General features: G+C 43.5%; 9 protein-coding genes across 17 annotated transcripts in view; 3 read left to right on the forward strand and 6 right to left on the reverse strand.

Moving 5' to 3' along the window:
• The window catches only part of LOC132239906 (antileukoproteinase-like), a 1,600-nt gene extending 1,051 nt beyond the window's left edge, over positions 1–549 (reverse strand). The window contains exon 1 of the mRNA XM_059706953.1: positions 408–549. Coding sequence (XP_059562936.1) covers positions 408–492 — 85 coding nt within the window. The 5' untranslated portion in view covers positions 493–549. The remainder of the gene's footprint in view (positions 1–407) is intronic.
• Positions 550–4,252: 3,703 nt separating this feature from the next.
• On the reverse strand, positions 4,253–7,245 carry LOC132239907 (antileukoproteinase-like). The gene is made up of 4 exons (XM_059706954.1): positions 7,117–7,245; positions 6,231–6,395; positions 5,361–5,808; positions 4,253–4,484 (listed from the first exon to the last, which is right to left on the reverse strand). Exons 1-3 carry the CDS (start codon positions 7,199–7,201, stop codon positions 5,369–5,371), a joined length of 690 nt encoding a protein of 229 aa, XP_059562937.1. The 5' UTR covers positions 7,202–7,245; the 3' UTR covers positions 4,253–4,484; positions 5,361–5,368.
• Positions 7,246–18,157: 10,912 nt separating this feature from the next.
• PI3 (peptidase inhibitor 3) lies at positions 18,158–19,756 on the reverse strand. The gene is made up of 3 exons (XM_059706955.1): positions 19,607–19,756; positions 18,531–18,793; positions 18,158–18,324 (listed from the first exon to the last, which is right to left on the reverse strand). Exons 1-2 carry the CDS (start codon positions 19,683–19,685, stop codon positions 18,543–18,545), a joined length of 330 nt encoding a protein of 109 aa, XP_059562938.1. The 5' UTR covers positions 19,686–19,756; the 3' UTR covers positions 18,158–18,324; positions 18,531–18,542.
• Positions 19,757–29,514: 9,758 nt separating this feature from the next.
• WFDC5 (WAP four-disulfide core domain 5) lies at positions 29,515–37,010 on the forward strand. 3 transcript variants are annotated; one of them, XM_059706956.1, is made up of 5 exons: positions 29,515–29,762; positions 30,286–30,366; positions 35,050–35,190; positions 35,280–35,420; positions 35,797–37,010. In XM_059706956.1, the coding sequence occupies exons 1-5, from the start codon at positions 29,678–29,680 to the stop codon at positions 35,799–35,801; spliced, it is 453 nt and encodes a 150-aa protein (XP_059562939.1). In that variant the 5' UTR covers positions 29,515–29,677; the 3' UTR covers positions 35,802–37,010. The 3 variants fall into 3 exon arrangements, with proteins under 3 accessions (XP_059562939.1, XP_059562942.1, XP_059562941.1); XM_059706959.1 differs by lacking the exon at positions 30,286–30,366 and adding an exon at positions 33,417–33,529 and having other exon boundaries at positions 29,518–29,762; XM_059706958.1 differs by lacking the exon at positions 30,286–30,366 and having other exon boundaries at positions 29,521–29,762.
• Positions 37,011–40,299: 3,289 nt separating this feature from the next.
• On the forward strand, positions 40,300–49,855 carry KCNS1 (potassium voltage-gated channel modifier subfamily S member 1). Of its 2 annotated transcripts, XM_059706961.1 has the most exons (4): positions 40,300–40,585; positions 41,609–41,705; positions 43,143–44,185; positions 46,873–49,855. In XM_059706961.1, exons 3-4 carry the CDS (start codon positions 43,160–43,162, stop codon positions 47,341–47,343), a joined length of 1,497 nt encoding a protein of 498 aa, XP_059562944.1. In that variant the 5' UTR covers positions 40,300–40,585; positions 41,609–41,705; positions 43,143–43,159; the 3' UTR covers positions 47,344–49,855. The 2 variants fall into 2 exon arrangements, with proteins under 2 accessions (XP_059562944.1, XP_059562945.1); XM_059706962.1 differs by lacking the exons at positions 40,300–40,585; positions 41,609–41,705 and having other exon boundaries at positions 42,930–44,185.
• Positions 49,856–54,549: 4,694 nt separating this feature from the next.
• On the reverse strand, positions 54,550–144,921 carry STK4 (serine/threonine kinase 4). 2 transcript variants are annotated; one of them, XM_059706963.1, is made up of 11 exons: positions 144,769–144,921; positions 138,303–138,383; positions 131,907–132,035; positions 129,443–129,557; positions 125,806–125,970; positions 124,539–124,706; positions 122,081–122,218; positions 118,723–118,851; positions 117,929–118,115; positions 98,378–98,535; positions 54,550–58,527 (listed from the first exon to the last, which is right to left on the reverse strand). In XM_059706963.1, the coding sequence occupies exons 1-11, from the start codon at positions 144,801–144,803 to the stop codon at positions 58,369–58,371; spliced, it is 1,464 nt and encodes a 487-aa protein (XP_059562946.1). In that variant the 5' UTR covers positions 144,804–144,921; the 3' UTR covers positions 54,550–58,368. The 2 variants fall into 2 exon arrangements, with proteins under 2 accessions (XP_059562946.1, XP_059562947.1); XM_059706964.1 differs by lacking the exon at positions 54,550–58,527 and adding an exon at positions 85,237–85,281.
• A 75-nt stretch (positions 144,922–144,996) lies between these two features.
• Positions 144,997–167,208, forward strand: TOMM34 (translocase of outer mitochondrial membrane 34). Of its 5 annotated transcripts, none has more exons than XM_059706968.1 (7): positions 144,997–145,242; positions 154,348–154,447; positions 155,585–155,737; positions 159,976–160,136; positions 163,155–163,299; positions 165,896–166,091; positions 166,270–167,208. In XM_059706968.1, the coding sequence occupies exons 3-7, from the start codon at positions 155,610–155,612 to the stop codon at positions 166,372–166,374; spliced, it is 735 nt and encodes a 244-aa protein (XP_059562951.1). In that variant the 5' UTR covers positions 144,997–145,242; positions 154,348–154,447; positions 155,585–155,609; the 3' UTR covers positions 166,375–167,208. The 5 variants fall into 5 exon arrangements, with proteins under 5 accessions (XP_059562951.1, XP_059562948.1, XP_059562950.1 ...); XM_059706965.1 differs by lacking the exon at positions 144,997–145,242 and adding an exon at positions 149,297–149,732; XM_059706967.1 differs by lacking the exon at positions 144,997–145,242 and adding an exon at positions 149,308–149,732 and having other exon boundaries at positions 165,896–166,022.
• On the reverse strand, positions 164,171–191,826 carry PABPC1L (poly(A) binding protein cytoplasmic 1 like). Its single transcript, XM_059706960.1, is given in 17 exon segments — positions 164,171–164,967; positions 168,226–168,289; positions 169,547–169,602; positions 169,604–169,630; positions 170,027–170,157; positions 171,588–171,681; positions 172,516–172,622; positions 173,139–173,276; positions 174,216–174,300; positions 175,059–175,328; positions 178,470–178,565; positions 178,808–178,954; positions 181,446–181,540; positions 181,690–181,829; positions 184,105–184,220; positions 187,514–187,707; positions 190,012–191,826. Coding segments are annotated over 16 exon segments (1,920 nt in total). The 5' UTR covers positions 190,205–191,826; the 3' UTR covers positions 164,171–164,967; positions 168,226–168,258.
• Positions 191,827–193,411: 1,585 nt separating this feature from the next.
• Positions 193,412–213,255, reverse strand: YWHAB (tyrosine 3-monooxygenase/tryptophan 5-monooxygenase activation protein beta). Its single transcript, XM_059706971.1, has 6 exons — positions 213,064–213,255; positions 198,146–198,448; positions 196,111–196,234; positions 194,950–195,113; positions 193,866–193,961; positions 193,412–193,551 (listed from the first exon to the last, which is right to left on the reverse strand). The coding sequence occupies exons 2-6, from the start codon at positions 198,443–198,445 to the stop codon at positions 193,495–193,497; spliced, it is 741 nt and encodes a 246-aa protein (XP_059562954.1). The 5' UTR covers positions 198,446–198,448; positions 213,064–213,255; the 3' UTR covers positions 193,412–193,494.
• Between the last annotated feature and the right edge of the window lie 24,661 nt (positions 213,256–237,916).

The raw sequence follows: 237,916 nt of genomic DNA on the forward strand, positions 1-237,916 counted from the left end.
TATGATGTCCACTAGCTCATAAAAGTCTGAAAACTTACCAATTGGCCATTGCAAGCCAGTATAAGCCAGCTCCAGGGCACGGCTGCATAGAGCTCATTAGGTGTTCCCAGGGAGAGGGTGAGATTCACCCTGGCTGGGAGGGAGGAAGCGAGGGGCAGTGAAAGCAGGAGGGACAACTCCTCAGAGACTGGAAGAAAGAGAGCAGATCAACTGATAAAGAGAGAAAGAGAAAGTGACCGTCAAAAAAGTGATGAGGAAAATCTGGAAAATTAAACAGGAGATCAAAATGATGTGACTGTGAAAAAGAGCAAACAGTAGAAAAGGAAGCTTGAAATGAGAGGCCATGGACCAGACGATGGGAAAGATGACTTCCAGGTACCGGGATGGCCTGGGAGACCCTGACTCACCTTTGCCAGCATCTACGACAGCCCAGGACGACAGGATTCTGAGGGCCAGGAGCACCGTGAAGACCAGGAGGTTGTTAAGCTTCATAGTGAGGGCAGGAGGCTGTGGAGGCCAGTGTCAGCCGCATCCCTTATACCTCTCGCTGTGGGTGTGGCTCCACCAGAATTGGCCCGGCCATCCCAGCTGCTATTTCATAAGCAGGGAATTCAGGCCAAGACAGTGACCTCACCACCCAGAGTGTCAGTGGTTCTTTCTACCCCAGGCAAGAGTATGAGGCCCAGAGAGGGAAATGTAGAACTTGGAGGGGAACTGTCACAGGCTGGTCAGGAGGCCCTTCTGGAACAGTTTAGGGGGCCCTTGGGGATGAGTGGAGGAGCGGGATGGGGGGAGAGCTTCTTAGAAACTTGGAACAATCATAAAATGTGGAAAGGCCAGCAGCCGCAGTATCAGACTAAGTGCAGCAAAAAGCGTCCCTCCTCCATCTCAGAAGTACATATACACCTTTCATGGGACCCAAACTCAGAAACTATGACTCAAAATGCCCCACGGCCCGAGGCCAGGTTTTGGAAACTGACCAACAGGGAATCTGAGTGTCAGAAGACCCTGAGAGAGAAGGACATGACAGAAATGCAGGAATCGATCAAAACTATATGGGAAACAGCAGCCCCATCCTTTTTTACAAACCCTCAAGGATCTTCCCGGAAGGCGGAGCACAGAGCCACCCGGCAGTCATAGATTTCCATGGACAATTGTTTCAGGTAGATAACACTTTATTTCTTTGTGTTGCTTTCATAGTAATAAGCATTGAACTCTGATAAAGGAAGTCTGGGTGGTGAGGAGCACATGGAAGAATTGGAGACCAGTTATCCGAGTCGGAGCCTGTTCTGCCAGTGTCTTCTCAGGCCCTGGTAAGAAGGGATTGCTACCTGGGAAGAGAAGGCAGGATCAGAGACATGGGGCGGTGCAAACTGTGCAGGGGGCGTTGGCTGGGCCTGAATCCTGCCAAGTACCTTCCTCCCAGGAGCGCTAAGAGTCAGGGCCTGGGGATCAGGAAGGCCAGGCAAGCCCTCCTCAGGAATGATATCATCTTGTCCTTTACTTCACAATTTCAATGTGAAGAGGAACGTGATTCATTCTAACAAACTAAAAGAACAAAATAAGAGCAATTGAAACTAGCCATCATAAACATACAGTAACGGTTGAGGAGCTTAGAGATGAATGTCCCCGTCATTCACTGAACAGTGACGCCCACTACACGGAAGTGAACTGTGCATTTGCTGAGGAGCGAGGTCTCTTGATTGTCCTCAAGGCAAATTGTTCAGGGCAGTTCCCAGTTTCAAAGCTCTGATCTGTGCCTTGCAAGGGCGCTGGCGGCTCTCAGCTCCCTCTGGGACACCTGGTTCTCTGGGAACGTTTCTGGGGCAAAGGCAAGAAAGGCAGCCAGGAGACTTCTTACCTCAATCCAGACTCTGCCACGGCACCATGCACTGATATCTACAGTTGTAGAAACAACACTTCTTGTCCTTCTTGCAGTTTCTATCGCGCCGGCACAGCGGGATCATCGTGAAAGGGCAGCGGAGTGGGAACTCCGGACAGTACCCAGGCCTGACCACATCTGAGGGACGAAGCCACAGGGTGAGCTGGGGGCACCTGTGAGTCCTCGCTGGGCATCAGTCCCAGCGTGTCCCCTGGACTCGTCCTCCGAGGACGTTCCCCACCCCGAGCACACACAGGACCGCCTCACCCTGCACCCACCCATCGCCCTCCATTCAGGCTGCGCCAGGTGGAGGCAGAGGAGGAGGAAAATCCCGGTGAGAACGGAGGGGCTGCTCTGCCTCATCTTGCAGAAGTGTGCAGTGAACCTTGGGACTGAACGTTTATATCGCCTATGGCAGGGGCCGCCGGCAGGGGGAGCTGTAGTGCCCATGACCCAAGGTCACAAGTGCCTTAACTTGACCTTTCTTCATATCAGAGGTTCCTTTCACAGCCCCCCAGGAAGAGGCGCTGTAATAAGTTCTGGGACATACGTCTGACAGCCCATAAGAGGTTGCTCTTTTTCAGGGAGTGTTAGGGCTGGCCCGGCCCTTCATAATTCTTGCTTTATGCAGTGGAGTATGAGGCAACAGGAGAGAGTTATCTTTCCAGGACATTCCTCAGGTCTCACGTACTTCACTCCTCACTAAACCATACCTCCCCAACAGACTTGAGAAATGGGTACATTTGAAGAATTTACTTTGAATAAATGAACACTTGAAACACACACAGGCACCATGACAGGGCAAGATAAGGAGCTAATTAGGGGCCATGGACCAGACCATGGGAAAGATGACTGCCAGGTACCGGGAAGTCTCTCTCTCTTTTTTAAAAAAATATGTTTTATTGATTTTTTACAGAGAGGAAGGGAGAGGGATAGAGAGTTAGAAACATCGATCAGCCGCCTCCTGCACACCTCCTACTGGGGATGTGCCTGCAACCAAGGTACATGCCCTTGACTGGAATTGAACCTGGGACCTTTCAGTCTGCAGGCCAACGCTCTATCCACTGAGCCAAACTGGTTAGAGCGATATAGTTCTCTTTCTCTCCCTTCCACTCTCTCTCTCACTCAAAAAAAAAAAACCAAAAAAAAAAAAGGAGAGACCAAGGGACCAGAAACAAGCACTATGAGCACAGAACTCTGCAGTCAGCCTAGGACAGATTTCAAATGTAGCCAGAGTATTGGGAGGGCAGATGCTCTCTTAGCATCGTAAGGTTAGAATTAGATAAGATCAGATTCCTTCATATAGACTTTGGGAGGCTTTCAGGGAAAAATAATATTTCAGGTTCAAATATTTGATTTTCAATAAGCTAGTTGTAAGCTCGAGCCAGAGCGGGTGACAGCAATCCTTATCCTCCTTCTCCCACCAAAAAAGATGAATTTCTCTCTCCTCTCTTCTGGACCCCCACCACTCCACCACACAGAATCAACAGACACTGAAAACTGAGTTCTAACCCTAACCCACCCAACACCAGAAGCATATGTAAGAGAAAATTGCTGCTATTCAGTGGACCTGGAGAGCAACGATAATTTATTTATACATGGTATTCCTGGGGTGAGGTTTCTGACCCTTCTGCTCTCATTTCCCACCCCCAGTCCCACCCAAAGATGGACTAGAGACAAACAGATCCATGTGGGGTCCATGATGAAATGAGGCATCACGTAGAACTCAAGGGCAGGAAATAAAGCAAAGCTAGCCCCTGGATTCCAAATAATACAGCCCATGGGACTGTATTATTCATGTAATAAACAAATTCCAAATCTCAGTGGTTTAACACAATAAGGATTTATTTCTTGCTCATGTCGTAGTCCCAGGCAAGTGGGGAGGAGAAGCTGTGATCCACAGGCTCCCAGGCTCCTTCCATCTACACCTTCCTCTAGGTCCTCGAAGTCCTCTCCACGCACAGGCAGCTAGTGACAGAGAAGTTTTATGGGCCAGGGCCAGAATTTGGTTGCGTCACTCCCACTCACATGTCATTGACCAGAACCCAGTCATATAGCTACAATCAACTGAAAAGGAACCTATTATGCAACAATCACTGGTCTATTATGGAACCGGCATTGCTATTATCATCCCTCTATGAGAGATAACCAAACTAAGGCTCAGTGGGACAAAGTCATTTGCCCAAAATGACAGAGCCGGTAATCTACAGATTCAAGATGTAACCCATATCTGCTTGACTCCAATCGCTTGCTTCTTTCTACTCCATAGGTTGTGGGAGAAACCCCCCACATGCAGACATTTCCTTCTTCATCTCACCCATCATATTCTAGGTCAGACTCAATGAGTCAAGGAAGATGGAAACACAGAGAAAACTTTGTACGTTTATTTATTCATTAATCAACAGACATTTCCTATTTGTGCCAAGCCTCATGTTGGATGCTGAGGATTTATCGATAAAACAGGTCAAATCTTAGCCCCCAGGGAGTATTGGTCGCAAAGCCACATATTCATCAAGGTCCTCTCATTTTCTCCAGGCTTGAGGAAAAAGGAATCCCAGGAAGTAATTCCATACACACCAGGAAGTCCTAAGCTAGACTTATTCTGTGGAAAGAAAATAAAACAGAGTCTCAGCACAGGCACCATCCAAGTGACGCTTACATCCTTCCCACCAAGAGGAGCCCCTGCCCCCAGCCCTTAAGTCCCTTGGGATAAGCAGAGAGACCGTGACCCTGGGATCGGGGGAAGCTGCTGGCCTGGCCTAGGATCAAGAACAAACCCAGGCTTTCCCCTGACTCTGGCTTCGGTCTTCCCTCTGGTAAATTAGGACACTAGGCCAGAGGACCCCGCAAAGGCCTCTACATCTGTGCATCATCCTAGGGTTTCCTGTGGTTTCAGATGACCCAGCCAACTGAGGCCATGGCCATAGCAATACTATGTCAATGCACGTAGTAACTCTAGTCTTTTTTTTTTTTTTTTTTTTTTTTTTTAGCAATAAAATATAGTCAGTATTATTTAAAATGTATGTGCTAGATCGTACGCTCAGAATTGTATTTCTATTGACAAATATTACGATCTCAGTTAATCTTTGCAAAGCTTTATAAATTAGATATCACCATCATCATCATTTTATCGATGAGAGTCAGGGAGGTTAAGTCACTTGCCTTCCTATTACAGCTGGTAAGTGGTAGAGTCAGGTTTGTCTGATCACCAGGCACTTGCTGTATGCCACAGAGCTGGACAACCTACCAATTAAGTTTTTTTAAATTGTGGTAAAATACACATAACAAAATTTACCATCTTAATCATTTTTTAAATTTTCAATCGCAGTTTACTTTTAATATGATTTTGTATTGGTTTCAGAGCACCTCCAGTCTTAAAAAGCACTTTTACATTTAGTATTTCAGTGGGCATAATTGCATCCATTTACAGATGGGGAAACTGAAGCTATGAAAGATGCAATCAGTTGTTCATAGTCACCCAGTCAGTCAGAGGCAGAGATGATATTGAAAGAGAGAACTCTTGCCCCTTTTCATGGCTCCTTCCTCCTGGCTTACTCCACCAATCCTGCCCTTCCAGGACCCAGCACTACCAGTCACAGGGGGCCCTGGGGGCTTCCTGGTTAGAACATTGGGTAAATGGTGCTGAGGCAGAAGATCTGTTTGTGGGAGGAGGTACAGGGAGATACCAAGCATCCTCCTTTGCAGGGAAGGGCGCCGGGTGGTTGAGGCTGTATGAGGATGCGGGGAGGTGTGGAACTCTCCAGTTCCTCTCCTTACCTCACACGGCTTGACACATGAATTCCCACACATCCCCTTGCAGCACTTGAGACTCTTCGGGCAGTGGCTGTCATTCCGGCATTGGTCTCGGGGGTTGAGCATCTTACACCGGCCAGTGACCACTGGACACTTGCCAGGATTGACTTGAACTGGTGAGAAGAATGTTACAACTCAGAGGCTTGATCCCCCTAGGCACCATGCAAGCTCCCATCCCCATCTGTATCTCATGCATGGAAATCAGGTCCTCACCCACCTCAGCACCCAAACAGAGGCCAGTGCATGTCTTGAAGGAGACTCCTTCCCACTGAGGGAGCCCCAACTAGCATTGTAAGTGTCAGACAGACACACGGACTCATTGACTGACTCACTAGCAATCAATGAGTTGACTGATTGACTGGTTGACTGGCCAGCTGGCTACTCACCACCCACGAGTACAGAGATGGGGGTGAATCAGCCCTGACTCTGCCGCACCCTCCAACCCACTTCAGAGGAGCCCCCTCCACTTCTCCAAGATGCATGTCCCCAAACTCAAACCTCACTGGTCCCCTTTCCCAGGACCCTACTTTCTCACCTGGCTTTGATGGGTCTTCAGGATCCAAGCATTTGATGCCACAAAGGCCAGGACAGCATTTCTGCTTCTTTGGACACTGCCAGTCACTGTGGCATTGAGGAGGTTCATACACAAGACAGTTTACTGGGTGTATGAAGGGGCAGGCTCCATTTTTGCCTGCTTTTTCTGCAGGGTAAGAGCAAAAGAGGGAGAAGAGGCTGATTCTGAGTCATGACCACAATCCTGAACAAGGAATCAACTTCCCAGGAGGGGAGAGAAAACCTCACCCAGGTGGCTGGCCCCAGAAGAATGCAGGGAGCAGTTAGGATTCCATTTTTAAGGCAGCTGTGGGGCAGCATCAAGCTCAGCCAAGCACTCAACCAAGGGGGAGTCAATAACCCAGGAAAGAAGAAACAGATGCAGGTGTGCTGGTAATGTTGTAGCATTTGCCAATTTCCATGGTGTAAATACTCCCATCATGATTGATTTCAAACTAATAGCATGATGTCCACTACCTCATAAAAGTCCTGAAAACTTACCAATTGGCCATTGCAAGCCAGTATAAGCCAGCTCCAGGGCACGGCTGCATAGAGCTCATTAGGTGTTCCCAGGGAGAGGGAGAGATACACCCTGGCTGGGAGGGAGGAAGCGAGGGGCAGTGAAAGCAGGAGGGACAACTCCTCAGAGACTGGAAGAAAGAGAGCAGATCAACTGATAAAGAGAGAAAGAGAAAGTGACCGTCAAAAAAGTGATGAGGAAAATCTGGAAAATTGAACAGGAGATCAAAATGAGTGACCGTGAAAAAGAGCAAACAGTAGAAAAGGAAGCTTGAAATTAGGGGCCATGGACCAGACGATGGGAAAGATGACTTCCAGGTACCGGGATGGCCTGGGAGACCCTGACTCACCTTTGCCAGCATCTACGACAGCCCAGGACGACAGGATTCTGAGGGCCAGGAGCACCGTGAAGACCAGGAGGTTGTTAAGCTTCATAGTGAGGGCAGGAGGCTGTGGAGGCCAGTGTCAGCCGCATCCCTTATACCTCTCGCTGTGGGTGTGGCTCCACCAGAATTGGCCCGGCCATCCCAGCTGCTATTTCATAAGCAGGGAATTCAGGCCAAGACAGTGACCTCACCACCCAGAGTGTCAGTGGTTCTTTCTACCCCAGGCAAGAGTATGAGGCCCAGAGAGGGAAATGTAGAACTTGGAGGGGAACTGTCACAGGCTGGTCAGGAGGCCCTTCTGGAACAGTTTAGGGGGCCCTTGGGGATGAGTAGAGGAGCGGGATGGGGGGAGAGCTTCTTAGAATCCTGGAACAATCATAAAATGTGGAAAGGCCAGCAGCCGCAGTATCAGACTAAGTGCAGCAAAAAGCGTCCCTCCTCCATCTCAGAAGTACATATACACCTTTCATGGGACCCAAACTCAGAAACTATGACTCAAAATGCCCCACGGCCCGAGGCCAGGTTTTGGAAACTGACCAACAGGGAATCTGAGTGTCAGAAGACCCTGAGAGAGAAGGACATGACAGAAATGCAGGAATCGATCAAAACTATATGGGAAACAGCAGCCCCATCCTTTTTTACAAACCCTCAAGGATCTTCCCGGAAGGCGGAGCACAGAGCGACCCGGCAGTCATAGATTTCCATGGACAATTGTTTCAGGTAGATAACACTTTATTTCTTTGTGTTGCTTTCATAGTAATAAGCATTGAACTCTGATAAAGGAAGTCTGGGGGGTGAGGAGAACATGGAAGAATTGGAGACCAGTTATCCGAGTCGGAGCCTGTTCTGCCAGTGTCTTCTCAGGCCCTGGCAAGAAGGGATTGCTACCTGGGAAGAGAAGGCAGGATCAGAGACATGGGGCGGTGCAAACTGTGCAGGGGGCGTTGGCTGGGCCTGAATCCTGCCAAGTACCTTCCTCCCAGGAGCGCTAAGAGTCAGGGCCTGGGGATCAGGAAGGCCAGGCAAGCCCTCCTCAGGAATGATATCATCTTGTCCTTTACTTCACAATTTCAATGTGAAGAGGAACGTGATTCATTCTAACAAACTAAAAGAACAAAATAAGAGCAATTGAAACTAGCCATCATAAACATACAGTAACGGTTGAGGAGCTTAGAGGTAAATGTCCCCGTCATTCACTGAACAGTGACGCCCACTACACGGAAGTGAACTGTGCATTTGCTGAGGAGCGAGGTCTCTTGATTGTCCTCAAGGCAAATTGTTCAGGGCAGTTCCCAGTTTCAAAGCTCTGATCTGTGCCTTGCAAGGGCGCTGGCGGCTCTCAGCTCCCTCTGGGACACCTGGTTCTCTGGGAACGTTTCTGGGGCAAAGGCAAGAAAGGCAGCCGGGAGACTTCTTACCTCAATCCAGACTCTGCCACGGCACCAAGCACTGATATCTACAGTTGTAGAAACAACACTTCTTGTCCTTCTTGCAGTTTCTATCGCGCCGGCACAGCGGGATCATCGTGAAAGGGCAGCGGAGTGGGAACTCCGGACAGTACCCAGGCCTGACCACATCTGAGGGACGAAGCCACAGGGTGAGCTGGGGGCGCCTGTGAGTCCTCGCTGGGCATCAGTCCCAGCGTGTCCCCTGGACTCGTCCTCCGAGGACGTTCCCCACCCCGAGCACACACAGGACCGCCTCACCCTGCACCCACCCATCGCCCTCCATTCAGGCTGCGCCAGGTGGAGGCAGAGGAGGAGGAAAATCCCGGTGAGAACGGAGGGGCTGCTCTGCCTCATCTTGCAGAAGTGTGCAGTGAACCTTGGGACTGAACGTTTATATCGCCTATGGCAGGGGCCGCCGGCAGGGGGAGCTGTAGTGCCCATGACCCAAGGTCACAAGTGCCTTAACTTGACCTTTCTTCATATCAGGGGTTCCTTTCACGGCCCCCCAGAAAGAGGCGCTGTAATAAGTTCTGGGACATATGTCTGACAGCCCATAAGAGCTTCTTCTTTTTCTGGGAGTGTTAGGGCTGGCCCGGCCCTTCATAATTCTTGCTTTATGCAGTGGAGTATGAGGCAAGGGGAGAGAGTTATCTTTCCAGGACATTCCTCAGGTCTCACATACTTCACTCCTCACTAAACCATACCTCTCCCAACAGACTTAAGAAATGGGTACATTTGAAGAATTTACTTAGAATAAATGAACACTTGAAACACACACAGGCACCATGACAAGGCAAGATAAGGAGCTATTACTAGGATAATTTTCAGATTATGGAGAATTGGTGATCAGTTAACCAAGTCTGGGAATATATTGTGAACTGACTGCACAGACACAAGTTTTAGTTGTGTGATGAATATTTTCTACCGTAACCCCTGACTTTTGGTCTCCATGAGTTTGTATAGACTTCTTTTGTTTTGGGATTTTTTGGTTTATATTTTTTTAAATATATTTTTAATTGATTTCAGAGAGAGAGAGAGAGAGAGGAGAGACCTCCTGCACGCCCCACACTAGGGACTGAGTTCGCAACTCGGGCAGGTACCCCGACCAGGAATCAAACCGTGACCTCCAAGTTCATAGGTCGACGCTCAACCACTGAGCCACACTGACCAGGCTTGTTTTTAATTTTATAGAAATAGTTACTTTATTTTTTAAAAATTTGCCAAAACCGGTTTGGCTCAGTGGATAGAGCGTCGGCCTGCGGACTGAAGGGTCCCAGGTTCGATTCCGGTCAAGGGCATGTACCTGGGTTGCGGGCACATCCCCAGTGGGAGATGTGCAGGAGGCAGCTGATCGATGTTTCTCTCTCATCGATGTTTCTAACTATCTCTCTCCCTTTCTCTCTGTAAAAAATCAATAAAATATATTTTAAAAAAAATTTACCTTTATTGTTGAAAGTATTACAGATGTCCCCCCCCCCCCCATTAACCGCTTTCCCCAGTGCTCCCCACAAGGCCTTCACTGCACTATTGTCTATGTCCATGGGTTATGCATGTATGCATATAAATTCTTTGGTTAATCTTCCCCCTCCCCTTTTGTTTTTAAGGTTAGAAGTCTAATGAGGTCATTTTGGAATGTGAACTGTAGGCAAATTACCCTTTTAGCTCTCTCTGTGCTCCTGTAAAAGTGGTGCTTCTGCTTGCTTGTTGGCAAGGACCTACCTATCTTAAGTCATGGTAAGAACCATATTGAGGAATGCACACAGGACCATTGGTTCCAGGTGTGGGAGGCAGAGAGATGCTGACGAAAAAGATGGCTCTCTGGAACAGCAACTCTACCCACTAACTACTAACTACTCTCTCTTTCTTTCTCTCTTTCTTTCTTTCATTTTAATCAAAGTATAGTTGACATACAATATTATATTAGTGTTAGGTGTACAACAAAGTCATTTGACTTTTATATATATTATGAAGGAATCACCATGATAAGTTTAGTATGCACCTGTCACTGTACAAAATTATTGCAATATTATTGACTATATTCCCTATCTTGTGAATTATTTATTTTATAACTGGAAGTTTGTATCTCTTATTCCCTTTCATGTTTTCACCCATCCCCTCATCCTCTGGTAACCATTAATTTGTTCTCTGTCTCTATGAATCTGTTTCTGTTTAGTTTAGTTTAGATTTCACAGATTTCATTATTTTTCATGGCTAAATAATATATACATACATATATATTTCACATCTTCTTTATCCATTCATCTATTGATGGATGCCTAGGTTGCTCCCCTATTTTGGCTATTATAAATAATGCTTCAATGAACATAGGGGTTCATATATCTTTTTGAATTAGTGTTTTTGTTTTCTTTGGATAAATACCCAGAAGTAGAACTGCTGGATCATTTGGTAATTCTAATTTTAATTTTTTGAGGAGCTTCTATACTGTTTTCTGTGGTGGCTGCACCAATTTACAATCCCACCAGCAGTGTACAAGGGCTCCCTTTTTGCCACATCTTTGCCAACACGTGTTGTTTGTTATTTTTTTGATGATAGCCATTTTGACGGATGTGAGGTTCCTCTTCTTTCTAGTGCACTCTTATAGCTACCTCCTGCTGTTTTATCACAGTGCACCTACATTGCTCTCTTCTAGCTCTAGTTTCTAGTTTAGCCTGTCCTCTGTGCGTTTCCATCCAAATTTAGGGGGAAAAAACCAAAACCTTTCTAATTTTTTTAACAGTCCAATAACTTACAGCGTCTGCACTTCATTTTCTACCTGGAATCAAACTGTGACCTCCTGGTTCATAGGTCGTTGCTTAACCATTGAGCCACACCAACCAGACAGTGTCTGCACTTCTATTCTCAAGTTGTCTGTTTGCAGTCCCACAACCCACTTGTGACCATTCTGTTTTCAAAGAAGTTTGATATTGCAACTTCAATACCAAACATGACAACGATATTGCATGCAAGGAAAACTATGTGCCAATCTAGCTAGAAAAATGAGGCAAAAATTCTAAACAAAATATTAGCTAATTAATATTGTCATATGTGAAAATGGTGATACATCATTAACAAGTGGGGAGTTATTTCAACAATGTAGAGTTGGTTTAACAATCAAAAGCAAGTCAAGGGACTAGTCTCTATTAATAGGTAAAGGGAAAAATCATATGATCATTTCCATATCAGTAGTAAAATATATGAAAAATCACTTAATCATTTAATAGATTAATCAGTTATTCTGTATCTACACTAATAAAAGAAAATATGCAAATTGACTGTACCTTTGTGATGCCCACCAGCCAATCAGGCGTGAGTATGCAAATTAACCTAACAGGTGCCAAGCAGCCAGGGGTGGGGCGGGACACTTGCGTTGTCACCATGGTGATGATGCAGCTGTTCCCCACTGCCCCAGCCACTCCGGGCCTCTGGGCAGTGTGGGAAGGCGGAAAGGCGGCTCTGGCTGGAGTGAAGGCGGTGCCGGCAGCCAGGTGAAGGAAGGCCCATTCTTTTTTATTTTTTTTTTAAATATATTTTTATTGATTTCAGAGAGGAAGGGGGAGGGAAAGAGAGAGAGAAACATCAACAATGAGAGAGAATCATTGATCAGCTGCCTCCTGCACGCCCCCTACTGGGGATCAAGCCCGCAGCCCGGGCATGTGCCCTTGACCAGAATCGAACCCGGGACCCTTCAGTCTGCAGGCCGACGCTCTAGCCACTGAGCCAAACCAGCTAGGGCATGGAAGGCCCATTCTTGCAAAAATCTTTGTTCATTGGGCCTCTAGTATATAAATATAAAAGGATAATATGCTATGTGTCCCTCCAACCAGTCGCTATGGTGTGCACTGACCATCAGGGGCAGAGGCTCAACACAGGAACTTCAGTGAGGCGCCCTGGCCATTTACAGAGAGATGGTGCTGCAGAACTGGTGCCCACAAAGCAACACTTGGCTTCTCCCAAGTGGGACACAGGCCCTGCCACCACCCCGGAGAGACAGCTCACCAAATCGCAGCCGATGCTGCTGAGACCCCCTGATGCAAAATGCTGCCCACAGCCCAGCCCAGCCTGGAAACACTGGCTGTGGGCACCGGGTAATGACATCACATAGAATGCCTGGCTTCCTCTCCCTAGCAACTAGCCTCCTTGCAGTTTCTTCAGCCCAGGAACATAGCTTGCTTTATAGCCAGGTGCAAACATTTTACACTGTAACCAAATATCTATGAAGTGTTTTCCCATGCCTCATCTCATTTGATCCTCACAAAAGTCTTGGAGTAGGTAGATAGGAGACTTGGTGGACTCCTATTTTCTTTTCATTAGCTGGAAAACGGAGATTTAGAAAGCTTAGAAACTTGACCTGACTGAAAAGAAGTAAGAAACGGGGGACCTTTAAAATGACTTCAGGTTTTCTCACTGCACAGAATATAGTCAAACAATGCTGCAGTTAAATATTTTACCCTTTGTTCTCCCTGTGTGATCTACAATAATAATTTGCTTTGTGTTGATATTTACTGCTGTGTTGCTGACAATTACCTGAAAGAGAAGTTGGGGTGCTTCATTGGGCTGGAAACAGTTTAGCTACATCAGAAAGCAGGTCTACTTAAGTAAGTTTGTTCTATATCTATAAAAGGCTAAGTTGACTCGCACATGCGCGATACATATAAAGCTCTCCCTGGCGCCAATCTCAGGTGTGTGTTTTGATCTGTCATTGTCGATCATGAATTTGGTTGACACTTCTATTATAGAGAAAGGGCGAATAGAGATACTAAAATATTTCTTCTAATTAATTTCCTTTCAATGTGCACAAATTCGTGCACCAGCCCACTAGTTTACTAATGATAGAAGAATATAACGATACAGGATTAGAAGTTTACTTTAATGTGATAGCAGGCCTCTAAAAAACCTACTACAGAGGTAAGCATTTTCAGAAAGCAGTTAGAACACTAACAAATATTGTCAAAATCAACCTTTTCAGAAGTTGAGAACTTAACCAAAGGCTTGTAACAATCCATGGAGTGTTTATTTAATTTAAAAAAAAGGTGGAAATAAACACATACCAAGAAAAACAGGTGAATATCAGAAGAAGAGAAAGCTTGACTCGCCCTATCCCCATCCCTTTTCTGCCTAGCTGTGTGGAAGCCAGCAGACTTGCACTATAGCCCATGAAAAACAGCAGCACAACCACCACTGAAGGGGAGAATGGCTTGTATGCTACTCCAAAGCTCCATCTCCAGAAAATTGTCAGTATTTGACCTCTCTGGTAGCTTCATAAAAAGCTCCATTCTCAGGGCATGTATTTATCTCACCCAACTCAGAACTTGCTCTTTGTGGGTCAATTTTTTGACATCACAGCAAATTCAGACAGTGAGACCAATTGGAGCTAATAAGAAGCTGACTATATATATATATATATATATATATATATATATATATATATATATATAGAGAGAGAGAGAGAGAGAGAGAGAGAGAGAGAGAGAGAGAGATATCTCTATATAGATCTATATATAGGTATATCTAGAGAGATCTATAAATATAGATCTATAAATATAGATATAGATATAGATATAGATATAGATATAGATATAGATAGCCCTGGATGGTGGATGGTGCAGCTCAGTTGGTTGGAGCATCATCCCATACACCAAAAGGTCATGGGTTTGATTCCCAGTCAGGGAACATACCCAGGTTGTGGGTTTGATTCCCAATTGGGGTGGGTATGGGAGACAACCAATCAATGTCTCTCTCTCTCTCCAATTAAAAAAAAAAAGTTTGGCATGTCACATTAAAAAAATCATAAAAGGAAAAAGGGGGCAATGAGATATCTAGGAGGTTTTGAAAATCTTTCTTATTCATGGGAATCCAGTAGGCTACATGTGTACAAAATGATGTCTAGTGAATCCATTTTGGAAACAGACAGCATGAGAGGTTTGGGGGTTAAGAGCTCACTCAGAGTCTGGAGCAGTGATGGCGAACCTTTTGAGCTCAGCGTGTCAGCATTTTGAAAAACCCTAACTTAACTCTGGTGCCATGTCACATATAGAAATTTTTTGATATTTGCAACCATAATAAAACAAAGACTTATAGTTTTGATATTTATTTTATATATATAAATGCCATTTAACAAAGAAAAATCAACCAAAAAAATGAGTTCACGTGTCATAGGTTCACCATCACTGGTCTAGAGTGATCGCTTTCTGTCCTTAAACCTCAGCCACAGGAAGATCCTAGTTCAAACAATGAAAATGAATCTTCATGTCATGAAGGGGAGAAACAGTGGTTAAAACGTGGCAGCTACCACTCCTGCACCAGCTCTGATGGCTAGAATGCCTGTGAACATCAACAAAATTTTTATAGGCACAGTCTGATATATTCACTATACAAACATCCGGTATGTAAACTGGCTAACAGTCATCAGCAAAATCAGGTTCACTGGATCTGGACTGACACCCCCCCTCTCAACGTAGGAGCTCAGGTTAACTGATAACTGTTATCCGCATTAAGGCCATTTACTTTATGAAAAAGACATTTAAAAACATATGTATTGTTAATGTTGTAAACGAAAAAAAAAATAAATAAAAGCCAAGCATGATTAATTACTTTGCCTGGATCAGTAAATACCAGTGGCAAGTGCTCAGTGTACTAAAAGACTGAAACCATTAGTTAAAAAAATCATCGTGTTGTTACCTACTGAGGTCCCATCTGCTAATGCCTGTTCGTCAATTTGTGGACTTCATCCAATACACACACCAAGATTTTTGTTTTGTTTGTTTGAAATTCTCAGATCTCCTTTGGACACTTCTCTTCCATCACTCTCATAGAAGAATGAACAGGAAACAACTTGTTAAACACAGTTTCCAAATTACAAGCCATTGAAAGCACAACTCTGGTCATATTTCAGATCTTCCCCCAGAAGGGAAATGCTGCCAGGATTTAGAGGAGCAGAAAGATTATTGACAGGACACCAAAATGATGCAGAACACTTGGCCTTTTATGGAGTGTCCATTTACAGTTTAATTGTTCTTATCTTCTCCCCAAATTACATTATCTTTGATTCCCCACTTTGGTTCGAATCATTCTATTCTCCTGGAATTCTTGCTATGAACTTGATTTCTGGTTCAGGTAAAATGAATAGATCAACAAGCCCTTTTTTGTTGTGTTTTTTTTTTAAAGGCTACTAAGTCCTCCTGACTTAGTCAGCATCCTATAGAAAGAGAACAAGCATATTAGAGCAGGCAGTTCCCGGCCTCAGCTCTGCCCTTGATGCCTAGTGTGAACTTTGATGACACCCGTAGAAATCGGTTTCCCCATCTGCAAGATGACGATCTGGATTATGTCAGCGGGTACTTTCAATTCCAAATTCAGTGGAAGATTGTGGCTCAGGCCCCTGGGACAACCTGAGAAACAAGTGGTCTGAGCATGACCCTTGTGACGCTGGAGTCCTGGGGGCAGACACACATGGCTGGCTAGAACAGAGTCTCCTCATCTGAGGAGGTTCTGGACAAGGAGAGCCTCAGAAGGGGCCAAAGAATGTCCGGTCATTATCAGTGACCCTGGCTGCTCACCCCTCGGTGCACACAGAACAGAGCCCGCAGGTGTGACATCAGGGTTACAGCTCAGCAGAAACTCCTCGCTGGAGGACGCAGTGTCTCTGGGAGGAGCTTGGTAGCTGCTGAGCTGCCCCCAAATAGCCATGGACTGGAAGGCTGTGGTGCTCATCCGGGGCACTTCAGCTAGCAGCTGCGGGCCTTTCTCTAATATCATGCAGCTCAGAACTTAACTCCCCGTCATTCTTGCTCTCTCCCCTTCCCTTCATGCAGAGTTGAAAAAGCCTTTTATGAGGCATTAGGGGGGTTAGTGCATATCGGCCATGAGGCCTTGGAAGCCTTACTAGCTCCAATTTCCTTCCTTTTTATCATCGGTTAAACTTGAGGCCAGAAGCTGGGGCGAGAAGACGAAATGGAGGGAAGGTCAGAGCAGCTGCCCCAGTGCTCACAGTTGGCATGGGATTGGTTTAGACAACTTTCATTTCATTTTTTTAAAATATATTTTTAAAAATTGATTTTGAGAGAGGAAGAGAGAGAGAGAGAGAGAGAGAGAGAGACATTGATTGGTTGTTGTTTCCCATATGCACCCTAATTGGGTATCAAACCCACAACCTGGCATGTTGGTATGTGCCCTGACTGGGAATCAAACCAGGACCTTTCAGCACATGGGACAACATCCAACCAGTGAGCCACACCGGCCAGGGCCAACCTTCATTTCTTGACTGCTATGTATATAAACGCTGTTCCTACAATTAGAGCATATTCACCAGGTCAGTCTCAGGAGTGGGAAGCTGAGCCCATGTCCCCCATGGGAGCTGGAAGGTCCAGGTGCCCGCTCTCCCTGCCTCCTCTACAGCCATCCCATGTGCACAGGTACTGGTTCAGACAACACATGCATAAGCTCCGTCACAGATGTGAGGACTAGTGATGGTAAAAGCAGACACAGAGGAAGGATGGACTTTAATCCAACATCCAATGGCTGCAGCATCTCACTTCCAGGAAGAGGCATGGAAGTGATGTCCAAGGCTTGGGCAATGCTGGCTGGACAGGATGCGACATCAATTGAAGTGCCCAGAAGTAGCAATGGTATGCTGTACTGTGACTCAAGAGTAAAAGATTATGGGAGCTTCCAGGAGCACAGGTATTGTGGATGAATTTGTGTCTCCATAAAAATACCAAGCTGCAGAAAGGGAAGACATAGTACCATCTAGTGTGAAAGGCTGAGAATGTAGGCTGTGATTGAAATAGAGGCAGAAAGATAATTCGGGTTCATCAAAAGTGACCTTGTGCAATAAATTATTGCTGATGGAGTAACTGGCAGAAGGTAAGTCTTGCTGTCTAGCTTGTTATGAGAAAGCACTTTCCCAGGGACAATTCCATGGTGACTGGGGAGTCTTTCAGAGGTGGCAAAGCTGGGCTAGAACTCAGGTCACTGACTCCCAAGCCTGTGCTTTTCCCACTCCACCCAAAATGCTCCTCCTCCTCCTGTGGCTTTGGCCTCCAGAGAGCTTCCTTGTCCAAGGGCAGTGGGGCCAACAACAGAGCCACAAGGTCATTCAAGTTTGCCCATCAAATACTCCCCATTCTCGTCACTACTTGGGTCTGCTCTGCCCCCAACTTTGTATCTCCAGAGAACACTATTCCACATTCCTACTAAAGGATTAAGGACTTGGAGTGTCTTGTCTCCTCATTCACATCCTAAAATCTAAAGTTGGGAGAGGATATTGCTTAATCCAAAGGGATTATGTGTTAATGGAGGCATCTTGAGCATGAACAAGTGAAATTTCCAGATTTCCATTTCCTGGTGATACGGAGAATATAGTTCTTGGGTTGTTTATTGGATTTCTAATATTAATCCCTAGGAGGGGGGCCTCTTGCTCCTGCCCCCGCTCTCCTTCACACCAGGAACAGCTCCCACGGAGCCCTCTCACCCCCACCCTCACTGGGGAGACGGAATCCCAACTCCACACCCACCTCCAGGAGCTTCCAGGAGCATAGAAGTCATAGGAGCAAAACAAATGGAGTAGAAAGCAGTCTTTTATTAGGAAATCACTGAGAGAAGCAGCCCAGGTTTAGGCAACCTCGGTGATTGGAAGAATGAGCCACGTGTGAAAGGCATTCAAATGCTGTAGGGACCAGAGACTGCAGTCCTGGGTCTTCACTGGTGCAGCCAGAGCAGGCTCCACCTGGTAGGAGAGAGGAGAACCAGAGCTATGAGTCAGCAGGTCATAGGCAGTGAGAGATAGGGTCAAGTCCACATGTCACTCCTCTAAGAAGCCCAGTTACAGCCTCTGAGACCCCTCAGTTTGCCCATCACCTTCCAGTATCCTCCCTCTCAAGAACCAAGGATCATTTCCCACCACTCAGCTTTCTCTGTGAGCCCGGGAGTTACCTCTTCCTCCATTCAGTTCTTGGGCCTCATACAGACTCTTCCACAAGAGCCCATACAGCACTTCTTGTTCCCGGAGCACTGAGAGTCCCTCATACAGGCGTTAGGGGGGTTCATCATGGCGCACTGCATCAGAATCCTGGGGCAGGAGCCAGGCTTAGTAGAGGGAACTTTTGATGGAACTTTGACTGGACCAGGCCCCTTGCCTGGACGCGTAACTTGTCCTTTGGCCAGAACTTGGTCAGCTGCTTGACCTTTATAAGAAACTGTTGAAAAAAAAAATGTACCCATAGTTAGACACCATCTCCCTCTTTCAACTATCTTGTCTTTCTTCTGGGTCCAGGCACTGCTCTCTCCAGTGTCCCCCAAATTAAGATCTGAGGTGGAGAAGGATCACCAAGGCTAACTTGGGTTTGTGCTCTTGGAAGGCTACTCCCTGAGCTTTGGGGAAGGGTCTACAGGACCACAGTTTGCCATCCCTCCATTCCAAGTCCGGTGCTCAGGAGGCGATGCCAGACTGGAGTGACTCCAAGAAGTGAGAAGGATACATTGTCACTTCTGCGGGGAGAAGAGCTCCAAGACACACGCCAGGAGACTTGAGCTCCTCCTGGCTCTGGAGATTGCCTCGACAATTCCTCACCCTCTCTAGGTCTCAGTGTCCTCCTTAGTAAAATGCTGGTCTTCTTCAAATTACATGCTTTCTGAGGCCTTGCAGGTTCTTAACCTCCTCTTAGAGGACTGATTAGTCTCAGGTGATTTTACAGGGCAGACAGACAGGGGACAGACCCTACACCAGGGCCCAGATTCCCGGGAGTCCTCACTTCATTCTGCAGAAGTCCCAATGTCTAAGGCCAAGGCCACATAACAACACTTCTCCCACAGTCTTCCTATCTCAGTCCTGGGGTGAAAAGCTGGACAACTTCCTACTTTATCTGGATACAATGGAAGTGACCAGAGGCTGAAGTGAAGGCCTAAGCCCTGCCTGTTGCTCCAGAAGTGCTTCCCGTCAGCACCCAGGTTGCCCCTGACAGCCTCTCCTCAACCCAACCCAGCCCCAGCCGGGCCACTTGTCCACTCACCTCCACTGACAGCTGCCTGTCCCACCAGCATGCCGAGGACGAGGAGAAGCGCCAGAACCAAGAAGCTGCTGGGTCTCATGTTGTCAGGAGGATGTGCGGCTAAGGGCTGAGGCCAAGCCTAATTTATGTAGCCACCACTTGGCCTGGTGCCAAGGGCGGGTCTGTGGTTTTACAAGGGACAGGACCTACATTTTTATGTTTCTACCAGGAACTATCCACCCCCAGCCTGGGAGGGACCTTGGGCTTTCCCGAAAGCCTATTCACAGAGGGAAATGGCAGCCACTGTGTTACATCACCTATGATAGTGCCAAGAACTGTCCTACTTTCTCATGGGGACACCATCACCAGCAAATCCTTTATATTTAGAAAGGATATGGAGCCCAGAGAAAAGACAGAAATCACCCAAGGTCATTCAGCAAGTCAGTGGTCCTGTGTTCAGATTTCAGAACCGAGGCCTTCTCCCATTTCTCCCTGATCCTGGCAGGCCCACCCAAACAGTTTACCTGCCGGCATCAAGCTGGGCTTCTCTTCCATTCTCCCCAGGCTTTGAAAACAAAACAACAACCCTCAAAAGGCAAATTTGCCTTAAAAGTCTAATGGCTAATCACTGCACTTTGCCATTTCATGGGTAGTCTCTGAAACGCACAAAAAAGTGAAGAGAAAGTAGAAGTCTAGAGGTGGAAGGGGTGATGCCTAGAAATCACAGTAAGAAGAAAACACCCAGAAAAGTAACCGGTAGAAAATAGGAATCATCTAAAGGTGGGCATCTGCTGTGCTTTCCTCCTTCTGAGAAGAGCACCCTATTTCTCTGGAAGAATTCTTGTATCATCAGCTTAAGAGTCTAATGAGGACTGCTAATCGTGAAAGCAAGGATGTGTGTTTGTGTGGCTCTATTGAAGTTTAGGTATATTGAAGCTCATTACTTGAATGGACATTAAGGGGAGGAGGGAAGCCCTTCTTTTAATTAACACGCTAGATATGAGCCCAGGAACTCCAGGAGATGGTTCCAGCCTGGGAGGAGAAAAATGAACCAAATTAATACACTAATACACTAATTAATACACTAATGGAAGCAGAGAGAAAGTGGTAAGAGAGGATTCAGAAGGCACCAGCCCACGTTTCATGCCCCTTTTTCTTAAGAGCAGCTCATTCCACACTCTTCCCACACTTGGGTTATGACCCAATAAACTAGCTTTCTGCCTAAGCTAGTCTGACTTGGTATTTTGTCATAGCTACCAAACTTGAGAGTAATAGAAACTAATACCGAGAAGATGGGTGTTACCAGGGACAGAACCTGAAATGTAGACATGACTGAGTTGAATTCAATTCAACTGAGACAGAGAAGAAAATACACTAATTATTGGGTAGTAAACCAGTAAATGAAATTTTAATGCTTTTTACAATCATAAAAACACAAGGAGCTTATAAATAAATTTAAAACATTCTGTGCAAGACAGCTATAGAGAAAATTATAAAATGTTAGTAAGAGACTTTTTTTTTTTAACACTCCCAATTAGAGAAGTATACCATGCTCATGGATTGGAAGATTTAATATGATAAAGATGCCAGTTCCCTTCAAACTGATTTTTAGATTCAATGCAATCCCAATTAAACCCCCAGAAAGGTTTTTCTAAAAGTAAGCCAAAACTTGGCAGTATGATGCTGAAATGTACACAAAACATGCAAAAGGCAATATAGCCAAGATACTCTTGAATAAGAACAATTTTATAAGACATTAATATAGCAGCTCTCAAGGTTTCTTTTAAAGCTGTAGTAATTATAATAAAGTGGTTTTAGAACAATGATAGGCAAATATGCAAATGAAATAGGATAGAGGGTCTAAAATCAGATGCTTGCACATAATGAGAGTATGTTTTTAATATGGTTACATTACATAGATAGCTATGGTTATAGTAAGAAGACTGCACATCATAATATCAACATAGGTTCCTGAGTGGTTGATGGGAGGATAAAGAGGTGGGATAGGAGGGAAAAGGCAAAGAAAATAAATATTGCTTCACCAAAAAACTCATAAGGTCTGATGTATCCTACTATATTTATAAATATCTTAGAAAAAGAACAACTATCACTGGATCTCTGTGTACTGGCTTCTGGAGATGTCCATAAAATCTAACCAGTAGGAAAAAACACGTTGGAGAGCGGGATCTGTGTTTTGGTATTTCAGGAGAAACACATAAAGCTCCCATATATGCCTGTACTTATAGATGAAAAAGAGGAAAGTATGAAGGAATATCCACTCTCTGCTGGTAATGGCAAGGTTGATTCAACAAGAAACGTTTGCGGAGAAGGTGTAGGAGGTCAGCAGGTGAAATGAACTGAGGCTGAAGCAGGTCAGAGGCTCAGGCTGAAATTGCACAGCGCGGCCTGCAGAGGGAGAGGGCGTTCAAGGCCAAGGAAGCCGAGGCTCTGGGATCCCCAGAATTGCTGCAGGGAAGTGAAGGACACCCAGGAGAGGGTGACCATCCTTCAGACCGACTTCCCCCAAAGCAAGGCTGAGGTCCTGGCAACCTCTTGGCCTTTGCCTGTGACATCTGAGCAGGAATCCATGAAAACTGCGTAAATGCAGAGGGGATGAAGACAGAAGCACCTGTTCCACGGATTGGCATTTTAGATGTCTCCATGGAATAGGAAACTTTTGCAAAACTTGAGTTATATTCCTCTGAAAAGGCATTAAGTTATTTCTGTCTATTATATAGCAGGTCTTTTACTTTTGGAGAATAGAAAATCTAGATTCTTTGTACAAACTTAGAGCTTATAACAAGATTTTATCTTTTTAAAAAATATATTTTTATTGATTTCAGAGAGGAAGGGAGAGAGAGAAACACATCAATGATGAGAGAGAATTATTGTGCCCTTGACTGGGATTGAACCCAGGATCCTTCAGTCTGCAGGCCAACACTCTATCCACTGAGCCAAACCAGCTAGGGCAAAAGATTTCATTTTTACCTCATGTTTCTTAGAAATTTAATAGGTATACATTGTTTTCCTATGCCTTTTAACTCAAGTATATATATACTAGAGGCCTGGTGCATGAAATTTGTTCATGGGGGGGCGGGGGGCGCAGTCCCTCAGCCCAGTCTACACCCTCTCCAATCTGAGACCCCTCGGGGGATGTCTGACTGCCTCTCACAACCCAGGACTGCTGGCTCCTAACCACTCGCCTGCCTGCCTGCCTGATCACCCCTAACTATCTCTGCCTGCCTGCCTGATCGCCCCTAATTGCTCCCCTTCTGGACTGATGAGAGAGAATTATTGTGCCCTTGCCCCACACCCAAGACCCAGGATTCCCTCCTCTGGCTGGCCACAGGCACCCAGGACCTGGGCCAGCTTTGCACGGGCCGGCTGCAGCCACAGGGGACCGTGGTGGGTGGCTTGGCCTGGGCTGCTGCCGCAGGTGCCCGGGACCACAGGGCGTGCAGCTTTTCCCTCTTCTGGACCGGGCCTCAGGTGCAGGCATAGTCACTGGCACCCGGGACTGCAGGGCAGGTGGCTTGTCCCTCTCCCAGGCTGTAGCCTGGTTGGTCCCCATTCCTCTCTCATGAGCTCATTTGTGCCTGGCTGCTCCCCATTCCTCTCTCCCCAGTGTTGAGTGTCTGAGCCATTATGACATGACAGCATGAGGGCGTGACAACCATTTGTGTATTAGCTCTTTATTATATAAGATATTAAAAATATATAAACATAAATCAATAATAATATATTTTGCTACTTTTTCCCTTTTAGATATAATAAAAAACCCAATTTCTAAAGAAAGAGATAAAAAAAGTTTTCCCCCTAAAGCTTTCTTGAAGGTCAGGGGCTTTGTCCATGAAAAAGCAGCAAATAGCCTTGACTGGTGTGGCTCAGTTGGTATGAGTGTTGGCCTATACACTGAAAGGTTTTGGGTTTGATACCCAGTCAGGGCACCACCACCAACAAAAAAAGTAGTAAATAATTATTTGTAGCCTGTGTAGAACAGTAGCCAGACTTAAAATAGTCCTTTCTGGCTAAGGGTTAGAACAATGAATATAATTGTTTGGGCTGATTTTAGTATCTCTTAATCAAAATTACTAGATGATAGAATTCAAGAACTTGTTACATGCTTGGTGTACTGATTGATAATCATTTAAAAGTATGCATTGTCATGCATAAAAAGGAAAGAATGAAAGACAGAAACATTTGTGGAAATTAGCAAAATGACTACCATTGAACACTGAACATTTTGAAATCAGAACTAGCTCCAAAGCAAAAGTGGAATAAATAGTATGTAAATATGATCTTCTGTGAAAATGTAGAAATAATAAAACTTTAATCAAATTGGACAAGGGGGAGAGCAGGTAGATAAGAGAGTCAGCTCTCTGACTGTTTTATATGTAATAGTTTCAAGTTTTATTTTACACTAGAGGCCTGGTGCACGAATTCCTGCACCAGTGGGGTCCCTGGCCTGACTCTTCAACATCCCTGGAGGGGTCCTGGATTGCGAGAGCGTGCAGGCCAGGCCAAGGGACCCCACCAGTGTATTATTGGGGCCGGGGAGGGATGCAAGAAGTTGGCCAGCAGGGGAGGGACCACGGAGGGCTCCAGGGTATGTCTAGCCCATCTTACTCAGTCCCAATTGGCCGGATCCCAGCAGCAAGCTAACCTACCAGTCAGAATTTCTGCCCCCTGATGGAAATGCAAAGAAGCAAAAAACACCCAACTGGAAAAGCAAAATGAAAAAAGAATCCGAAAATACGAAGATAGTGTAAGGAGCCTCTGGGACAGCTTCAAGCATACCAACATCAGAATTATAGGGGTGCCAGAAGATGAGAGAGAGCAAGATATTGAAAACCTATTTGAAGAAATAATGACAGAAAACTTCCCCCACCTGGTAAAAGAAATAGACTTACAGGTCCAGGAAGCGCAGAGAACCCCAAACAAAAGGAATCCAAAGAGGACCACACCAAGACACATCATAATTAAAATGCCAAGAGCAAAAGACTGTCAGCTGATTTCTCAACAGAAACTTTGCAGGCCAGAAGGGAATGGCAAGAAATATTCAAAGTGATGAATACCAAGAACCTACAACCAAAATTACTTTATCCAGCAAAGCTACCATTCAGAATTGAAGGTCAGATAAAGAGCTTCACAGATAAGGAAAAGCTAAAGGAGTTCATCACCACCAAACCAGTATTATATGAAATGCTGAAAGGTATCCTTTAAGAAGAGGAAGAAGAAGAAAAAAAGGTAAAGATACAAATTATGAACAACAAACATGCATCTATCAACAAGTGAATCTAAGAATCAAGTGAACAAATAATCTGGTGATCATAATAGAACCAGGGACATAGAAAGGGAATGGACTGACTATTCTTGGGGGGGAAAGGGGTGTGGGAGATGCGGAAAGAGACTGGACAAAAATCATGCACCTATGGATGAGGGCAGTGGGTGGGGAGTGAGGGCGGAGGGTGGGGCAGGAACTGGGAGGAGGGGAGTTATGGGGGGAAAAAAGAGGAACAAATGTAATAATCTGAACAATAAAGATTTAATTAAAAAAAATAATAATTTCTGCCCCCTGATGGTCAGTGCACATCAGAGCGAGCAGTTGAGTGGCCTTAGCATATCATTAACATATTATGCTTTGATTGGTTGAATGGACGACTGGACGACCGGATACTTAGCATATTAGGCTTTTATTATATAGGATAATTTTAAAAAGATTTTAAAGGTTCTTGAAATAGGAAACTTCCACAGGTAAAGATGTCTATCTTGGCCAACATAATTTACACCTTCAATAAAATAAAATCAAACACCTGGTGGGTTTTGTGTCCACTAATGAAATCACTGATTCGGGCAATGATCATCCATGGCTTCCAAATCATTAGGGAAGGTGGGAATAGAGATTAACCAAAGAACATATATGCATAACTCATGGACACAGACAATAGTATGGGGAAGGCCTAGGTGGGGTGGGGTTTGGTGGAGGGGGGCAAAAAGGGAGAAAATGGGAGACATCTGTAATACTGTCAACAATACAATAACAAAAATCATTAGGTGAAAGTTTGACTGGGACCGGCTATTTACAGGGGGCCAGCTCATCACCCCACAGTTTACTTGCTGTTTATAAGTAGGAAAGCATAACTTTACAATGTGGGCATGAAGGGATACCTCCTAAAATGCATTCATCTCTCTTCACCACACTAAAAGTGGGTGGGAAACCCATGTTTCCCCTGAGGTGATGCAAGAAGAAGGCACACCTGTAACATGTCTGTGCCAAAGTAGTTGAACTGTAACCTCACCGAGCCTCTAGAGCTAATAGAGAAGGAAGTTGAAAGATATCACAGGGAAGTAATGTGGAACATTGTAGGGAACAATTCATCTATTTTTCTTCAACAAGTAAATAGCATGAAGAAGGAGGAGAGGGAAGGGAAGGAGGAGAAGTCGGATTGGAGGGAATGTTTTAGATGAAAGAAATGTACAAGACATTACAACCAACGCAATGTGTGCACCTTGTTTAGATTCTGACTCAAACACACCAACTGTACAATGTCATTTTGGAAACAATCAGGAAAATAGAATACTAGGAGAATATGGTGTGATAGACATCACTGCTGATTTTGTTAGGTATGATGAAAACATGCTGATTATGTGAGAAAATGTCCTTATTTCTTTGAGATTCATATTTAAATATTTAAGGGTAAAATGTAAGACACATTGGATTTGAAAGTATTTCAGCCAAAAAGGGGTAGGAATATACATGAAGGAAGTGTTGTAAAATGTTAATTTTTGAGACTCTCAGTTATAAGATGAGTAAGTCCCAGGGATCTAATGTCGAGCATGGTGACTACAACCATCAATACTGGATTGTCTACTTGAAGGCAGCTCACAGTACATCTTTAATGCCCTCACCATGACAACAACAATAAAATGGTAATTGTGTGAGATGAGGCAAGTGTTACCTAACTTACAGTGGTAAGTATTTCATAATACATACGTGTATCAAAGCATTACACTGCACACCTTAAACTTACACAATGTTATATGTCAATTATATCTTAATTAAGCCTGGGAAAATGTTAATTGTAGAATCTGGGTGAAGGGTATATGGGGCTTCCTAAAACTATTTACTGTTCTTTTGTGTATTTTTAAAAAATTTATGATAATTTTTTGTTTAACAAAAAACAAGATTTATTTTGGGAACTTAAGAAATGATTTTAAGGTTAATATGGGAGAATGAAATACTTGTGACATGGATGATTGAAAATGCAGATTAATGAAGGGTAATAGGACACGGTCAGTCACTAAAATGTATTGTGAAGCTGCAACAATTACAAGCAGTACAGGCAGGAGAATAAATAGTCAAAAAGAGAACAGAAAACCCAGAATCAGTCCATTACATAGAAGACTTTTGTAGGAAACCGCCTATTGTCTTCTCTAACAAAGAGGTATGGGAAGGCTGGTGACCTTGAAGCCCTGGCAAAGGTCAGAGCTATGCACCCACTGTTCAGTCCAGACAATGGTAACTGAAGCAACTTCCCCACCAGAGAGTCATGTAAATCCTTACTGATAAGATAGTCTGCCTGTTACTGGAACTTGCCTGCCTAAGGGCTATAGGTGTATCCCAAACTCAATAAAAGGATGGCAAGGCCTGAGCACAAGCGGAGTCCAGCCTTTGGGATGGGCTCTCGCCTGGCCCAATTTCCAAATTATTTCTTGTCTCGTCTTTCATTTGCGTGCGGCCCCTCTTCCAGATCCTGAACCCTGAACTATGCAGGACATGGGGGAACATACACAACTTTAGCTTTTTTTTTTTTTTTTTTTTTTTAAATATATTTTATTGATTTTTTACAGAGAGGAAGGGAGAGAGATAGAGAGTTAGAAACAACGATGGGAGAGAAACATCGATCAGCCGCCTCCTGCACATCTCCCACTGGGGATATGCCCGCAGCCCAGGTACATGCCCTTGACCGGAATCGAACCCGGGACCCCTCAGTCCGCAGGCCGACGCTCCATCCACTGAGCCAAACCGGTTTCGGCCACAACTTTAGCTTTTGATAAAGCTGTGATTCCCAACCAATGGCAAAAGTTTGAATTATTTACTAAATGGTACTAGGACAATTGCTTAATAACTTAGAAAAAAGGCATTTCCCTGTCTCACACCCCATGCCCAAATAAATTTGGGCTGGATTAAAGAATTAACATGTTTTTCAAAATCACAAGAGAGCCCAGCTGGTGTGGCTCAGTTGTTTGGGCATTGGCGGGTGCACTGAAAGGTTACCAGTTCAATTCCCACGTCAGGGCACATGTCCAGGTTATGAACTCGATTCCTGGTAGGTGGTGTGCAGGAGGCAGCCAATTGATGTTTCACTCTCACATCTATGTTTCTCTCTCTCTGGAAGAAAAAAAAAATCACCAAAGAATTATAAGTATAGTGAATAATTATCTGGCATTGGAGGAAAAACGACTTTACAGCATAAAAACAAAGGGAGAAAATACAAATGAAAAGACTGAGCTACCTACCCCCAAACTGAAAACATTGGTACAAAGGAAAAAAAGAGGATAGAATTACACATTTATCAAGCTCCTCTCATTCAATTCTCAAAACCATCCTATAAAATAAGTATGATCTCTATTTAATTATTTTTATTTTATAGAAGAGCAAACATGTTAAGTAACTTGTTCAAAGTCACAGAGCTCGAACTGGGGGCACTTATTCAAAGCCAGGTCTGCCTGACTTCAGCTTACGTCTGCTAACCACCTTCCCATACTGCTCCTTGTGCACGACAAGTTAGTAGTATCCTTAATGTATAAACGGCTCTTAAAATTCCATAATAAAAATAAAGGTTCCTCAATAAAAATGGGCAAAGTACAGAAGCAGGCAAAAGAAGAAGTACAAGTGGTCTGTACACGCCCATTATCCCCCCTTTACTCTCGCCTACCTCCCCTCACCCTTTGGTTATCACCATACTTTTCATTTACTTCAGGTGTGGGTTTTCCGAGATGCAATTTCAGGATATTCAAAGCCCGGAAAACTGCCCCGCCCTTTGACGTTGCATTTTCGTTTGTTTGCTTGATCGTTTCTGGGGTTTGGTCCTTTTTTAATTGAGGTATAATTGACATATAAGATTATATTAGTTTCAGGTGTTCAACATAATGATTCAGTATTTGTATATATTGCAAAATGTTCGCCACAATAAATCTAGTGAACTTCCGTCACCACACATGATTACAATTTTTTTCTGTGATGAGATCTTTTAAGGTCTACTCTCATAGCAACTGTCAAATATTCTATACATGATTATTAACTATAGTCATCATGTTGTACCTTACAAACCCAGGTCCTATTTATTTTTAACTGGAAGTTTGACTAGCCTTGCATTTCTAATTTGACAAACTTACCCCAAAAACATAGTCAGAGATCTGACTCAAAATGTATGTACAAAGATTGTTGTCACAGCTTTACTTAATGAGAGTGAAAAAAAATGGAAACCTGTATGTTCCACGAAAGGGAACTGATTATATATGTGTTGGCGTATCAATCTTGCAAAATACCATGTTGCTATTAGAAATGAAGATACTGGAGGACACTTCATCACCCAGGAAAATGTCTAGAAAATAATCTTAGTTGAAAAAGCATTTCTTTAATATACAGGTGTATTTCAAAATCAGGGAAGAAATAGCCTCATAAAATTCTCCTTCTCAATGAAGCCTCCAAGGGGATGCTAGAATTCAAAAAGTAGCATCAGATCATAGACTATAAGGCCCTGATTCCTGAGAGCTTAGGAGACAGCAATGAGGCCCATTGAGGAACAAGACTTGCTCAGGATCACTGCCCAAGCCAGCAATACAGGCAGGCCTGGATCCTAGCCCCAACACCCAGGTCCTGCCCCCACCCATCGTCCATTCTTGCAAAAGCACCTTCGCATTGAGGCTTTCAGACAGGGGGTGGGGCCAGGATGAGGCAGCCACCAGCAGCCACTCAACACCCCCTCAGCTCCCTTCCCTTACTCAGCTGCTGTAGCCTCCCTGGAGCCACAGGTGTTAATTTAGGGGCCCCTGGGCCCTGACCTTATTAGGTGCCGCTGCAGAAATATGAGGGCCTGGAGCCTCCTCCTCCTGGTGAGCCTCCTGGCTTTGGGGAGCCAGCTGCCCACTGTCTCGGGCAGGAGGAAGGGAGGTGAGTGTGCGGGGGTTCCTTTCCTCCAGGTACCAGGTGGTTTCTGCCTCTCTGGGGGGCCTTAAGGGTTTGGGGGAGGCAGGGAGCTCGGTGCGTGTCTGTGTGTGCTGTGGATGTCTGCTTCTCAGTGGGCATGTTCTGTTTGTGCCCATCAGCTTGTCCATGGCTACGTCTGTAAACATCTTCCCGCCAGTTTCTCTGTGCTCGTCCGTGATACACAGCTAAGCGTGGCGTTCTGGGTGCACGCATGCCCGTCTCTGTGCACATGTGTGTTTTTGTGCCTCTGCGGGTCAGGAGACAATTCTGCCTGTACCGCTCTGCTCTGGTGGTCTCCACATAGGTGTATGGGTCTGTGGGCCCACACGGCAGGGAGAGAACCCTCCCTGTCGTCCTCTGTGGCCAACAAGGCCGTGCCTGGTCTGGCTTCTGTCTTGCTCAGGCCCTCTCCGTCCCCGCCCCCCAATCTGTGGAAGGGACTCCTGAATTGAGTGGGGGCGCGTTTTTTTGTTTTGTTTTGTTTCAGCTCTGGATCTGTTGGGAGGAAGCTCTAGCCCTTCTTTTCTCCCCGCCTCCCCCCAAAAGGCTGGGGCTGAGCTGCCACTGGGTGAGGGAGGCCAGGCTGCTGGAGTAGTTAGACAGGTGCCTCCTCACCTGGGCGAGGCCTCCGCTTCCATACCCTTCTGGGCTGGAACACTCTGACCTACATACACCTGTAGCCCTGGCCCTGCCTTGGGAAGGGGACAGTAAAGGGGACAGGTCCCCTCTCCACAGGGCCCTGGGGAGCAGTTCCCTGCATTCTCTGTGCCACCTCTACCCGAACTGAAAAAAAAAATGTTTTTACTGATTTCTTAGAGCAGCAGTTGCCAACCTTTCGGACCTCATGGACTACCAGTGGTCCACGGACCACCAGTTGGTGACCGCTGTTTTAGAGAAAGAAAGGAAGACGGGGAGAGAGAGAGAGAGAGAGAGAGAGAGAGAGAGAGAGAGAGAGAGAGAGAGAGAGAGAGATGTGAGAGAAATATCGATTGGTTGCCTCCTGTATACACCCCAACTGAGGATTGAATCCCCAACCTGGGCATGTGCCCTGACCAGGAATCAAACTGGTGACCTTTCAGTGCATGGGACAATGCTCAACCAACTGAGCCACACCAGCCAGGGCCCCTCTGGCCTAACTTATACCTTCCTCAGAGGCAGGGCTCCCTGGAGATGAGCTGGTTTGGGGAGGAGAGTGCTCAGAACTCCCAGGCTGAGGAGGGAAGCGCGCTGGCAAGTTCCCAGGCCAGACCCCATGCTGGCTGTGAGTCACGTGGCATCACCACATTCCTTCTCACTACAAGGCTGTGAGGTCACAACTATTTTTATGCCCATTTTGCAGATGAGGAAACCGAGGCTCAGTGGGAAACCACTTGCCCAAGGATAAAGACTGCCTCGGAGTCAGTGTCAAAGGTGGCTGCTGAGGGCAGGTCTTTGTAATCAGGAAGACTTGCCTCCCAAACCTACTCCTTGTAAAATGAGGTCTCATGCCTCTCTCTCAAGAGTAAGTGGAATAACGCATGTTGGTGGCCCCCAGTTCATCGCGTCTGCGTCGTTCCCGGGTTTCCCCCCCTGGAATCTCTGCCTGGCTCTCTGGAATTTCAGACAGTGGAGGAAAGCAGCAGAGTTGAGGGAAGGGATGTCTTGGTTTATTTTCCGTGGAAGCACAGTCACCTCTGTTTATCAGATTCCCTCCACACACACTCAAATACGTCTGGGTGTCTGATGTAGAGGGCCGGGCACAGTCCCTGACAGAAATCTAACAAGTGTTTTTGACAGTCATATTGTATTGTGAAGAGACCTGTGTCTGTAGCTCTTTGCATATGGTTGTGCACATGGCTGTGTGTGTATGTTCGTGTCTCTGTTCACACCCATGCTACATGTTTACATATACATGACTGCATGTCTGGGTGTATGTGTAATTTCTGTGTATATGTATGGGGTGGGCAAAAGTCAGTTTGCATTTGTGAGTACACAAAACAGAGTTTATTCTTGTATTATTATTTATTGATTATTGTATTTTTTCTATAAGAACAACTGTAAACCTTTTCCCTCCCCTGTATTTTTGTGTATATGCATGTATATGTGGCAGTATGCCTGTATATTTATTCATATGAACAGATACAGGGTGTCCCCAAAAAATGTATACATACAATGTCTGTAGATTCTTTTACTTTTTAAAAATTAATATATTTTTATTGATTTCAGAGAGGAAGGGAGAAGGAGAGAGAAATAGAAACATCAATGATGAGAGAATCATTGATTGGTTGTGTCCTGCACACCCCACACGGAGGATTGAGTCAGCAACCCAGACATGTGCCCTGACCATGACCTCCTGGTTCATAGGTTGGCGCTCAACCACCGAGTCACACCGGCTGGGCTCTATTACATTTTGAAAATGAAATGTATTTTAATAAACACTGCCTTTATAATTATTCAAAGTGTGTATACATTTTTTGGAACACCCTGTATTTGTTCACATGACTGTGTTTATACATATATAATTATCTTACATATATAGCTATATATTGGACACACACACACACACACACACACACACATATATATGAATAGGTCAGACCATATGAAGTTGCTATTTTTGTAGATCAAAAAAGTTGAATAACAGCATTCCATATGGTTAAGCCCATAGCTAATTATGCTTCAGCGGTATTCAACCTGTGGGTCATGAACAATGAAAATACATTCTGCATGTCAGATATTGACATTACGATTCATAACAGTAGCAAAATTACAGTTATGAAGTAGCAACGAAAATAATTTTATGGTTGGGGGTCACCACAACATGAGGAACTGTATTAAAGGGTCACGGCATTAGGAAGGTTGAGAACCACTTTGCATAGTTGACTATGTAAGTGTACCTATGTCTGTGTGCATAAATATGTATATTTAACTGTGACTGGGTAGGACTCTCATTCTCTGAGTCAGCACATCCAGAAGACAGTACTGTGTGGCTGTCAGTGTGTGTACATGACCGTGTCTCTGGGTACACGTCTGTGGGCAGGGAACCTGGATCGGGAGGGAAGGTTAGGAAGGCAGATGAAGACTTGAGTGTAACCCACCAGACCCTCTCACACTGTCCCTCCAGGTTCATATTCCCACCTCCACTGCTGCTGCCACAGTTCTCCCACTTGAAATGCCAGTTCTCACCTCCCTTCCTGTCTGTCTGTCTTTCCTCAAGGCTTAGGTCCTGGCCCTTCCCCCAGAAGCTCTCCGTGGCTCTAAGACCTGACCTACCCCACACCACCAAGGGCAGGCAGCTCAGTTTGGCCCAGCTCCTTGCGGCCTAAATCCCTTTGATCAGGGCTGGACCCCAGAGAGTCTTCCAAGGCCCCTCCCAGCCCCAGCCTAGGAAGGACAGGCTACTCAGGGTATGGGGTCCCCCAAAAGCTAAGCTGCTCTTTATCCAGCAGGAAATGGCAATTCCATTTAAGCCAACTCAATTACTCAACTGAAGTTGACTTTGAACGCTTACTGTGTGAGTAAGGTGCCTACTATGTGTGCAGCCAGCACCCAGTCAGGGCTGGAGGAGGAAGGTGGACACCAGGAAAAGTCACAGCACTGGAACCAGCTGCCTCTGGTGGCTCTTGACCCTTTTCTCAGATTCTGGAAGGCCAGGGACCAGCTCCTGCCCCCAGGGCCCAGCGGCGGCCAGAGCAGAGGGGTGGGCACGGCAGAAGGAGCATTGCCCTGGGAGATGAGGACTCCGAGTCCGGGTGGGTCTGGGCGATCACTGTCCCTTTCCGGCCTTGCTTCCTCCCTCTACATGGAGGAAGCTATTGCTGCGAGCCTTTTGCATGAAATCTGGAAGTGGCCCAAAATCCTAACGAGAAAAGTGGCTAGGTAAGCCCCAGGACAAAACATTCTAGAACCGTTCAGAGGACCGGCTGAGCGACCCAGCTGGTACAGATCCCTGGAACAAGGCCACTGGCAGCAGTGACCAGCACAGTGCCCAAGAGGCCGGTGGTGGCTGTGTGACAATGTGCCAGGCTGCCAACACCTGACACACCTGCGATGCTGGGTCTCCCTTCAAAACCTTTCTTTCAAATCATCACCGAGGCCCTAGTGTTTTGTGTCAAGGGCTGTGCGTCAGCCTAATGGTGAGCAAAACGGGCAGGGGGGTCTATTGTCATAGCTGCCGGCCAAGTGAGAGAGGCAGACAAATAGAAGCAGAATCACGAACTGAAGGAGGAGCCTCTGGGAGTGTGTGGGCTGACAGAGTTCAGCTAGGGTCAGCAAGGCAGGGTCTCCTGAGGACCTGGGGTTTCCGCTGAGACCTGATGAATGGGTGTCGGACAGAGCAGCAGGCGAAGGCATGGCCCACGCGAGCCCCTGCAAAGAGCAGAGGACTGGAGTGGATCAGGAGCCACAGGAGTGAGGAGGATGAGGCCAGAGAGACGGGCAGGGGCCAGGCCAGCAGCAGCCTGGTTGGCGCAGGTGGAGATTTTGAACTTCACCCCTGCGCCCCCATCCTTTATGTCATGAGTCTCAAACCTGCCCAGAAGGACGGTGTCCAGCTTCCCATGTCATAAACAGAAAACCGAGGCTTGGAGGAAACATTTTTAAAAAGTTGCCAGCCATGTGTGACGTAGATGGACCGTGAGGGCATCATGCTGGGTGAAATAGACCGAGAAGGACGAATGCCGTGGAATCTAAAACTTACATGTGAAACCTAAAACACAAAACAAAACTAAGAAAACCGAGCTCGTAGATACAGAGAACCAGACCGGTTGCCGGGAGTGGAGGGGTGGAGGGTGAGCGAAATGGGTGAAGGGGATTCAAAGGCACAAACTTGCAGTCAGAAAACAAATAAGTCATGCGGATGTCATGCGGCACGGCATCTACAGTTCATAATCCTGTGTCGCATCTTTCAAAGTTGTTAAGAAAGTAGAGCTTAAAAGTTTTCATCATAAGGAACAAAATTTTAACAATGCATGGTGACAGATGTTAACTAGACCTATTGGGGTGATCATTTTGTAATATATACAAATATTGAATCATCATGTTGTACATCTGAAGCTAACATAATGTTGTATGTCGATTATACCTCTATGAAAGAACTAAATAAAAATAAAGAAATAAAAGCAAGTCCATCAACAAAATACAACTAATAACTTGCCAATGGTCAGGCAGGAACTAAAGGGAGGAGAATGCAGAGCGGGTGAGTCCCGGGTCAGCCCTTCCTCCAGAACTCTGGTCTGCCTCCAGCCGCAATATCTGGGGGGTTCTCTTCCAGAGAGACATGGCGGGTGTCCGCCGGACGATGGGCCCTGCCTCCACTCGGCGCCTGACCAGTGCGTGGACGACAGCCAGTGTCCCTCAAAGATGAAGTGCTGCCACAGAAGTTGCTTCCGCCAGTGCGTCCGTAGAGTCACAGGTAAGTGTCCCTCTCCACCTTGCTGACCGCCCAAGCCCCGAGCCCCAGGGCCAGGCTCGGGCAGGCTCACCCAGGCCCCTGTGTTGCAGTGAAGCAGGGCACCTGCCCCGACGACCACCTGCGCTGCCTCAGCCCCATTCAGCACCTGTGCCACCAGGACGCAGACTGCAGGGGCAAGAGCCGCTGCTGCCTCGGGGCCTGCGGCCGGGACTGCCGGAACCCGGTCAGAGGTATGTCCCGCGTGCTGGCAGGCTCTTCCCCTCTCCGAGCCCAGCTCTAAGATACCATCCAGTCAACACGCTCAGTGGGAACCTTCCCAGAAGCCGGGGCCTCCCTGTGGCCATTAAAGGGGACGTGGATGGGTGTGAGGGGTCCTGGTAGAATGATGGAGGAACTGGGGATCCTTGGATCTCTTGGTGAACTTGTCCCCTGGACCACAACCCTGAACTGCTTTGAGCTTCCGTCTGCCCTTGTGAAGGATGGGGGAGGAGGGAGTCCTGCCTTCGGGGCCACCAGGCCTGGGCTGATGGGTCTGGATGGGTCATCAAGCCCAGAACTCAGAGCCCTATTATGGGAGGGGTTAACCCTTTCCTTCTCTCTCCTCAGGCTAATTCTGGTTTAGGATCTGTGGCTCTGAACCTCAGAATGGGGTTCCCTGCAGGAAGGGCTGATGACGGGGCCTGGGACCTGCCACCCAGCAGCACTGTCTCTGCCGGTGACAGTTCCAACCTCCTGATAAACACCGATCCGTGGTGACTTCCCCGGCAGCCATCCATCGGGTTTTTCCTCCTGGGAATCAAGGTCCATGGCCAGACCTCAACGGACTCCTCTCCGTACCTCCACCACCACACTGAGCTCCTCGTCCTTCCTAACACCCACCTTCACATCTCTGTGTACGAGTTTCTTCCACCTAAAATGCCCAATTCAGATAGGCCTCTCTGTGTGGGGTCCCGGCCCCTCCCCAGCCCTGAGTGTATGTTCCAGCAGTTTCCGGAACATGTCTGTTCACGTCCCCCCTTACTCAATGTTCGCCACGCCTGCAAAATAGCGTCGTGACGTTGGGTGTACTGCCTGTCCTCCTGTTTATCGAATGCTTTTCCTTAAGTGGACTCACTTTTGTATATAAGTAATTTCCAAAGAAAAACTTGATGTGACTGCTATAAACGGGATAAGCAGGATCTCTTGGCACAAGTAGAATGTGATTATGAAAGCGAATGCAATGAAAACCGCCCTGTTCCATTAAAATCATGTCCAATTAAACAGTATTAAATAATGTTATTAAATTCCAGCTAGATGCTGCCACCTGCCAAGACTGTAAAGCCTGCTCTCTGTTGTAATAAGTGAAGATTAAAGACACACGCCTCTAACCTGAGACTCACTCCGAGTCATTGTTGGATAATGTTGCACCCTGGTACACCCTAAGGTCATTTCAAATTGCTCCACATTTGGGGAAATGCTGCTTGAGCCGTTGGGATGTCATACTTTGGGGAGGGTCTGTCTCCACCCTTGGACAACACTTCATTCACCTCCATTTTCTTTTTTGTCTTTTTGTTTTGTTAATCCTCACTTGAGGATATTTTTTCCCCTTGCTTTTCAGAGAGAGTTGAAGGGAGAGAGTGAGGGGGAGAAAGAGAGAGAGAAAGAGAGACAGAGAGAGAGACAGAGAGAAAGAGAGAGAGAGAAACATTGATGTGAAAGAGACACATTGACTGGTTGCCTCCCACATGCTCTCTGACGGGGGCAGGGAGCGAACCTGCAACCCAACTACATGCCCTTGACGGAAATCAAACCCATGACCCTCCAGTGTGCAGACTGACACTCTAACCCAGCCATGGGCAAACTATGGCCCGCGGCCGGATCCAGCCCGTTCGGCTGTTCTATCCGGCCCACGGAGCCGAAAGAGCGGAGGGTTCTCTTGCTCTCCCCTCCGCTCCTTCACCAGCAGCAGTGTTAACATGTATTAGTTCACACAAACACTCTATCCATGCTTTTGTTCCGGCCCTCCGGTCCAGTTTAAGAACCCATTGTGGCCCTCGACTCAAAAAGTTTGCCCACCCCTGCTCTAACCACTGAACAACACCGACCAGGGCTCACCTCCATTTCTTGAGGGTCCCCATCTGTAGTCAAGGCCTTGATAAGAAGGGGGGGAGTCAATGAGGGAATGACAGCCATCCCAAGGGACATTCCTGGACCCCGATAGCTGGATTCCTGGCTGTCCCTTTAATCCAGGATTTGCTTGGGGAGAGGATGGAGGTGGGCAGACTCCTCCCTGCTTTACCTGCTGGGTCACCGCTGTGCGCTGATAGAATCTGGCCAAGGTTGGGGTTTCATTTGAGCTTCTATTGGAGAAGGATCCACTTTCAAGTTCATGTGGTTGTTGACAGAATTTCAGTTTCTTGAGGGCATTTGAATTTCACCCTTAGCTCCTAGCTGGATGTTGGTGGGAAGTTGCCCTTACTTCCTTGCCTTACCAGCATGGCAATTTGCTTCATCAAAACCAGCCCGGTGCCAAAATGTCCTGTAACCTCATCCTGGAAGTGACATTCCATCACTTTTATCCCATTCTGTTCATTAGAAACAAGTCAGGAAGGGATTACACAAATGTAAGGCTTGGAGAGGTGAAGTGACTTGCCCAAGGTCATATACCTAACTTCTGAGTCCTCTAGAGCAGCACTGTTCAATAGATATAATGCGAGCCACACATATAATTGAAAGTTTTCTGATAGCAACATTAAAAAGAAGAAAACAGGTGAAATTAGTCTTTTTAAAAGTTTCGTTATTGATTAAGGTATTACATATGTGTCCTTATCCCCCCATTATGAAATTAGCCTTTTTTAAAAGTATATTTTATTGATTTTTTACAGAGAGGAAGGGAGAGGGATAGGGAGTTAGAGACATCGATGAGAGAGAAACATCGATCAGCTGCCTCCTGCACACTCCCCACTGGGGATGTGCCTGCAACCAAGGTACATGCCCTTGACTGGAATCGAACCCGGGACCCTTGAGTCCACAGGCCGACGCTCTATCCACTGAGCCAAACCGGTCAGGGCTGAAATTAGTCTTAATAATATATTTTATGTAACCCAGTATATCCCAAATATTATAATCTCAACATGGAATCAATAAATTATTAATGAGATATTGCATTTTCATTTTTGTACTAAGTCTTCAAAATCCAGTGTATTAACTTTTCATTGTTGTGAAGTTATCACAAACTTAGCAACTTAAAGCAATACACATTTATTCTCTCACAGTTTCCATAGGTCAGAAGTCTGTGCACAGCATGGCTGGATTCTCTACCCAGGGTCTCACTTGGTTGAAGTCAAGATATCAACCAGGGCTATGGTTTTCATCTGGGGCTTGGGGTTCTCTTTCAAGCACACAGATTACAGGCAGAATTCATTTCCTTGTGGTTGTAGGACTGAGGTCCCCTTTTCCTTCTGGCTGTCTGCGGGGGATCCCTCTCAGTTGATAGAGGCTACATGTGGTTTCTTCACATGTGGCCCCATAGGCAGTTCACAACATGGATGTTTGCTTTCTTCCAAGCAAACCAGAGTGCTGACTTCCTCTTCTGTGACCAGCCAGAGAAAATGCCCTGCTTTTAAAGGACTCACCAGCATAGGCCAGGCCCACCCATGACAATCTCCCTTTTGCCATATGACACACATTCACAGGCTGTACCTACACTCAAAGAGGAGGAGCTTATACAGGGACAAGGGTCACTGGCAATCATTTAGAATTCTGCCCACTACATCCACCTACAGTGAATCTCAATTGGACTAATCACATTTTACGTGCTCGGTAGCCACATGTGGCTAGTGGCTACCATCGTGGACAGTGCAGCTCTAGGCTTTATCACTTCAGTTCTTCCCTCAAAAGTAGAAAGAACAGGAGACACTTAGTGCTCATCTTAGCCAATTCCCTTATTTTCCCAACAAGGAAACTGAGGCAGATCTGCAGAGAAGCAGGTCTCCCATTTCCTGCCCTAGTACTCTGTCTGCAGCCTTCAATCCCCCCAAAAGTCAGGGGGTTCCCCCCTGGAGTTGGAGAGGTTGTTTCCAGAAAGATATCAGACAGACTGGGGGAGCCTTACATTTCTTATCTGTGAGGTTGGAATAATAATGGCAAATACCCCACAGATATATTTGCAGCTTAAATGAGAGAGCCCTATAGAATACTTAGCCCAATATAAATGTTGGTCGTTATTATTAATAACAATTAATATTTGTAAAATAGGGATCCTTTCTTGTATCCAGGTCTAATCTCCGGCACCCTCTCCCCAACCAGGCATACAGTAGGTCGGTGATTCCCAAAGTGGGCGCTACCGCCCCCTGGTGGGCGCTGCAGCGATCCAGGGGGGCGGTGATGGCCACAGGCGCATTTGTTTGAACTTTTTTTGTATTACCTTTCTATTCTGAGTTCAATAAATAGTTTCATAATTTCAAACTTCAATGTTTCTAATTTACACCTTTCTTTACTATATTTTACGAAAAAGGTAGAAACATTAATACATATATCTTTCTGTTTAATTGCTATTAAAATTCAAAAAAAATTAATTTCCAGGGGGCTCTGAGTAATATTTTTTCTGGAAAGGGGGCGGTAGGCCAAATAAGTTTGGGAACCACTGCAGTAGATGCTCAGTAAATGCTTGCAGGTTACACAAACTCTTGGTCAGCGTTCTCCCTTACCCTCACAGCCCACTCGGAGGTGAGGTGGGAATCGGGAACCTCTGGGCAGGTGAGGAGACTGAACTTCAAGGGGCAAAGGATCTGTTCCCTCCTTCACAGCCAGCAGGGGAAGCGCAGGTCTTCCGCAGGCCTGGGGCTCACAGGGGGTGAGGCCACTTTCTCCAACTCCCAGTGCAGAACCCCTGGGCAGCCTCCCAGTGCAGAGGAGGTGAGTTCTTGTCTCAAGTCCACAAGTCCTAGCTAAGTGCCCTGAGCAGGTGACAGGGGCTCCTCCTGTCCCTGTCAAGTTTGTATCAGCAGCACTCGGACAAGTCACCTTGGGCAGAGCGGCCGGCGCATCATTTGCGGAGCTGTAATTACTGCTGCTCTTGAGGAGGGACCCGGCCCCGAAATGACTGCTTCTCCCCTGGTCTCTGGCTTGGGAGGATGTCCCAGCCGCAGGGCCCAGTCCCCAGACACCCTCACACCCCCGGACCGAGTCAGGAATAGAAACCACCGCCTCCGCCGCCCGCCCGCGGCCTCCCTCCTTCCCCGGCAGCGATCGATGCGGCCTCAGCCGCGGGGGACGGAGGAAGACAGGGAAGGAGGGGGCAGCGGGACCTCCACAGCAGCGAGGCTCGGCGGGGCCACCCAGGCAGAGACCCGCCCGGGGCGGCCAGCGGCTCCCCAGCCGTGGCGCCTTCCGGGGCAGACACACCAGGCGGCAGGTAAGGGGCCGCCCTCGGGGAGGGGCGTGGTCCAGGGGAGGGGCGGGGGCCGCGGTTGCCGGTGCTCACACCCTCTCCTCGGGACCCTCCAGGGAGGGAGCAGTATGGGACGGCCCCGCTTTGGGGCCGGTCCTTAGAAGACCTCCCCGGAGGGTTTGGGGTAGGGGTTCAAACCAGTGAAGAGTACACAGAGCCCGGGGAAGTGACCAGCACACAATAGGTGATCCAAATACGTGTGGAGTCTTGAGACTGACAAAACCCAGTTTCCAGCCTTACCTGTGCGTGGACTAGCTGTTCAGCACATCACTTAATCTTTCCTGCTGGTACTCGGATTCTTATTGGGGAATGTTTGTTGAATTAATTGTCCCATTTCATAGACAGGAAGGTGAGTTCCAGAAAGAGAAAGGGGTTTGCCCACAGAGGGGCAGCTCATGGTGATGGAACTGGATTAGGGACTTCCTTTTTTAAAAATATATTTTTTATTGATTTCAGAGAGGAAGGGAGAGCGAGAGAGAGCTAGAAACATCAATGATGAGAGAGAAAATCATTGATGCATCCTGTACGGCCCACACTGGGGATCGAGCTTGCAACTGGAGCATGTGCCCTGCCGGGGAATCGAACCCTGACCTCCTGGTTCATACGTCGAGGCTCAACCACCGAGTCATGCTGGCTAGGCAGAAGCCTCATTTTTTGATGACAAGTCCAGGCGGAGGGGTGGGATGTAGCTGCAGCGCACACATACTTATTGCGCACAATTTATGTGCCAGGACTGTGCTGCTGCTAACACCTTGCCTCAGGTAATCCTCATAGCTCTCATGGGAAGGACAGTGTTTCCCACTTTATGGTCGGGGCAGCTGAAGCTCAGAGAAGGGTCTGCTCAAGGTCAACGGTAAGAAGCAGACTCAGAATTGGAGCCCAGGTCTGACCAGAGAGACATGCAAGAACACGTACTGTGTTCCAGGGGTTTTGCACACATTCTCACGATAACCCTTCAACTGAAGTGCTGTTGTCCCCATTCTATAGATAAGAGAGCTAAAGCCCGGAACTGGAGGAGACTGGCCTTCGGCCGCACAACAGATCTAAGGACAAAACCTCAACTCGCTTAAACGCCGAGCCCAGGGTAAGTGAAGGACACCCTGCCCGCTCCTCGCCAGGCACTGGGCCAGCTGCTTGATGCACATTCAATCCGTGTCCACCCCGGGCAGCAGGCATTACCGAACCCACAGTGCAGATGACATTACCGAGGTCAGGAGGTGAGTCACTGGCCCTCAATTCCAGCGGCGCTTAGAGGCAGTGGGCAGGGGCAGGAAAGGAACATTTCCTGAGTATCCACGCAGGCCGACCACGTCTCTAACCCGCCTCAATCCTCCAGCCTCCCCTGGAAGGTGCTAGTGTCTGCATTGGGGAGAAAAGCACGCCCCAAGGCGCCAGGTGCTTCTAGGGCGGAGATAAAGACTTGCCTGCCTCCAGGAGAGAGGGAGACAGGTGGATAATGTATTAAACCTCTCTGGAAGCCAAGCCCAATAGACATTAGTTCATCTAACCTTTTAACCATAGTTGGAGGAGGTTATTTTTATCTCCACTTGACAGAGGCTCAGAGAGGTGACATGACTTGCCTACAGTCACACAAGAAAGCCGAAGTTCAATCTGACAGACTCTACAGATGCTTTAAATAGTCCGAGCCAATAGCTGTCAAGCTTGACCATGGCCAGAGTCACCCACCCCCAGAGTTTCTGACTCGGCCCGTCTAGAGCAGGCGGAGAAGTTGCATTTTGACAAATTTCCAGGTGATGCCAACTCTGCTAGCAGGGAACACACTTTGAGGATGAGTGGTCTAGATGGATTCCCCCCACAACCTTAGATGATAAGCACTCACTATCCAGTGACGGCGAACCTATGACACGCGTGTCAGAGGTGACACGCGAACTCATTTTTTTAGTTGACTTTTCTTTGTTAAATGGCATTTAAATATATAAAATAAATATCAAAAATGTAAATCTTTGTTTTACTATGGTTGCAAAGATCAAAAAATTTCTATATGTGACACGGCACCAGAGTTAAGTTAGGGTTTTTCAAAATGCTGACACGCCGAGCTCAAAAGGTTCGCCATCACTGCACTATGCCCATTTTGCTGAGGAGGAATTAGGTTCTGAGCGTGGCGCGTCCAAGATCCCACAGTAGACCGCTGGGATGCAAAAATCACATTTTGTCTGGGAAAGGGAGACATCCTGTATAAGCATCCCCCAGGTGCCAGGCATTTGTTTATGCCAATGAAACGAGGGTGGGGAGGCTCAGTGATTTGACCAAAGTCCCCCGGTCAGGGAGTGAGGACTAGTCAAACCCAAGCCTGACTCTTCAGTCCAGAGGGCATCTCATACCTACCCAGCGCCTACTGCGTACGGTACCAGACACTTCACAGAGAGCATCCCACACCCCAGGGCGGTAAATGGGGCGGCGGGGGAGGGGGGACTTGACGATCTTCCTGTAAGGAATGTCCGGGGGACCCCCCCACCCCTTCTCCCACCCCCGCCTAAGGGCGCTTCTCCTGTGTCCATAGGGCAGAGCGCCACAACCATGGTGAGCGAGTCCCCAGGGCCGGGCGCCACGGTTCTCTGGCGGCGAAGCGACGAGGCTCTGAGCGTGAACGTGGGCGGCGTGCGGCGGCGGCTGAGCGCGCGCGCCCTGGCGCGCTTCCCGGGCACGCGGCTGGGCCGCCTGCAGGCCGCGGCGTCGGAGGAGCAGGCGCGGCGCCTGTGCGACGACTACGACGCGGCCGCCCGGGAGTTCTACTTCGACCGGCACCCGGGCTTCTTCCTGGGGCTGCTGCACTTCTACCGCACCGGCCACCTGCACGTGCTCGATGAGCTGTGCGTCTTCGCCTTCGGCCAGGAGGCCGAGTACTGGGGCCTGGGCGAGAGCGCCCTGGCCACGTGCTGCCGCGCGCGCTACCAGGAGCGGCGCGTGGCGCGGCCGCGCGCCTGGGACGAGGACAGCGACGCGCCGAGCAGCGTGGACCCAAACCCGGGCGAGATCTCCGACGTGCAGCGCGAGCTGGCGCGCTATGGCGCGGCGCGCTGCGGCCGCCTGCGCCGCCGTCTCTGGCTCACCATGGAGAATCCGGGCTACTCGCTGCCCAGCAAGCTCTTCAGCTGCGTCTCCATCGGCGTGGTGCTCGCCTCCATCGCCGCCATGTGCATCCACAGCCTGCCCGAGTACCAGGCCCGCGAGGCGGCTGCCGCCGTGGCTGCGGTGGCCGCGGGCCGCAGCGCGGAAGACGTGCGGGACGACCCGGTGCTGAGGCGTCTGGAGTACTTCTGCATCGCCTGGTTCAGCTTCGAGGTGTCCTCGCGCCTCCTGCTGGCGCCCAGCCCGCGTAACTTCTTCTGCCACCCGCTCAACCTCATCGACATCGTGTCCGTGCTGCCTTTCTATCTCACGCTGATGGCTGGTGCGGCGCTCGGCGACCAGGGAGGTGCGGGCGGCGAGGATCTCGGCGACCTGGGCAAGGTGGTGCAGGTGTTCCGCCTCATGCGCATCTTCCGCGTGCTCAAGTTGGCGCGCCACTCCACCGGGCTGCGCTCACTGGGCGCCACGCTCAAGGTAGGGCCTCTGAGGCCGGGTAGGGGCCTTAGGGGGAGGCAGGTGTAGCCACGGGGCAGGTTAGCAGATGCACTTAACCAGCCTGCTGTGTCCAGGCGCACGGTGAACTTGAAGCACATCCTTTATACCAGGCACAGGGCCAGATAGCAGGTGTACATTTCACGTCCAGTTTGACCTTCCCAGCCTTCCGGTGATCTCTGTGTCCCGTGGGAGAAAACTGACGCAGGGCTGTGCTGGTCTTCCGTTTCCAAAAGTAAAAATAAAACAAAAAGGTCACTTCTGATCTGTCTTGTCAAATATCAAATAGTACGTAGCACAAAAAATATGCAAAGCAGGGTGCTAACTGGCTTCTGCACTGAGCCGTTCTTCTGAGGTTATCAGGGGCCACAGATCTCATAGGTCTTGCTTAGTCGACAAGCCTAGTACAGCCCCAGAGCTCATACTGAGTGCTAATTCTGTGCCATTTTCACATCCATTATCGATTTCATCCTCAGGACGACTTCCTCTGAAAGATGCTCTTATTTATTCCCTTCCCGTAGATGACAAACCTGAGGTTGGCTTTTTAAAGCCTGGTTGCAAGTAATTGAGCACCGTCCTTGAGCCAGGCCCTGGGAAGCTTACCCTTAAGGGGGTGAAATTAGCCTGCTTTGGGGAGGGCGGGCACGTGAACAGCTTGGACAGAGGCCCGAAGAGAGAACAGAATGAATGATGGGAGAGGGACATGGAGGGAGGGGTACCAGTTGGTAAGGTTGAAGCGGGTATTAAAGGGCCATGAACTCTTGGCTCAGGATTTTGGACTTTATCCCAAGGGAAATGGGGTTTAAGCAGGGGCAAGTATTATTGTCACTACTTTGCAGATGTGGAAACCGAGGCTCTAAGACAGTGATGGCGAACCTTTTGAGCTCGGCGTGTCAGCATTTTGAAAAACCCTAACTTAATTCTGGTGCCGTGTCACATACAGAAATTTTTTGATATTTGCCACCATAGTAAAACAAAGACATATTTTTGATATTTATTTTATATACTTAAATGCCATTTAACAAAGAAAAATCAACCAAAAAAATGAGTTCACGTGTCACCTCTGACACGCGTGTCATAGGTTCGCCATCACTGCTCTAAGAGGTGACAGGACTTGTCAGAGGTTCCTCTGTGAGTGGCAGAGCCTAGAGAAGAACCCAGCTGTGCCTGGCTCCAGTACCTCACGTTCTTTCTCCTAAACCCCCCTGTAACCCTGCTAAAGATCCCTGGAAGATGCTGATTGAGCCCTTCCACCCACAGCTTAGTGAAGCCTTTTGTATGCCCCCATGGCAGGGCAGCCAGCATGCTGGGTGCAGGCAGGATGACCTGGGCAGAATGCTGGGGCAATGGACAGATACAGAGAATTCCGTTAGCTAGACACCCTGAACTCAGCACCTCTCCAGAGATGACCCCTCCATCGCAGAACTCTGCCTTGCCTTCACCATGCAGAAGGCCAGGGCCCGATGCTACCAGCTCTTTCTGCGAGGAGGGAGAAGAGTATTGATGGAGGCTTCCAGGGTCCAAGACACAGCTGTAAGACTCCAGACGAGAGCCTTGCTACTCAAAGTGAGGCCCCTGACCACCAGCAGCTTTCTCATTCGCTGGAAGCTTGCTAGAATTGCAGGATCCCTGGCCCTATGCCAGACCTCCTCAATTGGGTTCTGCCTTTTATTTATTTTTATTTTTTTAAATATATTTTTATTGATTTTTTACAGAGAGGAAGGGAGAGGGATAGAGAGTTAGAAACATCGACCAGCTGCCTCCTGCACACCCCCTACTGGGGATGTGCCCGAAACCAAGGTACATGCCCTTGACTGGAATCAAACCTTGAACCTTTCAGTCTGCAGGCCAATGCTCTATCCACTGAGCCAAACCAGTTAGGGCTGGGTTCTGCCTTTTAAACAGTTTGGAAGCCCTGCTCTAGACTAGGGGTTCTCAGCCTCTATTAACATTCGGGGCCAGATAATTCTTCGTTGTGGGGGGCTTTTCTGTGCATTGTAGGATGTTTAGCGGCATGCTTGGCCTCTGACCCACTAGATACTGGTAGCACACGTCTCAGTTGTGACTATCAAAAATGTCTCCAGATATTGCCAAATATCGCCTGGGGTGGCAGAACTGCCCTGGTTGAGAAACACTGCCCTAGGGCTTGGCCTCAGGGGCAGAGCAGATATACACACCCGTAGGCAAGCGCATTCTGTGAGGGGTCTAGGGAACGTATAGATCCTCTCAGCTTCCTTGAGAGGCAGAAAATATTTCTGTACTTAACAGAAATGAGATCAACCAGTCAAAAGTACACGAAACCAACCCTTTGCATGGTGGGATATAAACTATGGCTCTCTCTTGATTCTGCAACAGTAGAAGAATCACAGGCTTTTCATTCACTGGCTGGTGCCACTAGTGCTGCCCACATTAGAAGAAACAAATGTGGCTCAGCAGGCAGCTTGGACAATGGAAATCAGGCCTGTGTTCCGTCGTAGGGAGTATGGCTGATGATTGTAGTTGAAAGACCTTAGTTTGGAGTCAGGGACCTAGGTCCTGGCACCAGCTCTACCTTGCTCTGTGATTATGGATCTGTCCCTTCTATTCTCCGGGCCTCAGTTTCCCCATCTGCCCAATGCCAGGTCTGTAAGCCCACCCAGCTCTGACTCGCCTTCCTACTTTTCTTCCAGCACAGCTACCGTGAGGTGGGCATCTTACTGCTGTACCTGGCCGTGGGTGTGTCAGTGTTCTCCGGTGTGGCCTACACAGCTGAGAAGGAGGAGGACGTGGGCTTTGACACCATCCCAGCCTGCTGGTGGTGGGGCACAGTGAGCATGACCACCGTGGGCTACGGGGATGTGGTGCCAGTGACGGTGGCCGGCAAGCTGGCAGCCTCGGGCTGCATCCTGGGGGGCATCCTGGTGGTAGCGCTCCCCATCACCATCATCTTCAATAAGTTCTCTCACTTCTACCGGCGCCAGAAGGCTCTGGAAGCCGCAGTGCGCAACAGTGGCCACCAGGAGTTTGAAGACTTGCTGAGCAGTGTTGATGGGGTGTCGGAGGGGTCTCTGGAGACATCCCGAGAGACCTCCCAGGAGGGAAGGTCTGCAGATCTGGGGACCCAGGCCCCCAGTGAGCCTCCAAACTCTAAGATTTATTAAAACCAGGGCTCCATGTTTCCCTCGCCACACCCTACACTCAGCTACAACAGAGCAGAGACCCGTCCCCTGCTGAAGTTCTTCATGGTGGCCTGGCCGCTCAGGGTCACTTCCTGGCCTGAGAATCGACACCCAGAAGCTGGGTCCCTTCCTCCAAAGGCTCAGGGAAGGACAGTGTTATCCTAGATTATGTGAGCTTGAAGAGCAACCCAGAGACCTTTATAAACAAACCTCCAAGCCATCTGGGAAGCAGCATGAGCCAGAGGGAGAGAGTCAAAAGGATGCCAACAATTCCTTGCCACCTGCTCTTAGCTAGATCACATATGGCCCTACGCTGGAGGATGAGAATTAACCCCATTTCACAGATGAGGAAACTAAGGCTCAGAGAGGTGCAATGACTTGCTCAAATGGCATGCAACTAGAAGTGGTAGGGTCAAGTTTGGAATCCATGCTTGTTGGTCTGCCAATACTGTTTCTTCCGGTCTGTCTTCCCTCACGAAGCTTGCGTAGGGTTTTAGTAAGTTTATGGGCCCCTAGGGTTGATCTACTTAGATTTCTCTGTCAGAGCTAGGGAAAGGATGAGACGGGATTCAGATGTAGGAGCCCTGGACCTCACTTGTGGTTCTTTTCCAGGAGCTTCCAAAAGGACTCAGCTCCCTAAGATGAGGCCTGGGAGGAAGAGGGAGCTGCCTCCTTAGATGATGTGCAAGATTTGCGAAGCAATACCTGTAGCTTCCTCCCTGGGCTGGCTTGAGATACAGAAAAGGGGCCCTGGCCTGAGGCCTGAAGTCTAGATCTAGTCCTACCGGAACCTGATTTGTGAAGTAGCCAAGTCCCTGCCCCATCTCCAGGTTTCAGCCCATCTGTGAAATGGTCACAGTCTGGGCCTAGAGGGAGATGAAAGCCAATGGAACAGGGAGGTATTGATTTCCAGCCAGCCTGGCTCAGAAATGTTGGTGGCAGGAGCTGCCATGAATGGACAACTGGTCCCCCACGTTGGATCCCCCCCAGTCTGACCACAGCACTTCTGTCTGCCTACCCTGCAGACCTCCAGCCATATCTTGAGTTACCAGCCAGGCCAGTGCTTGAGGCTCCTGCCCTTTCGGCCAGCTCCAGCCCCTCATTCTTGCTGGGGGCATATCTGTATAACTCACCTACTGAATCCTCTCTACTTGCTAAAGAAGCTGGGAGGCAAGGGTCCCCTAGCCCTTTCCCACACTGTTGATAGGACATCCATCACTGTACTGTCATTGTCTGGCTGTGGCTCTGTCTGTCCCACCACATTGAGCTTCAAGATGGGGGACACTGTCCGGATGAACCTGGACTTGGTGCACAGTAGGTATGTAGTAAATGCTGAATGGATCAACCAATTTGTACAGCTACTGTGTGCCAAGCACGAGGGAGGAAGAGGAAAGAAAGAGCCCGAGGGAGACCTTGCCCTCTAGAGGGTGTAGACAAGCCTGTCAAGGAGGTCCTTTCAGTTCTGTCCCCTCTCCCTCCTTGCTTTTTTGAGGCTTTTACAATGATTTCCTTGTAGATGCTTCACTCGCTCATTCAACAAATATCCACTGGAAAGGTCGTAAGTTGGGGCTTCACATGTGGCCTGCAGACAGGTTTCACTGAGCTGAACAATATTTTTAGTGTATTTTAAAAATGTGAATGCCCTTGGGTGAGGCAGGCCCTCTCCGTTCCCCATCGCACCCCCCCCCACACACACACAGCAGCTCCTGTGTTAGCCCCACCACTTAGATTTACTTTACCCGCGTGGGCTGTGATTTATTGATGTCTTACCAGATTCAACAGATAGAATGCCAAGCAAAATATATATCCCTGTGTCTTGAAGCTTACAGACTAGTGGGGAGACAGATTTTAATCCAATAATCACATGAATAAATAATAATAAGCTCTACTAAATACAAGAACTATAAGGGTATATAATATAGCAGGGACCATTGACCAAGAAGGTCAGAGAAGACTTTCGTGAGCAAGTGGACAGTTTAACATATGAATCAATAGAAATTAATTAGCAGGGGGGCAGGGGAATGTTTTCCAGGAAAGCAGTGTATTCCAAGAGGGAACAGCATGTGTGAAGGCCTCATATCATACACATAGGCTTTCAGACGTAGATGGTTTCAGTCGCCAGATTGGAGCAGAGACGAACTGAGCCAAGGGTGCCGCTCATGAATTGACCACACACACACCACTGGCCCTCCTGCATGCTCACCTTGTGACATCTAGGCCCAGCTCTGCCCAGTCAAGGCACAGAGACAGGTGGGCTGCATGCACCCACCCTCATGGTCTTGCTGAACACAGCGAGGAGCCAGCTAGCTTCCAACTTTCTGACCCCACAGACAAGCCCCTAAAGCCGGTGTGGGGAAAGCTCAGGAGAGAATCGTCTGGCCTGAGTCTATCACAAAGTTGTGTGTGGTCCTGACAGAAAAGCAACAACTCCTTCCCACTCCCATGTATCAATGTAGCCATTATGCAAATAAAGAGGCTGGGCCCAGGGGCCTGTGTGTGCTGGTGTGGAGCTGGCTGCCTGGCATGTTTTCTGGGAGTAACATGGAGTGACTCAGAATCCCCATCTCCGGTTCCAACCTTACATTGGGAACAGGTTGCAAGTGACAGGAATCCAGCTGGAACTAACTTGGTCAAAGAGGGTAATTCACTAGCTTCAATCATTGAAGTGATGAACAACGGTTACAACTAGAGTTCTTTGGACACAAGCAACAGAAACCTTAAGGGAAAAAATGAATTTATTGGAAGATGTATTCATTTCCTGTGGCTGCATAACAAATTACCACAAATTTGATGGCTTAAAACAACAGAATTATTCTTTCACCATTTTGCAGGCCAGAAATCCAAAAATCAAGGTGTCAGCAGAGCCACACTGTCTCCGGAGGCTCTATGGGAGAAATCTCTCCTTGCCTCTTCCAGCTTCTGGTGGCTGCTGGCATTGCTTGACTTGTGGCTGCATCACTCCAAATGCTGCCTTTGTCATCACAGCCTGTGTGTGTCAAATCTCCCAATGCCCCTCTCTCATAAGGACATCTGTGATGGTATTTAGGGCCCACTTGGATAATACAAGATGTTCTCATCTGGAGATCCTTACCTTAATCATTTCTGCCAGAAGACCCTTTTCCCAAGTAAGGTAACATAGGCGGGTTCCAGAGATTACAGTGTGGATGTAACTCTGGGTCCACCATTCAGCCTACTATAGAAGAGGACTGGTGAAGCTCACCCAATCAAAGGAAGGACTGACTGACCACGCCTCAGGAAATACAGGAATGAGGGGAGTTCTAGGGACTGAAGTACAGGACTCATGAACCTTCTGTTTAGGACACGGTCATCCAAATGACCCTCCTCCAATCACCTTCTTGCCCTGGATCATTCTGCTCACAGTCCCTGTCCCAGGAGGTTGATATGCCAAGCTTGCATCATAGCCTCTCCCTTGGTGGGGATGGAGGGCAGTGTACCTGGATTAACATCTACAACAGATCAGGTAGGATGGAAGAAAGGTAGTTACCCAAGAAAAGGCCATGTGGTCTCACCAAAATAAAGGGGCGAGATGTTAACAGGCAAAAATAGTGGATTTCCACTACCTCCCAACTCTTGTTTTATAAATGTTTCTAACATAAGGAAACGATCTTGGCTCTCCAGGTCCTATTAATGTGATTTAATCAATGTGGTGGGTCAGTTTGATGTCTTGTAGTGGAATCAGGGAATCAGTCTTTCTGATACAGAGCTGGGAGAGAACTCGGGTGTCCCTGAGTGAACAGTAAAGGAAAACTGTTATCCATTCCAGCAAAAGGCTTCCAGTGGTTTCTGTTTCTTGGAAGAGAGAATTAAACCAAGAGATGCCTATAGCTCCAGGGGCTGTAATATTGAGCACAAATTTAATACAGCAGCTAAAATTGGAATTGCCTCTTGATTAAAATACCCCCCTATCAGTTTCCAAGACCCAGCCAATCTTGCGCTGGTCAAACGGGGGAAACTGTTTTGATAGGAGCCATCACTCTCCAGGGTCTCTGGTGGGGGCCCTGATCTCTGCAGCCTCCTCAGAGATGTGGTACCACCATTGAGTTTCTATTCTGGGAGAGTGGCTCAATCGGATTCTACTGGCCTCCATGGGCCAGGGAGCCAAGTGGGGATCTTTTCAAACTATCCCTCAGAAACTGTGGAGATAGAGGACAGCTTTGGGATCCCACTAGACCTCCAGTGACATGGGAAAAGGTCAAAACATTATCTTTCACATGATTGTGGACCTACAGTAGTACTCTTCAGCCCAAGAAATTGGTATTAACATATTAGCTCCAAGTCTTCATCCAAGGTTCCCTGAAAGATTTTAGTATTTGCCTTTCTTCAGCACCTGGTTACCCTGGTCAATGGCCACAGGCCCTTTTGGAGAAGGCAGAAAATATTCACATACATCCACATAGCAGCAGTACAGCAGTCCTTCCTCAAGGGCAAATAGCGTATGTTCCATTCAAAGGGCTTTAGATCAATAACCAAACACTTGGTATTAGGTGATGCTCTGCACCAGTCATGGTGGCTTAAGTCAGGGTGTTTGTTTTTGCTTTATAGACTATTTTTTTGGTTTTGTTTTGTTTCTTACGTTTTGTTGGTTATACCATCAAGTAAGAGTTGAGTGTCAGTTCTGATTAAATTTTTTAGAGTCCTCTAGCCTGATATCATGCCTCAGACAGAGCCTGCTGAATACTACAATGACCATTCCCACTTAATTTCTGAGGGTCAGGTACCAACACCTGCCCTTCCACACCTCTGCACTCCCTCCCCTCTGATATCTGGGAGCCCCTCCACCCAGTACTCTTGACCTAGACCAGGGGTGGGCAAACTTTTTGACTCGAGGGCCACAATGGGTTCTTAAACTGGACCGGAGGGCTGGAACAAAAGCATGGATGGAGTGTTTGTGTGAACTAATATAAATTCAAAGTAAACATCATTACATAAAAGGGTACGGTCTTTTTTTTTTTTTTTTTTTTTTTAAGTTTTATTCATTTCAAACGGGCCAGATCCGGCCCGCGGGCCGTAGTTTGTCCACGGCTGACCTAGACTCTCCTCAAAGCAAGGGTCAAGTGTTCTGGGTTCACTGAGGGCCATAGTTAGAGGTATTTGCAGGAAGGAGGCATAAATCAGATCCAGTCCAGCCTCTCAGCTTCAGAAATATTTGAATCCTTTCTTCTATGATGCCAAGGAATTTGGGGCCTTTAAATTCCATTTCATGTGGGCCAGCGATTGGTCCAAGTTTTCACTGGCCAACCCATCAGTTGTTAGAACCCAGCCAGCTCCTGGCCTGAGCGCAGAGAATGCAGAACCCCTGGTACGTGCTGCATGTCAAGAAGATCAGCCTGGTCCAACATTACCTTTCCCCCTTCCTTCTTCAAGCACCACAAAAATCCATTCCCACGAATATTCCCCACATTTCTGATGGTATCAATTAACAAGTTTCTGTACTTCTGTATGGCTCCAAGATTCTTTCCTACTCACTCAGAGTCTATTTTTCACTCTCTAGGCCAGAACTGATTCCCACCTGCCAGTTAGGCAGCCTTGAGGGGTGGGGCAAGCAGGCACTTGGGAGCTTTCTCCAGTAGGGAAGGGTGGGGACTGCTTCCACCCAGCGTTTTGGATTGCCTTGGATTTCTCCCATGTCCTCTCATAGAGGCATTCCACTTGTCACTCTCCCACGCTTCCTGTCGCTGCCCCGCTTCACTGAAGTGCAGCAGGGCTGTGCCCTTGGCAATTTGCAGTGCATTGCCAACTTTGGTTTTGGAGATCTCAGCCCCACTGCCGAGTCATGAGATCCTTTCACCACGGCATGGAAGTGCTCTCCGGTTCATTCTGTGCTCACATTACTCTGGGCTGGCTTTGCTGACTGTCCCTTTACATCATTCTGTGCAATTAGAAATAAACATTCGACCCCACAGCCTGGACATTCCTCCCTCCTTAGATTGGACTGTGACAAAAGCTCCCCCTTCTGGAAGAGTCACCTCCTGGTGGTCAGACCATATCAAGAAACACAGGAAGTCGCCCTTGACCATTGTGCTCCATGGTCTGGTGCCTGGGCCAGAGCATGAGCAGCAACCTCGAGTGTCTTGCCTCATGACAGCCCAATAATTTTCAACACCCACATTCCCTGGAGGACATGTTGCCTGTTCTGATTTCTGTATCAGTCAGGAGTCGTTAGTTGCAAACAACAGAAGCCAGCTCTGGAAAACTTAAGCAAAAAGTGAGCGCATGGGATAGCTACTCGCTAGGATTAAACAACCGGGCTCTGAAAAAGGTAGGAACAAGGGCGATATGGGGACCATGGTATTTAGGACCCATGAACCACCTCTTAGGGTTCTGTAATTAAAACACCTTAGGGACAACTGCCTCCATTTTATGTATCACTCTGCTCAAAATAGCAATTCCCTAAAGACTAAGTCTAACTGGACTGGTTTGGGTCGCATGTCCATCACATGGCTGGGGGAAAGAATGGAAGATCTGTCACCGACAGCCCCACCAGGACAGACAGCAGAGGAGTAGGACCTGCAGGAAAATAATGTTTCGTTCAATGTGGCTTTGCTGTGACATTGATGAGATGCCATAGGAACCTAATTCAAATTTACATCAATTAGCCTGTGGTAAAATTGGCTTAGTTATGCATCATTTCATTTAAAGTTATAGAACCTATTGACAATGTTAAGTGAGGACTGACTTTGTGTTTAAATGTAACTGAGGTTTGATTTAACATCAGGTTTTATAAACAATTTTCTCACACCAGACTATTTGTATAGGCTGGTCTCTCCACCCAAGATGCCTTCTCTTCCCCTCTTCTCCACTTGGCCATCGCTTCCTCATCCTGTAAATTCAGGATGAATTACCTTCTCCAGAAAAGCTTCCTCGGACCCTTCAGCAGAACCAATCATCCCTCCTCATGTGTCCACAGGCTGTGTACTTCCTTCTGCCACGGCATTTCCAATGTGGTTCTTGTGTGTTTGACCGACTCTCCAGCTAGTCTGCAAGAACTGTGTCTGGTTCATCTTTATACCCCTGACAGTTAACTAGCTCAGGATCTGGCACACAGTAGGTATTCAACAAAAGTTTACTCCCTCTCCTCTGGCTTTGGATTCTAGAATAAACACAATACAAAGTCAATGTTATGAAGGTTCACAACACCATTATCCGGGCTATAGATGGAGGATCTCATTTTTAGAAAAAGGACAGCCTTTATTTAAAATAAAGGTATAGGAAGAAGGAAGGAGGGAAGACAATTCCAACATAAGAGCACATAGGAAGCATCTCAAATTAAAAACAAGGCAAAGAAGGAAGCTATGTCTCATACATATACAAACTACTGACTTTGACTGATTATTTACATCCAAACCTTATAAAACAGCATTTCAAGTCGACACTAAAGCCAGTGTTATTAGTTCTTGTTACAAAAAGTTAAAGCTACAAACTTCACATTTCTTAAGTTGTACATCTGCAACAGCATTTATGCATTTTTTTCCAAGTTGATCTGAGTACAAGCTGGTGGAAGAATTTCCTCCCCCCAAACACAAATAAGAACATGGATTCCGAAGACAATGAATATAATCCTGATGAAAACACAAACACAGCGCTTAAGAAAGGATGGGGTGGGAGGGGGTGGAGTGGACAGAAACAGTTTTCTAGTAAATAAGGAGCTGCAATCTTTAGAGGCAACATGGTATGCTGGAAAGGGCACTGGAATAAGAATCAGAACTGAATTTGAATCCTGGCTCTGCCATATTCTAGCTATGTGACCTTGAGCAACAGACTTCATTTCTCTGAGCCTGCTTCCTTATCTGTAAAGGAGGACAATATACCTAGATCTCCCAGAGCTATTATGTTTTAATATAGGACGATTCAGCTTATCTATTTCTTCTTGAGTGAGTTTAGTACTTTGTACTTTCAATTAGTCTATTTCACTTAAATTGTTGAATTTATTAGCATAAAATTGTTCATAAAGTTGTTCATAATATTAGCCTGTAGGATCAATAAAGACCTCTCTCATTCCTGATGTTGCTAAGAGCTACTGAGTTTTAAATGGTATAATAAATTTCTGGCACCTGCTAGGTGCTAAATAAACATTCCCTGGATCAAAATCTGTAGTCTCAAGAAGTTAAGGTTAAGGTTCTTAAGTTGCTTCAAAGTATTGCGTCAGTCGGTCTGTCTACCAATCATCCATCCATCCATCCATCCACCCACCCAAACACTCATCCATCAACCCAATGGTTGGGAGAAGGAATAATGGAGAAGGAAAAATAGAAATTTGCTTAAAAATTATTGATGAGGAAGCAATAAAGATATTCTTAGAGAATTCGAGATTTTTTAAAGACACTATTAGGTGTGGGTCATCGTTTCTTAGAAGGAGAGAACAAGTAAGGGGCTACGAGTTCCCTGGAAGCTTGAGTCACAAGTGCTTGAGCATGACTGCCACTCAGGGCTCCATTAGTATTCAAGGAAAAACATGACTAGGATTTGCTCCTCTGCCTTCCTGTCACTAGAAAACTAATACAACTGGTCAGGAAGTTTATCTGATCCAAAAGAAATTGCTTTCTGGCAGAAGACTATGTCCAGCTAGACTGAAGAGCAATGCACTTTGTTGGACCAGCATGTTGGGTGCACACATGCTTGAAACAAAATAAACTCCAGATCAAGATTCAAGAATATTTATGGGGAAAAACAAACTTGTTTTACTTAGCTCTAGCTTAGGAAGACAGAAAAAGGGCATTGCCCTCCTGTCTGGCCAAGTGCAAAGTCCTTTTTAAAAAAGCAAGAGGCCGAGGCCGGAGGACTGCTAATTAGCACAGCAGCCGGTGTCGGGGAGTGCTTGCTCCATGATATGGTTTTTAAAACTCACTTGGCTGTCAGACTTGACTACTAATTCAGCTGCTTCCCAGCTTAAAAATGCCCGTTAAGAGTTACTTAGTCTGAGTGAGAAAAGGTGGTCCCTTTATTAAAAAGAGACTTTCCCCTGTAAATGCTGGTCCCTCCCATACAGTGATGTTATGAATCCTGGTTCTATCACTTACTAGCTGTACTGCCTTCTCTGAACCTGTTTCTTTGTCTATGAAATGGAGATAAAGTCCTTAACTCACAGAGTTATTGTAAAATTTGGAGCTCACAGAAAGAGTCTACTGAGCAGTGTGCCTGGCACATCATGTGGCCAACGAATGCTAGCTGCCATGTACTATTCCGGGGAGACCCTCAAATTGCCCTCTGTTCTCTGTATCTGCCACACAGCTGCTTAAGTGGCCAAGCCCTGCAGAACAACTGCCTCTTGCATTTTTTAAAACTTGCTTTAATTGCAAAGAACAGAATCTGGCCACAGAAGAGGAACATTCCCTGCCTTCCCATTGATTCCCAGGTTTGGGAAGCAAAAACAATTCTGGGGTCAAATTTCAGTGTCCTCAGGTGCAACCCAGGCACAGCCTCCTATCTGAGAGGAAGACATATTTGAAAATAAAAACACATTTGCCCTTCCCAACTGTCTCCTCTTTGCCGTGTGACTAAGTGACAGGTGGCTCTGAGCCAACGCTGCAGAAGGGCTCAGTGCTGTCTTCTGTGAGCCTTCTGCTCTGCTTTTGGCCTTAAATCTGTCTGCACGAGGCCTGTCTGCTATCAGGCAGATGGTGCAGAGGCCATGGAGTGGCTGGCACAGGATCTGGCTCCCCTGGGAATCTCTTCATAGCCTCACCCATTGAAGGGACAAAGCAAGAGCAAGTTCCCATTAGCAGGCTTGCCTGGAGTAACTTAACCAAACGTGACACAGGTCTCTTCCCTTGGAGAAGGGGCTGCTCGGTTCAGTGAACGGGGGAGGGAGCAGCCCGAGGTGTAGTCCCAGCTCCCACTTCCACCTGCTTTGTGATTTTGGCCATGCTGCTTGCCCTCTCCAAGCCTCAGCCACACCAGATGACAGCTAGGGTCCCCTCTAGCTCTGGCTTCCACGTGTCTGGGTTGAGCCTCCTGGAGAACAAATCTTAGTCTGACATTCACTATCCTTTCCAGACCCCTTAGCAGTAAAATAAAAAAGTCACATATTTGAATGTGGATCACAAAATCAATGCCCGCTACCCGTCTGTAAGGAATGCAGTGCAAAATGCCACACGTGTGACCTTCACATGAACAATGAAAACTTCAAAGCCCTTCCCTTTTGTGGACTGATCATAGCCCCGTGTTTGCTGGGAGATCCTAGCAGGCCTGTCCCCTCACTGGGTCACGTCTCCTCTTAAGGCACTGGGCAGGATCTGTGCTGTGACTCAGGCAGTTGGGAGAGTGGAGGTGGATAAAAGGCGCTGAAACCACAAAGGCCAATTTGCAGAGAAGGTGCCAGGCTTCTCCTGGGACTCAAGGTAAACAGGACTCTCAAGGCTTTCCCTTGAGCGCCACCAGCAGCTCCGGGAGCTAGGGATGACCCACGCAAGGCTGAAATGTGGTGAAAACTGGCCCGGACCTAATTTTTAAATAAGCAGCCCTGCAAAAGGGTGAGGTTGGCTCCTGGGAGTGGAGTGGCCCCATGGCCCCAGTGTGCCTGTCCTCTGTTCCACAGTACCATAATCTCACAGAAAAGAGGCAAACTGCTTAGAACTGTACCTGTACAGAGATGCCACCACACTGAGTGGGGAATCTAGTTACAATTTACACATATATGCATATTTATAGTTTTTAAAAAGTCTTCCAGAGAGAACAGTTGAAAGCTATTGGGAGAAGAAAAACAAAAGACAATGTAAAACTTTCCCAGCTACCATTGGACTAGGCGTCTCTGAGTTTAAAAGTGCCCATAGAAGTCCTTTGAGATAATAAACCTGACCGACTGAGACACTCACACACACCAAGACATCTCGCTCGCTGACCAGCGAGACATCCCTTCCCTCCGGCGCACATTCCTGAGTTCACAAAGGTGCGTGGAGAAGCAAGGGCAGAGTGGTGGCTAACGAGCCTGAGCAGCGAGGATCCGAGCTCACCGAAGGCCGTGTGGGCGTGGCCCTCCGCTGGCCGGGCTCAGAAGTTCTGCTGCCGCCGCTTCTTCGCCTCAATGGCATCCAAGATGGGCTGCCGCTTGGACTGGTACTTCTGCCGGATCTCTTCAATCTCCTGCTCCATCATGGGGTCGAGGGCCAAGAGCCTCTTCCGAAGGTCCTCCACTGTCCAACTCTTCAGCTAGGAGAGAAGTGGAAAGTACAGTCACCCAGGGGGAAGGGGGAGAAAAGAACACACAATCACCCCGAGTAGGGGTGGCGGTGGTCGAAAAGTGACAGTTCACTCAAATGACGGCATGCCACCAAGCTTCTCTGAGACAATTTATTCCTGTAAGAGTTCCAAGTGCTAATCTCTTTGTGCCTGGACCAAGAACTTAATGAATCATACTTTCATCTCCCCTACCTTTTAAATTCATTGTTAGGCATTAAAATAACAGGGACTTGATGTATGCAAACTAATGGTTGTCTCCTCGTTCTGTCCGACCCAGGAGATGGGCATCTGGACACCACACCAATGAGACGATGCAGACTAAGGGGCAGATGCTCTCTCCTCACCCCCAGGGTCATGCTAATTAATCATCGCTAACATTTACTGGGGGTAAATCATACGCCAGACCCCACTCTAAGCACTTTCTATGGATTATCTAGATAAGCATCTTATAAACACAATCCAGGGGTGGGGGGATTGGAGAAACCCTGAAACTTCTGAGAATCCATCACCCACAGAAGAAAATAGGAGTCGATAAGTAAGTTAATAACCATGGCTAGCACATATAATGCTTTACATTCATTGATTCATCTAATCCTTGAAACCCTATGATTTGAGCATGTCATTATCTCCAAGTTACAGATGAACAAGTGAACGAAGAGAGTGGCTAAATGCCCTGCCAGTGTCTCACAGCGAGTATGGGGCAGAGTCTAGATTCAAATCCAGAGTCCAAGCTCTTGCTCTTAAACTGGCATCGCAGGAGGAGCAGACGCCCAAAGCACAGGCTTTACAACCAACTCCATGGCTCTGCCTCTCGCAAGTGCTGTGAGACTCAGGCAAGCTGCCCACCTCTCCGGCCTTCCTCACCTACAGAAGTGGGACAGCAATGCCTCATGTTTCTCATTAGAACTGCGAGCACAGTGCCTGGTAGACTGTGTGCTTAGAGATGGCACTGCGTGCGACAGCCCATGCTCAGCCTGTGTCTGCAGCTGCTGGGCGAGTGGCTTGGCTGCCATATGGATGGAGTCTTCACTGAAACCAAGCAAGGCCAGTCCTGGCTGGCAGGGGGGAATGAATGCAACATTGTCCACAGCAGGTGGTGATAAAGTCTGTGAGCTCACAACCCTTTTAATAGGTATCGGTTTTAAGAACTCAAAAGGCTCACTCAAATCTTAGAGAGATTTATGGAATCATCACCTCCCTCGGCCCCTTCCTGAGGCCCCAACAGGGAAGTGGTACAGGAAGGAGGGTGAAGGAGCCTTTCTGTCCCCCTTCCTTTAGGGGGTGGGGTGTGAGTGAGTGTGGAGTGCTACAGTGGCCTCCCCAGAAATGGTTTAGTGACCTGTCACCACAGGAATTTCCCTTGGCCCCACTACAGGGAGGTTGTCTGAGAAGTGAGAAAAGCCTAACAGTTCAAGACCAAAGGTCCTTTGTAATGTGAGAATGGAAAGACCTGAGAGTGTGGGGAAATGATGGAAAAAATGCAACTTCCTTTCCAGGCTGTAGTTTTATACCATCTAGGAGGTTGGTGCTCTTGGCCGAAGGATACCCCAAAAAGTGATGCTTGCTTAGTCTTTAGCTTTTCTAATTCCTTCTGCAGAGAACACCCCAGCTTGAACTGCTGATACTGAATATGACTGGTAGTTAGGGACTCCCCCTTTCAGATCACAGATCCTAAATCTCTACAGGCTGTGTAACCCTGGACAAATAACTTCACCTCTTTGAGCCTCAGTTTCCCCCTCTGGAAAACAGACAAAACCAGTTCCTCCATCCTTGGGCTGTAATGAGGACTGGATGAGTTAAGGGTGCGATGTTCTCAGAACTTCATACAGTACATACGTAGCAGATGGTAAGCATTCCAAAAATGACAGCAGTTATCACTGTTATTTCTATTACCTTTGCTATTATTATTATTGTTAATATTATTAAAAGACTCTATTAATATCCATAAACAAACTGCTTCTGTAACCTCTGATGTAAGCCAACATCAAACAAGTAAAAAAAGAAAATATTCTACACTATTTTGAGCTAATATGTCTAAGGGTTGGCACTTTCCCGCAATGCCCATTAAACTTATAATTATAGTTCAACGAAATATTTTTCATCCATCCACCCATTTATCAAATAGTCACTGAACACCTACTATGAGCCAGGCACTGTCCGGGGCACATAGGATAGACGGAGAGAGAATCCTGTGGTGACAGGTCACTGAACCCCTTCTGAGGAGGCCACTGTCGCCCTTCACACTCCCTCACACCCCACCCCTGAAAAGAAGGCTGGAGTGTTTTCTTTTCCAGTGAAAAACAAAACAAAATCAGTGCCCTTCTGAAGCTACCATTTTAGTGAGGAAAGACAGACAAATAAAACACAGTAAATTCCTCTTACATTAGAAGGTGATATGGACTTTGGAAAAAAAATACAGTGAAGGAAGGGGAGTTGGGAACTGGGAGGGGCGACTTGCTTTTTATCCACTGTTAGGATGAAGAATCAACTGCAGAATGAAGAAATGTGGGTTAGTAGAGCTGCACTGGCTTTCCAACTCATTCTTTGACTCAAGGCAGCCCCTCTCCTCCGTACACCTGCCTCCCCCTGGGTGAGAAGGGCTGCCTAAATGACCTCAAAGCTCTTTTTAGACTCAACGTCTCTCAAAGTGTGATCCATGGATCACTTGCACCAGAATCACTTGGTAAAAATACAGACTCCTGAGCCCCAAGCCAGAACTATTTGATCACACAGGAGGTGAGGCACAGGACTGCATGCTAAGGAAGCTATGCAGGTGTGTCTGATAAATCCTCATGTTTGGTAAGCATGATTCCCATCTTCCTTCTTGTTTTCCCAGTAGCAAAGTTCTCACAAAATAATTGGCCGGCCTCTGGTGGAAAGCTTCTTCTAGGTTTCCGATTATGCAGCTTTTTTCCCTTGATGCTAATTGGGGGCAACAATGACTTCCTCTGCTTTATCTCAGCCACCTTCAGACCAACTGACCTGCCCAGAGGCCTTTGGGGCTTAAGTTACACCTGACCTATTAGAACACAGCCAGCCAGTCACTACTAATGACTCGGTCACACCACCCAGATATGGATTTTTCTGAAAACAAGCTGAGAGAATGGTTTTATGGCGCCAAGTATAGCATTTCACCTTCCTGGTCATTGGTAGCATAAATAAATTTCAAGCGTTTTTCTTGCAGTAAAATAACCGTGGTTCTACAGTTTTGCTACAGCAAATTCTCAAATTGGCCATGTGGGTAGCTTGAGCTGCTGTCACAAATTAATGGAAATGCCACCATTTAGTATGTCATCTGTCACCCACGGTTTAGAGCCCTCTCTGTACTGTGACTCTCACATTTACATCTCTAGACCAAAATTCTCCTCTGAACCCCAGGCTCACACGTTTAGATCAGTTCCTACTGGACATCTCAGTCCCCAAAGATCTTGTGTAACTTGGCCGCTTATCACATCTACAACAAAGCTCAGGAGTCCACCCCCTTCCTCACTCCCAACCTCCTCCCTACTGCCCAGTCTTCCCCACCTCAGGGTGCTCAAGTCATCCCCGATTCTTCCCTTTCCCTCACCACCCCTCTGCCCATGTCCAATCCTTCACTCTAATCTCTGAAATACTGGTACAGCTCAAATCCCAACACGTTTTTCTCCAACCCCTCAAATCAGGCCACCATTATTTCATAGCAACAAACATAATTAAACAAAGAGAAATGGGTTAGCGGGCTCTGTGGCGCAATGGATAGCGCATTGGACTTCTAGTGAGAAATGGGTTAGATCACTTCATCCTTGTTTCCGACTACACGTAGAACAAAACCCAACAATTCTCCAGGGCTACAAAGGCCCACATCTCTGGCCCCACTGGCCTCCCTGACTTCATCACCTACTGCCCACCCCCAACCCTTTGCTCAGAACCCTCTTGCCACACTTTATTTTAGATCCTCAAATAGGTCACACTTTTTCTGGCTTCAAGGGAAATGATCTTTCTGCCTTGATGGCTCACCTCCCTTGTCCCCTCCTCCCCCCAACTTCATCCTTGTCCCTTAGGCCTTAGCTCAGAAGTCCCATTCTCTGGCCATTTAATCTAGAAAGGTCGTCTACTTTCCATTATTCTCTATCTCAGCCCCAAGTTTATTTCCTTCAAAACAGCCATGGCACCTTGTAATCATGCTCATTTGTCTCTCTTGCCAGGATGAAAGTTCCACGGGGGCAAAGGCTTTGTTTTGTTCGCTATGCTAAGCATGACACTGGCTGAAGGAATGAAAAAAAGCGCCTTTGTTTCCAGTCAAACAATAAAGGAAGCCATAGAAATCAAGGCAGCAGGCTTCCCTTGAGCACCACCCCCTGCGACAAGGCTCTGGGCGAGATGCTGAGAAGACTGGGTGTGGAACAAGGAGTGCGTTCCCTCAAGGAGCTTACATTCCTCACAGCATTCTTTTGAAGGAAGTCTTTGCTCACTTGATTAAAATTGCTATGTTTTATACTGACTGATAAGAAAGTAGGTTTCCAATCTTGGCTTAGTCAGCAATAAAGGGCATGCCCAAATTAAAAAAAAAAAATTACTACTACAAGAAACACACATTGGAAAGAACGAGATAATCAGAAGAATAAGACGCTACCCTTCTAGACAAGACAAAATGAATGCCGAGCCCAGAGCCACAGGCTCATTACTGAAGGTGGGTTGTGCTGAACAGACCAAACACGGAGATTTGGGCTCTCTTCCCGGGAGAAGTCACAGAAGGATGGAGAAAGTAAAATATGCCTCTTACTCGTGGTCATTTAGAATTCCCTGACTGCTCAGGAAAATGGCAAGGGCGGGCTCCGAGTGTGAGAGAAAGCACTGGTGTTTGAGGTCACTTTCACTCACTCCTGTCCAATAACCGCCTAGACGGCACCCACCATGGCCTGTGGCCCTGACGGATGTCTGCCACATGTCTGAGCAAGTAAAGGTAACACATATGCAGATGAGATTTCTCTGAAACAATGAGGTCTCTGAAAATGTTATATCTAAGGTAGGCATTTTTTTTTAAATCCGAAATTCAGCCTTCCTCAGTTTCAGCAGGATACAATACTGTCTTATACTGATTTTACACATAAACATGGAAGAAATAGGTTAATTACGTGAGCACATGCTGTGTGTTCGGCATGGAGCAAGCACTTTCTGTCTGCCCTATTTCACTTAAGCCATCTGTAAGGTAGGTACCATTATTGTTCTCCTTTTACAAATGAGGCCAATGAGGATAAGAGTGGGCAAGTAATTCCCCCAAAGTGAAACAGCAAAGAATTGGAAGAGAGAAACCAAGATGGCGGCATAGGTAAACACCAGAAATTGCTGCCTCCCACAACAACTTCAAAAATACAACTAAAAGACAAAACGGACATCATCCAGAACCACAGGAAGGCTGGCTGAGTGGAAATTCTACAACTAGAAGGAAAGAGAAAAGCACACTGAGACTCAGAGGTGCTGTGGAAGTAAAGTGCAGAGGATTGGAGGCGCGCGCGGAAAAGGCTGGCAACTGAGGACGCGGTTGTCTTTTTTAATGGGGAGGGAGACACAAGCTCCCCACTGCTCTTAACTCCAGTTCCGGGCTAGTCTCTGGGGACCCAGACTCATACGGGGAGAAACTGGACTGTCTGGCAGTGGGCAGAACTCGGAACTCGAGGACGGCTTTCTCTCAGAGGTGCTTGCAGGGATTACCAGGACACTGAGACCCTGGGCCTCTTAGGGCAGGACTGAGGATCAGCCATAGCTGCTTGCTCCGCCCTGTTGATTCCCTGAAACCCTGCCCCACCCAAGCTGTGCGCAGAGGCTTCTGCATATGAATGCCCTGGCCCTTTGCAATCTGAAAAGTACTTAACAAACTGCAGCTGGGCCAGACAGACCCAGAACTTCCAAGAGAAGGCCCAAGGCCCCACAGCTGCTTGCATTGCTTCACAGCTGGGCCTCATCTGGGCACCTCCAAACCCTAAAAAAGGAAGGGGAATCTGCAGATCTCTCCGTAGCTCCTGCTGGGTAGCCTCAGGTAGAGGCTAAATTAGCACCTCCTTAGATCCAAGAGCCAGTGTACCCAGTGGTCAGAGTGGGACCATCCAGATTACAACTCCTCAGATCCATAAGGGATACACTCAGGGGGCAGACTCAGTGAGCACCAAAGCCCCACTGAAGCAAGTCTTGCCCCAGAAGGGTGTCTCCAGCACAGAAGTTCTCCCACTGTAGACACAGCTGATTCTCACAGCCAATTGGCCTGGAGGTCAATTCCTCCCAGTGATACCTACAACAATCAAGGCTTAACTACAACAAGACTACAACAAGACTGTGCACAAAGCTCACAAAGGGGTGCACCAAGAGTGTCCACCTCAGGTAACTGGGGAGGCTGAGCCACTGGGCCCTATAGGACACCTAGCACACAAAGTCACTCTATCAACACAGGGAAGCATAAAAAATGCAGAGACAAAGAAACAGGTCACAAATGACAGAAATGGAGGAAAGCAAACTATTGGATATAGAGTTCAAAACCACACTTTTAAGGTTTTTCAAGAATTTTCTAGAAACTGCTGATAAATTTAGTGAGACACTGGAGGATATGAAAAAAGACCAACTAGAAATTAAGCATACACTGACTGAAATAAATACTGTTGTCCTGTACTGGACAATGGGGAAGGTGAGGCACATGCTAGATCTGCCCAAGGGCAGAGCTCCCATGAACCCAGGTCCATCTGACTCAAAGCCAGTGCTCTTGCCCCTAGACCTGTCCCAGAGTGTTTCTGGAAATGGGTCCATGTTAGTGGCCAACGTGGGAAGGCTGACACTACATTCATCTGATGACCTTCACATTAAAAAATGCCACTGCTCAGCAACGTTAGTGATATCGGTAAGTTAGGCAACTCTCTGAATTTGGTTTCCCCATCTGTGAAACGGATGAATGATCTGCCTCCTTGCTGCCTTTCCTCATGTAAAAATGCCAGTGCCTGGCATGTGCCTGCTGAAGTGCAGTGACTCAACTCAAGGTGAACATTATTCAAATCTAATCGACTGACTTTACTGGCAGCTCTACTAGGCCGGAACACTGTTGGGCAACAGCTGTTGGAGAAGCAGACAGGTCTAGGGGCAAGAGCACTGGCTTCGAGTCAGATGGACCTGGGTTCATGGGAGCTCTGCCCTTGGGCAGATCTAGCATGTGCCTCACCTTCCCCGTTGTCTAGTACAGGACGACAGTATTTATCCTACCAGGGAGGCTGCAAGGCTTAGAGGTATTGGGAAAGTATATAACGTAGTGTCTGGTGCATGCCAGAATGAAATTGGGCAAACTGGCAGCTGCCTCCTTAAATTCTTTTCTGGAAAATGGGGGAAACAAGTGAGTAACAGAAACAGTGAGTAAGAACTGAGCTTGATGTGCTCTACATACAATGCAGGACACACAACATACATAGAGGTGTCACTAAAGAACTGTGTATGGAAATCCCACATCAGATGAATCTGATTTGTGTCCTCTGACATAGCAAAATCCTCAGATTCTAGCAACAGCACGAATACAGAAGGCTAATGGGAACAGATTTCTTCTCATACTGCTTTGCAACACTGAATTATGAATTACACCATGTCAATGTCGGTTGCACAACTGGCCTGGAGAACAACTGAGAAGATCAGGCTGATGTTTCATCACAAGTGAGAACTCAAAGAAATGACACTATTAGCCTGGAAATCAGCAGAGTCAGGCTAAACTAAGTGCATCAGAATGTACAACAGGGCTTCACCTGCCTTGGCTACACGCCCATATGAACAAACAGGTCTGGTCCTCATTCCAGGTACAGGGTTTAGACCTATTTCAAAGTTCAGCTCCTCTGCTGCGAGGAAATCTCACCTCTGAACTCTATTATGCAAATAGTATCATGAGCTGTCCCTAAAAAACAACCAAAGAGAGACTTGCCAAAGCTTTAAGGACAAACTTCAATTCTGTACAGACTGAACTCGAGCACTCTCTATTCCGTGCCCAGTGTCACAAACAAGATTTCTCAAACACATCACCCCTCTGGACAGGTGAGTCAGGCTGATGCCCTGTCACAGGTAATGGTGTGGCCAACCTAAGGAAAGAACACACCTCGGGAATTTAGCAAGATGGTAAGGAAGCTTGATAGAGGCTAAAAAGTTAAACGAAGCCACAACACGCCATCCCATATCTTCAACACCAGCCCTTGAAGGTTAGCAAAAGAGCAACATAGAAAATGCACGAAGGTTGTTCTAAAGGCATCAAGGGCATTGATTCCGTTCCACTAAGGATACCCTTTCTTGTCTCTGGGAGTGGGTTCCAGGCTGGGGAGAGGTGACTTTAGTAGATTCCCAGGTGAGGCAGTAATCTTTCAGTGGATGAGTAAGAAGATAGTCAAACAACAAAGCAAGGAAGCTGACGGGTCAGATCACAACTGTGCAGACTAAATAAGCACTAAGCCAGAACCTTCAATTTCAAAAGATACTGCTCCTTTAATGAACCTTGTGTAAGTTTTAATGAGTGATTTCCTCTGATTCAAATTGTGGTCATAACCAAATTTTGCTTCATCAGGCCCTTATAAAATCTTCCTAATGCTTCTCCAATAAGGAAGAAAAGTTGTAAAACTGTATCAATTAAAGATTCCTTCAACTCCATTTTGAGTTTATGATGATTTCAAATAAATACATGGAATTGTTATCAGAATTCCAACCAAAGAAAACATGACTGCATGTATATAAAATATGTACCAAGAAGACTGGAATGAAACGCAGACCTCAAATCTGGGTAAAAGCAAAGAAACTGTCCTAACCGGTTTGGCTCAGTGGATAAAGCGTCGGCCTGCGGACTGAAAGGTCCCAGGTTCGATTCCGGCCAAGGGCATGTACCTGGGTTGCAGGCACATCCCTAGTAGGAGGTGTGCAGGAGGCAGCTGATTGATATTTCTCTCTCATCGATGTTTCTAACTCTCTATCCCTCTCCTTTCCTCTCTGTAAAAAATCAATAAAATATATATTTAAAAAAAAAAAAAGAAGCAAAGAAACCTGTCTGCAAGCAGGCCTGCTGACACAGTGACAAGTGTCAGCTGACTGGCTTCAACCAACCCGAAGACTGAATCCAGAGAGCCTCCCACCTAACGAAGGGAGGCTCGGATGTACAGTGTGCGTGTGGCGTATAAAGAACATGATTTGATAAATGGTATAAACAAAAAGACAAGAAGCAAAAGTTGTTTTTTTTTGAAACAAAGAGGTTTTACTGTAATATATATTGCTTGCATACTGTTACTTATTTGTGACTCATTGAGAACAATCCTCAAGTTTACACTGGCAGAGTTAATTTCTGAACTAGTACTTTTGCACGCTTAGAATTTACTCTATCTCTGCTCGGCATGAACTTTCACAACTTACTCGGAATATCACAATGCACCTGCTTTTTGTTACTGTAATTTTTTTTTTGTTCTGTGAGTTTTAGAAGAGCCTTTGGCCAAAAGTAATAAAGTTTTGACTAAACCCATATTTTTTTCCTTCCCTCATGACTCTGGCTTTCCACAGCAAGAACCCATAAAAAACTTTCATACCACCAATACAAAAGAGCAATGGTTGTCACAAGGCGTTGCATTGCTACTATCCAGCATTAAATCTTTAATTATATAGATGTAGCGAGTACCTTCTCCGTGTCAGATACTTGTGCTAGGCCTGGAGGAGGCATCAGTAGGGAAGGTAGGGGTGTGTTAAGTAAGGGTGTGTACAGGACAAAGTATATGGCAGGATTCCTTTACACTAGAAGTGGAGATAAATGAGGTACATAAGTTATAAAAACAAGCTACAATCTGGCATTGCTAAGTGCCTAATGACGGCTAGTATTAATGAGAGCTACCTTTAACTGAGTGCTATGTGCTGGCATTGTGCTCAGCACTGTACACGCATTGTCTCATGTAATCCTCAGAATAGTCTATGAAATAAGTAGTATAATCCCATCTCACAGTGGTGGATACTGAGGTTCAGAGATACAGGAATTTGCTCACAGCCCTAAAGCCAGTAAGTGTAGGTGGCTGAGTTAGATGTGAGTCCCAGCATGTCCAGCTGTTAAAGCCAAGCTGACTCTGTGTCAAGTCAACACGTGCTATAGGAGCTGAGAGAAGAAAGCATCCCTGTGGTCAGAGTCTCTGAGAGAAAGAGCTTACCTTTTTAGACACTTATATTACAAAGAATGAATGCACTCTCTAACTTAGGGGAAATCTGAATTGTAGAATTTTAAAAAATAAAACACAAATCTTATTTCAAGTAATGATCACGCTTGAGATACAGGGCGCTAATAAAATTAGGTTAAATACAGGGTGGAGCAAAAGTAGGATTACATTTGTGAGTACGTGAAACAGTTCATTCTTGTATTATAATTTATTAATTATTGTATTATTTTCCATTCAAACAACTATAAACCTACTTTTGCCCCACCCTGTAAATAAAAGGATTTATGAGTCATATGTCAATAATAATATAGCCATTCAAAATTCCTCAAAATATGACGGGTGCCATATTTCCCCACACCGCCATGCTTCTGCCGAATAGAATTCTCTGTCTTTGGTTTAGGGAATGCCCATCCAACCTCCCAGCCCAGCTCAAACTCCAGCTCCTCTTTCTCACTGACTGCCGTTTTCTTTCATAAAGTGGGGGCTACTTAAGAGTAGGAACAATGTCTAATATATTTTCAATCAGGCCAGCAGAAAAGAGTTCTCAATAAATATATAATAAAGAAATAGATCCTTACGCTTTAAGCCCTTAGTTGAAAATGACCTTTTACTGGGTTCCCTCAATTATTAGTAAGATGCTAGACTTCCAAGAAGCTAGAAAATCCATAATCAACACTTAAGTCTAAGAGTATCATATAAGTTTGTTAAATAAGGTTATATCAATTGGTCCAAACTGACCCAAGCATGCCAAAATCAAAACGAATAGCTCATCCAGTGTCATGATTGCAATAAAGCTATAAGGAAAAATGGACATAAAAATATCTCTAGTCTTGGTTGCTCACGATTGCTTTTAAAGAAAAATTCTACTTTAAGGGTAGCTCTAAATTGGTTTATAAATTTCACACTTAAGGAAGCCAAACTGTGAGAGGAAAATTTTCAGAAAGTTAGCAAACACAGAGCTTAGAATAAGTAAATCTCCGAGGATAACTGAAAATGTTTAAAGAAGGCAGAGCACAAGAATAGGGCAGAATATGATGTTCCTGATATTTGAAAGGACTGAAGAGTGATGTCAAAAGTATCAGCATTCTTGCAGTGCTATTAATCTTTCAGAAGATGGAATACCTAAACAGCAACCGTACCGAGCTGCTGTTTTAACACAGCTTAATAATTCAGGAAAGGAGCTAGCTGATCACGTAAGAATCCCTGCAAGCGGTGTCTCTGTACTTTCTCGGGCTGGAAATTTCCAAGGTAACAAAAGGGCCAGGCTTTCCCCCCTCATCTTGCCAAACAGAAGAAACCCAAAGAATCCCAAGCAAATCTGAAAGCTACAATACAAACTGATCCCACTTTACGTAATAGAGGGAGTCTTAAAAGGTAGATTCTGACTAAATAGGATCCAATTTAAATACACTAAAAGGACAAACTGCTTACAGAAAACTAGTTAAAAATGCAAATAAAATTCTCTGAGTAAGCTATTTTGCAGGCCTAAATTTTTACAATTTGGACTTGCTTAAACTGGGAAAACTTGTAAGCACTCAATCTCTGGAGAGTATATAAAAACCTCTGTAAATAAGCCCTACTGCTGGGAACACTCATGCCATGAAGGGTCAGAGATTTATCAACTAAACACTCCCCACAGAAATATCCCCGCAATAGCCTTTGAGAAAAAAGAATTCTGCAAAAGAAGCAGATAAGTTCTATCTTCAAGACATGTCAGAATTTTTCTGCAATGGCTATCAAGCCCTGTCAAAAACAGAAATCAGGTCTAGATAGGGTGGTGTGGTGTGTGTGTGTGTGTGTGTGTGTGTGTGTGTAAGAGAGAGAGAGAGAGAGAGAGAGAGAGAGAGAGAGAGAGAGAGAGAGAGAGAGAGAGAGAGAGAGAGAGAGAGAAAGAGAGAGAGAGAGAGAGAGAGAGAGAGAGAGAGAGAGAGAGAGGAGCGAGATTTTTTATTCTGCCAGAAACACACAACTGCCTAATAAGGATTTTTGTCTTTTTTTTATTTTTCTGATTTAAGACTGTCTAAAAAAGATGAGTGTATTCCTATTCTGCAAAAGTATTAATATGTATATGCCCCAGATACTTTGGGACAGTCCTTTATTCTTTTCAACAAATGTTTAATTGGTATGAATAACAAATGTGATTTAATTATGACATGGTAATACTCTTCAAATATGTATAAATTCACACCAGAAAAAATTCTCTGTAAGAACCATTATCTAGTTTTTTGGTTCAGAAAGGATGATCATCTTCCTAGCAGTAGGCTCATCTAAGCTCAGAGTTAAAATGCTTAGCTTCTCTGATATAAGACTGTTCTTTAAAATTTGTATCCTAACTATTTTCATGAAGAAAGAAACTAACTCCAATCTGGGGTCTGATAGACGGCTTGGAATCTACAATGACAGGGAGACGGGAGGAAAAAGAAAAGAAAATTATGTTAATAAATAAAAAATATTAAGAACAGAGAGAGTATATTAGTCATTAATTTATTATCTCTTTGCTCCAAATGCACCTTTCTATATATTCTCTATGATAAATAACAGAATCCCTTTCCACACTTCTTCTAAGTCTGGCAGCCCTGTCAACATGGACACCAGAGCCCCCACATAGCTTGCCCAGACTCCCAGTGTACACCCATGTCTCTGGCTGCTGATTGCCTGCTTCTCGCTGGCACTCTGAGGGTAGCCTATGGCTTGCCCAGAGCCTTTGGGCCACATCTGTTTTAGCCAAATCAGCGAACTCCTCTGCTATGCCATGGGCTAAACCCGACCTTCTCCACTGAGTTCTGAACCGCAGTTAGTTTGTCCTTCATTGAGTATGCCTCGCAGTCCTACGGAACCATATAGTTTCCCTCTATCTTAGTTATTACTCTTTTCTCACAGTTAATAATTCCTTGTGTTAAACTTCTGTTTAACCTACTGTGTGGTTTCTATCTCCAGACTGGACCCAGACTACTACAGGGAGAAAGAACACAGTGAGTACACAGGAGAACTTGTTTGCCCACTAACGGAAAAACTTCCAAAATGCACACCCCAAATAAAACCTTAAATATAAAAAAATACCCAAATAGCCGAAACCGGTTTGGCTCAGTGGATAGAGCGTTGGCCTGCGGACTGAAGGGTCCCGGGTTCGATTCCCGTCAAGGGCATGTACCTTGGTTGTGGGCACATCCCCAGTGGGGAGTGTGCAGGAGGCAGCTGGTCGATGTTTCTCTCTCATCAATGTTTCTAACTCTCTGTCTCTCTCCTTTCCTCTCTGTAAAAACTCAATAAAATATATTAAAAAAAATACCCAAATAATTTCAAATCCAGAATACTCTGGTATGTTTATTTGCAGGCCAAGTGCAAAATTAAAATGCGCTCATTTGATCCCACTGAAAACTATATTAATGGTGAAAAGATAAATAAATTGTGGCATAGACAGAAAATTGAAGCTACTCAGCAAAAAGAAGCAACAACTGCAGATACATGGAACAATATGCAGGAATCTCAAAACAGCGTGCCAAACGGAAGCAGCCAGACACAAAGGACTGTAAACTGTATGACTCCATGCCCGTGGCTTTGTGGAAAAGACAAAACTATAGGGACAAAAACAAGGAATGAGGGAGCTCTTGGGGATGATGGAAACATTCTATATTTTGATTATGGTGGTATTGAACCTTACACTTAAACGGAACAAATATTATAAAATATATACAAATATATAAATTAAACCTCGACAAACCTGACTTCACAAAACAAAAAAGTACATATCAGAAATTGTAGAAGGTAGTTCAAGTAAGACTTAAAGCGAACAGCTTTATGTGCATATATCAGAAAAGAGAGATGACTGAAAATTAATACACTTAATTGTCCAATGGGAGGGGAAAAGACCCAGAATAAACCCACAGAAAAAACATAAATTCATGAATCCAAAAGCAAGGATCAACAAAACCAAAAGCTGGTGCTTTGAAATGACTGGCGGGGGGAAAGGGAGAAAACTCATAAATTTGATCAAGAAAAAAATATATTAGGAATGAAAGGCAAGCTAGAATTACAGATATTACAAATTTTAAAATCCAAAATTTTATGCCAAAAGTTTTTAAAACTTAGATGAAATCAAGATTTCTGGGGGGACCCCTAGATTTATCTGGAATAAAACTAAGAATTCTGGGCTAAAGGACAAAGCAGGATGAGGTGCAATGTTAAAATGTGTCCTTATATGACAGAGCCACAGAGCAGGAAATAATCTTGGAAAATAGAGACAGCCATGACATTACTGAGCAGAAAGAAGGGCTTCTCCTGTAAGCAGGATAAAAGGACTAGTTAACTCCCAATTCCCAGTTCTGGCAACGTGACAGATGATTTAGCTCACTCCCAAAACTTCCTCCTGAGAAAGAAGGGGAAATCTCCAGGGGACAGAAACATTGTTTGTATGCCCACCTCGTTTTCTTATAATGCTAACATTGGTCTTCCCAGTAAATCAAGAAGACATAAAGAAAGGTAGTGCACAGGGAGCAGGATTTAAAAGTCCACTGTATAATGATTACATAATAACAATAAGCCCACATTTAAAATCACTTATTAACCATTATTAGCCAGTCACTATGTTAAGCACTTTCTTGTATTACCTCATTTGCTCTTCATTAAATCTTACAGCTATAATTATTAACTTGATGCTAGAGATGGATAGATGGAACATTTTAGGTTTACAGAATTAATCTGCCTGAGCTTATCAAGTGGCAGAGATCAAAACTGAATCTGGCCCTGGCCAAGTGGCTCCATTGATTTAAGCGCCATCCAGTGTACTAAATGGTTGTGGGTTTGATCCTTGGTCAGAGCACATACCTCGGTTATGAGTTTGATCCCTGGTAGGGGCACATACAGGAGGCAACCGATTGATGTTTCTCTCTCACTGTCTCCCCTCCTCTCTCTCTCTAAATTAATTAAAAAAACACATATCCTCAGGTGAGGATTTTAATAATAATAATAATAACAATAATAATAATATAAAAATAAAAGGCTAAAAACTGAATCTGGCTCTGCCTAGTTGGTACTTTTAATGAAACATCACCTAACATCTACAGTTGGTCAGGTGCTTTCACACTTATATAATCTGGCCTCTGTAACAAAGAGCTAGCATAAGGCTGGCAAGGTTTACTCAAGCCAAGTTACCATGATACTAAGTACTGGCTAAAGGCCAAAGACTGGCTCTCTCTATCTGTAAAATGGAAAAGGCAGATGATGCCAACTTTCTGCAGAGCTTCTGTGAGAAACAACCAAACACATGAGTATAAGTTCCCTGGGGAAAATTTTGGCTGAAATTAAAAAAACACAGTATTTTCAGGCAGAACCTTTAAACAGTGATATGGATTACATCCCAACTTGTGGAATCCAACCTTCTTCTCAGAAATGACCAGAAGTGGTCAGGAAAACACTGGATGACAGCTCTTGTTGGAGATGTAAGAAGCTGGAAGCTCCTATTTCTCTGAATGACAGTGTTGGAACAGCTTATTGAGCAAGACAATGGCTTCTAGGAATGTAAGATATACGCCATTTGGCACCTGTGATTCCAGTGAAGCCACATGAAAATGACCTCAGGACAGCACTTCCTAGGGCCCAAGGTGCCAAAATACTATCTGCAGATCTTAGGATCCATATCTGATCTTCTGTTCTAAGCCATGTAGATCTAAATGATTTCTTATCACTAGTCATACTCTCTCTACCCAAATTCACAAAACCCAATGTCTGGATTTAGCTCTTTGGTTCACCATGTGGCTAAGATAAAATCATCCTGTATTTTAACAGCAGACAATAATTGGCCATGAAGAGTGAACTTTAAAGAAGACAGCTGCCAAGCAGTTCCAGAACCAAACAAAGGAAATGAAAAACAGTGTCAAGCTCACACAGACTGATGCCATTGTAAGCAACCTCCTGGGTCACAAACCACTGGCATTTAAGTCTTGCTCTAATTGCCATTTCAATAACTGAGTTAAAAACCAAGCCCAAACCAGCTAGCACGATCCACCAGCAGAGCCAGGCTGCTGTGAGTTCAGACAAAGACGACATTCACTTGCCATGCGGTTTCTCAGAAAGCATATGTAAACAGCAGGTTTCCCTGGCAATTTTGGATATGTATGTCTTTTTCAGACTGCTGTTCTTGGCTGGTTTTCTGAGAGTAAAAAGCACAAGGTCTCATTATATCCCAAGTACAAATGAATTCAGCTTTAACATACTTGAAACCCAGCTTTATAGGAAAAGCAAGAAATTTTAAACAAAAATAGTATACCTTGTCAAGAACAATTTAGGACAGTCTTCTCACTAGAAACTTCTCGGCATGGTTACTCAGTAAAGATCCATTAACATGCAACTGGTGTTTACTCTGGCTAGTTCCTGGGCATTCACGTGGCACTGCAGGGTCAGAGACCAAAATACTAATCCTGGTCTCCATTCATCTTTCTTCCAGCACAGGATTATGAAAAGAAACTCGCCAAAGAAAGATTGAAAAGCAAATAAGTATGGAGATAGTCCAGAACAGAAGGCAAAAGTCTGAGAATACAGGGTCAGACATTTAAAATCCCAGCTTAAGTCACACAGTCAACACAAAAAAACCAATCTCAAAAGCAGACACAAGGCTCAACTCCTAAAAAAAACCTGGCCTATTAAGTTAGAATGATCTAAAAGCAACCTAACACCAACCCAAAAAGTTCCAAACACTAATTGCCAAATAAAAGAATGACTAAGTCAATCAAAATAATATAATGTGATGGATTATTATTATGTAACCATGAAAACTAATGATTGTATAATGTTTTTAATGACATGACAAAATGTTTAGGATATGTTAAGTGAAAAAGTCAAGACACCATATTACACATATAGAATGACCTCAAATGGTAATATCTAAATATATTACAAGATATACATGTACAATAATATATAAGTATAAAACACTGGAAGCAAATATGTTAAAATGTAAACTGCGATTATTGCTGGGGGTGGTGGAACTGTAGGAGAAATGTTCTTCTCTAAGCTTTCTTCGATTTCTAAACTTTCTACAATGGGCATGTATTCTTTTTACAATTAAGAGGGGAAACCAGCATTGCAACATCCTAGAAGAGCAAATCAACACTAAAAAAGAGGACGAAAAATAACACTTATTAAATGCTTACTGCAGGCCAGGCACTGTCCTAAGTGTTTTACGTGCGTTATCTCACTTGACATTTACAACAGTCCTATGAGACAGATGTGACTTTTATCCATATTTGATAGGTAAGGAAACTGAGGACTAGCCAAGTGACATATAGGTGGAGAAGATGGGTTATGAACCCCAACAGAATGACTCTAGTGGTTTTAACCATTATGTATATCTCTTCTCAACGACAATGGTAGAATCTGCCTTCTTGTCTACAAACTTGACCTAAAAACAAATCTCAATAATAAAATCTAGTTGAAATGACACTATAATAATTTAGGAGAATATGACAAGAGGAATCTGCCAAGGTACTAAGCTACTCAGGTAAATTTTTAAATTAGGAGAACTAAAAGCATCTCTAATTAAAGTTATAGAGAGAATCTCTGTGATCACACAGCACTACAGGTGAAAATATACCGGCTAAATTCTACAATACAGAGAAGGCTAGGAATAACTGTCAAAGAAAGACTTCTCATAGCTGTTCATTAAACTGCCAAGAAAAAAAGAAAATATTTTAGAGCTACAATACTAGGACTTGGACAGAAAGTTTCTGAATTTGCCTTCTCCCTGCCACACCTCTAAAAGTCCCCAACAACAGGAGGCACTGACCACTGAAGGCTAGAGAATAGAAAGAAACTTTTAAGAGGAAAAATAAAAAGCATTGTACCTGATGCCAAATTACATAATCTGCCACAGCCTAGGAGGACCCCTCACACTTTTTTCAGTCCAGCACTGAAGGCCTTTGGTTAGAAATAATCAATTTTGCTTGGCAAAAAGGCATTAAGACACAGAAGTACTTTGGATCAAATTCTGTAGAATCAGCCTATTTGAGATGCATTAAAGTTAATGCCAAAACCAATATGGTGTTCTGTTCACAGCTCCTTTCTAGAGGTATTAAAAGCAGAAAAATACTGAAACTCAGAATTTAAAGTGGAAACTTTCTATAAAAACAAGCCACTTTTAGATACTAGAAGCCATCAAGGTTTGGTAATTCTAAATTCACCATGCATATTAAAAATTGTTGGTTTTTAGGAAAATTGGCTGTTTAGAAAAATATGAAGTTGGATCACTACCTTATAATTTTTTTATATTAAATTATTTCTATTGGTTTTGGGTTTGTTCCTTTTTCAATTCCAAATTATGATCATGAAGATTTTAAAAAATGTTTTTATTAATTTTAGAGAGAGGAAGGGAGAGGGAGAGAGAAACAGAAACATCAATGTTGAGAGAGATGATTTGCTGCCTCCAAGCCTGCAACCTGGGCATGTGCCCTGACCAGGAATCGAACCGCAACCTCCAGGTTCATGGGCTGACGCTCAACCACTGAGCCATGCCAGCCAGGCACTACCTTACTCTTTACACCAAGACAAATTCCAGGCAGAATAAATATTAGAGAGAGAAAAAACACACATTCTAAAACAAAAGTTTAATATTTTTATAATTGTGGGATGGGAAAAATCTTCTAAACAGGCATAAATTTCCATAAACCACAAAGAAAAAACTGCAAAATCAAAGTACATAAAAATTAAAAATATCTGAACAGTTAAGACACCATATATAGTGTCAATCTATAAGGAAAATAAGAATTCTCTTAATTTAGATAAATCACACAAACTGGCAATTCAAACAGCAAAAACAATAGGGAAATCTAATAATACATATCACAATTTCAAACTTGTAAAGCTTAACCCACGCATTTTACTTGTAGGAATTAATTCAGATCATGCAAAGATGGTATTAAAACAATGTTTAATATTAAAAGGCTGAAGGCCACCTAAATGTCCAAGATTTGGGGGATTAGTTAAATCAGAGGTCACAGTGCAAATGTTTCCAGGAGTGGCAGAGAAAGTACAAATGAGCTCAACAGGCCAGTTATAAAACAGTAAACAGGAAGTGGTGTGATCTGTGGTAAACTGGAGAGCTCACACCCATTTCAGTAATTTAAATTGCAAAAATGGTATGTGCCAGGGCCAACTGTCCCCCCCCCCTCCCGCCACACACACTTAGATATATAATCCATAGCCATGAAAAAAGTACTGTTGCCTGGTCTCTGCGGCCAGCCCAGGAGCATCTCCTTACTGTGAATGCTGAATGCTCATCTATCACATTTGAGTAGCTACATGAGCTCACTGATGCAGCATCACTGACTCAAGATTGGATGAAACCTTTGAGGTCATCCAATGCGACACTGAGTGTCCCTTGAAGCTACATCACTGAACCTTGTTTAATAGGCCCAGGTACAGAACGTAGGGGCCCCGGTGGGGTGGGGTTGGGGGGCGGGGGAGAGTGTTGTGGTGGAAGGCCAGTAGTCAGGGACTAGGGACGAGGCTTACCTGTGGGATTTTCATTTTCTGTAATAACAAAACTAAGATAGGAAGCCAGAGATAGATGAAAAAAAAAAAAAAAGGAGAACTCCTCCACATCACAAACCTTTATATAACTGTACGTAAAACTACACATATTGACTAAATACCAGGAACTCGATTTCTTAAAATTCTCACACAAAGGGCTGAATTCATAGTACCAGTTGTTAAGCACATTCCTTGAGCAATCAACTTCTGGACAGCTGTTGCCTCATTCACCAAGCTGGCAGAGAATTGCCTCCGATGATGAGACAGATGGTGTATGGTATTTAATCACATGTTAACTCATCCTCGTTTATAATTACAGTCTCAGCAGCACTTCAAACGTAGGAAACCTCCACTTGAATCTGGAATGGTTATGCTTCTTCCCAGCGTGTGAAAATAACTTCCTGCCGTATCTGGGAACACGAGCACTTGGGAGAACACAGGCCCTTCGCTAAATTTCCTGACTTTACCTCATCTTAAACCCCATGCCCTGAAGATTTCTTAAACTTCAAAAGATACATTAATGGAGAACAGATTGCTAAGAGTTAGGGAATGGGGTGGGGAGCGTGTACTTAACAAAAGTCAACAGAGGGGCCCTTGTGGTGTCGGAACCGTTCTCTGTCTTGAGGAAGTAATGTCAATATCCAGGCTATGACACTGTACTATAGTTTTGCAAGATGTTACCATTGGGGAAACTGGGTAAAGAGTACACAGGATCTATTATTTCTTACAACTGCATGTGAATCTATGACTATCTCAAAATAAAGTTTAGTTTTTAAAAAAGGAATATAAATAAAAATTTTAAAAAGCAAGTGGCAGTGACTGATGGGTCTGTAAAGCGGATCTGAGTCTGCCCTGCCCTTCCTCCAGCAGCCGGCCACCTTCCCATCCAATGTGTGTGCAGTGCAGGCTCAGCTATGCAAACAGGGGCGCACACAGGTGATGGCTCCCAGTGCGGCTGTGTGTGTCTCTGTTGGTCTGTCTCTTTCTTCCTCTCATTCATTCTCATTCTCTCTCTTCTCTCTTCTCTCTCTCTCTCTCTCTCTCTCTCTCTCTCTCTCTCTCTCTCTCTGTCACACACACACACACACACACACACACACACACACACACACACACACACACACACACACTGTTTTATAGTAACAACAACATCATCAGATCAAAACATCAATATGGGAAATTTCCAGGTCTTACAGCTCCCAGGCAGATGTAAGGGAAGCCAATCTGATATGAGAAAACACAAAAGATCCATTTGAATCTGTAGGTTTGATATGTAAACCCTGTAAATAAAGAAGGGTTTTAAGCTCATTTTAGGTATTGAATACTTCAAAGCAAACAACATTTAACTAGGAAGAGGGAGCTGCCTCAGTAGGGCCCTCAATAAAACTGTGAGATAAGTTTTGGGCTTGCCTCCAACTTCTCTTGTTTTGGGCAGCCCATCTCATTATCTTCAACTCTTCTCCTCTGACCGTTCATCTTTCCCACCTAAGTATTACACACATAAATAAGATTTAGTGAATGCCTACTATGTGTCAGGTGCTCTGCTAAGCACGTTAGCAGTATTTTCTAATTTAATCTTCTCAATAACCCTGAAGTAAATATGATTATCTTCATTCTAGGGTAAGTGACTTGCCTAGAGTTACAGATCTCATAAATAGTGAAGCCAGGATTGAATCCAGGTCTATCTGGCTCTGGGTCAGTATGTTATACGGCCTTCTGCACTCATTTTGGTCTCCAGGGTGTCCAAAGTACCTCCATGCATTTTAAAAGAATGGGAGAAAACCTGACATGTACTGAGTCTTTTTATATGCTTTACACAGGCTATCTCTTTCAAGCTCAAATAACCCCTGTGACAGGTATGTATTATCTCCATTTTAAAGATTAGCAAACAAAGACTGAGAGTTTGAGGGCTCTTAAGACTTTTTAAGCTGCCCTTTATTTAGCAGATGAAGAATGAAGAGCCCTGGGAAGATCAGGTGGCCTGCTGCAGGACACAAAGCTAGCTACTGTCAGAGCTGAGTCTGTTTCCCAATCTGCTGCTCTCTTCAACTTTATGTGAGCTGTCACTCTGAAAGGAACGGACATTAATAACAGAGTAGGACTGCCAGGCACTTTGCTAAATGCTTTACACGCTGCACCCAACTCTGATCGAGGGGATTCCCAACATTACAGGTCCAACCAATGTTTTCTGCTAACATTTAACCAAAGAATGGGAAAAAGACTTAAACTTCACATCTACCAAATTTATAAACTAATTAACATGCTCCTACACACTCAGATGAATGGATATTACAAAAAGAAAGTAAAGATTTGAAAAATTTTCCGAAGAAGGCACATGGGTTCCCACCATGTACACATTTCAGTAATTGCTATTTTCACCATCTTCTTCTCAAATTCTGTAACCTTAAGAAAGCAAGTATCCCTGCCAATAAAATGTAAAATAAGACAAGAGAAAGGGGAAGCAGGGCGCTACTAGTGAAAGGGTACAAAGTTTCAGGTACACAAGAGGAGCAAGTCCTAGAGATCTACATCACAGCAGGTGCCTATAGGTGACAATCTTTCATTGTATACTTAAAAATTTGCCATGAGGGTAGACCTGATGGTAGGTGTTTTAATCAGAAAGATAATAATAAAAATAAAGGGTAGGGGGAGAAAACACACACAAAATAATAAGCAAATAATATGAAGATTGCTAAAAGTATGCAATATTTATTACAATGGTAAGAAAAGTAAACTTAAAGAAAAGCTACGGTTGAACAGATAACAGGGTAGGAAAGGGGAACATTCTGGAATAAGAGCCTGGATGAGACTGCCAGGCGCCCTGTGACAGATTTCACCTGAGCGTATAGCAAATGTTTGCTTCAGCCATTAAGACTCCTCTCTAACAGACACCTTTGTTTCCACAGAAGTTATATCTGGACAAAACCAAAAGTGTTCTTAAACCAATAATGCCTTTTCAGTTAGCATGACATTTCCTGAACAACAGCATAATAACTATGAAACCCATAGTTGCAAAGTAAATAATAAAGAACATCAAAAGAGGGTGTCAACTCAATTGTTCCAACAAGGGGAATAATCCATGTAATTAATTAATGAAACATAAAGCATGTCAATCTGCCTTATGTATAAAGCATGAAAAAAAATTTAAGTCAACAATAAATACTCCTCTAATATTACAAAATTCCCAGTAAGATGCAATACATTTGACACCATTCTTCCTGGTCACTGTAGTCCCCATGACATATTATATAGATGATTTTTTTTTTACCTGCTTTGTAACATTAATTAAGTGCCTAGTATGTGCCTGGAGCTCAAGATCAGTTTATTTTGCTTTGTTCCTAGTGACAAAACACCCAACAGTTACCAGAGGCAGGAAGCAACCTGAGGATTTGGGTCCCAGAACTGACTCTGACACTAAGCAGGAAGTTGACTTTTAATGTCTCTGGACTTCAGATCCTCAAACCATATAAAGGATAAGCAACCTCACTTTGCTTCCCTCACAGGAACACTGTAAGCATCACCAAAATAAAGGAGCGAAACATGTATGTACCTTTAACAATATTAAATGTTATATCACCCTAATGTGATGATAGTATTACCATCAGCAGCAAAAAGCATAGCAGAAGTTAAGGTTTAACTGCTCCTTTGGCCTTCTCCTGTTTCTGAATTATTTGTTATTGCTAAAAGATCTAATAATTCTTTACAAAGGTGCAATTAAGCATGAAATAATAATAACACAATAAATAATAATACTTAATACACAATGAACCAAAAAAGCAAAAACAAACAGAAGCAGTTTAATAATTCCCTGCTAGTAGAATTCTACCATAATTCTAAATGGTAGGATTTAGAACAAACTTGGTTCAAAATAACCCCAACCTCCATTTCATTTGATCTTTCCTCAAACCCTTTGGGAAAAGTAGGACAGTGGTATATTATGCTTGATTTTCATGGACTACAAACATGAAACTCAAAGAGGAGAGTGACTCATGCAAGGCCATGCTCCCCTCTTCTGGCATAATTTAATGTTCACTCTACTGGTCCATGTTACAAGGTATCCCCCTATTTTCAATGAAATTCACTTCATGTGATGTCCAACTTTCAGGCAGATGAAGTAATTTTACTACTCATTTTGCATAGCGGCAACCTCTCCTTCACCTAAAGAAATGCCACACCAGAGACTGTGCTCACAAGAAGTGAGAGGGTGGCATCTATTGGCAAAAAGTATGCATTGCAATGGGAGTAGTGTGATAGCTTCAAGATGTGAAAACTATCAGTAACATTAAATTTATGTCATGAGAGGTGGGTAGGAAGAAAAAACTCAATGGAAAAGAGGTGTAAGGGAGATCAAGCAAGCACTGGGAAATTCTAAAAATGATACCCACAACCACTCTGGGTTCTAGTTCCTTTTTTTTTAAGGACAGTTTGTAAAGCAGTCCAGGGAACAAGTTTCCTTTGGGAATGGATCTCTGGTTAAGTGAATGGCAATCACTGGGGCAGTGGTTTAAGTTATTGAAATCTGCTCCAAGGACAATGTTTCAAGAAAGAAGGGGAGAGTGGAGGGAAAGAGGAGGAAGTGAACATTGAAAAGCGCCTGTGATATGTTTAAGGCACTTTAGATGCATTGCTACATTAATTCTCACACACACACAGAATCTTTCCTATAGGAATCAGTATTACCTCCATTTTACAGATGAAGAAACTGAGGCACAGGGAGGAGAACAAAGTGGCCCAAATATACTCGGATTGGACTTTAAAAGCCTGACTGTAGTGATCTTAACTACCAGGCATACTATTGCCTCAACCAAAACAGCAATCACTTAGCTACTCAGAGGCACAATATATTTCCTTACAAGCTGACCCAGCTGCAACTTTATAAGAACTTCTAAACAAATGTAAAACCTAGCCGAAACCGGTTTGGCTCGGTGGATGGAGCGTCAGCCTGCGGACTGAAGGGTCCCAGGTTCGATTCCGGTCAGGGGCATGTACCTTAGCTGCGGGCACATTCCCAGTAGGATATGTGCAGGAGGCAGCTGATCAATGTTTCTCTCTCATCGATGTTTCTAACTCTCTCTCTCTCTCCCTTCCTCTCTGTAAAAAATCAATAAAATATATTGGGGAAAAAATAAATTAAAAAAAAACAAACAAATGTAAAACCTAACACGTTCCTGTCTAAAAACAACCAACACCCTGAGCTGTGTCTTTTTCTCAGTGGGAATACCATCAATTAGCCTTTTTCTGTCTGTATCATCTTCTCAATATCTCTCTTCCTTCCACTGTCAGCTCAAAGTCTCAGTAATATCAGCATCAAACTCCAATAGTGAGAAGAAAGGACAAGAGACATGCCTCCCATTCAGAATTATAGGTGCTTGGAGCAAATGTTGTCAAAGACAAGAGAAGCTCAGCTCTGTTATATTTCACTTGAGTGGTAGAGCATCAGGATTTGGGAGGAAATGATATATACAATATCCTATATAATAAAAGCTTAATATGCTGTCTGACCGTTCATTCGACTGTTCAACCAGTTCTATGATGCACACTGACCACCAGGGGGCAGACGCTCTGACCAGTAGGTTAGCTTGCTGCTGGGGTCCCGCTGATTGGAACTGGGTGAGACAGGCCGGACATGCCTTGGAGCCCTCCCATGGTCTCTCCCCAGCCAGCCGCCCAGATCAGCCCGATCGGGACTGAGTGAGAAGGGCTGGACATACCCTGGACAAATCTGTGCACAGGGCCTCTAGTATCTCAGATAATGAGAAAAGTTCCACATCATGTTTTTTCTTTCAAAGGCATGAAGCTACAAAAGCAAATACTACTTTCAGAATTCTAATAGAGATTCTTCCTTTGGAGAGGGTGGGGAGAGAAAACTGGCATAAATCTTTTCTCTGTGTTAACATTTCATGTCCAGGAACATACTGAACTACCAAGAGTCCATATGAGGCCTGACTGGTTTGGCTCAATGGATAGAGCGTCAGCCTGCGGACTCAAGGGTCCCGGGTTCGATTCCGGTCAAGGGCATGTACTTTGGTTGTGGGCACATACCCAGTGGGGAGTGTGCAGGAGGCAGCTGGTCGATGTTTCTCTCTCATTGATGTTTCTGACTCTCTATCCTTCTCCCTTCCTCTCTGTAAGAAATCAATAAAAAATATATTTTTTAAAAAAAGAGTCCATATGAGAAAAAAATGGGAGGTGAAGGTGAGAAGAAAGACTGAAGCAAGTATATTTGACAGCTCAAAAGGAAAAAGAGTGAAAAGATATGTCTGGGTGAATGATTACAATTCAAAGTTGTGGCTATTGATTCAACAATAAGAAAAATCATTTACATTCATCTCTCAGCAGAAAATGTAAAACTGCTTTCTAGATTAATTGATTTACATTAAAATATCTTTGAGCCTTTGGAGCCTTCTGACTGATGAAGAGTAAATAATATAAAACTTAAAAGTCATTTTTCTTTCCTGACTTCAAATTTAGCAAAATTAAAGTAACTGAAGCAATTCTTGCCTTAGTGGAAATGAGATTCAAACTTAAGAAATTTCGGGTTCTGATTACAGCAATTAGGAATTCCGGGCCTGCAGGGAACTCCTTCCTCCTTAATACTGTCCTGGCAGCATGTTGATACCTGAGGCATCTAACAGGGAGAGTGATTAGTCACGCTTCTGTGACACAGGTGTTATGACTAAATTAGTCTCTTTAGTTTATATAAACACCACCAGACTGTGGCAGAGAGATACCTCTGACTAAATCTACTCATTGCTCATCATCATCACCATCAGCAGCATTAACTACAAAAAAAAAAAAAAAAAAAAGGAAGATAAAAAGCTCTACAGGCTTAACTTGCTTCTCAAAACTAAAAAGCTAAAGCATAACCTTAAAAAACAAAGGTAACAACTATAAAAGTTTCATTCTCTATTTAAAAATAAGTTTATGAAGAGATCAACTTTAAAACCACTACAAACAACATATCATCAGAGGACTAGCTGAATAAACGACCGTACATCGATGAGGACTATCTCTTTGTACTGCTATGAAGAGATTTCTAGGATATAAAGTTAAGTGAAAACAGAAAGGTAGATTGAAGTGAGTATAGTACTGGTATACTGTTGCTTAGTTAAAAATGGGAGTACAAATATACATGTATTTGTATGTTGGTGTGTGTGAATAAAACCAAAATGTAACAACAAAAAAAGAGGGAGGAGATAGAGTAGAAAGAATAGGGACAGAAGCTAAGTCTGCCTTTGGAACCATACATAGCTTATATAATTATAAAGTGGAGTAATAAAAGCAATAACTAAAAACAGCAAGTGAAACAAAAAATTATGTGCATATTAAGTCTGTGGCATAACCACATACATAGAAATTATTTCAAGTGACTTTAACATATAGTAATTGGACTGTACATCTCAACTAGGATATGGCCTAAGGACGAAGAGAATTGCAATACAAATCTGAAATTGTTTTTAGTAATTTTTGTTGGTGGAAGGGTTGGTATTGTGATTATGATGCTAACATTTTTATTGTGGGATATAAAGCAAATGAATAATTATACTGGTGTTCCTGGAAAGTGACTTATTTGGTATGAGGAAAAGGAGTTATGAATGTAGGATCAATGTGGTTAAGTAGAAACCCTATGATATTCAACTTGTACTAGAAACAGCATCAGAACTCATGAGTTTGTAATAAACATAACTTTCTGTCATAAACATACATTGAAAAGGCCTAAAAAAAATGACCTAACTGTTGTGAATACACCTTGTACCCAGACTGTGGTCTCTAAGTACCATTTCCCATAAAAGAACCAGAATTCCTTTAAAAAAAAAAAAAAAAAAAAAAGGCTATTTCTACAAACTCAAAATAATACAGAGTAAAATGGTGGTTGCCAGACACTGGGGATGGGGAAATGGAGAGATGTTAGACAAAGGGTACACATTCCCAGCTATAAGATAAATAACTGCCGAGACCGGTTTGGCTCAGTGGATAGAGCGTTGGCCTGCAGACTGAAAGGTCCCAGGTTCGATTCCGGTCAAGGGCATATACCTGGGTTGCGGGCATATCCCCAGTGGGAGATGTGCAGGAGGCAGCTGATCGATGTTTCTCTCTCATCGATGTTTCTAACTCTCTATCTCTCTCCCTTCCTCTCTGTGAAAAATCAATAAAATATATTAAAAAAAACAAAACAAAAAAAGATAAATAACTTCTGGGGATCTAATGTTAGCATGATGACTATAATTAACAACACTGTATTACATACTTCAAAGTTGTTAAGAGAGCAGATCTTAAAAGTTATCACCACACACAAAAGGTAATTATGTGAGGGGATGGAGGTATTAGCTAACCTTACTGTGGTAATCATTTCTCAAAATATACATGTATCAAGTCATCATGTTGCACACCTTAAACTTGTATGTTCTATGTCAATGCTATCTCAATAATGCTTAAAAAAGAACAAAGAAAAAGAAGAAAAAAAAGGCTGTTTCCAAGTTTGAAACAGGAAATGAGCAAGATGAGCCAGAAGCATCTCTCTCTCTCTCTCTCTCTCTCTCTCTCTCTCTCTCTCTCTCTATATATATATATATATATATATATATATATATATATATATATATATATTAAAAAAAAGAAGAAGAAGTTATAAAAAACTTTTGGAGTTAAATCTAACTGCAAGTATCGAAATGCACCAAATATTTTTAAATCCATTAATTCCTAATGATAAAAACAAAATCAGTGGTTATCCTTGGAGGATGGTAGGGAACCAACCCATTATTTTAACTGGTAAATAAAGGGGAAAAATTAAATATGTATACTCTGTTTTCCCTACATATAATATGTGATAGCTACATAATTAATGAAGTGCTTCACTATTAAAGTATTTCAGTTGGTAAATGGAGAGTGATCAAACATCACCATTTTGTAACCTCTAACAAAATAATGCATGTAGGCAATGATCCTCATTACACACACAAAAAACGAGTATGTATCCAGATATTTTGAAACTCCTGATGAAAGTACACATACCACCTATGAAATATTCTTGCCAAAAAGAGTTGAACCTGAGTCTGATCAAGCTTCTAAATCAGCAATTCTCAAAGTGTGGCCTACGAACCCCTGGGAAATCCTTGATGCCTTCTTAAAGAACCCATGAGATCCAACTATTTTCACATTATTACTAAGACTTTACTTGCTTTTTCTATTGTGCTGACATTTACCCTGATGGCACAAAAGCAATAGTGGGCAGCCCCTCAGTATGAACCAAGAAGTGGCACCAAGGTACTTGTAGCTACTTCATTCCTCATGACCACAGGCTCCATTAAAAATAATAACAACAGCCCTAACCGGTTTGGCTCAGTGGATAGAGCGTCGGTCTGAGGACTGAAGGGTTCCAGGTTCGATACTGGTCATGGGCATGTACCTTGGTTGCGGGCACATAACCCAGGAGGGGGTGTGCAGGAGGCAGCTGATTGATGTTTCTCTCTCATCGATGTTTCTAACTCTCTATCCCTCTCCCTTCCTCTTTGTAAAAAATCAATAAAATATATTTAAATAATAATAATAATAATAATAATAATAATAATAACAACAAGAAATTCCCTTAGAACTATCCTTGATGAAGTAGTAAAAAAGTATTAATTTTATTCAAGTTCAACCTTTGAGTATATGTCTTTTTTTTTTTATTATTGATTTTTTACAGAGAGGAAGGGAGAGAGACAGACAGAGAGTTAGAAACATCGATGAGAGAGAAACATCGATCAGCTGCCTCCCGCACATCTCCCACCGGGGATATGCCCGCAACCCAGGTACATGCCCTTGACCGGAATCGAACCCGGGACCTTTCAGTCCGCAGGCCGACGCTCTATCCACTGAGCCAAACCGGTTTCGGCGAGTATATGTCTTTTTAATAGTATCTGTGATGAAATAGGAAGTCTGCATAAAGTGCTTCTGCTGCAAACTGAAATATGATGGTTGTCTTAAGGCACAGCCCTTGTGCAAATGAGCTGTAAGATAAACTAGCTACTTTTTTCATGGAACACCATTTTCACTTGAAAGAATGACTGGCAGACTGTGGTTATTCAGACTTGAGTATTTGGCAGGCATTTTCACAAAAATGAACTAATTGAGGTGAGCTGTCACTTCAAGAAAAACAACTGTGTTGCCAGTGATAAAATTCAAACTTTCAAACAAAAATTAGAATTTCGGAATCCCACTATTATGAGCTTGATAGAGCTTTACTCAGACACTTAGAAAATTTTCTGATAAGATTGGTGGTAATTTCAAGGAATGTGATTGTTTTTAATCCTATATAATAAAAGGCTAATATGCAAATTGTCCCCTCCCTTGACTAAGAGTTCAACCGGGACTTGGACCAGGGGATGGGGCCGGTTGGCCAACCGCCCACAGCCCCTCCCCCTGGCTGGCCCCGCCCCTGACCGCCCCCTCCCCCCCATTGGGACGGGCTGGACCCCACCCATGCACAAATTCGTGCACTGGGCCTCTAGTATTGTACAATAAAGTAGGCCAACATTTAGAAGATCTAGGTAACTCAGGGAACCAATATTTTCTAAATGGCCAATGCATAATATTACAAAATCATGTTTGAGTAAAAGTTCATTCAAAGTGTAAAACATGAAAATCAAAACCACAATGAGGTACCACTTCACACTAATCAGAAAGGCTATTATCAAAACGTCAACAAGTAATGTGTTGGTAAGGATGTTTAGAAAAGGGAACCCTTGTGCACTGTTGGTGGGACTGCAAATTGGTGGGGCCACTATGGAAAACAGAGTGGAGATCCCTCAAAAAACTAAAAATAGCTGCACCATATGACCCAGCAATTCCACTTCTGGGTATTAATTCAAAGAAAATGAAAACACAAATTCAAAAAGATATATGCAGTCCTATGTTCATTGCCACATTATTTACAACTAGAGGTCCGGTGCACAAAATTCGTGCACTTGTGGGAGGAGGTCCCTCAGCCCAGCCTGTGCCCTCTTGCAGTCCAGGGTTCTCGCAGCCCAGGCCCCCCTCACTCCTTACTGCCTGCCTGCAGCAGAGGCGGGAGAGGTTCTTGACACTACCGCTGCGCTCACCTGCCATGAGCCCAGCTTCTGGTTCAGTGGCACTCCCCCTGTGGGAGCGCACTGACCACCAGGGGGCAGCTCCTGTGTTGAATGTCTGTCCCCTGGTGGTCAGTGCACATGATAGCGACTGGTCATTCTCATGGTAGTTCCGCCATTCGGTCGATTTGAATTATTAGAGTTTTATTATACAGGATAGCCAACATATGGAAACAACCTAAATGTCCATTGATAAATGGATAAAGAAGATGTGATTTAATGTAACATAATAATAAAATAATAGAGTTAATATTATTATGACAATGTTGCATGGTGACAGATGATTACTAGAATTAGTGGGGTGATCACACTGTAAGGTATAAAAATGTCTAATCACTATATTGTACACATGAAAATAATATAACATAATATAGTATACCAACTATATTTAAATTAAAAAAATTTTAAGACAGATGAATAGATTTTAATATTAAGAATAAGAAAAGCTCATTGATATAGTTTTAGATTCTAGATTGCAACTAATCTTTAGGAAACTACCAGTTCAATTTCAGTGTAGCCTCAAAGAAGAATATCCACAATTATCTGAAAAGGCTATTACTCCTCCCTTACCCAATTACATTTCTTTTTTTTAAACTATATTTTTATTGGTTTCAGAGAAGAAGGGAGAGGGATAGAGAGATAGAAACATCAGTGATGACAGAGAATCATTGATTGGCTGCCTCCTGCACGCCCCCTTACTGGGGATCGAGCCCCACAACCGGGGCATGTGCCCTTGGCCAGAATTGAACCTGGGACCCTTCAGTCTGCAGGCCGACGCTCTATCCACTGAGCCAAACTGGCTAGGGCCAATTATATTTCTTAGGTCAGACTTTCTACATATACTTCAACCAAAATGTGTTACAATAGATCAAATGTAAAAAGCGATATGACCATCTAGCTGTCATGTGTTAAAAAATACAAATTGAAAAAAATGTAAATAATGTCATTTTTCACACTTATTTCTTTTTATTTGGGGAGATATGGTTATTCTTCTTAAAATATGTTCTATATATTAGTGTATAACAAGTTTACTATTTTTAAATGAATTAATAAAATTCTAAAAATTTCTGTTTTAATTTCTAATGCATTAGATATCAATAGATATAACCTACATACACAAAAATTGCTGGGGTCCTTAATAACATTTAAAAGCGTGAAGGGGTCCTGAGAACTTCTATTCTAGATCAAATTGCAAATCTACAAGAAATTTAAAAAATATATTAAACAGACCACTTAGATGCAATTAGCAGTATCAGAGTGTGGGAATACATTAGGGGAGAACTGATTTCTTCAATGATATCAAGAAGTGGGTGTGTGTGCAGGGCATGAAGTGTGAGACCTATACATTAAAAGCAATTTAAGAGATCTATCTACTGACTGAATGTATGAATTTTACTTGGACCCTAATTCAAACAAACTAGGTTGGCTGGTTAGCTCAGCTGGTTACAGCATAGTGCTAATTCAAACAAACTGTAAAAAAAAAAAGTATGAGATGACTGGGGAAAATTGAACACTGACATTGTAGGTATTTTATGGCATTAAAGAATCATTCTTTTGTGTTTTTTTAATTGATTTTGAGAGAGGAAGAGAGGCAGAGAGATAGAAACACTGATGAGAGAGAAACATCACGGACCAGCTCCCTTCTACCAGGGACTGAGTTAGAAACCCAAGCATGTGCCCTGACAGGGGATCAAACCAATGACCTCTTGGTTCATGGATCGACGCTCAATCACTGAGCCACACCAACTGGGCAAGAATCATTATTCTTCATTTTTAAAGGTCTAATAAAGATATTGTGGTTATGGTTTTTAAAGAGATCTTTATAGATACATATGGAATTACTTAAAAGTGAAATATGCCAGAGATTTTTTTTCCAGAATAATCAAGTGGTGGGAATATTAGAAGTGGAGGATTAGTCATGAGTTGATGATTGTTATTGTTGAGTAGTGGAAACTTCATTAGGTTCTACCTGACCAATGGAGGCTGGGATATTTAAGGATATACACTAATTTTTAAAAATTCATTTTGAAAAATGTGGACCATAAATTCAAAGACAATGTTTGGGAATGTTTCTTTTGCTTCTAAAAGACGGCAGATAAAAATTTCAAGTTATAGATACCTGGGTTCCCACAAAACATAAAGTTGCATCCTTAGGAATATTTAATTTAAACATGAATAAATGAAGCATCTCTGCACCTGCAGCAATCATGATTTTAAATTATAAATAAGTTAATAATAATCTCACCTCCCACCAAATGTCTAATTTCTAAAGTGTATAATCAAAAGCAAAAAGTACAACCTAAAAAAAAAAGTAATTGACTTATGTCCTAATAATTCAGTAAAACTTCTTTATAAAAACCCAAAGGAATCTCTACATCACCGTCATATCTGGAGCCCCAATCTAGAAAAGGATGGTTAAGATAAAGTTACATAAAATCAGGGACTATCAGCCTCCTGGGGAAAACTCAGGGCTAAAATGTATCCTTCCTTACCACAAAAAACTATAAGTGGTTTATAACTTTATAACTACCCAGGGAATCCAATCAATCAATCTTGTTCAGGTTCTTTTATCAAATTAATTTTGAATTAAGAGTTTAATGGTTTTATAGCCTCATGGGCCATTATCACACAACTTCAGAGAGATCTTTAGGTTATTAGCCCTTTGTGCTTCATTAGAATTCTACTTTTAATTTCTCTGACTCACCAAGAAAAAATCTAAAACAAGTCCTGTATGTTTCCAGCAAAAATAAGGGCACACTGGGGCACTCACTTATTTCACCTGAAGGGTCTGGTCTCTCCCTCAGTCCCTCTGCCCCCCTTCCTCACACACCTACCCACGCCCACATGCTCCAAATACAGTTTCTCAGTAATTCCTCACATTCCACATTCTTCAACGCCTCCACAGTCACACGTCCCTCTCTGCCCAGAATGCCCTTTCCCTCCTTCTCTAGCTCGAGAATTTCTATTCATCTTTCAAAATACCCTTCAAATGAGACTTCCTGATGCTTTCCCTGGGGTTCTTGTTCCCTCTTCTGGCCTCCTACTGCACTTTTTATATGCACTTTATGAACAGAATCTGCCAAAATAGCCTAGACTCCCTTTAATACAGTTCCTCATGTTGTGGTGACCCCCAACCATAAAATTATTTTCGTTGCTACTTCATAACTGTAATTTTGCTACTGTTATGAATCGTAATGTTAAATATCTGATATGCAGGATGTATTTTCATTGTTCACGACCCACAGGTTGAGAACCGCTGGCCTAGAGAGAGGTCATAGGTGGTTAAGAGGATGGGCTCTGGAGCCAACTGCTTTGGTTCAGATCCCTGCTGTGCCACTTATTATCTGTATAAACTTAATCATTACCTACTCCCTTTAACCCTCAAGTTTTCTCATCCTAAAATGGCAATAATAACATTGCTTTCTTCGTGGGATGATTGTGAGGATTGAGTTATATGCATAAAGGACTTAGACCAATGCCTCGCACATTGTAAATGCTCAATAAATGTAAGCTATTGTTATTAGCACAGTGTATCAAAACTAATTTATTACATTTTCTGCTACATTATGAACTCTCTCAGAGCAGTGATTGCACTTGTTGATTTACTTCAGAGACTATGTCTGAGTTTAAGTGAAAATAGTGTGCTGACCTTAAGCCAGGCAATTGCTACTAGGTGTTAGGAATACAAAGATGAATATAATAAAATCCCAGCTGTCAAGGACCTTGCAATCCTGCCTATTCATACAAAGCACACATGAGGACTTCAGTGACTAAACTGAATTAATATGTGGGGGCTAGCTACTAGCAACTCTTATTATAGAATAAGTCATAAGAAACCTGGAAACAACTTCATTTGAATAAATAGGAAACTCACTCCAAAATCTGAGGATACCAAGAACTAATAATCAACAATACTCGCAAAGTTAATAACACTGAAAAGTACTGTGGTTCATCTAGATCTGCAGACACTCTGACTAACTCTAGACTAAAACGAGGAAAATCTAAGAATTTAAAAAACATATGTGTCACTCTTTTTTAAAAATTTAAGCAAGTAATATGTTAATACAGCCATACATTCTTGCTGTAAAAACAACTAAAATTCCTCTCCTCAAAGATAATGACTCTTAATTTTACATGTCTTTTTAAAAAAAATATTTTTATTGATTTCAAATCAATAAAAAGGGAGAGGGAGAGAAAGATAGAAACATCAATGACAAGAGAGAATCACTGATTGGCTGCCTCCCGCACGTCCCCTACTGGGGATCAAGCCCACAACCTGGGCATGGGTCCTTGACCGGAATCGAACCCGGGACCCTTAGTCCGCAGGCTGATGCTCTATCCAGGCTGAGCCAAACCAGCTAGGGCCAGAGTCTCTGTCTTTTAACAGATTTTAACGCATTCACATGTATTGTGATTATTGCTGTGTAACTGCTAACTTGTGTTCCTCTGCTCCAGCCACAGTGGCCTTCGTTCCTTCCTTACATACATCCACCACGTCCTGTTTCAGGGCCTGTGTACTGTTGGTCCCTCCACCAGTCTCCCATGGCTTGCTTTGGTCTTTGTTCAGGTCTTAGCTGAATGTCATCCCCCGCAAGGCCTCCTCTCACATTATCCGGTCATCGCCCTTTTTTCTTTAAACTATTATTACTCAAACTGATATAGGACCTGACTCTATGTCTGTTTCCCTCAGCACACTTAAGCTCCAGGAGAGCATGAGCCTTATCTGTCTTGCTCATGACTCTAGGCACCCAGGCATCTTAGACTAAAATCTCACAGTGTATTTTTGGAGGATACATGAGTCAAACTGGATTCAAGTTTACAGCTTTTGGTGGCTTTACAAATGGCAAAATGGGAGGGTCTGAATTCTCACAAAAGTAGCATTCATTTCCAAAAATGCAGTCTGTTTAGAGAATATGAAATGCCAATTTTAGAAAATATTGTATTCTCAAGTACCTATTTACATTTAATCTCTCTATATATTAAACATTAAAGGAAATCTATGCTGCATTTTTAACTTGGCAAATGAGGCAATTTCATTTTAGAATTGCAACAAGTATTGAGTTTCAGATGAAAATATAAAGATTTCTGTCAGCATTACATCCTGCCATTCTTTTTTTTTTTTTTTCTTTTTTTTTTTTTTTTTGTTGTTCCATAATCCATTCAACAAACTCTATTCGCTGTGTGTGGTCAGTAGGCTTCAGTTCTTGAGTCAATTGAACTTTGTAAGCATGAAGATGCAAATCTTTCGTGAGAATACACTGTAGAGAGCTTCTCAAAATGTCCAATTCTTTTTTTTTTTTAAATTAAATCTTTATTGTTCAGATTATTACATTTGTTCCTTTTTTTTTCCCCCCATAACTCCCCTCCTCCCAGTTCCCGCCCCACCCTCCGCCCTCACTCCCCACCCACTGTCCTCATCCATAGGTGCACGATTTTTGTCCAGTCTCTTCCCACATCTCCCACACCCCTTTCCCCTCCAAGAATAGTCAGTCCATTCCCTTTCTATGTCCCTGATTCTATTATAATCAACAGTTCATTCTGTTCATCAGATTATTTATTCACTTGATTCTTAGATTCACTTGTTGATAGATGCATATTTGTTGTTCATAATTTGTATCTTTACCTTTTTCTTCCTCTTCCTCTTCTTAAAGGATACCTTTCAGCATTTCATATAATCCTGCTTTGGTAGTGATGAACTCCTTTAGCTTTTCCTTATCTGTGAAGCTCTTGATCTGACCTTCAATTCTGAATGATAGCTTTGCTGGATAAAGTAATCTTGGTTGTAGGTTCTTGGTATTCATCACTTGGAATATTTCTTGCCACTCCCTTCTGGCCTGCAAAGTTTCTGTTGAGAAATCAGCTGACAGTCGTATGGGTATTCCCTTGTAGGTAACTGAGTTTCTTTCTCTTGCTGTTTTTAAGATTCTCTCTTTATCTTTTGCTCTTGGCATTTTAATTATGATGTGTCTTGGCGTGGTCCTCTTTGGATTCCTTTTGTTTGGGGTTCTCCGCGCTTCTTGGACCTGTAAGTCCATTTCTTTCACCAGGTGGGGGAAGTTTTCTGTCATTATTTCTTCAAATAGGTTTTCAATATCTTGCTCTCTCTCATCTTCTGGCACCCCTATAATTCTGATGTTGGTACGCTTGAAGCTGTCCCAGAGGCTCCTTACACTATCCTCGCATTTTTGGATTCTTTTTTCATTTTGCTTTTCCGGTTGGATGTTTTTTGCTTCCTCGCATTTCAAATCATTGACTTGATTCTTGCGCTCCTCTGGTCTGCTGTCGGGCGTCTGTATAATATTCGTTATTTCAGTCTGTGTGTGCTTAATTTCTAGTTGGTTCCCCAATATAAGATCGAGGGTCTTATTAGTTTTCGTGTAGATCTCATTAAGTTTATCGGCAGCTTCTAAACAGTTCTTGAGAGACCTTAAAAGTGTGGTTCTGAACTCTATTTCTTCCATTGACAATTTTGTCCTGTTTCTTTGTCTCCGCATTTTGTTATGCTTCCTTGGTGCACCCCCTAGTGGTCTTTGTTCGCAGTCTTATAGATAAATCTTGATTGTTGTAGCTAATTCCAGGGAGGGTTTGACCTCCAGGCCAAGTGGCTATCCATCCTGCCATTCTTGATTAGATTATTCCCTGTTTGCCATTTTGGGCAAAAAGTTCATTTCAAAATAGCAATTGCCTTCCCAGGGAGAAAGAGAATATATTTTCCATAATTAAATAGTGCCTGCCAGGAAACTGAGAGTCTCTGTAGAGACTGTTGAGGGAAACACGACAGCTAGTCTGACACACGCCTTTCTCTAAACTTAGTGAGATTATTCAGAATACTTTCTTCACTCAATGGGCTGTTCTTTCTTTGCCAGATGTCACTTACAAATCCGCATTTTCCTATTTGATACCTCTACTAAGAGTACAGGAAGCTCAATAGGGCAGTAAAAAGAAAATTTTAAAATCATGCAATATTAATAAAATATAAACAATCCTTATCTTTGAATGTCTAAAGCACCTAATTGGAAAGAAAGAAAACCCCATATGAATTTAGTGGATCAGAATCATGCATAAGTCAGGTTGAAACACATTACTGGGTGCTACCCGTCTCCAGAGATTTTGATTCATTGTGTTGGGGGTGCGGCCTGAGAACTTCCTTAACTCATTATTTTAAATTGCTATTCTCCCTCTTTCTCTCTTCACACCCTACCCCACCAATCTCCCTTTCCTGCTTTAAACAGGGTGTCCCAAAAGAATGGATACACATTTTGAATAATTATTAATTCAAATTTTGAAAAGAAAGAAACATCAATTGAGCTATCAGCTGTTAGTGTATGTAAACATGCCCAGCCGGCATAGTTCAGTGGTTGAGCGTGGACCTATGAACCAAGAGGTCACGGTCTGATTCCCGTTCAGAGCACATGCCTGGGTTACAGGCTCGATCCCCAGTGTGGGGATTGCAGGAGGCAGCCGGTCAATGATTCTCTCTCATCACTGAAGTTTCTACCTCTCTCTTCCTCTTTGAAATATATATTGATTTCATTTTTGGGGACACCCTGTATTTTTTTTTTTTTACAACATTTACCACTATCTAACACACTAAATATTTTACTTCCTTATTTCCCATCTTCTATAATGAAACCTTTATGAGGGATGGATTTTTGGCTGTTCTAGCATACTATATTCCTAAAAAAGTATCAAGCATACATTGATACTCAAAAAACTAATAAACAAATGAGTGAACAAATAAATGACAGATGATAATGCATAGTAGATGATGAATAAATGAACACAGATTATAAAACAAATGAAGCTGGGTTCTAACATGGGCTCAGTAACTAATCAGTTAAATAACCTCAGGTGAGTTATTCTGGTCCTCAAAAGATCTCTATCATTAGCTATACAACTATGACATTTCTACTCCACAAAAGTAGAAATTATGTTATGGAAGAATGACATCATTTCCTCTAAGCCAGTGAGTAGGGCAGTGGAAAGCCAGGACTAGAAAGGCCTCTCAGAATCCAAATAGCACGCTTAAGCTAAGCTCTTATAATCAACAACAGAATTTAAGAATGCAAAAATTTTAAAAAGTAAAAATTAAATATTCTTTTTTTTTTTTAAATATATTTTATTGATTTTTTACAGAGAGGAAGGGAGAGAGATAGAGAGTCAGAAACATCGATGGGAGAGAAACATCGATCAGCCGCCTCCTGCACATCTCCCACTGGGGATGTGCCCGCAGCCCAGGTACATGCCCTTGACCGGAATCGAACCTGGGACCCCTCAGTCCGCAGGCCGACGCTCTATCCACTAAGCCAAACCGGTTTCGGCAAAATTAAATATTCTTAAAGAAAAAATTGTTTTCTAAAAATATTCAGAAAAGGAATGCACATTCCTTAGTTTGCTTTTCCTCCTTCCCCCAATTTTTTTATTGCCTCTACTCATTAAATCTCTGTGAACTTTAACAAGTGTCTGTGGCTGCAGGAGAATGTTCCACAGCAGAGAAAGTATAAAACACACCCAGTTTTTCATAAGAAACTTTGGAACAACTTAATAATCATTCATGGGCAAAATTCAGACTAATCCTCTCAGAGAGCCTAAAATTAGGATAATGGTTAGCAAAACAACAAAGACACTACAAGCAGCATTAACTGCCCTCCAGGCTAATCCTTAAATAAAACCTCACAATCTCAAGTAAACTATTAAAGACTGCGCATTTTCATTTGATGCCTGAATGTTTCTCTTACCATTACCAATTTCAAACTCAACAAAAGAAAAATGGCAAGTGAATAAAGGATTTTTAAAGTGAAAAATATGCCGCTAACTGGGAGAGCCAGAACTACTCAAATGTCAGTCAAAATGTTGTTGTCTCAAACTCATGAGGCCCAGAGCTGCTTCCAGGGGTGGTTAGAGGACACTTGGATCGCACAGGGAAATGCTCAGGCTCTTTCAGTGAAATGACAGAACTGGATGTGTGATACTTCAAATTGCTTTCTCCAGCACACATAACCGCTTACTTCTAACACTACTTACAAACTCATAGTCTCCGTCCTGTGGTACTTTCCAATCTGAAGAGTTCTTCAGTGGGCCAGGCACACTCTTGCCAAAGCTGTTGATCTGATTTTCCTTTTCTTTTTGTTCAAAGTATTCGAGGAAAGATGGTTTTGCAGGCTGCATCGTCTCATCCCTCCCTGAAAACCAAGAAAAAGAAAAGGTGAAATATGTCTTAGATTTCAGATAAGTTTAATAAATAGATCTATCTCCATCCAGATGGGTTCCAGCCTCTGGATCTGTGGTTTCTGGTTAAAGACTTCTTTAAAAATCTAATGAAAACTTCAGGAAAGTGCACAAATGTTCACTGAAAATATTTCTCATACAATTGCAAAAGATTCACAGGCCCTTAAAATACATGCAAAGATCTCATCAGTGTCCCTTTTTCTAGGTGGAAAGACTTGGGTGATACAATAACTTTGAGTAAGCTGCATATAATATTTTTGGGTCCCCTATAGCAAATAGTCACTGTAATATTAGACTGAAAACAGAGGAGCAAGCAAAATATTTATGAATCATCTACATACACAATATTCTCTACAAGCACTACAGTAGGAAAGGGGGAGTGATTCAGTAGGGTGACTTCCCTTCATAATCCCAATTGGACTAATGAGAAAAATATGCATTAAAAAGAAAGTATAAATAAATCACAATCCACACCATGAAATAGTATGTAACTTTTAAAATACCATTTACAAATGGTTTATGGTAAAGGGTGAAAATGAGATACAATATTATATTACAGTATGATATAAATTCTGTAAAATCACATACACAGGAGAGAAAATAAAAAGACTGAAAGAAAATATACCAAAATGTTAATAAGATTTGTCTCTGATATGATTGTAGGTGATTTTATTTACTTCTTTTAAACATTTTTTATTTTATTTTAAATAATTTTTTATTTCTCAATTACAGGTTACATATATTAGCTTCAAGTGTATAACCCAGTGATTATACATTTATATAACTTATGAAGTGATCACCCTGATAAATCTAGTATCTGACACCATACAAGTTCTTTAAACCTTTTTTTTTTTAAGAAAATAATACAGGATACGTACTATTACCTATTAAATAGATAGAACGGCTCATAAGAGTTACATCTGCCCAGAAGATGGGGAAATCTCGCAAGTTGGACTGGTCAGGGAGGACATTCTTAGGTTGGGCCTCAAACTATCCCTATGAAAAGCATCAGCAATTACAGAGCAGGACAGTTATGTATGAGAGCAGCAGCAGACAGCAGTTACTAGTTACAATAAGTGACAATAGCAAAAAGAATAATCTTACTTGGCATGACTTAAAAACCTAGCTAGCTCAATGTACCTATTTCATATGTTGAAGTGGCTTTGTGCAGTTTTTCTTTAGTGCTTTCCACGAACGTATAGCCCTCTCCCCAGTAACCAGAAAGAAAGAGCAGAAGGTTCAGAGCCTTAAGAAGTGGATGGCTATGTATGGTGCCAGATGGGCACTAGAAATATTGGGGGAGCACTCTTAAGTTACATAAATGTCTAACTACTATGCTGTACACCTGAAACTAATATTGAATATAAACTGTAATTGAAAAACACAATTTAAAGAAAAGATATCTTGGTTTTATCCTATTTCCTATCATGGTTCTGTAATATCCAAATAGCATTCCAATAAATTCACATTTACAGAAGAAGGAGGAGGAGGAGAAGGAGGTAAAGGAGAGGAGAATGAGAATGAGAATGAGAATGAGAATGAGAATGAGAATGAGAATGAGAATGAGAATGAGAATAAGAATAAGAATAAGAATAAGAATAAGAATAAGAATAAGAATAAGAATAAGAATAAGAATAAGAATAAGAAGAATAAGAAGTGGATGGGGGAGGCATCTAGAAAACAAAGAACAGCAAGTGTTTCTCTTCTGGCACCTTCGTTCTCTGCAATCTTATCTCCTGACCTTGTCTAGTCCAGTTTCAAGCCAGCACCCTGACTACCTCTCAGACATTTGTCACTTACTCACTATATCCATTGCTAAATTGAACAGCAGCCAATCCCAGATTTGCCCACTTCCAGATGTTGCCAATAGCTTACTTCACTGTTTGTTGCCTCCTCACTTATTAGGAATTAAACACAATATTTGCTAAGACCAGTCAATGACTATGTGCTAAGTGTGTGTTTTGTTTGCTCTAGGTATGGTGTTAAGGGTTTTCATGCTTAAAGTTAAATGTTTAAGTTAAATTTAATGTATTATTTCATAAGATAGTTCTGAAGGAACTATAACAAAATAAAACTTGTAAAAATTGGGGTGTTTGGGATTTGCTGACAAGTCAGGAAGCTAAGTCCTTCTGATCAGTCCCCTTCCTCTGGGAGCACTAACTCTGCAGCAAGCCTACACATAACCCTACACATCAAAAAGGAGTGTTTATAGAGGCTCCCTAAGCCAAGCAACTGCTGACATATGAGGTATTCAGTTTACTCTCCTTCCTAGATACTTGACCAGCTGAAGAGAACAGAAAGTCTGGAAACAAAATAGAAAGCCCACATGGCTATCCAAGCAACGGGATAGTTATTTGGAAAAAAAAGATTAAATTGGATCCACACCTCATGCCTTAAACTAGGAAAACTCCAAATGGAGAAGAGCTCTAATTGTAAAAATGGAAACCATAAGAACTAGAAGAAAGCACGTATGAATACATTTAAAATCTGGGTGTGGGAAAGGCTTTCTAACTATGGCAGAAACATAGATGCAATAAAAACTGGATAGATGAAAATCTTGTGTGTTAAGAAAACATCACAAATTAAAAAAATGAATAAGCACACATACACGATAAGCTAAGACAAATGGTAAATTAGAAGAAAATATTTGCAACCAACATCATACTTTTTTAAAAGAATTTTCTTTTTTTAATTTTTATTTAAGAGGTATTTATATATTAGGCAGATAAGCTCTTAAATACATAAAGAATTCTGAAAATCAAGAAAGAGAAGACAAAAAAAGGAGGGGTGGGGTCAAGTGGTGGGGGTGGGGGTGGGGGTGGGGGTGCTGAAGACCTGAAAAGATAGTGTGTACACATTAGTCCTTAAACATGAAAAAAAAATTCTTAGTTCACTCATAATATGAAAAACAAATGAAGCCCTAACCGGTTTGGCTCAGTGGATAGAGCGTCGGCTGGCGGACTGAAGGGTCCCAGGTTCGATTCTGGTCAAGGGCATGTACCTTGGTTGCGGGCACATCCCCAGTAGGGGGTGTGCAGGAGGCAGCTGATCGATGTTTCTCTCTCATCGATGTTTCTAACTCTCTATCCCTCTCCCTTCCTCTCTGTAAAAAAAAATCAATAAAAAAACACACAAATCAAAACTACTTAGAGATGCAATTGCTTACACTTCAGATTAAAAAAATTCAAAAGTTTGACAACTGTCTATTTATTGGTAAGGGTTCAGGGATACCCACTTTCCCATACTGCTGAATTAGTGCAAAATAGTATAAGTCCTACAAAGGAGATCGGGCAATATCTAAATATCAAAATATGAAACAGGGGAAGGTACAGAAGAATCCTTTGGTGTTATATTTGAACTGCAAATATTAACATTAACTCATAATTTACTTTAAAAAGTATATACTGTGCTTTTTTCATTAAAGACTTTGAAGCAACAACACCCTGCTACCAATGAGCAAACCTATGGCTCAGATCTGGGTTTCTAAAGACCATTCCCCACTCTAAGGAACTAAGGCTACTTACGAGAAATAGCTAATTCCAGGTCTAGGGCAGAAAAAGTATAAAATGGGCCTGGACATTTTTTTGTGTCAAGAAAAACAAGCAAATATTAAAAAACTGATGGGGACATATCAACAGGATACAGGACCCACCTTCAGAGGCTCAACTGGTAAATTTTGGGACACTTTGAGTAAGCATCAAAAAGATTAAACTGAATAAAAAGAATTCATGAAACACCAGATATCAAGCTATATTACAAAGCCACGGTTCTCAAAAATGCCTGGTACTGGCAAAAGAACAGATATATAGATCAATGGAACAGAACAGAGAACCAAAAATAGACCCAAGCCATTATGCTCAATTAATATTTGACAAAGGAGTGAGAGCATACAATGGAGTCAAGACAGTCTCTTCAATAAATGGTGTTGGGAAAATTGGCAGATACATGCAAAAAAATGAAACTAGATCACCAACTTATACCATACACAAAAACAAACTCAAAATGGTTAAAGGACTTAAATGTAGGACGGGATACCATAAAAATCCTACAAGACTCCATAGGCAGCAAAATAGCAGACATATGTCGTAGCAATATCTTTACCGATACAGCTCCTAGGGCAATGGAAACTAAGGAGAAAATAAACAAATGGGACTACATCAAAATAAAAAGCTCTTCACAGCAAAAGAAACCATCAACAAAACAACAAGAAAGCCCACTGCATGGGAGAACATATTTGCCAATGCTATTTCAGATAAGGGTTTAATCTCCAAAATTTATAGGGAACTCATGCAACTTAACAAAAGGAAGATAAACAATCTAATCAAAAACTGGGCAAAGGACCTAAGTAGACACTTTTCAAAAGAGAACATTCAGAGGACCAAAAAGCATATGAAAACATGCTCAAAGTCACTAATCATCAGAAAGATGCAAACCAAAATGATAATGAGGTACCATCTCACACCTGTCAGAATGGCTATCATCAACAAATCAACAAAGGACAAGTGCTGGCTAGTATGTGGAGAAAAAGGAACCCTCCTTCACTGCTGGTGGGAATGCAGACTGGTGCAGCCACTGTGGAAAACAGTATGGAGTTTCCTCAAAAAGTTAAAAATGGAACTCCCATTTGACTCAGTGATCCCACTTCTAGGACTATATCCCAAGAAACCAGAAACACCAATCAGAAAGGATATATGCACCCCAATGTTCATAGCAGCACAATTTACCATACCTAAGATTTGGAAACAGGCTAGGTGCCCATCAGCAGATGAGTAGATTAGAAAACTGTGGTACATCTACACAGTGGAATACTACGCTGCTATAAAAAAGAAGGAATTTTTACCATTTGCAACAGCATGGATGGAACTAGAGAGCATTATGCTAAGCGAAATAAGCCAGTTGGAGAAAGATAAATATCACATGATCTCACTCATATGTGGGATATAATGATCAACATAAACTGATGAATTAAAATGGATCCAGAGACAAGGTGGCACTGAGCAGACCGTCCAACCTCAGGGAGAAGGCGGGTGGGGGGGGGGCGGTTAGAGATGAACCAAAGGACTTGTATGCACGCATATTAGCATGACCAATGGACACAGACACTGGGATGGTGGGGGCTTGCTCTCAGGGGTGGGAGTGGCCGAGGGGGTGTTAATCAGGGGGAAAAGGAGACATGTAATACTTTAAACAATAAAAAGAAAAGAATTCATGAGCTCAGAATAATAATCTGAAAGTGAAGAAGTTTAGGGGGAGAAGAGAGAGCTCTTTAGAAAAATGGCCACTCAACAACTGTATAATGGTAACAGCAGAGAATATCCTGCTTGGGCAGTGTGCTCAATGGTTAGAGCATCAGCCCATGAACTGAAAGGGTCTCAGGTTCAACTCCCAGTCAAGAGCATGTACCTGGATTGCAGGTTCCATCCCAGTCCCAATCTTTTTCACATTGATGTTTCTCTCTCCCTCCCTCCCTCCCTCCCTCCATCCCTCCCTCCCTCTCAGCTTCTCTCTCTCTCTCTCTCCCCGCTTCTGTCCTCCCATCCTCCCTCCCATCCACTCTCTCTAAAAATCAAAGGAAAAAATATCCTGAAGTGAGGATTAACAACAACAAAAAAGAGAGAGAATATTCTCTTTTTTAGGAAATTCACACACACATAATTATCTCCTTTCTTAGAAAATACAGCTTGATGTTTAAGAGTAAGTTGCATATATCGCACACCAACCTCTCCTCATTACTTCTGTCATTTCATGTCTGTTTATCCACCCATCTTTACATATGCACCCAAATAACTGATAAAAGTTCATCAATAAAAATGACAACTTCTGGGTAGAAATAACAGGTAATTTAAATATGTTTTGTGAAACTATTACAAAAAACCATAAAAACACTTTATTAAGAAAGCACCATATCTAACAATAAAAATTGTATAATTATTACTATGTACTTCTATGATGCTTCATTAATTCCTTTCAGTCACAATACTGGTGGATTTAGAAATTCAGATCTTTAAACCAGGATGAAACACTAAAGATAGTTTTTTTGCGGTTCAATTCTAAAACATGGCATAAATGCTCTGGCCAGTATGGCTCAGTTGGCTGGGCGTTGTCCCATGCACCGAAAGGTTGCCAGTTTGATTACTGGTCAGGGCACATGCATGGGTTACCAGTTTGATCCCTAGCAGGGAGAGTGCAGAAGGCCACTGTTTCACTCTCACATCGATGTTTCTCCCTCTCCCTCTTTCTCTCTCTCTCTCTCTCTCTTTCTGTCAAAAATCAATTTTAAAAAATCTTTAAAATTAAATAAATAAAACTTGGCTTAAAAATAAAAGGAATGTGTCTTTTAAGCTAGAGTATAATCATTTGTCTAATTTCTATCACTGTTTACACGAGAATATGGGGACATCTGCTTTCACATGATGGTCTCATCATAACTTCATGACCACCATGTAAGTAAATAGGAGGAAAGAAAATGTGCACTTATTAGGCACCTACCGAGTGCTAGACAATGTACTATTTCACTTAATTCTCAAGTCTTTTGAGGTATATATTGTTATTGCCACCTTACAGGTGAGAAATTTGCCATCGAGGATAGAATATCCTTAAACCCTCATCATCAGGTTTTAAGCCTAGTTCACTCCCTCTCATATTGTAAATTCTCTAAAACCAAAATGAAAATTCCTGACCTGTCAGAACTGCCATTAAATTGAGTGTAGAAAGAGCAGGGGAATGGAATTTTCCCAGTAACCTTATCTTTGAACTTTTCTTTCAGCACTTCTGAGCTAGATGATCAAATGTGCTGGACAACAGCCTGTCAGTACTGCAAGCGCAAGAGAATCATTCCAAGCTGATTAAAGGCAATGCTGTCCCCAGGGCTTCAGCTGGCTGCTGGGCTTTGTGTTCCAATGTGAGCGGGGCATTTTTTCAGGTGTATCCCAGGAAATGAAGACGTTCGGTTGAATGATAATACCAGAAACCTGAAGCCATAGGGAGAGCAGAAAAGTGAAGCTTTGAAAATAGCCATGTCTTGCTGGGATTCTTTTATCTGATGGAGGAAATGCATGAATTCCTATATTAGGACTGGCCCATGTTTCTTTGTAAGCAGCTTCTGTCGAGCTAAATGGACGATCTGTCTAAGCTCACAGACAAAGGGGTGAATTCATAAGTAACTGTAGGCTATATTTATTTTCCTTTGAAAAAAATGCTATGTAAAAGCAGAAAGACCCAGATGAATCAACTGATGAATGAATAAATAAAATGTGGTATATCCACACAATGGAATATTATTCAGCAATAAAATGAAATGAAATACTGATACATGATACAACATGGATGAACCTCAAAAACATTATGCTAAAATGTTCAGAAAGAAGCCAGACACAAAAGATCACATATTCTATAATTCTATTTTTTGTGAAATGTTCAGAATAAGCAAATCTGTAGAGACAGAAAGAAGGTTAGTGGTTACCTATGGCTATGAGGTTGGGGTGAGTAGGTGGGATATGAAGTTCCTTTTTGGAGTTATCAAAATGTTCTAAAATTAGATTGTAAACAAAATAGAGTATCTAGACATACAATGGAATATCATTCAGTCATAAAAAGGAATGATGTACCTTGAAAACATTAAACTTAGTGAAAGAGGCCAGACACAAAGGCCATATTTTGTGTGATTTCATTTATATAAAATGCCCAGAACAGGCAAAGCCATAGACACAGAAAGCAAATTAATGGTTGCTTGAGGATAGAGGAGGGGTGGGGGGTGACTGCTAACAGGATTGTGGTTTCTTTGGGGGTGATGAAAATGTCTGGAATTCAACAGTGGTTATGGCTGCACAACCTTGTTAACAATACACTAAAATCCACAGAATTGTAACTTTAAAATGGTGAATTCTATGATATGTGAATTACGTCTCAATTTGAAAATAGTAAAAATTTTAACACTAGATTATGGTATTGGTTGCACAACGCTTTAAATACACTGAAAACTACTGAATTGCATGTTTTATTTTATTTCATTTTTGCATTTCAATAACTTTACTGTAATGTATATCCCCTAATACCAAAACATAATGGTAGTTGGTTAGGTTACCTCTGCCAACTCAAAAATAACATGGATGTAATCAAAATATTGAAATGTATCAGGCCTTTTGGGAAAAACTGAAAAGTTATCTATAAAATATTGTTTACAAAAGTATAAGATAAACTGTGGTTCTTTAGTTTATTTTCCAGTGCATATTTATCCATAGAATGATGTCAAAATTGGGTACAGTCATCCTGGATGGACTCAGGCTACACACTGTACTGAGTAACCATTTATAACACTTTTAATATTGCAGATCTCCTTATACTCACTGACTTAATAGAAAGTCCTGAATGCTACATCAGCAACCTCATGATTGTGAAGATGTGTATTTATTTAAGATCTTCTGTTGGCAGAGTAGGAGAAATTAGTGAAAGTATATTCTCTTCATTTTAAACAAAATTCTAAATTAAAGGCAATGGCATAAACAGTCCCTGAATTGCACACTTTAAATAAGTATATAGTATGCAAATTATATATCAACTAGAGGCCCGGCACACGAAATTGGTGCACTCTGGGGGGGGCGGGGGGGTCCCTCAGCCCAGATTGCAAGAGGGCATAGGCCAGGCCAAGGGACCCCAATGGTGCACAATCAGGGCCAGGGAGGGCCGCAGGAGGTTGGCCAGCTGGGGAGGGACCGTGGGAGGGTTCCAGGGCATATTTGGCCCGTCTCACTCAGTCCCGATTGGCCGGACCCCAGCAGCAAGCTAACCTACCGGTTGGAGCATCTGCCCCCTGGTGGTCTGTGCACGTCATAGTGACTTGTCAACCAGTCGACTGTCTGCCCCCTGGTGGTCAATGCACATCACAGCGAGCAGTTGAGTGGCCTTAGCATATCATTAGCATATTACACTTTGACTGGTTAAATGGCCGACCGGACACTTAGCATATTAGGCTTTTATTATATAGGATAGGATGACTCAATTGATATATAGTAGAAGACCTCTTTCCTCTACTACCACTTTTATTTCTGGATTCATCTGAACACAATGCCAAGGTCATCATAACTGGGAGGGAGCTTGGCCAAAGTCTGAAGCCCATCTTTTCCTTTGGAACAACCATCTGCTAGACATTAAACTTTATGCCCTTCCATTTTGAACATTCATTTTTAAGACTGTCACTAAGAAAACCACAATGGTCAACCTACTCTCTCCTTAATTTCTACAGTAATAACTCTTTTTCTATCTTAATAGTAGTTAAATCTGTTTTAAACTAGAAAACTGGACAGAGGCCACATTTTCTCCTCAGTTTCACACATGAATATTTGCAAGAAAAAAAACTTGAGTAATCCCTCAAAACTTTTTTTCTTTCTTGGAATAATATGCCTTATAATAAGGTCACTTGTTTTGTTTTTCATCTAACATTTATTATATGTGTGTGGTTTTTGGTTTTGGTTTTGTTACTGGGAACCTACATGTATTAACTCATTTAATTATACAAGTTATTCTTCAAGTTTCTGTGTGTGGCCATAAATGTTCCTTTGAATGTTCTTTGAAACCACTAAGAATTACTGGAATCACAAGTTATAAAATTATCTGGAGCCCAACTGAAATAACTCTTCCAGTTAACCAGCTTTGGGAAGTGCCCTTCTGTAATCTGACTTAACTTCTGGATAATGGTGCTATTATGGTTAAGTCTGGTAAGCTGTCATATATGTATTCAGAGATCTAAATCCAAATTTCAAACAGTCACTAACTAAAGGGATAGAGGCAGCACATCTGAAAACATACAAAAGGCTTACAGGTGAGAATAATCCATATCATTGTTATTTTAACAATTTCCTAGTTGGTCTTGCCTTTTCTGGTCTTTTCAAGTTCCAAATCATCCAACTCTTCTAAAAAAAAACCAACGACTTTGTTATAACACTTCTCTTTTTCTTTTTTTAATATCACTTTTCTAATCAAAATGTCCTTATACTACACTATTACTAACAGAATCAAGTTTGAACTCCTTACCGTGGCATTCAATGTTCTCCAATATCCAGCCAACATCCACTTCAGCCCCACAAAATATTCAATTTTTTTCCTACCTTTCTGATATTGCGCCTGCCTGGAATATCCTCCCTTAACCTTTCTGTATATCCAAGTCTTTACTTTCCTTCTTACAACTCCTTTAACACTTTGCTATTCTACCTACCCAGCACTTGGCCCAAGATTATATTACCTTCATATGTAGGGTCCTCCAGCCTTAACTAAGATGTATCATCATCAAAGAGCACTATTTGAAACATCTAGATCAGTGGTTCTCAACCTGTGGGTCACGACCCCTTTGGGGGTCAAACAACCCTTTCACAGGGGTCACCTAAGACCATCGGAAAACACATATATAATTACATATTGTTTTTGTGATTAATCACAATGCTTTAATTATGTTCAATTTGTAACAATGAAAATACATCCTGCATATCAGATATTTACATTATGATTCATAACAGTAGCAAAATTACAGTTATGAAGTAGCAACGAAAATAATTTTATGGTTGGGGGTCACCACAACATGAGGAACTGTATAAAAGGGTCTCGGCATTAGGAAGGTTGAGAACCACTGATCTAGATGGTACTTCATCCCCACAAGGAATTAGAACAGGTATAGTACAGTAGGCTCTCCATAAATATTAGATAATGGTTATAACAACTGCCATCTTCCCCTTGTACCTATAAATTCCTCATCAGCAGTAAAAGTCTCATTTGGTATTTGTACAGTATACAGTAATGACACACAGTGACTACCTAATAAACACTTCTTGCTTGGTATTAAGTAATTATTTTTAACAAATACTGATTTCAAGTGATATTTTTTAGAACATAAACACTTAAGAGAATCATCTACTTTCTGTTTATAAATTAATTTAAATTTATCAAAATGCATCTCCATTTTCCAGCTCAATAAGGAGTAAGCAGGTCAAAAGAGCTTAGAGCAACAAAGAAATATATTCCCCTAACTCAGTGGTTGGCAAACTGTGGCTCGCAAGCCACATGCGGCTCTTTGGCCCCTTGAGTGTGGCCACGAAGTTTCAATCGCACTGTGCATGCACGCCTGCACATGGCATTTTGTGGAAGAGCCACACTCAAGGGGCCGCAGTTTGCCGACCACTGCCCTAACTGAATGAAATTGATTTATCTGCCTCTTAGGCATAAGAGTCAAAGTATATTTTTTGGCACTCATTTTCCTTTGCTCTTCATTACTATCACACTACTGCCCTCTCTTGGTTCGCCTTTCACCAACTGAACTACTATGATGGAACACCTTATCGTCCCCCAAATATAGGTCTTAAGCTTTTCGCCCATGTTACCCTGAAATCTGGTACTTTCATATCCTAACATGTGGTCTGGCAGGGTGTTTTGAATGAATTTTCAGGCACCAAGAGTCTGTGCTTTTTGGCTCATTCCAAAAGAATCAAGCATGTGAATGGTTTCCAAAGATAAAAAGTGGGCCCAACATCTGGACACAATTAGGAAAACTGCACAAACAATTAGGATCTAGTCACTCTGGCACAATGACCCTGAGTTATTTGTGCAACTGTGAGAAAAGCCTAAGGACCAAGATGTCTGCTCTCCTATTGTAACGCTCACCCAGGAGGGAGCTAATGTCCAGTGAACCACAGTGACTATCTTTCAGGAATGAAAAAAATTCCAGTCAGTAATACATTCCACAGTATTAAGATAAGAGTTTGAAACTCTACAAAGGAAGGTTCTTGTGGATCCAAAGTCTAGCCTTCTTTAAAATCTACCATCTTGTATTTTGAGCAATTTAACAGATCCTCAGAACACCTATCATCTTACTTACAAGAAATTACACACACACACACATAAAATCTCTTTCCCTCTCCCTTCTCAGCACATTTTTTAAAACATTACTGAAACTGACAAGTGACCTTCCTTTAGATCAAACATTTTCATGCCAGAGTTCAGACACAGAGGTAGCATTTACAAAACATCAATGATACCAAGAGTGAAACTAAAAGCCTAACTAGCAAGAAGAAAGGAATCAGGATACTGAAAAGTAGCACTGGTTCAAGGAAAATCTGGGTCCAATAAAAACACCACTGTCAAACATGAAAAGACTCATATAATTAATAAAGTACCGACCATTTTTAAGCATTTACATGCTAAATATGTTACATATATTATCTTGTATCATCTTCACAACCCTACAAAGTAGGAACTCTTATGCCCCACTTTTTCAGACTAGGAAACTGAGGCTCAAGAAAGGGAAATAACTTGCCCAAGCTGACCTAGTCCATCCGGCTCTGGGCCAAGTTTCAAACTAAATTTCTAATTCCACAAATTACTGTCCTTTCCACTACTCCTTTGTCTTTCTCTTGCTCTTACTCAGAGATATGATTCTAACAAAACTAAATGTTTTAAGCTAAGCTTCGGTAGGTACAACTACACTATTGCTATCTGAAACTCCCCTATGATGCTGACTGTGAGTGGCAAGGATACATGAACACTTAATATTCTGATGATAGTTTTAAACATCCTGGGGGTCAGAAATTGGACAGTAAGCCTATTGTGGTAAAAGAAGTGTTAAAATACCTGTAGTCCTTTATGTTCTATTTTTCATCCTTGCAAAATGCTATCATCTGAGTCCGAGAGAAAGAGACAGATAACACACAAGGGAGGCAATGTTATAACAATCCCCTTCAAACAACTGCAGGTGGAAAGAAAATAGGCTATGAGTCAAGAATTTCCATTTTATGCAGCTCCAAAATTAGTATCTGATGGATGGTGGTGAAATAAAATCACTTGAACAAGAGCCTGGAGTTTGGTTTTAACATGAGGAAACTCAGAGCAACAATAGGAGTCTTCATGGGACTTAGGACTTTCTGAGAACTATCAATACAGAATGTTTTTACCACATAATATCATCACAGTAACTTGCCTAAAACATGCTTCTGAGCTATCCTAACTTAATATGCCACTATGCTTTAAAATTCTATTTCAAAGAGATTAATGTGGCAATTGCTCTAGAATAAAAAATTAATATCTAACATAAAGAACTATGGCAAATCAGTAAAAAAAAAAAAAAAAAAAAAGGCTATTCTCAAAGAACTCATTAGATTCTTGTGTAGGCAACACAGAAGTAAATTAGATGAAAACCAAAGAGGCTAGGCAACAAAAGCTGTAAGTTGTCATTATTAATATTTATTTTGCACAAGAATTTGAAAGTTTATTTTTAAAATGTATTCAATTACTTGGTTAGGGCCGTTTTAGCTGATAATATTTCAAAACTATATGCATGGTAACCTGATACATATAGAGGACATCAATTCTGGTTAAGAATTCTGAGAAATCTGGGAAGAGAGAAGAAAAGTTTAAACTATTTTGACAGATTTAGGCTGGTTTCAGTCTTATTTGAACTTTGCCATGTATGAGGGAGGTATCCAAACTCCTACCTAAATAAAAGACATTGCCCTAGCGTTGCTGTGGTTATTTAAAATAAATAATGGTGCTAATCTTGAAGAAAGCTTACCGTAGAAAGGAGACATGTGAACACAAATGGGAACACGTTATAAACTCATAACCTATTACAGAGCTCCCTCTGATGGTCAAAGGAAGTACCAGAATCCCAACACTCACAGAACCTCTCATGTCACTTCAGGAATATGTCCCTCGGTTCTTAGGGACAAATTTCTTCTATACCCTTATGAAAAAACCCAGTTACATAAACAAATAGCAGAAGCCTCCCAAAATCCCCAAACTGATATTTTATCCAGACATGTGTTTTCAAAAGTAGTGTGGGCCATGGTTTACCAGTATGGTTATTACAGGTGCTCTGGAGGTATCTTATAAAGCAATCAAATCTCACCTCACTCTAATTTCCTCCTTCCAACTGCATTCTGATTCTTTACTATAGACTCAGATCTCTACAACCAAATATACTCCCTCATGTAACAATATCATTAACCTATCAACAGAGGCAGACCCCCTTTGAAAATCATCCACCTTTTGCTTCTGGAAATCCTGGGGAAACATGTAGAGTAGCCTGTTATTCAAATACCCAGCAAGGAGAGGTATGTTCATGTAGGCTGAGGCTTCCCAACATAGGACCTATAACATGAGTCTTCGGCCTGCCCCTCAGCAGCTTAAGGGGCTCTGCTGAGAAGAAGTATAATATAATGATTAAGAGTATGAATTTTGAAATCAAACACATCTGGCATCAAGTCTTGGCTCTTCTATTACTCACTATGTAATCATGAGCAAGTAACTTAACCACTCTGCAATTTAGTTTCTGTTACCACAAAATCAGGGGTGGTGATGGTGGGGATGCTAGATGGCTATATTTACCACACAGCATGGTTGTAATGATGAAAATAAATGTGAAATGCTTATAAAGAATTAAGCACAGAGCCTGATATATATCACATGCCAAGGTATTACAGATTATTATTAAGTTATAATGTCTATCCTCCTGAGGATAATAAATAATTTATGTATAATGATTCTTTCTAAAAATAAATATTTCTGGAATCCAGAAGCCAGCAACAGTCTGACCATGAATTTTGGTGAGTTGTATATTACGGGTCTAATGCCCATTAATGTTAGAGTAGGCTTCCAAAACAAATCAGGAGTTTAGTAGAAAGAAGCATACACTCTGGAGTTCTTTCAGTTCCCAGCTCTACCACTTCCTGCCATGTGACCATGAGCAAATAACCTCCCTGAACCTGTTCCCTTATAGAGAAACTACAGAAATACTGCTGTAGACAGGTCAAGATGACTGAAAGAGCTGAAGCGTGAGAGGCCTACCTCCTGCTCCAAACACATAGAAATTCAAGATTTAAAAACAACAACAACAAAAAAAACACAGTAATGTTTAAACCCAAGACAGGAAAGTCTGCAGATGGCACAAGCAAGGTGGCCCATTGGTAAAGCCAAACCAACTAGTTTGAATACTGATGTGAGAATAAGAATTGGGATAAAGACAGGAGCCAAAACACATCGAGGTAGAACTCAATTCCCAGCATAAAAGTAGGAGCCAAGACTCAAGGACATGGCTTAGGAATGGCTTAGGGATGGAAAGAGTCAACTTCTAGAAATATAATTCCTGGGCTGTACCACAAGCATACTGCAGAAATGAGAAATAATCTAAAGACTGCTCTGGAGAGAACTACCCCTAAGGGCCCCAACAAGGATGCCTACCTATTAGCCATGAGTGATATGATTTTTATAAACATGTGGACTATTAGAGCTATAAAAGACAAGGAAAGCCCTGACCGGTTTGGCTCAGTGGATAGAGTGTCGGCCTGCAGACTGAAGGGTCCGGGTTCGGTTCTGGTCAAGGGCATGTACCTTGGTTGTGGGCACATCCCCAATTGGGGATCAATGTTTCTCTCTCATCGATGTTCCTAACACACAATACAATCTACAATAGGTATTATAGAAGTGCACACCTAAAACCTATATAATTTTATTACCAATGTCACCCCAATAAGTTCAATAAAAATTTTAAAATGAATAAAATAATAATAATAAAATTAAAATGTTACTGATTAGGGCACTGAAGTTCATACAAGGAAAGTGAATTATCCAACATAACACAGATAGTATCTGGGTCAGGCTTAGTCAAAAAGACTCATTTAAATGTTTAAAAATCAGTTCTGAAGGTATGATATGATGCTTGAGATTTGCTTTAAGTTAATTCAGCTTGTTATTTTCCTTGGGAGAGGGAGCCTAAAATATGATGGACAATGAGTTAATCATTTTTGAAACGGGGCAATAGGTCCATTGGAGTCATGATATTATTCTGTGTAATTGTGCATGTTTTCAATTTTCCATAATGAAAGTTTAAATAACTCCTAAAATAGTAAGAGGCAAAGATCTCAAAATAAGTGGTAAATCTGTCAAACTTGTGACTCAAAAACTGTATTATAAGGCCTGCAGCAGATTGTTTGTGAACTAAGTATATTTAATATCACTCAGCTGTGACTGTTGAGGTTTTAATGTTTTTTTCATCATGACTATAATAAAGATGCATTTTCTCATTAGGCATGCTAAAACTATCCAAGCTCAGAAACTGCACAACAACCCATTGAATTAATTAGCACTTGAAATATGAAAATTACATTTGGAACAAAATTAATTCTTTACATTAAAAAAGGCAGATTTTCCATAACCCGTGCATGCACAACACATGTTAATGGGTCAGCCTGGATATATTACACAGTGATTATAATCATGTGCATAATTAAAGCCCTTCAAACAAGAAGAAGATATGGCACTCAGAGTCAAAGAAAAGAACTAGAGTGTCAGCAGCTTATTACTGCAAAACAAACCTTCCTAACAAGTCACATGGCTACTTAGAAAAAAGAAAAAACTAAATTTAGTTCATAGCATTCACTTGACAATTTATGTAACGCCACACACAACATATCTAGAGTGCTTCAACCTTGAGTTTAGGGGATAAAACATTCCCTAAAACACAATGGCAGGGAGTGACAAATGTCACTCTATAAATATCCATTTTAAGGCCATAAAAAGCAGTGAGAGGAGGAAGAAGGGAGGATAAGGATTCTTAAGGCAATCATAGTTCAAAGTCCTAATTTAGAGGACACCATGATATCAGAAGTATTTTTGATGGTTTTTTATTTTTCTGATAAATGCTAGAAAAAATTTTGGAAGAAAAATTTAAAGACCTATAATCCTATTACCAATCATAGCTACTTTAAAAATATATATGTTTTTATTGATTTCAGAGAGAGGAAGGGAAAGGGAGAGACAGATAGGAACATCAATTATGAGAGAGAATCAATTGGCTGCCTCCTACACACTCCCTACTGGGGATCAAACCGTGACTTAACGCTCAAACACTGAGCAACAGTACTTTTAATATTTGGTTTATTTCTCTCCAGCTTTTTTATTCAGTCAAGGTTTTTTTCAGTCATTTTTCTATGCACATATTAACATGTTAATTTATTTTTTTTTACTCTGGTAAAACTGGGTCATGCTAAAATTTTGTTACCTTCTTTTTCCTTTTTAAATATATTTTTATTGATTTCAGAGAGAAAGAGGGAGGGATAGAAACAGCAATGATGAGAGAGAATCATTGATCAGCTGCCTCCAGCAAGCCCTCTTACTGGGGAGTGAGCCTAAAACCTGGCATGTGACCTGACAGGGAACTGAACCATGACCTCCTGGTTCATAGGTCAATACTCAACCACTGAGCAACACTGTCTGGGCGATTCCTTCTAAATATTTCCTCCAAAACAGGATTTTTAATACTTTTGTATGGTGTAGTATTCCATCCTATGGTTGTATCATAGTTTATTTGACTAACCATTTTCTACTAAACATTTAAATTAATCCAGCCTTTTTTTTTTTTTTTTACAACTTTAAGTAACATATTTGAAAAAGTTCTTGAATATAATTTGCTTATATCTTCAATTATTTTCTTGGACCAGAGTCCTAGAAGTGAAATTTACTGAGTCAAAGGTTTGAACTTTTCAAATTCTTGATACATACTACATTCCAGAAAAGTTATATGAGTTACATATCCACTAATAGTCTTACTACTCTTTCCTATCTGTGTGGTTCTGGTCAGAGGTCAAACACAGATGATGAGCAAGCCGTGGCCCCAAAACAAAACAAACACACAAACAAAAAACCTTTTCCCTTCAAAAACAAAGGGTTGCCCGGCCAGCATGGCTCAGTGGTTGAGCGTCACCTGGAGGTCACGATTCGATTCCCAGTCAGGGCACATGCCCAGCTGCAGACTTGATCCCCAGTGGGGGGCATGTAAGAGGCAGCCAATCAATGATTCTCTCTCACCATTTATGTTTCTATCTCTCTATCCCTCTCCCTTCCTCTCTGAAATAAAAAAAGAAAGAAAGAAAGAAAACCCAAAGGGGTTGGTTATAAATACAAATACCTGAAAGGTGAAACATAGAGAGAAATCCCTAAGAACCACACAGCCCTGCAACTGTCTCAGCCACAATAGACCAGCTGCAGTTCCCCTGAACTCACTAGCCTTTCTCTTGCCTCCTCGAATTTGTGAGCATTGTTCCCTTTGCTGGACCATCTCCAACCCACACTACTCACTTGCCAACCAGCTTGCCTTTTTCCTCCAGGAATTCTTCAGTAATCCGCAGTCTATACTAAATATTCTTCCACTCTGCTTCGACAACACCCTATATTACCTCTATTTTAGAACTCATTTCATGGACTGAAGTATAATTAACGGTCTGTCCCCCACACTAGACAATGAGTTCCTTCAGGGCAGGGTCTGTTTCTTCATTTCCTGTTGCATTTTTAGAATCTACAAAGTACCTGGGATACGATAGGCACTGGAGAAAAATTTATTAAATGAATTAATCAATCACAAACAGAAGGTCTAGGGGAGGGGTTAGAGAACTTTTTCGGTCTGTAAAGAGCCGGACAGCAAAAATTGCAGGATTTGGGAGCCCCGTGGTCTTAGTCACCAACACTCAACTCTGCTTCTATAGCACAAAAGCAGTCATAGACACTATGTAAGTGAATGGACATGGCTATGTTCCAATAAAACTTTATCAAAACCAGGTGGCATGCCACATTTTGGATGTGGACCATAGTTTGCTAATCCCTGATTTAGAGGAATAAAAAAAAAAAGATGACGAAGAAAAGATGAAGAGACTTACTGCTTTAAACCTATGCAAAGTTTAGGCTAAATTGTACTTATATAACTAAATTACTAGCATTTTATACTCTCAAATTCCTCTCTTCTGTGACTTGGTCTGTAATGCAGAGTAAGGAGAAAGGAAATAAGTAAAGAAGGTAGGAGAGGATGGCATTCTGATGGGAGCTGAGCTCAGGTGTCAAGCCTCAGGCAAAAAAGGATCAGAGGGATAAAAAGTAGAGATGGGCTTAAACTCAAAGGGATTTGATAGGACTTTTAAGTGTGTACAGTCATTCTGAATAGATTGGCTGAGTATTGGTAAACCTGGGTTAGACACACAAAGTATTATGAGATAAGATATATACAGTCAACAGCTCAGAATTTCAACAGCTCAGAATTACGCATCAGATCAATGCATGTGCTTGCCTCCACAGATTCAGGAAAAGGAGGGAAATGACATCATTCAATGAGAGAATGGCCATTAATGCTTTCTTGCCTCTGACTCACATGCCAGCTTTCCCCTTCCCCAAACCCGTGCCCTCACCACAACCCCCATGTTTCTACTCCTTTGGTTGCAGCAATATGAGGCCTCAAGACTGAGCCTGAGTGGACCACGTGAACCTGTCTTCTCTGGAATGTATAAGGTCTGCCCGAGAAGTTACTGTATTTGATCAGAGCCTTACTTTTCATAGTTCCTTCCTCTTCCTCATCCTCTGCATTGATCACCATGGTGCCCAGCTGTGACAGCAATGTTCCGTCGTGCTCAATCATAGTATTGGCTCCATCACTCATGGTGCTGGCTACTCGGACAGTGCCCATCTCATCACCTGCTGCTCGAACCATAGTGCCAGAATCCAATTCATCCTCCTCCTGTAAAAGAACAGACTCTCAAATTGGAGCTAATTTGAGCAAAAGTGAGTTTTCTGAATTACTATTACTCATCTTGGTGCAAATATTTCTGGATTTGACACTTACTCAGATTCTAAACCTACTTTGTAGAACTGGGAACACTCTTATTTAACCAAAGATCATAAATTTACCCAAGTGAGAGTAGTGTATCCAAAGGACTCCCTTCTTCTCCCCTTCTTAAGAGAGTTTTGCAACATATATGTAAAGATCTATGCACACCCTTGGAATCTCAGGGTTGTGAGGGAGTCTATAAGTGTAAAATCTACATATTTAGTATGAATCCTAGGTTCCCCAAAAGGACAGAGAAAAACCAAGCCTCAGACCTGAGCATTCTATTTGCAGAATAAAAAGGTGCGTTGAATAACAGATGAAATGTGTAAGTGTCTTAGGAAGCACTATGAGAAGAGCACGCACAGATGAAGCAAGCCTTGGTCCAGGACAGGACAGAGTCCTGTAAGAAGAGTCTCCAGCTCCAGGCTGATCCAACATCTACACGTCTTACCTGGCTTAGCAATCATGAAATAACGAGCATTAATGCCCGAGGCCCAAAGCCAGGCCTGCCACTCACCGAGTTTTCTTCATCCTCGTGGTCCACCTCCCGCTGCTGGGCTTCCTGGCGTTTCAGTTTCACATCCATGGCTTCATTAATTAAGTCCCGTAGTATCGACACTCCTTTGGCGCTCTTGACAAATGGGTGCTTAAGCAAGAAAGTGACAAACGCTGGGGACAGTTTATAAGCACCAGTGCCAAAACAGTGCCTGGCACACAGCAGGTACTTGATAGTATTTGTTGAATCAGTTACTGAATCTAATCTTTCTCTTTTTGCTTTGGTCAACAGCTAACCCACACTCACTTTATAACCGAGCAGATGCATAGTCAGGCTTTGCCCCCCCTTTTTGGCCTGGCTAAAACGGCACCGCCCTCTCTCTGTCAGATCTAGAGATTTTCAACCTCCTGGAGGAAATTTTGTAATGTTGGGAGCTTCTTGTTACAATGTCTGAAGAACACAAACTGCATGGGAGGACAGGGACACCACAACCCTGCAAAGTGGAACCTCTGGCACAACACACTGTAGCACATTCTGCACACCTTTCAATGTCTCTGAGTACATGTACACCCTGATAAATAATACTGAAAACTTTTTCCAGAGATAAGCAAAAGGTCTAGTAATTTGGGAAGTAAGTTTGGAGTAGAGGTTTAAATGGAATAAAGACATTGTTTAGAAGTTACTGAATAATTTACTCATCCTGCTTATTCTTCCTAGTCAGTGTACTACAGCATTTCCAACTATTTATTTAGGTAAAAACAAATTTAATGTAAAAGTGTAGTTACTGCAGAAATACTAAAATTCGTCACAAAGACACTTGAAACACAGGGATATTGCTGAATTCCATTTATAAAAATGAAGTTTTTTAATATTAATACCAACAACCAAAGTGTCCTTCGATAGAGGATTGGATAAAGAAGATGTAGTACATATCTACTATGGAAAACTCAGCCATAAGAAAAGACAAAATACTGCCATTTGCAACAACATGGACAGACCTTGAGAGTATTATTCTAAGTGAAATAAGTCAGTCAGAAAAAGCTAAAAAGCACATGATTTCATTCATATGTAGGATATAAACTGGAACTCATGGACACAGACAATAGTGTGGTGGTTACCAGAGGGAAGAGAATAGAGAGTGGGTGAACGGGGTCTAATATATGGTGACAGAAGATGGTTTGACTTTGGGTAGTGGACACACAGTATACAGATCTTATATCATAGAAATGTACACTTGAAACCTATATGATCCTATTAATCAATGCCACCCAATGCATTTAATTTTTAAAAAATAAAACAAATAAATATTAATACCATCTTACATATTTGTTGTTTATAGTACAATTGTAAGAAATCTCTGTGAAAGGTGGGTGGATGGGTGGGAAGAGATCAACCAAAGAACTTATATGCATATATGCATAACCCATGGACACAGACAATAGGGTGGTGAAGGTGAGGCTAGAAGGGATCCATGGGGGATAAACGGGGACATACTTTCAATAAGAAAGGTTTTTTAAAAAAAATAAATCTATGTGAAATCTATCTTTCTACATGTGAAAGTTACATGTGGAAATTCTTTTTTTTGGGGGGGGGGGGTGTCTGTTGTTTTTCCAAACTTACTCTGATATTGTCCCCAATGTTTCTCTTTTTAATCCCTTCTCTATTCCCCACCACCCATGAAAGGATATGGTCTCCAAGTACTCTATAGATTGAAAGTATGCCTCAACATGTGGTGGGCTCATAACACAGGAGATATCTTTTCCATAAAACTTTATCAGAACCCCAGCCAGGCAGGAGAAGAATTTGCCACTACACTTAGAAACAAGACCCAGCTCATTTGCAAGAATATCATATTTGCTGTTCTTTCCAATTGGAAAGTTTATAAGATAATTTCCCGCCTCGTATCATATACAAACAAGTCTGGCCTGCTATTACTTACCATTGTTTTATGCAAGTGCCCACCCATTCATATTCCTGTATATCGTGAATGGAATGGTTTCTGTTCTTATTACTGCTCTTACATCTAAATTCTTTCATGATGATAGGTACAGGTCTCTAACTATTTCATTATGCCTGTAAGCTGAGTAAGGCTGGAGCATTTCTATATTGATAACTATGTTATTTTATTATAAACTAGGGGCCCGATGCACGAAATTCGTGCACTGGGTGTGTGTGTGTGGGGGGGGAGTGTCCCTCAGCCCAGCCTGCCCCCTCTCACATACTGGGAGCCCTCAGGCGTTGACCCCCATCACCCTCCAATTGCAGGATCGGCCCCTTGCCCAGGCCTGACGCCTCTGGCTGAGGGGTCCGGCCCGGGCAGCGGGGACCTGCAGCTGCAGCAGCCCCGCGATCGTGGGCTCCGCTTTAGGCCCAGGCAAGGGACTCCTAGCTCCTGGGACTGCCAGCTTCGACCGTGCCCAGCTCCCATCGCTGGCTCCACCCCTACTTCCTGCTATCACTGGCCAGGGCGGAAAAGGCACCTGATTCTCCGATCATGGCTGCCCCCCAGCTCTTAGCTCCCCCCTGGGTTTCCAATCACTGTCAGTGGCAGGGGGCTTCTTCCTGCTTTCCCTTTCGCCATCCTGCATTGTGCCTACATATGCAAATTAACCGCCATCTTGTTGGCAGTTAACTGCCAATCTTAGTTGGCAGTTAATTTGCATATAGCCCTGATTAGCCAATGAAAAGGGTAGCTCGTACGCCAATTACCATTTTTCTCTTTTATTAGTGTTGATTATTATCTTTATATGTCTCCGTTATATCAAATACATTATATTGATTCTTTTAAAATTATGGGCATAAACAGGTTTATTATCTATGAGTTTCATTCCAGAAGAGTAATGAGTGTTAAAAAAGTACATATATATAGGTTGTCCCAAAAAATGTATACACTTTGAATAATTATAAAGGCAGTGTTTATTAAAAACCATTTCATTTTCAAAATTAAGCTATCAGCTGTTAAAGTGTGTATACATTTTTTGAATACCCTGTATATATGGGGACTGATATGGTTGAAAACTATTGGCCCAGCTAATAATAACAGCAAATATTTGTCAAATCCATATCGTACTATCTGTAATATGTGTAAAGCATTGTTCAAAGTTATACATATTATGTCACATAATCTTCAGGTGCTCACTAAATGTCAATTCCCATTCTCTAATCCCATAGAGCCCTATATTTTCTTGCCATATTGTCTTGTTCAATGACTTAACATTCTTTTCTATGTCTTTTTGACTCAGTTAGGACCAAACCTACTGACAAGCAGGAAATGTCTTATATTTTGTGACCATCTCCACACAGGTGTAGGTGGGTTAAAAGCATCTTTTGGTTAGCATGTGAATGAAATACAGAGGGAACACCTCAGGGTGATTCATACCTGTAGGAGTTGAGTGGCTGTGGCTCTATGCTCAGGGCTCTTCACAAGACACTGCTTCACAAAATCCATGAAGCTATCTGACCATAGTTCTGGCTTTCGGAATGTGGGAGGAGGGTTGGTAGGAATCATAAAGATTGCCTGGTTAAAAAAAAAATAAAGTAAAATAAAAGTGATGCTTCAATTAAAATGTAACTGGAAATACATTTGAAGTTTGATAAAATGATTTTTCTTTTATCCACTAAAGAGCCCACCCAAATTCCAACAAAAGTCTAAGTATCCAAAGTAAGAAGTCTGACAATTAAAGAACTTGATATAAATCACTCTCTCCTTCCCCCTTCCTGCCCTCACCTTCTCCCTCTTTCATATGTATCCTTGTCCCCCAAACCTCACAATATCCACCAAACTTTTAAAAAATATATTTTTAAAAAATTGACTTTTAGAGAGAGAGCAAGGGAAAGGCAGAGAGAGAAACACTGATGTACTGGGGATCGAGCCTGCAACCCAGGCATGTGTCCTGACCAGGAAATGAACCAGCAACCTTTTGGTACACAGGACGACTCCTAACCAACTGAGTTACACTGGCCAGTCCCCACCAAGCTTGTTAAAATTTTTGTTAACCACAGTACATTGCCTTTCAAAGTAAAAAGGAAAGACCTAAGAGCATCAATATCCTAAAGATAAAACCTCCGCAGAGCTGTCAAATTTCCCTCCTTCCTAAAGGTACCACCACCACTGGCTATAACTAGTTACTGCAAGGAGACCATAAACTCAGAAGTCTCCAAAATCATAAGGGAGTCATTCCCTTTCAAACCAAACCAATTCAACGTACTTAAAAAAAAAAAAAAAATTGGCCCACTACATTGCAGTTAATTGAGTTTCCACTAAAAGAGCCACAGTTAAAAAAACACACAGACAAAAAAAAAAAACTCTTTGCAATAATCAGCTTAAATTATAGTCTTTAAATCTAAAAATATAACCAGTAAATAATCCTACCCTTCCCCACGTCTGCACCTCCCAAAGAGAGGGGAACTTATCTTGGGGCCCATGAATACTTTTTTAAAAAACTGTTAAGTCTTTCAATAGAAGAACTAATTAATCAGAGAAGAGAAGGAGCTGGGTTGGGAGGTATAAAGACTATAAAGCCCGAGGAAGGGTGGAGGTCTGATAACAGTGCTGTGGTGAGGGGTCCTGTGGGTGATGGTGGTAAAGCCCGGAAGCCCCTCAGGGTGTTTTGGTGGAGAGTAAATCTATGGGTCCTTAACACACTAGAACAGTGATGGCGAACCTAGGACACTCATTGTTTTGGTTGATTTTTCTTTGTTAAATGGCATTTAAATATATAAAATAAATATCAAAAATATAAATTTTTGTTTTACTATGGTTGCAAATATCAAACAATTTCTACATGTGACACGGCACCAGAGTTAAGTTAGGGTTTTTCAAAATGCTGACACACCGAGCTCAAAAGGTTCGCCATCACTGCTCTAGAAGTATATGGAGGGTGGCGAGTACAGAGCCTCCAGATCAGTGGTTCTCAACCTGTGGGTCGCGACCCCTTTGGGGGTCGAACAACCCTTCCACAAGGGTCACCTAAAACCATCGGAAAACACATATTGAATATATAATTACATATTGTTTTTGTGATTAATCACTATGCTTTAATTATGTTCAATTTGTAACAATGCAAATACATCCTGCATATCAGATATTTACATTACAATTCATAACAGTAGCAAAATTACAGTTATGAAGTAGGAACGAAAATAATTTTATGGTTGGGGGTCACCACAACATGAGGAACTGTATTACAGGGTCGCGGCATTAGGAAGGTTGAGAACCACTGCTCCAGATGAAGGAGGGTGGTGATCTACAAACCAAAACTTACGAATTTAAATACCTGCAAGAGCCAGGCAGGAATAAGACAACACATGAACCAGGCTGGGTGTTAGTGACAGGCGTTCAAAAAAAATAGTTTGCTTTCCTCTTACCATTTCTATCCAACAAATCTTATTATAAGACAAATTGTACTAAAGACAAACGTTAGAGAAAACACTGCAGTATATGACAACTGATACTTGGTAGACAGGGAACTGTGGAGACTGATGAAGTGGAAAGCCCATGCCCTGTATAACGGAGAAGCGCCAGTTAATGTTATATTAAAATGTGAGCAGCTAAAATAAAAAAATATACATTGCACAAGTCACACCAAGCATTTCCATGGCCTATGTCCTGCCTAGGGCTGTCGATACGGCCTTTGGAATGAAGAGGGGTAAATTATACTTTAAGTAATTAGAGACTACAACTAGTGGAAGTGTATCATCTGGAGTCCAGACTAACATTTAATAACATATAATTAATTCATTTGTCATTTGGTACCTAACCAAGTAAGTCATTTAACAAACTTTCTAATGATGACCAGTAACTAACCACTCCACTGGTTTCCCATCCATTTCCTTACCCTCATTGGATGGATATCGGCATATGGGGGCTTCCCTTCAGCCATTTCTATGGCAGTTATTCCCAATGACCAGATGTCTGCCACACAGTTGTACCCAATTTCCTGAATCACTTCTGGAGCCATCCAAAATGGTGTTCCTATGACTGTATTTCGCTTGGCCATAGTATCCTAAAATAGAAAGGAGAGAGATCAACACTAAGCATCAAAACTATGATGAAAAAAAGACTTTTCCAACAATAAAAACTGTCTTACACCTGAAATACATATAAAAACCATACTCAAGGCATGACCAAGCAAGTCACAAAAGAATTCAAATGACCTAGAGACATAATAGATTCTCAGTTACTAAAACACAAAAAATAATAATCCTTTGTAATAAAGAGGTAATATGCAAATAGACAGTCACACCATTGCACAAGATGGCCAGCAGGGGAGGGCAGTTGTGGGCAATCAGGCCTGCAGGGGAGGGCAGTTGAGGGGGACCAGGCCTGCAGAGATGGCAGTTGGGGACGACCAGGCTTTCATGGTAGGGAGGGCAGTTGACGAGGACCAGGCCTGCAGGGGATGGCAGTTAGGGGAGACCAGGCCGGCAGGGGAGGGCAGTTGGGGGCAACCGGGCCGGCAGGGGACAGTTAGGCATCGATCAGGCTGGCAGGGGTGTGGTTAGGGGGTGATCAGGCTGGCAGGCAGAAGCGGTTAGGGGCAATCAGGAAGGCAGGCAGGCGAGTGGTTGGGAAACAGCAGTCCCAGATTGTGAAAGGGATGCCGGACATCCCCCAAGGGGTCCCAGATTGGAGAGGGTGCAGGCTGTGCTGAGGGACACCCCTGCCCCCAGTGCATGAATTTCATGCACCAGGCCTCCAGTCAATCAATAAAAACCCTAAAATAAGATAGACAAAAATTAAAGATTACTAAAAACTAATGTTGACAATAGCTGCCCTCCCCTGCCGGCCTGATGGCCCCCAACTGCTCTCCCCTGCCGGCCTAGTCACATCCAACTGCCCTCCCCTGCCGGCCTGATCGCCCCCAACTGCCCTGCCCTGCTGGCCTGATCGCCCCTAACAGCCCTCCCCTGCCAGCATTAATGTGAAAGAGATACATCGATTGGTTGCCTCCTGTACTCGCCCCAGACCTGGGCTGGGGGTTGAATCTGCAATCCAGGTTATGCCCTTGATCAGGAATTGAACCCGCAATCCTTTGGTGCATAGGCCAACACTCTAACCACTTAACAACACTGGCCAGAGCAACAAGTAACAGTTTTACTTACTGTAAGTTGACCGGCTACCCCAAAATCTGCAAGTTTTGCATGTCCTTCTGTATTTAGCAAAATATTTCCTGCCTTTATATCTCGGTGTATTTTTCTCATAAAATGAAGGTATTCCAGTCCCTTAAGCGTTGATTGTAATATTGTAGCTATTTCATCTTCTGTTAACTAAAAAAGAATGAGAAATCAAAATGAGGAAAAAAAAAAGATCCAAACTCCTTTCCTAGAATACAAATATAAGATCTTATTCAGCCTGTAAACAGCATTTGACAGCAATGCCACTGCTACACTAACAACTCCCAAAGTTGTATTTCCAGCCCAGATCTCTTCCCAAATACGAGATTCATATATCTGCCTACACAACATGTCCAATGAATACCTAACAAGTATCATAAGCATAATATATCAAACTCAAATTCTTTATTTCTGCCACTACCCTACCCTTCTCCTTACCACTCACCCAACCTATTCTACTCTTCCCAGTCTCCTCTCTCTCAGTAAAAGGCAATTTCATTCTTTCAGTTGTTCTGCCCCAAAACCTTAAGGCCATTCTTGGCTTTTCTCTGTCTTCAAAATATTTCCAAACGTATCCTCTGTAATCATCCTGGTCCAAGCCACCATCAAGTCCTACCTGAAGTATCCTAATAATTTCCTAACCAGTCTCATTGCTTCTGCCCTTGACCCTCTGCAATGTACTTTCCACACAGAAGCCAGAAAGGCCGATAATTAGGTTAAGTCACACTTCAAAAGAAGTAGAGACAAGACTAAAAGTTAGGTCTTTCTATTCCAAAATCCCATATTTTCTGTACCACAGTATACTCCCTTCTGAGTGAGTTGTTTGTCATAAGAGGAACTGAGTGAGAACTTGTGGGTTCATTTTGTTTAGAACTCGGACTGATCAGATAAGTGTTTATCATTCAAGAAATACTTTTTTCAGGACCCTACTGTGTGTCAGGTGACTTTCTTGGTGCTGGGGATATAGTAGTAAACAGATCAAAGGCATTTTTAAATGCAAGGTATGTTTCCAATAGAGAAGACATCACATAAGTAGATATACAAAGAATGCATAATATGTCAGATGGTGATAATGCTGCATTGACCAATAAGGCAGGATAAAGGAATAGAGAATGAAGATGTAAGCCAGATCTGCTCAAAACCCCAATGGCTTCCTCAGTCACTCCAAAGCCAGTCCTCACCAAGGTCTTACATGAGCTGGTTCCCAGCTAACTTCATCTTCTACCACTCTCTCTACCTTGCTCATTCTGTCTCAGCCATCTAGGCTACCTTGATGTTCCCCAACGCTCTGAGCACACTCCCACTTCTGGGCTTTCTAACCTGCTGCTCTCTCTGTCTACAATGCTCTTCATCTAGATTTCTGTATGACTTGCTCCCTTACTGCACTCTCTGTCTCTGATGTCACCTCATCAGAAAACCAGAGAGGCCTTCCCTAGCTCCCTCCATTCCTAGATGATTCATTCTCTATTCCTTTATCCTGCCTTATTGGTCAATGCAGCATTGTCACCATCTGACATATTATACATTATTTGCATACCTATTTATGTAATGTCTTCCCTATTAGAAACGTACTCTGCATTTAAAAATGCCTTTGATCTGTTTATTACTATATCCCCAGCACCAAGAAAGCTACCTGACACACAGTAGGGTCCTGAAAAAAGTATTTCTTGAATGATAAACACTTATCTGATCAGTCCGAGTTCTAAACAAAATGAACCCACAAGTTCTCACTCAGTTCCCCTTATGACAAACAACTCACATTCAGAAGGGAGTATATGGTGGTGCAAAAAATATGGGATTTTGGAATAGAAAGACCTACCTTTCAGTCTTGGCTCTACTTTTTTAGCTGTGTGACTTAACCTAGTTACCAAGCTTCTCTAAGTCTCAGTTTCTCAATCTAAATGCAGGGTATGTTTCCAATAGGGAAGACATCACATAAATAGATATACAAAGAATGCATAATATGTCAGATGGTGATAATGCTGAAATAAAAATGTTACCTTTCTTCAAGAGTGTCATGAAAATGAAATGATATAAGGTATGTTAGAATCCAGTAACTACTACACTATCAACCCATCAATAAATATTCTTTTTTTCTTATAAATTTTTTTAAATATATATTTAATTGATTTTTCTACAGAGAGGAAGGGAGAAGGATAGAGAGTTAGAAACATCGATGAGAGAGAACATCGATCAGCTGCCTCCTGCACACCCCCCACTGCGCGTGTGCCCGCAACCAAGGCACATGCCCCTGACCGGAATCGAACCTGGGACCCTTGAGTCCGCAGGCCAACGCTCTATCCACTGAGCCAAACTGGTTAGGGCCCATCAATAAATATTTAAGGAGCATCTATTATGAGCCAGGCACTATGCTAATAACATTAAAAATAGCTAACAATTGCCGAAACCGGTTTGGCTCAGTGGATAGAGCGTCGGCCTGCGGACTGAAAGGTCCCGGGTTCGATTCCGGTCAAGGGCATGTACCTGGGTTGCGGGCATATCCCCAGTGGGAGATGTGCAGGAGGCAGCTGATCGATGTTTCTCTCTCATCGATGTTTCTAACTCTCTATCTCTCTCCCTTCCTCTCTGTAAAAAATCAATAAAATATTTTAAAAAAAAACAAAAAAAACCCACAAAAATAGCTAACAATTACTAAGCATTTATTCTATACTAGCCACTATTTTTGTAATCTCATTTAATCCTTACAATTAACAAATGAAGTGTGTACTATTATTATCATCACCATTTTATAGATGATGAAGCTGAAGCACAAATTAGGTCACAGAGCTAATAAATGATAGAGCTTGCACTAATGTCCAAGCAAACACTATTGGCAAGGAAGCAAGCTAGAGTTTGGGGTACCTTCTGTGGCCAGAGGACAAAGCTTGCCATTTGTTTCCTGGCCCCTTATTCTAAACAGCTGAACTAATCACTATGGTAGCGCTGCCCCCCAAAAAATATATGTGAGCCACAAATACAACTTTTAATTTTCAAGTAGCCACATTTAAAAAAGAAAATAACAAGCAAAATTAATTTTGATAATACATTTTACTTAACCATACATGTCCAAAATATTATCATTCCAACATTAGTTCAATATAAAAAATTATATACTTTTTACATTATTTTTGTAATAATTCTTCCAAATCTGGTGTGTATTTAATACTTACAACACATTTCAAATCAGACAAGCCATATTTCAAGTCCTCAATAACCATTTGTGCCTAGTGGCTATTATGTAATCACAGTAATAGCAAATAATCTTTCACAGAAAGTATTCTCTTATTAATAGGATGCAAAGGAAGTTAATCTGTGAACATTATGGGTAGGAGAAGAAAACTAACTCCAAACTGAAACATTTAAAATTTATTGTTTAAGCACTAGATAGTCAGTTTTATCTCAGTATGAAATAAGCAAAGCATGTAAATATCACTGGAGTGGAATGTTGTCAAAACTGCCACATTTAAGAGACATTAAAGAGCAAAGAGGGGGGAAAAACATGGAAAGGGGAAAAATCTAACAGTCATCTCTCTAGATATGGTAGTAGGAGAGCACACCAAAAGGCAGAAAAAAGAAGATGGCATAAGAGACTAGCTCAGTGGCATTATTCTAGAAGAAAACTTACTGTTTTATTTCGTAATCGAATGATATCAGATACAGAACCAGCCCCACAGTACTCCATAACGATCCACAAGTCTGTGTTCTTAAAATAACTGCCATAATATTTGACTACATGAGGGCTAGAGAGAGAGAGACAATATAGGTTAGTGGAAAAACCTTCAAACATCTCTATTAATTCATGCTGTTAAACACCTGAAAATTTCTCTGCTCAAAAGAGCAAGTATTCATATTTGTGGTTAAAATGGGCACCCTCCTGATAAGAATGTAAACTAGTATAACTTTTTTGGAGGGCAATAAGTAACAAAAGTGGAAAAAAATGTATGGGTCCTTTAACCCAGCATTTCTAAGTCTACAATTCATTCTAAAGTCTACAATTCATTCTAAAAAAATATTACAGATATTAAAAAAGAAATGATTACCATCGTAGTACTGTTAATAGAACTGATAATTTAGATACCATCTAAATGTCCAACATTAGGGAGTTTAGTTACAGAATACTTGATAATATGAGATTTCCTGTTCTCTCTCTCTCTCTCTCTCTCTCTCTCTCTCTCTCTCTCTCTCTCACACACACACACACACACACACACACGGGCAATTACATGATAATAAGTATAGTGAAACTCCAAAAAGAGATATGGAAGGATATGTATACCAAGTAGTATTTAACAATGATTATTTCTCCAAAGGAAAAAGTGATTTTATCTTCTTCTTTTTATTTGAAATTTTCCTAGATGTCACATGTAGTTTGGGGGGAAAAAACAAAAACCCACTACAATCTATTCTAAAGAACAAATTTGGAGTTTCAAGTCTGAAGAGAGATTCCAAGCAAGGAATTTCAGAGAAAAATCAAACATTCCATTACAACGAAATAATTTGCCATCTGAGAGCTACCAGCTTTAACTGGCTAGATTATTATCAGGGTTCAGTAATGTTGCATAGTAACTGAAGATGCTAAAACCAACTGGGCTTCATTAACTCTCAGGATTTCAAGCCCTTCATCCTTGGGAAATATGCCAATGACAAGGACAGCAGGAAAACCCCCACATAAGTGAATATTAATGAAGACATGGAGGAATAAGTCTGTTAAGGTACATATAACCACACTTGCTCCCAACTCCCTAAATTCCTATGGCATTTACAGCCTCTACGAGGCAATTACTGTCAGGTACTTCCTGTTGGAATATGTTCCATACATCCTGTATTTTCAGCTAGATTTTCTGTACATTTATATGCCTGGCCTGTCCAGTCTACTCCCAGAGGATGAGAACTCGGCCCTGTATTTCTTTGTATTCCTTACAGTACTTAGCACAGAGCAGGCTCTTCAAAATACCACTTCTCTAATTACAGACATTTGTATACCCTGTTTGGAACACAGCTGCGTAGTCGCTCAAAAGTGGCAAAGTGTCAATTTGTCAACTGGAAAGAGCTCCCATAATATATCTTGTGGAGGAGGAAAAGCAACCCTGCTAACTTACTCTGGTCAAGACAATCAAGAAATAGGAGGTTTTTATCTCTTGTAAAGTAACCACCAGTGTATAAAGAATAAAAGAAAGAGAGGGAGGGAGAAGAGATATGACTGAGACTCGAGGGGTCCAGGGCAAATTTCCTAGCAGGTAGCTCCCCCTGTCCTAATGCTGAATGAAGCTTTACCAAAAAAAAAAGGGGGGTTGGGGGGGGGAGGAGTACCAAGTTGATCTGTTGACCAAAAGAGCTTCAGAAGAATGAATGCAGCCTCAAGTGCAAGACTTTCTCATTCCCCTTTCAACTCCCTAGAGCTGGCATTGCCCCTAAGTTTGGGTTTCTCTCAAATCTAAGCAGTACTGGGGAAGCCTGCTCCATCACTGTGAACACCCATGTTGTCACGGAATTTCAGAGCAAACCACGTGCTTTTCTGCGGTCGCCTGTTGGCTTGACTTCCTGCTATAGCATTTGACAAATCTTAGTTCCTCAAAAATAACATATTTAGCTACTCTTAGCTTGAATAATTTCTTAAAGATATAAAGAAAGGACCAATAAGACAGAAATAAGTATTCTCTTTTAACATATCTATATGTACATCCTAAGGTTTCTAAAGCTAAAAAGCATTGAATTATCTCTTCGTAACTATCTCTGGAGAAATGTTTTCTCAATAGGAAGTAAGAGATCATTATTAAAAAAAAAAAAAGCTAGCACCACCTTCTCCCTCTTCGCCTCTTCTTCCTAGTTTTGAAAAGGGCTTACTGAAAAAACAAAACAGAAAACTATGCCGAAATAGAAACTATAAAAGTTTAGCTACAAAAACACAAACTTTTTCATTATATTTTTTTTCTGGAAAACAAACAAACACACGCATAGTGATTCCATTAAGCGCTCCCTTCTGTAAAACATCTAAGTAAAGGCAACTCTAGGCATCAAACCACTTAAACGATCACAGCAAATTCAAAACCATGTTCTCTCCAGAGTTAATACCACATGTCTTTCTTTACCTGTCACATTGCTGCATTATAGAGATTTCCTTGATTATCTCCTGCAGGTCTGATTCCACAGGAACTTGCTTAATAGCCACGATCTGGCCTGTCTCTTTATGAATAGCTTTGTATACGCTGCCATAGGACCTATAATTGGAGGAAGGAGAACATTTATTAAAGTCACAAGCCAAGAGATAAATGTGGTAAATCATAAGCAACTTTCAGTTCTAATTTATATGCCGAAGTACCTAATATATGTATACTTAGCTCTACCTGCAAAATTGAGATAGCTAAAGTATGTTTGGGGGAGGAGGGAAAGAGGGGGGGGGGGGAATTGCCATTAAGAAAACTACCATAAAATGCATAAAATGGCATCTTAAAACTTGACATTTAAATTGTACTAAATGTGTTAGTATGAAATTATTATAGTATCTACCATTTCATGTCTGATGTCTGCCGAAAACTGTGAATCATCTCAGTTCATCCTTACACACACACACACACACACACACACACACACAATGGAAAAGGGGCCATTATCCCTATTACACAGGTAAATGTGAAAAGGCTCAGAGGTACTACATGACTTGGCCAAGGTCACACATAAGTGATAATTAATTGGTCAGTCCAGAATTTGAATCCAGTTGTGACTGAATACAAAGCTTTAGCTCGCTCTACGCTCTACATCGTATTATACTGGGTCACAAACTGGAGGTCTTTGTTTCCTTGTGCTCACTCTAGTACTGAGTTTTTCATTCCTTGTTCCTCTTACTTGCAATAAAACTTAAAACACTATGGAAATGAATTAAAGGTCTAAGTCTCTTTAAATGCTAGTTGCAGGTGAACAGAGCATATAACTATTCTTTTTGCCTTTTACTCTATCATTTCTTAAGAGCTTATTATGAAAATAAAAAGTATATATGTATATTCATTCAATTTGGAGGCTAAGAGTATTAGATTTAGAATCTAAAGACCTAGTCCTACCACCACCACATTTACAGACAGTTTTAATTTTTCATCCTGTTGTGCCTCAATTTTCTCATCTGTAAAATGACAACACCAACTACTTTACAAGACAATTGTAATGATCAAATTACATGCCATCATCACCTTAAATAGATTATAGCTTCATTGAAATTCTGATGGCTGTCAGTGAAATAGTGAGTAAACTGTCTTTCCCATTTCCCAAATATACCTGCTTCTTCATAATGTCTTGGTGAGAAAAGGTCAAAATAGCTGAGTGCTCTAAGTTGCCGAAATGGTACTCAATATTCATTTCAATGTGTTTGTTTTTAAAAATCTATGCAGAGCATATAAAAAATTTCTACTCCATCAGAAACCTTTACATTGACAAAACTACTATAGTGATCCTTAAATGTTACATAAGCTTTTTTTTCCCCTCAAGAGTAAAGCAACCACTGACCATGTGGAGAAGACCCTTCTTCCTTGCTAAGGTAATCCTCTGATTTGTTAGGGTGGTGCACTCCTTTTCCCAGGGGATAAAGCCAGTCACAGTAATCCTATTTCCTTCAGCCAATGACCTAGTTCTAACCAATGAAATTTGAGGGGAATTCTGCTGAAGGGTTTCTGGGTAAGACTTTCTTCCCAGGTAAGAGAGAAGCACCCAAGGCCCATTTTTACTTGCTACTTCCTTTCTGCTTTGGTTACTGTCATGTGAGGCATGATGCTTGAAACTAATGTGGTCATCTTGAGATTATGAGAATTACACAAATGCTAAACCATTATTCAAGCCAATTAACCATTCTGGAATCTTTCACTCCCAGATTTATTATACTTAGTTATTAAATGCCCTTATTGGTTAGCCACTGTTAGTGGGGTATTCTGTTACTTTCAGCCAAAGTTATTCTTGATATGCTAATTCCCATCTGTGTGAAAATGCCTTTATTTCACCTTCATTCTGGAATGACTTTTGCTGGACACAGAATTCTTCTTTGATAATAGCTTTCCCTCAGCATTTTTACTGCAATTTTCCAGTTTCTATTGTTGTTCAGAAGTCAGCTATCACCAGATTATCGTTTTTTTCACAAGTAATCTCTTTGTAGCTTTTAAGATTTCCTCTTCATCTTTACCATTCTACAATTTTACTAGCAGTTGATTTATTTGGCATCTCATAAATTTCTTCAATCTGAAAGCACATATCTTTCTTCAAGTCTGGAGAATTCTCAGCATTATCTCTTTATTTCCTCTTTATCTCTTCTTATATATCCTTCTAGAATTCCTCTTGGACCCGTATTAGACTTCCTCAATCCATGCTGTCCTCTTGGTTTCTAACACTGTATTTCTCTGTCCTGCATTTTGTGATTGGTCCCACTTCTCTCTTCCAATTCACTCTTTTCAGCTTCTCTAGTTTACTGTTTATCCAATTTATTAGCCTTTAGAACTTCAATAATTGTAGTTTTCATTGTCAAGATTCCCAACTTCTTATTATTCATGGGGCTGGCTGACTGTTCATATTAATAATCTGGTATTCTTTTAAGGATGTCATTCCCTCCTTTTATCTTTTTGAAAATCATAAACAAACATGTTAAATCTCTTTCCAGACTGCTCCATTATTTCTACTTCTTTGGGTGTGAATTCTCCCATTTGTTAGGTCTGCTGATTATATCATGGCAGTGGATTTGTTTGTATGAGTTTCCTTTTATCTTGAATGATTTTTCTCTATATAATGCTCACTGTCATGAGCACTCCATGATGGTTTCATAGTTCCCTCAGCCAGTCATTCAGGCTGTACAATTTAAACCAGATCTCATATTAGAAGTTTGAGGGTTTTGCCCCTGAAGAGACCAGACCTGAATGCAGTCCAGGCCCAGTTCCTATCGTCAGACCAGCATCTCCCCTTTTTCTCCAGTCCACATATGATACACAAATTTATTTCAGATTTAGTTCATAGATGCAGAGCTTGTCACAGCCCATAACTTCATGTAGAAAGCCCACCTGCAATCTCTGACAAGGACAGACATGCTTTACCCCTTTCTTACTGTTTCAGATACCTTTTCTATCACAGATCCATAGCTATGTATCCTAATATTTAAAAAATCAATTTTCACTCATTATTCTTATGTATTTAAAATGAAAAGGAGAGCTCCACATACTCATTCAGTAATGTTGACCAAAATACTCTCCATGCTTCCCTATGCCATCTTGATAGCAAAGAAAACTCTGACAGTTCACATGAGCAATTAAGATACCTAATTCTACATACTGCACTTACAGTGACCTAAAGAGGATTTAGAAGGCTTACCAGTAAGCAATCATGCTCACTTACAGGCAAGGCCCTTAAGACCTGATTGCCTCCAACAGAAACTAAGTGAACTTTAATTGGCAATGATGGTGGGAAGCACGCGTTTCCCATAAGCCATACAAGGCAAGGATCAATGTAGAAAAACAGAAATATTTGAGGGCAAATTAACCAGGTGCAAGTCTTAACATTACCACTCACTAGCTATGAAGCCACAGGCAAGATGTTTTTATGAATCACTCTATACACCATTAAGTAAAATAGGAGGGGAAAACACTAGGCTCTAATTCAAAGCACTTTCCAAGTGCTGTCCAGGCATCCTGGTCTGGAGCTTTGGTTCCACTGTCCACAGATCCACACAATTTCCTTAAAATGCAGACTGACTGCAGGCCATGGAATCCAAAGCTGTCCTTTAGCCAGAGTTCATTTCACAAGGCACATGTCAGTGCGAGTTTGCAATCCATTCATTTTCCAGAACAGTTTAAGGGTGGCATGGCAGTTTGTGTTGAGAAGACAGTGCAGTTAAGGTCTTCCTTCAGGATTTTGCTGATTAAATGAGGCTTGATCAGGTTCTTTCAGCCATAATGACAGAAATTCAAGCATTTGTGGGAAGAATAATGTGGGAAGAAAGACTTGAAGCATTATTTGTTTTATCCCTGGTAATATTTTTATAGGAAAATTTCCATCGATGAGGATGTTCATGGGTCTAAAACACAATTAAAAATAATCATAATTAGCTTAGTTTTCCCTTACATTATCTTCTGTCTGTAGTTTTCTTTTCATATTCTCCAAACCAAATCAATCCAGACACAGCTCCCTTAAAGAACACCTAAATATACTTGAAGACCTAAGATTTAATTTTAATTTGACATGAGAAAATTTGAAAATGCTTCGGTTGATACAGTTAAAAATAAAATACTAGTTGCCCACTTACTGAGCACTTACTATGTGACAAGCACTGTACTAAGTACTTTACCACCATTATCTCATGTAATATTCAACCCTAAGAGAGAGATACTAATATCCCCATATTATAGCTGAGGCTTGTGAAGCTTCAAAATATTAAGCAATTTTCCCAAGCTCATTCGTTTATTATGACTAATAAACAGCAGAGCAAGGGTTTTAACACAGGTCTGTCTGACTTCAAAGTCTATATCCTTATTGCTGTAACACACTTCTATTAAAAAATGAAAGAAACAAGTTAGTTACATAGTCAGTTATGCCTAGCACTCTTTATCTTATTCAAAGCATAACCTGTGATCGTTGTTAGATTAAGGGCCTTAGATTCATTTCTTTGAGGAAAATAGCAAGGATGCCAAGCTAAAGCTGAAAAAAGCAGGCAGGAGATGTAGAGGGCAGTTGTTTTCCCATACCTTTCATGCTGCAAAGTCAACTTGCAGTCTTCAGATTTATCTTGCAACTTGTCTTTAGCAGCACAGATGCTATCATCTTTTACTTTCCTTCTCTGCTGAATTTCGTGCTGGATTCCAAAGAGTATTTTTCCAACTTACAAAAAGATGATGACTAATGCTTTTTACAAGGAGGTAATCCATGAAAAACCTATTCCATGTAATCAAGGATAGGGTTTAAAGCGATTATCCTATCTATATAATAAAGAGGAATATGCCAATTGACCATCATGCCATCTCAAAGATAAAGATAATGGCGGCCACAGCCAATAAGGAGGGAATATGCTAATTACTGCCCCACCCTCAAAGATGGTGGTGTCCACAGCCACAAGATGGCGGCGCCCAGTCCCCTCAGCCCTGCCGGGGACCCTGCCTCCAGAGTCCCCCAGTCCCCTCAGCCCCCCAGGGCCGGCAGACACTTGTGCTGCAGGCATTGGCAGCAGCAGAGATGTGATGGGGCATCGCCTTCCCCTGATCGCCAGGTCGCCTCCTGCCCCTGAGGGCTCCTGGACTGTGAGAGGTGGCAGGTAGGGCTGAGGGACCCCCCTCTCCAGCGTATGAGTTTTCATGCACTGGGTCTCTACTTGAACTCTATTAGGCATAAATGACACTAAACCCCAAAATAATTTAATGACATATAAGACCTGATTTTAAAGAGAATATAGTAATTAAACAACAGACACTTAAAATCAGAATCTACAGTAAATAGACAATAGACATTTTTTAAAGTTAACATTTCAGTTCTTCTCTTAAACCAGTACTTGTAAGAGACTTAAAACACACACACACACACACACACACACACACACACACACACACACTTATTTGCTTATATATACAAACTATTTCTGAAGTATACATAAAAAACTGTTACACTGGTTGCTTCTGGGATGTGGATAGAGGTAGGGGGCAAATTTTTTTCACTGTGTACACTTTTATGCTTTTTGAGTTTTGAATAAGAATTACTTACCTATTTAAAAATTAACAACAAAAACTTAAGAAAGGGTATCCCTAATATTTTAATGTTCTTTAATTACAGGAGAATAAATAAGCACACACACAAGAATGAAAAGGATATGTAAAAGTACAAAAAAATTATGATGTAACCTTTATGTATCATGAAAGTCAATAATGGCCACTACTATTACTAAATATCATGTCACCAGTATATTATAAACTCATTCAAAAATCTGTGTTTCAGGAAGTCCACTGGTACCAAACCTGGGATTTTGGATCTCTTAGGAAGTCATAAAACTAGTAATAGTTCTTGATCCATTTACTATATTTCACAATGTTGCACTAACTAAAATGCTGAATTCCTTTTTTAAATTGAAACAAATTACTACATATCAATTAGAAGTCATGAACTACAAATTAAAATGTCTGACTGACAAAAAATTTTAAATAAAGTATAAACTAATTAGTGCTGTTAAATAGATAAAAATCATGCAAACCATGGATTCTACAGAAGTAAAAAACAAAAACAAAACAAAAAACCCAATACATGTCCTTGGTGTTAAAAAGACCAGAATCACTAAATCTTTCTAGAAAAGTGACTGAGGAAAGAGAGAAAGGGCATTTCAAGATGTAAATTTACCTCCCACCCCACCCAGAGCAGTGCCAATATGCATCATCCCCCTTTCTTCTCCTTAGGTTTGCAAAATATTGCCATAAGAAAGGTTCATATCCTTCTGTTGTTGGGGGAAGAAAATGACTGGCATCTACCTATATTTTCTATATACTCACCCTTCTCCAAGTTTCTCTAAGACATCAAACACTTCTTCTGGCTGTTTAGTTAAACTATCTTCATCCAACTTTTTCAGCTGCCTGTGATTGAAGAAATATAAACACAAAACACATTTTACTTGTTAGCAACTAGAACACAAAATACATTATTTTATTTTTTTATATATTTTTATTGATTTCAGAGAGGGAAGGAGAGGGAGAGATAGAAACATCAATGCTGAGAGATAATCATTGATCAGCTGCCTCCTGCACAGCCCCTACTGGGGATTGAGCCCACAACCCAAGGATGTGCCCCGACCAGGAATTGAACTGTGACCTCCTGGCTCATACGTCGAGGCTCAACCACTGAGCCACGCCAGCTGGGCCTAAGATGCTAATTTTAAAATAAACAATGTGCTTGGTTTGATTCCGGGTCAGGGCACATGCCCGGGTTGTGGGCTTGATCCCCGGTGTGGGGCGTGAAGAGGGCAGCCAATCAATGATTCTATCTCATCACTGATGTTTCTATCTCTCCTTCCCTTCCTCTCTGAAATCAATAAAAATACATTTTTTTTAAAAAGAAATACAAAATTAGCATCTTAGGAATTCCTCTATTAAGTCTTCACTAGTAAACAACAACAAAAGTAAACTAAGAGACTTTTAAGGGAAGCTGAAGGACTGTCCTATGGAAGTATAACATGTGTCCTGGGTCATCCTGATGACCCAAAATCAGGACAAGGTGGTGGAGAGCTACCAAGAGGCTAACTTCAGTCCAACAGGTGTAAGAATTTTGTAACAAGAGTAGTTACAGCCCTGGCCCGTGTTGCCCATGGGTTAGAACATCGGCCCACACATTGAAGGGTCACTGGCGTGATTCCCAGTCAAGGTCACATACCTGGGTTACAGGTTTGATCCCCAGCCCCAGTCGGGGTGCGTACAGGAGTCAGTCTCTCTCTCTCTCTCTCTCTCTCTCTCTCTCTCTCTCTCTCCCACCTCACCCTTCCCACCTCCCTTCCACTCTCTCTAAAAAATATCCTCACTTCTTCAGTGAGGATTAAAAAAAACAAAACAGTAGTTCTAAAGTGGTTTAGACGGCCTTAAGTAATTCCTAGATCCCCATCACTGGAAGCTTTAAACAGAAAATAAATCATGTGGCTGAAATGCTATAGAGTAGATTCAAGCATTGGATGTAACCTTTATAATTAACTCATTTAAATCTGAATATCCCATGAATTAAAATGGTATAACTATCTCTTCAGAAAAGAGGTTTAATGTAAAGTTAACTATGAATTGAAACATGGTCTTAAAATTGGAGACTAAGGAATACATAGAAGATCCTTGCCCACCATTAACAAGTTGTTGATAATTTTGTCGAAACACAAAGATTTTACAGGTATCACAGGAATAGGAAGTAGAAAGTATATGCTTAGACATGATCAAAAGTGAAATATACCTAGGCAGCTGAGAGTGTCAAACAGTATCACAAAAACTCTCCCACAAGTAGTCATGTACCTCTGACTAGTCCCCAAAAATCAAAGATATATGGCTGCTTACAACTTCCAGATAATTCAGATTTTTCTGTCTATGCCTAACAACCATAACACACATGGAAGGTTATAAATTAATAATATTATTTTAAACTCCGAGACCTCTGAAAAGTATTAACAGGCTTAAAGAAGGAGCTTGCTAAGGAATATCTGTGTGCCTGTGTATATCTTCTACACAATGACTTCCTGAAACTACAAAAGACAACAAAGAAAAGAGAGCTCAGGAAATGGTGAAATATAGAAGTAGTCACACTGGTGATTTCTTTGTAAAGAAAAGGTTTAAACTAGCTGAACAATACCAATTTTTACACTCACACACACACACACAAACTTGAATTTTAAACACACACACACACACACACACACACACACAAATGTGTAACTTCCTAGAGAAAAATAGCAAAACCAGAAGATAACAAAACTATAGACATATCAAGTGGCTCTACCAATAAACACTGATCTAAAAAGAATAATCTAATAGGATTTTCTAAATATCAAAGACTATGTACTAGAGAAATGGAGTTTTACTCCAAGTCAATAATTATCATAACTTGAAAGTTAACATAACAAAATGACCACGGTGACCTTTGAAAAACAAAAGTTCCTAAAAATTAAATTCCAATGACATCATTAAAAACTCCCAGCTTCCAAACATCAAGGGCTGAAGTGAAACTCCTCTGAAACTTCAGAAGTAAAATTTCTTTTTTTAAAATGTTTTTTATTGATTTGAGAGAGAAACATCGATTTGAGAAACATTGATCGGCCTTCTGTATGCACCCCAACTGGGGATGGAACCCGCAACCCGAGTATGTGCCCTGACTGGGAATCCAACCCGAGGTCCTTCGGTGCATGGGACAAGGCTAAAGCAACTGAGCCACACTGGCCAGGGCAGAAGTGAAATCCTATGAACTCAGAAGTTAGAATGACATCTCATAAATCAGGGGACTTTTTTGTAACTATATAAACAATGGACAATACCTCATTCCTCAAGTATAATTAAAGTTTTATAAACAGCTTATATAAAGGAAGATCAAATGTGTTCCTTGGAAGTTGACTTTGTGGTTAACAAAAAACTAAACTCACTATTTCAACTACAGGGAGACCACGGCATAACAAAGGAAACTGCTGCGGCCACGAGAGAGACAGCTGCAAGCCTCTGATAATACTCTGACAAGTCAAACTTTACATGACGGCTCAGATACTTTTTAAAAACAATCTAAGTGCTCTTTTGTTTGTTTTTGGTTCCGGCTTAAGGGTTCTTTATATCACTGATGCCTGATAACCCAGAGGTGGTCAATAAACACTTGCTAAATGGATTAACGAATGTAATGATGGGAATCATAACCCTTTATCAGCAGTCTTTGTGAGTTATCAGAATAAAACAGATTTTCACGCCCTGGCTAGTGCTGTTCAGTGGTTACAGCATTGGCCCACACACTGAAGGGCTGCAGGTTCTATCCCAGCGGTTCTCAACCTGTGGGTCGCTACCCCTTTAGGGGTGGAACGACCCTTTCACAGGGGTCGCCCAAGACCATCCTGCATATCAGATATTTACATTACGATTCATAACAGTAGCAACATTACAGTTATGAAGTAGCAACGAAAATAATTTTATGGTTGGGTCACAACATGAGGAACTGTATTTAAAGGGCCAGAAGGTTGAGAACCACTGTTTAAATCTACCCCTAGCCCTAACCAATCAATATGTCTCACATCACATTGGTGTTTCTCTCTCTCTCTCTCTCTCTCTCTCTCTCTCTCTCTCTCTCTCTCTCTCCCCCCCCCCCTTCCGGCTCCCCCTCCCTTCCACTCTCTCTAAAAATCAATGGGAAAAATATCCTCAGGTGAGGATTTACAACAGCAAAAACACCCACACAGAATTTCACCCCCAAAAGTATTACTGGATTATTAACAAATAGGATTTCTATGAAAAATCTTTTGACAAGTGACTTAATGATATTTTACACCATGAGTCTTCATGGAAGAAGTACCATAACCATAACAGCCCAACTCTGATGATTTAGCTCTCTCAGCTGGGATTTGCCCAGGTCCTAGGTAGTTTCACAGCTTACTCAGAAACCAACAGGCGTGGCCAACACAGCCTCCATGGACCAAATACCAGCAGATGCTCTTCTCCTAAGTCACATAGCCACGTGCATGGCCAGCATCCCAGAAATGCACTCTACACCTTCCGACACACTATTCCCTAATGGCAACTCACTTTACCAATCAACCTCCTACATAACCATCAACTTTAATCTATCATCACTCACTTAGTCACACACAAATGTCTAATTCACAAGCACAAAGAGCATTTCCTACATTGGGATTGCTAGAAACACATACAGACTGAACCTCTGAAAAGACCCCTGTACCTTTCCAACCCAAATAAGGGTGTTTATGAAGTAGTTACTTACAGGTTTGGCTAAATCTCAAACTTCTTTCTCCCATCTTAGAACTCCAGTAAGGTTCATTTTATTTATGTACACCCATGCCTCTTTCCACACAGTATTCAATGTGGATGGGTTGCAACAAATAAATAAGATAAATTGATGAAGTTTTTAATGATAATAAAAGTAATGTGTTCCCTGACCCCTCAAATTCATATGTTGAAGTACCTCCAAAGGTGACTGTGTTTGGAGACAGGCCTTTGAAGAGGTAATTAATGTAAAATCAGGTCATCTGAGTGGGCCCTAATACAACATGACTAGTCCTTATGAGAGTAGATGAGGACACAGATGGGCACAAAGGGAAGACGATATGAAGACACAGAAGGGAGACAGCGATCTACAAACCAAAGAGACAGGCCTCAAAAGGAACAACCCTGCAGATGCCTTGATCTCAGGCTTCCAGCCTCTAAAACTATGAGAAAATGAATTTCTGTTGTCGAAGTCACCCAGTCTGTGAAACTGACATGGCAGCCCTAACAAACTAGTACAAATGATGATAAAGTTAATCTGCTGCAAAGAAGGCACTTCACTAGTTATGAGAGCAGGAAAGCACCAGTCATGTGAAAATTCAGCCCTTCGATGCTCTTTTCTTGCACATTTCATACATTTTTTAAAATCCAAAAGGTGCAGGAGTGTCAAAAAACAAAAAGGCTTACTCTTCTGCCCAAGATTACACAGCATAAGGCAAAGGTAGAAAAAAAACCTCAGATACCTAATTGTCTTTCAATTAAACCGAAGACTTGGAACATGTTTCAGGGGAAAAAAAAAATGTAGCCAGTGTACCTTTATAACTGAATCACTACCTGCGACTGCAGATCTTGCTGATACACGGGAGGCCCTGTGAAACAGGGGTATTTCCAGAGGCATCGGAGCGAGGCAGTCCGAGCACAGACTCTGGACCACACCGCCTGGATTAACATTCCCGCTCTGCCACGTACTAACTGTGGGACCTCCAACACACAACTAACCTCTCTGTGCCTCGGTGTTATCACCTGCAAAACAGACACAGACATAGCCACCACAGAGAACTGTGGTGAGCCACATGGGTCCATGATAAATTGAGTAATACAAAATTACCATTTTTATAGGTCAAAAATGGCCAGAGATCGGCAATTGCATATGGTTCCACAGGAGACCAAGAAAGCGCCCCAAAAAAACAGGGTCTGGCATTCAGTAAGTGCTCTATGCGTGTAATAACCATTATTATTTCGGTCTCGGCACATCGCAGCGGGGCGAATTACACATCGGCTATTTGCCTCCTGCAGTTTGTGCACTTCAAAAACAGACCCCGAGTGCGCAGCCCAGGCTGCCAATGCCTTCCCCTCACCTCTCCATTGCCCCACACTCCCACACACTCAACACTTCCTACTTCAGTGCTCACTCGGCTGCAGGAAGTCAGAGGTCTCTGTGAAGCAGCAGCGAGCTATGCTGCACCTCAGAGAAGCACGACTCCCTCCGTCGCTACTGTCTCCTGTTCTCCAGACGCGGCAGAGTGACTGACATAAGACCCTGGTGTCCACAGAGCAACTCAATGCTACCACTGCAGCCAACCCAGGAGGGCAGCTCTCCTAGGCTCCGCCACCTTCCTGAGCTCGGCCTGAAACAATTCCAGGTAGCTGCGGGATCTGGAGCTGAAACTCACAACACAATAGAGGCCCGGACAGGGCCCAGTGCCCCAGACCTAGAGCAAAGAAGGAAACTCACAGGACTGTGCCTCAGATCTTCATCTAGGCCTCCACGTGCCCATCTTGAAAATATTCTGTTTCCTTATCTGCCTCCCAACACTGGGTTCTGAGGGGCTGTGGAGGGCGTGAGGCGAATAAAACACTGGATATCAGGAATGAAAGATGCCATCACCACGACAGAGTGAGGACCCTACCAGGATCGTCTTCCTAAATGCCATCCTCCTCGAAGCCTTCCCTGGCCGGACCTTCACCCCTTCACCCCTTCACGGTACCCCTTCGGAGCAAAGCTTCCCCCTCACCAGATCCTCCCCGCACGGCGCCTCTCGGGTGGGACTCCCTCCCGTGGAGTCCACCCCGCCCTCCTCTCTGCTCGCCCGGATCCCCCTTAGACGGACCCCTCATAAGATCTCATCTTCCTCCGGCATTCCCCGCATCTCGGCGAGTCGCTGCTAGGCTGGCCTCCCCTATAGCACCTCCTCCACCCCCACTCCCTGAGCAGGTGCTCTCCCTAACTTGTCTCCAGGTCCCTCAGCAGTTGCTCCCTTTAGCATCGCCCCAGAACGTCCCCTCAGCAAGTGCGCTCCCTAACCAGCCCCACGTTGATCCCCTCCTTGCGTGCTGCCCTCGGGAGCCCCATCCGCCGGAGGTCCCCCATTCAGCAGGTGCCCCATCAGCCGGGTCGCCACGCCCCGCGGGTCCCGGCCCCCGGGGGGCTCGCACACGGCTGTCTCTCCTCCGCCAGCCCCCGCCTCTCCCTCCCCCTCCCCCACCCCCACCCCCTTCCTCTCAGCCAGCGGCCCCTCACCGGCGCGGCGGGTTCCTCAGCTGCACCGTCTCCATGGCGCTGCCGGCAGCCGCCCCGACCCGCTCAGTGCTCCATCCTCCCCCAGGACCTCCCAGAGCCCGCCCCGCAGACCCTCCCACACTTCCGCTTTCCGCCCACACCGGAAGCGGCGCGCGGCGCGGGGAGCTGGGCGGGGCCGCGAGGCCGGCCGGCGTCACGTGGTGCGCGGGGGCGTGGACCCAGAACAGTAGAGGCTCTGGTTCTGAGCGTCTTAAGCCTGGCTCGGGACTCGAAGATGTCTCGTTGCGACGCTGTTTGCCCAAGACAGCGGGTCCCCGGGCCTGGAACCCATCTCTGCCTCAATCGCGACCTCTCTTTTCTCAGACGGAGATGCCGGGACTTCCTGCGAAGCGCCGGCTTGATAGGAACTGCTGATTCTTAGCAAGCCACGTCGTACGCGATTCCCGGGAAGCGCTGCTCCAGGGACTCCTGGAGGTATTGGTGGCTTTCTAGCTTTCTTGCCGGGTTGCGTTCTTCCAGATGGAGGCCGGACCTGCATACCCAGTCCTTGCATGCCACAGAGCCGCAGCCTGCGAACTGCCCTACCCCCTTTCAACTGCCTCACCTTCGCGTCACTTGGCAAAATACCGAATGTTTATGAAGCTCTTGCTATATACTCGCTTTCATCTATTACCTCCTTTAATCGTGATATCAAGCCTGTATCGTTATCCTCAGTTTTTTGTGTTATTTAACACAGTGCTTACTACCTTCTCAGTGCTTTATTTTTTTTTTCAGTGCTTGATTAATATTAACTCATTTAACACTCCGATCAACTCTGTAAGGTAAGTTTGGTAATATTACTCTCCCAAGGCCACAGAGATGAAGAGCACAGAGCTAATAATGCAGGTTTAGGGATGTAAAGTCTGATTCTGGACCCTGCACCACCAAACTGACAACCACTGATATGTACCCACTAATTGAACATCAGAGTCAGAAAGCTCCCTTTCCTCTCTGAGCTCCAGTTTAAACTATTGCCATGGGTACATCTTCAGTTGCCACCACCATCAGTGAGTGTTAGGAAAAAGGCAGATGCCACCCAATTTACCATGGGGATAGTTACAGGAGCAGCTTACCCAGAGTAACCTTTCGTTGTTGCTAATTGTCCTGTTTTTCCCCTATGCCATCTATGAAACTTAACACCTGAGCAAACAACTTTGAGGGCTACCCAGATATGGCACCCCATATTCTAAAAATGGGATAATGGAGCCATTATCCTGACACAGGAGGAAAACATTTACAGAGGGCCGTCTATAATCCTAGATTGTCACTTGATCCTTAAAACAATACTATGAAGTAAGAGTTATTATGCCCAGTTTATAGGTTAGGAAGCTAGTGAGAGCAAAGATTTTAACCCAAGACTATCCTGACTCCAGAAAATTCACATTTTGTCAGTTTGGTCTGTTAGAAATCTGTACAAATGGCAGTGGGAGCCCTGAGGAAGTTGAGATCAAGGAGAGTTCCTACAAAGTTCAGGAAGCCTTCACAGGTCCCTCCTTCAAGAAGCCAATTTTCAGTCCTCTGAAATCCCCTAGCACTTTTCCTATACGGCTTGACTTTACCTTATGTTCAGACCCTGCTGCCCACTGGGGTTTTTCCTCCTTGAAAGATCTAATCTTCCATTCTGCCTACATACTCATCCCTCTAGATCAGCGGTTCTCAACCTTCCTAATGCCGCGACCCTTTAATACATTCTTCATGTTGTGGTGACCCCCAATCTCATTGTTACAAATTGAACATAATTAAAGCATAGTGATTAATCACAAAAACAATATGTAATTATATATGTGTTTTCCGATGGTTTTAGGCGACCCCTGTGAAAGGGTCGTTTGACCCCCAAAGGGGCCTCTACCCACAGGTTGAGAACCGATGCTCTAGATGAATAGGTACTCAGTAAACATGTTTAAAAATAAAGTCAATTTATCAATACATAATACCAAACATCCCTCCTTTGGCCCCTCCCCAGGATTTTTCCAGAAGATAGACATTAGCTTTGGAAGGTACAGAATGTCTTTTCCACTGTTGATGGGACCCCAAAGGCCCACCCAGTTTCAAGGAGAGCAGACACAGATTCTATCTCTTGATGGGGGAGTTGCAAGTTTCTGGAAGGGCAAGGAGGAGTGGAAATACTGTTTTGTCCATTTTTGAAAACTACAATTTGCCACAAGTGTATTTGTGTAGTATACCATTTAGAATATATCCAGCTGCAAGCAACTTAAAAAGAAACCAAAACACAACACCAATCATCAAAATGGTGACTTAAGGAACCATGGCATTTGTTGTTTATTAATTCTGGGTTGATTCAGTGGCTCAACAATGTCAAATTCGTCCTACACAGCACCTTGGCTTTTCCTATTTGTGCATTTATTGCTTACAAAATGGCTACCACAGCCCTAGGTAGTTTGGCTTAGTGAACTGAAGAGCCCGGGTTCAATTCCGGTACCTTGGTTGCAGGCTCCATCCCTGGCCCGGGTCAGATGTGTGCGGGAGGCAACCAATGGATGTGTCTCTTTAACATGGATGTTTTTCTCTCTCTGTCTCTTCCCCTCCCTTCCACGCTCTCTAAAAATCAATGGAAAAATATCCTCGAGTGAGGATTAACAACAAAAATAAATAAATAAAAACTCCCACAAGGAGTTAAAAAACACACACAGAAAAACCTCAAAATGGCAACCACATCAACACTACCCAAAGCAGAAAAAGAGCAAAAAGGCTATCTCGAAGTCCTGACTCTCTCTTCAAGAAAAAATACAAAACTGTCCCATGAGCACCCAGCAGACATCCTCTTACCTCATTGGTCAGGTCAGATCACATTCTCAATCACTGGCAAAAGAGAATGAGATTATTGTTGTTGGTAATGTTAACTCTGTGCCTGTTAAGAAGGGCTCCTGGTGGCTAATTGGGCTCAAATTTATAGAGCCTAGCAGCTGGTGCTAAATAGGGGTCTCTCATGCCATGCTTCAGGGAAAGCATGAACTCCCTGCCAACTGCACTGTGTTCTGACTAGCTGAGCTGACCCTTATAAAGGAATTCCTGGGATCGAATTTCTACCAATAGGAGCTGCACAGCTCTGTACTCATTTGTATCTTTATTGACTAATCAGAGTAGCTCCATTCTGACCAGTTAGGATAGTGCTATTGGGACCAATCATACAGTGAGGATTTGGAGTCCTTATTTGCATAGAAATGGGCCAAACAGTGGCTGAGGGTGGCCACCCTTCTCTATATAAATCCAGCTTCCACTCTGAGGATGGCTTTTGGTTTCTAGTGAGTGCTGCATTTACTTGGCCAGAGCCATAGCACCAGAGCTGCCTCATGCCCAGCCCACCTCACCATTGAGATGTTTCACAACTGAGCAGTTTTCACTGAAGATGTCCCGTGGGTCCCCCCTCCCCCTTTACCACCCCTCAAATTGGGGACTTCTGTTGGTGTTAAATTGGCAGTGATGACCTTTGGTTAACAGGTTAGAGAAATCTTGAATCATTTCCTGGGCCAGGAGAATCTCTGGCAAAATTTAGACTCCGGAAGCAAAAATGGGTATGTTGAGTAGATGGCCAGCTGTGTGTGTCTCATCTGGTTTCCCCTCCACATTACGTGCTCATTCTTTCCTCTTTTATGGGACTCAGCTGGGCTGAGGATTCAGGTGGAACAGCCACCTAACCCTCAGAAAGTTCACAGTCTGGTGTGGGTTAAGAATTTAAACAAATAATTATAACTAGATTCCTGAGGGCAGAGACCAGGTCTTTGTCAACAAACTTCGTAAGTGCATGTTGGGTGCCAGGTCCTATTAGGTTGGGGAGACAAAGACTTACTTCCTACCTTTAAAGAATTCAAAGTCTTTGAAAAAAAAACAAAACTGTAAGCGGGCAATCGGAGTACTAAGTGCTAAATTAGGGGTAAACCTCAGGAGGAAGAGGAGCAGAGGAGGGACATAATGGAAGAGGGGAGGAGTGTTCAGGAAAGGGTTTCAGAGGAGATACTGGTATTTGAGTTGATTATAGGTTGAGTCAGGATAAAGCAGAAGAAAAAGTGTTTGGGGGGAAAATTCCAGGAGAGGAGAGCATACCCAAAGGTTAGGGAGCAAGCGGAACAGCTTACTGTGTGCAGGTAGCAACAAGCAGTTCAACATTTTCTGAGTAGTAAGTGGGACATTAGGTCAGACGAGGCTGAAGATAAGCTGGTTTCCCTCAGCGGAAGATCTTATCAACTTCTCGGTGCATTTATTTATCGTGTCCCTAAAGCACCAGGTGCCAGTTAGCTTCCAGCCTCAGGGCCTTTACTCTCGCTATCCCTCTGCCTGCCTACATATTCTCAGGTCTCAGCTCCATCACTAGTCCCTGAGATGCTTTCCCCTGCCCCCTATGGAAACAGTTTCCACCTGGCCCCTTTCTATGCATTCGTGTTTTCCTCACAGCGCTAATAATAACATGGGATTTTCCTCTTCGTTCGCTCCTGGGTTAACCGCCTGTCAGGTCCGCCTAGCGTGTAAGCGCGTGTGAGCAGGGACCTGGCCTCCTGCACGGTTTCCCGCGCGGCGTCCTAGCAACCCCAGGGGCCGCGCACAGCTCGAGGCGGAGCGCGCTTCGGCAACGTTGGCCCCGCACTGAGCATGCGCCTGCGCAGAGGGCGGCTCCGCGGGCCACCGGTTCGCGCAGGCCGCGCCTCCGCCCGCTCGGTCCCGCCCCCGCCCGGCCAGGTTACCCGTGGACCCAGCGCTCGCAGCCGGTGTTTCCCCCGGACGCCGTTCCGCAAGCCTCGGCGGCGGGAACGGAGGCGCCAGCCATTTGCCGCGGGACCCCAGGATGGCCCCCAAACTCTCGGACTCTGCGGAGCGGCTGCGCGCCGCCGGCAACCAGAGCTTCCGCAACGGCCAGTTCTCCGAGGCCGCCTCGCTCTACAGCCGCGCGCTGCGGGTGATGCAGGAGCAAGGTACACGCTGGCCCCGCTTCCTCCGCCAGGGCCGCTGCTCGCCCGGCCCCCGGCCCCCGCGACCCAGAGCCCGCTCCGTCCCTGCCGCCCTGGGGCTTCCATTCCCCGGGGCCGACCGCTCACCAGCCCCCCGCCCGTCCCCCGCGTGGCGTCCTGCGAGAAACTTCCTTGGCCCTTCCTTCCGCCTCGGGGGGGAAAAAAAGTCACGTGGTTTTATTACTGGTTCTTTTCCACCTGACAGGTCAGAAACATATTTTCATAGTAATAGGTTCTTTTACCACTTTTTGGTTATGGTAAAAACATTAAGTTTACCATCTTAGTCACTTTTAAGAATACTGTGAAGTGGAATATTATTCACATTGTTGTGCAACAGATCGCCAGGACTTTCTCATCTTGCAGCACCGAAACTCAATACCCACTGAACGCTAATCCCCCTCCCTCAGCCTTTGGTATACCTTTCCATCTCTGTATCTATGATTTTAACTACTTCAGATATTTGGAAAAGTGAGATCATAGGGTATTTGTCTTTTAGGACTCCCATTTCCCTTAGCATAACGTCCTCAAGGGCATTATAATCCATTTGTAGCCTGTGGCAGGATTTCTTTTTTTTTTTTTTGAAGCTGCATAATATTCCATTGTAAGGCTATCCCACTTTTTTGTTTGTTTGAATCTCCAAGATCCTGCTTTGAATTCTTTTGCATATATACCCAGAAGTGAGATTGCTGGATCACATATAGTAGTTTTGTTTTCCATACTTGCTGCACCATTTTACATTCCCATCAACAGCGCGTAATGGTTCCAACCCCTCAGCATCCTCACCAGCACTTCTTTTCTGTTCTTTTGATGATAGTGGCCATCCTGATAGGTGTGAGTTGCCTGCTTTCTAAGTGTCCTATTGGCTCCCATCCTGTTATTCAGGCCTCATTCTGACCCCTGCAGATATATAGCTCAACTCTCCTCCTTCACCATTTATTCTTCAATTAAATTCTTAAAATTTGTTGAGCCGCCTGTATGTACTGAGTGTCTAACAAGACAGACAAGCCCTTTCTCTCAACCATCATACATTCTTGTTTTGGGGGGAGGGGTGGATCGCAAGCTAGTAAATAAGACTTGTCCAATAACAATTAGGGGTGCATAGAAGACAAATATCGTGATGTGATAGAGTTGAGTAGGGAGCTCCATTAGAATGGGGGGGGGGGGGGGTCGCCGAAACCGGTTTGGCTCAGTGGATAGAGCGTCAGCCTGCGGACTGAAAGGTCCCAGGTTCGATTCCGGTCAAGGGCATGTACCTGGGTTGCGGGCACATCCCCAGTGGGAGATGTGCAGGAGGCGGCTGATCGATGTTTCTCTCTCATCGATGTTTCTAACTCTCTATCTCTCTCCCTTCCTCTCTGTAAAAAATCAACAAAATATATTTTTAAGAAATAAAAAGAAATAAAAAAAAAAGAATGGGGGGGGTCAAGGACAGCTTTGAAGAGGTGACATTTGAGGTGACGTCTGAAGGATGAGAAGAAGCCAGGTGTACAAAGTTTTGGGTGCTGAGCATTTCAGGTGGAGGGAACTGTAATTACAGGCATACACCCTCTTATTGTATTTCACAAATGTTGTGATTTTTTACGAGTGGAAGACAAGATCCTCCACCAACAAAAAGATTACTCCTTGCTTTATTGTGGTGGTCTGGAGCTGAACCCACAGTATCGCTGAGGTATGCCTGTACAAAGGCACCGAGGCGAAGAAGCATGGTGTGTGTCCCAGGAGCCAAAGCCTACTGAGCTGGTGGAGGGAGAAGTAAGGTGAGGTCAGTTGGACAGGCAGAACCTTATTGTGTAGACATTTTACGCAATAGGTCATGGTAAGGAGTTTGGGTTTTATTCAGAGAGTTTTAAACAGAGGAGTAGCGTATTCTTATGAGTTCTCCTAGACTCCAGCTCATGGCAACAGCCCTTTGCCCAAAACCTCTTCTCCCAGGTGTCTTACCAAGGAGCCCTCATTGGAATCCCTTTTCTGTGTACCGATTTCCCTTTGCCTTTTCTCTTTCTCATTTTTTTGGCTGGCATTGTTGAGTGATTTACTGTGTGGTAGACATTGTAGACATTATCCCTTTATATCTTCATACTAACCTATGACTAAGACACTTTATATTCTTCCTCGGCACTTCCTATGGAGGCTACAGCCATCTCCTACTCCGCACAGACCCCCTGTGAAACCCAAGACCGTCAAAAAGAGGATCAAGAAAATCCGACACCAGTCAGACCAATTATGTCAAAATTAAGCAGAACTGGCAGAAACCCAGAGGCACTAATGGACAACAGAGTGTGCAGAAGGTTCAAGGGCCAGGCCTTGATGCCCAGCATTGGTTATCGAAGCAACAAGAAATCAAAGCACGTGCTGCCCAGTGGATTTTGGAATTTCTGGTCCACAATGTCAAGGAGCTTGAAGTGCTGCTGATGTGCAACAAATCTTACTGCGCTGAGATTGCTCACAACGTCTCCTCAAAGAACCCTAAACCCATTGTGGGAAAGCAGCCCAGCTGCCAATGCCCATGCCAGACTGCTCAGCAAAGAAAATGAATAGACAGATGTGTACACATTGTATTTGTGTTAATAAAACCATACAATTCTGCCATCTGGCAATAAAAAATAAAAAAAAGACACTTCATAGATGAGGAGCCCAGAAGAGTTAAATTGCCTGCCCCAGGATTATACAATGAAGACATGTCATAGGCAGGGTTTTAATATGGGTCTATCTGATTCCCAAGTCCAAGTTTTTAATCATTTTACTAGACTTTTCCCCAAATCCTTTGCAAATTGTAGTCTTTTTTTGTTTGTTTGAACTTTTGCAGTTTCAAACCACTCTTGCCCCCTTCTTTTGTTCTAGAACACTCCTTTTTAGGCCCACCTGCTCCTCTCAGCCTCACTTGAGGTCGCTGAATAATCTGAGATATTGATACTTCTGCCATTTTCTTTCATCCTACCCTACCCTGCCTGGAATAGCATGTGCTTTTGTATGGCTTCATTCTGGGTCCCTGGAAGAGCTGGCGTGGTATATAGATTTAGTAGGGGATCAGAGTCTGGTTCTTACCCATTTCTAGATAATCTATGGGCAAATCCCTTGATTTCTCTAATTAGTTTTTCTGTTTGAAAAGAAAACCAGGGATCAACCTAACACAGTGAACCCTTCCAGCAAGCGTGTGAAGTGAGCACATATCAGAGGGAGTGAGTGACTTGTGCAGTATCACAGGCTGGATTGCAGGTTCTGATGCCCTTGCCACCACTCCACTGCTGCTTCTGAGCACCCATGTTCTGGGGACTTGAGATGGATTACAGGTCTTGAGTGCTTGTACGTGCTCCTTAAGGGCAAGGATATATTTTACTTATCTATGTACACTGCTGTCTTATTCAGGGCCTGGAAAAATAAGAAAAAAAAGTTATTTGTTATTGTTGGTATTGAGTGGAAGATATGCATCAATATGGTAACATACTTAGAGAAAAAGCAAGTTGCATAAGGATAGACAATAGAGTGCCACTTAGGAAAAGCTTTGAGAGATATAAAATATCTTAGCTGTTAGTACATAGATAATATAGTTAGACAAACACGGATGAGAATGTTACATACCGACTTCAGGATTGTGCTGACACCTAGGGTCCTGGGGACAGTACAGAGGGGAAAGGATGGGGATGAGTGGAGCATTAGCCATATAAAAAATTTTAAAGGTTGGAAACATATGCTGGGTCTAGTGATGGATACTGAGTATCTGTTATACTGTTTTCTGTATGTTTTACAATTTTTAAAAGAGAACTTGTTTTCAATTATTTTGGGTATATACCTGGGAGTGGAATTACTGGGTCAACACATAATAGTTTCCTTTTTATTTTATTTTTTCACTATGGCCCATGCTAGTTAGTGGGTATGCAGTGGATGAAAAAATACTTTTAAAACTGAAAATTATTGTGGCCACAGTAAAGGACATGAGCTTCTGAGATTCCTGAAGGTGAGGACTGCCCGTAGAGAAATGTCTGATAAATCTCCTCCCCATTGGGGAGCTTGAGTCCTTTCCCGATTAAGTTCTCCCTAGTCCTGCCAGACCCAGGGGATCTTCCCCTAGCAAAGTCCTGTCTGATTCGAGCAGGTAGAATTAGTCTGTCTTTTATCTTTTCCTTTTATTTTTCTTTGTATGATTTACATGTTTTCTTTTTTGGGTGGGGGAACCATGGCTTTATTAAATTTATTGGGGTGGCATTGGTCAACATGAACATACAGGTTTCAGGTGTGGATTTCCATGTTGTAAGATCTGTATGTTTACATGTCTTTTGTAATAAAATTAACACACACCAGTATAGATTTCTCTGAGGCAGAAGCTAGCTATCTCATGTTCATTTTTTGCCTGGTACCAGGTTTAGTGCTGGCACGAGTGAATAAGATGCTTGGTGTTCTCGCTGCCAAGTGCTAATGGTGAACTTGCCAGCCTATCAGACCAGCAAGCCTGATCACGTTACAGTCATTTCTGCTCCCTTTTACCAAAGCCCAGAGAGCTCAGGTGTGAAATGCACCTTGTGTCCCAAGGCATCCATTTCCCAAATTGTTAATCTCATGTTTTCTGTTTCCACCTGGGCAGGTTCTTTGGACTATAAAGAAGAAAGTGTTCTCTACTCCAACCGAGCAGCATGCCACTTGAAGGATGGGAACTGCAGAGATTGCATCAAAGATTGCACTTCGTAAGCAGTCAAGGGAAACTTTGGGGTGCCTGAGGGGCTCAGAAGAGGAAGCGGGGTTTATCTGGCCTGTTTCTTCTTTGACTGATCCTGCCAGTTACATCTGTGATAGATACTAGGAAGTGTCCCTGTCCCCAGGTCACTGAGAATATTTGATCTCTGTGGCCCCTGTCTTGTATCTTTGAAATCTTGGCTCTGCTGCTCTAAAAGGAGTAGGGTGGGCACTTACAGGTGGGCCTTTGTGAGATTTGGGATCTGGAGTTGAGGCAGAGTTGTAGACTAGTTAGTGGCTTGCCCAGGTTTATTCTGGGATGGATATATGTGAGAGAGGAAGGTAGAGAGAGAGAGAGAGAGGTTAATAGATAGCTGGGAAAGAAGCAAGAAGAAAGGAGAAAATGGTATTCATCAATGACCAGGTGTAGAGGACATTAAACAATTTTTCATACTTCTTTCTTCTTCAGGCAAATCTGGTGTTGCCTCTTTCACCATCGCTAAACTAGGATGCATACCTTAATGTGTTCTTAGATCTGATATCCTGTGACATTGCCTTAGATCCATGCCCTGGTGATAGATGAGAGAGGTGAGCGTGCTCATGTGGCCTGTGCTAAGTTGATTAGTATCAGGTCCTGTGCTAAGTTTCCTTCTTAGAGCACTTATGGTCATTCTGTGGGTTAAATTTACCATCCTTCCCAGGCTAGAACTGGGCTGCAGAGAATTGAGGTGGTAAAGTGATTTGCCTGGGATCACATGGTTAATGGGAGAGGTAGAATTCAAACACCACTCCATCTGACTCCAAAGCCTCTGTGGTATTCCCATCAGGCCACCATTCTTTGGAAACACATAGAAGCATGAAAGGTACAAAGTACTTGTTCTTGTCCTTGATTTTGGGGGGATTGCGGCTATGGAAATTGATGCACGTGCTTACAGCTTTCACAGTATCAGTGGCAGTCTGCTCACTTTCCTTTCCCTACTTCAGTCTAAGTTGGAAAGTCCCTCTTGTAAGGTTTGACATTTTTAGTAGTGTCTCTGCCAGAAATGACCCCCTATGTTACAGAATACTGTAGCTGAGCCTGCCTGGGTGGGCTGTGGGGGGAGCCCTGTGACTTAGCAGCCGGATGACATCTCTGCCTCCTGCTCTAGAGCACTGGCCTTGGTTCCCTTCAGCATGAAGCCCTTGCTGCGGCGAGCGTCGGCCTATGAGGCTCTGGAGAAGTATCCCCTGGCCTACGTGGACTACAAGACTGTGCTGCAAATTGATGACAGCGTGCTGTCAGCCTTGGAAGGCGTCAACAGGTGAGCCTGGGTCACCTCAGGCATTTCCTCTGGAACTGCGGGCCCTCTGTCATTAGCTTGGAACTGTCACTTTGCTCATCTTACAGGATCCCTTTGGGATTGGCTTAGAAATTCCTAATGACCTTATTGGGAAGTGTGGAAGGAGAATTTGCTATCATATTTGGCAGGTGTTAAGGAGTCAGGATTGATGAATTGGATTTTGTTTTGTTTGTTTTTGCCTAGGTGCTTCAATTCATTCACATAGTAGTAATTTGTTGAGCTCTGTTGAAGGTGTTGTACCAGGTTCTGTAGGAAAAAGAGATACAAACACCACTGCTTCAAAGAGCTAACTAGAGTGGGGAAAGTAAGACCCAAGCACAGGCAGCTCAGACACAAGGCTATGGGGATATTGCTTGTGGATATGGTTCAATATATTGTACTACGGCCCCTTCACAAGGCCCCTCAGCCATTGACATTTCATGGATGTCCTCATTGGCGTGATTGATCACGTTGCCCTTCTTTGCATGGGCTGCTAGAAAGCCAGATACCACACTCATAGAAAACCCTTGTTAGGACTTCATGGTGTATATCTATGTGTCATGTCTGGCTTGACTTGTTTTCTCTCTACCTTTTCTTATTTCTGTCATTCAACAAATTCTGCCACTTGTGTGTCAAACTTCGCACTAGGGCCTGGGCTGATGCCCAAGACATACCTCTTCGTGCCCTAGAGCTCCTGGTCTCATGGAGAAAACCTATCAGTAATAGGCAAGCACACTACACGGGAGGAGGCAGCACAGGTGCGGTAGGAGCAGAAATGAGGCACCTAGCCAGCCAGGGGGAGGCCAGAGTGGGTTTCCAGAGGAGGTGAGCTGAGGCAGAGATGAGTAGAGCTCTGGGGCCAAAGGCCAGCAAGGAGAAAGGGCAGTCTGTGCAAGAGTGGGTGAGTCTGATGTCCTACAGAACCCATGAGAAGTCCATTTCATATGCTGCTGCATGGATGGGTGATGAGGCCAGGTCACAAAGAGCTTGGTGTTCAGGAGCTTGGGCTTAACCGAGCACAGTGAGGCATCGTGAAAGGGCCTTAAGCAGGGGAACAAAATGAGCAGATTTGAGAGAGAAGCTCCTGGCTGTCATGTGGAAGGATTACGTGGAAGAACAGACTGGGAAGGGGGCATGCACTAATGCAGAAGAGATGGTGGAGGCAGTGGATATAGAGCAGTGGGACCATTCAGAGGATATTTAGGGAGTATTTCACCAAGTTTTGGTGGTTGGGGTGGTGAGAAGGGAAAAATAGAAGAGACACTAGGGCAGTGATGGCGAACCTATTACACACGTATCAGAGGTGACACGCGAACTCATTTTTTTGGTTGATTTTTCTTTGTTAAATGGCATTTAAATATATAAAATAAATATCAAAAATATAGATCTTTGTTTTACTATGGTTGCAAATATCAAAAAATTTCTATATGTGACACGGCACCAGAGTTAAGTTAGGGTTTTTCAAAATGCTGACACGCTGAGCTCAAAAGGTTCGCCATCACTGCACTAGGGGGTTGACAAGTTGAGTTGGAGATGATTGTGGGACATGAGACTAGAGAGGTAAGGAAGGCAGTGGATGTTTATATGGATTTGGAGCAAAGAAGAAAAATACAGACCACACATACAGGTTGAGGCCAGTGTAGAGGTGAATTGAGGTTGTCGGGGAAAAGAACACAGCAAGTATGTGGGAAGAAGAGGTTGGAGCTTTGAGAAAATCTTGCGTTTCAGGGACTTACAGAAGAGTAGCACTGGAGCAGTGGGGGAAACTTGAAGCATTAAGTGTCACACAGGAAGGAGTGTTTCCAGAGGATGAAGCTGTCACTCGTGTCAGGTGTTTCGGTGAGCTCACGTAGACGAAGGGCTGAGGAAGAAGTCACTGGTGACTCTGGTCGAAGTGTTTCAAAGGGATCAGATGGCTGTGGGTTCAAGAAGTCTGGCTGTGAGGCGGCAAAGGAGTGTAGCTGCAATGGCAGAGGGCTGTCCAGGGGGTTTGTATTAAGTGAGGAAAGAGTTAAATGCTGGTAGTTGGAGTCAGCAGAAAGAAACATGAAGATACAGAAGAGGGAGATGCTGGCTGAGTGTGGCAGGAAGAAATGGGGTCCAGAGCTTAGGTGGAGGGATTGGCCTTGTCAGCTCTTCTGTTGTGACAAGAGAGACATAGGAAGGTTGGGTACCTGGGCAGGAATGTTTGTATTTGGAGGGGGAGGGTTAGGGAGCAGAGTGGAAGAGATGAGAGGATTAAAATAGCTGCTGAACAAAAAAATAGTTTTGGGGGCTTAGTCAGAGACCATGAATTTGCAGTGATATCATTGTATTGTTTTCATCCTAGTATTACAGGAATGTGCTTGTAAAAGCAGAAAAGGCATATAGTTGGCTTTGTTCACTCATTGAACACATACTTATTAAGTCTTGATGGGTGCCAGGTAGTGATATGCTAGGTGCTATAGTACAGTTGACAAATTGGACATGGTCACTGAGCAGCATTTTGAGCAAGTTAACTGGCCTAGAAGGTGGGTACGGGACTGGGAAGTGGAAGAGATTGTTCCAGGAAGAGGACAGCCGTGTGCAGAAGCTTAAACATAAGGATCAAGAGGGAATGTGGCACCCTAGTTGGTTTGGCTCAGTGGATAGATCCTTGGCCTGTGGACTGAAGGGTCCCAGGTTCAATTCCCATAAAGGGCACATGCCCAGGTCGATGCCCAGTAGGGGGCGTACAGGAGATAGCCAATCAATGATTCTCTCTCATCATTGATGTTTCTCTCCCATTCCCTGTCTAAAATCAGTAAAAAAATATTTTTTGGTTTTTTTTAAAGAGGGAATGTGGCAACTGATAAAGAGGGAGAGGTGAGAGGGGACCAGATATCAGGCCCTAGGGCAGCGGTTCTCAACCTGTGGGTCGCGACCCCTTTGGCGGTCGAGCGACCCTTTCACAGGGGTCACCTAAGACCATCCTGCATATCAGATATTTACATTACGATTCATAACAGTAGCAACATTACAGTTATGAAGTAACAATGAAAATAATTTTATGGTTGGGTCATAACATGAGGAACTGTATTTAAAGGGCCAGAAGGTTGAGAACCACTACCCTAGGGCAGTGGTTAGCAAACTACAGCTGGCGAGCCACATGCTGCTCTTTGGCCTCTTGAGTGTGGCTCTTCCACAAAATACCACGTGCGGGCGCACACGTACAGTGTGATTGAAACTTCATAGCCCATGCACAGAAGTCGGTATTTTGTGGAAGAGCCACACTCAAGGGGCCAAAGAGCCGCATGTAGCTCACAAGCCTCAGTTTGCCGACCACTGCCCTAGGGAAATGAAAAGGACAGAAGGATTTTAAAATTTGAGAATGACATAAGATTTTCATTTTAAAAAATCTCTGAGCATAAATCCAAAATCAGGTGCTTGCATCACTTTATAATCCGTTAGAAAATATATAGCCCTGACCAGTTTGGCTCAGTGGATAGAGCGTCGGCCTGTGAACTGAAAGGTCCCAGGTTTGCCGAAACCGGTTTGGCTCAGTGGATAGAGCGTCGGACTGCGGACTGGGGGGTCCCAGGTTCGATTCCGGTCAAGGGCATGTACCTGGGTTGCGGGCATATCCCCAGTAGGGGATGTGCAGGAGGCAGCTGGTCGGTGTTTCTCTCTCATCGATGTTTCTAACTCTCTATCTCTCTCCCTTCCTCTCTGTAAAAAATCAATAAAATATATTTAAAAAAAAAAAAGAAAGGTCCCAGGTTCGATTCTGGTCAAGGGCATGTACCTTGGTTGCGAGCACATCCCCAGTAGGGAGTGTGCAGGAAGCAGCTGAATCAATGTTTCTCGCGATGTTTCTAACTCTCTATCCCTCTCCTTCTCCCTTCCTCTCTGTAAAAAATCAATAAAATATATTTTAAAAAGTATATATAAAACATGCTCCTTCCTTAGGGAATGTGTGGTGCTTTGGGGTTAAGGTACGTTTAAGTACCCTTACCAGGCAACAAAAGGTCACCACTTTGGTCTGACCAAACGAGGACCAGGCAGGGAGGGAACGTCATGGTGGCTAAACTGAGACGACTTTTGTGGTGGCACTCTTGTTCCTCTCCTGCTGCATGTCAGGGTGTAAAGAGTTATCGAGGGAAGATGATAACTCTGACTCTCATACCCCTCCTTTGGGTTTAGGAGAGGAGGAACATCTAACCCAGCCGGAAACCTCCCTGTAATCCTGCCTTTGTTTCCAGAATGACCAGAGCTCTCATGGACTCACTTGGGCCGGAGTGGCGCCTGAAACTGCCCTCTATCCCCTTGGTGCCTGTTTCAGCTCAGAAGAGGTGGGATTCAGAATATCACAAAGAGACGCCTAAAGGCAAATCCAAAGATACCACAACTGCCAAGAGCAGAGGTAAGCTGTGACTTTCTGCTCAATTTTGCAATTTTCCTGTAGCCACTTTCTTTAGAGTAATCCTATAAAACTTGGCCTTGTTTAAGCTGAGTTATAAAAATAATATTAAAACAAAAAAGTATTAACCACTTAGAGGCTGTCTCAACTCTTTAAGGAGGGTCGTGAGAAAACCTCTCCCGCTGCAGGGATTAAGTGATAGAAGGCATGCTGAGCTCCTAGCCTGGCTCATAGGTATACAGCATTGGTTCCCTTCTCTCTTCTGGCAGCAGTTGGGATGTATCATATTGGATGCTTTGGTTACAAGAACAGAAAACGTACCATGGTAAAAATAACAGATTTTACTGGCTCATATAATTGAAAAATCTAGAGTTCAGGTTCAGGCAAGGTTCGCCCAGCAGCTCACTACATTATCAGGCTCTGATCCCATTTCTCTGTGCTTCTCTCAACTTTCTTCTTTGGTATAGTCAGGTTTGTCTTCGGATGGGCTTCCCTCTTCGCAATAAAATAGCTATGACAGTTCCTGGTCTCACATCCTTATACCACGCCTCACGACCCAGAGGGAGAGAAAAACTTTTTTTCTGAGAGAGTTTCTTTCCCCCCAAATCTCTAACTCACATTTTCTCTGTTTATTCCAGCCTGTTTGGTACAGGCCATTCCCTGAACTAGTCTCTGACTGAGGGCTGAGATTTTGTGGTGAGCTCAGCCCTAAGCCATCTGCCCCCCCTCCACAGCTCGAGGGCTCTGCTTCCCCAGGAACATGAGCACTGTGTGCGTCTCTGGGGAGAAGAAGTCAGAGGAGGGAGGTCAAAGGCAGGTAGCCCTGCACGGCAGAGTGTCCACCTCGACTATAAATGAAGAGGCCTTTCTTCAGGCGGGGCTCACGGGCGCTCTGATAATGCTCCACGGGAATCATCCCAGCTCAGCAGCTGGGTGTGGAGGAGAAGCCGTGCAGAAGGGGTCAGGCTGGAGCCTTGCGTGGATGGTAGCAGTTGTCCCTTCCAGGAGGAAACCTATGTGGCCATAGGCAGCATTTGGTCTGTTTTGTGGGAGCCTGTTCACTGTTCCCCACTCTTCCCTAGGATGAAAGTGTGGGGTGCTAGTGAACTAGGTGGCTTCAGTGCACCCACCATTTGTTTCATTCTTTCAGAGTCACTGAGCCATGTGTGTCCCAGGCCCTGTGCTAAGCAGTGTGACACAGGATGGGCAGCATTGGCCCTCCGAAGCTCTCAGTTTAATGAGACTGAGACAGCATTTTAAAATATAAGAGTAAGAACAAGTGCTTAAGAGTCTTTAGTATTCGGGGAGTTAGAAATCGGAATTGACATGTGTTTGGAGGAGGGTTGGGAAAAGGCTCACGGCGGAGGTGGCAGTAGGAGGTGACAGGTTGAGCCAGGCCTTAAAGGGTGAGTTCTTCAGGTGGGAAAGGGAGAAGGGACAGGAATTCTTGGCAGAGACAGTGGAGAGTTAGAGAGGAATGCATGCGGTGTAACTTGAACAACAGGAGTAAGCAAGACTATAGCATTAGTGTGTTGCAGAGCTGGGAGAAAGCTGAAGCTGTGTGTACATTGCAACCTACAGGCTCTACTTTTAGAGAAACTCAAGCACATATACACAAGGAGACATGTTTAAGAATGTTCACAGCAGAATGTTTGTAATAGCAAAAAACAAAACTGGAAATAACACAGGTCTCCATAAATAGGAAAATGGAAAACCAATTGTATTGCAACAGTGAGAATTGTCAAACTACTATAGGTATATGCATCAGCACAGATCAATCTCAAGAATTTTGGCCCTAACAGTTTGGCTCAGTGGATAGAGTGTCGGCCTATGGACTGAAAGGTCCCAGGTTCGATTCCGGTCAAGGGCATATACCTTGGTTGCGGGCACATCCCCAGTAGGAGGTGTGCGGGAGGCAGCTGATCGATGTTTCTCTCTCATCGATGTTTCTAACTCTCTATCCCTCTCCCGTCCTCTGTGTTAAAAAAAAATAAAAATGAAATATATATTTTTTAAAAAGAATATAATTTTGAAAAGGGGAAAAAGAAAACAAGGTTATAGAAGAATACATACAATTATCTGTTCCTTTACATAAATTCAAAAACAAACAACAAATAGTTTATAAATACTATTGTATATAGTAAACTACCCAAAACTAAAAGGAAGGACGCACAGAAGTGGGGATAATGGTTTTCTCCAGGGGTGGACTGACTTGAGGAAGGGCCCATAGGGCTTCAGAGGTCCCCGTAAATGCTGTTTCTTAATTAAGGTGAGGGTATCGGTTTTACTCCCAAAACATTACCCTTGTCATATATATTATTTTCTAAAGATAGTTTTTAAAAATTAAAAAAGCAGGTGATACAGTAGTTGGGGCTGGAACAGTTAATTCAGGCCTGGAGGCCAGGCTGAGCAGCATGGGTTTCACTTTCTCCTATTTCTCCTTGAAAGCTGGGGCAGATGTTAGGTGAGGCTCAGACCAAAACAATGAGGAATAGCACTCTCTTCCTCTTTCTGAAAGCCTGGGAGCTACGCCCTTTCTTTACCAGAGGCTTGTTTAAATTTTTAATTATTCTCCTGCTTTAAGTTCATAGGGGGTTCTGCACTTTCTCGTGTAGTCTCAGATTTCCTCCCGACAGTAGTCCTGTGTAGAGTAAGTGTTGCCCCCGTTGTATTGCTGAGGAAATTTAGATCCAACAGAGATGGTAGTTCACACAAGATCTTCCAGCTGCCAAGTGGCAGTGCCAAGGCTAGAACCCAAGGTGCTTTCTATCATGTGTTATCATGTGCATGTATAAGTATGTTTATATCAGGAGTCCTCAACCTTTTCTGAATGAAAAACTATTTAATTTCCCAGAAGCCATTGACGGGGGGAATCATTGCTCAGGAAGGATACTTTACAACAGCATAGGAAACCTCTGGGAGGGTTGTGGACGACTTAGAAGAGACGATGCCGAAGAGACCTCGCTGATCTCCGTCTGGCACCTGCTCCATGGTTTTTTCCTCTTCTGAATTTGTACCTAGTGCCTTCTGGGGATGTGGAGAGAGCCAGAGTTCTGAAGGAAGAAGGCAATGAGCTTGTAAAGAAGGGAAACCATAAGAAAGCTATTGAGAAGTACAGTGAAAGCCTCTCGTATAGTAACCTGGAGTCCACCACGTACAGCAACAGGTACCTTCCCCACAGCTGCTGGCCTGGGGATTTCAGGACATTGGCTATTCCGTTCCATAATCTTCTCTTGGACTGTGGGGGGGCTCTTCTTCCCTGGCATTTAGTCAGTATGTCACAGCTCAGAAGATGCATTCACACTCATTTTGGTCACCATGAGGCAGGCATTGTTAGTGGCATTCACTCTCTTGAAAGGATAGAAACTGAGTGATGCCAAAGGGGAACCTGGGCTTTGTTAACCTCCCTCCCCAGGATCTTCATTTACGATGTCTTGCTACACAGACACAACCTCAACGCTAGTCATGTAGCCTTTCCACCTTCCCTGCTCCCACCCCATGGCTTCTCCAAAGCCCTCCTATTAGAAACTTTGGCCCTGAGAGCACAAGGCAGAACCCAGGATATGGAGTAATTATCGCCTGGCCTGGGAGTGAGAGACAGGTCCAGGCTAACCGGAGGGGTGAGACTCCCGGTGCTGAAGAAGACCCTGCAACTGTACCACATGTTATTCTTCAGTTCAAAGATCTTGTATCTACTATAGGCTCACCCTTCCTTATCCAAATCTGTGTTTCAGATTTGGTAAGGTAATGTGGTCCATGTACTGAATCACATACCATTTAGGGTCAAGGGCAGCTTGTGAAGTTAATTGTTAGCATTTCTGCAGTGAAACATAAGGAAATTCCACATTCACATGTGGTGGTATAAAGAAAGACTAGCCTTGCCCTAACCAGTTTGGCTCAGTGGATAGAGCATCGGCCTGAGGACCAAAGGGTCCCGGGTTCAATTCCAGTCAAGGGCATGTACCTTGGCTGCAGGCTCCTCCCCGGCCCAGGCCCTGGTCGGGGCTTGTGCAGGAAGCAACTAATAGATGTGTTTCTCTGTCTCTCCCTCTTTCTTCCACTCTAAAAGATCAATGGAAAAAATATCCTCGGGTGAGGATTAACCAAAAAAAAAAAAGACTAGCCTCATGTCGGTTCAGGCCAGGGTTTACTGCCTAATGAGTTGAAAAGAGAACTTTCAAACTGAAAGCTTAAGTTTTGGACCTGTGGTTTTTCTGGCTGATGGGAACAAGGGTGCCTCGGTCCGCCAGGCTAACCTGAACAAGAGGGCTGCAGCATCTCCTCGCTCCTCTTTCTCTGGCCCTGCTCACCTCATGTTGCTGGAGACCTCTAGCAACCCATTTCCATGCACATGTGTGTGTGTCACAGTTTTAATTACTGTTGCTTTGTAATATCTTGTAGGCTGGTCTCTTCCTCCTCCTCCTCCATCCGAGCAGCCCTGGCTATTTTCCCAGACTTGTTCTTCTAGCTAAACCATGGGATCATTTTGACAGATTCCCAAGAGTATCTTGTGTTTTTGTTTGGGATTACATTTAATCTATCGATTTAACTTAGAGGACTGACAACTATACAACATTGAATTTTCCATCCATTGTGACTGAAATTATACCACATCCTGGACATCATTTCCATGCCCCACCTCATGCATTTGCCCTGTGTGCATCACCTTGAGTTCTCTTTGGCTCACTTCAGTTCTCTTAGCACAGTTGATACCTAAGTGGATGTCACCACTCAGGTTCCTGGCCCCAACCGCTGGCCAACCCCTGCATGCACCTCCAGAGACTCATTTCCTCCTCACAACAATTCTTCAGCTTAGGTCGTGGTCCCATTTTATCTGAGAAAACAAGTGTGGAAAGATGAATTAACAAGCACGAAGTTAAACAACTCATCCATGGTAGAGTTGTGACTGAGCCAGGTCTTTGTAACTCCAAAGCTTGAGTTCCTTTTCACTCACTCATGTTATCTTCCAGACTGCTTTGTAATGGGGAAAAAAATTAGGTATACCCAACTAAGTGACTACTTTGTACCCATTCAAAACGATGCGGTGGAATGGATGGACTTCCGTACTGAGCTCCAAGACATCCGTTTTCAGTGACTGTCTTTGGAGAAAAGGACTAGAATTGAGTGAGAAAGATAAACACACTTCCCCCCATAAGTGCAGAGTGACTTGGATGGATGCACATGACTTTTTCCCAACATTTTATTTTGAACATTTTCTAAGTATCAGTTGAAAGATTTTTCATTGAACACCCATATTCCTGTCATCTAAATTAACATTTTGTTATATTTGCTTTATCACTATTTAGCCATCTCCTGACCCATGTTATTTTTGATGCATTTCAAAGTCGCAGACACCTTTCTATCTCGCCCCTAACACATCAGCATACGTATCATTAATTAAAACCCAGTATTTTTGTTTTAAGGCAGGTAACTTTTTAGTCTGTCAGGGGGAAGGTTTCGGGAAACCTTTTCTTTGCTTAGAAGAGCACAGTATGGGAATGTGAGGTAGACAAAATGCTAGAGCTCAGTGAGGCCGGAGAACCCAGGTTGAGTCCCAGGCCTGCCCCTCAGTAGTGGTAGAACCTTGAGCAAGGCGCTTCACCGCTGAGCCAGCGTTTCACCTGTGGAAAGGGGCTGGGTTGGTGTGAGGATTGAAGAACATGTAAAGTCAGCAGCACAGAGCAGGTGTTCAGTGAATCAAACTACCTCCGGTCTGGGCGGCCCCTAGAAGTGACTGACCTCGGCGCGGTCTTCCCTGTCAGAGCGCTCTGCCATTTGGCCCTGAAGCAGTACAAGGAAGCGGTGAAGGACTGCACGGAAGCCCTCAAGCTGGATGGGAAGAACGTGAAGGCATTTTACAGGCGGGCCCAAGCCTATAAGGCGCTCAAGGTAAGAAGTCCTCCTCAGCCAAGCTCCGGGCATCTGTGCCTGCGGTGGACCTTCCCGATTGTGGTCAAGGCGAGTTGGTATCTGCTACGTCCCTGCTCATCCGGGGGCCCAGGCAGCCCCTGTCAGACCTGTGTGCTGGGGTTTGAAAAGCCTCTCTGTCTCAGCAGCTGCCCCCCCCCCCCCCCCCCGCTTGATCTCACCTCAGTCATGGCGCCATCCCCACACCCTTCCTTCTCTCTTTTATTAGGACTATAAATCCAGCTTTGCAGACATCAACAGTCTCCTGAAAATTGAGCCTAAGAATGTCCCTGCACAGAAGTTGCAGCAAGAAGTTAACCAGAAGTTAAACTAAAATTCCAAAAGGGCCGCAGGAAAACCTCCACTGGATGCCTTCCTCTGTGTCTGCTTCTGGGACCCAGCATGCCCCCAGTGAGCTCTGAAGCGCCCTCCCTCTGCCCTACAAAGCAGTAGTAGCCTCCCACCCCTTAAGAGGCTTTGTTCAAATTCAGCTCAGTGTAGCAAAAACCAGACATTGTTTTGCTGGAAAGGTCCCCTGCTGTGCCGAAGCCCTGTTCTCCATCCCCTGCCTGGACAGCTAGCGGATCGTAACAGTTCCTCATCAGCAAACCACTGGGCCTGGCCCTGCCCCGAGCATGCTCCAGACTGAGGGCTGCCCTATGAGCGTCACCAGCCCACCTCACTGGCTCAAGAGCAAACTAAGCTGCGGGTATGGAAGGGGGGCCATGGGACTAAAAAACCTTGGCCACAGGACTAGAAACACCTAAAGCAGCCTGTTGAGCTGGTTCTCCAGGGCTGCCAGCCTGCCCTGTCCTAACATAGTCCTCTGTGTTCTGAGTTCCAGCCCTTTTGGCCAGGCCCCACTTTGGTAGGGAGGCAGAACCCTGACCCTTGGGTGGCTTTGTCTGGGGCGCTGTGCTGCTGCTTGCATGGAGGTGCCTAAGTTGTGTCGGGAGCCCAGAGGTGGCCAGCCCTCCTGAAGGTGGATGGGAAGAAAGGCCTCCTTGAAGTCAGTGTCCTCCTGTTCTGGGCAGGGACTTTTGACCCCAACAGTGGCCCTCCAGGCTTCTTATTCTTTGTTATACGAAGTTAATTTGAACTGAACTGACTCGGTTTTGTTGAACTGTGCGTTTAAACGATTACATTAAACATTTTTCTTCTACAAAAATGTCTGTTGTACTTTCATTTATGCTTTTTAAGCTTTGTGCTGAAAATTTTGCAATAACAACAATAAAAGCTACCACTGTTCGATTAGCATTCAGCTAATCATTGAACAAATCATTCACTGAAATGTCTGCTTGGACCAGGCCTCATATTGCTGGGGAAACCATGAATGAGTAGACACGGTCCCTGGTCTCAGAGGGCTGACAGTCTAGTGCAGCGGTTCTCAACCTGTGGTCGCGACCCCTTTGGCGGTCGAATGACCCTTTCACAGGGGTCGCCCAAGACCATCCTGCATATCAGATATTTACATTACGATTCATAACAGTAGCAACATTACAGTTATGAAGTAGCAACGAAAATAATTTTATGGTTGGGTCACAACATGAGGAACTGTATTTAAAGGGCCAGAAGGTTGAGAACCACTGGTCTAGTGGGACTGAAATTAATCAGATCCCAGGAACAAGTGTAAAACTACGGCCAACTTACACATGTTCGAGAAGTCATTACACAGCACTTGCCCTGCCTGAAGGGAGATGTGACCTCAGGGAAAGGGATCCCTGGGGAAGTAAGTTTGAATTGAGTTCTAAGGGGGGAGTTTAGCTGGTGAGGAGGGGAGGGTTAAGGTCCTCATTGGGAGCACAGAGACCAGACCGTGCCACTCCGGTTCACAAAGCACAGCCTGGATGGAGGGTGGAGAGTGCTCCAGCAGCCAGCCAGAACGAGGCTGCCTCCCTCTCCTGGCCTGTGTCTTACTTAGTTCAATTGTCTCCCTCTTAATGGAGTAGCAGTTTGATGATTCCATAAAACAGAGCAGACAGGGTTTTCCTCACCCCTTCACCCGTCACTCAGTGCTGAGCAGTGTGAGCACGCTGCTTCCAACCTCTGGGAGGCGTCTGCTGAGCAACCGGGCCTTCGAGCCGGAGCGGGTTTCAGAGTCCACCAACACCATGGCCAGGGGACCATTTCAAAGTGGGGAGCTGTACCCTCTTACTGCCCCCTCTTAAGCAGGCATGCCTCTTACCTGATTTGAGGCAGGTTTAGTGGTGACATCCAGTCATGACTGACTGACTTTCTCTTCTTGAGGTCTAGAAGGCAAGTATCTGGATTTACTAATGAAAACATAGCAGCTGAGACCATTACAACCTCAAGGAGCTTTTCCCTCCCTACAGGGAGGGAAATGGTGACCAGAAGGTAGCCTAAGGCATTTCCACAAGGGTTCTCTATGTTACACCACCCCTTGGTCCAGAGCCTAGAAGCAGTTGCTGCTGTCAGGGTGTTCCCCTGCACTGCAGGTATTCAATCCAGGCATCCAGGCGTGAGCACCTGTAGCTTTAACTTCTCAGTGCTGCGTGATGACAACCAATTATCCATCCACTGCACGTTGGTGGGTGGTAGCTGCTGCCCCATGCCCAGCAGTTCCGTGCTGCTGTCCACACCCTCTGTGTACTTCAGCACTCGTCCCGGTTTCTGTTCCTTGCAACCAAAACCAGCCCAATCAAGCCTCCCCTTTGCTCTGCCCCACCTCCCTCACCCAAGAAGGCCTCCTGGGAGACAAACCAGTTTGCAGCACTTTTAATGCACAAAGCAATGGCAATGGGGCGGGGAGGGGGAGTAGTGGATTGGGGAAGGTGTAGCAGGGTATTTTGGGGATAAATGGTGATGGACAGAGACTTGGGGTGGTGAACAGATGATGTGCTGTAGAATTGTGCCCCTGAAACCTCTATAACTTTGTTAACCAGTGTCACCCCAATAAATTAAAAAAAAAAAGGTAATGGGCTGGCGTGGTGACCAGCCTTTGTTCCACATACAGAGCTCAGGTACAGATACAGCCCAGCTAGGAAATAAGTTATGGTTCACAGGGCCTTAGAGCCAAGAGCAGGAACGCTGTTCTCTTGTCAGCCAAGGGAGTGAGGATTCCATTTTCTGAGAACGAAAAGGTAAAATTAAATGTTTCTCAAGTATGGCAGACACCTGGTCTTCGACTAAGAACGGGGGCTATACCAAGCCAGGCCTTCAGGCAGGCAGAATGGAGCCAGGCAGTGCCAGGGGAAGCCAGGCAGTGCCAGGGGAAGCCAGGCAGTGCCAGGGGAAGCCAGGCCTATTATGAGTGAGGCGAGGCGGGGCAGCTAGCGAGAGAACACCTCCTCCCCTTTGATAGTCCGCACCCATTCCAGTCACACGGCTTGTCCTCTCCTTTGATCCTCACAGCTTCCCCCTGAGACAGCAGCGTCACAATGTGGTTCTCAGGGACTTTGTGAAAGCCAGCCAGTCCCTGCCCAGTTCCTTAGTGCTTCTGGGTTCAGCTACGTCTGTCACCATTCCTCTCAACCCCACCCACCCACCTGGTTTCAGTTACATTCACTTTCATCTGCTCTTCCTCCATGGTCTGGTGAGCCTGTATGAAGCACTGCCAAAGCCTCTTGTACCTGTAGACAGTGGGAGGGACTTAGTGCAGCTGCCCTAGCAGGGTCCCAGGAGAGCCCTGACCTCCCCAGGTCCCTCCCTCCCCAGCATTTCTGCAGAGCCCTCATCTGACTGCTGCTTGCCAGCTCCCAGGACAGAAACCCACAGTCATCTTCTCAAGACAGATGTACACTGCTGGACAGCTGGGGAAATCGTGACCCAGAACACAGCACCTTGTGCCAAAACCTTGCCTATGGTGCTGCAGAGAATCATCTATGATTCTAACCCACTCAGATTCCGCAGGTGTTAGCAAGAAGGTAAACCTCATCTGTCCCAGCAGCAGCCTGCTGGCTCATCTAGCAGACACCTTAGCTCTCCTCCTGCCCTCAGGGCTCTCTGCCACCCAGGCCCCAGCCCACCTTGGCATTGAGGGACTCTGGAGACTCCAGCATGAACAGCAGTTCTGAGTTGTCGATCTCCAGCAGCATGCCTGTGATCTTGCCCGCCAGCTGGGTGTGGACATTGTAGATAAGGGGGTAGAGACGCTCACCTGAATGGAGCAGTGAGGCATCTGGGTGGCTGTCCCCGAACTGCTCCTTCCAGACCAGGGGTCCTCAAACTACGGCCCGCGGGCCACATGCAAATACAAATATTGTATTTGTTCCCGTTTTGTTTTTTTACTTCAAAATAAGATATGTGCAGTGTGCATAGGAATTTGTTCGTAGTTTTTTTTTTAAACTATAGTCCGGCCCTCCAACGGTCTGAGGGACAGTGAACTGGCCCCCTGTTTAAAAAGTTTGAGGACCCCTGTTCCAGACTGTCCTCTTACTTAACCTGGTGAGCAGCAGCCTCTTTCCCAAATGAAGCGGGCACAGCAAACCCACTTTGGAGGTCAGTCTGCAGCATCGTATTCGATGCTAGATATAAAGTAGTTGCATGGGGTCTGATACAAAGGTGGTTGCACTTTAAAGACTACTCTTGTTCACTTTGCAGGAAATAGTTCCAAGTATACACACTAAGATTCTAGACAGAATATGATAATGTTGAACCTGACTTTTTTTTTTGTGAGGGGGGACAAATACACCAGATAAATTCACCTTCCAGCATCAGGTACTTCTAGTGACAGGGCCTAGTGGTGGTGGTCAGCCCATTTTGGCAATATGTGGAGGGTCTAGCCAGGCTGGGGTGCTGGGGTGCCTTGAGTGCGAATGGGAGAGATCTTCCCATGATGAGAGTGGAGATGTCTACAAGGAACTGCTAATAGAGCCTTCTGCCTCCATTAAACCCACTGAGACTTTTTCTTGGAGGTATAGGTAATAAAGTGGCAAAATGCCAAGTGAGCTGAGGAAACAATGAGGTGGTGGCAGGGGGGCCTACAGAGAAGAGTTAGGAGATCTTGGTGGACTTGAAGAAAAGAACCTGCCAACCACTAGCAAGCTTGTTCATTCATTCAACAGTTCGTGGCACCCTTGAGGAGGGCCTGTCACAGACAGGGATGAATTGCACAGGAAGTCAGGACCCAGTGGGGAAGACGGAATGGTGGTCCATTTTCCCAATGCACATTTATTTACCACCTCCTGTAATGGGTGCCGCTGGGGAAGCTGATGAAATCTGGCGACAACTTCTTCCCAGTCAGGGGAGGCGTGAGGAACTGCAACACCCACCTTAGGGGCCATGTTCTAGCAGAAACCCAAAACCTGACCCCTGATCTCCCCACATCTGGGGTCTCTCCTAGCCTAAGTCAAAGTCAAGTACAGCAAAGCTGAAGAAAGCCCAGGAACATCTCACTTGACCAGTGTTTTAAGATGAGAGAACAGGGCCTGGATTACAGACCCAACTCGGGCAAGGTCACCCAGCCGGTTGGTCAGCGACAAAGCTAGATGCTGTCCTCATGTCGGACCTCCACTCAGTGTTCCCCACCAGGCTAGCCAGATCCCAGCCCCCCTCCTCTGCTCCAGAGCAGGGGAACCAGCCACTCACCTATCATCTGCTTTTGCTTGTGCAGTGGTGCTGCGGCCAGCATGGACGCGGTCAGGGGCTCCTGTCCGGGGATGCACACAGCAGGCTCCTGGACCTGCACATGGTGCCAGGGACACATCCCTTAACTACCATGGACGGGCAAGGCCTCAAAATATTTAACCCTGTCAGGTGAGCACAGGCCTCCAGGAAGGCTCTGGAAGAGGGGAGCAGGGGCAAGGCATGGACAATTGGGTGGGACAGAGTCCCCAACAAGGGCATGGTGGACTGAACGACAAAGTTACACTCTGATGCAGATGTTTCCACTGTGCTAGGAACCTCTAAAGGCCCCTAGTCCATGTTGCCAAACGAAGCCACACCTTACTAATCACTTTGTGCCAAACAAAAGAACTTTGGACCCAGTAGCTTTTATGGCCGTATTTCTACCATACTTCTGACCTTTCACATCTTGACCACATTAAAAGCATTTGCTCTTTAAAGACTACTCTTGTTCACTTTGCAAGAAACAGTTCAAAGCATACACAGTGAAATTCTAGATAGGAGAAGAAAATGCTGAGTTTGAGACTTTTGTGGGGGGGTACAGGGAGATAAATAAACAGCCTTTAAACTTATAATGACAGGAGATATTTTCAGTTCTGTTTTGATTAATCACATCCTTGCTGCTCAACACATAAGTACTAGGGAAATCCAAATTAATTTTGGTAATAACCCAGGCAATGCAAATCATAACTAATAAAACGCGGTCCTGGCCCTTTCCCTCCTGTTAGTAAGGGTAATCACTTTTTGATTGTACATTGCTAATAAACGAAACTTTATAAGCCAAGAAAAGGTCCAGAGAGGGTCAATGTCTTAGCCAAGGTTCTAGCAGCCCCTCCCCCACCCCCACCTGACCCCGGAGCCCAGATTCAGAGAGCAGCTGGGTCAGCCTTACCTCATGGGTGTTGGGTGTCTCCAAGGAATATCTCTGTGTCAGGAGAGGCCCACTTGGCATAGAGCATCCTGCCTCACCAAGGCCAGAGGTCTGGGTACCAATGTTGGCTGTAAGAAATAAGCAGGGACGTTAGGGCCTGGCAGCAACCTGCAGCAATAAGGCCTAAAGACGAGCATTCATGTAGAACCCCAGCACACAGACGCACAAACATCTGCCACAGGTGCTTGCCTATCTATAGTCAAAATCTGTGCCCTTGTTCATAGCTGTTGCTGTGAACCTACTAAGTTCAGATCCAGTGCTAAGCCCCTGCACTTAGGATCTCATTCATTCACACAACAAAAGGGGAAAACTGTCTTCATCCCCATTTTAAAGATGAGGCAATCCGATAATAGTAGTTAGCAAGGCCGCAGAGTACGTGAACCCCGGGAACTGGGCCTGCACGACTCTGGAGTCCACACTCACTACTGTGCTATACAGCCTCAGTCAGCCCTGCTCTCCGAGGGTAAGGGGCAAGGTCGCCGTGGAGGCTGGTTCCAACTCCCACTAGTGCCAACCCAGCACCAAGCTCCTGCCCCAGCCCCAGCCCCCTGCACACCCACTCCTCTGGCCCCGCCCACACTCACCCACTGTTTGGGTGTAGGACATCTGGGGTGGCTCCTGGGTAGAGGCCTTCTTGACACTGCTGATGTGGGTCGGGGAGTGCTGAGACGTGGCTGGTGGCCAGGCCACTGAGGCAGCTGGAGAGTAGGGGGCTTGTGGTACTGAGAACATGGAAAGAGAAAGGTTGGCAGGAAGGGGGATTATTCATCAGAGTAGCACACCACCCCCTGACGGTGCCAGGGTGAGGAAGGGGAACCAGAACATTCACAGCAGAAAGATGAGTGAATTCACCTGGTCAGGCAGACCCCGAACTCCAGGGAGGGGGTGTGGCAATTTCCTATTACAACTCAATTCCCATCTCCCCAGAGCCCTCAGAGGCACAGGCGTCATGATCACACTCCTTCATCCCTCTAGGCCAGCCGTTCTCAACCTGTGGGTCAGGACCCCTTTGGGGGTCGAACGACCCTTTCACAGGGGTCGCCTAAGACCATCGGAAAACACATATATAATTACATATTGTTTTTGTGATTAATCACTATGCTTTATGTTCAATTTGTAACAATGAAAATACATCCTGCATATCAGATATTTACATTACGATTCATAACAGTAGCAACATTACAGTTATGAAGTAGCAACGAAAATAATTTTATGGTTGGGGGTCACCACAACATGAGGAACTGTATTACAGGGTCGCGGCATTAGGAAGGTTGAGAACCGCTGACCTAGGCAGTTTCAAATCAGGTGACCTTTACTCTTAGAGAGCGGCCATTCATCAGCAACACGGCCAAAGGAGTTTCATTTCTCAGCTTCGCAAGAATTTTCAGCCGCAAACCAGACTGTAGATAATGCGAACTGACTGAAGAGAATGCAAGCCTTTTACAGGGTCAGCACTGTGCTTGGTGCGCATACACATATCTCATTCAGGCCCACATTCGGAAGAGGAAACTGAGGCTCAGAGGGGAAGTTACTCACCCCGATGAACACTTTAGGAAGTGACAGAGCCAGGCTTGACCCCCAAACTCGTGTTCTTTAACCACCATGTTACACACTACCCCATGGGTCCCACACTCATGGTTGGGAGGGGCTGGATCACTCACTCAAGGGTCTAGGTGGCTGGGCCGTCCACCTGGGGGCAGGCTGGACAGGTGGGCCAGAGCCATAGCACGCAGCCTGGGCTGGAGGCTGTGTGGGAGAAGAAGACCCAGGTGAGGGGGCTGCAGCAGAAGTGAGAAACTGCATCCCCCCAAGGATGTCACCGCAGGAGCTCCACTGTCCCCCCAGGGGGCTGGTTAGTAAAGACCCACAAAGATGGGATGAAGGCCTGCTTCCCATTTTGGGACGGCCATTATCCCTCAACTCTTTGGGGCAAGATCTCAGGTTCAGTCCTCCTCTTATCGGAGACACTGGCCCAACGACCTGGATAAAATGGTGACACGTCCTGCTGAAACTTGTGCCGGCTTAAGCAGTTGCTAACAGGAGCAGGAATGTCCCTATTCTAGGAGCCTCCAGTGGCTAAAACCTTCTCCTTCCTTTGAGCTCCTTTCCCAAACCAGGCCCCTCAGAGATGGTAGCAGGCACGTTGCAAAAACGGCCACTTAAGGTGGGGGAGGGCTACCCACTCTGTCAGTTTGGGAAGTCAGAAGGGCATAGTAGGGGAAAACAATGCATGTGTAAAGAAACCTATGCTTCCTTTGTTTACTGCAGTAGTTCCCAAACTTAAATTTGACCAAAGAATCTTTTTAGCATACCATTCACAAATCTCTCCCCCACATGGAAGCTCTGTTTGACAGTGGCACTCTTAGAGAAGGGTTTTCATCAGCCCTTTTAGAAATGGGGTGAAAACCACCTGCTGTTTCAGGCAGAAGCAGGCGGGGAACTATGTTTGCCTTGAAGCTCTCTTCCTGCTCCTCCTGGCTGTCAGGTTGCAGGCAGGCCCTCACCTGGGGCACGGTGGGCAGGAAGTAGCTCACGGGCTGCTGGAAAGAGCCCAAGAGGGGGCCACCCAGGGCCCACACGTTGGAGAGGCGCTGCTGCATGAACTGGTTGGTCAAGATAGCCTTCCGCTCATCTTTGCGCTGAGCCAGCGCCACGTACAGCGGCTTGGTACCCAGGATGCACCCGTTCATCTCCGTCACGGCCTTCGTTGCCTCTTCTGGAGAGGAAAAACACACAAAGCCAAACCCTTTGCTGTGGCCACCCTCTGTCATCACCTAAAAGCAAGACAAGACAAGGGCTGCTGGGGGAGGGGAAGGAAGACTCCTAGGGCCAGTCCCCTCCTCCCCTGGGGTCTAGCCTGGCCTGAGCAGGGCCAGCAGAAACTTACTGTCGGGGTGTCCTGTCACCCCACATTCACTGAGGCCCACCACATGCCAGATACTTGGACACGCCTCACTTCACTATGACTCCCACTTTATAGGTGAGGAAAGTGGGGCTCAGGAGTGACAGATCTGAGGCCAGTCTACTTGCTGACTGACCGCTACTCATAGTGCACAGGCCATTCACAGAATTAGGGAGAAGAGCTGCATTTCAGAATCTATTCCTCTCTCTCAATTTTCTTTCTGAAAGATTTTCTTAGGCTGTGGTGGGAAGCTGGCTTAATTAAATGTATATACCGTCCTCAGAGGGGCTATCATGAAGTGAGATGATAGTCTAGGGCAGTGGTCGTCAAACTGCGGCCCCTTGAATGTGGCTCTTCCACAAAATACCACGTGCGGGCGTGCACATACAGAGTGATTGAAACTTCGTGGCCACACTGAAGGGGCCAAAGAGCCGCATGTGGCTCGTGAGCCACGGTTTGCTGACCACGGGTCTAGGGTTAGCTAAGAAACTAAGACTAGGGCTGGTTCTTCAGCCAGGGCCACCATTTTAAACATTTCCATTGAGGTCACTATGATGAAAACAATCTGCATTTCGACCACTTCTTGGGTTTTCCTTCTTTCTTTCTTTTTAAAATATATTTTTATTGATTTCAGAGAGGAAGGGAGAGGAGAAAGAGAGATAGAAATATCAATGATGAGAGAGAATCATTGATCAGCTGCCTCCTGCACACTCCCTACTGGGGATTGAGCCTGCATGTGCCCTTGACCGGAATCGAACCCAGGACCTTTCAGTCTGCAGGCCAATGTTCTATCCACTGAGCAAAATTGGCTAGGGCTGGGTTTTCCTAACTACTCATACAACTTCATTTGTGAATTATGGACATCAAAAGGGTGCTCTTAACAGCTATATTTCCTAGAGACTCCAATAAAGAGAATTGTAAGGAACATGAAAATAATTTGAATTTCTACTTCTGGTGCTTTAACCTGTTAATTATCTTTTTAGTAGAAATAAAAGCCCTTTTTACCATTAAAAAAAAAAAAGAGAGAGAGAGAGACTTGTCCAGGGTCACCCAGCCAGTGGGTCACACATTCAGCCAATGTACCATCCGGTAAAACCCCATTGCCTCCACAAGGCCCTGAGCCAAGTTCTTTCAACATCTGGGGAAGAGGTTCTTAACCTTTTAACTAAAATAACTTTCTATTTTGGAATATCTTTATATTTATAGAAAAGTCTCAAAAATAGTACAGAGTTGCTGTAATTCTTTCACTGAGCTTGCCTCCCCATGTTAACATGGTACATTCGTCAAAACTACCATAGTAACATTGGTGCAATACTATCAACTACATTAGCTACAATGCTACTAACTAAACTGGAGAGTTCATTTGGATTTCACTAGTTTTACTGCTAATATTCTTTTCCTCTTCCAGGATCCAATCCACATTACATTTAGGGTTCTTAATCTTTTTTAGGGTCAAGACACTGGCCCTGCTCACCTACTCCATGAGCAACAGAATTGAGATAATTTTCTGAATCTGCTCTATTAGAGCCCATTCTCTACATCAGTGATTTTCCAACTGTACTTTGCTGCCTGCCTTGACCTGAGAGCTCACAGATCCACAGGGAGGTGAATGGATGGGATTCAGGGGGTCTGTAAACTCGAACGGGGAAAAATGGCATCTGTATTTTCATATTAGCCTTTCCTTCTATTGTGAATGTAAGAACAAAAAATGTGACTTTTGGGGAAAGAAAAAATATTTTCATATTCATTATTGCTGATCTCAAATATCTTTTATGCTAATTGTACTCCACTAGATCTTATAGTTTGATACATTAATAAAGAAGCACATACTGCTGTCACCTTAGTATTTTGATAATTATTTCAATATAATTGTTTTTGTAATCCTATGAATTTTCCTTTATGCATTTAAAATTACTCTCAGAGCCTGGCTGGTGTTGCTCAGTGGTTGAGCATCAACCCAGGAACCAAGAGGTCACGGTTCGATTCCTGGTCAGGGCACATGCCGGAGTGGTGGGCTGGATCCCCAGTAGGGGGGGGTGTGCAGAAGGCAGCTGATCCATGTTACTCCCTTATCGATGTTTCTATCTCTCTATCCCTCTCCCTTCCTCTCTCTCTAAAATCAATAAACATATTTAAAGAAAATAAAATGCCCAGCCCCTACCCTCAGAATCTACATGCAATTTCTCTCAGGTGTCTGTATTTAGGAGCACCCTAGGGCAGTGGTTCTCAACCTTGGCTGCACATTAGAATCACCTGGGAATCTTTTTAAAATCCTGATTTCTGGGCCTCATCCTCCGGAAATTCTGTTTCTTTGTTACTAATGTTGTGGCCTCACCCCATAACAAAGAAACAGAATTTCCGGAGGATGAGGCCCAGAAATCAGGATTTTAAAAAGACTCCCAGGTGATTCTAATGTGCAGCCAAGGTTGAGAACCACTGCCCTGGGGGATTTTAACGAGCCGTCAGCATTGAAGAAGCATCCAGTGAGCCCAACTCCTTCATCTTATAGATGAGACTCAGAAGACATTTGCTCAAGGTCACAGAGCTACTGAGTAGACCAGCCAATCATCACACCTCAGGTGCTAAGAATGTTTAATTAATGAAGAATAGATGAAGAATGATATAGCAGCCCAACCCTCTCATTTTTCAGATGGAGAAACTGAGGCCCAGAAGGGGTATGTCACTGTTCAAGACCAGACAACAAAGTCAATGGAAATGCTAAGACATGAATTTCTGGAATCTGGCATATAGTAGGCACTCAATAAATGCTTGTTGAATGAACCAAGGTTTCAGTGGGCCCCAATAAGACCAGCAGTGTGACTGGGACTGTATTATCATCCTCTTTCCCTCCAGTGCAGACAAGCTCCAATGCGGTCAGACATGGCCCCCAAATCCAAAAGGTGTGGCTCCGCACCAACTCCCTGAAGGCCATGGGAGGAAGAAGGGGTGTGTGGGGAGTGAGAGGATGGGAGGGGGAGGCTATCTGTCCACTGTGGGCACCCACAGCCCTCACCTTGGCACTGGTGATCACGCCGTAGGGAGAGAACTCTTTCCTCAGCCTCTCATTATCAATGGAGTCATCCAGGTTCTTCACATACAGGTTCACGCCCTGGGAGGAAAGGACACTGCTAGATATGCCTTCCTCCCCACACTCCTGATTGACTTGTGTGGGGGGCAGTGGAAGCCCTGGTCTCCAAGCCTCCTGTTCCCAGCCCCGCACAATACCCATGCACCCCACCAATCACACAGCATGCCCCTCACCTGGCAGCTGGAGCCCCCACAATCCCTAAAGCCTAGATCCTGGACGTGGGTGGGGTTGCTAGAGGAAGGAATCACATTCAGGGCCCTCACCTGGTAATGGTTCAGCCGGTCCTGCTTCATCTGCTTCATCTGCTGGAACTTTCGCTTAAGCTCATTCTGCCGCTCCGCCCACTTCTGGGCACGGCCCACATAGAGCAGCTGTCCTCTCACCTCCTTCCCGTTCATGTCCATCACAGCCTGTGCAGAGAGGATGGAGCGACAGTGCTTGGGAACCACCCCCGATGAGGCCCTGGCCTTAGCCATGGCCTCCAGTCCCACCTCCCGGGTTTAGAAGGGACCCCCTGCCAACCAGGCTGGCCTTGTCAGCTGAGAATCATTAGTACCAGGATAAAGGCCATCCACTTTTTAAAAACATGGGACAAAATTTCAGAGTAAACTGTAGATTTTTTAAAATTTTCTTCTGACTCTATTCTAAAAAGGGAAATTTGCAGTTTTCCATATTTGACAATCGGTTTATAACGACCTACACACGGATTTTTTTAAAAACAAAGCAGCAAGCATAATTCTTTCAAAATGGCATGACAGCATAATATCTTTTACTTCATGTTGGATTTCACAGCATAAAGATTCCTTTTGCTAATTATGAGAACTTTTGTTTTAGAAACACTGGTGTCTTAACCCTGTTGATTTTGCTTTTCTTCAGTTAACTGGCCTAAGCCTACCAGACCCTAACTTGTCAGTGGCTTTGATTGCATGAAATCCTACAGCTTTTGTGAGATATGCAACTTCTCTCTGCAATCCATTTATACTGAACTCAATTTGCATGGACTTATCTGCAAAAATCAGCAAAAGGCAGACTTATGTGTGTACTGGCTCAATAGTTAGGATGAGATAATGGTGTTAGTGAAGAGAAATGTTGAAGGGAACTGACTTTTTCAGTGGTCCGTTCATTAGTAAATACTTTCAAATAATTATGACTTTTGCTTTCCTGCCTAAATATGCAAATATATGTAAATATACATGGTGGACCCAGGAACTACCTGTTCTACAGCAGTCTTAAAAGTCACTACCAAAGTCTCTAAGACCTTGGAGTTAATGGACCCCTGCAGCTTCATCCATCTACTCCCACTTATCGTTTTACAGTTGGGGAAAACAAAACCTAGAGAGAGGGTGGGACTTGTCCCAGGACACACAAGAAGTTACCTTTCAAAGTTACCTGTACTTAAGAACAAAACTTCAGAGTCAGAAAGAGTTTATTCTAATCCCAGTGGAACCTAATACAACCCATGAAACCTAATAACAGCAGAGCCCATATTAGTGGGGGGAGATGAGAATGTATGCAAAGCCCCTCGCACAGTGCCTGGCCCGTGCTAAGGGCTCAGTGAGAAGAGGCTGTTATCGAGATGGCACCAGGGTCCAGGTCTCCAGCCAGAATCCACCCTGAGCTGAGCTCTTCCATGTCCGGTGGTCTTAAAGGGGCAGCAACCATGGGAAGAGCTTTATGGTTGGTCATAAAGAGCTTTATGGGAGGCCAAATATAGCATTGTTATTCCAGCTTTGTCACTGTATGACCTTGTACCATTCATTCACTCAGCAAATATGTATCTGGTAGCTACTGACAGCTACAATACTAGAGACTTAATGGTGAAATCAGACCCAGCCTCTGCTCTCCATTCTTTCTTTCTTCTTTTTTTAATATATGTTTATTGATTTCAGAGAGGCAGGGAGAAGGAGAGAGAGACAGAAACATCAATGATGAGAGAGAATCATTGATTGGCTGTCTCCTGCATGCTCCCTAATAGGGATCGAGCCAGCAACCCGGGCATGTACTTGAATCGAATCCAGGACCCTTCAGTCCGCAGGCTGATGCTCTATTCACTGAGCCAAACCAGCTAGGACTCTACTCTCAGTTCTGTTCATGTACTACTAATGGGGAGAGACAGAAGGTATCACAAGTAAGTGATAACAGGAAGAGGCAGCTTCGAGAAGGAGGGAAAGTATGAGAACCAAAGGACAGGCACTAAATCGCCTAAAGCTATGCTGTCCCATAAGGTACTCAGTAGCCACATGCAGCTACTAAGCACTTGAAATATGGCTGGTCTGAATTGTGCTGGAGGTACCAGATTTCAAAGAATTAAGTACAAAAAAGGGGATATAAAAAAAATCTCAATTTTTATATTAAATGCTCATTGACGTGGTGATCATTTGAAAATGTTTATGTTGAATAAAATATATTACAACTAATTTCACAGTTTCTTTTTTTACCCTTTTTAATGTGGCTATTGGAAATTGTTTGTTTTAATCTACTGGAGAATTCTAAATTGCATATGTGGCTCACGTTACATTTTTATTGGAGAGCATCGGTCTAATTTGCAGGAAAAGGGAAGTGTGAGAAAACAGCATTTACAAAGGCCTGGAAGCAAGAAATAGCCTAGCACTTCCCTCCCTGCCTCAATCCCCCAATCAATTCAAGAAGAGGGTAGTGGCTGTCTCGAAGGCCCCTTCTACCTCTTGTGCAGCAAGAACCTATAAAATAAGCAGCCGCATGGCTCGGAAGTCCCGGAGGAGGCTGAAGCCTTCTGCCTTCAGCGCAGGCAGGAAGGGCCCTGGCTCATGTGACCTTTCCTTCCACAGGCAGCCGGAGCCCTCTGCTCCCCACCTCCCTTCTTCCTAGTCCTGGCCCAGCACCTTCTCCATGAAGCAGGGCGATGGGGAGGCAGGCTCCTACCTTCTGGGCTTCCTCATGCTTCTCAAAGTTGACAAAGCCAAAGCCTCGGGAGTGGCCGCTGTCATCCCTCATCACCTTCACACTCAGCGTCTTCCCTGGGAAGGACCAACCTGGCTCAAAGGGGAGTTTCGGAAGCCCCAAGGTGTTCCCCTTTCCTCCCACAAGTCTCCAGAAAGCCCAGGAGGGCCTTTCCTCCCAGCCTGAAGAGAAAGTGACCCCAAACTCCCTCGGGAAACACACTCACCAAACTGGGAGAAGAGCTCCTCCAGGCCCTGCTCATCTATGTCCATTTGCAGGTTCTTCACATAGACGTTGGTGAACTCCATGGCCCGAACCCCCAGCTCAGCCTCCCGCTCCTGTCGGGACTTGAAGTGGCTGACGAAGCTGTGGACACACCGACAGGGTAGGCAGCTGCCAGCCACCAGCCACCCCCACCTCCATCCCAGCCCATCCCACAACCCTGGGTCACTGGAGCCAATTGCTACCAGCCTCTGGCCTCTGATCCCCTCATCAGAAGACTGGGCAGGGCAATACTACTTAGAATATACCCAAGGCCTGACCACCTTCCGCAGCTGAGATTCCATGTTCCAGCATAAGGTTAAGAAGACTTAACTCTTGTGGCAAATGCACAGGGAAGTCCTACCAGACACCAGGCAGCTGAGTGCACAGGAGATAAGAGCATGAACTTGGGAGTCACACTTGAATCCTCACTCTGCAGCTGCCTAGCTGTGTGACCCTGGGCAAGTTCTTTAACCTCTCTGAGTCTCAGTGTTCATTCCTGTAAAACTGGGGATCAAACTCACATCATAGGGATTTGCTCATTCATTTACCACTGGGGAAACAGTAGTGGGAGAACCAGACACAATCCATGCTAGTGCTGCTGTGGGGAAACTGAAATAACTTAAATACAATATTCACTTTAAAAATTGTAATCTCCAGCCGAAACCGGTTTGGCTCAGTGGCTAGAGCGTCGGCTTGCGGACTGAAAGGTCCCAGGTTCGATTCCGGTCAAGGGCATGTACCTGGGTTGCGGGCACATCCCCAGTAGGAGATGTGCAGGAGGCAGCTGATTGATGTTTCTCTCTCATCGATGTTTCTAACTGTCTATCTCTCTCCCTTCCTCTCTGTAAAAAATCAATAAAATATATTTTTAAAAAAATTGTAATCTCCAAGTTCATATCAACATACCTAGGAAAGTATCGTAGATTAAGAAAAACAAACAAACCAACAAAAACTGCTGTGGCCAGTTGGCTCAGTTGGGTGAGCGTTGTCCCATGCACCAAGAGGTCAACTGTTCAATTCCCCGGTCAGGGTACATGCCCAGGTTGCAGGCTCCAGTAGGGGGCATGCAGGAGGCAGCTGATTAATGTTTCTCTCTCTCTCCCCCTTCCTCTCTCTCTAAAATCAATGAAACCATATTCTTTTTTTAAAAATATATTTTATTGATTTTCCACAGAGAGGAAGGGAGAGGGACAGAGAGTTAGAAACATCGATCAGCGAGAAACACCGACCAGCTGCCTCCTGCACGCCCCCTACTGGGGATGTGCCCACAGCCAAGGTACATGCCCTTGACCGGAATCAAACCTGGGACCCTTGAGTCCGCAGGCTGACGCTCTATCCACTGAGCCAAGCCGGTTAGGGCAAAACATATTCTTTAATAAAAGAAAAATACAAAACAAAACCAAGCATAAGAAAATTTGATAGTATCTATAGCACGTTTAGCACAAACAAGTTGTAGCTGGCACTAACACTTGAAGAAAACTGAGTGGCAAAGGTAAACCTGGACACATGGTAGCTAACAAAACAACATCCTTCTGGGAAAAGCCCACCACTGTTCAGTTGACAGAAGCTTTCCCTGGGAAACCCTGGACAGAATGACTCTCCGGGCATCTCCCAGCTCAAAGCCACCATCGCTCCATAGTACTGAGCGTGGGGCTGAGCCTTCAGATGCGCAGAAGCAAAACTGGGGGAGGGGCACTGCCAGAAGAGATTCTCTCCAGCATCTGCATCTCAATTTTCCCATCTGTGAAGTGGGGATGATGCCAAACTGATATGTATGAAGATGGCCGGCTAAGCATATGCCTACTTTCCCACCCATCCCAAAATCCCATGAAATAACACAAAAGGCTTAAGAAAAAAATGCACAGGCATGCTGAGAAGGCCGAGTCCATTGATGATCTGGCCATTCCCTCAGAATCATCACTTCATTGACTCCTCAGAAAAATCCTCTAAGCATGTATCAGCAGTCCCATTCTTACTGGAGGAAAGGGAGTCCTTAAGAGCTGAAGCCCCTCTTCCGAGGTCACACTGCCAGGAAGAATACCGGCTGCTGCTCAGTGCCTGGTGCCCTTAGATCAGTGGTTCTCAACCTTCTGGCCCTTTAAATACAGTTCCTCATGTTGCGACCCAACCATAAAATCATTTTCGTTGCTACTTCATAACTGTAATGTTGCTACTGTTATGAATCGTCATGTAAATATCTGATATGCAGGATGGTCTTGGGCGACCCCTGTGAAAGGGTCGTTCGACCGCCAAAGGGGTCGCGACCCACAGGTTGAGAACTGCTGCCTTAGATGGTGGTGGGGAGCATGGGTCCCCAGTCGGTGATGCTATGATCCTGTCCCTCCGGCTTCGGTCCACCCCTCTGCCAGCCACTCACACTTTGCGGTTATTCAGCAGCATCCCATTCATGGTGCTGATGGCCTGCTGCGCAGCCTCACGGGTCTCAAAATGGACAAAGCCAAAGCCTCGGGAGCCGTGGTCATCACACACCACCTGGGCCACAGAGAAAAAGAACAAGAAGAGCATCCAACAGGGGGTTCCGGTAGAACCGCTAATATCCGAGGGCTCGCTCTGTGACTGTGACAGACAGTTCTCTGTCACACAACAACTCCATTCTAGAGATGGGAAACTAACGCTCAGAGGGGTTGATCCACTTGCTTAAGCTCACACAGTACCGTCCTCAAATTGAACGCAGGTCTTCTAAACCACAGACAAGTTTTTAATAATCTTCCTAAGATAATGGGCAAGAGGATCAGATTCAATCTCCTACTCCTGCATCCCTGTTTCTAACAGCAACTTAGAAAAACCTCTTGAGCATCCATCAAGAGGCGACTGGTTACGTAAGTTACAGTACATTCGTGCTAGTGTGCAGCTGAGGAGAACATGGAAGATTATATGGCTGCCACAGAGTGATGTGGAGGGTATATCATTAAGCAGGGGAAAATCAAGCCCAATTGGGTGAAAGTGAGCATCTACACAAGGGGAAATTTTAAACAGAAACACAGAAAACTGTTAATAATGGTTATTTCTGGGGACTAGGGTTGAAAGGGATGGAGCCTTCTTTTCCACTTCATTCCTTTTCACATTGTTTAAACTTCATCAATTATGTACTGTTTCAACAACAGACTTGTTTTAATTTTGTAAAACACCCACAAACATCCTACCTCTATTTCGTGAGCCCCCTGACTCAAATGAGAAGGACAGAGCTTGAGAATGGGAAAAATCCTCAGGTCATGTAGTTCCCATCCCTCTGGTTGAACTTGCACGAAGAGCACTAATGCCCATTTCAGGGTGTCCCTAGCTCCACCCACCCTGCAGCCGGTGCCCCAGCTCAATGAAGTGGCCTTTGCCTAGATGACCACCCCAGCCTCCCAACCCAACTTGCATGCTGACCCCTGGGATGCTTTCTCTAACATGGAACTGTGATGGTGTCCCATTGGGGCCTCACTTCCAGTAGCTCCAGCTGTCCACAGAACTAGATCAACTTGACATTTGAGGCTCTTTAACACATTGTTTGCGGGTAGTTTTTATCGCGTGCTAACAGGTGGCGCGGGCCATTTTTGCTAATTTTTTGCACAAATGGCAACATTCAGTAAAATTATGATAACTTTAGTTTACGTATTTATACGTTACCCGCATTCTACCGCTAGTCTATAAAAAACGTATAAATACGTTTCCCGCATACAATGTGTTAATTGGCCCTGCACTAGTATTCGTCCAAATCTAGGCCCAGCATACCCTCCTCCACTCTCCAGCCCCAAACAGGGTCCCCCACTTTCAATTCAAGTCCCAGCTTCCTTTCAAATTCAACCACGTTGACTGGGTCCCCGTTTTGGGGCCAAATACCTGCTAAGGGTATTGCATACTTATCTTGTTGTAGTAGCCATAAGAACCCTTTCAAGAAATTCTTTTCTTGTATTATTATTTATGATCAATTTTTAAAAATGTATCTTTATTGTTGAAAGTATTACATATGTCCCCTTTGTGGTCCCCCCCCCCCATTGACCCCCTCCTCCCTGCCCCCACCCCTCCCAGGCCTTCACCACACTATTGTCTGTGTCCATCCGCTATGCATATATGCATATAAATTCCCCCTGGTTAACCTCTGCCCACCCACCTCTGCTTCCCGCTGAAATTCATCAGTCTGTTCCCTGCTTCTATGTCTCTAGATCTATTTTGTTCATCAGTTTATTTTCTTCATTAGATTCCACATATGAGTGAGATCATGTGACACTTATCTTTCTCTGACTGAGTTATTTCCCTTAGCATAATACTCTCCAGATCCATCCATGCTGTTGCAAATGGTAAGAGTTCCTTCTTTCTTACTGCCGTGTAGTATTCCATTGTGTAGATGTACCACGGCTTTTTTATTCACTCATCTGCTGATGGGCACTTAGGCTGTTTCCAAATCTTGGCTATTGTAAATTATGCTGCTATGAACATGGGGTGCATACATTCTTTCTGATTGGTGTTGGAAGAATCACAATACCAGATATCAAGTTATACTACAAGGCTACTGTATTCAAAACAGCCTATACTGGCACAAGAACAGGCATATAGTTCAGTGGAACAGAACAAAGACTCCAGATATTGATGCAAGCCATTATGCTCAATTAATATTTGACAAAGGAGGCAAGAGCATGCAATGGAGTCAAGACTGTCTCTTCAATAAAGGGTGTTGGGAAATGGACAGATACATGCAAAAAAAAAAAAATGAAACTAGACCACTAACTTACACCATACACAAGAATAAACTCAAAACGGATAAAGGACTTAACTGTAAGTCATGAAACCATAAAAATCCTAGAAGAAGAAACCATAGGCAGTAAAATCTCAGACATCTCTTGTAGCAATATATTTACCAATACATCTCCTAGGACAAAGGAAACCAAGGAGAAAATAAACAAATGGTACTACATCAAAATAAAAAGTTTCTGCACAGCAAAAGAAACATCAACAAAATGAAAAGAGAGTCCATTGCATGGGAGAATATATTTTCCAAGGATACATCTGATTAAAGAGTTAATTTCCAAAATATATAAGGAACTCATACAACTTAACAAAAGGAAGACAAACAACCCAATTCAAAAATGGGCAAAGGACCTAAATAGATACTTCTCCAAAGTGGACATACAGAAGGCAAGAGACATGAAAAAATGCTCAAAGTCACTAATCATCTGATAGATGCAAATTAAAACAACAATGAGGTATCACCTCACACCTGTCAGAATGGCTATCAACAACAAATCAACAGTGTTGGCGATGTAGAGAAAAGGGAACCCTAGTCCATTGCTGGTAGACTGGTGCAGCCACTGTGGAAAACAGTATGGCGTTTTCCTCATAAAGTTAAAAATGGAACTCCCATTTGACTCTTTCAGGAAATTCTTAAACTCTTAAAGTGTCAGCTGACTGGGGAAAATGGAACTAAATATTTATTGAGCCATCTACTATGTGCCAATCTTATTCTAGGTACCAGGATACAAAGGTAAATAAAAACAAGATCATTACTCTTACGGAACTTCCACTCTATTATAAGAGAAATCTTAAAAACAAGATGTGGCCATTGATTGCAATGATGACCTCAATTAACGGCCTTCCTATATCCACACTCTTTGTCCTATAATTTCTATGTCCTCTCTGAATTGGGTCTTGTGACTTGCTTGGCAAATAGAACGCATTGGAAGTGACTGTGTGCCAGTTCCAAGCTTAGATCTCAAGAGGCCTGGTGAGCTTCCACTCTACCACACAGGTACTTGACCCTGACCCCCTCAAGAGGGCACACCAACCTTGCAAGACAGGATGTTTCCAAAGGTGGAGAAGGTATCATATAAGGCCTTGTTGTCAATGGACTCCTCCAGGTTCTTGATGAAGATGTTGCCCACACCCGACTTTCGAAGTCCTGGGTCTCGCTGGGACCACATGATGCGAATGGGTTGGCCTTTGATAACCTCAAAGTTCATTGTATCCAGTGCCAGCTCCGCTGGACAGAAGGAGGAAAGGAGCAAGTTAAGGGGGCTCCCTGAGCCCTCAGATGCTTACTGGTAATTGGGAGCCTCCTTCCAAAAAAAAAAAAAAAAGAGCCAGTGTTTGGGTCTCACTGGAGATAGAGCCTGAAGGCTCAGGAGGGATAAGAATTAAAGTGTATGGCACTCCTCCCACTTTTTAGGATCTCATTCAACTCCTCACTATAGCCCCGTGAGCATGGATTTCTACCCCCATTTTACAGAAGGGAAAACTGAGGTTCAGAAAGGGTAAAGATCAGTGGCAGAGCCAGGTCTACTGTGGTCTCTAAAGCACACCAAGTAGATAAAAATGTAAAGGAGGGCCTCTATGACAAACGGCGGCAGCAGTCAGAGGAAATTCAAGTTCAGAGGTGCTGAGCAGCAGAGTTGAGATTTGATCCCAAGTAGTAGGATGTTGGGGGAGGCAAACATCACCTCTCTGAGCTGGTTTCTTCCTCTAAAGTAGCGATGATGATGATATTAACCACCCTTTCACACCTACCTCTAGGTTGTTGGACAGGCTGAAAATTAAATAAGGTATGCAAGGTGCCGCCCTAGCCGGGTTAGCTCAGTGGACACAGGGTCAGCCTGCGGACTGGGAGGTCCTGGGTTCGATTCCGGCAAAAGGCACATGCCAGGGTTGTGGGCTCGATCCCCACTAGGGGGCGTGCAGGAGGAAGCCAATCAGTGATTCTCTCTCATCATTGATGTTTCTATCTCTCCCTCTCCCTTCTTCTCTGAAATCAATAAAGAAATATATATATATTTTTAAAAAGGTATGCGAGGTGCCTTGTCCTTAGCACCTGGCACAAAACAGATGGTTGGCAAATGGCAGTGTGTCTGAAAACAGCAGCCTATGCCTGTCCTCTTGGACTGCTATGGCCTTTACCTCTCCCCGGTAACATGCTGTCCCCTGCTTAAAGGATTCCTCTACCTTCAGAGGCATGGACAGGAACTGTGCAGAACTCAGTGGAGTCTGGTTTTTCCATCGAGTTCTACCAATGAACACCCAGGGCTAAACCCCTTCTCTCTGGAGCTCAGCTCCCCCATCTATGAAATCTGGCCAAAAGGTCAGGTGTGCAGAATTTGGAGAAAGCTGGAAATGGCAGTGGGTGGGGAAAGCAGAGCAAAGGAGAAGTCCCCCGGGAATCCAGCTCAGTCATCGCCTGGGAAACAGGCTGAACCACCCCAGCAAACCCCCAGCTGGAGGGGAACCTCCCCAACCACCCAGCAGACGCAGAGGAAGCCTTTTTGGGTTGTTTCTGGAGTCTTGCACCTGAATGCTGGTTACTTTTTTTTTTCTTAGGTTACACTTATTGAGCCCATGCAGTGGTTCTCAAACTTTCTGGCCCTTTAAATACAGTTCCTCATGTTGTGACCCAACCATAAAATTATTTTCGTTGCTACTTCATAACTGTAATGTTGCTACTGTTATGAATCATAATGTAAATATCTGATATGCAGGATGGTCTTAGGCGACCCCTGTGAAAGGGTCGTTCGACCGCCAAAGGGGTCGCGACCCACAGATTGAGAACCGCTGTAACTGGAGAGCCTTCATAGACAGTTTTCCTTCCAAGCCTTAGCTCCCATTTCACAGATGAAGTGTCAAGAGTGAACTTTTGCTCAAGCTCACACCCTAGTGGAAAAACTTGAACAAAACCGGGGCTCTTAAACTCTCACCAGAGGCGTGGGCACACCCACCCCGCAAGCGCTAATCAATCCCATCAGCTCTGAGGAACGGGTTGCGGAGCCTAAGGTGGAGGCGGTTTTTCTGGGCTTGCCCAGGGAAAAGCGCCTGGTGCAGACCTGGTGTCAGCAGCCGGGAGAGCCCGAGCCCCAGCTCCCCTGGCTTCCCTACTCGTTACCTATGTCGCCTCCCACATCGTCCTCACCAGGTGCTTTGAATTTTCTCCTCCTCCCAAGCCCTCTATCAAGCAGGTCCGCTCCCCATTTTTCAGAAAGGCAAGGGAAGCTCAGAATGGTTGAGTAATTTGCTCAAAGTCACACAGCTGCTGGCTTCCTAATCCTACGGTTGGCCTGGCCCTAAAGCCCTTGGGTGTTTCCACTCGGCCTTACTGTCTCCCCTCTACACACGGAGCACCAGGAAAACACACAGTAGGCACACACTAATGCTAGCTCCTGCTCAGGGCCTCAGGGGGCTCTCTGGACCTGTTTCCCTGGCTGCAAAACTGAAGCTGCAGGAGCAGAGATGGCAGAGCGGATGGCCGAGATGCCGTGGGTGCACCGTGCGCCAGTCCGTCCGTTCCCATCCCCGGGCTCACCGTCGGCCGGCTGCTGGAAGTTGATGTAGGCATAGCCCAGCGAGCGGCGGGTGGCCACGTCGCGGCACACGCGGATGGACAGGATGGGCCCGGCAAGCGAGAACTTCTCGTACAGCATAGCCTCGGTCACGTCAGGGTGCAGGTCGCCCACGTAGAGCGAGGCCAGCGGGAAGCCCGGGCCGCTGGCGTTCATGGTGGGCGGGGGGACGAGGTGCCGGCCCCCGCGCCCCGCGTGCGTCACTCGGGCGGGAACCTCGGCGGCGGCGGGCGCGCAGGAAGCAAGGGACTCTCCGTCCCTGCGCGGCCGCCCCTTTTTTTACCACCCTTCGGCGCCCGCGTGCCAATCACCCACGCTCCGGCTCCTCCCCTCTTAGGGCCCCACCTGGGACCCCTCAGCGTTCTAGAAGCCTCCGGAGGCGGGAGAGCCCTCACCTGGCCTGGGGTGGAGCTGAGCTCTCTGGGAGGGCCTGAACCTGAGTTGTAATCCCCAATGTTATGATTCCCATCTTTGTAAACTCCCGCTTCGCAAGGATTAAAGGAGACCGTACATCCTGTTTGCATTACAAACAAGAGCATTTTGGAGCGGGATGCCTGGCTATTTTCAAAGGCGTGTACCTAGCCAGCTGAAAGTCTTTTTCTCAAGTCAGCCCAATCTAGCCCCACCCTCTGGAACCAGCTTTGTGACTTGGGGCTGAAGGCTCCACGTGGGAATTCGAGCCCACTAAGGCGTTCTTCGACACTGCCTCCTATGTAGTTTGCATAGACCTTTCCCTGGGATATTCCCTGCCCACCTCTTTCTCATTAAGGATCCATTCCACCTGCACACCACTAGGAAGGCTCACCAACTTACTCTAAGGAACAGTGAGGTCCCGATGCAGTTAGGGCGGTGGTCCCAAGCGGAGCAGCAAGACCCTTCCAGCAATCTTGAGTTTGCAGATTCGATCTGTGCGGTAGAGTCATTTCCGAAGAATTCCAATCCATGTCGGACAGTACTTCACCTGGCCTCTAGGAGGGGCGGACCCTCCAGATTTCCCTGCTGCAACAAAGCAGGTCCCACTGACCTTTGGCTGGGTGTGTCTCTGAAAGGTGGAACAGGTCCAGAACCAGGGGCAGGAGCTGGTCTGACTGCCCAGCCGACAGTAGCAAGAAGGCACGAATCAATTCTAATCTTGGGCTAGAAATTACTCCCTCCTCCCAATCATTTTCCTTTCCTTGTGGGAAACCCCATGAGGATACACAGAGCTGCTGGCTACCATAGTGTTGAGACAGATGACAGACTATTACTTTGGAGATGACCAGGCCTTATGTAACCATCTGTCTTGGTTACATCTCAGGGTTTAAAAAAAAAAAAAAAGGAGGGGGAGGGGGGAGAAGGAGGGAAGAGACTTGAATGGGATGCAAAATCCACTGGCATCACCAAATTTTAGAAGCTCCCAAAGACCTAAAGTGGTTTATATAAGGTGGGTAGGCTTTGTATTAATGGTAATTTCTTTCCTTTGACAACACCTTGACTTCAAGTTCTAAAGGATGACATAAAGCTGTTGCCTACTTTTAAAGAAAGAGTAGAGCCTAAAATGAGTGTGATAAAAAAAAAGTTAGCTAATTCTGGTAGTGATAGAAATGGTGCCACACATCAATACACAGGCAACTAACTGATAAAATTTTTTATTTCACTTTTGAATTTGTACACGTTTCCTGATTATTCCGTGTAAGGTGGAAACTAGAACTGTTTAAAAGACATACACAAATCTAGTACATCGATAACTGGGGATTTTTCTTTTTTTACTATACTATTTTCACAACCACAGGTGTGCTTGCTAGGCAATATAACCATCACAGAAGCAAACGTGAGGCAGAATACTGGTAAGGAAAAACAAAGCAAGAGAGCTACCAGATATACAGACAGGCTCGTTCCACGTTCACTACTGCATTTTCAAGCGCCAAGTATTTAACTGCACATTTTTGTTCAGCTAGAAAGGAGGGATTTTTTTTTTTTTTTTGGTTTGTTTTCATCAGTGCATGAAGTTTCTTTTCTCATTTCAGCAGATGGACAAACAGATGGATACTACAGCTATGTGGAATGTTAAAGAGAGGGGGGATACTGTGAGACTGGTAGGCCTGGGTATTCTGGATTCTCCCCAATGCAGTGATCATGCAACTTTCCTGCATCGAGGGTCTTGTTTAAACACGTCTGTGAACTTGGCTGGATGAGTACAGTTGGGAGATCAGGTACCAACAAGCATTATCAGGGCTGGCTGTTAATACAGGGAGGAGTCATGGATATTTAAAAATACTTTTTGATTCAGATCTTGGTGTGACGGAAGAACAACTGTGCTGAAAACTGGAGGAAGACAGAGCTACGGTGCTGGAAGCTCTTCTTGACTGAAACAAGGTCTGCTCACCAAAGTGCTCACCAATTTCCCTTCTCACCCCCTCCAGGTCTCCTATCCCTGTCCATATAGTATTAAACTGTGAACAAAAGAAAAATAAAGATAAACTTCAAAAAGAAAAGAAAAGGTAAAGCAGCAGGACAGAAACTTAAAAAGGAAGAGAAAAAAAAAGTCAACAGTCAAAAAGACAGTGGGAAAGAATGCTTAGATTTCAAAATTTAAAAGCCCGGAGCTAGGAAGAACCCAAAGACTGAGCACTCCTCGTGTGAAAGGCAATCTCTGCAGAACATTATTCATAAAGTTATTACCCAGGAGACAGATAAGGCCATTCATAAGATACACGGCTTGCTTTCTTCTTTAGCTCATGGTTACAAGGAAAATAAGATTCCACGACTGAAGCACAAGTTGCAAATCAGTGACATTGTTGTAGGACAGGGGTTTTAGTCATGTGTGTTGTATGAGCACTGGACCTTCTCATGGTGTCATAACCCAGTTAACTGCCACAAAGAATTTCAATTTTCGACTTCGAGTTTCCTCAGAGGAAGACACTGGTCATGAACTTTTGAGTGGCAAGAGCCCCAACTGGTCAAGTGTCTATAAGCCCTGAACAGGCATAATTACTGTGAATTGCCATTAAACTCAAATGCGAAATGGCAGGTATCTCACTCCAAGTCCCAGCATCACAAGATAATCACTACAACTTTCTGTACAACTGTACAATGGAGCAGTATTTCAGTGACTGTTTAAACTTTCCCAAAAGTTACAGATAATTCAGGTCTATTTTTTCTACCAGTAAGAGTTCTGCTTAGTTACAAAACCCCATAATCACAGTGTTCAGTTTTTTTAAAAATTAAACACACAGTAATCCTGTCAATGTTAAAAATCAAAACTTCAGAATGCCGTGGCATTTACGTGACCAATTTGAGTTTAAGATACAAATACCAGCTGTTTATCCCATGGACCATTTTTGCTAGGCTGAGGCTGTGAAAAATCGAAAAGTCAATGTACGATTCTTTTTTTTTTTTTATCGCACAAAGGGATATATTTGGAGGGTACAGAGTGACACTGAACAGATCACGGAGCACAATACACATTAGTTCTCTCCCTCCCCAGCATCTCCTTCATCTCCCTGGTTTTCCGACGTCCACAGCTGCAAGAGAAAAACAGAGTTATGATCAAAGCAGGGCTACTAAAATGTACTCTCAGCGGTTTCCCATCTGTAGCACCTTATCTCTCCCTCGACTGTTTAAAATTCTTCCTGTATGAGTGCCAACAGTGATGACTAAAAAGGTCAAAACTTTAGTACTCATTTAACACTTAAATTGAACCAATTTAACACTTTAAAATATTAACTATACTTACAAGGTACAAAACTCTCTTGGGTCTTGGGCAATAGTGAATTATGAGGTGGGTGAGTAGACCATGAACCCTCCAAAAGCAGTCACTGAAACCAGTAGTACTTACAGTGAGATTGTCCCTAAGCAACTGCATGATCAGCGTGCTGTCTTTGTACGACTCTTCATTCAGTGTATCCAATTCAGCAATTGCTTCATCAAATGCCTACAACAAAGAGTCTTTAGCAACGAAATCACAGGTTCTCTGGAGCACATTTAGTCCAATTTTTTCCTGCTAACAAAGGAATATAATTTATCCTGTCCAGCACTTTGGGAGAACCTAGGCCATTATTACCTTGTTTGCAAACGGTTTCAGCAAACATATAATGAATGCTTATAAAGCACCAACAATGACAAAAATTCTTAGATAAGTCAGCAGGTATCACTGTTAATACAGAATTCATTCTAGGCAAATTCAAGTAATTTTTTATTTATTTATTTTTATATATTTTATTGATTTTTTTACAGAGAGGAAGGGAGAGGGATAGAGAGCTAGAAACATCGATGCGAGAGAAACATTGATCAGCTGCCTCCTGCACAGCCCCCACTGGGGATATGCCCACAACCAAGGTACATGGCCTTGACTGGAATCGAACCTGGGACCCTTCAGTCCGCAGGCCGATGCTCTATCCACTGAGCCAAACCGGCCAGGGCCAAATTCATGTAATTTTTTAATTACCAAAGACATTTCTAGTAATCTTTTACGAAAACAAACAAAACAACAACAAAAAAACCCCAAACCAAAAACAAAACAAAAAACACTACAACTCAAAAGGTCTGGATACAAGGGATCAAGGGAGAACAGAAATTCACACCATGAACTTCGATTCAATTATGCAATGGAACTTTGAGAATTCATTTCACACACTTTTCCAAATTCTACAACCCAAAGCTTGACAAGAAAAACAAACTACCTTCACTCTGACTTTTCCATAACCCCACCCTCAAATACTAATCAAACAACAAAAATAAAACACAAAATAGCAGGTGTTAAGAAGAAATCAAAAAGTAGGTCTGAATTTATTTCATAAAATATATACGTAAGTATATATTTTATGAAAATAGTCCAAGACAATGAGTTATATTCAGGAAATAAGTAACTAAGAAGAACAGCACTGTTTTACTATGATCAGAAACCAGAGGGCCTTTCTCACCGTTTTTGCCAGGCTGCAAGCCTTTTCAGGAGAGTTCAGAATCTCGTAGTAAAACACTGAGAAATTCAGTGCCAGGCCAAGTCGAATGGGGTGTGTAGGCTGCATTTCTTTCTTACTAATTTCAAATGCTTCCTGGTAAGCCTGCTGAGAGTTCGACACAGTGGCTAAAAGAAAGATAAAAAAAAATATTAAAAGGTTGGGTTCTTTCAGAGGCTGCATCACATACTGGACAACTATCAAATTTTTTACCAAACTAGGCTGGATTAAATGGTCAGTGACGCCACCATTTGATTAACAATCATTTGCTAAATGTTTGTTCTAAGTTAAGTACTACATGAAATGCTTTGGGGGGGAAACAAAAACAAGCATGACAAAGCCCACTAAGGCAGTAAGAAATACAGAAATAACCTTTAACAAGATAGAACATAAAAAATATGCTCTAGTGGAAAGGTCATGGACTTTGAACCCAAACTTGAATTACCAGCTCTTATTCACTAGGTGTGTGGCTTGAAGTGAAAACCTCTTGTAGCCTTGGTTTCCTTATCAGAAAAATGAACAGACTTCCACCCAAACTCCCAAGGTTGTGTAAGGAATAAATGAGACTCTATAATATTTGGCACATAATAGGCACTTAATAAAACACAGCTATAATTATCACCACCACAGTAATACATGTATGAGATAAAAGAGATGCATCACTCTTTATATGGTGCTTTCATGGTCAAGCTTCACCTCTAAAGAGAGGGGAGGGCGCAAGAGGAAAACAATGATGTGAGAGAGACATATCAATTGGTTGACTCCTGCATGCTCCCCAACCAGGACTGGGGATGGAGCATGCAACTGAGGTATGTGTCCTTTACCGGAATTGAACCTGGGACCCTTCAGTCCACAGGCTAATGCTCTATCCACTGAGCTAAACTGGTTAGGACTGCACCAGACTTTTAATGCCCTCCCTATCTTCCCTTAGATACATTTTGATCTGTCAACCCACTTTATGACTAAACACATGAAGTGCTTTCACACAGGTCAGCACCATGCTGTGGTCTGAGTGCTGTGATGTTAGTGTCTACAGTGAACAGACAAGGAAAAAACTGTTAAAATTATAAAGGAAAACTGACTCCACTAGTGCTCAAATTTCTTTTCTTTTTTAATGTTACTTACTTTGCTTATTGTCTCCAGAAGCCACCTCAGAAAGATATCTAAAATAATCTCCTTTCATTTTCAAGTAGAACACCTTACTTTCTGGTTGTGTAGCATTGGGAATAAGATATTTGTCCAACAGCTCCTAAAAAATGATTCACATTTTGTTAAGAATCTGGAAACATTATTTACAAGATGTTAAAACTATGTCTGAGATTCAAGATACACACTACCACTTCTAAATATTTTTTTGAAGATTAAAAAAAACATTTTCCATCCAAAGCGTTTAAAAGTTTTTAGCAGATGTCTGTTTTCTTCTGTTAAAAATCACTTCACCATCCATAAGGGGTTGATTAAAGTAGAGCCATACAATGGAATGCTATGTAGGCCTTAAAAATGATGATGTGGAACTACACTGTTAAATATGAAAAGGTTCTCAAAAGAATTGAGTGAAATAAAAATGGCAGATTACAAATATCACATGAATCCTATTTTAATATTAAAATACGTGTCTACACGCACAAAAATATGTACAGGAAAAGTCTGGAATGATACTTTTTCAATGTTAATAATGGTTCTCTAGGTGACAGGAACTATCTGTATGACCTTGGACAAATGACCTAACTATCCTTAGCCTCAGTTTCCTCTGTTCTCCATCAGGAAGCACAATAGCCATCTTCTAGAGTAGTTATGAGAAAGAGCTAAATACATGAAGTGCTTAACATGTTGCCTGGCACATAGTAAGCACTCAAAAGGTAGCTACTACTATTATTAATAATAAATTCCTTTAAACATTTATGCTTACAACAAAAGCAGTTCTGAGGAGTCCAAGCTTCGTAAACAGAGCAATATTTTCGAAGAGTTGTTTTAGAATGTGGCATCCTGAAAAACTGGTTAAGAGGCAGTAAGCACCATGCGTTCTTCACATTCTTTCAGATGCTCTTAAAAGCTGGTCTACATTTTCAGGAATTATGGAACTTTCTTGCCCTTGGAATACATGCCATACTTCATCTGAATATCAGATGCACCTAACATTCAGGAATTAGTGCACCATTAACAAACCCCCAAATTACCAACAGGCAACAAATTTAGTCATGACATTCTTACACTATGAGTCTAACAAAAAGAGAAGCTCAATGCAAAAGCTTAGTTATAAGGGGATGTAATCAATCAAAGTGAAAAGATGCAAAGGGCAATAGTAATTTTAATTCTTTGCAGACAGACAGGGTGCAACTCCTTATGGGTTAGGGATGAGGAGAACTGCCTGATGGCTGACAAGCTTTGTACAGGTTTTTCAAAAGAAAGGTGTCATGGGCAGTAATTCGGAGAGGCAGCCAGCAGGGGAGGAGGTAGATCCACAAGTGTGAATTCCTTTTCCCTTCAAAGCAGCCCTCACCGTTCATTTTTACCTGATTTCACCTGGAAGAAAAAGAAAGTTCCCAGTGGGCTCAGGATGTGAGGGAAAGACAATATGATCATGACTTGCTCTAGGATATGCACCCCTCCCATCCAACCCCAGATGGTGGTCAGAGTGAAAGCAGTTAGGAATCAATCATCTGACCAAGGTTCCTATAAAACATAGGAGAGGAAAATCCCCAAACCACTGTTGATTTGGCTTGGGAACGCAGGCCCAAACTGACTTACGTGGCTAACTTTCGGACAAAAGCAGGACTTTACACTGGGCAGGCATGAAAAGTAGCTCAGCCTTTTGCTCCTAGTATACAGAATAGCCTATCTGCACTGCATCTATCTATAATCCTGCCTATCTGGATTCGATTTCTAAAGAAAAGATGGAGGAATGTTGACTAAATGTTCCTATTTTTCACAGGTCTTTTTGAAAGGAGAGAGAAAAATTCCCCGTAAGTGATAAGCAACCTCTGATCAAATAAGAGGTAAGAAAAATAACTTCATATGCTTAAAAATTACTTGCAAATGGTTTGCAGCTTTCCAGTATACTCAGACACCTTTGTCTCATAAGCTGTTTGAGAGTTTGCATTTGAACATTAAATTAATACCACTTACAAGTAACTGTTTGAAACAGAAGCACTGGCCTTACCAGAACATCGTTGCAGATGTCCTGCAGTTCTGCCTCTATCTTCTCCCGGTACTCTTTGCCCATCTGCTGCTTCTTCTCGTTCCTCTCTGTTTTCTGTTCAATGCTGGAGATGACACGCCAGGAAGAACGGCGGGCGCCTACCACATTCTTGTAGGCGACAGAGAGCAGATTTCTCTCTTCATTGGAGAGTTCATGCCCCTGTTCCGTGACTGCCTTCATAGCTGCAGCCATGTCATCATAGCGCTCAGCCTGCTCGGCGAGTTTGGCTTTCTGTACCAGCTCACTTTTATCCATGGTCATTCCCTAAAACAAGAACAAAAGAAAAAGAAAGCAAATGTCAGGCTTTAGGGTCCAGAGAATGAGTGTGTGAATCTTCTTCCACCCATCTGAAAAGAAACATACCTGTATGTGTAACATCTATTTCCAGATGCCCTCAACAACACTGACCAGAAACACCTATCAGCTTAGGTATTTTGCTAAGATTTTTTTCTTACTTTGGTCAATTAATTTTCCCAACAATACTACAGGGTAGCTATGTTCATAACAATCCCGTCCCCTTTCTTTGAGGTGAAGAAATAGAGGTTCAGCAAAGGCAACATTGCTTAGACATGATAGAGAGCCAGAACTCAAATTCAAGTGTCTCTGTCTCTACAGTTTTTGTTTTCTTCTACATTCCTCATCTGCCTCAACACACAGAGACTGCTTAATAATGATTTCTTTAGAAACTTATGCTACATATATGTTCTTTACTTTTCTCAAAAATTGTCCGGTTTGATGAAATAGTGTAGGGAAATATATCTTAAGTGTGATGATTGCTTTAATCTTCAGGCAAACGATACGATTTTATGTTATATTTGGCAGTGCCCATCAAGCAGTAGGTACCTGAAAAACACGTGCCATTTTTATCATATCTTCTGTGATTTGCTAAATTTGTTACACGAATACACTGTAGCATAAATCATGGGCAGGCAAATTTGGCTCTAGCACCAGGCCTGGTACTTACAAGTGATATGACCTTGGTCAAATCGCTTAACCTATGAGCTTTGTTTTCTCAGTGGAAAATGAGAAAACTACCAACTCTCCACAGGATTATATACAAATTAGAGGCCCAGTGCATGAAATTTGTGCACGGGATGGGAGGGTGTGTGTGTGGGGGGGAACGGGGGGTGGTGGTGGCGGGGTCCCTTGGCCTGGCCTGCACCCTCTCCAATCTGGGACCCCTCGGGGGATGTCTGACTGCCTCTTGCAATCCGGGACCACTGGCTCCTAACGGCTTACGTGCCTGCCTGCCTGCTTGATGGCCCCTAACCACCTCTGCCGGCCTGATCGCTCCTAACTGCTCCTCTGCTGGCCTGATCACCCCCTAACCACCTCTGCCTCGCCCCACACCTGGGACCCAGGATTCCCTCCTCCGGCCAGTCGCAGGCACCCGGGACCCAGGCTTCCCTCCCTCTGGCCGGCTGCAGCCACAGGGGACCATGGGCAGGCAGCTTCACATGGGCAACAGCCGCAGATGCCCAGGACCACGGGGCGGGCGGCTTGTCCCTCTCCCGGGCCACAGCCTGGTTGGTCCCTATTCCTCTCGCCCCAGTGTTGTCTGAGCAGTTATGGCGTGATGATGTGACAACCATTTGCATATTAGCTCTTTATTATATAGGATATCAAGCACTAATTCAGTACATGGTATAGGTTGCAAGAGATATGAGTGTATTCCACAACATGCATAGCAACAGAACTTCAAATTATAATTGAGTTCATCTAAAAGTTTCTCTGAAATAGACAAAAATCTTAGTGGCTTTAGTTTATCATTTTATCAAACCCTTTATACACCAATCAGTGAATGCCTTTTAAATTACTCACCTCACCTTAGTCAATTCCCCACTATAATAATCACCATTTATAGAGAATACAGTAAGTTTTGGATAATATGTAGCTACAAAACTATTAGCCAATACAAATTAATTTTATGTACTATTGGTTTTAATTTCAATATATCCATCTGTGCCAGTGTAAAAATACACTAACACCCCAAAGTATAAAAAGATAAAATACTACTTTAAATAGTAATAGGAATACCAGTATTTTTAAAACAAATTCTCATTACTATATATATATATACATACATATATATGGTATAAAGATTTAAGACTCTGAAAATGGTTAATAATTTTAAAATAGCAAAGGAAGTATAAGCCTTATTCACAAACTGGTTTTGCCTTAAAAGTCATTTCTGTATTTTCAAGGGAGAAATTCTACAGATGGCTATACCACATAAAAGTATTTTATGAGATGGAACACAATGATAAGATACACCCCAAACCTAGACAATTCAAAGAGTTGTTTTTTTAGTTCAGAACTATGGTATTTCTTCCCCCTGCTTATTACCTAAATCATATTCAGAGCTGTGTTTTATATAAGGCTCACTAACTCTAAGCTTACACTCAGTGAAAAAGTCTCACCTTGATCCATTTGACATCTTTACCCACATCACTAGAATGAAACTATGAGAGTTAATAATCCTCACAAAATATTCCATTTGCTCTCCTACATTTCCTGGCAACCCTTGCATGTAGGAGGGGTCACATAATTAGTTCTGTCCAGTGAAATATAACTAGAAATGATGCTACTTCCAGGTTGAAACTGCTAAAAGCCTGTGTGGTTCATCAGACTCTCTTCTTACAGCAGCCACTTAGAAGGCCATGTGTTCTAGATGGTGCTGTCACAAAACAGTGGAGTTTCTGTAACCCGAGTCTGTAAGGTGAAGGAACTCCTGCAGACCTGCACTGGAAATGCAATGTGAAAAAGAAACAAACTTTTGTTGGGTTAAGTCATTGACATGGTGGGGATGTTTGTTACCACAATACAACCTAGTCTACTCTAAGCACATCAAAAAACCATACTATTGGGGGGGGGGCGGGGGGGGATGGAGGACAGTATTACAGTAACTATAATACTGTCAACAATAATATATATATATACTATTTAATATATATATATATATATATATATATATATATATATATACTATTCACCATCTTAAAATTACATACTCTCTCAATATGTCTAACTTTCTTGACCATAAAGTCTTTGAGATCAGGACACTATTTCCATCATTAAATAACCCTACTTAAATGTTCCTAAAAGAGGAAAACAGAAAGAAGCCAACTTTCAATGAACTTTAGAAATTTCCCAGTTTGTAGACTAATTCAAAGTCAGCAGTCACTTAGTGGTCCACTCCAAATTCATAAAACAGCACCTATGCAACTCTACATAGTAAAGATTCCAGTTAATAAAGTACAGTGGGGCCTTGACTTACGGGTTTAATTCGTTCCGAGACCGAGCTTGTTAAGGAGCTCGTTAACTCAAATTACTCTGTCAACTCAATGCAAAAAATCAGCCGAGAGACAGCTGGTATCCCAAAAAACTCGTTAGTCGGGACACTCGTAAGTCAAGGCCCCACTGTACTGGCCAAAAGCCAATTCAGAGCTAAGCCAACCCATGCAGTATTATAAAAGAGTAATAGAGAAATACAAAGGATCAACACTGCTAAAGGAGACCTGGAAACTCTTCAGCCCTACTAGACCCGCCAAGTAAGATGCACACCTCTTCCACCCCTTCCCAAACATTAAAAGTTAAATCATACCTCTTTAAAGAATCCTGACTCTCCTTGGGACCTCCCAAATATACACATTCTATTTCTCAAAATAAAATGGGATCTTTCTGGTTTGGGGACAACTATTTCAAGCTTCTTTGGGATCACTACAAGAGCTCTTGGAGATTGAGAACCCATCATGATATGGAAAGACTGACCACACGCCTTAAATGAAGTATGAATCTATTTTAAAAATTTGAATTACATATACAAAAACAACTTACAACAAGCAAAAGCCATAGCTAAATGTCCTAATGCCTGCTGCTTATGTAACTTTTGACTTATATAACATGGATTCTGAAGCAGCAAGACCAATTTCAACAGGAAATGAGTTACACAACACCCAGCAGTTTGCAGGAAGGCAGCAGACAACAGAGAAATTAAATTGTTCCTACTTCTACATCTATAATAAACCTCCCATGTGCCTTTCCCTAGTCTCACTACTTTCAGTCTCTCATTATCTTTAGCTCACTTCATGTCTTTGCTACCAGACCCATTCTTCATTCTTGACACTCTGATCAAGTCACTTCCTGCTCAAATTCCTTTAAAGCCCCCTCCTGCCAATCGCAGTCCAATTTCTCCCACCAGTGAGGGCTTTCCAACCCATCTTTCCCAGACTTTTCCCAAAACATGCCTTCCATGCAGCACCTACTTCTCTGACAAAATGGTTTTCTTACATACAAAGTATTTTTTTCTGTCTTTGTTCACCAAGCCACTCCTCTACCTGGAATGTCCTCCCAAGCATGACTCACATGTCATCTCCTCCATGAAGACTTTTCATAAACTACTACGCCTGAGCTATTTAATATGATAGCCATTAGCCACACATGGCTAATGTCAGATGTTTAAATTGTAATATTTGAAATATGGAGTTAAATTTTTATAAAGTATTGAAATTAATTTCACTTGTTTTTTACTTTATAACTTTACCACAAGATAAATTTAAACTACATATGGCTCACATTGTATTTCTATTGGACAGCATTACTCTAAACTAAAAATATCCTCACAAAGCATTTCCTGTATACCTCTCTTCAAGTTTTATCACATTTCTTTAGTACCAAAATTATTTGTCTATATTCCTTAAATTTAAGTCCCTTACACCACCATAAATTCCTTGAGGGCATATCCCCCACAGTACCTTGCACATAATCGGTATAAACAAAAGTATCTGCTGAATAAATGAACAGATCCCAAAATGAAAAAACAGCAAAACTGCAACCTTGGTAGAACTCTCTCTTCTTAAATAATTCAAAGCACCTATTCTTCATAAGCATATTAAATCCTTCTTACATTTGTACCTCATCCCTTGTATTTTTGGCACCTGCTTCAAAATTAGTCATGCCTCTACCCTTACTCCATAACTTTCAATGACTCTCTTTTGGCTACCCCATCAAATCTAAACTCTACCTGGCTTTCGAAGCCCTTCATAACTTGGCTTTTCCAGACCTGTTAAGACTTTCTTTTCCAGTATTCTCCAACATGCACCTTTCTCCCAGGCTGGACATCACTGAATACTCTATAAATGCCATGATCAAACATGCCTAAAATTGCTTCTGAAGCGTAGTCTTCCCTTATCTCTGGTTTCTCTTTCCATGATTTCAGTTACCGGAAGTCAAATGCAGTCTGAAAATATTAAAAAGAAAATTCCAGAAATAAACAATTTTTAAGTTTTAAATTGCGAGCCACTGTGAATAGTGTGATGAAATCTCATGACACCTGGCTCAGTACTACCAGGACGTGAATCATCCCTTTGTCCAGAGACTCTAGCCAAAGACATTACCTGCCCGTTAGTCACTTAGTAGATGTCTCCATTATCAGATCAGTTATAGAGAGAAAGAGGAAGACCACATTCACGTAACGTTTATTACAGTAGATTATTATAATTGTTCTATTTTGTTACTAGCTATTGTTGTTAATTTCTTACTGTGCCTAATTTATAAATTAAACTTTATCATAGCTATCATTATGTAAAGGGAAAAAATGTAGTATATATGGAGTTTGGTACTACATTTGGTACTATTCACAGGGTCTTGGAACATATCCTCCAAGTATAAGGGGGAACTACTATAGTTCATTTCATCTAAAATGTCCTATTTACTTCCTGTCTATGCAAACTCCATCCATCTAGGACCAGAAGGCCTTCCCTGATTACCCCATCCCCAACTTATCTACATTGCCTATGAACCCAAATACACCTGTAGCCTATTACACAGTCTAGGGTTTCTCTATACCTCATTCTATGTCTTCTATGCTAAAGATGATGAGCAGTGTGCATGTCCTCAAAAGAGAAAGAAAAGCTTTACATTTGTTTCTCATTTAATGCCTAAAATAGGCCAATCACAAAATTAATGCTCCAATAAGTATCTGTGAATTTTTTAAATAAATCATTACTGGGAGAGCAGAAAGAACACTGGCTACATATATGTGGTACGGTGGAAAGACAACAGGACAATGTGTAAGAGCAGGATCTACCACTACACAGCCACATGAGCTTATTCAATCTCACCGTCTTCCAATCTATAAATTGGAAACAATAGCTTCTACCTCAGAAAAGGTGGTACTGTGAAGATGAGGGGCAGAGAATTAAAGAATAAATACATGGAGGGGGGGTGTCAAAGGAGGAAAAGGGGACAGCTGTAATACTTTCAACAATAAAGATAAATTATTTAAAAAAGAAAAGTACAATTTTTTTTTTAAATGCATAGTGCATATCATACCTCTCAGAGTGCCTATACATCACAAAATATGAGCTTGGATTTTTTTTTTTTTAATATACAAACCATGAGAAGGAAAAGCAAGTCCAGATTAATCCTATACAGGAAGTGAATATTATAATGTTTACATTATATATAAGACTTCACCCCTCAATGTTCTCAAAATGGACACAAATGTTAACTGTAAGTTTTATTCAGTAGTTCCTAATTGAATTTTCTAGATGTTAGGTTTATAATCAGGACTTACTTTTCTTCTGAGACTTTGAAGAAAGGTTCCAGACCAAGATAAACGACAGCCTTTATTTTGCCTTCTAAAAGGCCTTAAAAGACTGCAGTCCGTCATCAGGTCTGGCACCAACAGCAAAGTCAAGATAGCAAAGCAGAACAATTTATTAGAGACTGAAAGAGGTCTAACCCTGCAGTAGGCCAAAGATTTCCTTGTGCCGGCATAGATCAAGAAGACACCGACATGCTCCAGAACGGGATTGCTCAAGCACAGCCATATAATGACGACGGCTGTCGGGCTGTTCAAAGCCACTAGATGTGGCACTTCAGAGGCAATCTAAATATCCAACAGGGGAGTGGTTCAAAGAGAGAGAAATGTTACAAGATTACATGGCCATCAAAAGAAGAGATTTAACCCTAGCCAGTTTTTCTCAGTGGTTAGACCCTTGGACTGAAGGGTCCCGGGTTTGGTCAAGGGCATGTACCTCAGTTGGAGGCTTGGTTCCTGGCCCTGGTCGGGATGCATGCGGGAGGCAACCAATGGATGTGTCTCTCACATCAATGTTTCTCTCTCTGTTTCTCCCCCTCCCTTTCATTCTCTCTCTCTCTAAAAAAAAAAAAAAAGAAAAAGAAAAAACAAAGAAAAAAAAATCAATGGAAAAAAATATCCTTGGGTGAGGATTATAAAAAAACAAAGGAAGAGCCTTAGCCAGTTTGGCTCAGTAGATAGAGCGTCGGCCTGTGGACTGAAGGGCCCCGGGTTCAGTTCTGGTCAAGGGCACATGCCGGGGTTGCGGGCTCGATCCCCAGTGTGGGGTGTGCAGGAGGCAGCCGATGAATGATTCTCTCTCATCATTGATGTTTCTCTCTCTTTCTCTCCCTCTCCCTTCCTCTCTCTGAAAGCAGTAAAAATATAAAGAAAAAGAAAAAAGGGATTTAATGTCATAGAAATATCTGTTAAAGAGATATAAAGAAGGGGAGGGTAAATGTGCATCACAACATTTCAACTTTGTAAAGTATCTCCTAAAAAACATTATGAAGAATAATTCTACAGATAGCCATGAAATACCAGTGGCCAGAAGGAGACATTCAAGAATAAGAAAAAAATGAAAAATAAAGAGCTCTCTATCCATTGTTAATTGATGTTTTCTTTTTTAAAAAAAGCATTGCAAAAAGCAAGAGTTGAAAATGACAGCTGTGGCTTTTGGAAGTATTAATTTTCACCTATGTTGTGTTTTCAAGGAAAACAAATCCTCAATTTAATTGAATTTAATAATTGTTGTAAGTTTAAAGCGAGGATTCTATACCTATTTATTATGTGTCAGGATTACTGAACCTCTAATACAAAACAAATCTGAGTGGGATCTGACTCACGTTGGGTGACCTTGGGCATAGCACAATGGAAATCCCTACATACAACAAAGCTGAGCTTCTAAAAGAAATTAGGTAACTTTTAAAATAACTTTTCTGAATCTCGGTTTCCTAAAATGTTAAAAGGAGACATTTATAACTAACAAACAAGATAGTGTACATGAAATGAGAAGACAGCACATATCAAAGCTGCTCCTTGGAGAAGGAACCAGGCTAGAATGAGAGGGAACAGGTGGTTTAAACATGACTGGATCCTAACTGGCTTTATGGGTTGGGATGGGGTTTTATTCAGAAGAGAAAAAGGGAACTCCTCACAGGGACCAAAAACATAGATGCATGAAAAAAGTACATTCTGTTTTTCTAGATGAATGAGAAATCAAAGGCCAAGGTAGATACAGAAATGAGAACAGTTATCAATCTAGAGAGAGGAAACTGAGAGGAACATCTTAAAAATCTAGGCTCAAAAGTTTGCATGGGGTAAGGAATTGACAATAAATTCCGAAAAACATTCACAGATGTACCATTCCAGATAGAACACCCATAGCGCCATAAAGTAAGTTACAGCTCTGGAGTCATTCCGCTGAAGGAAGAAGAGATGCCAAGCTCCTACAGGACAAGGATGGACTGAGGAAATCAGTGGAACCAGGTGGTTAGTGGGTGTCACCCAGTAAAAGTATTCCTGGATCTTAAAGAAAACTACTCACTGAAAATCACCCATTCTAAAAATGTCTGTGTGCCATTCTACACATAAAATGCAGAGTCCTGTAATAAATGTAATTCCATTCAAACATTTGCAGGCTCTTTGATAGAAAATGAAACACAGCATTTCTGAAATACCAAGTCATTAGCATGATGTCCAGTGAACATGATTGTGGAGGGAAACTGCACTTCTATTTGAAAATCCCTTGCCTCTCTCAAATCAGCTGTTGAATATCATTAACTGTGTCCAATTAGTCAAAATTAAACCTAAAACAATGGAGGTGGTAAGTGATAAGCCCAAGGTCACACAATGTGAATCAGTGGCAGAGATGACAATAAACTGATTTCCTGGCTTTAAGTGATTGATCAAAAAAGACAATATACTAATTATGATCCATAAAGACAGCCCAATTGGTCGACCTTAGGAATCAGGTTCAAAAGCTTTGGGCCCACCAACAAAATGGGAGTGACCCAGTCCAATTGACCAGTATCACACATGAACTCCAGAGGTTATTGGATCTCTGTGAGTCTTTTTTTTTATCATGCATTAAATAGGCAAACCAACTTATTAATAGGGCTTTTGTAAGGAATAAATTTGTTCCTGATACAAAACATTTAACAGTCTTTGCACTCTGTAAGCACTCAAATGTCAGCCACAGTAGATTCCATACAAAAGTCTAACTAATGGTCAACAGTTGAAGGGACACTTACACGTCTCATTTCTTTTAAATTCAGACCGCTTTCCTCAAAGACTTCTATAAAGAAAAGCATGCTCATTTACCCCTGCTTAGTTCTACAACAGCAGTTATCACAGTTTACTGTAAACGTCTGTGGGCTCCCACACTGGATTGTAAGCTTCAGGTAGGAACCTAGACTTTTATCTGTGGTGCCCAACACATAGCACAATGCCTGTCATGCTGAATATGAAACTTTTTGATCAACTGAAGCACTTTTTTGAGGAACTGAACAGGCTGCTATTTCTATTTCCTATGCAGGAAGACCACATCTGTCCTACAAAATACAGAGTATATTTCTACTCTGTCTTAGGTTACTTTCATTTTTTTTTTTTAAAGATTTTTATTTATTTCAGAGAGGAAGGGAGAGGGAGATAGAGATAGAAACATCAATGATGAGAGAGAATCATTCATCGGCTGCCTCCTGCATGCCCCCTACTGGGGATTGAGCCCACAACCTGAGCATGTGCCCTTGACTGGAATTGAACCTAGGACCCTCCAGTCCGCAGGCTGAAGCTCTATCCACTGAGCTAAACCAGCTAGGGCTACTTTCTTTCTTTTTAAAAATCAATTTATTGGGTAACCTTGGTTATTACATTATATGTTTCAGGTGTACAATTTTTTATGAAACATCATCTGTATATTGTATTGTGCACTCACCACCCAAAATCTAGTCTCTTTCCGTCACCAAACGTTTAACATCCCTCCACCCTTTCCCTCTGTTGTCTGTATCTATGAGTTTGTTGTTTTTTATTTTTAAAAAGAGCCACTTCAGTTCCAATCAGAAGACAACACTACACCTTTTGACTGTTTCTCAGCTACCAACAGATGGAAACTGAGCTTCCACAAATCCTTAAAATACTTTGTGTCCATCTCTCAAAAGTCCAATCAGCTATACAAAAAGCCATACCAGCTAAATGGTCTAGTAAAGAAAACCAAAAAAAAAAAAAAAAAAATCCATTAATTATGGTTTGCCTAAATGTGCAAAGCACTAAGAATTTATATCAACTCATTTAATCCTGAGAACGTCACTGTCCCTTTTATAGATGCCAAGGCTTACCTGCCCAGGGTCACACAGTAAATCCAGTACCTGGCTCTTTCCTCTATGTGGCACTACTCCTAAAGATCAACTATGATTTTCAATGCATATTTAATAAAAAGATAGAATGAACAATTTTTCAAAGATTCTTCAAAAGCTATTACGGTGAGATTTGAGAATTGGCCTTAATTCATCTAGCTTTAAAAGCCAAAATCAAATTAAACAGTTAGAAACAGCATATGCCAGAAATTCACCAGACTGTTAAACAAGCTTTCAGGTAAGATTTACGGACAAACAGTAACAACGGCCAGGGCTCACATGTACTTTATTGTCGCCTCCAATCTCTGTCCAGGTCAAGGCCATTCAGAAATAACTTTTATTGTTGGCTCTCTTAGGGAAAACAATGAAATAAACTTACATAATAGAGGAATGGCCAAATTTTTTAAAAAGTCATTTCACTCCAACTCTGCTGGGAATGACTTGTTCTCTGGAGGGTGTCAATCAATTTCATTTCATTTTAAGTATTACAAATACATAACGATACCTATATTAGATCCTTTAGCAGAGAAAGCAGTTAAGGTGATTGGATTTTAGCATGCACATCACAAAAAATATTCATCTATACTTCCTTCCTAAGTATTCCCCTTAGAAAAATTCCTCCAGAATCCAATTCTGTTAGTTTCTCCATCATGACGTATAGATGATACTAAGATCATATTCATATTGAGACCAAGATGGTTCCAAATCTTAAAATTAATTATACAATTAATTTGTTTCCTGGCTAGTGAATTGTAACCTCTCCCTAGAAAAATGTAGGAACCCAGAAATTTAAAGTTGCTTAACAGCCTGGCCACGGTGGTTCAGTGGTTGAGCATTGAGCTATGAGCCAGGAGGTCACTGATTATCGGTCAGGGCACATGCCTGGGTTGTGGATCCCCAGTGTGGGGCATCCAGGAGGCAACTGATCAATGATTCTCTCATCACTGATGTTTCTATCTCTTTCTCTCTACCCCTACCTTTCTGAAATCAATAAAGACATATATTATTTTTAAAGTTGCTTTACTAGGAAATTTTAGTTCATTCTCTAAGGCAGCAGTTCTCAACCTGTGGGTCGCGACCCCTTTGGGGGTCGAACGACCCTTTCACAGGGGTCGCCTAAGACCATCGGAAAACACATATAATTACATATTGTTTTTGTGATTAATCACTATGCTTTAATTATGTTCAATTTGTAACAATGAAATTGGGGGTCACCACAACATGAGGAACTGTATTAAAGGGTCGCAGCATCAGGAAGGTTGAGAACCACTGCTCTAAGGTATCCATCCCCATTTAAAGGAAAACAACTTAGTTTGATGTCACCGAAAAAGCAAGCAGCATACCAGGATGTTATAATTTAGAATTTTCTGTCTACTTATCTCCTCCTCCCTAACAAAATATGAAAAATCTAAAACTCTACAAAAATATGACAAAGAAAAATCAATAAAGGTGGCCCTCAACAATGAAGGTTAAAATAAATAAATAAATAAGGTCCTGACTAAATTCAACTAGATGAAGAACCTAGGACTGGGTAAATCCACAAAGTAACTAATTCGTTTTTTCTCTCTAGTGTGAAGCAAACACTAGAAAAAATGGTCTTTCACAAGCAGTATCATTCCTTCAAGCCAGAATATATATACTCCCCCTCAACAAACTACATTGTACCTATTTTCAAAAATAATTAAAATTCCTATTTAAACACAATTACGGTGTACACACGAAAGATGTATGTGTGTCCTACTGCGAGTAGAAACCTATCATTAGAGCCAGACTGCCTGGGTTTGATTCCTGGCTCCAACACTTACCTTGTGCTGTATTTCCCTACGAAAATGATTTAAGTTCTTTGTGCTTCAGTTTCTTCATCTGTAAAATGAGGCTAACAGTACTTACCTATCACTGGCAGTTATAAAGGGTTACTGAATGTGTAAAGTGCTTAGAACAAAGTTTGGCACATAGTAAGAAATTAAGTGGTGGATATTATTATTACACACTAATTGTTTGATGCTACCTCATCAGTTGGTGAATGACGAACAGATAAACTCCATATGTGTCTATGCTAGATAGCATGTGTCTGATCTATATATGCGTATCTTCATTTATATGTTCAAATAACATTTTTTATTAAATACTTACTATATCCCAGATCCTTATTTTAATTATTGAGTTTGTCACAATAACACATTAAAGACTATTACCATTTGCATTATACAGATGAGAAAATGTGCTAGAAAGATTGGAGATGCCAGACACAAAATTAGGTTCTGTTAATACTATGTCAATTTTTGAAAGCAGTATGTACAAAAAGGTTGGATTTCATCAGAATGCAACTGGAGGAAAACAAAAAAAGCCATTAACAGTGAACTTAGTGATTAGAAAACAAAACCAAACGCTTATATTTAACAATCTACAGTCTGTAAAAAGCCTCACAACTCTGGAGCTAGAGAAACTAAGAGATTAAGCAGCAGGCTGAAAATCACAGCTAGAAAATGCTACAGGCAAGACCTGAATCAAATGGATCTGACTCCAAGTGTAGTGCTCATTCTGCTTCTATATCCATAGACAAATGGGCAAAATGCATTGACTGCAGTGGCCCCAAAATCTGGAGACTCTGCCTTGGGAGCTGGCACCATGGGAATGTGCTCAGCCTGGTTTGATGGAGGCTGCCTCCCGGATCTATAGAGCTCCAATTCTAAAATGGCTTCAAGCACTGCATGATGGGAAATGTACAGAAGATTATAGGGTAGGAGCCATACCCCAGGGGCTGACAGGCCATAAATATTTACTACTGATGAATGAAGATATTCAATCTGAAAACCAGGTGTGTGGTCTCTAGGCTAAATCACCTCACCTGCCATAAAGACTCCATCTGTAAGATGGGTGAATGGTTTCTTATCTCTTTGAAAGGAGGGGCTAGGAAAATAATTCAGCAGCTGCTACTGAATTATTAGCCTTCTATTTTGAAGACCACAGGTTACAATTCTAATTTGGGTCCAGAAAATGGACAGGTTTTATCCTTATCATCCTGTGTGCTGCTAAGGACATAGAAAATGAGGGCTCAGGTAACAAACAGAGATACATACTCCAAAATTAGGAATGGGGTGTATTGGAAGTGTTCAAGAAGAAAATCACTAAGAACCAAGTGATATTTATACATTTAACTTTCTAACAGGAAAATGCAAAAAACCCCACAAAAACCGAGTAGCCACATGTTCTGTTCTAGAAACTGCACATATGTGTGGTTTCATTCGAACAATTGAGACAGAGTGAGAAATGCAATTTTTATATTCTTACAAGAAATGCTTCATCTTTCTGTTTGGGCTCCTGTGGTCTCCTGATTTTATATGTTCATAGAACCATCTTGACAAATCCTATCTCCCACACAGGGCAAGTAAAATCAGAGCCTGATGCCATCTACCCTTACCAAAGAGAAGAGCAGTGAAGGGAAGGACGCGAGACATGAATTCTTAGAGAAAGGTTGGCAAACTGTCTTACCAATACTGCCACCTTTGAAAACCTCATTACATGCAGAATTCTCCATTTGCAATAGACAAAGATGTACTCATCAGATGAAGACAAGGGCCCCAAATCACTTCCACCCTTCCCTACCACCAGGGAGGCCATCGGGCAAATTTCAATCCTAAAAACATGCTAGCACACAGTATGGGGGAATTTTGGGCGAGGACACAAAAGGCTCTGTCATTAATGACGGTAAATACCGTGGGAAAATATTCGATTCTCAGTCTCTGACATTTTTTCCCCCCTGAGGATCCGATCTGACTCAGTAACCGGTTCCAACAAATCCATTTTCTTGATGCAAACCTCAACCCTGTGCTTCCCAGGGAATCTCGGGTCCCACCGGGCTCCAAAACCAGAGAACGATGATGAAAAATGGCTTTGCTGCAAAGGGGGAGGGGGATTATCTCTCTGCTCTCTCCCAAGGTTAAACCCCTTACTCATCCTGGGGGAGGCAAGCAGGCGCACGGGGGCTCGAGAACTCGCCCGCATTTGGTTCAATTTTAATTTTTGGAAACCGGAAAGCAAGGAGCAGAGGTGACAGGGCTGAAAACGTCGGATCTCAACACCCAAGGTGCAGGGAGGAGTCGCGCGGGGATCGAAACTGGGCAGTGAGGCAGGGTCCGGGGTGCGCGCCCCGCTATCCCTTCCGGTCCGGTCCGGAGCCGCACCCAGCCCGCCGGGCAGTCCGCTGGCGGCGAGGGCGGCCGGGCCTCTCCGGGAGCCGAGGGCCCGGCCCCGGAAACAGGGAGGGGCCGCGGCGAGGCCGGGCCCGCGCCGCAGGCGACCGCGCGGGGCTGAGGAAGGCGCGCGCCACTACTCCTGGAGCCCACCCGGGGTTCGCCCTGGTCGCCGCCGCCGCCGCCGCGAGTGGGGAGCTTCGGGCGTGGGCCCCCGGGGGCCCCGGGCGGGCCCCGCACCGCACTCACCGTGGGAGGTCGGCAGGGGCAAAGACGATGGCGAGCGGAGCTCCGAGCGCGGCGACCGCTTCCTTCCCAGGCCCACTCCTCAAGCAGCAGCGGCGGCTGCAGCGGCGGCACGACAGCTACCCCGGCTCCGGAATCCGCGGCGGCGGTGGCGGCAGCTCCACTTCCGCTCCGGTCACCACTTCCGCTCCGGATCGAGCCCCGCCCCGTCCCCTGCGCCGTCTCCTCATTGGGCGAGCGGGGCACGGGGTTGCCCCGGCCGCCCTAGAGGGGCGCTGACGGAGGGAGGAGGAAGCGGAGCGGAGGGCCGGGAGGCCGCGGGCGCGGGAGGGCGTGGGCCCGGAGCGAGAGGGAGGCGGGCGGAGGGGGGCGGAAATAAGGGCGGGGGAGCGGAAAGAGGAGGTGGGAGGGGAAGGGGCGGTGTGTGGGGGAGGGTCAAGGACTGGGCCGTGTAGGAACCTGGAGAACTGGGCGCGGTTCGGGGCTGGGCGGGCCCGAGGCCGGCTCTACTTAGGCTAACACTCGCGGGGCCAGGCCCAGAGACTCCGAGGTCCTCGGTTCGCACCCCACCCGAAACGCAATCGCCGCGGCGTCGGAGGCAGAGATCTGCCCCTTTTGCTCTGTCCGTTGGGAAACTGGACCTAGGGAAGGACAGAAATTGCTCATTCCTAAATTTTCGTTTAATCCTCTGTTCAGTCCTTCAAGGTACTTAGCATTTCCTCCTTTGTGGACTGAAGAGGTGCCAGAAATGGAACCCGTAAAGGTCTGTTTTTGAAGGGTCTATGATCTCTTCATTGAATACTCCGCTTCCCCGGCTCTTAGAGGAAGCTTAAGGAGAGGAAACAGGTCTCTCCGTTACCAACATTCTCTTCCTCCCAAGGCAGTTGACTTTTTTTTTTTTTAATTGAATGTATTGGGATGATATTGGTTAGTAAATCATATAGGTTTCAGGTGAAGGAGGTTGACAAATTCTTCAAAATGCCTCTCACCTCCTCTTCCTTTCATCCAGTCTTTCAACAAATGGCTGTTGAGCAGCCGGGGTGCTTAGTGTTGGAGACACAGCAAGAACAGGACAGAGGGGGCCTGGTCTTGGAGCGCACAGTCTGGGAGGAGAAAGAACATCTCTCCTTTACCCTGACTCAGCTTAGTGATAGATTTCCAACTCATCACTTTACCCTCAGCCCTGCCCCCATCAACTCCCAAAGGGATCTCTTAAACGTGCTATTCTAATCATGTCCCTTTCTTGCTTAAATCCTTTGGTGAGGACTCAGACCTGGAAGATCATTGATGAGCACCTTGAGTGTGTGACAGGGTTCTCCAGAAGCTGCCCCTACCCTTTAGCCTTCCCCAGCTCTTTGTCCCCCAACGTAAAACCCCAGTTCAACTGGATGATTCCTCCTCCTCCCAACGGGCTTGCTCCAGTATTTCTAAACCGTTGGAGATATTTCTGTGAACAGAAATCTGCATCTCTGCCTTGTCTGGTAACACTGTGTCCACATTTCTGTGTGGCAACATTTGGCTCAAGACAAGGAGTGGCTGCCCACTCTAGATCAGGCATGGACTTCTCCGAGTGGCCGGGACCCCTCCTGATCCAGTCTGCTTTCCTCATTCACGTTGTCTGTCCTATAGGCATTTGTGCCAGTCACCCCTCATCCCACCTTTTAACTTGAACAAGACTGAAAGAGTGTTGTGTAATGAAAACAGCATGGATCTGACATCAAAACCCCAGGATCTGAACCCCGGGAAAGTTTCTCAGTGCAAAAACTTCCCCGTGGGGATATCCAGAGACTGCTCAGGTTGAAATAAGCCTTAATGTGATGTGACTGTGCTATGCCCTGATCCAGAAAATAGCCTAGTGGGTCACAGGGCTTGCGGTGATTACACCACACATGACATCATCCGTGCACGGAGGGAACAGAAGTACCCTTTTGCCAGGCATCCCTGGGCGCCTGCTAATGTGTTGCATGGGTTCACTGCTTTCACCATCTCTGCATTCTAGGCCAGGGGTCGACAAACCACAGCTATTAACTGACAGAGACACAAAGAGATACTAACATAGAATGTGGTGGATGCAGCCATCGCAATATACCGTATTTTACCGTGTATAAGATGCTATTTTTTTCTAAAATCGTTAGATTGAAAATCAAGAGGCATCTTATACACAGAAGTCAGCCGAGCGGGGAGCCACGCAGGTGCATAGCTGCCCTTACCTGGTCAAACAGACTTCCTCCAATCACGAGTCTTATTATTATTGACTTCAGCTGATGCCGTAATTGGAGGTGGAGGTGGAGAGTGCGCAGATGCAACAGGGACCAGAGCATTCTGAGCCCATAAAGATGTCAAAAAAATAAAAAGATACTAAATACCAGCAAGCGATTCTCTTACTCTGCAAAATCCAAACTGAATGTAATCAGTTATACAAAAGAGCATGGAAATAGAGCTGCAGAGAAAAAAAATTAGACCTCTTCCCACTGAGTGTATGACCAGACAGTGGAGAAAACAGGAAGAACAACTCTTTAAAATGCCCAAAAAGAAGAAGGCCTTAAGCGGAAAACCAGCAACATGCTTTAAATATTGATTTCTTAACTTGGGGTTGGAAAAGTGGGGGGTGTCTTATACAGGGGGGTTTCTTATACACGGAAAAATAAGGTATGCACCCAGGGTATTATGGGAGCCTGGGATAAGGGCACCTAACCCATCTTGGGAATGTGGTGGGAGAGTAGGAAAGACTTCCTGAAAGGGGTGATACTTGAACCTTAGAGTCCATATTGAATTTTTTAAAAATTCATAGATTTTATTTTTTTAGAACAGCTTTAGGTTTACAGAAAAAGTAACCAGAGGATACAGTTCCCATATACTCAATCTCTCCCACCCACTGTTTCCCCTATTATTAAAATCTTACATTATGTGGGACATTAGTTACAATTTATAAACCAATTTTGATACATTATTATTAATTAAAGTCCACAGTTTACATTAGGGTTTATTCTTTGTTGTATAGGTCTATGGAGTTTGATACATGCATAATGTCAGGCACTTGGCATTACGGTATCATATAGAACAGACTCACTGTCTTAAAAATCCCTGTGCTTCAACTATTCAAACCTCACTCCCTCCTTCACCCCAACCCTTGGAATAACTTCTCTTATACTCGTTAGTTTTGTCTTTTTCAGATGTTATATAGTATATAGCCTTTACTGATGATTCTTTCATTAAGCAATGTGATTCTTTCATATTTTTTCATGGCTTAAGAGCTCATTGCTTTTTATTGCTGAGTATTATTCCAGTTTATGAATGTTCCCGTTTCTCCATTTACCGACTGTTTTGGATTGACTTATGTCCTCCGAAAAGATATGTTGAAATCCCAATCCATGGTACCTATGGATGTAACCTTATTTGAAAAGAGCCTTTGTATATGTAATCAAGGTGAGGTCTTTAGGGTGGGTTCTAATCCTGTATGTCCTTATAAGAAGAAAATGGCATGGGGAGACACACAGGGGAGATGACAGAGGCAGTGACTGAAGGGATGCAGCTACAAGCCAAGGAATGCCAAGGATCCATAGCCACCATCAGAAAGTGGGAAGATGCAAGAAAGGATTCTACCAGCGTCTCAGAAGGGCATGGACCTGCTAAAACTTTGATTTCAGACTTCTAGCCTCCAGAACTGTGAGAGAATACCTTGGGTTGTTTTAAGCCATCCGGTTTGTGGCACTTTGTTACAGCAGCCGTAGGAAACTGATCCCCCTCCTGGGGGACATCTTGAGTCAGCTTTTGATGAATAAAGCTGCTATAAACATCTATGTACAGGTTTATGAGTGGACATAAGTGTTCAACTCTTGGGTGAGTACCTGGGAGCATAACTACTAGATTGCATGTTAAAACTATGTTTAGCTTTGTCAGAAACTGTCTTCCCAAGTGGCTGTACCATTTTGCATTTCCACCGGCAATGAACGGGCGTTCCCGGTGCTCCATATTCATGCCAGCATTTGGTATTGTCGGGCATTGGTTTGTTTTGTCTTGTTTTTCATTTCAGCCATTCTTCCGTAGACATGTAATGAAAGAACCTGGTTTGTCTCTCCAAAAGTTTCCTTTTGCTCCTAATGTTCGGAAATTTCATGATTAATGGCCTTGATGTAGTAGGTCCCCTTCCTTCCCTCTTTCCTTTATTTCCCTCCCTCCCTTCCTTTTCCCCTTCCTTTCCTTTCCCTTTTCTTCCGTTTCTTCTTCCCTCCCTTCTTTCTTCCTCTCTTTCACTTTTTATTATGACCATTTTCAAACACAAAAGTAGAGAGAATAGTGCAGTAAATGTGTACCCATCACCTAGTTTTAGTTTACTATTCTAAGTCAGGGTGGGGAGGGGGGTTTTGTTTTAAAGTCACCATAGCTATGGCTCAGAGGTTAGGTAGATACTGCTACTCCTGCTGCTGCCATCATAACTTCCTGATCACATGAAGTTGGGGACCGGGCACTGGATGGGGGAGTCTGGACACTGACATTTGGCTCAAAAGTAAAGTTCAAAGACAACAGGACTGTTGTTTGGCTTGAATAAGAAGTTGAAATTGCAGGGAGGTTTATGCCATGTCAATGCCCATGAGGTCTGTGTTAAAGAGACCAGAACTCTCCAAATTCACTGAATTGAATTTTGGTGATATAATCTCCTTTGCTTTCAGATAAGTGAGGTCATTGGAAAGGTAGGCATCGTTAATGTAAAAAAAAAAAAAAGGATTATGAATCTGTATTTCTAGTTCATGAGAGCTGAATCAGAAATCAGTTTCACAGTGTGTCCAGGCTTTGCAGATTTCTACCTGCAGAGAAAGTGACAGGGCATTGTCACGCTCCAGAGCTACCCGCCTCCAGTCTCTTCAGCGTGCCAGCTGTGCAAAAAGAACCATTAGTTTATTGAGTGTTTGTGTGTGTATTTAAAGAATGATATTTTTTAGCATCTAATTTTAAGTAAGAAAACACCTGCTGTATTCCTTTGAACTAATGTATTTTTATTGCATGGTGATGCATGAATATATTTTTATTGTAAGAAAATGAAAATATTAATGATAAAAGCTAGAGTCTCCTGTGATCACCACCCTCCTCATGCCATTTCTCCTCCCTAGAAAGTAACCAAGTATCAATTATATAGCAGCATGCATTAATCACGCTAGGTTAGGTTATGCTGTAATAACAAGCATCCTCAAAATCTCAGTTCCTTACAACAACAAAGGTTTATTTCTTGATCCTTAGATGTTTGTCATGCGTTGGCTTTGGGTGTATCTCCAGAAACAGGCCAAAGAAGCAGCTGGGATATGCTCATCTCATTGTAGAGGGAAAAGAATGGTGGAACCTCTTAAACCTTCCCCTTGGAAGTCTCATGTCACTTTCACACACATTTCCTTGGTCAAAGCAAATCACACGGCCAAGCCTGACTCCAGTGGGGTGGGGATGTAAAGTTAGTCTGTGGAGAAGGGCAGTGAACACTTCCCCAAAGTTTAAAGAATATATACAACTGTAGAAATCGGTATGATTTAGATATAATTTATTATGGTACTGAACCTTACTTTCTTCATGCAAAAAATGTCTTAGAAGTCTTTCCATATTATACATATAGATCCTCGCCTTTCTAAACGGCTGCATAGTATGCCACAGCATGGATGGATGTACTACAGTGTAGCAGTTTCGCTATTTGAAGATATTTAAATTGCTTCTAATTTTTGATCATTGTAAACAAGGGTGTAGCAAATACCCTTTACTTGCCCCTTGTGAATATGAGCAAGTGTTTCTCTAGGGTGGGAACAGAGAAGTGGAATTGCTGATGAATAGCTCTCCAAAGGAACTGTGCCAATTTTCTCTCTGTATCCTAATGTGGCCCACTCATTAGGAGACTTTCAGAGAGCTTAGTAACAGGACTGTTTACAAAGTATAATGCAGCACCCAGGCCTGCTAACATTGGAGCTGTCACTACCCCTGGGTCTGGAGGAGCAAGAGGAGAGAGCAGTTAGTAGGGCATGGAGGAGGAGAGTCGTGTGGAAAGGGATGGGTGAAGCCAGCCCAACATGGTCCCATTGGAAGGAGCCGAGGGAATAAATGTCTCAAATCACTCTTTTCTCTCCAGTCTCCTACTGGGCTGACCTCAACCAGATGACAGAGGGCCAAGGAGTCTGTTGATGTGGCCCATGCAGGCCTGCCTCCTGGGACACTGAGGAGGTGGAGAGGAGAGAGCCAATCTGGAGGAGCACCACTTTCCCACCCACAGTCCAGGAAATGACTTAATGGTTTGCCAGTATCACAAGAGAAAAATAGTACTTAAGTGCATTTTAACTTTGCATTATCCTAATTATTAGCAAGGACTTCTGCTGATAATGCAGGGACACAGGGTGAGAAGATGTACAGCCAGACACTGCTTCAGCCATTATGTAGTCATATTGGGGGGTAGTGGAGAGGAAGAACCAAGACATGGATCTGGTGGCATCTTTTTTAAAAAATTTTTTATTGATTTTTTACAGAGAAGAAGGGAGAGGGATAGAGAGTTAGAAACATCGATGAGAGAGAAACATCGATCAGCTGTCTCTTGCACATCTGCTACTGGGGATGTGCCCGCAACCAAGGTACATGCCCTTGACCGGAATCAAACCTGGGACACTTCAGTCCGCAAGCCAATGCTCTATCCACTGAGCCAAAGCCAGCACCCAGTTACGGCATGGTGGCATCTTTTGAGTCTTGGATCAAGCCTTACCTGAAGCTACTAATGACTGTTCAGTAACAGTAACCAATGAATTCCCTTTTGTTTCAGATGGTTTTGGTGGTGGTGGTGGTGGTGATGGTGGTAGTGTGTGTGTGTTAGTGTGTGTTTGGTCACTCATAACTGGAAGGACTCCAACTGGGCTTGGATTTGAACCCCATTCTTTTTCTCATACCAGGCTTCATATATTTTTTGTATATATACATTTAGGGCTGAATGAGACCTTAGATATTATTCTATTCTAACTGCCATTTTTTATTTGTATATTCAAAAGTTTAAACATACAAAAATATAAGAGAGTAAGAAAACAAATCTCTTTTCATTTTTGCTTGTAATTTTAAATAGTAAAAAAAGAGAGAGAGAACATTGTAAATAAAGTTGAAATCACTTTTATATCCTCCCCTAATTCATTCTCCCAGGGAGAACCACCATCATGAATTTGGTAATACTGTATATCTTTTCCTACCATAATTTAATATTTTAACCACAGATGTATATATCCATGAATAGTACATAGAATTGCTTTGTGGGTTGCAGATTTTTATATGAATGTCACCTGGTGCATGTATCACTGTGTACTTTGCTTTTATCACTCAACATTAGGTTCTTAAGACCTTAACATGCTCATACTCATCAATGTGGTTTATTTTCACTGTCCTGATATACTCCATTGCCTAAATATACCGCAATGAACTTAATTTATTTCTATGATACACACTGAGGTTATAGGTTGTTTTCTCTATGCTGCAGTAAACACCCCGGAGCATCTCATGGGACACACTAGCAAGACCATCTCTAGGTATATATTTAGAAGTTGAACTGCTGGATCACAAGATATGCACATTTTCCAGCTTTACACCGATAGTTAATTTATTTTGGTTGTGCCAAGTTACATTTCCACCAGCATCTCAGGAAAACTCGTTTCCCCCATATCCACATCAATACCTGGCTTTTTGATTTTGTCAATCTGATTGGTGTGAAATTTTATCTGCTGCTTGTTTTAATTTGCATTTCTCTTATTACTAGTGGAGATGAAGGTAAGCCTCTTTCTCTATGTTTATTGATGATTCTGCTTCCTTTTCAAAGCTCCCACCCCTGTTTTACTAGTGAGGGAAATATGGCACGGGCCACACAGTTCATCAGCAACAGTACTGGGTCTAGAACTGGAGTCTTCTCACCCCAGTGAAGTCTTTTTTCTAGCACACTGAACCACTTCCAGACATAAATTTTTCAGTGTTATTGTTTTTACTAACAGAAACAACAAAATAAAAAAGGACTATGAATTACCAATAGTTGGATGCTGTATCAGTTAGGGTTAGGACAAAGATGCCAAATACCAGTGACTTTAATAAATTAACAGTTATTTTATTTCCCCTCTCCTATTAAAGTTGTAGATAGGCATATTGAGGTTGATTTGGTTATTTGTGCCATAAAGTTGCCTGGAACTTATGCTCCTTAAATCTTGTTCCTTCGTTCTACATAGTTGCTATTTCCAAGCTCACCTCATGGTCCGGAATGGCTGCTCCAACTCCTGCTATTACCTCTGCATCCAAGCTAGAAAGGAGGAGGAAGAGACCAGGGGAAAAGATGGAGGTATTGGTTGCAACCCAGCTGTTTCTTAACGAAGTGTTCTAGAATCTGCTACGTGATTATCTGATTTACATTCTGTTGGACCGCACTCAGTTACATGGCCATACTTGGCTATAAGAGAGGTTGTGAAAATTAACATTGATTTGGGGGACCATCTGCCTAGACACAAGGGACATGACCTGTATATACTATTCAAAGTCCAGAATTGGACGGGCATCCTTATGTGGCAGGCGAGTGGGTTCTGCTTTCTGGGAGGAGTGTCCTTGTCCTCTAACATCCATGACCCCTGGCTCTTCCCTCAGGGAAACTCTTCCTTGTCCAGGTTCCTTATGGCCGTATCTAATAGACATTAGTGTCACATTTTATGGGACAGCACAGGTCTTATAGTTCCTGATAGTTGGAGTTTCTTACTGCTTTTTAGAGGAAAGGAATACATATATTAGGGGACATTTACTGGTCCCTGCCACAGATGCTGAGAAAAATGCCTGGCTGCATTGCAGTTGAGTTTTCCTTCCACCTGTGATCCTGCAAGCACTCCATAGTAAACTTCCTGCGTGCACACCTTCATGTTGGAGTCTGATTCCTGGGGAACTCAATCCATATCAGACTCCAAAGTCAGACAGAACTGGGTTTGAGTGTTGTCCCAAACATGCTCTAGCTATGTGGCCATAGACATTATAAATCCACTACTAGTCTTTATAAGCCTCAAAGTTTTATGTCTAGAGATTCATTGATAATCGTATTTGCCTCATCTAGTGAGAATGAAGAGAAATAATGCATGTAAAGCACTGAGCACCTCTTTCCTCAGCTCCTTGCAGGCGTTTCCAGAAGCCAGTGCCCTGATGCCTAAAGCAGACCTGTTGTGCTACCATATTTCCAGCAGATGGCGCCAGCGGATAAGGCTGTGGCCCTACCCAGCTCAGTTACAAGTTTTACTACACATTACACATCAGTTTCATGTACATCATCTCATTTGATTCCCCTTCAAATCATTTACCAAGTGCTGACTATTCTATCAGTTATTCTTTCATCCAGACCTCAACAAATGCTGACCGAGCACATTCTCTACCCAAAGCACAGCTTTAAATCCCGTCTAAAACATGATGATGACTAAGAAACACAACAACAAAAAGAAAATAAATGAATAAAATCTCACGCCCCTGTTGGAAAGCTGGACTATGAGATGAAAAGATAAGTTTTAGCCACTGGTTCTTGCCAACTCTTGTTTTTGAAGGAAGCTGCTTTGATAAAGCGGAAGAAGCTTAATTTAACTGAAATTGAGTCAGGAAGAAAGCCAAGGTGTTTCCCTAGGGACCATCTGCAGTCCTTCCCAAGGGCTATTGATCTGAGGGCAGAGCAATTGATCCCTGGACTGATTACACTTGCCGAGTAGAAGAAAGAGGGGGAAAATCCATCAAGGAAGTGTTGACGGGCTGTGGGGAAGGCAAGGTCAGCTGGCCTGGGTTCAGGAGTCCAGGCAGGAGTGACTTTGCAGGTCCTTCAGCTTTGCAGGCAGGCCAGCAGGCCCAGGGCTCGGCCGAGGTCTATTTCTTTTTGTTGTTGTTAATTCTCACCAGAGGATATTTTCCCATTGATTTTTAGAGAGAGTGGAAGGGAGGGGGAGAGACAGAGAGAGACACATTGATTTGAGAGAGACATGTCGATTGCACGCACCCCGACGAGGGCTGGGGATCCAGCCTGCAACCAAGGTACGTGCTCTTGGCCGGAATAGAACTGGGACCCTTCAGTCCCCGGGGCCTACACTCTATCCACTGAGCCAAACCAGCTAGGGCTGGCCGAGGTCTATTTCTCAGGTGGGGACGAAAGTGGCCACATCAACCTTTTCACATCCACTCCAGATCTATGGGGGAACGAGCTTACCTGAAAGGTCACCTCAGCAGTGCAAATTTTGGGGTGCCAAGAAAGGCTCCCTTCATGGGTAAAATTCCTCTCTCCTTCAACAAGCAATCTCTGATGCCCCAAATGCCACCGTTAGTGATGCATTGTCCCTTAAAATGCATATTTCAGGAGTTAAGAACAGGATTTTTATATAGGGGTGTGTGTGTGTGTGTGTGTGTGTGTGTGTGTGTGTGTGTGTGTATGAACGTGTGATTATATTAACCTGGAGAAAAGTCTGCTAATATACTCATCAGTTGCTAATGTGTTTTCTTGAGCCAGTTATATGTTATATGAAGTTTTTGGCTTACGCCATTTTGAGAATGGGTAGTTTTGTTTTTCTACTTGTAACTGGCAGTTCCGACTGATATGAAGACCAATGACACGCCTCACAGGGTTGCTCTAAAAGCTTGAATGAGAAAATGTATGTAGAGTTCCTGGTACATGGGAAGCTCTCATTCAATGATAACTACTTGTAACTGATAATAGCAACCACCAATCAATGGTTATTTATAAGCTTCTCTTATGGAATTACTAAGAGCAAGGTTTTATAAGAGGTACCTGAACTGACTAGAAAGAGTTCGATTATTTGGGAGTTACAAGAGGATCCAGTACTCAGAGATATAAAGAACATCATTTCAGAAAAATGGACACACAGATGATTTTTTTAAAATAAATATATTTCTTTATTGATTTCAGAGAGGAAGGAAGAGGAAGAGAGAGATAGAAACATCAGTGATAAGAGAGAATCATTGATTGGCTGCCTCCTGCACGCCCCCCACTGGGGATTGAACCTGCAACCTGGGCATGTGCCCTTGGCCGGAATCGAACCTGGGACCCTTCAGTCCACAGGCTGACGCTCTATCCACTGAGCCAAACCGGCTAGGGCGACACACAGATGATTTAATAAATATTTGTTAAATGGATGACTAAAGGAATGGAAGAATTTAGACAAAGAGGTTTTTTCTGAAAGCAAGAGTTACATTCATAATTCCAACAAGTCCTTATGGGGGACCCACTCTGAGCCAGGCACTGTGCTTGCTGTTGAAGCCCCCGAGATGAACAAAGTACTATGATTGTTTTCAAGGAGCACCCAGCCTAATGCACGGGTGGAAAGCCCAGCACCCACAGGTCTAGTCTGGTGATATAAATGAGAAAAGTGAGCCAGTGTGAGGAAGAAACGGGGGTAAAATAATTATTTTATATTCCCCTTCCATCCACTGTAAGAAAAAACAAAACACTTTGCCAGAATTATAACAAGTGGCTCTGATATGAGGTTTCAAGGCCAAGACAATAGGGCATGGTGTGGACGATAGAGAAATGGAGAAGCCAGGCTCTCTCTCCAAAGGTGGCACTACCACGAGGGTGGAGAAGTACACTCATGTTGCTGGATTTCCAATTTGTCAAGAGAAGCCAGAAATCTGGATTTTTATGTGAAATCTCTTGATTTTTAATTTTTGGCAACAAATGCAAAAAAATTTAAAAACACCATGTGGGCCCAAGCAGTGCAGGCCCACATAAAGCAGAGTCTGTCTGAATGCCAGACCTGGGCCCCAGGTCCAGTGGTTCATCTCCAGTCCACTGGGAGAGACTGATGGGCACGAGAGAGATTTCAGCGCGGTTTGATACGTGTGAAGATGGAAGGATGGGAAGTGATGGGTGCCCAGAAGCAGAGATGGGGGTGAGGGGAGTCTTTGAGGAGGAGATGACACCTGATGTGAGTCCTAGAGGAGGACTCCTCAGGTCAAGAAGCTGAGGTCGGGCAGTCCAGTCCCAGAGAACAGTACAGGGAGTTCAGTGGGCAGGAACCCAGCAGACTGGCAAAGCTCCGGTGTCAGACAGGGCTGGGGAGGGCTGGGGATTCTGGGGAGGTGGGCAGGGCCAGGTAGACAGTGGCCTAGATCACATCATCTGTCTGTTCACCGATATCTTAATATTCCTTCCTTGTATTTCTGTTGTTTTTTGATAGTAAACCAGAGGTGTTTCTGTGCCCCAAAACAACCACTGCCTGTGATACAAAGAAGCCCTTTCAGCTATCAGTGTTGGCAAGGAGCCTCTTTCTTTCTCCTTTATTCCCTCTGGCCGCCCCCTCCTTTGTGTCTCACTCTTATCTTTAGGCTATTAAAGAAAATACTTTTGACCTTTGTCAGAACACCTTGGACTTGCCAGCACAAAAAGAAAGAATTTGCACAGGAGGAAATGTTTCAATTCTTCCCAAATGGCTCTTTCTTCTCTATGCCCAGAGCCAAGTGCAGGTATGATCCTGAGGGGCGGCCAGCAGGGCCCTGGGCTGGAAGTCAGGAGCCTGTTCAGGTCCTGGTCCTGTGGACTGACTCCTCGTGTGCCGTGGCTAAGACCAGGCCACTTATACCCGATTGCAGCTGGGCTTAGAACATGTTTGTTATACGGTATTTTGCTCAGGGTACCTTAAATCGCTTTCACATTCTTATCTTACCTCTGGTAGACTTACAGCATAAAAGCAGTTGATATAATCAATCAAACAGAGAAGCTATGGTGATAAGATCTGACTGGGGCAGATGGGAGGTGGAAAGCCACTAGGTAGGAGAGGGACATTTTCTTCAGACACCGTATTTGACAATGAGTGAGAACTCCTATTGTTCCACGTCTTCACCAGCTCTTGGTGTCGGTGTTTTGGAGTTTGGCTATTCTAAGGGTATCTCATTGCAATGAACTTGCATTTCCCTGATGACATATGAGGGGGAGCATATTTTCACATGCGTATTTGCCACATATATTTTCTTTGGAGAGGTGTCTGTTAAGGTCTTTGACCCATTTTTCAAAACCAGATTGTTTATTTTCTTATTGTCGAGTTGTAAGAGTTCTTTGTATATTTTGGATAACAGTCCTTTCTCAGATGTGTCTCTGCAAATATTTTCTCCCAGTCTGTAGCTTGTCTTCTCATTCTCTTCACATTGTCCTTTGCAGAGCAGTTTGTAATTTTAACGAAGTCCAGCTCATCAATGATTTCTTTCATGGATCATACCTTTGATGTTATATCTAAAAAGTCATCACTATCCCCAAGGTTTTTTCTTGTTATCTGCCAGGAGTTTGGGGCACGCATAGTTTTAATCTAACCTGTGGCTTTTGCCCCATCTGATTGGTTTTCCAACAATGCCCTTGGCATATTGTCCTCTTCCTGTCATGGCAATAGGAGCATTCTGTAACCTTCTCTTCCTTATCTTGCTGAGAAGGCTCTTTCAGAGTGGCATTTAAAATCTCTAAGTACTTATGTCCTCCAGATCACTTCCCCTCTCTCTACAAGCCTTCTTACCAATTCAACTGAGACTTACACTTCTGTGACCAAGATCTGTTTGATTCTACACAGGCTTAGGGGCTGATGTCTTCTCTCAGAGGTGCAATTACACTTACCAAGCCTGTGGGACTGATGTGGAAAACCGTTATGTCATGTTTTCACTGATAACAATAAATGCAATTGTTAAGCAGGCTGGAATATTCTCATCAGCATGGCCAGCACATTCTTTCCTGAAGGCCAATCTGAGTATTCAATGAAGGTGGCTTGGTGAGCATTTGATCATTCAGCTCTATTGACTAAGAGCCTACTGCATGTCAAGCATTATGCTGGACGCCCGGTGGAGAATAGTGAATGAGAGAGATGGGCTCTGTGCTCATGAATCCTAAAGTGCAGGGGGAAGACAGGCCCTGAACAGATAATGAGACTGCTAGGTGAAAAAAAAAAAGAAAATAAAAGAAAAAAGAAAAAAAGCCTGTTCATCTTAGCCTCTGCTTCCTCTCTGGACCTACTAAAATAACACAGAGATGTTTTTTTGTTGTTGTTGTTTTTTTTGTCTTTTTTTTTCTTTTTTTTTAAATTAAATCTTTATTGTTCAGATTATTACATTTGTTCCTCTTTCCCCCCCCCCCCATATCTCCCCTCCTCCCAGTTCCCGCCCCACCCTCCGCCCTCACTCCCCACCCACTGTCCTCATCCATAGGTCCACGATTTTTGTCCAGTCTCTTCCCACATCTCCCACACCCCTTTCCCCCCCAAGAATAGTCAGTCCATTCCCTTTCTATGTCCCTGATTCTATTATAATCAACAGTTCATTCTGTTCATCAGATTATTAATTCACTTGATTCTTAGATTCACTTGTTGATAGATGCATATTTGTTGTTCATAATGTGTATCTTTACCTTTTTCTTCCTCTTCCTCTTCTTAAAGGATACCTTTCAGCATTTCATATAATCCTGGTTTGGTGGTGATGAACTCCTTTAGCTTTTCCTTATCTGTGAAGCTCTTTATCTGACCTTCAATTCTGAATGATAGCTTTGCTGGATAAAGTAATCTTGGTTGTAGGTTCTTGGTATTCATCACTTTGAATATTTCTTGCCACTCCCTTCTGGCCTGCAAAGTTTCTGTTGAGAAATCAGCTGACAGTCGTATGGGTATTCCCTTGTAGGTAACTGAGTTTCTTTCTCTTGCTGTTTTTAAGATTCTCTCTTTATCTTTTGCTCTTGGCATTTTAATTATGATGTGTCTTGGTGTGGTCCTCTTTGGATTCCTTTTGTTTGGGGTTCTCCGCGCTTCTTGGACCTGTAAGTCCATTTCTTTCACCAGGTGGGGGAAGTTTTCTGTCATTATTTCTTCAAATAGGTTTTCAATATCTTGCTCTCTCTCATCTTCTGGCACCCCTATAATTCTGATGTTGGTACGCTTGAAGCTGTCCCAGAGGCTCCTTACACTATCCTCGCATTTTTGGATTCTTTTTTCATTTTGTTTTTCCGGTTGGATGTTTTTTGCTTCCTCGCAGTTCAAATCATTGACTTGATTCTTGCGCTCCTCTGGTATGCTGTCGGGCGTCTGTATAATATTCGTTATTTCAGTCCGTGTATGCTTAATTTCTCGTTGGTCCCCCAATATAAGATCGAGGGTCTTATTAGTTTTCGTGTAGATCTCATTAAGTTTATCGACAGCTTCTAAACAGTTCTTGAGAGACCTTAAAAGTGTGGTTCTGAACTCTATTTCTTCCATTGACAATTTTGTCCTGTTTCTTTGTCTCCGCATTTTGTTATGCTTCCTTGGTGTACCCCCTAGTGGTCTTTGTTCGCAGTCTTATAGATAAATCTTGATTGTTGTAGCTAATTCCAGGGAGGGTTTGACCTCCAGGCCAAGTGGCTATGAGATTCAGCTGTGTCAGCGGTGAGAGAACTTCTGTCCTCTAGGGAGGTGCTCATCTAGCCTTTGCCTGAGGCTATCCGGCAAATGCCTCTGTGCAGGGCTTGGGCGGGGCAGGTCACACAGGATCAACAGGGTGGGCCGAAGAGAGCAGTTATGGCAGCTCTCAGTCCTGTCCCCAGGGGCTCTGCCTCTCTGAGTCCCAGCACCCGCTGCAAAGCTGGGAGAGAAAGCTGCACTCGCTCTGACCGAAGCCAGACAGTCCCGCTTCTCCCGTTTGAGTGTGGGTCCCTAAAGACTCGCCCGGATCTGGTGCTCAGAGTCTGCGACTCCCTCCCGATTGAAAACAACAACCGCGCCCTCCGCCGCCAGCCCGCTCTGCGCACTCCGCACCTCAGAATTTGACTTCAGCACTGCGCCTCCTCTGAGTGTCCGTGTGCGTTTCTCTTTCCTCCTAGTTGTAGGACTTCCACTCAGCCAGCGTTCCTGTGGTTCTGGGTGATGTCCGTTCCGTGTTTTAGTTTCACTTTTGAAGTAGTTGTTCAAAGCAGCAAACTCCGCGTTAACCTATGCCGCCATCTTGGTTCTCTCCCAGAGATGTTTTTTAAAAGGCAAAACATGCCCTAGCTGGTTTGGCTTGGTGGATAGAGCCTTGGCCTGTGGACTGAAGGGTCTCGGGTTTGATTCCGGTCAAGGGCACATGCCCAGGTTGCAGGCTCGATCCCCAGTAGGGGGCGTGCAGGAGGCAGCCTCTTTCTTTGATGTTTCTATCTCTCTCCCTTCCTCTCTGAAATCAATAAAAATATATTTAAGAATAAATAAATAAAGACAGTGGTAGCACACTATGGTCCAAGGCCAAATCTAGCTTGCTGCCTGTTTATGTACAGTCTATAAGCTAAGAATCGTTTTACTTTCCCACATGGTTGGGGGGAAAAATCAAAAGAAAAATAATATTTGTGACACATGATATGAAATTCAGACTTCTGTGTCAAATAAAGTTTTCTTGGAACATGGCCATGTGTTCTAGTGCGTGTCCCATGTGTTGCCGATGGCTGCTTTCACGCTACAATGACATAGTTGAGTAGACGCAATGGTGACCATATGGCATGCAAAGCCAAAAATATTTATGATCTGGCCCTGTACAGAGATATGTGCTAGAAATGTCATGTGTTGTCCAATACAGTAACCAGCCACTAGCTTCATGTGGCTATCAAATACTTGAAATATGACTAGTGCATGTGGCTAAGGACCTGAAAGTTTCATTAATTAAATAAATTTTATTTCCATTTAATTAATTTACCTTTAAATAGCTGCATGCGGCAGAGGCTGCAGTATTGGATGGCACAGCTGTAGAGATAACAGGAGGGCATCTAGACGGGGAGACACCACAGATTGCCCCGAAAGCAGAGAGATTACGTGAAAAGGTACCTATGAAGACTGATGCCCTGCCCTGCCTCCTCCTCTCAGGCTTTTATCCCCACCTAGATTCCAGGATGCTGGCAGGGAGGGTTATACTCTGCTCAGAAGAAACCAGAAGAGCCCTCCCTGCAGAATTTGACCAGCTCAGGAGGAAAGACCTCAAGAGTCTCTCTAATGGAGAGCCCCACCAATGCTCATGGATGCTAGGGCTCCTCACGTGCACACGCTTTCAATGAACTTTAGTCCAGGGCCCACCCTTTGCTCTGCGAGACAGCCCAGGATCATCACACATTTGAGGAAAGACGGAGACGAAAAAGAGGCCAAACAGATGAACAGATTTAAGCAAAGCTCTATGAGAATACATATTTTGTTAAATTTGGAGGACCATAAAGTTGGATGAGAAAAATGATCTCAGTTTTCACCAAGTTCAATTTAAATTCAGCATTTCCTTCGCTTATGAACATGAGCAACAAACCATAGTCACATTAGTAATTCCTGTGGTTTCTTCACCAATAGAAAACAGATACTTTCCTGTCACAATGCCATGGTTCAAGTTATCTCAAAATATCACTTATGCTCATCACGACTTGGAAATTATAGTAGTTATTAGACACACTGCTAAATCGAATATAGAAGCCCATATGTTACTATATGACAGATTTGTTTTTAAATATTTTGATAACTGCATTTCAATACAAATGATATCTTTTAAAATCCTATGTACGGGAGTTTATTCATTTAAAAATACAGGCAAGGGCAAAAGTAGGTTAACCGTTATAATACAAATAAATAATATAATGACTTACAAAGTTCATGGCCCTCCAAATAATATAAACTACTCGTTTATTATTTTTACACAATGATTAATAAATAATAATGCAAGAATAAACTGTTTCTCGTCCTCGCAACTGTAAACCTCGCCCTGCATTACGCTGAGAAGAGGTCCACAGACTTCATCAGACTGCAAAGGGGTCTGTGGCCCAAGAAGGGTTAAAAACCTCTGTCTTAATGTTCTTGCTGGAGTTACAAGTGGATGCGGAATGCAAAGAATAATCATCAAGTGCTATGTGCCAGATTTTAGACCTCATAATTCCCAGAGTAGGTCTTATTATTCTTTTGATAGCTTTCATTAGTACTTTGAAATGCACCTTTTGTTATTTCAATGAGATGTTTGGAGGGAGGAGAGGTAAACAGATGTTCTTTATCAGCCCTCTTGACCAGAAAGTTCAGCATTCTTTTGTAAAAAATGGTACATGCACATCATAAACAAGTTAGGGAAGTACAAAAAGGACAGCAAAAAAAATCACCTCCAACTCCACCACCCGTTTGGTGAACATATGAGCGTACACACAAATATACATATACACACAAACTTATGTCACAATCATTACATGTATAAAGATAGATACATAATTTTAACAAAAACAGGATCAAACTACACATTATTATTATTATTATTATTATTATTATTATTATTTTGCTAAATAACATGAATAATAATAAGAATGAGGCAGGTAACTACTTTCACCATACAGGGTTAGGACAAAGACTCCGTCCCTTAGAGGGTTCCTGCACAATGATTCATTCTGTTTTTCACCTTTGGCAACAGACACTACTAGCTGCTTACCCAGTGTCTATTTTCCCTTTCTTATTTAGTAACAAAATCCCAACTCTGTCTGGATAAAATGTGCCCAGTTAAAAATACCTACCTATATCTCTTGTCCTAGGGGTGGTCCTCTGGCCTATTTTGACCATTGAGATGTAAGTGGAAATTGGATAGGGCTTCCTGAAAATCTATTGTCTTCCTCACACGAAGGGGTGGGGAAACTCAGCAGGCATGTGCCCTTTCTCATTGCCTTTGCTTTCATTCCTACCTGGGATGTAGGTGAGATTTCTGGAAGTGGAGCAGCCATCTTGTGACTATGAGGGTACAAGCCACCTGCTAAGAATAATAGAACAGGAAGATAGAAATAGCTTCAGTCCTTAATGAATTCTTTGAGCCTCTGAACCAGCCTTGACTGCTTATCCCTAGACTTCTAGTTACATGAGAGAAATAAGGCTTTATCTGGTTACATGCAACTCCATGCAATTCTAACTGACAAGTGCTCCAAGAAAAGCCTCTTCTCTCCCTGTAGCCCTGACACATGACCTTAATAAGCACCTGTGGTGATCCAAAAATAGACCTGGGGAGGAGGGATTGGCTGTGGCTGTGATTCTGAACTTGCTGAGCCATCACCTGTTCTGTCCATGCTCTGAAGAAGAATACCATTAATTACACTCTCCTCGGCCAGCCAGAGCACAGGAGGCTGCGTCTGTGTTCTCAGGGAAGCCCAAATATAGCTCAGGTGCCTGCACCGCTTTTGCTGAGTGTGCAGCATCTGTATGTCTGGCAGCTCCAGTAAAGAATGGGGAAGCTTCTCCCGGGAGAAGGAAGGTGAGTGCAGAGTATGAAGAAGGTGCTAGAAACCAGAGATATTGGCCAGGCCTGGTTCAAGGAATTAAGACCCTTCCTCCTGCTTCCTGCAACGCCGATATTGTCCCTCCTACTTATCAGAGAACAAAACTTGCTTGAAGGCCTGAAGGTGGAGTGAGCATGGGTCGGTCCTGTTATTTGGTTGCATGCAACAGAAGTAATAACTGAAGAAAAACACATTGGGGAAGAATATGAGATGGCTCACAGAATTGCAGGCAAGGCTGAAACACTAATTTCAGGAGGGCTGGGTAGCAAGGAACCAGCGTTGGAATGATACAGATAGGTCATGAGTCCTCTACACAGTTAGAGGGCAGGATGCCTGACTGACGGCCTTTCTAGATGGTAATGGGAAGAGTGGCTTTCCTGAAGCAACCCAAAAGTCCGAGTACCAGAAGAATGTCAAGAGGGTGTTGGGTGGTAAAAACAAAACAGCAACAAAATGCCCACTGCAGGTCGTATAGAATCAGGCAAGGGTCTGGGTTTGGAGAACTGGCTGCGTTTAGTTAAAATCTTAGCACTGCCCTTTACTATCTGTCCTTGGTCAAGTCGATTTCCTCCTCTGTGAGACATGTTTAAAACCACGAGAATGTAAGCTCCTGAGGACAGCGATTTCTGTCTTTTCCCACTGTTATACCCCCTGCACCTCTTCTGGGGCACGGCTCATCGTGAATGCTCAGTGCATGTTTATTGAATGAGTGAATGAACTTTACATGTACCCCTGCATACCTCTTAGGCAGGGAGCTATTTTGTTGAAAAGATGATGTGATAGGTGCTTGGAGTGGAAAGTGAATGCCCCTCCTGCCTCACCATTGATTGCACTCTGGGGACGGGGAAGGTCAGAGCGGGCGAGATCTAGGCAGATACTGAGAGAGATAAAGGGACTCCACCATACAGACTCTTCCTTGATACACTCGCCACCAGCATGCTGAACTGCTTTCTGACATCACAGTCACTCTGCCCTCGCCTCCTGAGCAGGCTCTTCGCTGAAAACAACAATCCCATGGTAAGTGCAGGATGGCTCCACTCCAGCAATCTCCAGAACTGTTGACATCATGCTGGGTGTTAAACTCTGCTCATCGGTTTGACGGGCTAAAAAGCCTGAAGTGACCATGTCCCTACATTTCACAGTGAACCATGACATATAGTGACACTGAGAGTAAATTGCACCCCGGGGGAATGTGTGCATTGTTTTTAGAAAAATACATCCAGGAGGACATCACTGGTGAAGTGAATGTATTTCAACTCTATCATTCATGTCTTCAACCACTAGTCTTAACAAGATAAAATTCTAAGTCGTTTAGTTCCCCATTGTAGAAATATAAACTTAAAACAAAGAGGCAAACCTTGAAGAAATAGGGATTTCAATAACCAACATCTTTGTCATAGTCATTCATCATCACCCTCAGAAGCACCCCATCACCACCACAATTTATCACACTACTGTCACACCACCATTATTAACACCATGTCACCAACGACCATCAATGCCACCACCAACCCAACCAAGCCCAATGTTGCCAACAGCAGTGAAACCATCACCACCACCACAACCACAACCACCACCACCACCATCACCATCACCACCACCACCATTACCACTTCTATCATCTCCATCTCTATCATCTTCACCATGAAATTATCATCAGTATTGTTAGCGCTACATAGTAAATGATTAGGGGTCCCACCCGGGTGACCTTCGTCAGGCTGGTATCATCACCCCCTAGCTGCTGTAAGAGTTGGTTACTCACAGGTCACAGCTACTCCATTCTCCTGAGAATTCCCCTCAGCCAACAGAACTTCCTTGCTAGGAAATGCCTGGAAGTTCCACTCTGAAGGCATCCTGCACCCAGTGACTGACTACCTGGGATGTACAAACCCCCTGATCCCTTACCTCAACTCTGTGGGAGTATTCATGCTCCAGAGCTCTCTATGGGATCAGGCTGAGGCTAGACCTCAGCAGAACCCACATTTTTTGCTCATCTTTCTCTCCTGTTCTAGTCTGAACCCCTCATTTCTTAACAGGTTTTACCTTGAGAAGTCCCTCAATAAATCATTTCTACAAGAATCCTTTTCCAGATGGGAGGGGGGTGAGTGGGAAGGGTGAAAAGGCTGAAGGGATTAAGAAGTACAAATTGGTCATAGCCCATGGGTGGAGGGGGGCAAAGAGGGAAAATGGGGGACATCTGTTAATACTCTCAACAATAAAATAAATTTAAATAATTAACAACTAAAAAAAAATCCCTTTTACTTCAAGAGAACCCAACCTGAGATATGTGACTGCCACTTTAGTCAATGCTATAAATAGGACAGTGGTCGCCAACCTTTCGAACCTCACGGACCACCAGTTGGCTACCGCTGCTCTAGGAGACAGGTTTGGGAATGTGTTCCCTGGCTGTATCCCCTCCTTGGAGAAATTCTACCTGCACAGGCAGTGGTGTGCTGGAGCTGGCCGGCTCTAGCTCATGAGGGCCCATTGCACCCATTCTTTCCAGCTCTGCATTCAGTGACACTACATTGGTAGCTTGAAATCAGCCATGGTGGGAGTATTTACACCATGAAAACTGGCAAAAACGTTTGTTGTTGTTGGTTTTTTTGTTTCTTTGTTTTTGTTTTAGAGTGCTGGTTGTTAATTACTGGCATACCACTGTGTACAGGCCACCATGCAATTCCTAACCTTTGCTGCAATTCCAACCCAAAGTTGAAACTTAAGGGCCTGAGATAGACTTCTATCCCTAGGGAGACTTATCCACAAGTTATCAGTGGTGCATAAGTTATGTGGCCTGGTGATATATAATGGCTTAGGCCAGCAGATATCTCATGGCATCAATAAATTGTGGTTAGTTGGCAAGGTGAGTTGAATGATAATAATCATAGCTACCATTTATTGAACACTAAGCTAAATTTGTGTTGCACTAAGCATTTGTGTTGCATGCATTATCTTGTGTAATTCTTATAATACCCCTTCTAGGAATAAAATCTGATTCAACAAGTATGAGGGGATAAAGTACTTGCTCAAGGCAGCATTGTTGGTAGAGAAACTGGGATTCAACCCTCCATCTTCAGACTCCAGAGCTCATGAAGCAGATCTGGGGGCCTAGACAGGCAAAAACCACAGGCACAATGTTATGAGGGAGTAGAAACTAGAGCAAGTAGAATGTGCTCATCAGGATACTTTGGTTTCAACCAAACTTGAACTAGCTTCCACAAAAAAAGAGTTCATTTGGCCAGACCCATCCTTAGGAGGGGCAAAATGGGCTGGCTCTAGGACTGACTGAAAAAAGGGCCTAGAATCCAAAACCAAGCAGTTTCTCTCTCTCTCTCTCTCTCTCTCTCTCTATCTCTCTCTCTCTCTCTCCCTCCCTCCCTCCCTCCTCTTCCATTTCCCCACTCTCTACCTCTTTGTTTTTCTCTGCATACTAATATCCTGCCAAGCAGGGGTTAGCAGCCGTGGGCAAACTACACCCGCTGGCCTGGCTGGATCAGGCCCGTTTGAAATGAATAAAACTAAAAAAAACCAAAAAACACCCCCGTACCCTTTTATGTAATGATGTTTACTTTGAATTTATATTAGTTCACACAAACACTCCATCCATGCTTTTGTTCCGGCCCTCCAGTCCAGTTTAAGAACCCATTGTGGCCCTGAGTCAAAAAGTTTGCCCACCCCTGGGTTAGGGGAAGGCTCTCCCAGCTATCCTGGGCACTCGCCCCCATCTGATGGCAGAAGGTAGTTGTCCAAGGCATCCAGAGGGTAGTGCAATCCTGAACCCTGGGATTCATGCCAGGTGACTCTCTGATCAATGAAGAGACAGAGAGATTATCAAGAATATGAAAAATCTTATAGCTAGGGGGTAGTCTTCAAAGCGCACCTTCTCTCCTCATGACTGGAATTCCTACACTTGCTCCTGGTTCCTCGTGGGCAGCAGGTGGTGTGAAGTGGAAGAGGCATAGCATAGGTTTGATGTCACAGAGATCTAGATTCTAACAGTGACTCTCCTGTGCCTACCTAACGCATTGATTGCCTGAGAAATATTTGATGGTTAACTGACAGTGTGGCTTTGGGCAAATCATGTTACTTCTCTGAGTCTCAATTTCTCATCTATAAAATGGAGGTGACCATCACACTTAGCTAGCAGAGTCATGAAGATTAAATGAGTGAGGTGAAGCACCTGGGACATAAATGGTGCTTAGTCAATGTTATTTTCCTTACCCACTCACTTTTCCAGCAGAATCAGCTCTCCTCTGTTACGTCATTTCCAACTTGACTAGTGGCCTCCACTCTTACCCCAGGCTATAGGGCGAAGGAAAATCAATTATATTAAAAATAGCTGGATAAGGCCCTAATTCCTTACATAAGTCCTAAAGTCATCTCTATCTTTCCTTGCCACCCTGGCTAGCCTCCAGACGAATTAAACATTGATGTTGTAGCTATACTTATCTTCTCCTCCTGCTTCCAGCCAAGCCTTGGACATCAATTCTATCCTTCACATAAAAATATTAACCCTCACATTTGTGGAGTTTTTTGGTTTAAGGAGCACTTTCAGATTCCCTGTTTTCATGTACTCATTATAAGAATTAAAGCACAGTGGAAAAGTACAAATAAGAAAGTAAAAAAAGTCAAGTGATTAAGGTCAATATCACCAATGATGTCACATTGAGATCATTTGCCCCTGATAAGATGTGATGAGACAAGCACATCACTTCAGTGGTCTTAGTCCCTAAAACCAAAAACCTCAGTCTAATCAGGAGAAAATATCAAACAAGTGAAAACTGAGGGATGTGGTGCAAAATATCGGACCACTATGCTTTGAAAGGGTCAAAGCTATGAAAGACCAGGAAAGGCTGAGAAACTGTTATAGGCCAGAGGAGACTAAGGAGACATGACATCTAAATGCAACATAGTATTCTGGTTTGGAAACTGGGACAGAAAAAGGACATCAGTGGAAAAATTGAAAAAATACAAATAAAGTTGGTAGTGTAATTAATAGTATCATACCAATTACCATTTCTTAATGTTGATAACTGCTCCATGCTTATGTGACATTAGAGGAATGTTACTATTAAAGGCCAAATGGGATAGTACTTTGTGTACTATCTTTCATTTTTTCTGTAAATCTACAATCATTTCAGCATTAAAAGTTAAAAAAAAAAAAGCTTGAAGTTCATATATTTCAAATGAGATGAACATTGAACCAAACATCTTTCAATGCATGTATACAGATAATCAGAAATAACTTTAATTATTTTATATTATAACTAGAGGCCTGGTGCACGAATTCGTGCACTAGTGGGGTCCCTCTGTCTGGCCTGGGCGATCAGGCCAAAACCAGCTCTCCGACATCCCCTGAGGGGTCCCGGATTGCGAGAGCATGCAGTCTAGGCTGAGGGACCTCGCCAGTGCACAATCAGGGCCAGGGAGAAATGCAGAAGGTTGGCCAGCTGGGGAGGGACCGTGGGAGGGCTCCAGGGCGTGTCCGGCCCTCTTGCTCAGTCCTGATTGGCCAGACCCCAGCAGCAAGCTAACCTACTGGTCGGAGCGTCTGCCCTCTGGTGGTCAGTGCACATCATAGTGAGCGGTTGAGTGCTTAGCATATCA

Source organism: Myotis daubentonii, chromosome 8 (assembly GCF_963259705.1).
Source record: "Myotis daubentonii chromosome 8, mMyoDau2.1, whole genome shotgun sequence".
Classification (NCBI taxonomy): Eukaryota; Metazoa; Chordata; class Mammalia; order Chiroptera; family Vespertilionidae; genus Myotis; species Myotis daubentonii.

Bases quoted from the DNA above. Each gene is read 5' to 3' on its own strand.
- LOC132239907 (XM_059706954.1), bottom strand. From the start codon at position 7,201: ATGAAGCTTAACAACCTCCTGGTCTTCACGGTGCTCCTGGCCCTCAGA. The intron at 6,396-7,116 runs GTGAGTCAGGGT...CTTACCCTGCAG, and splicing joins TGTCGTAGATGCTGGCAAAG to AAAAAGCAGGCAAAAATGGA. The intron at 5,809-6,230 runs GTGAGAAAGTAG...TCTTCTCACCAG, and splicing joins TGAAGACCCATCAAAGCCAG to TTCAAGTCAATCCTGGCAAG.
- PI3 (XM_059706955.1), bottom strand. From the start codon at position 19,685: ATGAGACCCAGCAGCTTCTTGGTTCTGGCGCTTCTCCTCGTCCTCGGC. The intron at 18,794-19,606 runs GTGAGTGGACAA...TTTTTTCAACAG, and splicing joins ACAGGCAGCTGTCAGTGGAG to TTTCTTATAAAGGTCAAGCA.
- WFDC5 (XM_059706956.1), top strand. From the start codon at position 29,678: ATGAGGGCCTGGAGCCTCCTCCTCCTGGTGAGCCTCCTGGCTTTGGGG. The intron at 29,763-30,285 runs GTGAGTGTGCGG...GTTTTGTTTCAG, and splicing joins CTCGGGCAGGAGGAAGGGAG to CTCTGGATCTGTTGGGAGGA. The intron at 30,367-35,049 runs GTGAGGGAGGCC...GTTCTCTTCCAG, and splicing joins TGGGGCTGAGCTGCCACTGG to AGAGACATGGCGGGTGTCCG.
- KCNS1 (XM_059706961.1), top strand. From the start codon at position 43,160: ATGGTGAGCGAGTCCCCAGGGCCGGGCGCCACGGTTCTCTGGCGGCGA. The intron at 44,186-46,872 runs GTAGGGCCTCTG...CTTTTCTTCCAG, and splicing joins CACTGGGCGCCACGCTCAAG to CACAGCTACCGTGAGGTGGG.
- STK4 (XM_059706963.1), bottom strand. From the start codon at position 144,803: ATGGAGACGGTGCAGCTGAGGAACCCGCCGCGCCG. The intron at 98,536-117,928 runs GTAAGGCTCTGA...CTTGGTTTTCAG, and splicing joins AGAGGAAGGAACTATGAAAA to GGAGGGATGAGACGATGCAG. The intron at 58,528-98,377 runs GTAAGTAGTGTT...CTTCTCTCCTAG, and splicing joins AGGACGGAGACTATGAGTTT to CTGAAGAGTTGGACAGTGGA.
- TOMM34 (XM_059706965.1), top strand. From the start codon at position 149,606: ATGGCCCCCAAACTCTCGGACTCTGCGGAGCGGCTGCGCGCCGCCGGC. The intron at 155,738-159,975 runs GTGAGCCTGGGT...CTTTGTTTCCAG, and splicing joins GCCTTGGAAGGCGTCAACAG to AATGACCAGAGCTCTCATGG. The intron at 163,300-165,895 runs GTACCTTCCCCA...CTTCCCTGTCAG, and splicing joins TCCACCACGTACAGCAACAG to AGCGCTCTGCCATTTGGCCC.
- YWHAB (XM_059706971.1), bottom strand. From the start codon at position 198,445: ATGACCATGGATAAAAGTGAGCTGGTACAGAAAGCCAAACTCGCCGAG. The intron at 195,114-196,110 runs GTAAGTAACATT...TCTTTCTTTTAG, and splicing joins TTCTGGAGACAATAAGCAAA to CCACTGTGTCGAACTCTCAG. The intron at 193,962-194,949 runs GTGAGAAAGGCC...TCTTTGTTGTAG, and splicing joins CTTGCAGCCTGGCAAAAACG to GCATTTGATGAAGCAATTGC.